Genomic DNA, 288,358 nt, shown 5'->3' on the forward strand with positions numbered 1-288,358 from the left:
TTATGGACATGAGGAAAAATATAGTACCTGTGGTACAGGTACACCCACATATCAAGGATCAAGCCAGTAAAATGAAAGGTACATGCAATGATATTGGTTGTATTTAATTTACATTCCCAGACAAGTCAAGGATCCATATCCCACAGAGGAAATGAGAATAATAATGTGTTTGTCATGTCAAAATGATGCCAGAGTTGTCCAACCTACTGCTCACAAACTATGTGGTATGGGAAACCAGTTAAGCACAGTTTCTAGGCAAATGTAGTGTGTTGTACAGTCCAAATCAGGAGAGGAAAATGGGACTAAGCCAGCCAGGACTGTAGCAGGTGATGTGGGACGCTGCCCAGAACTTGTGAATTTGCAGGGATGCATGCACATGTGGTTTGGAGGGTATTCATAGCTAGCCTATGTAATAGGATGCATCAGACCTACACGGTAGATGGCCAGTGGCTACAAAAAAAAATAGTCCTGCCAAGAAAGGCATAGTGGGGTACTCACCATGCATGCAAAGTAGCTCTAATGTATTAGACAAATGTCCTAAACGGACACACAGAGGATAATACAGCAGGGCTTTGGCCAAGTGAAACACTGCAACAGCTTAGCAAATCTGAAGCTTATGATAACTCAAGCTAAAAGGCATATAATCTAAATGTCAGAACATTAAATGGGCACACAGTTAGTTGTCTTAAGTGCTCATACCTCCCATGCACCTTGGACATGGAGTAATATACTAGTGAGTGTCTAGAACGGGAAAGATAAACTGCTAGACCATCATTTCACAGTGAGACTGTGAGAAAGCAAACCTTTTCAGGTACTTTGGTCCATGCCATAGCAATGATTGACAAATGAGACAACAAGAATAAAGCAATGTTACATTGCCATCGTTCTTTACCTTATTTCCAACCCTTTAGTCCTCAAAAATCTTGTTAACTTGTTGGTTTTCAATACAATAAAAGTCTGGAAAGTACAGCAGTCTTAATTATCTCAGGCACTTCAGCATTCATGCATAGTAACGGGGTTTTTTTCCAAGATTGAATAAACAAAGCTGTAAAGCTGACTTCCAGTGTCATAAAACACAGGCAAGAGAAAGGACAGCCAATGAGAGACAGGTGTGTCTTTACAAGGGGACATCTACATAAGATTGATAATGACCAAGGGTTGCTACCATCAGTGCCAGAGTACCTCAGCAAACCCATGCAGATGCACAAAGCACACACTATAAGGTTTCATCTGGCTGTGCCCTTACTGTCTCTACCATCTTTTTTCTGAACCAAATGAGTTGCAGTCTGTCTGATGAAGAAACAGCACAAGACTTGAACCAACTGTTATGAAGATCCTCCATAAACTCAGGTGTTCTGTGGCAGCTGTGCAAAATAAGGCATTTCATGTTGCCTCAGACCCAGCAGGATGATACTATCAAGCTCGTGGCCTGAGCTCACTCAGTAAGGACACATTTAATGATACATCTGCTCCTGATGGTCCCCTGCCCAGTGATCCCAGTACTAGGAACAGGTAGTACTGTTAGATCCAAGTTGGATTTAGACCTGTGGTGGGGGTAAAATGTATTCTATGCTATGATTTGCAAATAAGAAAGACACACTGAAGGAAGAGTAGGCACACGAACAGTGGGGCATATTGTATTCACAAATACATTTATGATGGAATTAAAGAAATTGCTGTTTGTCAGTGTCAAAGGAGTAACAGCTGCCCAGGCATTCACACACAATTCATGGTATTGTGCATGTGCACACACACGCTTATTCTTGGGTACACTTCCTCCTTTTTCAGGCTTGACCCCAGTTTTCCCACAACAAAGTCTCAGGTGTCAGATTTTATAAAATAATTAATTTAATTGAAAGGTGCAGCAGCCATAACAGCCCATGCTGGGTGCTTCCAAAGAGAGGCAATGAAATCCCTGCATGATTTTACCTTTGGGACCTGTACACTCACAGCTCTCAAGTCCTTCACACACTGTCCATGAATCTTTTAGTCCGATGGTGCTTTTTGGTCTAGGGTCTTTTAACAACTAATTGGATTCTTTATCTGAGCCGAAGAAGGCAGGCTTTTCTCTTGTTGACTTGCAGTTTCTGCAGCTTCCACAGAAAGTGGAGCCTCCATATCTTCTGGTTTACACTCCTTGTGTACCCACCCATGCTGGGAGAATGTGGAGGGCTGGAGAGTCCCAGACTTGGGAAAACACTACTAAGACATTAATGTCATAGCAAAATACGTTCCCATACTAAAATTACCGAGAAAAACACCTCCATCATAGCATAAAGACTCCATCAAGTGTAGCTACTCCTGCTAAGTAAAGCAAAGCAAACAGCACATATCCCACCCTATTATAATCCTAAGTAATTTTTTCTAGTAAATTCTAAGAAAACTTACTTATTTACACTAAAGAACTAATACCCCTCAACAGCACAGTGAAATTTTGGAAAGTCTGTGGAAAAAGCAGAAAGAAAAAATCTTACTGCTTTCAAGCAGGTCTTCCGTTAATTATTAATATGATTACAGGAAAGTAGAACTGATGACACAGAAAACATCACATTACCTCTAGACTTGTCCCAGAATATTTAACGTTCCCAGAACATGAAAATTCAGTGAATGGCAACCTAGAAAGCTTCCCAAACAATTGAGTAATTCACAATCTATTTCATGAGATAGACATTGCAAATGACATCTGCAAAATGCAAACAAATGCACAAACAAGAGTCTTCATGGGTAAATCGGGAAACCTGCCGGGTTTAGCACACATCACAGAATCACAGAATCACAGAATCACAAGGTTGGAAGCAACCTTTGAAGATTATCAAGTACAACCATTCCCATCCTATGCTAAACCATATCCCCAAGTACCTCATCTACCCTGTTTTTGAACATATCCAGGGAAGATGACTCAACACCCTCCTTGGGGAGCCTGTGCCAGGACCTGACAACTCTTTCAGTAAAAATTTTTTTCTAATATCCAATCTAAACCTGCCCTGGTGCAGATTCATGTCATTTCCCCTTGTTCTATCTTCTGTCACCTGGGTGAAGAGACCCAACTCTCTACAACTTCCATTCAGGTAGTTGTAGGTGGTGATAAGGTCTCCCCTCAGCCTCCTCTTCTCCAGGCTAAACATCCACAGCTCACTCAGCCGTTCCTCATATGATTTGCCCTCCAGCCCCTTCACCAGCCTGGTTGTCCTTCTCTCCACTTGCTCAAGGACCTCAAAGTCCTTTTTATGGTGAGGAGCCCAGAACTGGACACAGTACTCAAGGTGTGGCCTCACCAATGCCGAGTACAAGGGCACAATTACCTCCCTAGACCTACTGGCCACATTGTTTTTATACAAGCCAAGATGCCATTGGCCTTCTTGGCTGCCCAGGCACACTGCTGGCTCATATTCAGCTTGCAGTCAACCAACACCCCCAGGTCCTTCTCTGCCTGACAGCTCTCCAGCCAGTCTCCCCCAAGCCTGTAGCGTTGCATGGGGTTGTTATGTCCCATGTGCAGCACTCTACACTTTGCATTGTTAAACTTCATCCTGTTGGTCTCAGCCCAACGGTACAGTCTGTTCAGATCCCTCTGAAGAGCCTCCCTACCCTCAGGCAGATCAACACTTCCTCCCAGCTTAGTGTCATCTGCAAACTTACTGAGGGAACATTCAATCCCTTCATCAAGGTCATTGATAAAGATGTTGAACAAGACTGGACCCAGGACTGAGCCCTGGGGGACGCCACTCGTGACCGGTCTCCAGCTGGATTTGGTTCCATTCATCACCACCCTTTGGGCTCGGCCATCCAGTCAGTTTTTAACCCAGCTGAGGGTCCACCTGTCCAGGCCAGTGGCAGCCAGTTTCTCAGTCAGAATGCTGTTGGAAACCGTGTCAAAGGCTTTACTGAAGTCCAGGCAGACCACATCCACTGCCTTCCCCTTGTCCATTAAGCGGGTCACCTTGTCATAGAAGGTGATCAGGTTAGTTTGACAGGATCTACCTTTTGTAAACCCATGTTGACTGGGCCTGATCCCCTGGCCATCACACATGTGCTGCATGATAGCTCCCAAGATGACCCTCTCCATGATCTTCCCTGGGACTGAGGTCAGGCTGACAGGCCTGTAGTTCCCCGGATCCTCCTTCCAGCCCTTCTTATATATGAGGGTAACATCTGCCAGCCTCCAGTCGAGTGAAACTTCCCCAGTCTGCCAGGATTGCTGATACATGATGGAAAGGGGTTTGGCAAGCACACCTGACAGTTCTCTCAGCACCCTTGGGTGAATCCCATCAGGTCCCATTGACTTGTTGGTATCTAACTGGCCAAGTAAGTCGCTAATCATTTCTTCCTTAACCATGGGAATTTTGCTATTCCTCCCCTCTCTGTCAGCCAGATACTGAGGATGAGTACTCAGGGAATACCCATCTTTACTATTATAGACTGAGGTAAAGAAGGAATTAAGGACCTCAGTATTGTCCTCATCCCTTGTCACTAATGTTCCCTCAGCATCCAATAAGGGCTGGAGATTCTCCTTGATCCTCCTCTTACTGTTAATGTACCTATAGAAGGAGTTTTTATTATCTTTTACAGATCTGGCCAGTCTGAGTTCCAGTTCAGCTTTAGCCCTTCTGACTTTCTCCCTACATGATCGCACCACATTCCTATAGTCATCCCAAGATACCTGCCCCTTCTTCCAAAGCTCCTATTTTTCCCTCTTTTCCCAAAGATCTTCCTGGATCTCCCTGCTGAGCCAAGCTGGCTTCCTTCCTCGCCAACTCCTCTTCCAAGAGACTGGGACAGCCTATTCTTGTGCCACCAAGATTTTCTCCTTGAGGAGCAACCAACCCTCTTGGGCTCCTCTGCCCTCAAGGTCTGCCCCCCATGGAATCTTATTGAGCAGCTTTCTGAACAGACCAAAGTCAGCCCTACGGAAGTCTAAGGTGCTTGTTCTGGTGTCTCCCTTTCTTACTTCTCCCAGTACTAAGAATTCTATCAACTCATGATCACTATCCCCCAGGTGTCCTCCAGCCTTCACATCCCCCACTAGGCCTTCTCTGTTTATAAACAACAAGTCCAGCAGGGCACTTTCCCTGGTGGGTTTATTCACCAGCTGAGTCAGGAAGTTGTCTTCCAAACACTCCAGGAACCTGCTAGACTGCTTCCTCCCTGCTGTATTGTACCTCCAGGAGACATCTGGTAAATTGTAAATTTGTAAATTCTTGCTCCTTTGCACAGCTATGCCTGGCATTCAGCAAGTTGTCTTCCTTCACTTCATTGTACTCCTTGTACATTTAGCCTCTGCATTGTGGTTGGTTGACTGTGGCTAGCAGGTAAGTCCCCACCCAGGTGCTCTCACTCTTTTTCCCTGCAGCTGCATAGAGAAGATAATCAGGGCAAAAGTGAGAAAGGCCCAAGGGTCAGGGTAAAGGCAGTTTGATAAGTGAAGGAAGGAAAAAAGAAAAAAAAACCTCAACCAAAACCAAACCACAAACTAAACCATAAATAAACACCCAAGTGGTGCAAAGGCAATCACTGACTGCCTCCCACCAGGAGAATGACACCCAGACACTCTCTGAGGAACAGGTAATTTGGGAACACCCCACCCCCGTTTAATTGCTGAACATAACATTATATGTTATAGAATATATGGTCACTTTGTGTCAATTGGCCTGGTTTTGTCCTTTCACAGCCTCTTGTCCCCTCTCAACCTACTCTCTGGGTCACACAGAGTGAGAGATAGAGTATGTCTTGATGCTATGCAAGCACTGCTCATCATTATGAAAACGTTGGGGTTATCCACACGTTTTTTGGTCAAAAATCTAGAACACAGCACCACATAGGCTGTGATGATGAAAGTTAACTCCATCCCAGCCAGTATACACAACTATTTACATACTAGTACTGAGAACACATAGCCCAGTAAGTCCTCAGAACAGCACTGGCAAATGGGTGACAATAAAGAAGGTGGTTGGTGCCTTCAAGTTGTTCCAAATCACCTCTTGAATACTAGGCAGTGTTCTAGGATATCAGAGTTTTGTTTGCATGGTGACAGATGTTAGTAGCCCATAGAATTAGTACCGCTTAAAATCCTAGAGTTTATGGAAACATGCATTTTGTGGCCGGATGGTATTCCTCAAGCCATAAATTCATTGGATTACATATGTTTGTGCTGCAGGTTTTTTCCCTGGGTAACTCAGGGCATTCTTGGGCACTCATTATGCATTAATGTATAAGGTTCACAGAAATATTAGTAAAGAACTACCTAGCTACTGGGCCACATTGAAGCAAACTGAACCAAATTTCTTGCAATCTCAAATTATTTATTTCTGGGTGTATTTTGTCAGTGGTTTGGACTTATGAGATGAAAGACACTTCCTCATTAATAAATGGATTTTCCAACAGCATGGACTGTCAGCACTGAATGCTGAAGGAAAGTGGATTTTCTGAAGCATTTATTGTTCACACTCACAAAAGTGGCATTTCAAAGCGTCACGAACCAGAAGAGGTCACCTGGGAACAATGGCATCATCCATTAGTAAAATATTATGTTTTGCTTCCTTTTGTCTTCTTTATGCAATAAAACTCTTATCTCTACTGCCATCTACTAGTTCTGAAGTTTATGTTCTTCATCCTGTAATCTAGAAGGCTGAAACAAAAAGACATCCATTTTGTGTATATTTAGGGAATGTTACTGCATCCCTTATCAGTTTAGTCCTCATTCAACAAGGATGGCAGGAGAAATCTGTTGGGCTGTACTCCAAATTCAAACTATGCAAGTTCCTTATAAAAACAGGCCATAGCTGGTTCAAGGAGTAACACTTTGTTACTCACACACTATACAGTCACTGGAACCTGGTTATAGTCCAATAAATAAGACCTCTTAAACTCTGTTTGAGAGGCTATACTTTTTTAGCTTAACTAAAACATCTAGAAATAATGGAAAATGAAACTAATATGTCAGTACTGACAAGAAATATTATCAGTCCCAGCTAAAATCAATTCCTCCTTCAAGTATTTTATTTTATCTTATTTACAGGCCTTTCTGTTGCTCTCATCTCCAAATTACCTGTGGCCTTCATAGACACCAATGAGGTTAGCATCAGACTGCACCTGGGAGACCAGAAAGATTAGTGTCTTCATTTTTCAGATGAGAAAATGGAGTCACACCTTGCAGAAGTGGCTTTCCAGATCACAGAGGACACAAGAAGCTGAAGAGAAATTGATCACTGTAACGATGAGTTGAATTTCAGAAATTTTACATCTCAATTCAACACCGTAATTTTGACATTATCTTTTTTAGAGATGGTTGACATATACAGCCAATATGAATTGATTTGACACAACCTACCTAACAACTATTAACAGCATTTGAGATCAATGAAGAAAAAAAAGTTATCCGTTGACTGAAAAGGAGGTGAAAAAAGTAAAGGAAAGCATTGTAAGTTTCAATTTAACATTTTTAGGAGTATAATGGAAATATGAATATTTGTAATCTTCTGTTTAGTGTTCCAAGCTAGAAGTTTGTAGTTTCACATTGCTCAAATATGAATTAGGTAGACTTTTAATATCTATATACCTATTTTCAAACATCCATTACATTACATTTATCATGATACTTGCACATTTTCTCTCTTTTTGTGGTAAATTTAAATCTCAATTATCGTCTGCTACTGTGAACTTCTTTCTGTGGACAATGTTTTTCTCACATAATGAAAGGAAAATAGTGACCTAAAATCTGAAGTATGTGTAAGACCGACTCAATAGTTCTAGTCAAACAAATTCCTCTTGCCTTTTAAAATGCTGTGGGCTCAGATGCTGCCTATGGAAAAGAGAGAATTAAAAATGACCCAGGATTATTTAGATGAGGAGAAAGACAATTAAATGATAATTTAGTGTTAACATTTTTGCTCATGGCATAGAAACTTCATTCCATCTCATCCAGCAAATACGGTAATCCAGGCAAATAATTCATTAGAGATGAATCAGTGCCATTGTTGGGAGGCAAGATTTTAATGGCCAGTTGGTTTAAAGAAGGATTCTATGAAAGGAATTGGTCAACTGCCAGAAGCTGTTTGGAACGACAAATTGCTCACAATGAATTGTTTAGAGAGAAAACACTACTTTTTGTTTATGAAACAAATCTGCATGCCAATCAGTTGAGCTTGAGTTTGAAGGATGTTTGATGTAAGGTCATGAATGCAACATTGCTTTGCTTTCCTTAGTACATGCTGTTTATTTCTCTTGAAGACATAGCTGTTAAATAGTGGTAAAAAGTAGTTAGCTACTCCAGAATTTGGTCCATTATTGTCACAGAGAAAGGCTGCCTGGCAGTCTTTTCATATCCATCTTTTTTATATTGCCAATCTACCAGCATTCCAGGGGTAATCTGAAAATATCTGTGTGCAATGACTTGTAGACATTTTAAGGAATTCTAGTGATTGTGCTGGATCATTTAAATTCAGTAACCTATCTTCCACAATGTAAAGCCTCTCTGAGTGTTTCATTCAAACCATATAGCTCCTGTGAAGAAGCAATATGATTCCCAGTGCTCCTTCAGAGTTGCTAAGAAAATAGCCATTAAAATTTGCTTTTAACTATTTCTTACAACACAGTAATTTAGTAAGATACACGTTGCTCCCAGTTGTGGCGAGGTTGTTTGTACAGTAATCAGCAAGTACAATCAGATTAATGGATGTTTTGTAAATGTACTCCGAAGACTGCAAACAATTTTGTCCACAGCACACAACACAGCCTATGTCCAGTTGCACAACACTGTGTGACATTCTTCTCTTGCCTACACAGAATGTTTCCAAGAGGCCGTGCTGCATTTTCAGTGCATTTATCTTCGTCCTAGTCTAATGGCAGTATTAACCTGCCTACTCTTCAAAGGAAGTACTTTCACATATGGAATAGCCTTTATGCAAGAAAGTTGCTACAGAACTCCATGATTACGCTTTTCTGCCTCAAAACCCTTCTAGAGAGCAATGTGTCATTTCAGGTTTTGCATTTCATGCAGGAACTGCCTATATTAACTCTGTGTTAATACATATCTGGCAGACAAGGTGGGTATTTTATAGTAAAATTATCCACTTTTCAGCCAAGGGGGGAAGGTACTTTCCGCAGTCAGTGACTGACCTTTTAACAAACAGGATCCCAAAACAGTGCATTCAAACGCTTTATGCTGTATAAAGAGAAAGACCATCCATTGCAACTGTGCTGGTTGTGGTGTGAAGCCATGAGGATTCTCTGCAAATGACTTTACTGAGCATGAAGTTAGAGTACTATAGCTTTCTAAGTTGTCCCTCTCTCCACGGTCTGGATAGTGATGTTAGCTGAATAATCCTGTATTTACCCAGTGGTAAATCTGTTCAAACATTACAAAAAAGGTGGAAGAAACAGGCCTAAATATAATCAATTCAGCAGAGAAACAGGTCAAATCAGTCAGATATTAATCTGCTGTTGTCAGTAAGACAGCTGCAGAGGTAACTACTGATCAGGCATTAAATACTTCAGTAAAGATTCCACTGACATTCTGGCTGCAAATTATTCAGTCTGTATGTCAAGGCCAAAAAAAATTCATAATTGTTTTAGACATTTGCCCCTCAAATGTTTTCTTGAAGTCTTTTAGCTTGGTATTTACATTTTGAAATACCAGTATACAGAGAATAGAATGTGTGTGGGACACAAATTGGTGAAATTCACAAGCTGTCATGTATTTCCAAGCTTGCCGTTCCTTAAAGCCTGGGTTTCTGCATCAGTGAGAGCATCAGGACAGCGACCAGGTTTATTTTTATATTTTGTAATTTTTTAATGCTTCTAAGCCAGTACATACATCAGTTACCAGTACAGGTGTGATCTGATATTTGCAAACACAGCAGTGACGTAAAGGCAGGAAAGATTTAAGAGGACATCCTATCTCAGTCTTCACCTCTACTCAGCTCCTTGCTCCCACTGGAGATTACCACACAAATGCAACAGCTTAATTCTTTGCTAACCATGGTTTAAAATATACCTACCTAGTAAATATATTTCGGTTAAGTGTGGCCGTTACATAGAACCAGCACAGGGCACAGTCACAACAATACTTTCTTATTACATTTCAGGGAGCACAATCAGGTAGATGTGTAATTATCTGGTCTAAAGATTAATAGACCAAAAAACCCAACCCCCTAAATGTTTGTCCATGTTTTTACCATGAAACTCCTTGCTTATTTGATTTGCACTTCTACGTCAACGGCAGTGATGGAGGGTGCGGAAAATCCACCCCCTCACATCGATGCTGTTTCTGAGTCTCTTACATCATGGAAAACCTTTTGCAATTGAAGAAAACCCTTTAGTTTTGACCACAATGATAATCAGTTTTATAGTCTTTTGAAAACAGAACAGATCTTAAAGCTGATGTAATTTCCTCTGTCACTGGAGAGTAAATATTTTATTTTTTAACTTGTCTGTTATCTTGCTCCTGTTAGAATGTACATCTTGTGCTGAGTTTGGTCTGAAAACTAATTATTTGGTAGTGAGCTTTGACTTTTGTGTAATTTTCATTTAGTTGGAAACATAAACAAAAGATATGGGAAGGCTTCTTTAGTCTCTGAACTTAAATATTTCCTGAGAGCTTTAGGATGTTTGCCTCTAATTATTCTGAACACACATACAGTGAATAATAGAGAAGAAAAACCATGCACTCATTTGTTCACAAGCAAAATAACTCTACTGCAGTCAGCAAGTCTATAAGATCATTGTACATATAACCTTCTTTAGTATTGGGACCCTGTTGCAAACACAACTGGCACTCAAAGTCTAAAACATCATGCAGCTTTGCTGTGTCGTTTTAACAATGTTTATGTGAATAAGAGCAAGTTCATGTAGAACCCAACTGTTGAAAAAAATGCTGCTCTATGAAACGTCACCATTAATTATAATCATGATCATCACATCGGAAGCAGATTGAAGATAGGAATACCCCTCTTTCTGCTTTTTTTCTGTTTCTCTTCCCACTCTCACATGCTTTGGTTTTCAGTTTGATTTAAAAAAAAAAGTTGCTTTGCTAGGGAAAAGGGGCTTTGCAGAGTCCTACAAGAGTGAACCTTGCTCGTAAGTAAGGGCAGGCATTTGGAAAAAACCCTGAATTTTGTGAAACTTATTGTGGAGTTTTTTTAATACTGGTTTTGACATACTCAGATATAAACTGTTTTCTGCAGGCTTTCTAATTTGGACCATCACAACTTCTCAGCAAGTCAAACAGGTCTCTGTGACTAGGGTAGATAAGTACGACAGAGAAAGAGTGTCTATAAACAGAGGCAGAAAAAATTACAAGTTCACATCTGGGTCAGTGAACAATCTCTGGTGTCTGGGAAACAATGTCAGTGAACAGCAGCACTTAACTTTGCTTTAAAAAATAAAGTGCTCCTGGTCTGATCTAACTCTCATTGAAATCAGAGGGAATCTTTATCCTGATTATAATGGGAGCAGGATAGAAATGTAATCTGAATACCAAACTGATTACATCTTTAACACATTCCACAAATCTAGCTATTTATTAGAAACATGGAAAACTATATAAATCATCATCTGGAAATCAGATTGCCTTTGGACTATAACAAAACAAACAAACAATAAGGAATGGAAAATGTGGAAAAACGATTTGTCACTGGCAGAAGAGCTGAGTGAACTTACTGGTACCCTATTTATCAGCACTTTCAGAAATGTTGCAGGGATTTGTCTGTTCCTACTTTGCATTCAAAAATGGTATACAAATTAAAAATAAACACTTAAACGTACACCGTTGTTTTTGAACTCAGCATAAAGGGTGGTTTTTGCATTGGCACATAGCTAAGAGCACTGAACTGGCAAATATTGGTAAACATTTGAAACTTGCTCATACAAGTCCTTGTTTGCACCTGGCGGGTGTGTTTGAGTGCTGAGCTTTGCAGATGTACTGCATCTCCTGTTACAGCAAGCTTTGAATATAAGCTCTTGTTTCCAAATTCTGCCCCACCTTCCAGGGTCAAAGCAGATGGAAATGCTGATTTGACAGGACAAAAAATGTAGTAAGTTGACATCACTATATCCCATACTGGGAGAATTGTTAGATGTGTAAGTCAGCAAGGAGTATTATTCTTAACACAAAAATAACATCCTTGTGTTCCCGGTACGTATTCTTTACTTTTGACACTTAAAACATCTGGTAGAGGTCAGACCTCTCTTGAAGGGCACAGATTCACCATGGCATGAACTGTCCTGTTGAGTCTCCCATGAAGCATTTGGACATTCAGCCACCAACTTCAGTTGACTGTACTGTCCTGATCATGCCAACTTTGTATTTGTTTTCATGATGGATCCAAAAATCACACTGTAAATGAATAAGCTGCACCTACCACAGTGATGAGCCATGTGCTTCTGGCAGATGAAGATTTGCAACACTTACCTCACTGAAGCATTTTATGTTTTTCCCATATTATTCTGTTTTATTCCTGTCACTTCCCTAGTCCATTAATTAGGAAACTAGTCATGGAGTTGCTGATGCTTCTGAAGTTTCATTACTTTGGATCGAAAATAAGCAATTCTTTCCCCAAGGAACAGATTGTGGCTGGAGAAACTGTGATAGAAAGGAACAGATAAGAGAGATGAACAAAGATTAAGAAGGAAAAGACAAGGCCTTCAGGAAAGTAGCAAAGGAAAGCAAAAATATATAATATCTCATACAGAGACTAAGAGGTGGACAAATAAAAATACCTTTATCAAGTGCACAGAGGTTTTATATCTCCAAATCCAGTTTCTGGATACTTACTAGTTCAGTGACTTTGTGCTCGCAGTTGTGTTGTTCAGGACTTTTTCTGAAAATTTAGAAATACGTGTTGCTATAGAGGATGTTAAGATGATAATTTCTAAGGCTACCCGTTAGAACATGAAACTGAAATCAGATTATATTTTAATACTTCACATGTATTTCAGCCATCTGAATTACTCGCTGCCTTCTAGGTTTTCCACTTCTCTCTGTGTTAGGTAATATTGATAGCATAATTAAGATATTTAAACCTTTTCATTAAAGCTTCTTAGTGTGTTTAAAATATAATTAAAACATTGTGAATTTGCAGCCTTCATTACATCTTTTTAAAGAAGCGTAAGAATATTGCCACATAAACAACATATATTCCACAGTAGCTGTTTTGTTCTGCTGCTTAATGAAAAGGAGATAAAGCCTTATGGAGATGTTTTAATACACCACATTGCAGCCTGCTTCAGAAATTTATTTATATTAAAAAAACCCCTAAGATTTTATTCCATACTGCTTATTATATTACAGCTGAAAAATCAGAGTAGTTGTACCAATCATTTTTAAGATGACCTGCAGAGTTAAAACAGAATCATTTAACTTCCCCAAAATCAGTTACCATGTTATCAGATTCCTCTGCAGGTTTGTAAGCTTGCAAAAGTTGTTCTCAATGTAGTTAACTTCTAGCACACCTTTATTACACCAAGTATTATTTCCCCTTTTCTATTAACCAGTTCCATGTGGTTTTCCAAAGTTGTAAATTATCCAGGAATCTGTCATTTATCATTGTTAATAACATGGATGTGAAATCCCGGTGTATTTGACAACAGCAGGACTTGCCTACTATCTTTGGAGTAAAAGTTCATTGCAAATCAGAGACTTACTGCGTTAAACCCATCATGTCCCACAATGAGCTCAGTCAACTGACTGTAATGTCAGGAACGATTTACCTGGTGACAGCTTTCACAAGAGAAAGAGAGAGAGAAAACGAAGAACATTATAGCAACTCAAATTGCATAAATGTAGAGCTACTCAGGACTTTTTTTTTTTTTTTCTTTTAAAAAAAATTAGAGTGATGCATTTACTATGGTCATTTTTTGAGTAATAACTTCCAAGAAGTTAGGGTCTCGTGCTTGTCCCTAAGAACTTGCATTTTGAACTTACCAATAGATGGATCAATCTTTTTCTTTCCAGAAAAGATTTGTAATTTTCTTTGTTCTTTGTTGAAATTTGAATGAGGTGATTATCAAGCAATGAATGCTGATGTACACCTAAGCTTTTATTTTGTCTGGCTAGAAGAGTAGGCGTTTATATTTCCAGTAAACCCAGTAATACCAGATGGGGAGAATGAGCAGCTTTCCAAAGGTCAAAGCAGGGCCATGAGTGGAACTCAGATTCCCCAGTCCTATGCATGTGCTAAGTGTAATGCTATGAATTTATAATAGATCTAAAATTAAGTACTTTAACTCCAGCTTCTAACACATGCAGAGCCATCAGCACCAGTTCCTGTGGCTCTGTTGCAAGTTATTGCATCTGACTCTTCAAGAGTGGAAGCTAAACTATAAAAATAAAATAAGTTGGCAGAAATATACTGATCACCAAATGCTTGGTGCAGTTTTTTTACTTCCTCTCGTTTCATTTGGAAACAGTGCTATTCATCTTGCAAGGTGAGTGAAATAATGCTCTTAGAGACTCTCAGTCTTTCCCTTTCAGATTACTGCTCTGACTTCCAAATTAAAAAGACATTTTTCAACGAGGAAGTAGTACCAGCAGGCCAAGTATTTTGTGTTGGTGTATCTGTTCTTCTAATTCTGTATTTTGCCAGTATCATCTCCTCTGTGGCTGGCTGTTATTATGCAGCAACATTAAAAAAAAAAACAAAACAAAACAACAAAACCCAACCAAACCAAACAAAACCCACGCTCAAGGAAATGTCTCTGTGGTACACAGCCATGTTCAGTTTCTATTACTGTTTGAAACATGCAATTCGAGTTCAAGTAGGGTTTTGCAACCAAGCGGAAATCTTAAAGCTTGAAATGAACTCTCTCTAACCCAGGACCTTTCTGCCTCTCAGTTTCTCACTCTTTCTCTCCACCAAGCCCAAAGCCAGATAACACTTTCCTGTTGTGAATTTTTTGAAGTCACCCAACAGCTCTGGCAAATGAGAGCTGTCATAGTTTTCGGATGAGAAAATCATCTGCAGCTCACACAGATCTATGAGCTGATAGGAGTTAATTGACAGCTTGCAGGATTTGGTCTCCAGGCAGAGTTAGAGGGAATGGGAGCCCTGTGGGTTTCATTTGGGGAGAGATAAAGCAGGTTTTTATTCAGTGCTCATGGAGAGAGCATAATTAACCTTTTAGAAGTTTTAAGAATGATCAAATTGTTATTCATTTTTGCAAATGAGAAAAGAGAGCTACTTTCTCTGCCAGGAAAATGCCAGTGCAGATTTCAAGGTCACTTGATGATTTCCTTTGACTGAAAAGATGGAAGTTGGGGGGAAAAAAGGGGGAAAAAAAAAGGAAGGAAAAAAAAGAGTAAAATACAAAGATTGAGAAATGTCATCATAAAACTGTGCATCATTCAGGATGTGAAATGAACAAATGTCTTTTTCTAGTATAATATACTTTAGCTAACATTTACAGCATGTTCACATAAGCCTGTTGGACTCAACAGGTGATGAAGATTTCCATTGTTATTGTAAATAACAAATGTGGTGCTTGCAGTTGTCTTTCATGTTGCTGCTATAATACTTTATTTTTTAAAAAATCTATTCTTGAAGGAGAAAATGGACCATTATGCAGGGTAAGTGGCTTGGTTTTCAAGATGTTTAATATTACATTTTCAAATGCTGTAAATTTCTGGAAAGATTATATCAGTACAGAATAATAGAATTAAACATCTTTAAATTAAAAATAAATATACCTTAAGTCCCTTCAAATAATGATGTAAAATAACAACTAATAAGCGATGCCCTAAACACTCTTTGGTGGGAAAAAGAAACCCTCTCAGATTTTTTCTGTTGACTAGGGAATAGCTTTTACAAAATATAGACTAATATGCTTCTGTTCCTGTCTGACTGAGTTTCACATTTCTGGAGTAGCAAACACAGGGCCCAATACACCTTGCAAAATCATAACTTCTTTTCTTCTCGTGTTTTTGTTGCTAACTTGTAGGACAATGAGAACAGCGTATCTCCTACATAAGAATAGGAACAGTCTCTTCTGTTGCATAGAAGCGACATGGCAGTCAGCAATAAGAATCCATCAAGAAGAATATCAATAAATCCATTCTTCCAGTTTAAACTGTAGGTTTTTACAACCCTATCCTAATTCCAGTCTCGTTGAACATCCTTTTTCATCCACCATGAATGCTGATACCCTCTACATGTGGGTTGACACCCTTTATCCCTTTCCCCCCCACTCTCTATTCTCAGACTTTTCAGACCTGATATACACACAGTATGATAAAAATCATTGCAATACATTATATCCCCTTTTCTGATCTGGAGGTACTTAACAACTTCCAACAACTCAAGCTATGGGAGTTTTTCTACTACAATAAATGTATAAACTACTACTACTCTCCATCCCTGGTGTTGAGGTTGTTTTGTTTGGTTTATTTTCCCCTGGATGGAGATGTGAGTGCAAAAACTGCGGAAACTTTTGAAACACTCTTTTAATAAAAAACCTTGTAAATAAGTTTACTGCTTAAAGAAATCAGCTTAGGGAATGAGGGATCACAGACTTTGCAATGAGGCTTTAAGGAGTACTTTCCTTTAGCTCGCAAAGATTATCTTATCTTGTTTTGCTTAAAGTAAACCCTTATTATTACAGTACATGAGGCAAAGATTGTTCTGGCTTCCTAAAACCCACATGTGAGGACAAGACGTTCTTGGCATGAATTCTGTTTGCGTTACCTGCTTTTTTTTTCTTTTTCTTTTTTTCCCTAAATGCTATTGTCCTTTTGATTTAGTCAGGCTGGATGGTAAACTGATACCCTTGGTAACTTTGACTTTCAAAAAAGTGCTGAGGCTGCAGCTGTGTTGAGCTCCCTCTTTATTCTTAAAACATATTTAATATGGTAGGATAAGGAAGTCATAATATTTTCTTTTTTTTTCTTTTTGGCATGGTTGTTACTGTGGTATTGGCTTCATTAACAAAGAATGTAGAGGGTTAGGCTATGAAAAACTTTTTTCAAGTTTCAGTAATGCAAGATCCAAATCCATTCTTCATCTAAGTGAATGGAAAAGCTCTGAACCCTTTACCATGAAGCATCTGTGCTTTCCTTTCCACTTTGACGCAACGTATCTCCCAAAAAGTAATGCAAGTCTTCTTCCTGATGTACCAGAGCTCCCTTTTAGCAGGTGAAAATCATAGTGTTCAACCAAGACAAATCTCTTTCAGCTTTTCAATCTGAATGGATCCATAAGAGGAGAATTCTTCTGATGAGACTCTAGAAAGCTTTCCAGGTAAATCCTTTTATTGCCATGAATTATTCATACTCAGATCATGGGTACCAGTAAATAGGAAGTCTTTGCAGTAATAACACTGTCAGACAGTTAAATGTTCAACTATACATTTTAGCCTAAAACTCACACAGTTTTACAAAATGTGTCTGTCATATCAGTTTCAAAAAACTAATAATGAGCTAGCTTATATCTTCAAACTTGCAGCAGGTCTTTAGGTTTTTCATTCTGAAAAACTTATTTAGTTTTTACAATATGAAAATTATAGACATGGTGACATTTAAACCTTTGCTTTTCATAGCATTTCACACTTACACCATTTTAAAAGACAGCTATTAACATTTACAAAAATCTTTCAGAAACCAAATGTTCCAACATGCAGAATTCCAATTATACTGTGTAAGAGGGTTATCGACTATTCTTCTACAAGAATACTTTGAAGTACTTGGTATTAAACCAAGAGCTAAAATGTCAGTTGCATATAGACAATAAATTAAGGTTTATAAAACCATGTAAGATTTATTTAATATTACAATTTTGACCTTTAGACTGCCTTAACCATAGCTTGCTTAAGTTTTCCTCTCTCTTGCCTTCCTACTTTATCTGCTTAATCTTACTTGAATGTTAAACAAAGGTTGTGATGCCAGTTATGTAAAATAATATAAACCGTTCATAGTATTAGTACTTTCCTCCAATTGTTGTTACACATTCCCATAAAACATGTTTCTTTCTTCAGGCTAGAGGTTTTCTGAATTGCTTGGGGAGTTCAATGAGCAGCATTTCTAGGGCTGCTGAGACACAGCTGTTTAATTTCCAGTTCTCATTGCAAACACCCAAAACTTTCAATGAAATGCAAAACTGAAAACACAAATGGAGGTGAGCTCTTGAGTCCTACAACCACACTGAGAGGGACAGGCAAAGTCAATAGAGAGAGGGCAATAATGGGAGGAGAAGAGGAATTTGGTGTTGAAGGGGAAAAAAACCAATGCTCCACTTGCCTCTGAGGAGGCATATACTGAAAGTTATAGCAATGTACCCCATTCAAGACTCGGGAGTGATTGGAGACAACATGGCAATTATAGGCAGCATAATGATTTTTTTTTCTTTTCTTTGCAGAGCAACATGGATGGTGCAAAGAAGAGTTTATACAGAAAGAGTGGCATGTTTTCAGATGTCAAGAAGGAAACAGAGGAAGGAAATGCAGAAAACTGGATTGAAGGTCTGCTCTGGATAATATTCTGCTATGAGCTGATCTGTGAGACCCAGATGACTGAAAGGGCACACAGAGTGCCAGAGCAGAGTCACCACCTGGGAGCTTTCCCTAGACACTTTTCTTCAGATGTCTCAACTACAGAGGTAAGGTTAAAATGTTGAGATTGGCTGGACAAAGATCAGAAATTAAATTCAACTCCATGTTCATTTCATTTTATTCAGACTGTAGTTTAAAGATCCAAGGAGGTCACAGTTATTTTCTGAAATTTGAAGAAAGTCCTCAGAGATCAAAATGTTCACTATGTCACAGCATGCTTCTTTCTCTGAAGTTGAGAGGTGAGCTATAGTAAATGGGAACACTACATTTTCTAACTTCACCTGACAGTGGCTTAACATTTCAGTTCCACCAAAGCCACAACATTGATTCTTCTAACTCACCTTGAAAGCAAGGTTTTCAAAATAACTTGTTTGGGTTATTTTTGGTTTTCACTGCAGCTAGGTATGGGAATAACTATGCAGAACAAGATAGTGCTGTTACAAGGTGAGGTGTTTTCCTATCACTGTGAATGGCAAACTTGGAAAAATGGCTGAGTTTGGGTCTAGTTTGGTTATGTTTTTTTTCTTTTTTCTTTTTCTTTTTTCTTTCTGATAGCAAGCATTGGTGAAGGCATAGAAGACTGATAGCTGCTTTCTTTCCTTAACATCAACACACAATCTAAGTGAAATTGCCAGCTGTAATTTGAGCTTTATGAGATGACTCTGCTCAAATAGAGTGACTTTGTGGCCCTTCAAATCACATACCAAATCCTCCTTCTCTAAAACACTTACCATCTTCTCTTTTTTTTTCAGCTTCTTACTCCACTTTTGTGGTTATCCAAGAGACGGCATTTCTGAGCAGAGCTCAAGCATCATAGGAAAGGGTTGTGTTGCTTCTGCCATAAATCTCTCCTTGGCCCACACAAGTCTGTTTTAATTCTCCCACTGATGTTCATTCTGCCTTTCAGCAGGCTGCAGCCTCCAGAAGGGCCCCTTTCCTTTTCTCTCCTCTGCAATCCACAGCAACTGCATTGTTCTGCTATCAGATGAATAAATAGCCACATTGGCAAAACAAGTCCCAAATCACTGCAGAAGTTTAGGACTTTTTTCCATGCAACTGAAGAATTTTGTATAATGTTGTGATCAGGCAGTTTTCCCTCATTGTTCTTATCCATCTCAGTGCCTCAACACAAAAATATAAAGCCTTGCTATGCAAGTTCGTCATAAATTAAGAGTCAGATCATGAAAATAATTTGAAAGAAAAGGGGTTTTGTAAATTCTATGAGGAGTAATTTCATGCAGCCTGGCACTAAAATTGGTAGTAATTATTTGCAGGATCGAGGTTCTGGAGAACAGTCATCTCAGAACAATACAGTGGGCCACTTTTCCCAGAACAGTGGAGCACCCAGCAGAGAGGCAATATTAGGGAACTGCAGGAGAAGCAAGAAAGTGAAAAGGTTTATATTATTGACTGCAGAAAAGAGAAGCCTTCAGTCACATATCAAATCAATCAAACCACTCTACTTTGGTTTAGTACATTACTCATTTGCCACATTTAGTAGTGTCTTTAATTGTTTGCAGTATGATATTTGCAGACTTCTTAAGAATTTCCACAAGATTAAATCTGGAGACCTAACAGTTAAGTCTTTATTATCTTTCGGGTTTTTTTATGCTTCCTCTGTCTCTAACCCCCAGTGCCCCTTCTGACCAGAACTATATGAAGGGGGTGAGGGCACTCAATCAACTTTATTGAGTCACAGCAGTTTCCATACCTCTCAAGTGTCTGGATTTTATTGGAAAGTCCTCCACTTACAGAAATTTGAATTATGGGCTAAGCAGTGTTTTCATGTTTTGTTCCAATTTTTGCTCTGTGACCACTGAAATTGCAAACAGGTATCTCTAAAGGCCTAAGAAATGCAGTCAAATTCCTGTGCATTAAATTTATTGTGTTGACTCAAATACTATGTCAATTTTTCCTGCCACCTAGAACTAATACTGATTTAAAGAAGAAGAAAAAAATTTTTAAAAAAAGCAAAGAAAACAATGAACTAGTCCATCTAATTTATATGTCCAGCATCATGACTTCAGTGCCCAGATTTTCTTTATTTATGTTGGGCTGGTAAAGACTCTGTAGTGTATTCTGGAATGGTAGACATGTAAGGGCAGATACTTTAGAACTGGGATTTAAATACACCATGCCACAGAATTAGGGAATGATTAATGCTACTGAGACTTATAGGATAAAATAACTTGAGAATCTTAGTGTCATTTGACATGTGTGATTATTACATGCATTTTAAAATTTTCTCTCATTTACTCTGGTACGCTTGGGTGCATACAGAGCAAAATAAATAAGTGAAAGAAACCATTTTCATCTGGGACATAATAACTTTCTATTCACTATGTGATGCATTGTCAAACATTAGAGGACAGCTCTGTTTCCTGGATGCTAATGAGGACATTGTTTGATTTAAATGGCACTACAGCCAGAGATCCTTACAGTTACCATATGCTTAAGACTTTCCTTGTATAATTCCCAAGGCTGACAGCCACCAAAATCAGACAGTAGAACTGTGTATGTCTTTTCAAGCTGTATTCATAACACCTGTATGTTACTGGTTGGAAATGTAGGTTGTAAATGGGGTCATAATCCAGAAACATAAATTTTTGGCAACATTTGATAGGATTTTCTTGCAGTAATATAAATAAGGGGTTAAGTAGCTAGAATGAAGGTAGAATGAAGAACGTTGCTTCAAGTCAAAGGCAATTAGTGTAGAGGGAAGCTTCTCTTCATTAGTGTGATACCTAATGAACAAAACACAGGTAACCAGTGGTTTTTTGGTTGTTAGGAGTCTTATTTTCTTACCCAGCACATGTGAATTGTACCTGCTGTGCAAGTGCAATCAAGGTGGTTGTATATATGAATAAAACAAGCACTCATGCAATTGTGCTCCCATTTTGAGTGCAGACTTTGGCTTTGTGCCTTTGAATCTCTGAACCACCTGCTGTCTGTAAGGACTCCTACTTCCATCACCTACTTTGATCAGATAAAAAGCGAAGCTGTGGCACAACAATATGTAACAATTTGGAGATAATCTTGGGAAAATTAACACATGATCTCTCTTTGTCATATCAGGCTCTAGCCCCAGCACACAATATTAAGAACGTGGCATTTGAATAAAGAGCAGGGTAAATGCACGCCAGAATAAGTATAATTTCCCCCCTCCTTCCACACCTTCCCCCACCCCCCACCAGTCCTTAAGGGCCCCGGTGAGCCACAATCCGAGTGAACTTTGTGTACAGGCTGCCTTGTGTTTCATCATGTCACCCGATCTGGACTGCTTTTAGGAGAGAAGGATACCAGCTACACCATGAGGTAAATAATCCCTCCAGAAGAGTCTGAAGGGAATTTGCTGTGAAAAGGATGCAAAACCAAGTGCACAATTTTGAGACAGGTGTTGGGAAGACATGGATGTGAACGCCAGAATGAATTATGAAGAAGAGGAGCTGCAAGAGGGTGTGGGAAAAGTGGAGAATGAGCAGGAAGGCAGAGAGTGGGAAGGAGTGAAGGACATGGAGGAAGAGAGGCAATGGTGCTACTGAGAAGATGGTCAAGGAATGGCGAGGGTAAAGTGATGACGAAAATACAGAGAGTAGAAACCATGTGGCTGAACAAGAGGCTTTGAGGAAATTAACACAGAGAAGCATGGGAGTAAATGGAGAGGGTGAGAAAACCATAGCAGAAGAAAAAAAGCAAAGGCAAAAGAAATTTTCTTCCAGGACATGAGACTGGAGGAGAATAATGCTGTTTCAAACAATCACTGCATGGAACCACACTCTTGTGAGGCTTTCAAATAATAAAAAGGCTTTCATATACAGCCTGTTATAAATGAGTGAAAAAATCGTCTGAAAATTAAAAAAAAAAAAAAGAACAGTGAAACTTTCACTGAGCAGACACCTGCTATGGCAGCTGAGCTAGGACTAGGCTCTCTTATGGTGGTTACAAGGGTTTTCACTGTGCTTGACTTGGAATTATGCCAGGCACTGACCACACAGCCCCACGTTCATAGAATAACCAAGGGGATTTTAATCATTATGAACTACTAGAAGACCAGGTTTCTATCCAACACAAATGATATTGTAATAGCAGGTATGAGAAGATGATAAAAGCAGGACATTGGATGTTTTTTAAAGAAGCTATGTGGTTTCTTTAGGACTTCTTATCCTCCGCATTTATTTTTTTAAACGGATGTAAAATACTGGATGGAAAGTTAACTGCCAGTAATCGGAAATAAAACTACAATGCAATCTCCTGCTTGTCTGTCTTCATTCTAATGTAATTTATCTAAAAATGCATCACTTTGTACATATGGGAAGCTGGGATGAGTTCATTTGAGTGCTTTTCAAGTGCAATGTAATTGTACGTTTCTCTGCTGTAAAAGGCCAACAGAAAATTGGGCACAGTGCACAAAACAGATTTTTTTAAATAGGGTTTTTTTTTTCCCCCTTCTGCATAACCACCCACTTTCAGGACTGGAAACTGCATAAACAAGGTAGAGTGGAGTGAAAATCACTTAACATGAGATTTGTGCATTCTGCTTTAGAAACAGATTTTTCAGCTTATGTTTGTATTTATAGAACCACCACTGGGCCAGACCCTTTAGTGAGCTGTAACTGAGAGCAGATTCAAGAGGAACATGAAGTACTTTTAAAAAAAATCAACCCAGTAACCAAAATTATTTGATCTTTTATTGGCGGAGCGTGGCTGTTGTAAAAAGAAATGAAATACAGTGACCAGTCAGTGCCAAGAAACTGTACATGAATCCAACCTAAACTGGGTCCAGATAATTCTTGGAATATGCTTTGTATTACAATCATCTTCAGGTCAGAAAACCACATGTGCGTAAGCGTGTGTTCATGAGTTCATGAAATTTTGCAGTTTTTCTTCTTGTTTGTTTTGGTGGGTTTGGGTTTTGGTGGGGGTTTTGGAGGGTTTTTTTTGGGGGTGTTTTTTTTTCTTAAAAGGATCTTTTTCATGTTTAATAGGCACACTGATAATTTTGTTCCAATAGTCTTTTTCTTGCACAGGTTATTTCTGGAGGTTCTTCTATTTTGCATGCAAGCAAATAAATAGTATGTAAATAACACACATGTATGCCTCCTTTCTAACAGGAAGAAGATATTTTTCTGCTAAACCTGATTTAGTTTGATAAATGTGAGAATACACTGCAACAAGATACTTTAGGCTATGCAAAACACTGGACTGCAGCTACATTTAGTCATGGCATGGCAAATCCACTTATGAGTCCCCTGAGACAGCCTGGTGGGCTAGAATAACAGCTCCATTATTCGGAGTTTCATGTCTATCACCCTACTTATTAGCATAGTTTTGAGGTTAAACAATGGTGTTAGTTTTCTGTGTGCATCCTCCTACTTATTCATTATCAAATTACTTTACAATGTTTATTTAGACTGCTATCATCTAGATCAAGTGTACCAGGTCCTAAAAATGTGACTTCCCCAGTAACAAGACAACTTTCAGTGAGCTGGTTTAGCATCTAACTTTAACATGGAACTGCAATTATCTTAGAAACCAGGTTTGAAAGATTTTATTTTATTTTATTTTATTTTATTTTATTTTATTTTATTTTATTTTATTTTATTTTATTTTATTTTATTTTACTTTCTTTTATTTTTAAAGAATGAAATAGTGAGCTCAATGAACTGGGAACAGTGTAAAGTCTTTCAATATTTTCAATGGGTTTTGGATCAAGACTAAGGTCTAATTTTTGGAAAGCATTAAAATACATGCATACATGTTCAACAAAAGCATTTAAGGACATAGGCCAGTGGATTTTGTTTCATGATTAGTGGGCAAACAAACTTATAGTCACTATTAACAAAAATATCCAGCACTGAGTGGAAAAAAAATAAAAAGTGAGACCCATATCTAGGCTTCTGGCTATGCTACAGTAAAACAAAGAAATATTTCGCCTGAGTTTAAAACTTCCTTCCAAACTACTGTCTACTGTCATGACATCTGTTCAGATCTCTAACACTTGATTCCAGTGTGCTGATTGACACCCTTTAGCTCATGAATAACATACGATACTTGTTGCCCACTTCATGGAACTCGGGCTTTTTTTCTGTAGTGCTTTCAAGAGTGGGTTTATCAATTTAGACATGGTCAGGTCTAAAAAAGTTAAAAAACCCTACCCACTCACCCAGCCAAAAATTGTTAAACTTATGGGTGCATCAACCCCAATTTTTATGTAGCAGTAACTTAAATCTTGCTACTTGTATTTTTATCATGCAAGACCTACTGTGAGAGTGCATGCACGCCCAGATGGGTGGTAGCATTATGTAAACACAGACAGAAAGATATAACTGTCATCTCAAATTATGAAATGTAGACAGTGCTCATTTTCTGGATAAATGTCTGTAAAGCACACAGGTGTCTCTAGGATATGAATTATCTTTGCCCCTTTTTCATAAGCACCTTATAGCTCCCAGGACTGACTGGTGTCAGCTTCTCCAAAGCCTGGAAGGGTAGAAGTTGAAGACATGACATTTTCTTGTTCAAGACATCACTGTTCTTTCTTGCCCCTCCATCTCTGTTTTCGCCTACATCCACCAACAAATGGCTTAGCAAAAGACTGAGTTGAGCTAATATAATTCATTCCTGTGTTCAAACTGAACTACAGCCGAGCAGCATTTGATGGTGTTCCCATGGCTTGCGTGCGAAGCTACAAACGAGGGGAAATTGCAGATCAGAATAAGCTCCTGTCAGCTGTCATTTTCCACTGATATATTTTACTGTAATTATTACTTTTTGAAAACTGGCATGCATTGTAAATTACAAGGTTATTTAAGTTCTGAAGATGTACTGCATTCCTGCTCTGAAGTTTTTGAAGAAATTATTTCTTCTTATGTGTTTACACTAAAGCTCAAGTCTGCCAGAGAGAAACTGCACTACATTTTAAAGTGATGTGTATGCAATGCATTTCAATTTCTTTCTTTGGCATCTATGCACATTTTTTTTGGAAGATATATATATATATATATGTATATGTATAAAGAGGAACTCTTCAACACCAATGTAATGTTTTTATAAAACGGATTGCATGACACCCAGAATATATTACAGTGCATCTGTTTAACATGCAGCCTTACCAGAACTACAAATTTGGTATGTTACACTTCTCTAACCTTATGTTTTCAGTACAACACTATGCCTTTTTAGCACTGACTAGGAAATCAGATTGAATATGTCTGGGAATACAGTTTCACATTGTGCATAATCCTGGTTCTGCCACTGAAGAAAATCAATGAGGGTGAAGCATTGATCTCCTTGCAGAGTGCAAATGCAGTTAGCTCTGAAACACACTGCTGGGGATTTTGTTATTCAAGTCATTCGATCGCTCAATGTGTTTGCTAACCAAGTTCTTATCATGCAGCACCTCACTAGCCTAAGCTTAGCTTCAGTTATGTATATAGCAAAAAAAGGTCCCTTTTGGAAGTAGAAAAAGCCTTTACATATGCACAGTTCTTTTACTGCATGTATGTTTGCTCAAGGCTAAACTGAAATGCCTTTTCTTCAATGACATTTCACAATGTCACCAAATATATGAAAGTCTCACAGAAGGATGTGTGAATATGAATCACTCCAGGAAAATATTATCTTCTGTTATGATGGATTTTATTATAGTCTGTACTGGTTAGTCAATTTGTTTTCCTTTTTTCTTGGAGACAGAAATTTGATCAAGTATTTCTTGATGTTGCCAAAATATACATATATTCTTGCACACAGATATCTACATAATTACAGGTATGACAAATGCACGCACACATACACACACACAATCCTTAGACATGTGCTTAATTCTTTATTTATATGTGAAGTATATTTCATTCTTGTCAGCAAAAATATTTTCCTAACTTACAGCCTTCCAACTGCTGACAATAAATCAATTATTTTAAAAGTGATTTCAGGTGATTCATTTATTTCTGTCATAATACAGTGTTTTCTTTAATGAAAATTTATGTCATTTCCTGTGGAATAAAGCTCAGCTAAATAAATTTGTACTGAAAGATCCAATAGACCTGATACGTTTGTGGTAAACACTGGCTGGTGCTTGACAATAGACAGGACCCTGAGCTGCTGAGGTGCTCTGTTGTTTAAAGCATCTACTCTGAGCTAGGATTTTCCATCGTATTGCTGTTACACAACTATACATGGCTGAACCAGGTGGCATTTGTATTAAGACATAACGCTCACAGATCAACATTAAGCTGCAACTATATAAAGCAGATCCTCAGAATATTAACAAGATTAAGATAATGAATTCTGCTTTAAAGCATGCTAAGAGCAGACAGCAGCTCTGGTGGTAAAAAGGGAAAAATATCTCTGGTGTTATTGTTTGAGTACTCGATATTTAGAAAGATTAAATATTAACTGAAATATTACAGGTTGCGTGTGAAATGGTTGCACTGCAAACAAATGTTATCTAGGAGATTAATACATATTATTCTTTATTTATTATGACCACACATTCAGCATAATTGCAGTGAAAAATTAAATGCAATAGAATGTTTTGAGCGAAATATTTCCTCTGACCATTCAGCACTACACCAGGAATGGATGAAGTTTGTAAGACAGCAAGGCCTTCTACATTTAAGCGAAGAGTTGCTTTATATGAGGAATAATTACAATATATCACCAAAAGCATCCTGCAGAACGCAACTGGTGGTGAAATATTCAATACCAATTGAGCAGCAGTATGAAATTAATAGCTGAGCTTTTCATCTGTCTGTTGTATCAGTGGATTAAATCCACTCACTTTAAAATGTGAGTACTTTAAGAAATTTTGATATGGCATAATTATGTACTTTATCGCAATGGTGTGTGAATATAATAAATATAATGTGTCTCATGCATATAGAAATGCCTTCAAAGGACATATTACAAAATGTAAAGAGTCACAATAAAGCACCTTGTCTCAGGGTACAAAAGAAACTCTTAAAAATACTTTAAAACAATCAAATTAAATAAATGCTTTCTTTATGCTTACTGACTTGTGTGCATCCTGTAATTCAAAACTTGCGCTCACAAAATGAACTCTTCTTTAAAAGGGTAATAGATAGCTTAAACCCAAACCCAGTCCAGCCTATGACATCTGCACCCATGCTACTACCTCTTCACACCCTTCAACTAAGAGGAAAGCTATAAAGTAGGATAATCTTCACATGGCAAAGTAAAACATCTCATCACCTGTTCACTATCCCTTGTCTGTTAGTGTTGATGACTCATTTATTCATAACTCTTCCTCTGGCCTTCTGAATTGTGAATTTAATTTCTGCCTTGTTCCCTGTATTTGTGGACACCATTGCAAGAACTTGCTATGCATCCTGTAACAATGTCTCTAAAATCCATTAATTTTATATCTACAAACAACACTTCCATGCCTATTTCTACTGCAGTTCCCCATGAATGCTGCATTTCCAGAGAGGAGAATGAATGCTTCCTCATTATTTGCATTTAACTCAAGATTTAAATAATTAATAAAATAAAATCATAGAATCACAGAATGGTCTGGGTTGGAAGGGACCACAAGGATCATAGAGCTCCAACCCCCCTGCCACAGGCAGGGACACCAACCTTCAGGCCTGGATCTACACAAGGCTGACCAGGGCCCCATCCAATCTGGCCTTGAGCACTTCCAGGGATGGGGCATCCACCACCTCTCTGGGCAGCCTGTTCCAACACCTCACCACTGTCTCTGTAAAAAACTGCCCCCCAATATCTAATTTAAACCCTTAATCCATTCCCCCTTGTCCTGCCATTGTCTACACTTTTAAAAAGTTGATTCCTGTCCTGTTTGTATGTTCCCTTCAGGTGCTAGAAGGCTGCAATGAAGACCCACAGCAGCCTTCTCTTCTCCAGGCTGAACAAGCCCAGCTCCCTCAGCCTCTCTTCGTAGGGCAGGTGCTCCAGCCCTCTAATCATCTTTGTGGCCCTCTTCTGAACCCTCTCCAACAGTTCTACATCTTTCTTGTATTGGGGGCCCCAGACCTGGACACAGTACTCCAGATGGGGCCTCACGAGGGCAGAGTAGAGAGGGACAATCACCTCCCTGTCCCTGCTGGCCACCCCTCTTCTGATGGAGCCCAGGATACCATTGGCCTTGCGAGCTGCATGAGCACACTGCTGGCTCATGTTAAGCTTCTCATCCACCAGAATCCCCAAAGTCCTTCTCAGCAGGGCTACTCTCAAGGAGCTCTTTTCCCAGTCTGTATCTGTGTCTGGGATTCTTCTGGCCCAAGTGCAAGACCTTACACTTGGCAGTGTTGAACCTCACTAGGTTCACCCAGTCCCACCTTTCCAGCCTGTCAAGATCCCTCTGGATGGCTTCCTTTCCTTCTGTTGTGTCAACCACACCACTCAGCTTGGTGTCATCTGCAAACTTGCTGAGGGTGCACTTAATTCCATCATTGATGCCATTGATAAAGATGTTAAAGAGCACCGGTCCCAAGACAGACCCCTGGGGGACACCGCTTGTCACCGGCCTCCACCTGGACATAGACCCATTGACCATCACCCTTTGTCTAGGTTCTGTCAACCAGTTTCTTATCCACTGGATGGTCCACCCATCAAATCCACTTCTCTCCAATTTAGAGATAAGGATGTGGTGGGGCACTGTGTCAAAGGCCTTGCACAAGTCCAGGTAGATGACATCAGTTGCCTTCCCTTTATCTACCGATGCTGTCACTCCATCATAGAAGGTCACCAGATTGGTGAGGCACGACCTTCCCTTGGTGAAGCCGTGCTGGCTGTCCCGGATCACACGCTCATCCCTCATGTGCTCCTGCATGTCATCCAGGAGGATCTGTTCCATGATCTTACCAGGCACAGAGGGTGAGGCTCACCGGCCTGTAATTCCCTGTGTCTTCCTTGCTCCCTTTCTTATAAATGGGAGTGACATGACCTTTTTTCCAGTCCCCAGGGACCTCACCCGACAGCCACAACTTTTCCAATATGATGGAGAGCGGCTCAGCAACCACATCAGCCAGCTCCTTTAGGACCCTGGGATGCATGTCATCCAGCCCTGTAGACTTGTAGACATTCAGTCTCATGAGGCGGTCTTGCACTTGCTCTGCCCTTACAGTGGGGGGGATTTACTCCCCCAGTTCCCATGTAGAGGTCCAGGGATGCAAGGTTCTGGGACTTGAGAATGATGAGAATCCTGTCTGCCAGAGAAGTCCAAGGCAAAGAACTCATTCAGTACCTCAGCCTTCTCCTCATCAGTTGCAGCCAATTCTCCTTTCTCATTTACCAAAGGGGGTACATTCTCTTTGGCCTGTCTCTTCTGGCCAATGTACCTGTAAATTCCCTTCTTGTTGTTTTTAACATCCCTGGCCAAGTTCAGTTCCATCTACACCTTGGCTTTCCTGATCCCATCTCTGCACGTCTGAACAGGATCCCTGTATTCTTTCCAGGCAACACACCCTTGTTTCCAGAGCTTGTGTTTGCCTTTCTTTTCCTTCAGTTTGGCCAGCAGGTCCTTGCCTAGCCATGCTGATCTCCTGCCCCTCCTGCCCACTTTAATATAAAATATTTAGCTTAGTGTTTCAACTACCTGGAACAAAACTCTTGATCATTTTTTTCAAGAACAACTCACCTTTTATTTACATTTCTATTACATTCCTTTTCCAGCTTCTCATGAATCACTTTTCATGTATGTATTTTATTTTTGTTTATATGCCAACAGAAAAAAGAAATACCTCCTGAACTGTGAGAAGTGGGCCACCACCATGCTCTTATTTTCACAGGCTCCTAGATAAACATTTTTCTTCCACAGACATGGGAAACACACTTTTCTTCTTTGAGAAATGTGTGAGACAATAAAGATATATCAAAATGATTTGAAAATAGATCTATCATTTCTCTCACTTTCCTTCAATAAATCCCTAAAAAATTCTCTTAAACCAACAAACATCTTTCATTAAAATTTTGGCAATACCAGAATACCCCTCTTTATGTCACCTTTATCAGCTCTGAAGTTCAAGTCAAAGCAAGTGTGTTCATTAGAATTGCTTTATTCTTCTGGATTTTGTCTGTATCACTATTGGCTCACCTCAAAATTAAACAGGACGATTTTCTTTGGTGTTTTTGTTTGATTGGTTGGTTGGTGGTTGTTTTTCTTTTTTATTATTATTATTCTTTTAAAATAGAAAACAAATCACTGGAGAACATGCCATCTTGATGTTCTCAGCATCCTTACAAGAGCTGATTTAATTATTAATTGTGAATGAAATATCTGATGACTCCAGCTTTTTTCCTGTATGTGAATCATTTGTAAACTAATCCTGATTTCCACAAAATATCTTTTATGCATCTGTGCTGAATAGTTTATGCAAACAAATATTAGCCCATGGCTTGTTTGCAAACTGCTGACTTAAAATGTTTGATATTCATGGCAGATGACTTACGAGAGAGTTAACACTTTATTGATTTAGTGTCCTCATAGTTTTTAAATTTTAAAGGAATCACAATAGGCTCTGAACTGTATGGGGACTAGGTTTAGTGGGTAGGAGGGAGGAAGCACAGATAACCCAGATAAAATGAAGTAAGGCTAAAATTTAATGTATGGCAATAGACTATAAGACCATAGTGGATTTGACTTTGAGAATAAAGGTAAATAAACACAGAAAGAGGTTTTAAATGTAATTTAAAAAAAAAAAAATAACCCCATGACATTGTTAATCCACAACCCAGTCTGCCAGAATATACAGTTGAAGATATTTCCCATACAGATTTTCAAGTGAATTTCTTATATCCTAAATACTAAAATATCTTAAATTCTGATTTAGAATTAGAAGTTGTCATTACAGAATTGGTGATTTTCAAATAATTACAATCAATGACTGACACAAGTAATTTTTACCAGTGAGATGAACATGCACTATATTAATATAAGAACACAACTACTCCATCCCACGCTTTAATAATTTCCAATCCCAGTACTATGAAACCAATTCACTTCCAGTGGTACTTCATGTAATGTTACAGAACTATTCATTTACACAGAAATTTACGCTGTGGACATTTTAATGAAGAAAATGTAAATTTTAACTTGCATAATGTTGTGTTGGGCAACAGTATGAGCATAATAAACTTTCAAAATTATGAAAATACAGGAACAAATCCAAGGTTTTCAAATTATTTTGTAACATAGAACACATTTTCACAAAAAGTGGAGAAATACAAAGCCATTCCTTAACTAGCTCCTGTTCTGTACAGCAATCAAATAGAGGCAGCATGGAAACATTTGCCAATAATGGAACGGTGCCCAAACCCAAAGACCTGACTTTCACTTTCTTCTGCCTTTGGAAGCAGCCTGGCTCTCTAGGCTCAACCTCTTGCCATGCCTCACTAAGAAATCTCAAGGAAAAATAAGTGGAGTCTACTCTTCATCATTTAGATCTTTCCAGCAACTACATGTAAGTTATATCTTCCTCATACATAAGAAAGTGGTGATAATCTTCCATGGCATCTTCAGCTCTTTCCTTTTGTGAAACATAATTGACTAGTACCTCAATCAAATAATGTGTAAAATCATGATTCTGAGCGTTTTTGTAGAGGAACTTTAGCATAACACCAATTCAGAGTGTCTGTGGCTCAGGGGAGCAGGAACTGGGAAAGAATAGGCTTCCCAGCATTGAAGTCATAGACCAACATTGGATGAGTGCAAGCTCCATACCGAGTGTTTGTCTCAAACAATGTCAAAGCATGTAAACTTTTTGTACGATGGCAAATTACTAATTAAACTTGACGTATTTATGTCATTGTTTTGTATACAGCACAGCAAGCGATTCCTAATACTGAATACGTTCCTAATACAGAAAGAAACAAGATGCAGCGCTTTCCTCATTCAGATAAAACCAGAGATTTGTGGTAAAGTACACAGTGCCCTTGCTGGAACTCTGTCAATGCCAAATGCTTAATCTAGACTTCAACTTCATGACAGAGCAAGCACCTGTAGTATATGCTTAGAGACATAGCAGGATTACAGGTCTAAAAATTCTATAATGGTAGTTTTTGAACCTTCTAGGTGTTATGGAAACATAAATATGCATCTCTGGATGAACTTTCTGTTGCAGCAGCCTTCCTCAGCACAGAGAGATTTGATCTGTGTCTGTGGTTCTTGCCGAGATATGCATTGCATCATTGTCTATTTTCAACTTGTTACATTAATCAAAACCTATCGCGTTTATTAAACTGCTTCCTGCAGCTCAGGCATTTGAAATTCAGAGTGCCAGCAAGCAGCTGCCAGGCACCGTGAAGGAAAGAGGTGGGGTAGATTTGAGTAATGTACAAATTGAATTTCAAGTGACTGAGCAGCCTCTTTATCTCTTAGTGACACAACCAGTGATTGTAACAGTATTCTTAAAGGAAATGATACCTAGAGCCATGGTTCAATCATTGAGTAGTTACTATAGCCCTTCCCAGCAGTCCTTCCGGAACTACTGATGAGTGTGACCTTTGCAAAAATGCACAAAGCCTTGATTTCTGCATGGTTAACCTTTACAAGTTGGAACCCTCCTGTGGAACCTAAGCACAACAGAGAGATGCTTCAGAATAAAAACACACATACACACATATATTTTACAAAAGAACAAATAAAAAGAAAAAAAGAAGAAGAAGGGAAAAATAATAAAGATAAAAGATTTTGGATAGAGTCATTTAACAGTTTTCCAAATAGTCGATTACCTACATCTCTGTTTTGATCAGTACTTTTCACGCTTCTCATATTCCACAGGTAGCAGTCAATTCAGAAGTCTGGCACCAAAGCTGTTTTTCTCAGAAATATTCTCTGTGCTGTAGAAGTCACTCAGCCAAGAAGCTGACAAAACAGAAATTCAGTACAATCTTAACATCAGTTGTTCCACCAAAATCGTAGTTGATATAGGTGCCGCACCCAAGCAGTCAGCAGGCTTCCACCTCTCCATCACTTTTTCTCCCTGATGTACCCAACACCTGTGAGACACTCCGGGCATCCAGATTTGAGTTATTTGACAGTAACCATTTCAGGAGAGGATGAATTACCATTCTCCCATCCTTGCACTTGAGGAACTTGATCTTGAGCTCAGTTATGGGCGGTATTTTCTCAAGAACCCCTGTTGCCTTAGCTGGGCGTGTGTGCTTCTAGCATTCCTTCAGGACATCTTGAGAAAGCAAAAGCCCATCATTTTCCTTACCAAAATTTCAACCAATGCAAAACAAATATCTGTGACCATTTCAGCTAGTGCCACAGAAGGTAAAAGAAGACATAAACTGTTGAAATGCTTTGTAAAGAACTCTCTTGGAGGAATCTTGAAGGTAATGACATTTTATTCCTCTTCCAGGCTTTTTTCTTATTATCCTTGATGTTGCTGCTAACTGTTTGGAAAGCTTTAAATAGGTTTTTGAACACTGTGAGAGGCAAAGTAATGTTCTTTTATGTTTGGTTGATTTGGTTTCCTGAATTTATGTTTTTGTAGAAAGGATCTTTGGGGTAAGATCTTGGGAAAAATGAGTTTTTGAAAACCAAATTCTTGCAATACAAAACATCTGTTCAGAAATTTGTCTGTGTAGCTTTCATTTTGGTGTATAGAAGTCTTCTCTCTCACATGTGCTGTCCCAGTGTCTCTCCTTGTTGTGCTTGCTGTTGGTACAAAATTACTCCTGTTGTATTTTCTTGGGTGATTTCAGTTAGCCTAAGATATCAACTAAAGCATTTAATACAGAAAAAAAGATGAAAAAAAATTAAAGGACAAGAAGCATTAAATGCCAGAAGAGTGTCACCAGAAAAGCATAAAGTTCTCAAATAACTAACTTTCAAAACTATTTTACCACTAATAGCAAAGTAGAAACTTCATCTTTGGAGACCGTATATTAATTGTCGGAATTTATGTTTCCCTGGACAGACTGAAAACATATCACAGCCTTTTGTAATGCATTCTGTAAAACTACATCTGTAAGATACATGGGTAAGAACAACTTCATTCAAACCTTCAAAGTGAAGCCACATGCTTGGACCTCAGCAGGAAAATGACTTTAATTCATGCTAGGTGACCTTTTCATTGAAAAGCAAACCCCTGCCCTTAGGCTATTTAGAAAGGTTAGGTATACCTTTTTCCTTTTGCAATTATGAGGCATATATTTATTAGTTCTCTCTTTCAGACCAATTTCAGATAGCTTTTAGAAAAATCAAACAAATCCTACCTTCATCCCTACCCTTTTCACTTCTGTAGATCATTAACAACAGACTCTTGCTTTTGAGATCTGCGTATAAAATAATTTCATTCAGAAAAGAGGAAAAAGAGAAGGATCAGCAAACATTAGGTCATTAAATAACCAGCCTTCCTATTCTTTAAAACTTGTTTTGGTTGCTTTAAATGGTCAATTTAAAGGGGGGGAGGGGGAAATCTCTAGTGAAATGGTATTAAATATGCTGCTTTTCATCTCTGCCAGTAAGGACTTTGGTATGGTTATATGGAGTTAGCACCCAGGGGACAATGTTAATTACCAACAGAGGAAATCATGTTCTGTATGCAGATTGGTGAAAAGTCTTTATTAACTGCTAAGAAATAGTTAATTTGTCATTAGTAAGAACACTGAACCAGAAGCTGCTGCCTATGAACCATTGATTAAAGTTTATGGTAGCAATAACCTCACTGAAAAACATTTGTTACCATACTTAATGACCAGATTTTAAACCATTAATCTTCCTTTGCAGGTTAACCAACCAAATGGGTGTAAGCTGTTTGTAACAACCAATACCACTGATATTAATACTCAGATGTTTTAAACATCAAACAAGATTCTTAATATATAGTCTATAGCGACCTGTGTGCATAAATATGAAAGAAAAAGGCTCTGTTCCAAACAGACACAGCATGATATTGTAAATAAAAAGGTATAATATGGCTTTTAACTAGCATGTTTCCTTAGATAGACTGCATATGCTGCACAGCAGTAGAGAGCCATAGCCCCCTTCCACAGAAGTACCAAGAGAGGGGGAAACATGCAAGAGTGCATGAGACCTCCTTGTGATGGACCAGAGTTACTGTGACCGTAACTACTGGGCCACTGTTGTAAGCACTGCACTGAATATCTTCATAATGATGAGAAAGTGAACTCCCCCTCTGTCTTACCTAGGATACAAAGACAGACCTGCTCTGCCTGAAAGGCTGGTCTCCATTTCGATAGGGAGTAGCATGCAAATGGTGTATCAGTCAGTGCAAACACAGAGGATGCTAAAAGCAAGTAAATGTAAATTGTCCTTTACTCTGGTAGTCATTTCCTAATCAATCCAAAAACATCTCCACCAAGTGCAAACCAATATATGGGTCCTTTAATCTTCTATGGAGGCAGCTGCATTGCTTATTTCCCCCCTCACTGCAAATTTCCTGGGGTCCACTAGTATGACAAGTCTAAGATACAGAGCAATGTGCTTATGTGAGTAGTTTCTTTTTCTGGGATTTGTACTTAGTTCCTTTCAGTCTTGAAAAAAATCAGAGGATGTACTTACTCTGAAACCAGTCCAGCAACATTTCTCTCAGGAGTACTTCTGGAATACGAGTGTGTCCCAGTTTACTGACTATACCCTCTAGAAATGTTTTGATTAGATTAGTGTATAGCATGTGCTTCGTTCTGGGTGTCTGTAGTCATTGGGCCAGTGCCCGAAGCGAGAAGAAATGCTATTATTAGAAATCCTATTTGAAGGTTACAAACCCTTGCAGGATACTATTTGAGGACAAGCTCCACTGTGCTATGACCTATTGCAAAGAAAGATGAAGAACATGTGGTGGACCAGTGACATTTTCTATGAACCCCTTTTAGCCTGGCTGAATGTGTACAGTGGTATGTACCTGAAAATGCATTGTTAGGCTTGAGGTAAAGAGCAGATAGCCTTAGCTGTGCATAAGCACCTGCCAGTTTCCACTGAACTTAACTAATGCAGCTTTACTATGTACAGCACCTCTGGGATCTCAGTAATGAAGTGACCCATCTTTAATAATTCTCCAAATCACAGTAATACAATAACATTTGTGACCCAATCACTTAAGATAGTTACTCTTGAGTAGCAAAATAATAAAGCAGGAACACGTGGGGTGGTTAGATCAATAGAGATGGTAATGACGCAAATGGTATCAAACTGCGGGGCTCTATTATCAGCGCAGCAAGTACTTAAAACCAAAGACAGCAGCTCTGAGGAATTCAATCGCTCTCAGTCATTTCCTTTTCTGATGGCTATTTCATAATTGTGGGAAATTTCATGTACATGTTAATTCTTCAAATATTCTTGGCCAGCTTCCATCCAGTAAACAAGCTCTGCTATTATCTGAGTATTTAACTCAGCCAAGCTCTCAATAATAGTTTAATGACTGGATTTCTTATTGCTTTGGGAATACTTGTTAACTGAATGGCTGCACTGAGAGGTAGCAATAAAATGTTCTTTCAACCATCTTGGATTTTGGGGCCTTTTCTCTTTTTGGAGGCTGTATTGTTTGCGTTCCCCAATCCATTACAACAGTACCAAAAAAAACCCAAACCACATTCCTTATGTGCAATGACAAATTTCTGCAGACAGGTTACTTTTGAGGTAAATCTCATCCAAAAAGGTGCTTTTCCTGAAACCAGATACTTGGGAGAAAATCATGCCTTGGTTTAAAGTGCATATTCCTGAAAACTTGTGAGTTTGTCCTGTGACTCATTAATGAAATGGTACTTAAGAATATTTAACTTTCAGTAAGGAGCTCACACCTGGAAATCATGAAGTGTTTCAGCCCCAGATAACGTATATGATAAGCATGGGACATTCACATTTGGATTTACACACCATAGACTATGCCGTGTATGATCATAGGCTCTGTGTGTGTCATAGCACAACTTCACAACGTGCATGCGCTGTGCTACTGATGGCTCAAACAGCAAAATTTCCTCAGTGTGGGCATCCTCACGGGCGGGAAAGAGAGATTTTGTGCCTATTTCCCTCTTCTAGGAAGGGAATAGACTACACAAGCAAACACACTGTTCACCGAGGTAAGTGGGATCGTGCACAAAGGGAAGTGCAGCCTCCCTGGTAAAATGTGACACCACAGCTGTGCGGTAGCACTGTGCCTCGCTGAGGTCTTACCGTTTAGCTCTTAATGAGCTTTGATGCTCTCCTTCCTGAAAACCCTTTTATGCTTTCTGTTGACTCCATATGGCACTCTGATGAGCTCACACTTCTTCTTAAGTACTTCTGTATCAGAAAACAAGAGCAAAGCTGAAACAAAGTGAGTCATCTGTTTTAGTCTTTGCTTTCACTGCATGAGATAATGTGGAGGTGTTAATTACAAGACTTCAGTGAGTCTTGACTAATAACAGTGTGCAAACAAATGTATGTCAAACTCAGCTACAGAAAGCTTCTACTAATAAGGTAAAACTAGCAATTAGAGCTGACAATTAAGTCATACTTTTCCTTGAATATTCATTTATGAAGTTGTTGTTTGTGGGCTTGCTTCCATTTTCTTCTAGGAAACTAATAGGAACTCCTAGTCATTCATTAAAAATGACTTAAATATCATTTGGTGAGCGAGCACATTGGATTAATTCTCCTTTGTACTAATCCACTGACCCTTTGCATCAAAGGCAGAGAAGTAATGTTCGCTGAGATTCTCCAATCTGTGACCTTGGCATAATAGGAACAAATTGAATTCCCAGAAGAAGAAAAATGACACTGACCATATAAAATCACTAACTGCGTGTCTGAAACGCCATTCATTTCATTTAAATTCTACAGTGGAACTCCTTCAGTTACAAGAAGAACGAATATGATTAGCACACTAAACTTAGTCCTCACTTGGCCCAAGGCTTCCCCCTCTCCCTGCTTCTTTACAAAGCAGTTTTGACATGCTTCTTTAAACACACAAGCTTTGCGTTCCCATGCTGCATGAATGCATACCAGGCAGATGCAGGTTGCACATTCAATTCTATGTGTCTGAATCCCCAGATAAAAACAATTGCAAGTGCAAACTCAGACTTGCTGTCTAGTTCCATATCTACGGATTAATTATTCCCCTTAAAAATATTTAATGGTTATTTAAAAATCTAGTAAATCAAATACAGATAATTCCACTATTAGTTTTCAGGTTTTTTAAAACAGCATTTCTGGTGGAAAGTAGAAGATACCATCCTAGAAAACGGTTCATATGCAACTGACAAATTGAAGACATTAATTCACTTAAAAAATAAGAAAGAAAGTAAAATTATGCTGCATGGAAAAATCTTTTCTTTGATCACCAATCTCCATTTTTTCCTTGTGTTGTAAAGTCAGCCGTTCCGAATGTTAACGTTAGTGGTTATACTCTGCTGCCGAGCGCTGCTTAAGCTGTGCTGAATATAATGCTACTCTGGTGTATTTTTCCTCACGGTGATACCTGTATGAGTAATAGTTTGGCTTCATATCATTTGATCTATTCTCAAATACACTTCTGTTTTTTCTGTTTATCTAGGTATCCATGGAAATGTATAGTGATATCTGTATTGATATCTACATCTAGACACTGACACATACCAATCCAGTCTCCAATCTCCAGACCAAATTTAGGGCTCTTACTGACCTACTGCTCTGGGAGGGAGAAGATGAGAGGACTAAAAGTGGGACTAGCCATGGCATGCTCTTGTTTCTGCTTCTACTGGTATGTTTGCACCAATGACAACAAGAGACGGGACTGGCAAGAGTAAATCTGAAAACCTAGTGAGTTCATTCTATTCTATGAGTGTCTTAAGATTGAGAAAGCTGAAATCTTGGTAGCTGGAGCCCCTATTTTAATTCAAAATGCTTCTACATGGAAGGCGATATTATAACAAGTCTGTTTTTTTTTTTCACAGCCCAAACCACACTGATATAAAAACTCAGACATTGCATTTCTTTATTTGGTAATCTATGCAAATATATTTAAAACCAAACAGGAATAAAGTTAGTTAATTTAAGCTGAAGTTTGCAAATAGAGGTAATAAGATTTATAAGGCAAATATAGTTGGAAAATCAGCAAATTATTAATTTTTAAGTACTATATTTGGCTGTGACATTAACCAAATCTTTGAAAAATTCATCGCACTTTTCAGGAAAACTTCTGCCTTCAGTGAAATAGAATTTTGTAAGAAAGCGTTTCTCTTAATTATTTCTTGCAGCAGGTATTGGCTGTCAAGGTAATGCATTACTACACCATTTGGAAAAAACTACAGTTCTAATTAGATGAGCAAATAAATGTTCATTTCGATTTATTAATATAGCTGCAGGCCTTGTTGCAATTTATCTCTCATTTCTGAGACCAATGCATTGCAGGCTGGAAATCATTGTGGTGAAGTAACTGGCTTTAATAATGGATACAGGCAGTGAATTATTCATGCAGAGGGGAGCAAGCCTTGATGCTTTCCACTCCTTTAATTAACTGTGAGATGCTGACAAGCCCTATAGTGTGTCTAAGCTTTCTAAGTTTATCTCGCCTGAAAATGTGAATTTTCTTGTAGCTGCAAAATTATTCTGTTTATCAACAGCTTAATCCGGAAAATACAATCCTGACAAAGTAACTGCTCTATTGCTGTTATTTTTTTTTTATTGCTTTCATGTCAGCACCATTTCTATAACCCAAGACTTCGCTTTCAGGCCACAAATTAACTCAGCTTTCCCCTGCAAAAGTTATACAGTTTACAAATTCTGGAAAAGGTTGCCTTACGACTTTGATATTCAATGATTTTTCTCTACTGAAAGTGATGGATAGGGAATGCACCAGTGGAAATGTGCAATACCCAATGCATGTCCTCAGATCCCAGAGGAGAACAGCATAACTTTCTGGCGGTTTGTTTTTTGGTTTGGGTTCTTTTTTTGGAGGAGGGGGGAGAAGGGCAAGGTGGGGAAGAAAGTCTTTTTGTTTGGTTTGGGTTAGGTTGGTTTTCGGTTTTTTTTATCCTAAGGGTTGCAACTTCGTGGTGGCCTACTGATGGTAATGATGAGGAGAAAATCTTATCCTCTATGAGGCCTGAGTGATCAGTCAAAGCAAGACCTTTCAAACTCCTGGGCATAAACTGTATAGTTTTGATTGTGCTTCATTCAACAGAACTGTTTCTGTGATCCAAGTGATATATATATCTGTATGACAATTTGTTGGATCTGGCTCCAAACCAGAAAAAAATCTGAGAGTATAATTCAGGAAAACTTCACTCAGACATATGAAGTAATTGAGATTCTCCTCTCAGTATATTGGACTAAAGTTTTGTTTAAAACTGTCAGCTTGTAACTACTTAAAGTTAATGAGCTACAGAAGAAATTTTAAAGCCTGTATTTGGTGTAGCATCAAACAAACATCCCAAACTAATACCAAATGTAAGTGTTGCAATTACTTGTATGGAGCTGTGCAAGCTATTTATGTGGGTTTACCAATGGGCTTTAACGGTTTCCTGTAGGGGATCAATGATTATAGTGTGTTAATGAGAAAAAAAAGAGTAAAAAAAAGCCTTCAGACATTTTTCCCTTTTTTCCTTTTTTTTTTCCTCAAGTTTCTTAATTACATGTACTGAGCAGAGCAGAAGAAACGCGTATCAGATACTTTCTGCTGAGATATGATTCAATGGTTTTGCTGCAGTCACATTAGTGACATGCTTAGATAATTGATCGTCCCTTATCTGACAGATCTACATTGCTATTAGCTGTTACTAAGCAAGTAAAATATGTTGTGCACATGAACGTTTATTGAGCAATTTTTATATTGCAGTGGTAGGCTTTCTTTGACTTTCAGCATTTCTGAGCTAAAGAAAGAATCTGAGGGAGGTCTTATCCTACCACTTCTTTGTAAAAATTGAGTCACTATTTCTATAAATCAAATACCACGTTAAAAGCTCAGTGAAGTAAACAATGATGTATGTGAATTAGCAGCACAACTTTAGTCAATACAAATCAAAGTGGCTTTATGAAGGTATTGATGTTTTCAGCTCTTGCGAAGGTTGAATACATTTAAGCATTTACCCCTGGAGGGACTGTTGATCCAAATGAATCTATTCACTTTGAAACCAGATCATGGTCATGGCAGCAAACAACCTTACATACACCAAATGAAATGTGGCACTTACATTAACCATAGTAACTGTTAAGTTCATAGCATTACAAGTGCTATTCTTAATGCAAAGAAATAGGGTTGAAAACAAGCACTTGATTGCAGTATATGGGCTATATTTTAATCCAATTTTCCATTTTTCTGGTAATTTCAGGTAAAGGGAGTGGCAGAGGTAATGCAATTATAATGACATTTTTACATATTCCACACAAAACGAAGAGAGCTGATTGTGGCAACAGATCTGTCATTTTCTCATTTTCTTCAGTAGATTAAAGTAATGCCTGCTTTAAAAAAGAAATTGCATTTGGTTTTATTCAAATGTTGCACAGGATGTGGCAAATCTACTCCTGATTGCATCTGTGTAAACCTAGAGAAACTCCAGCAATGCCTTCCCTGAGTAACACCATTGATTTCAGCAGAATTATTTGACATTGATGCTGATGTGCCAGGTCTAGCTGGCCTTATGCGTTGAACACTGTTAGCGTGAAAGCAGTGCATGCTGAAAGTGGTATTTATTTCTCCTAGAAATAATGACTGTGTGAAAAATACTGCCTTATTTCTGTTTGAATAACATGATGAAAATGGCCAGGTTTTACAGGATTAGCTGCAGGACAAGGAACCTCGTGATTGCAATCATATGACAAGTGGGAAATACTACAGAACGCCTCAGTTGCTGAAGAAAACTACAGCTTTTGGTTCAAACACAAAAATACATGCTGTAAGCCTTAACCTGACAATTTTAAACCTTTTTCTCTCTCTACACTGCTCTGTAGAAGTTGTCCAGTACCCATGGGCTTGAAAGGTAACGAATTGCCTGTACTTCAATGTACAAAAGGGCAAACCTCCTTTGAATTCCTGTGTCTTTTCCTCCAAGAAAATATAAACGTATAAATATCGCTGCAAACCCATCATGCTTAATAAATGTCATCTTGCCTGAGGGTGCTTGTGAGAGACAAATGCATATTAGAGGAACCTCACAAAACTAAAAAACAAAATCCCTGTGTAGTTGGAAGCAATAGATCTTTTTAAGCACATATGAGAAAAAAAAGAAAAAGAGAATTGTAAATTAAAATGTCCTCCACAATGGTTTTTTTTGTAGGTCTCTCCTTCTCTAAAGAATAGTGCAGCATTCAAGTGTGGGAATGTTTCTCTTAAACATGTGTAAATCACACATTTCGCCTCGCAGACCGAGGCAGGACCATAGCGGTGGGGGTGGGGAGGAAGAAATACTGGTCAAGCAGTGTGTTAATGAAACATTTACACAAGCAGTTTATGTGGTAATAATGAAAAAGGCCTCTTTCATCCCATCCTTTCATTACTTAGCACAATCTTTAAGAGGATTAGTTTAAAAAAAAAAAGTGCGGGGGGAGGGGGAGGAAGGAGGGGGAAGGGGGAGAATGTGCTTATCAGTTGATTCTCAGGATCGGTGGTACTGAGTTCTTAATAGATTGCCCCTGGATTTGGGATTACTGCAGCACAAGCTCTTTCAGGCGTTGCTACAGAACAGAAAGCAGTTTGTTTTTGCAGCATTCTCACCCTCGGATGAAGAGAGCTATTGACTTTGTGATGAAATGACACGGGACTCTAAATTGTTGCGGACTGATCCCTTCTGTTACTCCATCTTTCCCTTAAAGAAGAAACTACATATTCATAATGATTTCTTTACGGAGGATGATGCAGATTGCTTTGAGACACGCACTAATTCCTCAGCTAATATGATTAAAAGCTGCTGACACTGTGAGTTTAGGCACAGCAAGCGGCAGACGCTCAGAAAATCCCTGAGCTGGAATTCACCTCTACAAGTAATTTACCCTGGAGCAAACCGGTTATGGTGCCTTGTGCAAATGTGGACATTTCAGTTCTGTTTGGATCAGGAATCATTTTGTGCTGGAGCAGATTATGCTGGATGATGTGTGTGCGCTTATCTCCCTCTTCCTAAGTCATTCGGTACTCTACTGTGTGCACAGCGCTGCTCTGCCACGTGGCCCTGAGCTCACTACCATCAGCCACCACCGCTTTGACCTCTATCTCATGAGGATTTTCTAGCACCATTTGGTGTCACTCCCAAAAGTCTCACCTGTGCCAAACAGGCTTGCAAATAGTCCCATGAAGACATCTCCAGCTGAAATCAGGAAAAAAAAAACAACCACATGTGCTTGGCCCCTACATCTCTCTTAATAAAGCAAGGCCAGATCTGCAACTGGCACAGTCTGTCAAGTACCCTGGACTGCTGCAGGTCACTGTGACCGCATGCTGGCCACACACCCCGGCCAAAGACCACATAGCAGGGTTCATCAGGAGAGCAGTGCAGCAGCAGGTTCCTGCAGCATAACACACCTTCGATGGACTGGTTTGACAGTTCCCCACCATCAGGCTTGAAAGGTGGGCCTGGATGAACCTAATGACATTCAACAGAGCAAAGCATAAGGTGTTGCACTTGGGCCGGAGGAATCCTAGATATATACACAGACTGGGAGAAGAGCTCCTTGAGAGTAGCCCTGCTGAGAAAGACCTGTGTGTCATGGTGGATGAGAAACTTAACATGAGCCAGCAGTGTGCTCTAGCAGCTCGCAAGGCCAATGGTATCCTGGGCTCCATCAGAAGAGGGGTGGCCAGCAGGGACAGGGAGGGGATTGTCCCTCTCACCTCTGCCCTGGTTAGGCCCCATCTGGAGTACTGTGTCCAGATCTGGGGCCCCCAATATGTAGAACTATTGGAGAGGGTTCAGAGGAGGCCACAAAGATGATTAGAGGGCTGGAGCACCTCCTCTATGAGGAGAGGCTGAGGGAGATGGGCTTGTTCAGCCTGGAGAAGGCTGTGGGGGGACCTCATTGCAGCCTTCTAGCACCTGAAGGGAACATACAAACAGGAGAGGAATCAACTTTTTAAAAGTGCAGACAATGGCAGGACAAGGGGGATGGATTAAAACTAAAGGAATGAAGGTTTAAATTAGATATTAGGGGGAAGTTTTATACAGAGACACTGATGAGGTGCTGGTACAGGCTGACCACAGAGGTGGTGGATGCCCCATCCTTGGACGTGTTTGAGGCCAGGTTGGATGGGGGTCTGGGAAGTCTTGTGTAGATCCAGGCCTGGAGGTTGGTGTCCCTGCCTGTGGCAGTGGGGTTGGAGCTCTGTGATCCTTGGGATCCTTTCCAATCCAGACCATTCTATGATTCTATAACTGTCCTGATGGGTGCTATTCTTCACTTGGTCTGTCCCTGACTAGTTGTGTTTGATAAATGCACACATATCTTGGGTGGTGTTGATTAAATCTTCTTGTCTACTGGCCCAAGTGCTGTCTTCCCTGCATTATCTCTGTTTCAAATCTCTGCTTTCCCACTGGCTCAAGGAAATAAACTAATGAGAGGAAAATGGGAAAAAAAGGGCATACTATTCGTGAAATTATTTCTGTTCTTATTGTAAATTCATTATGTATTTCCATGAAGAGATATTATTTTCCATCAGGTATTGAGTACAATGATGGAAGTAATCAGACATTCATCTTCAAATGTCGAATATCTCTCACTTCATATCTTTATATGTGGGAGAAGAATATTGGATGGCAAAAGAAGTAGTAAATATTTCTATTGATAATTCCACTCTCAATTTGAAATAGACTGAAATCTAAAAAGTATATAGAAATCATTAAAAAGACTTCCTTACTGTCAGGAAATCAAACATTTCATATTCTCTCTGACACTTAACAACACTATGCAAGAATGGTTTTCAACAACAATGAAACAAATTATAATAAAAATCTGGTTAAAAACATGACTAAGTAAGATTTTCACTGGACTCAAAAATTTTGCAATGGAATCCCTGCATCTGGAATCACCAAATGTGATAAAAGTATTTAATGATTCCATAACTATCTGTCTACTGATGATAGTTTTGGAAGTGGCTTGGACAGATCATCTGAAGCAAGCCTGCAGCATTTTACTATCAAAATGTGCACTTTTTCCTTTAAATCTCCTTTTATTTTGGCTTCTACGGTTTTGTTTCTCAAGAGAGAGGAAGCAAAGTTTGGGATTTGGGGGAGGAGATAGAAGTGAGTAAAAACCACAGAAATATTTCCATCTGACATTTTCTCTGTTCTGTTTCTGATTTTGACCCGGAAATCTCTTTATTTGACTTTGCAGTCTGAACTAAAAGCATGCATCTCAACATTGATAACTACTCAAGCTAATTATTTTGCGACATTGAGGATTTTCCTTTTTTTCCCCACAAAATCTATGCTTAGGAGAATGGTTAAACATTGAATAGTCAGAATGCACACTCGCATGAGTGTGTCATAGACATTTTAAATTATACTAGTCCTTAATTACAGAATTACTTTTCGGAATTACTGAACAATTTTTCTACAGCCTGTGTACACCATATGGTAAGATACAGCCCCCACCCCCCATTTTATAGTCAATTTATTTTAATAGGACAACAATTCTGTATGTTTCACAAAGTTAACTTTCAGATTGCAAGTTCTATTAGCCAATTGTGTGGTATTTTAAGAAGTTTATAGGTTTCCATGACACCGCAGTTCTTGCTACAAACACTCCACAGAGATGGATCAGGGTGTAACAGCAACGTCAGCATAGATGGAAAATTCCACAGTACTGTGCATAGATTTATGTTTCTGTAGATGTATGTGTGTATACACACACACATGTACGCGTGTGTATACACATACCCATGGAGTTCTTAAAACACAGCAGAAATAAAATAAAAAAATATTTCACTGGAAATCAAACTGTCAGTGTTGCTTATTCAAAACAAGTATTTGTAGAGGTTTTTTTCCATTCAAACTGGTTTAAATGGTATTTAAATTATATTAAAAAGTATTACTAAACCCATGTTATTTTAAAAAGAAAAAACCCCAAGGACTACAAATACGTAGACTGATGGCAGCTGAGCAATCTCAGGTCATCATGTTCTGGAAATGAGCAGCCTCACTCTCCCCTGACTTTTTTCTTCCTTTTGCTGGCCATGTGCAAGTTCAGCTCACTAAATCTTGAGAAAACTGACCCAGTGGGGGTGGGAGAATATATCATTAGCTAAATTAGCTTATTGGGAGGTCCTGGAGTGGGTATGTGAGAGTGGTTGGGATTACACAGCCAAATGCAGGGAAGTGAAAAATTAAAGAGGAGTGGGAGCATGAGACCTACCCATTGCAACAGTAGTGAGATGTTAGATCCACTCAGCTGTCTCAGACAAAAATATTGAAAAAAATGGATATTGTAAATGTTTGTGTTGACAAAAGGTCTTTCTGTTAAAAATAATAATCAGCTTTTACTCATTGATGCACATACAGAGAGTCTGTGTTTCTTTGAGCATTTCCTACACACAGCTTCCAAGCATGGTGTGGTTTAACAGTATTTATTACTTGCTGTCCCAAAACACCATACACCTCTGTCTGAAACACTAGACTTGTAAAAAAGTTTACACATTTGATTTGCTTTATGTGCTGTCAAGTTTTGAGACTGTGCAGGCTCCATCCTTAGAGGGTTTCAAACCCTGGCTGAGTGAAACCCTGAACACTCTTTTCTGACCTCGGAACTGGCCCAGCCGCAAGCATCACATTGGACCAGAGCCCTCCTGAGGTCTCTTCCGTCCTGAATTATCCTGTAATCCTAAATTGTCTCATGTGACTTAAACCAAAGCAAGCATACAAGTCTCTTTTAGGATTGGGGTATGAAAGTTCAAAGACAGCGGTATAATATCCTTAAAAGGGAATGGTATGTGGCCACATAATCAAGCACCATATGTGCGTATTAAAAGGCAATAATAGCATGGGAAATATTAGTTCTAGAAACAGAAAGAAAGGCATAAATGGTCAAAATGAACACAATCTGAAAGGACAAAATCCGTGCTAGGTCAGAAAGTAATAAACATGTTTTGGTAGGAGCTCCTGACCGGTTGTATGTGATAAACTGGCTCTGTTTCTGCACACAAGAGCAGAAAGGATCATTGTGAATTCTTGACAGACCATAGAAGAAAACAAAATCATTCTACTTTGCTACTTCAAATGCAGTCCAGATGACAAAAAGAAACAGCAAAGAGTTTATTCCATGTGGCTGGACCTATGCCCACAGAAAGATACAGATGTAAATCGACTAAGAAGCTGAAGTTTTCAATTTAAAGTCTAATTGGTCAATTTAGAAAGAAATTGAGGAAATTAAAGACAAAAGATTTGGAAAACATATACCAATCATTCACCCTCAGAAGACAATCTTAAATTGAGAAACTTGAATTTTGAATTAATTTCCAAAACCTCTCAAAATCCATTGCAGAGCAAAGCTCAAACCTTTCCCTACCCCTCTTGTGTGTACGCAGAGATCTCTCTCATGGGTTTGATGATAAAGTCCAGGTTTACCTCACTGAGTGTAAACATAATCCCCTGGTTCCTCCCTCTCTTTCACAAATCCAGAAGTTACAGAACAGTTCGATTTTCCTCAGGAAAAAGGAATGGAAAAATGAATTTCTCAAAAATTTCTCAGAATTTCTCACAGCACAAAGAGCGCATTAACCTTGAAGTGGGTTTGCCTATAGCTAGACTGGATTGAACTGTGGCCTCCTTATAAGAGGGAGTGAAGGGCCTGGTGCTCATCTCCTCTCTTTGATGGTGAGATAGAACCCATGGGAATGGCATGAAGCTGCAGCAGAGGAGGTTTAGGTTGGATGTTAGGAAGAGGTTATTTACTGAGAGCGCTGCCGGGCACTGGAACTGGCTGTCCCAGGGAAGGGGTCACAGAACTGAGGCTGGCTGAGTCCAAGAAGCACCTGGATGATGCACTCAGTCACTTGGCCAGTCCTGTGTGGAACCAGGAGTGGGACTTGATTATCCTTATGGCTTCCTTCCAAATCAGGATATTCTGTGATTCTATGATTCTAACTTGGGTCGTCTGACAAAGAAATACCCATAATCTTGCTATGTGGTCTACATATGCCTTTTAAGGGACCATTTCTTATTTCAAATCCCATCTTATCCATGTCCTCAAACTCAAGTAGCAGGAGGTATAACATGATTAAGACCCTTTACGATGTGATGGAGCTTCACAAGAGCTCTCTACCCACTGTTTGCAACATGCAAAGGTGAAGGAAGTTCACAGCAGTATCTGCCTTAACTTCTTTAAAATTGAAGTTTGCTAGGGACCTCATTCAAACACAGCTTTAGAAAATAAAGGACTATGATGCTCCCTTATCATTGCAATTAGTATTTCAAGGCCAAAAACATTCCCAGCCTTAGATCCAGCTCACCCTGAGCATCATAGGTGCCTCACTTTTGTATTACGAGTTGACATAGAAAAGGAGGTGAATAAAAAACTCCAGTGACGTCTTTTGTTGTCATATTATTCCTCCTGATCATTTTGGCCTCATATGTCAAAGTTAATTCACCATAACATTAAAAAATGTGACTAGGACAAAAGAAAGTAAATATACAGTGAGCTTATTGAACATGAAGACTCCCTCTCCCTCTCCTCCCTCCTCCCCTCCCCTCCCCTCCCCTCCCCTCCCCTCCCCTCCCCTCCCCTCCCCTCCCCTCCCCTCCCCTCCCCTCCCCTCCCCTCCCCTCCCCTCCCCTCCCCTCCCCTCCCCTCCCCTCCCCTCAACATCTCTTCTAACTTTATTTTCTACTCCTAAAAATAATTTACAGTAATACTTTTGTCCTGTGGGCATTCCCATCCTTAAGTAGCTTTCCTCTTCCTTGTTGTTCATACAACACAATTCTTCACCAGCAATGCATTACAATAGCATTGTTATGTGTAGTAATAGCATGGCACAAGCATAGCTGACTTGATTTGTGTGGACATGGAGAAGATTGTTAACCTCTCTGTAGCTTAGTTTCCTTGTTGGTAAAATGTTTCTGCAGGATTACTGTGAGGGTTCATCAGTTAGATTTTGCACAAAACCTTGAGATTTCTGGGCATTCAGTAGTACATATATATCTTAGATAAGCAGCCATATAATATACATATGTTATATATATGTGTATGTGTATATATATCTCTGTATGGATATGTGTACATAAGTATACATAGATATCACAATTATATTGCTAACATCTTCCTTTTTCTTAAAATGTTGCTTTTCCCCTATGTAGTATGAATAAAGATGTATCAGTACAGGCTGGGGGAGGCCCTGTTGGAGAGGAGCTCTGTGGGGAAGGACCTGGGGGTCCTGGTGGATGACAGGTTGGCCATGAGCCAGCAGTGTGCCCTGGTGGCTAAGAGAGCCAATGGGATCCTGGGGTGCATCAGGAGGAGTGTGGCCAGCAGGTCGAAGGAGGTGATCCTCCCCCTCTACTCTGCCCTGGTCATGCCCTCCCTGGAGCGTTGTGTCCAGTTCTGGGCTCCCTGGTATAAAAAGGACAGGGATCTCCTGGAGAGAGTCCAGCGGAGGGCCACAAAGATGATTAAGGGCCTGGAGCATCTCCCCTATGAGGAAAGGCTGAGTGACCTGGGGCTGTTCAGCCTGAAGAAAAGAAGACTGAAAGGGGATCTTATTACTGTTGCTAAGTATCTTAAGTATGGGATGCAGGGGGAAGCAGCCAGCCCCCTTTCAGTGGTCTGTGGGGATAGGACAAGGGGCAATGGCTGCAAGTTGGAGCACAGGAAGTTCCGCAACAACATGCGGAAGAACTTTTTCCCAGTGAGGGTGACAGAGCCCTGGGACAGGCTGCCCAGGGAGGTGGTGGAGTCTCCTTCTCTGGAGATATTCAAGACCTGTCTGGACACCTATCTGTGCAATATGAGCTGGGGAGCTGCTTTGGCAGGGGGGGTTGAACCTGATGAGCTCTTGAGGTCCCTTCCAACCCCTACAATTCTGTGATTCTGTGAACAGCTTGGCAGCCACTGGTGTCTTCCATGTGACACAATTTTCTACCTTTCACAAATGCCATGTTAATAGATCAGCATCTCATGCAATATTTCAACTGATATTTTCTTATAAAAAACCCCACTGAGTAGATAAAATAGTTCAAAAATTCAGATTCCAAAGGTTCAACTGTTAATGCATTTAGACAAAAAATGATGCCAGAAAATATTTTCAGTACAGTAGTAAACAGTGTATCAAAATAAAGATGAGCTGTAGCAGTAAAGAAGTAGGAGAGATCCATCTTCTAGAGGCACTGATGTCTTTTTAGTGATATGAAGCACTGAGTCACCAGACTTATGAGTGCTACAGAAATGTCTTTATGTGTAAGAAGCATGGGGAATAAATTACAGCATTTAATACCTGGTGGTAACACAGAAGTCCTTACCAGTTCCTTATCCTTTTAACAAACAGGAAATTTTTCAAGGTGGAAGATAGGATTCTGTTTGATAAAGTAGGCAGACTAAAAAATCCTGGCACACAAAGGTAGGAGCCAGATCATTACCAAGTATTGCCAATAAGGGAGAGCAAAGCAGCACATCATGGATAAGTGCTGTAATTATCAGCTTTTGAATACTGTGGAATTTATTTCAGAACTAAGTATTTTTTTTTATAAAACTGATTCTATTTTCTTCAAAGCCTCCTAACACCCACACCCATAGAAAAGCATAGGCCTCTCTATTTGTATTAATTTGATTCATTATGACAATACTGTCACATAACAGTCACAAGCTATAAAGAAATCCCCAAGTATGTGCTACGTTTTACAGCTAACACAGCTAACAAACAATAATGGAAAGAAGAAAAGATGCAAATAGAGGAGTGATACCACCCCCACATACTTGCTGATTTTCTAGAAAGTGAAAACATTAAGAAGCATAAAAGAGAAACACACAAATTTGTCTCCCACAGAATGAGTAGTTGTTCAAAGACAAATGACAAGACATAAAATAGCATCCATAAAAGCAATGAATCATCTAACTCTACAGGAATTTACCAGCATCATGCAGCTGATAAGTGAATCCGCTGTTGTTGATCATCTAGGGTAATTTCTAACAAAACATCAAACAAGCCATAGGTGTATGAGGATCTCAATGGGTGTTTTCATCTGCTGACAATACACGGAGAAATTTCTTGAAAGGTGTTGGAGAAGAATGTGCTAATTTACACCTGCCTCTCTTCTTCCCTAGTGCTCTGTTCCGTGGCCTTTGAAGACTAGCATAAAATCCTGAGAAATGAATGGAAAGACTCTCTCATTCCACTGGCATTTGGAACACATCCTGAAGAAAGTTTTGTACCACAGTTAAGGTACTTTTGGTTAGCTGAAGATGGAGAATACCATTCTTTCAGCTCTCAGAGCTGTGAAGTAGCAATATGAAGTTATGTTTCCATCATCACTCATGCATAGAATGCAATGCTAAAAATACACACGTGATTTCTTGCAGTTCTTTACAGCTTGTTAGAATAACAATTAAGGCAACTGTTGAAAAAACAGCACTGCAGTATAAATTTCTCTGTTGCTTTTTGCTAGCGAATGAACCAAAGCAAATTGAAGATACTGTGTTTATTGTCATGATGGGAGGCAACTTGAAGTCCAGGCTGGCTATCCATCCCTTTACTAATTGAATTGTTCAGCAAGATAAGTTTATTGCAAAGGACTGCAAATGGATGAGTGATAGCTGACTGCTGATTGCTTCAGCTATGTCTAAGGGGCAAATGTATTGATATCTTTCTTTATTCGGAAGCAGAACAGATCTCTGGAGGACCTATATGTACATACGGATTGCTGAAATTCTAACAGTCACACTGAAAACCACAACACTGGAATCTTATCTATTTCAGTAACGATGGATACAAGTTTCCATGATGAAGTCTACAATTGTCAGGCAAGATCCTGCTCAAGATACTGCTCTTCTCTGACAAAAGCACATGTTCTTAAAATATTATGTCTTACATCTGATGATGCCATTATTGGTGTTGAAGAAGGCACTGACAGTGTCTTAGTAGCCCAGTATAAATATTTGAACCTACGAGAGAAAAAAAAGGCACTGGCACTGGATATATGAGGAATTCTTAGCAGCCTGACAAACATGCTGATATTCCTCTTTCACATAACAATTTCCAGATTTTTTTTACTCAGGGGAGTTGCTCTCTTTTACACATACTATTTTGCTTCCTAGTACTTACATGATATGATGTAATACTTGCCAAATGTTGTATTTTTCACAGTGATTTTCAGGAAGAGCTAATTCTATTTTAAAGGCAGAACTATATGATACAATGCCCGGTTTGTCTAAGGCCTCAGTTTTTCTGCTGGGGGTCACTAACCCACATGTGAACAGTTCATGTGCACATGAACACTTCTACTATTCCTTCTGTGAAATCAGTTCACTTTGTGTGTTTGCAATGACATTTGAGACAGCCTGCCTAGCAAGATTTCCAAAACTGTTATTGAATGTTCTGAACTTCACAGAAATTTCTGGACTTGTCTCTGAGTAACAGAGCAGAAAATTAAACAGGAGAGACCACCATAGGAGTTTTTATCATTAAACTATGCAAGGGGTATAGAACACATATGGGAGTAAATCAAGTCCACTTTACAGAAAATCTGTGGTATCTTAAATTTCTGCAGCCAATGATTCATAAGATATATGTTGCAACGTTGTCAGACAACAGACTTCTTTCATCATCGTCATTATATTTATGTAGGATCAGACCAGTAATACTGATGTGAAATTCTACAACTCATTTGGAGCTTTGTGTCAACACTTGACAGGATTACATCTCTGAGGATGCTGGCATTACAGGGACCTCATAAAAGCCTATTGAACTCATGACTTCTGTTAAAAAAGTCCCCAAGTTAAAGGAAACTAATTATTCTCCAGGAGTGAATTTCATCCCTCTGTGCAAGAAAGTCACTAAAGGCCTTCAAGTTTCTCAAATCATAAGCAAGGGAATGCAGAAATTGTGCTAAACAATTGTGTCAAAAAGTTGGCACAGAACCACCAGACAGGGGAAGATTTCACTCCCTGTGAACCTTACTGCTGGAGAGTGAGGAAGCTGATCTAACCAAACATGGTTTTGTCACAGGAATCTGTATCCTCAGGTTCACTCAAGTGAACTCACAGGGACATGCATGTGTGTGTGTGTATGTGTACTAACGGTTATGTGTTGCTGTTGCAAGTCTGAATTAAAAACACAAATTGAAAAAATAGGCAGAAAATAATTGCACTGTTTAGAAATGATCCCTACTGTGACATAATAAAATAAAAGTAAAAACCATCAGAGCCTTGCTCTTGACAAATACTAGGCCTTGAAAACTCCAACACAATTTAAAATTACTTATCCATGAGAAGACAGGAATGATACATGAGAACTTCATACTTCAACTACAGTATCTAAAGCCACGTATGAGAGATCATGGTTTTGCTCTAATATAATCAGAAGTATGATCTTTTTTGCTTTTGATGGAAAATCTTGTACAGAAAAAAAAAAGAAGAAAACTTAATGCTGAGAAAGCACCAGCAAAGAACAAGTCACTCTCTATGACATTTCATTTCTTAGCAGCTCAAGAGATTAATAATCTCTTCTGCAGCTCATGCATTACTATTCCTAGCTATCCAGAAATGAAAAATCGTGTACTCAACTCATTCTTTACTGCATAAATGTTATACAAAGAGAATGGAAATTTGCATTTAGGTCTTCTTTTCTGTTAAAATATTACAGACTTGATAACATTAGGGTGAGAAATACTTCAGTGTCTGTGCACTTTCATATTCGGGATCACTGAAACAGCTTAATATATTCTAATTACAAGGTGGGAAATGAGAGACTTAAATTATATTAAATTATGTGGGGGATACACTGATTTGAAAAGTCTTGTCATATCTACATTACATAGAATATCTAACGATACATCCTTCCATACCCAGAATCAATGAGGGCAGAACTGCCCAACTTATCAGCAGCTGACAACTGAGAAAGAACATAATGTTGCCAGTAGCTTCTTATGGGAAAGAGACAAGAGCTATTGTAAGGGTGTTTCAGTGCAAAGAGTTATTTTAACACATGCAGTAAACACTATTGTGCTAGTACACCTAACATCCATACCTTAGTGAGGAATGGCCTGATGGATGGATAACACAATTCAGTTATGTCTCTCCTTGAATTGGACAACTTTGTCCTGTCAGCAAAATGAATGAAATTTGAGCTTGACAAAATAAGTTGTTATAGAGATGAGATTGCTATTGATTAATTTGCTATGAGAATCAACAATGTAAAGCTGAATTTACTTGATCTGAATGTTGGAGTCAGGAAGATAAAGCAGTTCCATATTCAATAGTGCCCAGAAAGACACCTGAGTTCTCACAGATTTTACTGCAGTGTTCTTTTTTCTAGCTGTTATACCCATACAAGAAGTTCCTGGCAGACAATTTTAGGAAAGCCAACACTTTCATTGATATGTTATGTAATTTCAAGACAAAAGAACTCTTCGGTTTTCTGTGCTTTTACTTACCTTTCATACAGTGACCAATTTGGATGTTCTACTGAAGACTGGACAGACCAAACAAAAAACCTATTTTTAACTCATTTCTAAAGATGGTAGTGGAAACCTGATTGAGGACCTCTAAGGAATATCCAATTTAACATTATTTCAGAGGAGAAGCCTCAAAGATATTTCTCTAGGTCTGGAGATTGCCTTGTGAAAGAAATACAGTTTTTCAGATGCAGTTTTTTCCACATCCATTTATATAAGAGACTTTCATTCAGTAGTAATGAAACATTACTTGAGGTAGAAGAGGAAGTCCATGGGACACTTGTCCTACAAATTTCTCCCACAGAAAGATTTTACAAGCATGAAAATGGAGGAAAATAAGATACTAAAGTTGCTTGAAAGACCCAATTTCCCTTCAGACTACCACAGCTATGGTAATAACATGGATAATGAGGGGCCATCTCTGCCTCCCCCCACCTTTCCCCAAGCAACCTTCTCAACTTAGAATGCATCCTATTGCAAAGATGCTCGAAGATATTTGGAATTTGTTGATCTTAATGTAAATTTGTTTTTCTAGCAAGTTTTAAAAATTTGAATCTTTAAAGATAATCTTGAATCAGGCAGGAAAAAAAATATAAATTTGGGGAAGAAAGGGGAAAAATATAACGGGGATAACCAGGAAAAACACCAGATTTCATCCAGCCTAACTTGATTTTGTCACTCTTAGTATATACCATAAAAATAACTTCACTGGTTAAGACCAGAAATGTAAGTTAGCATAAAAATAAGTTAGCTGCTTAACACCACAAATCTTGTTCACTGTTTTCTACCCTTGTTATGATGAAGATGACAGCTGGTGCTTACTAGACTGTAATTCCCACTTTTCTGGCTAGGGCTCATGTCACAAGTTGAACTTGGCCAGTTCAATTAACAAAGTACCAAATTTGGGTATTGACCTCAGACTTTCTGTTTCAGCAGCTGTTTTAAATCTGAGTCTGTAAAATTATAAGTGTGGGCACCTTCTTTCTGAATTATGCACTTTGAAGAGGCAAGTAATTGAATTATATATACATATATATTCCTGGGCTTAGTAAATTAAATATTGCATGTGATATAAGTTATTTTCTGTGATGTCATAAGCTTGGTGATGCCCCATCAGTTGTTAACTGAGATTTCCTCACACACTTTTCATTTCTTGATATGCTGCTTCTTTTGGTTAAAAAAGAATTTTAAGTTCAAATTTTCTAAAAGCTGATATCTAGCCTCACATTTCACAACATTTTTTTCACTCTCACAATTCAAAAGCTTAGTGAGTTATTGTACCATGCAACAGCATAATATTGAAGAAAACATGTCAAAGTTTTCAACTAGTTGTGTTAAACTACTGAAAGAATGTTCCTGAAAGAGAGGTCATTGTACTTCATGAACTTTTATGTAATAAATTAATAATGATTTTCTGATAATGCCATTAATTTTTCATAACTACAAAGATGAACAAAAACATTCCACAAATTAAGAGCACTTCCTATTTTTCCAGCTATATTTCTACTATAACTGGATCAGAAAGAAGTAGAAAGAAAACAAGAAGGGGAAAGGAGATATATAACAGAATAAATAAGAAAAATAAGCTTCTTTTATTTCTCTTACATGTTACTGCTAGGGGACAACTGTGGTTTTTTTAATACGATTTTCCAATTTCCTTTGGGAAAGTGGTGAATCTCCCAAGAACTTCAATGGTGCTTCTTGACAAGATTCCCCATGATTTTACTAAACATCTGTCCTCTGTGGTATGCAATTATACTGCTCTTTTCTCTTCACGCTGACCTCCAAGTTCAACTGCCTCTGACATGAGCAGCAGGAGAGAGCAAGCAGCTCAGTACCGTGTGAAAAGAAAATCACGAAGCTGGAAGTTGAATGTAAAGTCATTATCGGGGCAAATGGAATCACTGGAGAGTGGCTCAGCATACAATTTAGGGATAAAAACGCTGCACAGACACCGGACAGTGCCAACCATGTTGTTTATTCATCAATCTTTTAACATGTTGATGGAGCAAAATTCCCATGTAAAGCCTTAATTTCTATATTCTCTTGTGAAATTATGCTTACACTTAGAAATAGAGTACTGCAAAATAAAGACAGGAGGCAGGGGCTTTGGATTAGGTCAAAGACTATAAGGCTAATTAAAGGCAGGTTGCTCACTGATAGCTTTTACGTCTAAAGAATGATGATGAGGAGGAACAGTTTATTTGTTTCAGCTCAAAAATATATGCCAGAGGCCTCATTCTGTCAGAAACATGCACTTGTTAAGTGTTGTCTGTGATTAGGAGATTAACCTATATAATATAACAGCAGCAAGTATACTTCTATGCAGCAACCACGTCCCCAAGATAAATTACACCCACACCATGTTAATCTTCCTCTGTGTAGGGGGAGCGAAAAACATAGACCATTACTAAGACTCACAGCAGAAGGAATGATGCATTTGATATGCGTAACATCAGGTGCACAGAAAGGGCACATCTTTGTAATACTGCCCCAAGGGTGAAAATTGGACAACCAGTGTCATCATTAATCTTGCAGCACTGTCTAAAATGGTACAGTCATTTAGTCCAACAAAGCCCTTCTTAACAGCCAGGATACATATTTGATTTTGATCCAGTGACAAATGTCTTTTGATGGCTTTCTGGCAGGCCAGTAACTTGCGGGATTAAGTGTCTGCAAGAAAGCTGAGCACAAGAGTCACTGTAAAAGGCTCTGAGTTTCAGATCCTTTCTGATAAGGACAGTAATTTTTTTTACAGGACACATCTGCAGAGAACTCCCTTCGGAGTCTGCTGTGTAGCATGACTATTTATTCGTACCCCTGTAAATCTATTAATAAGTGAAGAATACACAATCATTGTAGTTTCTCGCATGTATGGATACAATCAGTGTTCAAAAATTATTCTTACACTAACTTTTCAATTCAGTGGTCTATTTGTGTAACACTGAGAAACCAGATACCAGGTGGACACTGAAATCTCTCCAGCTTTTGAATAATGAAAACAATATTAAAGAAAGCATAACCTTTTCTCCACTAAATCATCCTTTGAACATTAGGAATCTGTTCACAGGAGTTAATTAGGTTATGCACATGCCAGTGCAAATGTTTCAGCCTTTAATCTTTCAAAAATATTTGGAAAAGGCTTTTTTCTCTCCATGTAGCATTAATTTATGTAATTCATCACCACAGACCCAGCACAGACTTACATTACACCTCTTTGTTTGCTCCTGCTGAAACGTATACTACTTCCAGAAAAAAAGAAAAAAACCAAAAGTGCATCAGTGAAAACAGACACAAAATAGGATTAAAATAGGACTTCGGCAAATATTTCAGATGGTTTCATAAAAGCTCATGTTCCATTAACTAGAGGTCTGCGGAACAGACAGCTCAGACTATGGCAGAAAACTATATGCATTTTATTTGCCTATTTACCCAGTTTGACTAGGAATAAGTACTTACCGTGGTAACCCTTGTGTGACATGGAACTTTTTTTAAGACACAGATGCTACACATAAGTTATGTGGCTTGCGGATTTGCACACTGCCCTATTCATGCACAGTGAGAATGACACCATCTTACCCTCAGCGAGCTATGTCTTGAAAACCATACTTCTGGAAAAGAACATTATTTATGTTACATATGAATAGTTACAGTTTGTGTGTTTAAGATGTGAATGCTTCTTTTTGGTTGTGCACCCAGTGGAACACATAACATATCCTTACCTCCTTCAATGCATTGGGAGTGTAAAGTTGGACTTAATGACCAGCGATGTGGGATAGCCTTGTGAACATCACAAATGGGACTTTTATTCATTTTCTGTAATGAATGGAGACTGTATAAAGCCACTGCACATGCAGTCAGCCTTGTGAATCCAGAAAAGTTCAGAAATTGAGTGGTATAACTGGAAACAGATGATTAGGTGCTTATGGACACTGAAACTTAGCAAACTTCTATTTTTTTAAAGTGGGTCCCTTTTTGAATTAGGAGGGAAAAAAACCCAAACCAAACTTGACTAAATATATGTTCATGTCCTTTTTAGAGTTTTGCAGCCACTAGCTTCGTTGTGCAAGTAAGTATGTAGAACTTAATTTCAATGTTGAATCCATTATTATTGAACTGAGCTTTTGGTTCCTAAGGAAAATATTATGCATAAGAGATATTTTTTAAGTCTGTGTAGGCTCCCTCTTATCAGCTAGTGGTTGATATTTTCTTGTCTCCCTCAAACACCACTTGCTTTTCCCACATAAGTCCACTTAGTCCTTTATAGTATATGTGCCATTTATGGAAAGCAGACAACCATTCCTCAGCTGGTCTCACTTTCTATAGATCCCAATTCATACAAAGAAAGCTTTTCTTTGTTCCTCCCTAGAAAGCTTTTCAAATGCTGTCATGTAGGAACTCCCTCACACGGAGCCTCACAGGAGGCAGGTGCTATTCCATGTTATTTTGTTCAAGAAGAAAGAAGGAAAATGCAGCTATCTACTTCCAATCATGGGGACAGGATGGATAAAGATGGCAGCAGAGGCTTTATTTTAGGAACCAGTTTTCCAGGGACTTGAAACAAATTAATTATGAAAGACTCAACTCTACTTTCCAGGACCTGTCTGACAACAGACAACTCAACGGAGACCACATCATCCTACAGAACTCTAGAAATTAAACAGTTTCCACAAAGTGAACAGACATGACAGGACAAGGGTTTGTTGTGAATATGCAGTGTGATACACATGCAATAATCAGTAGAGAGTTACTTAAAGCGTACATTCTTTGGTTTGTGACCATCTGTTTTGTTCTGCATTGGAAGGTTTTGTGCTGTGAAAAATGAGAGGGTGCTATTCATAGAAGCTTCCTAACACAATACCAAATAACAATGATATAACCCCACAATGTGTCCTGCTACCTAGATTACCATTTCATTTCCACACAAACTATTTCAATTTGTTTAAACCAGGAAATCATGGAGCACAGTGTGGAGATAAGGCACTTTACCCCTTTACTTCTCTTTACTTCAAGAAGTGCCACATAAAACTGCCAACTTATTATGTTGCATTAACAATTTTTTAACCTATTTTGTAGGAAACAAACCGCATTAGAATTTAATACCACGGGAAGTTTCCTGGCAACACATAGGCAAGAAGGATATTCCCTTTAATTATTTCGAGGGCTATCCTAGAAACCTTTCCCTTCTAAACTGGGCAGGACTGAACAGATTCCAGTTGCAAAAGGAGGCAAAGAATACCAGAGACTGAGATGGAGCAAGTGAAGAGAGGTTATGAGAGCAAGCTTGCCTTTCTGATTTTCTGGGTCGTTTGCTCAGCCAAACTGTGGATTATCAGATAAACTATTGTAAATCATTGCCATTTTTCTAATGTAAGTGAAACCACTCAGCACAGGATGGCTACATACTTTCAAAAATATATCATGCTAACTAATTATTCTGCAGATCTATTTGTACAAGAAAGCAAATAGGTCTTCTATTACTGCTCTTCAAGACATAAGCAGAGCGCAACCAAGAGTAGCTGAAGAACATGTTTTCGGGGTATGTGTGTGTGTGTGTGAATGTAAGAGAAAAATGGTTCAGTAATGAATAATAGGAGGAGAAAGAGGTGTGAAAGACTTCTAATGTTACAGTGCTGGCTGTCTTTGATAAATTGCCACGGAGAACAGGCAAGAGTAAATATCAGAATTAAGAGTCTGCTGTTTCTCTAGGGGCTATGCTAATGACCCCACCCCAGCTCCTGCTGGAATCAAACCTCAAAGCTATTAACTCGTCCAGTTGACTGAAAAAACCCTGCCCCAAAGAATATTTTAATTTTTCATAATGTCTACAAGATGCCTAAAAAATCTCAAACAGCCAAGCCTGTATTCTAACATCCACGGAAAGCTTCTATTTAAGTGGCTATGTGACTGATGCAGTGTATTGGAGCCTCAGGGAAAAAATATCAAGACTAAATATGGATTCATCAGTTTCTAAAATACAGCCACATTTCCAGGAAAACGTATACATGACATGCTACTAAAACTTAACCGTTTCCCACGTTTTTCATGAACAAGAAATAGATATAAAGATTAATATTAATCATAAGAACAACTAAACTAAATACTTCTTCTTTTAAAACTACCCTTTAAATCTCATTAGTTCAACTTGACAGTGAAAGAGACCTGATTTAGAAATGATTTACACCGCGCAGATTGTTTGTCCAGATTTAGAGTTCTTTTATGAAATGAAAAACGTGAAGACGAATTTAATATTTCTTAAATGAATAGGGATGGGCTTTGAAATCTTCCTTTGACAGAGGTAACTGCATTTTGTTTCAGTGTTAATAAATTCACTTTTGTAGGATTGTGGTTTGTTGTTTTTTTTTTTTTTTCCTTAGATTCATTCCTAGTTACTGCCCATCAGTCTCTGTGTAAAACTATCTCCTCCATCAGAAAAAAAGCAACACAACCAGCCAAGGAACAAATATATAGGATTAGTACATTATGAAGAATAAAGAGCAGCTTTCAGCTCCCCGTCATGGACGGTATTTATCACATTTCTCTCTACTCAGCTCCTAACGACGCTGAGGAGATAAAGTAGGCTGGATGCATTTTTCCTGTACAGTGTGTTTTACAACAACAATAATAGTAAGAAGACTGGGAGATGATGCATGTATTTTTCTTCTTCCCAGTTTTATTTTTCTTAGAAAGAAATAAATTACTTCTACAAAAAAGTGGTCTTAGACTTTTCTGTCTGTTATGCTAATATATTCATAGAAAAAGCTGGTGCTAAGGGCGGTTCTCCAATTAAGACAAATGAGGCACATTGAATTTCTCCCTCAGGGCACAGCAGGGGTGCTGGCAAAATCTACTTTATTCTTTCTGTCAGGGCTGAACTGGAAACAAAAGCATGAAAATTCAACACATCCACTTACAGAATAATAAAGGCTGTTGTTTAAAGCGTGAAGAGTTTTGGCACCCTTCTGGGGCCTTATGCAAATCATTCTTCCTCTCAACTGCTACCAAACCATCGGTCTTGGAAATTAAAGATGTACTTGGTCGGTTAACAGCTGAAAAGAGAAGAGCAGCCTGAAAGTCAATTAGATTTGTATTAAGCAAATAAATCAGGTCTGACTGATATTGGCTAAACTAAAATGCATTATTATGGTCTGACAGTAATTCTAATTTGATTGACAAATGTATGTAGTGTATTATTAAGCTAAATGAAAGATGAGAATAATCCTATTATTTTTTTTTTAGAACCGCTTTCAAGCAAATAGCCTCCCCCTCCCCCAAAACACAATAAAGACCACCAATGTTGTATTGTTATCTACAGTACACTTGAAAAAAACCCAAAAAAACCACCACCACAACCCGAACGGTAATTTATGATTTTAAAGTAATTAAGACAGAGTATGACCTTTAGAAAACGATATTTTTGTACAGATTTTTTGTATGTCTTTCTACATACAGCAATGTATGAAGCTAAGGTAATTTTGGGGGTTTTTTTGTTTGTTTGTTTTTTTGTTCTTTGTGTCTCCTGCTTACAGAAAGCCTTATCCTGAACGTGATAGTGGCGTTTATCATATGCTAATAAAATTGCTAGTACCTTGTTTGTAGTGGCACTGTTGCCAGCCATAGCACCAGCTGTACGTAACGGCAGCAGCAAATTTAGGGAAAACAAAAAAGGCTTAGCACATGTGATGTAAATAAGAAAAATGTAATTATTACTAATTTTTTTTTTTTTTCTATTCTTGGAGCAAACAAGGCAAGTACCACCGCAACTAACAGAACCTATGCAATCAAATAAAACCATTTAAAAAGCTCAAATTCGGATTTATAGGATGGTGTATGCAACAGCATCTGAACATAATTTAGACAGACAGCCATCCTTTATGCATATGTAGAACAGGATTTGTAATGTAAATGACTCTATAGGTGGCTTACTGCCTATGCTTGTGTGCTAACACCCAGTCTGTATGCTGCTGCCAAGGGTTTCCTTTCAGAGGCAAGGCACGCGCAAACATACTTGTGCAGTTGTAGAAGTCTGACAGTCAGAGCTTTATCATCCTTTCTACTTCCTGAGCATAAATTATTAATGCTGTACATCGTTTGTTTTTCTTGTGAAAGGGAAAGATACCACACTGCACTAATATGGTCAGGAGCCAGGATCTGCCTGTCAAAATACGGCACAAAACCCAGACAGATTAGTGTTAACTTTAAGGCTATATACTTAGAAAGTATCATGGCAACAAATAAAACAGTGGTGGGAGTACTTTATATAACTGGTGCACCAGTAAGTACACAATTTTGGTCACTGCTTTTTAGGCTCAAGTATGTATTTGAAGGATATCACAAGATTTTAGTAAGGAAAACATGTCAAATACCTCTTTGCCTCAAGCTTTCCTGCACTTGTTGTTTTGTGGAATCCTGTTTTTTAGAGATAACATATGGAAAACAGAAAACCAGTGTGAGTAAGTTAATGTGGTGGTACAGAGGGAAGTGCAAAAGAATTTTGTAAATGCTTTCTAAAGTCTGAATTCAAGGCTAGAGCTGGCAGAATACTTCAAGAACTTATTCATAAACATATGCTGGAATAGAAATAATGTATCTACTTTGATGGTGTTCAGAGATGTTTTTATTTGTTTTCCATAAACATTTGTACAAGTGATTCTTTTTTTGTTTCGTTTTCAAGAATGTTAATTGAAAGCAAAGGGCTGGGAAATAGCCATGCAAATCATTGAAGTAAATGTTTTGTTGTGGTTTTTTTTTTTCTGAAGTGAACAGGAAACCTTCCCTAGATTAAAAAAGTTGTGGGGAAAAAAGTGGCTGTTAAAAAAAAATGTTATAAACTTTCTGTGCATCTGATTCAGTTCAAAATCCTTGCACCACACCTTTTTTATCTGATATGCTTTATTATGGGATAAAATGGAGGGCCACAAAGATGATCAGAGCGTGGGAGCACCTCGCCAATGAAGACAGGCTGAGAGAGCTGGGCTTGTTCAGCCTGGAGAAGAGTACCTGAAGGGGCCTACAGGAAAGTGGGGAGGGACTGTTTGTAATGGCATGGAGTAATAGGACAAGGGGCAATGGCTTTAAGCAGAAGGAGGGGAAATTTAGTTCAGATTTTAGGAAGTAAATCTTCCCTGTGGGTACAGCGAGACCCTGGCACAGGTTGCTCAGAGAAGCTGTGGTTGCCCACTCCCTGGCACCATTCAAGGCCAGGCTCAATGCAGCTTTGGGCAGCCTGGGCTAGTGGAGGCTGTCCCTGCCCATGGCAGGAGGTTGGAACTGGATGGGCTTTGAGGTGCCTTTCAACCCAAACCATTTTAGGATTCTGTGATTCTATGGGTATTGTAGAATAAAATGCTTTATGATTTTAAAGTGCTAAACAAATGTGTTTTGGTTTTTTTTTGGTTTTGGTTTTTTTTTTGTTTTGTTTTGTTTTGTTTTGTTTCCTTCTACCTTCAAAAAGGCTTCTTATTTATCAGTCTCAGGATTGTAGAACCACAGAGTCAGGAGTTAATACTGACAGGGAGGGAGCCTGGGAGATGTCTCCTGCAGCTTCACCCTCTCCAGGCTGAGCCAGCCCCATACTTTAGAGGGAAGGTGCTCCAGCCCTGACCATGTCAGTGGTTCTGTGCTTGAAATCCCCCTGCACTACCACATACTCCTGATCATTATTGTCCTTTTAATTATTTTGGGGAGTGATATTTTTCTGGAAAGAAAAATAAAAATCTTTAACTAACAGGATGGTTTCCCTGGATCCACATGGGTATCACGTTACATTAATAAACAATGTCACATCACCGCCTGTGGTTTGGGTACACTTATACAGAAAGCGTGCATGCATATTAGTATTCTAGAAATAGCTGTCTTCAAGTACGATTAACGACTTTTAGAATGGAGAAGACATTGGCAGCACTGAGGGGACAGTGCAGGGAGGCTGATTTCCAAGCAGTGCAGCAAACCTTAAGGGAAAATGGATTCAGTCAGTTGTGACAGTTGTTGATCTTAAGAATTGGGGTTCCTTGGTGTGCATCAATTTACAAGCTGGGAGGGAAGTAAGGGGCTCTTTTGTTCTCCCCTAAGTGCCAGCTCCTGCTCTTGTAGCTGGTTTGCATCCAACCAGGTAACATTTGCAGGCTGCTCACTTAGTGCAGCCAGAGGCGCCGACCATTTCTGCTTTGCATCTCACACCTCAAAAAGATATCATGAACTATTTCTTAACAATGTTAGACACACACAGGGATTAGAAAAATGGAAGAAAAAAATTTGCTCTTTTTTTTCTTTCACTTGTGACTGACGCTCTCCTGGGAAGGAGAGAGGTCAGCTATTTGAACCAAGTCTTTTGTCTGTAATAAATACAGGAACAAAACAAAAATACCCCTGAAATTAAACTGAAGATCTGAACTCTTATGGGAATATTGCTCAAAAAATAAAGCAAGACCAAGATTTGCACACTTTTGGGTTTAATGAAAAGATCAGTACCTTTTACGTTGTTATTATTAGCTAACTTTAAAGAAAAAGTAAGTCTTTCACAGTGTGTTGAGTCACAGTGTAATTCTTGGCGAGTCATAGACCCACAGGAAGATTGAGGTCAGAACGCACCTTTGGATATCACCCAGTTGAAACTACCCGGTCAAAGCAGAATCCACTAGATCAGGTTGCCCAGGGCTTTGGATATGCCCACAGATGGAGGCTTCACAACTGCTTTGGACAACCTGTTGCACTGTTTGATCACTCTTACACATTTGGGTTGGTTGGGGGTTTTTTTTGTTTTGGTTTTTTTTTTGGGTTTTTTTTTGTTCATTTTTGCTTGTTTTTTTAAAAGAATTTTGTTTTGTTTTGTTTTTAAATAAAAACTTCAATGGAATTTCCTGTATTTCACTTTGTGTCCAATGCCTCTTATCCAGTCACTGACTGGGCAGTACTGAGGAGAGTCTGGCTGCATCTTCATTACACCCCTTCGCCTTGCCCTGATATGTACGCACTTGCATGAGTTTCCCCTCAGACTCCTTTTCTAGGCTGAACAATCACAACTTCCAGCTTCTCTTCACATGTCATATACTCAAAGCCCTTAGACAACTACGAAGCCCTTTGTTTGGTTCAGTTCTGTCTGTCCATGTCTGTTGTACTGGGAAGCCCAGAACTGGACTCAGGACTCCAGGTATTTCTCCTTTGACCTGCTGTGAACACTGCTCCCAGTGCAGCCCAGAAGGTATCACTTGTTGCATATTTCTAGTTAAGAAGAGACCTACCTGAGTATCAAACGTTCCACAACAATCTTTGGTATGCAGCTCCCAAATGCAATATACTAACCCCTTGCTTTGCACAAAATCAGAAAAACAAAGTAAATTTTAATGGGAAGGGGAAAGATAACTTCAGCAATCTCAAAGGAATCCACACTGACCACTCACAGTGAATGCCTGCCTTTTCTAACCTAACTACAGACAGTGCAGTTCAACCAGGATTGAAAGGGGATGGAAAGGACTACACAGCACACACTATTACTTGCACTTAATCTTGCTTGCACCAGGCCCTCACAATGAGAGCTGATGAAGTTTACTCAGTAGGCCTCATTTTCTTTTTTTAATTCTACTTTGACCACTGATATGGGAAAGGGTATTGAACTGATTTCCTTCTCACTTTGTGTGTCCATGTAATGTGCAGAGTCTTCCCCAATCTTCAAACGGCTCTACCAGTGAGAGTGGAGACTTCTCAGTCTTCTCATCCTCTACTCTAAAGGGGAAAAAATGTACACCCATCTCCACATCATCTTTAAAAAAACCCCAATTAATAAGTAATAAGGGAATACCCAAAAGACACAAACAGATTAAATGGCAGTGTCGCAGTTTTACGTAGCAATGTGCTGGTAGAGAAGGGGGTGCTGCAGACATGGTGCCTGAAAGAAGCAGCCAGAAGCTCTCTGCAGGCCCTGGAGAGTAAACATTGGCTGACTGAAGGCCAGAGTTGCTGCTGCCCAAGGCCGAGCCAATCGGTGATGGTCACAGTGCCTCTGTGAAATCACATTTTGGAGAAAAAAAAATGCAGGCAGATGCATTTTGCTGCCAGAGAAGGGTGTGAGAAGATGTAAGAAGCTGTGCAGACACCAAGGCCAGGGAAGAAGGAGGGCGGGGGGAAGAATGAGGCACTCGGGGTGACCTGCAGCTCATGGAGAAGACCATGGTGGAGCGGGTGTCCCCCTGCAGCCCATGCATAACAATGAGGAGGAGAGGCCATCTACAGCCTGTGAAGAGATTGACCCATGCCACAGCAGGTTTGCTGGAGGACTTGTGACTCTGTGGGAGACCAGGCTGGAGCAGCCTGTGCCCAAAGGTCAGTACCCCATGGAAGGGAGCCACGCTGAACAAAGTGGTGAGGAGATGAGTCCTTAGTAGGAAGGACTCATGCTGGAGAAGTTCATGGAGGACTGTCTCCCATGGGTGGGACCCCAGGGTGCAGCAGGGGAAGGGTGTATGTGTGTGGAATGCAGCCCTCCAGCTAAGAAGGAAGCCAACTCAGGAGGAAAAGACTGAAAACCCCATTCCCCGTTCCCTGCCCCTCCCTGCACCAGGATGAGGGGGAAGAAGGGAGGGAATTTATGACTAAAGTCTGTGAAGAAGGGAGGGGTGGGGGAAGTAAAAGTGTTAAGATTTGGAGAAGGAAAGTAGCTTGTAAGGAATTGACCGGACCCCCACTCGCCATTCCCTGCCCCTCCCTGTGCCATGTTGAGGGGTGGGAGAAGAAGGGAGTAAAATCGCGAATGAAGTTAAGTTTGCTGAGAAGGGAGGGGTGGGGGAAAGGTGCTTTAAGACCTGGCCACACTTCTCATTATCTGATGCTGGTTTCACTAAGTGTGTAGTTGTAGTGTAATAAATTAGTTTTCTTTATTCTGCGATGAGTCTGTTTTGCCCATGACACTAATTGCAGAGTGATCCCTCTCTGCCCTTATCTGGAATCCTAAACCTTTGAACATACATTTTCTCCCCTTTTCGGCTGAAAAGGGGAGTTATAGAGGAGCTTTGGTGGGTATCTGGCCTCTAGCCAGGGCCAAACCACCTCAGGCAAACAGTTGGTTTTGCTCTTCTTTCCAGAAAGAGCCATTTCTTCCCATACATGGCAAAAACTCTTTTATAGCATCTCCAGACCAAACTGATCATCACTTGCCAGAAGCAATGTTGACAGCTATGCTCTTCTTTAAACAGATCCCATGGAAGTCCTGGTGTATTTAGGTTTCAAATTTCCAGGTTGCAGATTTCCAGGTGAGCAATGTGTACACAGAACACCAAAAAATACTCTCAAGATGTAAAGGTATAAAGCTGTGATCTGAAGCCAGCCTGTGGGACCCCCCCCCCTCTCCAATTTTAGTTAGGGCTCCAAAGACATTGTTTTTCTTTAGCAGACAGTACATCATATATATGCTATCCATTTACAGACCAGTAAGTCTAAGCTATATTTTATATTTAATAACGTCCAGTACTAGCAGCACATTGATGAACATAAAGCAAAAATGAGGAGGAAATTAATCTCATTTGTGACATTTTAGCTCCCACAGTTTTATTAACAACAAGCTGTAATAAGTACAATACAGTGCCAGAAGATACTGGGAAATTTAAACAATTATTCCTTTTTTTTTTCCCCCAGAAGCTCCCTCTCCTCACTTTCAAACTACAGGCTGAGTACTATTTTAATGAGATTTTTGGTTGGGGGCTTTAAAACAAATGAGAACAGTTCATTTAGTAAAACAGCAATTAATGTTGAGGGGATTATATCTGCCTTTTGGGCTTTTAAAGATTTTGAAAGCTAATCTAAAAATTTATTTTCTTAAGATAATATTCTTTAAAACCAGCACCCTGTCCTTTAATGTTTAATAAGCTGAAGGCTTGCAATTTAAGGTAAATAATACAGTAACACTATAAAACTCAAGATACCAAACATGTCTCTCATAACTATATAAATAATACATGATTATATGATCACTTTTTAATGGCAATTCACCATCTTATAGCTGAATATTAAAGCCACAGTAGAATTTTTCTCTCTCACACACATTTGTGTGAATAACATTTAATCTTCATGCTATACTTTTGCATCTGTAGGTATTTCGAAACTAGCAAGTTATTAACTTCAAATAATTTAAAACAAGTAACTTGACGTACCTACTAAAATCTGCTGGCAGTGGTAAAATGTGGTTTTATCCCTTCTTTTAATTTTACATTCTTTGCATTTTGATGGCCTTTATTGAACTGCACTTGATGGACATTTAATGCACTTGCATTATCCTCTCACAGCCAGAATTATCATCTAGCTCTTACAAAGAAGTATGGAAACTTCTTTGCTGAAATGACTAGAGTTGTGGTAATTAACAAATGCAAAAAATTTTTATAAAAGCCTTGGTGTTATTTGCCAGGAAGATAAATACCACTTCAGCGTGGGGCGGTAAGTATCAAGGTTGAGCTGAGGCAGGAATCCCAATGTTTAATTCTTATGTGGTGGATCTTAGGAAATCTTTACCTTTAGAGAGAAAAGGAAAGAAAATATAAACTTGTGATGCAGATATTTTAGTATTATAAGAATACAACAGGCCATAACTGAATTCTTAATATGATTTCATGGGCAGTGTTGCTCACTGCCTGAAAAGTGTTTTTAAATAATTTGTAGAATTTAAAACAGTGGACTGGAACAATAAACATTCAGGTTTTCACAGCCCTTTTTATTTTAGCTTTTCACAGAACTTTATGAACACTAATGAACCAGGTTTCAGAACACACCCCTGAGGTACATAATACCAAGAAAAATAGTTTTTGGACTGAGTGTACTGGAAAATAATCCAGTTGTGAAAAAGAACAAATTGCTAGCAGTGCAGCAGAAGAGATGTCCATGCTAACCCTGTCTGTCCCAGAGAGCCTCTGCAGCTCCGGATATTCTTTTGTTTACTATTAACTAACCAGAGCTTTTGGCGATGCTAAATGTCAGCTGCCCCAAAGTGAGAAGACACCACAAATCTAGACCAATTATAGTTTCAGATCAAAGGAAAGATCTATTTTCTGTTGATGCCTCAACATGTCAGCGTGATTTATAAGGCCTGGCTGGAGCAGAATGGAGAAAATGAGTAGGGCTGTTTGCCTTCTACAAAAACACAGCCTAGAAATCTGGTGGGGGAAAGGGGAGAAAAAAAAAAGGTGTTTGTATAAGGCTGTAAACCTCACCTACTGACTGGCTGGCTGTTTCCTGACCTCGTCTCTCTCTCTTTTTTTTTTTTTTTTTAGCAATTTGAATGTTTATCACACTGCTATAACATAACCTGGGAAAAAATTAAGTCAGTGAAATTCAGAACGGTATCCATTCCTACACAAATTCTTGAAATCTATGAACAATTTATTTGTAGTTTCTATTTTCTAAAGAATATAGACACGCTTTTTTGTTAACATGTACATGCAAGGGGTAGGTCCAATTCAAAAAATACATTAAAAAACCCCCACATAAATGCTTTTTATGTTGGTGGCTTTCTATGCCATATAATATGACCTGCAAAGTACAACCTGAATTTCATCTAAGTCATGCTGAGCAACTTCCCTGAAATCATCCAGGACACCTGGTACTGTGAAATATACAGTCTGTCCTCCTGTACCACACCTTTCCAGGACACTGCTGCTCCTTTTATTCAAGTCTGGAAGAAAAGCTGCCTCATACTACATTGATGAAGTCTCAGAAGTGAGCAAGGGAAAATTCTTTCCTCATAGCTTGCTAATTTAATCAGATGGAACTTTTATCACAAGTTTGCACCAGCTCCAGGGCATCCTGGAGGTTGTGGGTGAAGAAAAGGCTTTGAAGGTAATGCCATTCTGTATTCTTGTAACCTTTCAACTGCACAGATGAGAAGCTAAGTGGCCTGGTCTGTATTTCATGGAGAAATGGTCGCTCTGTTTCTCCACAGAAGTCACAGAGGCTGCTGCCATTGCATCCTTGAATCACTCTTGCACCCAGAAGAGGTGAAGATACCAAACATGGACTGTACATGTGTGCAAACTTCAATGGACAGAAGTGGAAAACTTTTTTCTTTGTCATTTATGCGTTGTAAATAACATTGAATTTGATTAGACTGCACATCCCATGTACATTTCATTGTCTATCCACACAATGGCCAAAAAGAACCATCTGAAATTAGATGTTTTCCATGCACTTTATATTCTGTAATTTTTCTCTTTAAAACAAAGTATCTAGGAAGGACTTTTCAAATCATGTAAACTACTTCAAATGAAAAAAAAAAAAAATAGAGCTTCAGGCAGCTGATTAACAGTTGTTTCAAACCAAATCTACCAAAAAGGGGGGGTAGGGTGGGGTGTAGCAGGAGGCCAGAATAAAACTGCAGGATGATTCACTGAAACTATTTGAAACGTTTAGGTTTGTGGTGCCAAAACTAAAATAACAGTGGTCAAAGTTTCTCAGACAGAATGTTTATTCGGAATGACTGGTGTCTGGTAGATTCAAACTTAAATTACTTTTGGGGCATTGCAAAATCGAAGCATGTATTTTAAAATTGTAGCTATCTCCCTGCACCCCCAGCCCTCCCAAAAGTGGGAAACTGGGCTTTTCTGGAAAGCAGAAAAAGATTGGTCAGCTCTTACTATATTTTTTCAGCTGGACATTGTGCATGCTTGTGGAATGCATCTGCACAAATACCATACTCCTTTTACATTCGGGAAGTGATATTTCAGAACAAGCTATTGTAAAACAATACTCCATTTTCTGTGGTTTGGGGAGAAGCCAACACAAAATTTAGATTTCTTCCTTTTTCATATACGAACTCTATAATAAACAAAACTAACTCCATAAAGCAGATTTACAATGCTGCCATTGTGTGGGGTTCAGCACAACTACGAAATATTATGTTGCGCAAAATTAATGCTGCTGAAAATATATGTTGCCAGCAGCTTGGATAATTACAAGAAAAGGCAGTTAGTAATGAATTCCTTTTACTCAGAATTCAAATCTCAGGACTGAATGTTGCCCATTATTGCAGTTCAAAGGCAACTATCTCTAGAATTGTTCTTTTAATGTTTGCTCGATGGTTTTAGTTGTTCTTTTCTTGTAGGCACACAATTGTTGTCTTGATCTTTGTGATAAAAAGAGCTACACTGGAGCTTTGTAGTGAATCCAGTTGGCTTGGTAATGTGCCCGTAGTCAGAATTCCAAAGTGGGAAGACAAAAGCTTAGAAAATATAAGGCTGAGAGCTGTTTGTTCAGGGCTGTGGGAATCTAACACAGACCTCCAAAACCAATGAGCTCTCCCTGTTACATCCACATTCATAAAGTAACTATCCAATTCTACGCTCTTTTGTCTTTTCCTAAACCAGAGTTTTAACCACACTTTAACAAATGTGGCAACCTCTTTGTAGCTCTCCTCCTACCAAAATTCCCAGTATGCTATAATTCTTTCCCTTCACGTTAAAGTTCCATTAGATTAGCCCGTTCAAAGTTGCATTTATTTCCCTAAATAACTATGCGTCAACAGAAAGGGTTTCACTTAAACAGACAAAAGCAAAAGCTGCTTTTAAGACCAAGTGTCAGTTTTCACAGGGTCACAAATTACATTCCAAAGACGTTTTATAAGGTTTTTCAAAAAGTAAAATTAGAATGCATGTCTGTTATGTATATCTTAATTGAAAACATGGGATTTTAGGTTGTAACTGAGTAATCTGTTGCATCTGTACATCTCAAAGGACTTTGCAAAATGTTCTGTAAAGGCTGAGGTGCTGAGGCATGGAGTTTGTGTTCGAAGTCAGAGACAGAATGAGGAACAAAACAGGAAGCTGGCAACAGCAGCTCCACCATATGTCTTGTTATACTGCTACACTGAAATGCAAAACAGGGGCAAGGAAGCTAGCAGAAGGATGGAGAGGGAGGAAGAGTGATAGAGGCTTGGCTACCTTCTCAGCAGCTGGAGTAGCAGCTCCATTGCTGGTGGCCTTCAAGTGCAACAACAGCTGATGTGAATGACAGAATGACAGCTAGAGCAAATGTGTGGCTGTCATTCCAGATGAATGATACTTGGCTGGGGCATTGCGGCAAGATTTACACCTAAGAGAACCTTTGGAAAATATGCAAGAACCCAATACTATATAAGTCCACTGAGCTGAGATAAACTCAGAGGTGGTCAGCAAAACCAAGCAAGCATTACTCATATTGTTTCAGAAAAGCTAGCTGCCCTTCTCAAGATGATCAGAAGATTGACAGGCAAACATGCTTCAGCACAGGCAATAGCTTACCAGTCCCTCAAGCCACAAGAAAAATGTACTGTTGTAACATCTTGGGAGCTGTCAGGCAGCACTTGCATGATGGCCAGTGGATCAGGCCTAGTCAACATGGGTTTACAAAAGGTAGATCCTGTCAAAATAACCTGATCACCTTCTATGACAAGGTCACCCGCTTAATGGACAAGGGGAAGGCTGTGGATGTGGCCTACCTGGACTTCAGTAAAGCCTTTGACACGGTTTCTCACAGCAATCTGACTGAGAAACTGGCTGCCACTGGCCTGGACAGGTGGACCCTCAGCTGGGTTAAAACCTGGCTGGATGGCCGGGCCCAAAGGGTGGTGGTGAATGGAACCAAATCCAGCTGGAGGCCGGTCACGAGTGGCGTCCCCCAGGGCGCAGTCCTGGGTCCAGTCTTGTTCAACATCTTTATCAATGACCTCAATGAAGGGATTAAATGCTCCCTCAGCAAGTTTGCAGATGACACTAAACTGTGAGGAAGTGTTGATCTGCCTGAGGGTAGGGAAGCACTTCAGAGGGATCTGAACAGACTGGACCGATGGGCTGAGACCAATGGGATGAAGTTTAACAATGCAAAGTGTAGAGTGCTGCACATGGGACATGACAACCCCATGCAGCGCTACAGGCTTGGGGGAGACTGGCTGGAGAGCTGTCAGGCAGAGAAGGACCTGGGGGTGTTGGTTCACTGCAGGATCAATATGAGCCAGCAGTGTGCCCAGGCGGCCAGGAAGGCCAAAGGCATCTTGGCTTCGATCAAAACCAGTGTGGCCAGTAGGTCTAGGGAGGTGATTGTGCCCCTGTACTTGGCATTGGTGAGGCCACACCTTGAGTACCGTGTGCAGGTATGGGCTCCTCACCATAAAAAGGACATTGAGGTCCTTGAGCAAGTGCAGAGAAGGGCAACCAGGCTGGTGAATGGGTTGGAGGGCAAATCCTATGAAGAGCAGCTGTTTAGTTTGGAGAAGAGGAGGCTGAGGGGAGACCTTATCACCACCTACAACTACCTGAAGGGAGGTTGTAGAGAGGTGGGTGATGGTCTCTTCAGCCAGGTGACAGGAGATAGGACAAGGAGAAATGGCAAGAAGCTGTGCCAGGGCAGGTTTAGATTGGATATTAGAAAAAAAAATTACTGAAAGAGTTGTCAGGGCCTGGCACAGGCTCCCAGGGAAGTGGTTGAGTCACCTTCCCTGGATGTGTTCAAAAATAGGCTAGATGAGGTACTTAGAGATGGGAATGGTTGGACTTGATGATCTTCAAAGGTCTTTTCCAACCTTGTGATTCTGTGATTCTGTGGACAAACCTTACCAGAAACAGGTGTTGCCTGTGTCACGGGCATGAAGTGTAAAGGTATTTTAAGTTGTCCTTGCCTTCACTTCTTCCCTGAGTCATAGGACAGGGTGTAGACCTTGAAGATTACCTCTAAGTTATATGGCAAGGTCAGCATCTACTGGCACCTTTGTTCTTTTTCTTTACTTTTTTTGAAACCAAATAAGTCAACACATCAATCACAAAGTGATACAGTCGATTAAAAAGACACAGGTGAGATAGGAGAGAGGTACAATGGTGACACCTCAGTCCTCTGATAGATGACAGGATATTTTGCTTCATAACACAGAGCTATCAATAATTACTGTCTGTGGCTAACAACAGCTTTCTGCTTGCGGAGGCACTTCTCTGTTTTAGACCAACTGTTGCCACAGTGACCTGTGCAGCCACACAGCTACTGTGTCACTTGAAACCTGTTTACATTGCTCTTTCGATTATACATGGTCAGTGAACAGGTAGGCATGCACAACATCACAGGCACAAACAGGAACAAGATGGCTGTCCTCAAAAAGGCTGTATGGTCAGTGCCCTTGCATTTGCATGCTTTAGACTACGATCAGGTTATACATTAAGCCCAGGGCTTCATTATCCTCAGTTGACTGCTGACCTCATGGGTTGAATGACAGTGAGTTGCAGGTTGCCATCAAGATCATGTCATTAGCTGACAAAGGGAACTTGGGACTGGCCTTACTCAAATAACAGAAATGATCAAGCAGAGTCCATAATCAATATATCTCCCACTTAATCCTTTGGGTTACTACAAAATAGATGGGTGCCCTGTCTTCTTTCTGTATAACCAGATCTCAGGCCATGAGAACAGCTGCCAGCCTTTTAAGAGCATTTCTTTTGTTTTAATTCTCTAGGAGGTAATTCTGAAAAAAACCTAATGCTCAAGAAGCTTTTTATATTGAGAGAAGTCCTGATTGCTATGAAGATAACAGCTACCACAGCTTTCAAGGAAAGCCATTTCACTAGCCGTGTGAGGACTCTTCTGTTGCAAATTAAATGGCTGTGTAATCCCACTAAAGAATATGAGGAACAATATTGTCACAGTGACTGATGTTGGGAGAAGATCTTTGAATCTGATGGGACTTTTCTAATGCTGCTGTTCTCAATTTATAGTTTCTGTACAGAGTAAGAGCTTCACATTGTATACGTGAACTGAAATAGCAACGAAAATGGCTGAATGGAGGCATCTATTAATTTTACTTCGAACAACCCACCTGGTATCTCATAGGGAGTTCATTGTGATTGAAAACGTTATTTCATGACTACTCAATGAGCTATATAAAAATCTCTTTAAGGAATATACTAATAAAAAACCCTTTTCCTCTTCAGTTCAAACAACTTGAACCTGATTTATGGATCGTCTAAAATTTTAGTTACAGTCTATATACTATTTATTGCAAATAGTTTCAGTAGCTTCACTTGTACCATCCAAAGGTGCCCAAACTGAACCATCCTTGTGTCCTGTTTTACATTTCTGAAAACCCAGCTCAATGTATATGTGATTAAAAAACCCGAACCAAACCAAACCAAACCAAACCAAAAAAACAACCCCAAAATAACCCAAACCACCAAACTTCATTGGTACTCTCTGGCACTTCAGTTGGTTAAATAGCTTTAAAAATGTGATGACAAAGCTGCTGATTCCTGCTCATCCAAGAGTTCTATTTTCAGCATTAAAATTAAAATGTAATGTCATGTGTAATGGTTTATTTGCTAGCTATTTATCTAACCTTACTTTTCTAAGTTTTTCAAAATACAGACCATTTTATTTCTCCTTTGAGTTAGTTTAACTCTAGCAATCATATTACACTCATCTTCTTGCTACCCCTTGCCTTCACTACAAATAGGCACTCCCTGAAAACATGTCAGCTGTTAGGGGCTTCTCATCAGACATGTATTTCACTTTTAACATACACTTGTGCAATTTAGTGATCATTTTCTGCAATACATCTTCCTAAAATTTATGGTCTGTTTCCACCTCAACTGATTTCTGCCTGTAAACACATTTATCAAGTTGCTCACAATCATAAACAATTGCCATCCCTCTCCCTCTCAACAAGAGTATAGTCCTATTGCATTGTAGTCAGGGTTCAAGAAGCATTTGGAGTTAATTTGTCAAAAGAACAGGTTCCTGCACATGTTATGTAAAGTGACTCAGACATGACATGCCTTGTTGCTCTGCAGCTATCTTAATGCAGGTTCTTTGTACTGCTCTTGTTTAATTCCCCGTAGTTTCTTCGCAGCACTTACTTATTGCTGTCCTCCCCTGATCACAGACACTACTCTGAATAAGGGCTATGAAAAATTCAGGGTGCACGTGTACCCATGAAACTCTCTAAGAGTTTGTTTGAATCATTTAATTTAGAATTTCTTGTGAGAATTCTGCTTCTACTTAGAAACATATGTGATGGGGTTATGTCCCCCTAGGTCATCAGGTCCAGCCTGCTATCATTATAAGTACTCCTCTTCTTTGGCTCCTTCCACAAATTTAGCAACCTCTTTAAAGTTCTTGCTCCTACTACTCATATTGGAAGGCTATATCAGTTTAGCAAACTAATAGTTATGATAGGTAAGATTATCCATCTTTTGATAATAGATTTTTTCTAAACAGAAAAAGATATCTGTTAATTCATCAGGAACTAACTTTAAAATCCCATGTTGAATTTATCTCTTCTTTACTTACCTCTGTGCTTTTCAACTATTCCTTCCTCCAGAACTCATCGTAAAGCTTTGCCATTTCTCAATGTTAATTCTTTTCTTGATCACTCTCCTTATTAACAAATATTTAATTTGCATTTTCTGTGCCAATCATCCCTCAAGTTGGTTAATTAATTTTAAAATAAACATTTAGAAATGGCCCTGCAGCTTCACAGGCAAGATCTCTCAAGATTCTTCCTATTTAGCCTACTTATCTTGAGAACTTCATGAGTCAGGATGTAGCGTAGCTTCCTATCTGTGAGGTTTACTTCCATGTGGTGAAGCAAAACATTGTGTTCAACTCCAACAGATTTATTAAAAAAACTTATTTCAATTTTAATTAACACCAGGTATGCATGTTTTGATTTTTTGTGATCAAACAGAGGAATCAATTATTCACTGAGATTTCATTTGAATCAGATAAAATGGAAAATCTGGTTCTCATCAGTGCAAGATAAATAAAATTATCTTTATAATTCACTGTCCAATTGTGGTACATTGTTATGAGCATACATAACTACAAAATATAAAATGATTTTTAGAAGTATGACAAAGTGGTCTTTGAAAGAGAAAGCTTACACTTTTCTATTGCTCCTTACCTTAATCGACCCTAGAAAATCTTAAACTGCCAAAGACCTCTCTGTTTCTATAAAGGTAAATGACTAAAAAAGAAAATCTAGTTCTTACCATCCCTTGTTTCCCTACAGGATTTTGTTACTAAAAAGAGGACTGATACCTGAGATGACATTTTGTCTGTCCCCAGCTGAGATTACTGAGAATGGTGACGCTTGGACTGCTGCAGACTGAGCTCATCAATCCTCTGGGATTCATCTCCTGTTACCCCACTGGTGTCAAATATTGTTTAGAAATCAGTTCAGATGACTTATTATATAGGAACACTTCTAATGTTTTTCTGCGTGAAGATCTATAACAGTTCTCTTTCCCACTACTGTGCCTCTGTCTTTTGTGTTTTTACAATTACATCCCCGTGTAAACCATTGGATCCAAAGCATCTAATGTCTAAACAGTGATCAGGGAATACAGAAATAGTATGCCATGATTATTTCACAAGAAGAGAAAGAAAAGTCTAGCATAAAGACTCTACTTCCTCATCAAGTTTGTAGGTCCTATAGTATATAATTTCTGCAGAGTATCCTGGTCAAAGGGTTCTGCTTGGAAGTATGTTTACCCTCAGTGAATGTTTTGAATGAGGATGTTGAGCATCACTTCAAATGATGTAACAAAATATAGCATGTATTTAAAACCAGCAACAACCACAAACCTAACAAAGGCAGTAACACAAATCCAAATACAATACATTGGGCTTTTTCATGTTTGTGTTCTTAAAAGCTTTTAAGACACCATGTTTAATTAACAAGCCATTTCAGATGCTAACAACTGACTTACTCGAAGGTGTTTATAGTAAATAAGCATATAAAGATTAAGAGCCCTATGCTTCATTTTCTGAGTAGCAAAATGTGCAGTAATTCAAGCAGAAAAATTCTGGGGTAGGAGAATCAGTTGCATCGCAGCTGAAATAGTGCTCTGCCTTTAGAGAGAAAAATATAATCCACTCTCTTCATACTGAGTCATTATGTAGTACGCTTCCAGAAAATACACGTATGCATACTTATTAACATTTTCTAATTCAAATTTTTAATTGAATAGAAACTGTTCTTCTGACTGCATCTGTTTCTGTCAAATATACAGATACTTCTCTTTATAATACCCTTCCTCCACCAGGGATCCCTGAGCTAATTCATGACACTTGACATTAATCACATGCTCAGATCAACAAAGACTTTGCTTTCATATAAAAACTAATTTAGAACATATTTCTAAATTACTGCTTGTTATTGCAGTCAATTTAATTAGCTAGTTAATGACAATATCTGTTCATAATCCAAGTAGTCAAAAATACCAAGTTCAGTAATTAGACCATATAATTCCTTAACAACTCAATTTTATAATGGAAAAGTGCTGTGCTTTAAGTCAATTTGCTTCTAATACTCTCCTATATTCAAAATTAGAAATTCCTTAGTGTATTCTTTTGACATTCAAAGCTTGAGAAAGAATATTTGGGTTAGAAAGCTCAGCTCCCCTCTGTATTCTGCAATAAATTGCATGTAAGTTATATGGCATTTTCTATCTTTGCGCAGACCTTACGGAGTGTATCCTATTTATCTAAATACTGGGCTGAAGAATCTACTTTAAAACAATTGCAAAAAATTAATCTTTGTTAGACAACTATAATGATAAAATAATTACAGACTACTGTATCAAGTAATATTTGACCTTATTATCAACACAGACATTGAACATTATTTCAATTGGTGTGACAAAGGAAAGCATAGTTTAGCATTTAAGACTGTTTTAAAAAAATCCCCCACAAACCTAACAAAGACAGTACCACAAATCCAAACTGACACTTATAGTAACCCATGGCAATGAAAAAAATCCTGTCAAAAAAGCATTAGAATAAGGTAATTTCATTTCTCCCAGCTGCCTGCCTTTCAATTCTTTATCCTGCTATCAGGTTTGAATAAATTTCATCTCTCACACTACAAGTAATGAGCAGGCAATGACTTATGAAGCAAAGAGACCAAGTTGAGACAGAATTAGAATACAATTTTAATGAGACAGGGCTAAGAAAGTGGAAGTGTTACTCTTTTGACAGACTTAGCAAAATACCCAACATTATTTCAAATGCTCTTTCCTCTCAATAGAGAAACTGACATTTTTTTTAAATGGGAATACTCAGGAGAATACTTTTAGGGGTATATTGTTAATGTGATTTAAGTGAAGAACTAGTTATTAAAGAATTTGATTTACAGAAGACTAAATAGAACTTAAAATACACTAGAAGTCACACTGGATGACAGACAAACAGAAGAACCTGATGCTGTGCTGGTACCCTTCTAAAGAATCAACATCTTCAAAGCCTTTTTCTGGCCAACTGAATAAAAGCACACCATTTTTCAGGTGTCCAAAGAAACAGTAGTCATAATTATTCTCAGATCGTTTAGAACGTAGTTTAGTTCTGACGACTCTGTGTCTCCAGAAGCACTCCCACACCAACAATTTCAAAAGAGGCAGCCTCAAGAAATGGAGTATTTCTGCAGAAAAATAAAACCAAACCAAACCAAATCAAGAAAGGTGTCTAAACTCACAAAGAGTTACTTTTTGGTTATCAGAAATTCATCCCAAGGTCTAGTCACAAGAATAGATTCATTTAATATAAGAATGGGTTCTGGAACCCAGAAAAAGTGACAGGAGACAATGAAACAGAGAGTGGATTTGAACTGAGCAAACAAGGCATAACAAAAACACCCCACATATAAGAAAAGAAAATTAACGACTTGAACAACAGGTTTTTTTACTAACTTTGCATGAGCCTTATGAACATACCCTTTGTGTTCTCACTTCAAGTGATAAGCACAGTAACTAGAATATACAAGTACTACGTTATTTCCCAAATATGCCTACCTAAAATCTGAAGTTCTCAGATTTACTTGCTTCATACTTCTCACACTAAGCTACAAAACAAGTTTAGAGTGCAGGTTAAGCCTCCATGTTTCAGGGATCTGAGACTCTATACTGCCTTTTCCTGACAAACCTGAGATCATCCTGGTTACACTCCAAGTTAGCTGGAGGCAAGCCAGCTCTGATCCAAAAGTTGTGTAACTGCTTTAGTGCCTCTTAGTAGGGCTTATTAGCTTGGGCTCAGTGCCATGCTAATGTGGTTACACAGCTTCTAGTCTGGACCAAGTTCAAGTCTAGTTGGCTTGGAGTGAGTTCTCATTTGCCTGCCTTCAGCTGTGTAGACACAGCCCAACAAAACCATCCTTTGTCACTTTTCAGCACACAAAACCAGATCATTCTCACTTAAAAGTTGATAAGAATGAAAATATTCAAAATCATTGATTAAAATTAATGTGTAAAGTTAGTGAAACAATTCAGCGAGCTAAGTAAAATGATGCATAGAAAGGTGTTACAATAAAAAAAAAATCTAATCCCAAATAATACATATACTATCATCAATCAAAGGAGGGTGCATAGCTTTCCTACAGTAAAATTAGGAATTAGACAGCCTCAGGCAAAATAAGATTTAGTATTTCTGATAAACAGTTCATGCACTGCCTACACAAGATTTACAGTGTGAGGAGAGAAGACTAAGTTCTACATGCTACTGCATGAAGCAAAAGTTTGAAAGAACTGTACAAATGTAAGGCATCTTCATTTTTGGACTCTTCTTTCAAAATTATATTATTCCATCGCATTTATATTTATTTACCTGAAACAAGTCTGACTGTTCAAATGGTTAAGTATTGACAGATACATTGTTGAGGTTGAAGAAGGTTTATTTCATGATTATGTATTGTTAAATGCCTGATTTATACAAGTTAATAAGAAGGGTACAGCAGTCACTTTTTTTATTTAGCCTTACAGGAAGGCTTTTGACAGGGTTGAGTGTGCATTCCTGAAAAGGTAGCATGTTGTATGGGGACAGTCAGTAATTTTCTTTTATAAGGGTACTCTATTGAAGCCAAGCTAAAGATGTAAATTTTTTTTCAGTTTTTCCATGAAACCTCTTTCCCAGATGGAATTGCTGACTACATTATTTCAGCTACTTCAAGCAAAGTTGCCTTCTGATTTTACCCTTGTGTTTTCAGTACTTGCTCTAAATACGGAGATCTGTGTACTAATTCTTCAGATCTCAGAATCTTAAAGATGCATTTATTTTTACTGAAGAAAACCAAGGAGAATACTGAAACCAGATAGTGTGAAAGAGAAATACACTGTGTAATAGAACAGTGCCGATTTACTTCACAGAGATATTTATCTTTGTTTCAGTAATGTTCATGTTTAGCAAGCTATACCCACAGATACTGTATGTGCAACTGCCATGGTAGTGAATGGACTAATGCGTGGTGTAACTGGAAGGTCACTGTTAACTGGTCCCAGAGAAAAGAGGCTACATCTCACCTGGCAGATTAGGGGAGAGATTTGAGCGGTCATTATGCAGATGCACCCTTGCAAACTGCTCCCTCCAGAGAAGAGAAACATGCATTACCTCAGCTCTCACTCACCCTAACAGCCATCAGGTCAACTAGAGCAATCTTGAGAAGATAATTATTGCTCTACATAGCACCCAGCTCTCTTCTGTAGGAGATATGTTCTGTCTTAAATGAAATTCAACACCACAGACAATCTAATTTGGATTAAGAAAAATCTGAGGGAGACAGTAGTTTACATAGTTGCAACACCTTAGATATTAGGTTTTCCGGTGAGCAGTGATCCAATAGGTTTTACCACACCCAGGAAATTGCATTAGAAGTTAAAAGCAGCAGCATTTTTTTCTACATATTCCTTTTTTATCCTACCATGATGTTCTTACCTTGCAAGAGGCATTCAGACCTGCCAAACAGATATCTGAAGTGACAGAGGAACAGTAAAACACATATTGCTCCATGGCCTTCTTAAGGCAAAACACAATCTCAGCTGTAGGGATATGGAACAGTGTTGTGGTTTTGCGTGGTTGGGTTCTGGTGGAGAAGGGGGTGGCTGCAGGGGTGGTTTCTGCAAGAAGCAGGAGAAGGTCTCTGCAGGCCCAACAGTGCAAACACAAGCTGGCTCAAGGCCGGAGTCGTTGCTGACCAGGGCCAACCCTATCAGCGATGGTCACAGCGCCTCTGGGAATCACATTTAGGAGAAAAAACCCAAAAGCAGCTACTTTTTGCCGCTAGAGAAGAGAGTGAGAAAATGGAAAGATTCCCCTGCAGCCCATGGAGAGGACCATGGTGCAGCAGGCTGTCCCCCCTACACCCTATGGAAGATGACACGGAGCAGGAACCCCACCTGCAGCCCATGGAGAGACCCCATGCTAGAGAGGGTGGAGACTTTTGTGGGCATCTGCTCTCCAGTCAGGGTCAACCACCACAGTCAGAAATATATAACTAAATAATAAAAGGTAAATAGGGTAGGGGACAAAACTGAAGTGAATGAATCTTCTAGGAGCAGCTCTGTCTTTAGAACCTAGAGATGAGGTGCTTCTGACTCATTTTCTTTGTTAACCATGAGATAACCTGATCATATATCCATGGCCGTAAACTGTTCTGAAGTTTGTATTAACTCCTCATTGTACTTCCAAGCACACCCCAGTACACACAACATACACCCCAATATCACAAGGGATACTAAAGGCTACTGAAAGAGTCATCCCTTTGGGTGTCTTAGGCAACTGCCAGCAATGATCCTCCAAACCTATATATCAGGTCATCACTGAGAGTTGATCATTGTCACAGCCTTATACTCATAGCTTTCTGGGATACCTCCTGAAGATACTGCCAGGGAGCCTAGACACAGTGTGCGCAGATTATGCCAACAGCTTGACCAAGACACAGGATACCCATGTCAGGAGAAGCCCCTCCCAAAAGATTCAGAGAAAGTATACTTCAATTATTTTGACAAAAATGATGCAATATTTAGTGTATAAATTAAAAAGAACCAACAACCACAACTAAGCAAACACAAACCTCCAACGAACAAACAAATCCCACCAAAAAAGCCATTAAGTTTAGCTGTTATTTCTGTAGAATTTGGTTTTCTATTCATAATTCAATCTCTGGCACTCCTTAACAAAGTTAATATAGCTAATAATCGCTGGAAATACTGATAGGAAGCTCTGACCTACAGTATCAGAGTGTATGTCCATATGGCTGCAGCTTTCAGTACATCATAAAAAGCAACATCTCATCTTTTTTTTTTTTAGTTCAAGCTTTATTTCTCCCTCCTAAGGGTCTTGGGGATGTGATTCATACCCATCCTATATCTAAAGCTGAATTATATTGAATTTGCATAGAAGAACTATAAGAGTCTGGGAGGGCACAAGAGAAGATTTTACACAAAACAAAATCAATATAGTGCCTGAAAGAGCAGCTCACACAGTATTTTATCCTCTTGCTCAGCAGAGCTGTTGGTTGCCTTTCAAACAGATCTCTATAGCCTGCTGTTTTTCTTCACGCTACACGAATATAATTCAATCAGATATAACTGTACGAAGAGAGGTTTAAGAACACCAAGAAAATTATAAATATGAAGAGTTTCGTTGTACTACTGTATTTTTAAAAAATAATCTATTAAAAAGAAAATCAAAGAAGTATTGCCTGCTTCCCACATCTCCATAAGAAAACCAATTATCGATTGGTTCAGTGTTCACGAAGAGAGATTATAACAACAGCAAAGTAATCCTGCATGTGCTAAGCAAGGTTTTAACTAAAAACCAACAGCCGTAGAGCACCAGATCGACAGCTAGGCAAGAAAATGACAAGAAAATGTAACGCAAAGTTTCTTTTCTCTCTTCTTTTGCCCTCCCCCACTGCTTCTGCTTTTCCTTTAGTGATTGCTTCCTGTCCATTTTTCCTGTGTGTAAAACATCTGTGATTTGCTGCAAGCAGTCTCTATTTATACTGAGTACCACACAGCAGGTGCCACTTAAAAGAAAAAAAAAAAAAAAAAGAAAGAAAAAAAGTGGGGGGAGGGGAAGCAAGCAGCAACCCATGAGCGTTATCCCATGACCCTGGAGGGTCATTTCACTTGTTATTGTACAATGCATGTGGAAGGAGGCTTCCTATGAAAAGACTGTGTATAGCCCGCATGCAAGACACAATGACTTCCTTTTGTCACGGGAAAATACAGGTTTATAAAATACTTAGCTCTCTGAAACTAAAATCTTTGCAATTAATTGATTATGTTAAATGTAGAAGGCTATGTTCAACGACTGCAATATATAGTGTGTATTTTAAATCAGGGATTATGAAATATGAAATCTTTTCCATAGTTACCATGTGAGCACAAACTTATTCTCGTGAGTTTAATGCTTAATATCAGTACGGCTGTCAAAGCATGGTATTTCCCAAGCAAAATAAAATGAAACAATTTCATTCTGAGCAAATGGATCTGATTACCACAAGAATTCTTAATGCAGTTTATATTTAACATTCCTCAAAAAAAAAAAAAAGGAAACAAAAGAAAAAAGAATAAAAGGATGTACTTCAACATCATATAAATAGCCTGTTCTTTAAATATCATTTTAGGACTTCGGTTAAAAGAATTTGTTGGATCTAATTGTAGTTCACCAATCCACAGCAGCCTTATTTCTTCTTCTGAGTTATATTTATCAGGTTCATTGAATAAAAAGCCTGAAGGAATTTCCTTAAACTGGATGTTTATTTAGCTCTTTCAGGTCTGCCCTTTTCCCTTCCCCCCCTCTACTGTTTCCACTGCTGCTCATTGTGAAAACTAGAGCTGTGAAGCATGAAAGATTATGTCCTGATACAAGACAGTACTGGAGTTTTAACCTTCAGTGCTAATAAGATGGCTCCTAATTGTTCTCCCAAGTGTCTGCAACAAAGCTAATTTCAGAGTGCCAAAGATAACCCCTGTAGATGGCCTAATTAAATTCTCAGGAAAACGATTATTTTTAGGATAAGGTATTTCAGCTGTTTGCTATTTAAAAACTGAAATTCAGAATGCCTGGAAAAGAGGCATCTGCAATTCCTACTCAGTCAGAATTTTCCATTCCTGTCAGCTGTGGGTATGGAATTAGAAAAAGTGGACGTTTTGTCTTAATATAGTATGATTCACCATAAATACGTATTACAACCAAAATATTTGTTCCATGAAAACTTAGCAAGTTGTTTAAATATCTTTTTTTTTTTTTTTTTGTATGAGTTAAATACATAACTGACTACACAGGGTGAATTGTTAAGTTTAAAATAAAAATTGAGAAATTAAAGATGGGAACTGTCTCCCCTCAGGTCAAATAATTGTAAAATTACGCATATCAATCCATTAGCTACATTGAAAGCATTCCCAGACTGACCAAATCTCACTATGGTGATAGTGCATCTCACCCTTCCAAGTGTTGCTTAGAGCGCTGCATTGCAGCCTTTGTAAAACATGTGGGGAGTGCTTCATCTAACGTTGAACTAATACTTGCAACTACTATTTGGAAAATTTGCAAACTGGATTGTGTAAGAGAAAGCAATTTATTTACAAATACCACCTGGGTGTTAAGATAAGGAGAGGAGCCATTCCCCAAACAAGGGGAGGCAAAGAAGGAAGAGGAAAGCCCAAGGACAGCTCTGAACTGCTTTCAGTGGTCAGGCCAATGCGCCTGAGGTAGAGCAGGAGCTGACAGTGGCGTGTCTCATTTGCAGTGAAGGAAACCCACACTGACATCTTAACTTGCGAAACTAGCCATGGTTGTCATTTCATGCAAGGGACAGAGGGAGTGGAGAAATGGAGAGAATAAAAAAATTAAAGAGAAGAAAGGTAATGTCCTATTAGCACAGCAAACCAGTTAAGCAGCCAGTTTTCTGTAAATGCCATACATTCCGCTCACTTTGGGTGTTGCTGGAAATGGGCTCCATCTGCCAGGTTTTCTGTTTGAAGAAAAACGCAGGGTTCCCCAAACTCATTGCTAAATGGCCTTCGGATTTTTCACACTTAGATGCATGTTTTCTTTTCAATATATTCTTTACAATTCTGTGAGCCCCCGGTGTCTTCTTTGTTTTCCTTGATCCTAAAATAAGGAACTGTAGAATGAATACTTATATTCTATATAAACCAAGGGTGAACGTTTCTCTTATGAGCTTTTCTTATGTATTTCAGCTGAATTTAAAAACGAGCACATTTAAAAAGAAAATATGCTAATAAGCACATTACTTCAGATTGCTCATGTAAATCGAGAAAGTACTTCACAAAACTCCTTTAACTCACTGCATAAGAGGAAAGCAGAACTGAATGAACTCTTGCCTGAGCACTAAGATCCTATTTCAACAAGGCTAATAGGAACTAAAGACTCTCAATCGTCTTAGAGAATCACATGCTTCGCAGGACCAAACTAACACAACAAGTAGTACTGCAGAGATCCTCTCTATCTTAGAAAAGATAAACTTGTCATGTTTCCTGTGACCATGCTGGCCCTTGCAATCCCTTTTTCCACAAGCAAAGTGAAGGCGTTGCAAAAGGCACTGTTTTGGAAGAGCCATACTTAGACATCATGCCCTGCTGGGTGTGAGTCCTGCACCTAATACTTTGCTGACAGACATTTTTTCCTCTCTAAAGGAAGGACTGGTGCAAACATTCTTGCAACATTCGCAGGTTTGCATTCACACTGCCATCCTTACTTAAGATAGTGGGAATTTTGTGTGACAATTTTTAACAGCATCAACTAAGACACTAAGTAATAAGCACATAACAAAAGAAAAAAAAAAGGAGTTCTCAGCTGCATCTTTGTTAACTGAAATGTATTTAATGAAAACAAAGGTATTCAGACCTTTCAGCATTCCTTCTGCAGCACAGTTCAATTATTCTGTTCTGTGATGTTCGGGTACCCACAGACTCTCATCACAGCATTCAATTCCCACAACTTCATCCAAGAAGTGATTAAAAAACATTCTCAAATGTGAAGCTAACAAAACCATAAACCAAGGCACAAAAAGGCTTCCTTTACTGAATTTGTTAAAGTCACATCAACCTGACAAGCAGGGGTCACTGAAGTTCAAACCCCAAATGTTCACATCCCTGAGGAGAATGGGACATTATTAATATTTTTGTATAGAAGAACTCCTGAGTGAAGCAGTCTCTCTCAATGATGAAATGAAAAGGGTATTCCACTGTGTACTGTGAAATATATTATATATCTTCCACATAGTTGGTTGGGGATCAACTGCCAGCTTCTTCACGGTGTGAGCTCTTGATTGAAGCGCCAGCTGTGTTCAAGGGATTGAAAGAGACCTTGAAAATGGCAAAGCAAGACCCAGCATTCAGAGCTGACAAAACAAAACTGACAAGAGAGGCAATAGCTATTCTTTCTGAGTGCTCATCATAGGAAATGTCATTGAAAAGAAAGAAGAAAGAGAAAGAGAAAAGGGGGTGGGACAAATCAAACAGAGGTTTTGGTATGACTTGAATATGCTCTTCTGTTTTCTCACACTTTTTTCTTTTATTAAGAAAAAAAAGAAATGTTACTTAAAGCTTGAAGAAAAATTAAAATGCAGGAGTCAGATGAGAAAAAGCTACTCTCTGTGAAAAACAGTCAGGAAGATTCTTGTGTACTGCTTGTGTGAATTAGAATTAACCAAGGCCATGGAGCTGTGTTCCTGTAAGTCAGGTACAAAGCAGAAGAAAATTTTAGGCCTGTTGCATTATAAAAGTCACATAAAAATTACATTTGTAAGGGAGCTTGTAATTCCTACCAGAACAAAACAATCATAGGCTCACTTTAAATATAACTCTTCACTTCTTAAAGTACATTTGGGTTACTTAGAACTCCTGGGAACTTAAAGTGGTATTTTTGGAGGGCAGGAAGTATCTGAGGTCGATTTCCATCTGTTATGTAAAGACACGCATAAAGTAAAATAGATGCTCGCTTTCCATTTAGAAATGCAGGCTAAGTTTTTCCCTTTCATCTTTCAAGACTTTTAACATTTTTTCTCCTGCAACTTTTTTTTTAAATTTTTTTTTTTTGCAAGCCTGTTCTTTGGCAGCCAAAGTGTTGAAATGTCAATTGGTATCCCCTGGAGACTTCATTTCCACTGTCTGACACTGCCAACATCATCATGTGGTTCAGGGTTTATCTTTCCTGCTGTGACTGAGCTGGAAAATCTAAATCAGCCCTGCACAAAAGGTTGAGCAGAGGCCAGCCGTAATCAGATAGAAACTATATATTTTTGACCAAAAGATAGGAGGTAGGGGGAGGGGAATCACTTAAAAAAGAAAAGCTGTATAGACAGCTAATCTCTTAGACTGGCTGTGTACAGTGTTCTGTTTAATAAGCAGCTTAGCAGGAAAATGCGAGAGAGGAAAAAGTGCTATAAAAGGCTGTGGCAAAGTCTTATCCAGACAGAAGCAGATAGATTTCCAGGGGAAAAAAGGATGTACAAGAGAAAGATTCATAGGAATTAGAAAGGATATTTCAAATTATTTTTGCGTGTGACTCAGTGTCATCACTTATCAGCCCATGTGGCCAATTGAATAGGTCACTAGTCTGGGAGCTAGGAAAATTTATGCTTTATCACTAGTTCTGCCATTGACCTAATCACTGATCAACACTGGGACAAGATTCTTCACTCCCGCCCCACCGGACCAATTCATATCTGTTTAGTTGTCAAGCTCTTTGAAAAAGAAGCATTTTGCTTAGTGTTTTGCTGACCTCTTTAAGAACAGAGTTTCTAGGAAGGCTCTCTCCTAATAGAAACAATTTAATAATTATAATACATTTCAAACGCAGATTAATAGTTCCACTCTGATGTCGGTGTGACATTTTTTCTGTGTTTTGTTTACAGGCCAACACCTTTAACAGTGTATTTGTTCAGCAAAAGATACAGTGCTAATCTACAGGGACTAGAAATGGCTTTGTCATTTTCTAGATGACAGCTCTTATTTTCCATTGCTTTCTGGCAGAGGAATTACCACGAGCCTTCCATCTTTCTCAGCAAGACACTTGCTTATCTAGCTGCTGGAAATGCTTTTGTTTAAAATTCCTCTCGTATAACTCGGCCACGTTAGAAGAAAGGTTGCTTGGTTTACAAAACAACCTCACGCTGCACTGTCTCTCTGATGCATCTGTTGCTAAAAACAGTCAAAACAACTGAGGTGCAAAATCCAGTTTATTAAGCATAAGGCTTTTTGGTTTTTTTAAGTAAAGAAAAGCAATTACTTTTGCTAAGGGTTGGGGAACTCTTTTACTTCAGTATTTGAAAGGGAGCGTAAACACGTCAATAATCAAAAAGAACACGAAAATCTGAAGCTTAGGTAAATTCTGGAGTTGGTGTGGATATTTGGACTCAAGCAGAAGCAAGACCTAATCCACATTTGGTGGTTCAATTATCAAGCGAAGCCAGCCTAATAAAATCGTGCAAGCACATGCAGACTCCAATGGAATGCAGGTTAGAAGGAACAATTATAAAGATCATCTTTGAGTTTGTTTAGTCCTGTGCAGTAAAAAATTAATTTACAGTGGAAGCGAGTGATTTTGGGATGTCACTAAACTTTCCTGTTTCATTCTTTTGAGCCTAGATGATAGCTGATAGGGATCCTGAAAAAACCTTTACAATCTTCCTGGTCAGTTCAGTCTCTTAGTGATGTATGCTGGCTTTGGAAAGTAAGGTCTTGAATAATCCATTGTGACAACTCCTACTCAGTCACTCAGTACATGTGCTTCAGATAATGCTACCCTAGGATGACATTTACTGTAAACTGTGGTTTGTCAATAAATCAACAGTATCACTGATTTGAGAGCAAGCATTGTGGACAATGAGAAAGGAAGAATTGACTCAAAGAGCAGTGTGTGAAAAACAAGAAATTCCTAACCTTATTTTCTTCTGTAATGAAAGATGACAGTAAAATGGGTGGAAATAGATAGTGCTGTATTTGTACCTAATGAACAACATTAATTTATGATAGGCAGAGGCATTCCTGAGGCAAAATTAGGACTAGGTAAAATGTTCATAACTCATTATTTCATTCCCAAAATAAATCAAAGGTAAAAAGGATGAAGTCAGTCCATAGCATTTACATTTTTTAGATTTTTTTTTTTTAAATAAGCTTTCCTACTGTACAGCAAGAACTTCAAACTCCCTTTATCACTGCAGAAATGTAATTTTCAGCACATAAATATAACTCATCTTTAAATGAATAGGCCTCGTGTTATTTATGTAGGAACCATAAAGAGATTGATTTCAAGAAGTGTGAGCTTGTTTTCAGTCTCATGGAAAGGGCAACCCACTGGATTATGGATATTTTCACACACACACACACACACACACACACACACACACACACACACACACAGTCACACCTACATTAGTTCTTGTGAAAACAGTGAGGGTCTTTCCTTCTTCCCACACAACTTGCTTGGGAAATAGCATTGCTTCTTCCAAGGATAACTCCTTGGTGGAGGCCATGGCTTGACCCAGAGGAAATCTTTTGGTTAAACGTTTTTTCAGAAAATATCAAGTATCAAAAACTGGTTCCAGAAACTCATTGGTTCAGAAAAACTATCTCTGTGTGGTGTCCTCAGCTGTATGAAAGATTTCATGGTTACAGGAGATTTTGTAAAACAAGGTCGGGTTAACAGTTTGACTCGGTGTATATTTTGTGTCTGCCCCATTAAGCCTCTGCCTAATTTTGAGAAGGGACACGATTAGACACCTTGCACATAATCAACTGGATGTGCATTACAAGCTTGCACATTTATACATTCCCTGGTACTTAAAAAAAAAAGTTTTGTAACCATAACAAAACCCAATTCTGACTAATTTGTAAACCAGAGTTTTTGTTTTACTCCCAGTGTTACTGGAAGGCTTTAGCAGCTCCAGGTCTGCAGGCTGTCCCAAGCTACAGCATTTACTCTTGCTAATCTTTCCATTTTTCAAAAAGTACCATTTTTCAGAGCCTCCCTTGAAATCTACTATTCATATTCTCTTTGGTGTATTTCTTTCTTCAACATATGGTATTTTACTTTAACAGTTGTGATTAATCAGCATTTTCAAAGCAAAGTGTTGTTTAGTTTTAGGGTAAAGAACAATCCAAGAACAAAAGATAAATTAACACAATCCACAAGCCTTTTGTAGACCTCTTCAACCACTAACCTCTCAGTAGTCTGAACAGGAACAAAGGAAAATTTAGCTATTCAGTCAGATTTCCAAGCAGGGTAAATTTGCAAGGACTCTCCGTGTATCTCAATAGCTCTCCACTTATCTGATAGGCTGTTCAGTCTCTGGATGGCTTTTTTCTCCCCCACACTCTCTTCTACTCTTTTCAGTTTGCTCTGGGCTGTCCTTCACCTCACCAATCAGCAGATCTATTCCCCGTGTACCTGCAGACAATCTGCCTAGCTATTTCAGTCACAGCAGAGCACTCACAGTCCAACCAGTATTTCCACTACCAGAAGCCTGCAATTGCTCTAGAGATAGTAACCCAGTGCCTGTACTGGTTGAAGAACACCATTCTCTGTGAATTTGCAGGTTGTTTCTCCCCTCTTTCCCGTTTAAAAAGCAACACCTTTACAGCACTGGTCTTTGCTTTTTTAATTGCTAACAAGGCTAGCTCAAAATACATCCACCAGTTCTTACTTAGCTGTTACTCAGCAGCAACTCCTTTTAGGACCAGGAGGGCCTTCCTTACTTGGACAATCTAACCGCAGATGTGTCAGGACAAGCTTTTCATGCATATCTTCTCTCTTATGAAGAGGTTCTGGAGACACCTCAGGTCATCCCCTGCAGAGCAAAGAGGTCTCACCACACCCTTCTCCTAGTTTTGCCAGAACTGCTGATTGACATTAATTGCTTCACCTGTAACCCCTCTGAACACATCCCCTCTCCATTTCAAGAGGTAGAATTTGTCACTGAAATTCCCACTCTTAACTTTATAGAGTTTTAACATGTGTTCCTCCAGTTTATTATGAGTGGTAGAACTCTTCCAAAGAGAGTGGCTCTAGGAGTCAAGAATATAATTGAAGAAACAGGCTTTTCTGTCTCATCTGAAAATCTCAGTTTAACTGCGAGTCAGAAGTGCTTTACTGATTAGTCATAGGGTTAGGATTAAGGTCTGCCAGTTATCATGTTTAGTCTTCTGTGGGTTTCTGTCCTAAAATTGATGGTAGCATTGTATTGCACAAACACAGATCAGATCTGTGAGAAAAAGTCTTTCTTTTTAGAAAACACCTACTCAGCCACAAAAGCAGATGTTCATTTGATACTATGCAGAATAGTAGAACACACCTGGATGCTGGGATGTGTAGACCTTAGAGGGCCTTACGTTTGTTTGTCAATGCATGTTGACCCAAATATCTCCTTTGAAGCATGTTCTTCAAAGCTGAAAATCTTAAGAAAGGCTATATTTTTGATCTAGCTAGGATCAGCTTGAATTTATTCACATTATAGGGACATGCCTTTACAGTTATCATGTATATTCATACAAATTTTCTTCTAGTAAGCCACTTTGGCATAAGCCAACTTTATGCAGAAAAAGAAAGGGATAGGACACGTAGAACAGTTTTTCTCTGTAACCCTTCCCCCCCTTTCTTTTCTTTTTTGTCTTTTTTTTTTTTTTTTTTCTCCCAGGCCCAGTTTTCAGTATCATTGAAATGGAAAATGGAAAAGAGAGGGGGTGGAGAGGTTTCATACAAGTTTATGTAGACAGACCCTGTAGGCAATCCTGACAATTCCTCCTTCATCCTTATTGAAGGTGAATTCTCCTTCAGAATTGCTCTCCTAATAAGTCCCAGCTGGTTTTAATGACAGGATTTATAGGGTGTTTCTAGACTGTTGTGAATTGCATCCAACAGACCCTTACAGAAATTGTATCCTGCATCATAAGATCATTTTTACCAGGGGCATGAGTGCTGGGGTATCACATAACAGGGGCTATCTTTTTCAAACTTCAAAGGAATTCTTATAAACTATGAGGGTCTTCTCCTCCCACTCTCACTTTTTTTCTTGTTAGACAATTTCATAAATATTTATGGCTAAAGGGCACGGAAGTTACCTTCCATTGCCTATCTGAATTAGAGAATGTTCCCCTCCCTTCCCAATTACCAGGAATTTGGCAGCCTTCCAAGTTTCCTCAGTAATTGTTCTAATAGAAGGATATTTGAATTTATACTTAACATGTACAAAGGATGTATAGTTATTGCCTGAAATGGCGACAAAATCTGGTGGGTTTTTTTGTTAGGAGCGTGAGACTGCAAAGGGAGATAGAGCCAATTCTGCCCTTATCGAGCACAATATCAACACATCAGTTTAGAGTGGGGAAGACAAGTGGTGATTAAAAACATACCTGTTATCCTTGTATCAGGTCAACAGTCAAGGTTCAATGCCTTCAACACAGACTTTACTGTCATTGTAAAGAATCCATCTGGTATAAGGTGAAAAATGCAGCTAATCTTTCTTTTAAGTGGTCATCTTTGGCTCTGCATATGAAATAAATGATGAAAGGCAGCAGATCATATCTGATCAGCATATGAACTGGTGCTGCAGTTCCTGCATTATGCTATGTATCACAGGCATCTATACTTTATGCAGGAATGGATGTTTCATGTTATGGAAAACATGTTAAAAGAAATACTTTCAATAAGATAGGATTGGTTTTTAAACTCATTGTATGTCTCTGTTGGATAGCCACCACTCAGCAATGGAAGAGCAACATGAATACCTGAAACAATTTAATTCCATATTATCCTATTATATATGTAGGGGGGTTTTTGGTGTTTTTTTTTTTTTTCAGATTAAGGGTGGTAACTTTACTTATATTTCACATCAAACTGTGCTTTTGGCTCATCTTGTTAAATGTTATTGCCAACATATGTTGAAAGACTAATCAAAACCCAAAACCAACACAGTCCAAAATAACTAATGCAAGCACATATGTATGTGATGTGCCTGTAATGCTTGAGAGAGTAGCTCTCTAATGTAAGATTTTTGAACAAAAATAGGAAATGGCAGATGAAAAAAGTTGAAAACCTACTAGCCTTGGGATCTTTAACAATTTCTTAGTGAAAGTATATCTGATAAGGGCTTTTGAAAGAAAAGAAGCATCAGTAAAATAGGAAAACATTAGGGCACGCATGGCACGGTAACAATCTCCAATAACTTTCTTTTTCACAAACATTTTTGTCTGCATGGCTTTTGAAACTCATGTAACAGTCATTCTGTAAGCACTTTTATGTGTATGAACTAATTCAGATCTAGTTCTGCAAATAGTAAACAATGGGAATAGACAATTAAATTCAACAGCTACAGAAATAAATTGACACGGCAGAATAAAAATGAGCCTAAAGGAGAATATTGCTCTGTTTTAACATCTCATGGATGAAAGTCTGGATACCATTTTGGTGAGCTTTTTGCCTCAAAAGATACTTAGGGAGGCATTTTGATACTTAATACATGCATGCCCATAACTAGGGAAATTTAACTCTGAATTTAATACTACTTTCCCTGCGGGTTGTGTGAGTTCATCAGATGCTGTAGTATCAGTGGAAATTTGCAAAATAACAAAGTCACAAATGTCTCCTGATTTAAACAAGCTTGGATTCTACTTCCTCATTTTCTCAAATGAAATAGGAATTTTTAGGGATTCTTTGCTTCAATTGCAGTGAATTTGGTAGTTTCTCAGATGTGTTCCTTAGAATGGAGCAGATAAATAAATAAATGAATAACACAGGATGGATTTTAAGAGGCAATATTTTCCCTATGCTGTGGCAAGGGCTTGTGCGTGATAAGAAGACTCTCATCACAAGCCCTACCTTATGCTTTAACACACCCCCAACCTTTTTGTCCTTTTGATATTGCAGAAGCTACCTGCTGAGAAATCAGATTTCAGGTTTCAAGAGTCATCTTAAAAGCAGACTGAAATTCCAGTTTTCATTTATATCTGGGCAACAACACTGGGCTTCCAGCTACATTTCCCCAGGGAATCCATAGCAATCCAGACACCATCTCAGCTGGAAGCCCCCACTGGAAAGCTTCTTCCCATCAGCCAGATCTTCAGCACCTGAAGAATAGGAAATCTATTTATGCACAAAAAGTGTTTCCAGGCTGAGGATGAGATGGGGAAAACAAATGGATCTTCTTCATGGTTAATTCTTTGCTCCATCAGAGAAAGGAGATGTGCATCTGTAGTGCCTATGCCCTAATATTCGACTCTGACAGTGGTGCTCCATGCTGTTCACTCACTCTGAATCAGTGGGGGGCACCTTTTAATGCTATTTGCTCCTGTGAAACTTCCCTCATGTCACTGCAGACAATTATTCAAGTAATTCAAAGGCAACTACCATCTTTCCTCAAGCACTGTGGAATGTAAATAGATGCAGTCTCTCTGTGAAAAAGTATCTTTCCAGTGATTAATTATTTAAGTACATTATCAATTATTCAAAATATCTTACATATTAAGCTTGAATTTAGAATTTCAAAATAGCTCAGTATAAATAGCAAGCCATAAATGGATAAAATCTTTCTGGAACTGTTTGATTGCATGATTGCTCCTTGCTAGAAATACACATATGGAGCACAAGTACCATACCTGCTTGCAAAATTGCAGCTGCATGACACTTGCAAATATGATATTAAGGGCCTCAATTTCTATTAAATTAGTTTTCTATTTTGCAAATGAGACATCTTCTGAAGAAAAGATAATAATTACTGCTGCTGTACTTTCAGAATCACAGAATGGTTGATGTTAGGATGGACTTCTGAAGGTCATTTGGTCCAATACCCCTGCTCAAACAGGGCTGCTTAGAACTAGTTGCTCAGGATTATGTCCAGATGATTTCTGAATTCCTGAATACCTACAATTTCTCTGGGTAACTTGCTGTAGTACTTGGTTATCCTCAGATTGCAGAAGTGTTTCCTGATGTTCAGAGAAAACCTTTTGTTTCATTACCTCTTGTCGCTGGGTACTATTGAAAAGGGCCCTGCTCCTTTGTCCTTTCATAGAATCGTAAACTGGTTTGGGTTGGAAGGAACCTGCAAAGATCACCTAGTCCAAACCCCCTGCAGTGAGCAGGGACATCATCAATGATCAGATTGCTGAGAGCCCCAACCAAACTGACCTTGAATGTTTTCAGGGATGGGCCACCTACTACCTTCCTGGAAAACCTGTTCCAATGTTTTACTACCCACATCATAAAAAATATATTCCTATATCTAGTCTTAATCTACCCTCTTTTACTTTAAAACCAATATTCCTTGTTCTATCCCGACAGTCCTACTAAAAAGTCTGTCCCCAAGTTTCTTATTTGCCTCCTGTAAATATTGAAAGTCTGCAATAAGATCTTCCTGAAGCCTTCTCTTCTCCAGGCTGAACAATCCCAACTCTCTAGCCTTTCTTCATAAGAGAGATCTTTCATCCCTCTGATCACCTTTGTGGCCCCGCTCTGGACCTGCTCCAACAGGTCCCCAGAGCTGCATGCAGTACTCCAGGTGGACACACTTCCTGCCTGTCACACTTCTTTTGATGCAGTCCAGGGTACCATTGGCTTTTTGGGCTGCAAGCACACATTGCCGACTCATACTGAGCTTCTTGTCTACCAGCACCCTCATATCCTTGTCCACAGGGCTGCTCTTGATTCCTTCACCTCCCAGCCTGTACTGATACTCATGGTTGCCCTGACCCATGTGCAGGTCATTGCACTTGGCCTTGTTGAACTTCATGAGGTTCACATGGGCTTACTTTGGGAGCCTGTCCTGGTCTCTCTGGATGGTATCTCATCCCTCAGGAGTGTCAACTGTAACACTCAGCTCAGTGTCTCCTGCAAATTTACTTAGAGTGCACTCAATAACTCTGTCTGTATCAGTGATATAAACAGTAATGGTCCCAATACAGATCCCTGAGGGATATCACTTGTCACTGATCTTCATCTGGACATTGAACCATCAACTACTACTCTGGATGTGACTATCCAGACAATTTCTTATCCACTAAATAGTCCATCCATCAAATCCATCTTTCGCCAATGTGCAGAGTAGGCCATTGTGGGGGACCATGTCAAAAACTCCATATAGATGACATCTGTAGCACTTACCTTGTCCACTGATGTAGTCACTCCATCCTAGAAGGAGGCTGATCCGGCAAGATTTGCCCTTAGTGAAGTGATGCTGGATGTTTCAAATTGCCACCTTGTCCTCCATCTGCCTTATCAGCTTCTAGGAGGACTGGTTCCATGATCTTCCTAAACACAGTGGTGAGGCTGACCGATCAGTAGTTCCCAGGGTCCTCCTTCCTACCCTTTTAAAAAATGAGTGCAAAGTTTCTCTTTTTCCAGTCACTGTGGACTTCACCTGACTGCCATGACTTTTTAAACATCATGGAGAGTGACTTGATGACTGTATCAGCCACTTCACTCAGGACTTTAAGATGCAGCTTGTCAGGTTCCCACAGGCTTGTATATGTTCATATTTCTCAGGTAATTTAAACTTAACCTTCTCTTACAGTGAGAGGTGTCTTGCTCCCTCAGTCCCTGCTTTGAGGTCCATTCATTCAAGAGGTGTGGGAGGAGGGGTTGCCAGTGAAGGCTGACATAAAAAGTTGTGGAGTACTTCAGCCTCCTCCTTGTCTTATGATTACGCCATCCCTTCAGATATTTATATATGTTGATGAGAACCTCTTGAGCCCCCTCCTTTTCTGTCCCCTCCCTACTGAGGCAATCTGAAACTTCCTGGATTGCTTATGCCCTTTTGTGCTCCTCTAGCAGACACCAGTGTGAAGTCTTCTATGCATATAGGGCCTGCAAACGTGAGACTACTCCTATCTGTCCCTCTTGGTCCATCTCCCCATCAGAAGCTTCAGCAGTCTTTCTAGTAACTCCAATTGTTATTATACATAAAGCTTGCTTAGGCTTAATTACTAAAAAATTGCTCAATTCTCCCTCAGGATAAGTTCTTATTCTTCGTACTGTAGGAAGGAAGGGAAAATATAATTCCAGTAAAGAATAGTTATTGTCATTATGAACTGAGAAACTGAGGAGTGAAGGAATCTTCCCTGCCGCTCTAATGCCAAACTGATAGGCAACTGAATGAGAAGAAATATGGAGTGGAAGATGAAAAGAAATACGGAGTGGAAGATGAAATAGAGACAAATGTCTTTGCTGACTAGTGCATCTGTCAGGATGTCCACCATGCACACATGGACATGCAGCAGACACCATGACAAGCCTAAACTACATTAGGAAGCACTGCTAACACAAGACAATTACACAATGTGGCAGTGTGAAGATCAACCTGAGCTGTGTGGCCCCTTTCTGGAAGGAGTTGACATTGAACTCTTGCCAAGAGACCTTTCTACTTTGTCTAATATGGTGATTTCTCAGATGGTAATGAAGATTTAGTGACTTGCTGAGTAGCACATACTATGTAGGCCAAAGAGAAGGACTCAAAATAGGTCCCTCTGAGGCCCTCTATTAGTGAGCTAACAACAACTGGTCTTCACATGTACTCTCAAACTTATTTAAGAAGGATTTCTTAGAGCTGTTAAGGACAATTAGTTTCTTCGTGTGCATTGTCCAAAGCTAGATCAATTATCAGGAATTAACTAAAAGCATTTCAGGAAAATAGTATCTTACAATACTATCTCAACTACTTATCTTAGAATATTCTAGAATTATCTTGCTCCATGATACTTTGCAGCCTCCACATTATAGCAACATCTACCCTAACTAAAGCAATGTCTGCAATATTGTAGCAAACAATGATGTGGAATGCACATTGAAAGTTTTCTCTAATGCAGAATTCATCAGGACTAATGCAGTGTTTCAAAGAGTGAGGAAAAGCAGAAAACTAAAGAAGCCCTTAAGTGCATCCAACTTCTGACACTAAGCAAATATTTATTTCTTTAATCATCTGATTTCTCCCTGTTCTTTAACATTTTTCTCCTATGAGAGTCTGACTTAGAACACAACTGCCTTCCCACCACAGAAGTCCATCAGAATATCAAGCCCACTGTGAACCCAAATGCTAGGTTCTGTGCCTGTTTACTTTTGTGATCTATTTGCTTCAGCTCTGATACACCCTCTTGAAGCTGTCAGGAGTAGAGTCTTTGTGGCATTAGCCGCAGCTGTTGGCAGCAGAGAATTAATCATTTCAGGAGGTTTGAAGAGTAGCAAGCAGAGAAGCAGGCAATTGAAAATGAACAGCTAAACAATAGGAAGAAGGTGTTCTATCTGATTTCTTTAAACTTAACCAGTGGGAAAGGAAAAGCAAAGTCTGAGGGAGTAAAACACTTCTACTTTTCCCTTGTAAGTGACATGCCTGCCTATGAAACGTCACATAATATATGTACAGATTGATAAACATTTGTACACCACATATTTCATAAGGCTAAATGATAGCAAGCTGCAGCACTGTGGGTGTGTGACAATGTCAGGAATCATGGTCTTTCCTGAATATCTGAGTATGTAGAGAGGAGCGTAAAAGCTACATTAGTGCAACTTTGCTCTGTTGCCCTTTCATTCTGTGTGTGGCAAGCTGTGGCCTCACAGACTTTTGAATAGCAGCTGCAATCTGTTCTTGAGGTTTCTTTGTATTCCATGTTCTTTGCAAAACAAAAACTCCAAAACCTGTTTTCAAAATGAATTTCACCCTACCTTTTCTTTCTTTTTAGTTTTTAATCTAAACCAGAAACTGGATAAAAGTGGAATGCTCAAAGTATGAGAGTTCACATAAAGCAGAACCCAGATTTTAACCAATATATGATGCAGAACAACGTTCATCTCTGCTGTGTAGTTCATGTGTTTTATTGTTTTAGAAGTGAACAAAATTATTTTCCTTTGGCTTCTCTGATCCTTTTAATTTACATTAAGCCCACTGTAATATTCAAGATATCAACTCAGGGTTCTCATTACATTTGATATCTTGTCACTTCAGCAACTAGCTCAAAAGGTTGTTCTCTTGAAGACAAGGGAGATTTGAGAGAGAAAAAGGAGTTGGAAGGGAACTGTATACCTCTGCCTCCTCTGAACAATTCCTGGTGCTCTGCATTCACAAGGCTTTAGCTTAGTAGCAAACCTCCTTTCTCTTTCACAAGACAACCTGAACAGTTGCTTGTGAGGGATGATGGAAGGCAACAAGCTCTTTGCTCTCCAAATTAGTTGTCAGACTCTGCATGGTGTTCTGGCAAAGATATCCACACTTATCTTCATGCCTTTCACCCAACTGCTATGTACACAATGGCATACACAATTTTAAATTAATCTATAAGAACTAGACACACATACGATTAGGAAAAAGTCCATATTTTAGGTATTATATAACACTAACAAAATAACATTAGTAATATTACATAAATAATTTCTAATATATTGGGTCAATTAATATTAATTTAATCAGAGCTTTCAAGGACAGTATTTGCCATAAGTTTAACTGATGGCAACTCAGTTATTTGGGTGAATAATTCTTAAGTTAAAGGTTTTGAATACATATACACGTACACTCTTGTACCCTCCTAGTTGTAATTTCAGCAACCTTACATTCCCAACATCAAACAAGGGTTAAGTGCCATGTTATTTAAACAAGATGGAAGCATTTGATAATGACTGAGTATGGAAAGTGGAGGAGGAGGAATGCTGGAAGGGAATGCAACTGCTATCGTCAGGGCATGGGAGAGAACAGCAACAGCACATAAATCTACTTCAATAAAAATATTGCTATCATAATGTAATTAATGTATCTGAAGTTTTCTGGTTTTCAGCTTAGAAAACAAGTACATTCAGGGATGTTATTTCACCCTTTTATTACACATTGAGAAAGTAGCCAAGACTAGTTAGACTTAATTACAGCCATTAAGGCACTTTAGATGTCAAGCTTGACTAACTAATTCACAAGTGGGTTGAAAGCAAATTTCTTGTTACTAGGCTTCAGCTTTTGTTTTTTTTTAAAATTTGTTCAAGGTCATGGAATGGTCAGGATCAAAAAGTACGTGGAACGATGTTGAGATCCCCCATTTTTTCTCATGCATGACTAGTTCCTTGCATTTGATGATTTTGTTTTAGTTAAGCAAATACATATTTCTGCAAGCAATTATGCCACATTATTTTTAATACGTCATTTTTTCACCAAGGATGTAAACACTTACCCTTCAACAAATGATTAAAGTAAGAACTCCAACCAGTTCCTTCTTGACTATGAGTAGCAAATCCAGGAGAGCTCTAGCCTTGGTTGACACAACTAGGATTCAAATAAAAAAGTTTCTTCCATTGCCCTCCACAAACATGGACACCTTTAAAGTAAGCAAATTCTAACAAAATAATAAGTTAATTCTACTGAATATCAAACATAATGAACAGCTTAAAAAACAAAACAAAACAAAACAAAGGTGAAATTTCCGGCGGTCATTCTGAGCTTTAACAGCATAAATCTCCAACACACAGAACTTGCACTGACCTTAATAATGGTTGAAGCATCTGTACCGATGTGTAGTTGGAATTAGGCCCAAGGACATAATTTCACTTAATTTGATTACATCAAATAATCTTGGAAAAAATAAACACATTTTTGTCTTCCTGAGGGAGCTGTTGCTTGTGTTTGTGCTTAGTACAACAAAAAACCCAAGCTGTCTATTCAGTAATGAACTTCTTTTTGTAGGTGTTAGTTGATAACTTGGCAATGATGTGAGCAAACATGGCAAAGGGGAAAAGGGACACAAATTTATCAAGTTACTGCTGTTGATCCGATTGGTGAACCTGAGGTTACAGCATGATATGAAAGCCAGTTTTCTACATGAGTGGGATACTGAAGAGAAATCATAGCAAGTAACAAACACTATTTTTGTGAAAAACACATGTTCTTATCTCAAAAATATCTGTTGGCTGCGACATGCAAGATATTGGGAGCTCAAAAATTCTGCTATTATGCCCATTTCATTCTCTCATAACTGTCAAAGACATCAAGGTTAAATTAATTGTGAAACAGAAGGAGCAAGCCAATTTTTCTCCCTACCAGGTAGGGAGACATCAAGTAGGGCTCCTCCTTTTGGGCAATCACCATGATATAATGTACACTCCATGGCAGAAATTGGCATGTCTGCAATCCCTAACTAGTGTTCTAAGATTGATAAAACATTATATGAATTGATTAAAAATGTAAATGCACGAGAGAGAGCAATCACAAGGTAACAGGGGGAGGGGTGGGAGGCCTAAGACAGGCCATATGTTCCTCTCCTCTTCCTGCATTTTCTGCTCTCATATGGAGAATTCCCTGCCTGACAGATGGAGGGAAGCGTGCTTTATGCAAGGTGCAGGCGGGTTTCTCTATCAAAGCTTAAGAGCTAGAGAACAAAGCAGAGCAATTACGAGTTCTCTGTATAAAAATCTATGACCCTTATCAGATATATTGCAGATGACTTCCAGACAACTACAAAATACAACAAAATAATAATTAAAAAAAAATCACTGAGCATTACTAGCGAAGTCACTTGATCATTGGCAATTTGTTATTTTATTTTTGATAAGAAATTGGTGCAAGGAAGGGAACACTTATTAGCTCAAGAGGCTGGAAGGAAATAACTTCATGTATGTTTTTTAAGAACAATGTTTTGGCAATTCAAAAGCTTTCTGTTCTTTTTTTTTTTTTCTTTTTTTAATCTCCAGATAGATAGCTACAGACCTATCATTTAACATTATTTGCATGAATGTGTGGAGTTGATAGATTTAGATAGTATGGATGGATGGCAGGTTTTTCTTTACTATAATTCCTGTCCCACACCAGGCAGCAGAAGAGAAGCATTTTGATAGATAACATAAACTGAAGCTTTTTGATAGATAACAAACTCATTAATCACTGTCCTCTAAGTGCCATAAGAAGAATTTAAAACATGCCCCATTTGTCACTTGTAAAAGTTTCTTGCTTTCAAATCAAAGCAGTTATTACCCTGTGGGGTTTTTTTACTTTACTGAGAAGCTTTTTCAGTATGAAGAAATGACCAGTGGGGGTTAACTTTAGTGCAAGACCAAGGACGAGCTTCACAGTGCTATCATTAATGCTCTCTTCCTCTTCCCAGAGAACGCTGGCAGACTTCCAGTTTATTAAAACAACAATCAAAGGCAGATCTTCTCTCTGTATTCACAATGAGTCAAGGATGGATCATTTACTCAAACAGAGCTGTTTGCTGAGGTATAAAAGCAAAAATGCATTTCAGGGGAAATAGTTAGCTCATGAATATTATGCAAAAAATGCTCCACAGTTGTGTCTCATACAAAAGCATTCCCATCATTATTAAATAAAAAACAGAATACCATATTTTTTTCTGAAAGCTCTAAACACAAGATCAGGAATTAAAGTATCCTTAAAACATTAATTGATAATTATTTGCACAAAGGAGCTCTAGCATTTGTAAGCCTATTAATTTAACTAAATGTGAAAGAAAATCCTTTGCCTGATTAGCATATATTCAGATTTAAAGAAAAAGCTAATAATACACATCTATATCTATTTACATGAAAAAAAAATAGGGAGACCATGTGTACAATGACAGAAACATGGCAGGGGTGTTGGATCTAAAAGATGTTTAAGGTTCCTTCCAATCAAAACCATTCTCTGATTCTATGATTCTGTGATAGGCATATGTTTTTATTACAAAAAGGGATTGGAATTTTGAGTTCCTAGCTTGTGAAATAATTTCTTTGAAATGACAGGTTGTAAGTTCATCTGAGAAGTTCTTTGGTTCACACAGTGCTTCAGTAAAGATGGGCGAATGGGAAGAAAGAATGAAAGAACCAGACACAGGGCACAGGAAAAAAAACCAAACCCGCAAAGAAAAATAGAGTTCAGAGTAAACCGAGTGGAAAACTAAATACACAGAAGGTGAAATCCTGACCTTATTGAAGTCATTGGGCACAGTGCCACTGGCTTCAAGGAAGCCAAGATTCCTTCCAGAGACTGCTAAAACAACAATAAAAATTAAAAAAAAAAAAGAAGAGCAGAGAACAGCATTTAAAGTTACATATGCTGTCTATAATATGTAGGTCACCTGTTGGTGGATAATCTCATTTAGGAAGGAGAGCTGCTTTCTGTTTTTTATGTAGCTTCTTCAGTTAGAAGGCAAAATATCCATGTGTTTTTATTTGCACTTAAATACTTCTGAATACTGAATAAATAGAGAAGCACTGAAGAAAACTGAAGCATCATTTCAAGATACAGGGTATTTGGAGGAATCTATTATAGCTACCTCTAAATAGGTAGGATCTCAAAAGCTCAGCCTGTAGGAAATTCATGCATCCCTAAGAAAAGCCCTTCCTACTCTTGTAACACCTATTATTATATCTCAAACAATAATTTTAGAGGTTAAACAGGATTGCTGTGCATCCAAATGGCAACTAAGGATGTAAGGCACACAGGCTTCACACTAGAAGACTCCTCTCAGATAGCAGAGCCTCAGGGAGAAGCGTCTGTAAAATCTGCTTTGTTTGCAGGCTGCGTTTGGTAAATCCAAATCTTTGATAATGACACAATCGTATTGAATGGTGGCTGTGAGTGAATGCTTGTTGAACTTTGAAGATATGATTCAGCACAGCACTATGAGAACAGAGCACAATAACATTAAACAGCAGATGGTATTTCAAAGCCCATCAGATACACAGATTCCTTTTTCTTCCGTACAAAAGATCGGCAAGGCCTCATGTCTGAAAAAAAAAAGCCCATTAAGATAAATGGAGTTGATTTGGTTTTGTCTTGCTAGGGCTATTATAAGAAAGTCATCTGAATGGGTCAAATTACAAACTGCTCTGGATCAAAGGAGAACAACTGCAGTAGTGGGTCAAATTGATCCAAGCTATGTCAACTGGATCAGCATGAAACCCTAAACTGCAATGCAAAAACCCCTTAGCATGGGGCTTGACAATAATTAACGGAAGTAGTACCTCTTTTGCACTGGAAGTTAGGAAGGCATTAGCTGCAGAGATTCATCAGAAATCTCTTTTGCAGTTGCCTGAGAGGGAGAGATTTACGAAAGCTGTGTCAGGACCCCAGGTTCAAAGGGGACAAGCATCTCTGCAGCCCAAAGCACCCACTGTCAGGGCAAGCGGGGTGAGAGGTAGCACAGCACAACCAATCTCCGAGTTGTGTATGCTTAGGCAGATGAGAGCCTGGCTGCTGCTTTTGTGCCAGGCTAGAGAGGACATTTAGATTTTTGACTCACGTTCAGCCTGGGAGGAGTTCCCCTGAGGTGCGAGGAATTACCTCCGTGATTTATTTGGTCTATTGACAACATAGCATTTTTGACTTGTCTCAGAGATCCACTGGTGCAGTGCGGTTTCTACGAGTAATTGATGTTGGACAGTGTCGATATTGCAGGCTGGGGGCTGTGCGTGGGTGTATGTATGTGAACATCGTTGTACCATAGGTAACAATGTTATATACAATGTAAAGACAGGCTTTCAGAGTGAGAGCTGTAGTAAAAAATTTAGAAATGTTTGTGAAGGAGACTAGAGGAATGGAGTGGCTGAAGAAGAAGGGAATGTTCCTTTGAATCGGCAAAATATTTGACTGAAAATAGAAATGGTAACTTGCCCAGCCCCTCCCCTCCCTGTTCCTGATGGCAAAGCAACAAACAGTAAAAGCCTCTACCATTTAACAAAGACTGCTACTTGTGAGGCAGGATACGTACAAAAACTTGGCACAGTGTGTCCAAAAGGAGCAGCCCTCTGAGCTTCACCACAGATGCCCAAATATTCCCTGCTGCCTGTCTTACTTGTCAGCAACAAACGGTGCTAGCACGTCAGGCAAATCACTGACACATAAACATTTCCTTGAGAGTCCAGTTTGGTATCTTGCTTGCAACTGCATTACTAGTTGTTGAATCTAGAGAGGCCATTCACTGGAGTAGTTACTAGGGACTGTGTAAATACCCTACAAATTGCTGTTTGCCTTTTTTGTCTCTTTAGTAGTCCTATAAAACAGTAGCATGCATCCTTCTGGCAACAGCTGAGCCACTGAATTAATTGTCTTCTCCTCTAATCATTGCACTGCTTAATTTTGTCACATTGGAGCACTTTAAGGAGGATGCTGCTTTTTTATGATTCCTTCTAGCAGAGGTTTCAGGCACCAGAAGTTTGCTGGGAGTGCCAGTGGCCCAATTTGATGCGAATAAGCAGCTTTTAGTAATTGATGCATATTTCTTCTCAGCTGCAAACATTTGGGCTTTCTCAGGGGCTGGGTGCAGGGAAATGCAGTGGCCATTCAAACAGATGAGGGTGTCAAAACCCCTGATGATTCCTAACACTTGAACACATCACACAGGAGCAATTAAACTGACAAGGGGAAAAAAGCTCTCCCCAGTCCAGATTTACACTGTGTTCCCATTCACGGACAAATCAGCAAACATTTCAAATGCCTTGACTGAGTAATGAATGGGTTCTGGGTTAGTTACTGTGCTGACAGCAGGTTTTAAATTCTATTGAGTCAGGCAAGGGGGAAGGTGAATAGGGTAGAATTACAGGAAAGGATTAATGAGGGGTTTCTTGCTGAACATACTGTTGCAGTGTTCTCTCAGTCGCTATACCAAGCAGTCACTGATTTTTGCCTTAAGGACTGTACTTTTATAACCTAAAATATGCCTCCTTAAACAAATCCACATCAGGCAATGTGTCAACACTTCATTGGTTTCAATAGAATTAGTTTCCTAAAAGCTCTTTTCTGAGGCAATTTTTGTACTTGAAAATGTATTACAAGGAACATTTACTACAACTACAGTACAATGATGTATAATACGACAAACACAGTTTTAATCAGTGCAAGCTGTAACAACAAATATACTACACATATGGTCTCTCTTTCTTTCATTCCCTTTTGCTCCTCTGAAGTCATAGTAAAAATATGTACATTTCTCGTTTTGCAACCATTAGTTGCTACTATTAGATTTAAATATTATCTTGAAGAAAACAAAAAATAATACCGCAGAAGATGCAATAACAACTTTTGGATGATGACAGATGCCTGTTTATTAATGTTGTGTTCCTGTTGCTCATCATATGTACTAAAGTCATAAAATCATTTTCCTAGAAAAGAGAATACGCACAACAGCCTCCACTATATGTTGCGTGTGAAATTAAATGTCAGCGCTGTTTGCCAGGCTTAGCTGGGTCACATTCACTGAAGAGTCTTAGAGAGTGCCAAGGGCTGTCAAGATGCCACATCACTGGCTCTGGAGCATCCCACAGCTCAGTCAGCTGCTAAAATTATGTTTGTATGGAGACAGTGATCTGAAGGACCAGGGGAAAAATCCTTTTTTCCCTGACTGTACATAACTGTTGGCCTTGTTTCAACATGTAATTTTGGAAGGATTTTTTTCCCCCCAGAACCAGCATTCAGCAGATTAGGATACCGATAACAAATTACTTAACTTTCAGTCCCTGGTTTCTTTCATGTTTTTTGCTTTGCTTGTGTTAAAAGGGTAGACAATGGCAGGACAAGGGGGAATGGATTAAAACTAAAGGAAAGAAGGTTTAGATTAGATGTTAGGGGGAAGTTGTTTACAGAGAGAGTGGTGAGGTGCTGGAACAGGCTGCCCAAAGAGGTGGTGGATGCCCCGTCCCTGGAAGTGTTCAAGGCCAGGTTGGATGGAGCCCTGGGCAACCTTGTGTAGATCCAGGCCTGAGGTTGGTGACCCTGCCTGTGGCAGGGGGGTTGGAGCTCTATGATCCTTGGGGTCCTTTCCAACCTATGCCATTCTGTGATTCTATACTCTTATTTCTGACAAGAGCCCCACCACCCCCTATTCCCCCCCCCCAGTCTGGCATTTTAAACGGTGCTGACTAGGAGTCTGAACCACACTTCACCAAAGACTGCCAGTTCCTGAGATATCCTTAGTTGAAGTAATAGAAGCAGTGAGAAAAAAAATGTCATTTCTTCTATTCTCACCCGTGGGCTACAAGTAAATCCCTGCCTCATACCCAAAAAAAAGCAACTTTTTCACACACCAGGAAGGGTTTTATTCCATCACTACAGGTGCAGGTGCCGTGGTGGTGCCCTAAGTGAAATGTACAGTGATGGTATTTAGTTTGGTTATGGCAAGTGTGTCTTTCATCTAAGGATATAAAATAAAATGCAAAAAAAAACCCTCTCTGTAAAGTGAATTATGTCAAAACCATTCAATTGCTGTGATAAAAACTCACAAGAATAAACTGAATACTAGAAAAGACATATTATTTTACTTTTTTGTTACTTTCACAAGCAATGGAGAAGCTTAAACACATGTTTTTCATTCTTTCTTCTAGATTGTCTTGGTAGCAGCATTTAAAAAGATCTTGAAATATGATACTTGCCTGTTGGCTGTTTTGTTTTGTTTTGTTTTTTTCATCTCTTCTACAGAGAAAGAGCAGAAGAAGGGAGAAGAAAAACAAGCAAAAAGCCACACACCTGCATTTGAAAGGCAACTATTCTCCACCACTCCAGAAAGTCTCCAGCTCTGTAGACATGGAAAGCTATTGACTGATTAGGTACTACAAGAGTTTTAGAGGTACATGTTATTCATAGAATCACAGAATACATTATGTTGAAAGGACCTTTAAAGGTCATCTAGTCCAACCCCCTGCAGTAAGCAGGACATCTACACTCGATCAGGTTGCTCAGAGCTCCATCAAGCCTGACTTTGAATATCTCCAGGGATGGAGCCTCCACTACCTCTCTGGGCAACCTGTTCCACTGTCTCACCACCCTCATAATGAAGAACTTGTTCCTAATGTCCAATCTAAACCTATGCTGCACTAGTTTTAAAACATTGCCCTTCATGCTATTGCTACATGCCCTTACAAACAGTCCTTCCCCAGCTTTCCTGTAGACCCCTTCAGGTATTGGAATGCTGTTGTGAGGTCTCCCCCAAACCTTTTCTTCTCCAGGCTGAACAACCCCAACTCTCTCATCCTGTCTTCATAGAAGATGTGCTATAACCCTCTGATTAGCCTCATGGCCATTCTCTGGACCCACTCCAAGAGGCCCATGGCCTTCTTGTGCTGAGGGCTCCAGAGCTGGACAAAGTAGTCCAGGTGGGGTCTCACCAGAGCAGAATAGAGGGGGAAGAATCATCTCTCTCCATCTGCTGGCCATGCTGGATTTGATGCAACCCAGGATGTGTTTGGCCTTCTGGTCTCTGAGTCCCCATTGTTGGCTCATGTGCAGCTTTTTGTCCATCAGTACCCCCAAGTCCTTTTCCATAGGGCTGCTCTCTATCACATCACTCCCAGCCTGTATTGATATTGAAAATTGTCCTGATGCAGGTGCAGGACTTTGCACTTGTCCCTATTGAACATCATGAGGTTTGCACAGGCCCACCTCTCTAGCTTGTCCAGGTCCTGCTGGACAACTCCCTCTAGAGTGTTGACTGTACCACACAGCTTGGTGTCATCTGCAAACTTGCTGAGGGTTCACTCCATCCCACTGCCTCTGTTGTTGATGAAGATACTAAACACACTGGTCCCAGTATGGATCATGCTGGCCTTGTTCTGCTGCCAAAGACAACAATGATGATTCCCACTTGTGTTTCTAATCAAAGTACAGTTTGGCCTCTCTTGGTTTCCAATTCTTGCCCACCCTGCTGAAACCCAGCGCAATAAACTCCTCATGTGTACACAAGAAAGACTGCAGCATCCTACATCTCTACATGCTCCTCTCAGGGTGGGAATATGTGCTAATACAGAATATTTATGCTGCAACTATCAGGAATTAGGTTTCCCCTCCCAAGTGTGATGTAAAGAGTTGCTGTTCTGAATATGAGACCTCCAAAACTGAAAACTGAGCACATCATAAAGAAAGTAGGCAAAGAAATGCTTAACAGCCAAAGAGCAGATGCACAGTGTCAGATCTGGGTCCAGCCCACGGCCCTGTGTCTGACAGCCTCTGAAGCTGGAGAAACTAGAAAAATGAATGAGAGCAATATTTCTGGCATTTTGCACTCATTATCAGCAGCTGGGGTGCTCAAGGACTTCTTCAGAGCTGTTTTATGCAGCCTAGTATTTACGAGCCCTGGAAGGACCTTCCTTTCGTGAATTCATCTGATCATTTTGGAAGCTTTTTAAGTGGAAGTAGGAAGATGGTAGGTTTGTAAACAGTGAAGTCCGAGAGGAACAAGTAAAGCCTGAGTGTAAACAGGCTACAATAAACCATATGTTTCTTAAAAAAAAAGGAAAGGACAGTTTTCAGTCTGCTGCTAAGGATGGCAGAAATAAACCCACCACTTTAGGATGGTGAGTTATAACTTTAATAAAAGGGCATGTATAACAAAATCAAATTACATGAAATGCTTTTTTTTAATCCTGCAGGGACAGGTTTAAGGAATTTCTATTAAAAATCCCTTACCTTTATTAATTTCAAATGGAGGTCATTCAGGCCCTGAAGTTCCTCCTCTTTCAGTTTTTCTAGGTATGCTATAGGGGAATGTATACTTGCCACTGTTATTGGAAAAGCTAGTTGAGTAATACAGGAACGTAAATTTCAATGTCTCGCAGGGTCTTAACTGAGTTTGCACCCATTTATCTGAGAAAAAAAATAGACTCAGTAGAAATAATATCTCCAAAGCCTTCTAATACAGATAACTAACATAATCAATAAAATATAAGGTTCATTAGCTTCAGTGATGACTTAAATGTCAGATATAACCAGCCCAGCAGGGGTGATGAAATTTCATACTAGAGGAAAAGGATCTGCATGAGTAATCTAGAAAATTTTCCGCATGTTGTCAATATTAGTATTATATATGTCAAATCAAGACTGTTGGTAGAGGGCACAATTAAAGAAGGGAAAAAAAAGTACTAAAGCCCCAATAAGTTTGGTGGGTGTAAATTCATTTTAAAACCACAACTTTCTTATTTTTCCAGAAAAGTGTTAGAACCCAAGGTTTATGACAACTGTACATTGTTTAAAAACTACCTTTATGCCAGCTGCCAGAATAGAAAAGTCACACATTTGTATTCAATCCTCTACCAACTAGAGCTCAGACTGGCCAGTTCTGTAAAAGAGAATAAAAACTCCTTCTATAGGTATATTAACAGTAAGTGCAGGGGCACAGAGAATCTCCAGCCCTTATTGGATGCTGAAGGAACATTAGTGACAAAGGATGAGGACAAGGCTGAGGTCCTTAATTCTTTCTTTACCTCAGTTTTTAATAGGGAAGATGGATATTCCCTGAGTACTCATCCTCAGGAGCTGGCTGACAGGGAGGGGAAGAATAACAAAGCTCCCATGGTTAAGGAGGAAATGATTAGCGACATACTTGGCCAGTTAGATACCCACAAGTCTTTGGGGCCTGATGGGATTCACTCGAGAGTGCTGAAAGAACTGTCAGATGTGCTTGCCAAACCCCTTTCCATCATGTATCAGCAATCCTGGCAGACTGGGGAAGTTCCACTCAACTGGAGGCTGGCAGATGTTACCCCCATATATAAGAAGAGCTGGAAGGAGGATCCAGGAACTAGAGGCCTGTCAGTCTGACCTCAGTCCGGGGAAGATCATGGAGAGGGTCATCTTGGGAGCTGTCATGCAGCACATGCGTGATGGCCAGGGGATCAGGCCTAGTCAACATGGGTTTACAAAAGGTAGATCGTGTCAAAATAACCTGAACACCTGCTATGACAAGGTCACCCACTTAATGGACAAGGCTGTGGATGTGGTCTGCCTGGACTTCAGTAAAGCCTTTGACGCGGTTTCCAACAGCATTCTGACTGAGAAACTGGCTGCCACTGGCCTGGACAGGTGGACTCTCAGCTGGGTTAAAAACTGGCTGGATGGCCAGGCCCAAAGGGTGGTGGTGAATGGAACTAAATCCAGCTGGAGGCCGGTCACGAGTGGCGTCCCCCAGGGCTCAGTTCTGGGTCCAGTCTTGTTCAACATCTTTATCAATGACCTCGATGAAGGGATTGGATGCTCCCTCAGTAAGTTTACAGATGACACTAAACTGGGAGGATGTGTGCTGTACATGGGACATAACAACCCCATGCAGCGCTACAGGCTTGGGGGAGACTGGCTGGAGAGCTGTCAGGCAGAGAAGGACCTGGGGGTGTTGGTTGACTGCAGGCTGAATATGAGCCAGCAGTGTGCCCAGGCGGCCAGGAAGGCCAAAGGCATCTTGGCTTGTGTTAAAAACTAGTGTGGCCACTAGGTCTAGGAAAGTAATTGTGCCCCTGTACTCGGCATTGGTGAGGCCACACCTTGAGTACTGTGTCCAGTTCTGGGCTCTTCACCATAAGAAGGACATTGAGGTCCTCAAGTGAGTGCAGAGAAGGACAACCAGGCTGGTGAAGGGGCAGGAGAGCAAATCCTATGAGAAGCAGCTGGAGGAGCTGGGGCTGTTTAGCTTGGAGAAGAGGAGGCTGAGGGGAGACCTTATCACTGCCTACAACTACCTGAAAGGAGGTTGTAGAGAGGTGGGCGATGGTCTCTTCATCCTGGTGACAGGAGATAGGACAAGGGGAAATTGCAAGAAGTTGCATCAGGGCAGGTTTAGATTTGATATTAGAAAAAAAAAATTACTGAAAGAGTTGTCAGGGCCTGGAACAGGCTCCCAGGGAAGTGGTTGTGTCACCTTCCCTGGATATGTTCAATAAAAGGCTAGATGAGGTACTTAGAGATACGGTTTAACTTAGGATGGGAATGGTTGGACTTGATGATCTTCAAAGGTCTTTTCCAACCTTGTGATTATGTGATTCTGTGATAATAGACATCTAAATGATCTAATATAGTTTAGTTTTCCCAATCCTCAAGGTCTGTATCGCTTCACAGCACACCATACCATGTATCTTGTTACATTACTCAGTATCCACATGTTTATTGTTATATTTTCCTTATGTTCACACAATCTAACAGTTAGTGCTGTGTAATCACATTTTTTTGGGGGTTGGACCAAAGGAAAAAATGTAAAAGTAAAACACTACAAGAAACTAACTTGAAATTTCACCTGAACTAGCAGTGAACCCGAAAGAAAAGATTTTATTGCATAAGATAACAGAAAGAAGATTGTTTCTTTTATCTCCTTGTTCAAACTTTAACCTAAATTTAAAAATAAGATTTAAACTTTACGATTAAATAACAGTTTTACAGAAGAACTGAGCTACTTGTTTTCAAATCAATTTCATACAGTACTTGTAGGAGGGAAAAATTATATACTTTACATGAGAAAAATTGGTTCATTTAACATATTTTAAAATAAAACGTTGAAGTTGCACAAATTTCAATACTGTAGTATAAACATCATATCAATTTAATGAATAGTTATTTTAAATTTATTCCTGTTGCATCCAGAAGGTGACAATAACCAAGTGAGATCAAACACTCATGTGATTTTGGTGGTAATTGGGAGCAAAAATAAAGTTGAATTTGCTATGTATGTATTGAAAACCCTAGTGTTTCAAGTTAGTTTTCAATAATAGTTTTATAGAGAAGTTATTATTTCAATACTATACATTCTTTCTCTGTCAGAAAAAAACCATTAGGATAGAATATCTTTAAACATTCACACATTATTTCCATATGTGTTGCTGGGGACATGCAATATTTAAATGAGTTGCATGAGGAATAAGAAGACTTACTTAAGTCACAGGGCACAGATACGGATGGCTGAGATTATCAATGGCTACAAAACAACAGATCACAGTGGCTAACACCACCTGAGGGTGCTGGGTTTTGGTACTATTGCTTACTGGATACAGAAGTTGAAATAAAATTTTTATATCTATTGATCCAGTCTGATTGGCTTGATATAAAAGATAAGAATTATCTTGTGTATGATGATAATAGTATAATTATAGCATTTTTGTTCTTCAAAAGAAGTCTGCAAGCTCCATGAGTAGCCACTAAAAATCACATTTCCATGCTCTTTAAAATAGCCATGTTGTTGAATTAATATCAGAAAAACACAAACAGGTAGATTCCTTATTGCTGTTGATACTGTAAACACACAAAATTTTTCTTTGAGCAACAGAACGAAGAGACATACCTTGCATTTTCTTTTGGAATTAATATTCAAGCTGAGAAACCTCCCTCCCCTGGTAGAAACCAGGCATTATGGAAAATCCACACACATAGGTAAGAATGCTCAGTTTTTCAATCTCAGCAGCTCACTTACACATCTATTCTCTAGAATTGTTTCTGTGTTCTTGTGACTACTAAAAAGGAGTGTTGTTTGCTCTATTGTAGACAATAAAAAAGAAAATGAATCTTTGGCATAATGACCAACGTGTTCTCAGCTTTGTTGAGCTCTTGATAAGAGCACGCTGGTGTGTGGTAGTTTTTAAATCTAGATTACGTTAAATCTAAATTATTCCTTTCTGTCTGCATATTACATGCATCTCAAGAGAAATACTATGAATCTGTTATAATTTAAATAGCATTTAAAGCCTTTGAAGAGTGCCAAATTGATAGTGCTTTGGACTGGAACCCAATGTTTACAGAATAGGTTACAGTAATCTCAGTATAGAGATTACTGCCCCTTTCAGTTGATGTCCAGAGCTGTGATTCTGGCAGAGAGGATAGGAAACCAAAGTTCTTTACCTGAATTTTGACTGCCTATATGAGAATGTATATTTATTATGAATTTTATCTTTATCCTATTTGCAAGGTAAAGGAGGAACTGGAATCCATTTGCAGTGATGTTTCTTTTGCAGAAAGCGGACGTTAATAAAATAAATTAATTATAAATATAATATTATTTCAAAAGGAATGCTGATCTGATCCTGATGCAGACCAGCTCAAGTCTTTATTTTCCTCTTACTGCATTTCTACTGAGGTTGCATGATGTGTGCAGAGAGCACCTTATATTCACCCACTTCATATTCAGAAAGTTCAGAGCCTGGAGAAATGTAAACATAGACCTTATTTGAAAGTAGCAAATAGCTCATGTTGGAAAAGTAGGTAAAACAGTCTATGGTCCATAGGAAAGGGCATCACTCCTATCCTGTTTAAAACAAGCACTAGTGATTAAAAAGAGAGAGGCATTTAGGGAGCTCTGTGTAACGCACTCTTTGCAGCAGAGCCTGCTCCTTAGGGAAGCTACACAGATGGCCTCTGCAATAGGACTAGGAGGTCCCCAAGGTCCAAACTGTTACATGGATATCATATTACACAGAAAACAGATTTAGGTTTTGAGCGGGGACTTGAATTTCAGTAATCTCAATCCAAGTGTTCATTGTTCTATTTGAGCTGGCAGAATTTCAAGATAAGCACACAAATTACTCTCCTACATGCAGGTTATAATACCTGATATGTCCATTTTCTTGAACTTTGTTATTAAAATCATCCAGATGTTCTTGAACACAGCTGGCTTTTCCCTAGCTCATCACTCTGCTAGGATGTGTCAGTAATATAATCTGATGTAACACAAAAGCCTGACTATTTTTAGTGACATTATGCCTAACTCCAAAGATCCAGAGGCTAGCATTAACAGATCAGAGTTCAAACAACGGTTCTTTATCCCTGCAATACACAGAAGGATGAAAAGTCTACTAGACTCAAGCATTGTCAGCATATATCCTAGATCTCTACAGTGTGTGGCACGGTTTCTGAGTACATTCTTTTTCATTTCAGTACTCTGTCCTTATGAAATGTAACACAGTTTGGACTAAATCTCATATCTTCTCTGTTTTGCAGCAAAAAAGGCAAAAGAAAAAAAGTTTCTTTTCTGCAACAGTACAAACAAGAACCTGAAAATGTAGTGTATGCCATGTGTGCTGACAACATCCATATAATCTTCAGTAAGAGGTCATGTTCTGTACAACTCTGTTGACTTCAAAATGTTTCATGAAGCAAAACCTGATGCATTATATGGCTCACTGATTGAAAATTTTGGGACACTGGATGTGCAACAGCTATAGTTTTCTTTGCAACAAAAATTATCTGGAGGGAATCACTGAGGTTATTGAAGGTCACATGCTATTAACAATAGCTTAGCAACGCTTACATTTTCAGTTTAAATAATTTTCTAGCACCTTGTTACTCAAACTTACACAGTCTCATTACAGATAACACTATTCTAAGACACTTCAAAAATTTATTCCATATGTCCTTCCATACTGTGCCTCCTCTATATTCATTTATGTAAACTTTTATATTAAAAAGAGTATCTACAATTATGGAGGCATTCTTTCTGATAACTACAAGAAGAACGTTGATTATAGGTTGATTTGCTAGTAGTTAAAAATGTTTTCATCTTTTTTTGGCATTAAATTTATAGGTAGATGGGAAATGGCCTTCCCTTCCCACACAGTCATTGGAATTTAAGTTTTCCCTTCTGTGCTGGGATAAATTCCAGGCATTTCAAAACAGTGTGTGTGTGCCTGCATCCAGGAAAGAGAGAGGAAACCTGTGTATAACCCACCTATCCCCAAAAAGCAAACAGATTAAGAGTTTATATACTTACTGAGGTATAAAACATAAATCCTTTGTCTGACTCCAGCACTAAGTAACAGTTGTTTTCAGGAGAGCATCTCTTTATGTTGCCTGCTGGACCTGTTCCTCTTTGTACAAGGAAGTACATATCCACTTGGCTGAAGAGACATCAGCTGTTCAGCACAGGGGTTAGGAATCTTTCATGGGACATAGCAGCTCTTGATCTAAAGACTATCTGCTTATCCAGGCAGATAGTTTTGAAGAAGGAATGCAAGAGGAGCAAGAGTTGATTTAGACACATGGTAGTAGCTGTTTCCTCAGCTTTTGATATTTTGCTTTTTAACTAGCTTTTTGAACCTTTACATCACCATCCTGGACCTGTTCTTGGTGTTCATCCTAGCACTGCTCTCTTTGTCTTCAAACTGCAGGGTACTCAGGACCATGCAGTAGTCATCTAGACAGCAGCTCTCAAACAGTACCATGAGTACTAAACCAGCCACTTTCCGGGTAGAGTTTGCAAGGGCATTAGTAAGTGACATTTTCTCCAGTGCAGTTCTTTGAGAACTGATGTGAGACCCTTGTAATCAGAAGGGAGTTTTCCTTAGAGTTCATTTGCATTAATGGGATCAAAAACTATTCTCTCTGAAGAGGAAGTACTGACCAAAAGTCAGATCCTGCCTCTCTTAAACACTTCATTTCAGACACTCAAGAACTCCCCTGTTTTGAAACTGAAAATAGTTGTGAGTAAAAGTGTACTTAATATTTTAATCAACTTTTATCTTGACAGCTAAGTTAACGTAGTGGAGAAGGAGCCTAAGGTAGGCTGCCAGTCAGTTCTCTCATTCCCCAGAAATATTGTCTGTCAGCTGAACATTCTCCACTATTTTAATGAAAAAGACTGAATTCGGAATTTCATCTCTACCCAACGAACACTGTCAACCCCACAAGGAAATCTGATTTTTTTAAAAAAGATTTTTTAGAGTAAGAGTCCCTGCAAGACCCTCAAATCTACCTACTACTTCTATACATTGAAAATACTCAATGTACAAATACTCAGTAATGCACTGCAATATAAAACCCTAACAAAGACCTTAATACTGACAGCAATTCTGACTTATGTACAGTATAGGAAGAATTGTAGTTCCTAGCAGATAGATTTATTATTATCATTAATAGAAAAGCAGTTATTAAATGTAAGACATTTATTATTTTCAGTAGGGTTATTTTTTTTTCCCAAAGAGAACTTCAGGGATTTCATAAGAATATGATCCTCATCTTCAATTCCTTGTCGAAGGCTTGGCATTTTTATTTTATCTGATCAAGAATTTGAATTACACAGAAATTTCACAGTGGAACCCTGATTCACACTCTTTGTTTTCTCATTAAGCTAAAGTAAACCATTCTTTTTCATCTCTAAACAGCTATCACAAAATAATAAATTATAATTTTGCAGCTATTCAACCTAGCCAATTTTTATGCAAGTACAATAATGGATCACAAGGTTAGCTGTGAATTGTGATCCCTTGTGCAGTTTCTTAAATGAGGGGCAATGCCAACTCAGCTTTGCTTACCTCATTTACTCTGCATCTCAACTTGTAAATTAATCATTGCTGGCAACATCAATTTGGTTGTAATTAATCATACAGGGAGGAGCAAAGAAATTGCACTGAAGTGAGTCATATTAACAATGTTATCTGATTGCTCTCAGTGTAATTTACTAAGATTCTGATGTGTGCATACAAGGCTTCTGGCTGGTACTTTGGCACAGAAAAAAATTTGTAAATCGCTGTGTACAATGGCTAGAATAATGGGTCGCCCAAATACCCATATATGTAGATTTATAATGAGCTCTGCTTTGGTGCACTACTTTTGTGCCCATAATTGTGCAGGCTCTCAGCCCTTTACCTCTGAAATTGCCAGTGAAGGAAAGGGACCTTTAGTGCTGCTCTCTCACGTAATAAATATCAATGGAGTCCATTTCCAGGCAAGCCAGGGAGAATTTCACCCTTGTGCAATGCTGCTACAGTCAAACATAAAATCCGGAGGAGAAGTCTGTATTGAATTTAAAGCCAAAGTTAACTGGAGGAAATAAAAATGGAAAGCAAGTAGTGAAACGGGTTTTTGGTATTGATAAGCACTTTTCTTTTTCCCAAAAAAGCAAACTAAAATATTACATGTTGATGGTCTTAAGAGGCAATAAAATGTTTGCTTCTACTATTTCAAAAGGATTCCTCTGTTAACGAGATGCTTGAGATCGTGAAACACTTTAAATTTCTTTACACATCTAGTTAATCTCAAAACAGGTTAATTTTATTTTTGAAGCAATTAAACCATGCCTAATTTCCACCTAAGATGTATATCTCTACCCAGGTAGGACAGGAAAATAATGTGGCAGACTGTCTTAAACAGCAAAACAAAAAGCTGAAAGCTGAGGTATGGGATAAAACCAACATATTTTGCACATCTGCACACATCTAATGCAGCTGTATGTACATACAAGCTTGATAGCTATTTACATGCATATACAGTCTAAACTTGAAACCTGGGGCCATACTTTACCGGAGGGTATGAAAGTTTCATAGACACATATGTGACTGTACATATATCAATTACTGCCTAGAATGAGTGTGCTAAGGAAGCATGTTATTTCATACAGTGTTGTACATGAAAGCTCTGAATATAATAACCTTAGTTCTCCTTTAATGATCCCATTGTTCAAAAGACACAGTTTCCTTTAAACCAGCTTTCTTGTGGCAGAGCTTTGGTGTTAGCAAATGAGAAAGGTCAGAAAAAAGGTAGGTTGGTTTCATGTCTGAGCATCCCCAACTTTTCCAGGAAACCAAATGACCTACATAAACCTCATATTTAATAGTAAAGGTATTTCAATTAGGGCAATAATTATAGGAGGCCAATTAGCCAGTTACAGGAGGCTGTGAAGCAGGCCACTAGAAGAAACCATTTCTTTTGTTTTAACTGGAGCAGCAGTAGGAAAACAGGTTTCTCCTCTCGTGAAAGCACTGAGCTCTCCCAAGGGTGTTGGAGCAGAGTGATCTCCTGCCAGCCTGGGAGCCTGTCCCCTGTCCTGTTTGCCTGGGCAGTGCAACAGTAAGAGGCATTCCAAGCTAGCAGTTATACTGTTGTGTTTAAATTAGAGGCATTTCACTTACAGGTGTTCCTGCAGAAGAAGCACTGAAGCCTATTTTACATGGCATTTTTTTTTCTAAATCTCAGAAAAATAATTACCCATAATTGGTGCTTAATGCAAACTGAGTTCATTGCAAGCTGTCTAATGAAGTTCAAGGCTAGCAAAATTTTCCCGTGCTCTTTGAGAGGATTATTACCTTCATATTATGCAAAGCTGCTCTGGTTTGAACCCATAAGATGAGTAGAAGGCATGCTTAATCTCCCTGGTTTGTCTGTCAAAATGTAAAACAGAGGCAATGCTGCTTGCAACTTACTCGCGTGTCTGAAATTGCAACAGTTTTTACCCAACTTGTTAGGCCTGGAGCAATAGATCAGCAGTCTTGTTATGTATGACAGTCGAAAATATAAAACAGTAGGAAGAAAGAACTTCTACAGGGCACTTCAGTTGCCACAAGAATATCAGGTTGTTTTTCTTCAGAAAGGGGAAAGTTGTTGGTAAATCACTGGTCACCTGTCTCAGGTTATGTCACACACTGGACCAGCAACCAAATGATGTTTAAAAGTTAGAAGGGCCTTGAAAATAAGTATAATTAAAGTCTGATATCTGGAAAACTGGTCTTATCTTGAAAGACTTAACTAGCTTAGCAGATTCATCCAGAAGAAGCAGTAATAGTGAGTTTATTGCTGTGTCTGTGTGTGTAAAGGGCAGAAGTTGCAAGGTTTAAGGAGCAGGGGGTCACAGCTGTGACCTGTGTGGGAGGACAGATAAAAACTGTTGCAGCTGGCACTGAAGCCTATTGAAACAACAGTGAAAAAAGCTTCCCACAACTTTAAAACTACATGCCAAAATATATCCAATCAGAGCGGCATGTGGTGCCTAGCTCAGACCTTGCAGAGAAGTGCTGGCAGCTGGTGGCAGCTGGAATGTGTTCTTGGAGTGGCTCTCATGCTGGAAGGTGTAGGTACATCCCTGAAGGGCCTGCAGCTTGTGGATGACCTGCACTGGACCAGGGACTACAGCGTACAGTTCTTCAATCACAGTTAGATGTGGAGTGGCAGAAAACTGTGAAACATCAGCCAGCGGACAGAAATTATAAGGCTCAGAGCAACAGAAAACCGTTGGGCAGAGCCTTTCAGTATCCTACATCACCCCCACCTCATTGGGTTGTGGTGGGTTGACCCTGGCTGGAGGTCAGATGCCCACCAAAGCCACTTTATCACTCCCTCTACTTTGCTGGAGGAGACGGAGAAGATATAACGAGATGCTCATGGGTTGAGGTAAGAACAGGGAGAGATAATTCAGCAATTATTGTCACCAGCAAAACAGACTCAATAAGAAATAAATCTAATTCATTACCCGATCAAAACAGAGTAGGATAAAGATTAATAAAGCCAAATGTTAAAACACCTCACCCCACCCCTCCCTTCTTCCCAGACTCAACTGTATTCCTGATTTTTGTCCCTCCTCCCTCCAGCAGCACAAGGAGACAGGGAATAGAGTTTGGGGTCAGTTCATCACATGCTGTTTCTGCCACTCCTTCGTTCTCAGGTGGAGAACTTCTCACACTTGCTCCTGCTTCAACATGGGGTCCCACCCACAGAAGACAGTTGTCCATCAACTTCTCCAGTGTAAGTACTTCTCAGAGGGGCTTTAGTTCTTTACAAAATGCCCCAGTGTGGCTTCCATGGGGTGCAGACTTTCAGGAACAGACTGCTCCAGTGCAGTCCCACATGGGGTCACAAGTCCTGCCAGTAAACCTGATCTGGTGAGAGCTTCTTTCTCCATGGAACTACAGGTGCTGACAGGAGCTTTTTCCAACACAGGCTTCCCACCAGGTCACAGCCTCCTTCAGGTGTCTCCACCTGCTCCAGCATGTGGTCCTCCACAAGCTGCAGGTGAGACCTCTGCTCCCCATCATCCTCCATGGGCTTCGGAGGGACAGCCTGCTCTACCATGGTCTTCTCCATGAGCTGCAGGGGAATCTCTCCTTCAGGACCTGGAGTGCCTCCTCCCCCTATTTCTACGCTGACCTTGCTGTCTGCAAAGGTTCTTACATTTTCTCACTCCTTTCTCTGGCAGCAAAATCTGCCACTAATATTTTTTATCTTAACTGTTATGCCAGAGGTGCTATCACTGTCTCTGATTGGCTCAGCCTTGGTCAGTGGCGTGTCCCTCTTGGAGCTGGCTGGTATTGGCTCTGTTGGACCTATGAGAAGTTTCAACTGCTTCTCACAGAAAGCACCTGCTACCAGAACCTTGCCATTCAAACCCAAAGCATGAGTGAACTCTGATGGACTGAGCAGAGCTCATAAAAAACATGAAAAGTTGAGGTTGTGGAGAGGGAAGGATAAATGTTTATCTAAATGCTTATATAATTGCTTGTGAGGTGTGTGTCCCCCTCCCATCCCCAACATTCAAATTAATGATTACAAGTTTATGTTTCCTGGTAATGAGTCCAATACATTTCCCCAAATCAAGACTGCTTTGCTTGTGTCAGTGTATCAAAGAGAAAAAGAGGTATCTGTTTATAAATGGCTCTGTAACAGAAGAAGGCGTAATGAAATCCAATGGCTGGAAGATGTATGCTAGTTAAATTCTGTTTGGAAAAGGTAGAGCAGCAGAAGACCATAATTAATCAGGACAGTAAGCAGAAACATGCTGGTCTGCTGCTATGCAAAATCTTGAAACCAACATCAGATAGAAGGAAATCACAGGTTCAATTCAAAGGGCTCTGTGTCTTGCTATTATAATAAAGGACACATCTGCCTAGATCATGATAGCAATACCTTGCAGCTGTTTAAATTCTATCCTAAATCAGTCACTATAGCTGATAGGAGAAATGGTGTATGATAACAATAAGCAACAGGTAAGTAGTATATAAAACCTCAAATGCTTATCTAATAGCTGTTTCCCATTCTCTCACTCTTCATACCTGTGCCCGTGTTGTAACTCTTTGACTAGAAAATATTTGGCTGGTACAGCCATTTGTGGAGCCAAACCACAAACTAGAGAATTTAAGCACTCCATGTAAAAAATAAAACTCTGAGAAAACAAATATCAAAAGCAGCGTATACATAAGGATTCCTCAAATAGTTCATCTGAATTTTCATACATCGCCCTTACTCAGAACAAAGACTTGCCAAAGAGAACATCACATTCTCTGACCGAATTTTATGACTGTGTCATAAGAAGTCCTGCTTGGTTTAGCTTTTGAAAAAAGTATAACAAGTGTCAAATCACCTTTGGAACCTGTTGCAGTTTTGTGAGGCTGTGCTGCTGAGATGGTTTTGTAAGCAGCAGTTACAGTTTTCTGCCAGCTTCAAAAGGAGAAAGAGAACTGCATGTGTTGAGTCTGTTTTGCCCATGTCGTCGATGACAGAATTATCTCTTCCTGTCCTTATTTTGACTCCTGAGCATCTTAATATATATTTTCTCCCCTGTCCAAATAAGAAAAGGAGTAATAAACTGACTTTGGTGGGCGTCTGGCCTCCAGCCAGGTCTAAACCACCACAGAACCAAAACACAATTTTCAAAAGAGAGTTTCAGCAAGGTGCAGCACCTTCTGCAGCACCGAGATGAGCAGATGTAAGACATTTAAGTACTTTCAAGCCTTTTCATAGAAAGTGCCTTTCAAAAGCCAGAAGGAGGCTTTGAACCCTTATGCTTGTTAAAAATTAGTGCCTATAATTTTTTTGAGCAAATTATTATGAAGTTTTGCAACCACACCAGATGAAGGTTTGCTTGTTCCCTGTGGTCATCCTGGCTTGAAAGCTCACTTAATTTTCAATTTGTGTTCATATTTTTTTGGAAACTTAGAAGAACATGAAGATTTTAATAAACTGGTTTTGGTTGGTGAGTGGTTTCCCTTGAGAAACATGAGTATCATTTAAGTCAACTAAACACAGATGCTAGAGTTTGATGAAATCACAGCAAAACTATGTTAACAATTGCATTAAAATTACAGGCCAACAAGTACAAAAAAATCCTTGACTTAGTGGGTTGTCTATGTATGGGACCATGCCTCAAAACTATCCTAACTATCTATGATTATTGCTGAGCAGATCCACACAGAAGATGTTTGTACACAACTCAGTATGCTGGAAATTATACTGGTAACATTTGGCAATTACCTACATTCTAAGTAAACAACTAGCATGGGTTTATTTGGACTGCATTATTTCTTAAGATTTTAGATTGCGATACTCTGCCTATCTATAGAGTTTTTATTCCTGAAAAAACCCAAAAAATGCAAAGCTATTGATTCTCAGCTTTTAGCAAGCACCTCAAGATTGAGCACCACTAATTTTGAGCAGCACTGGACACTTCAAGCCACCAACTTTCCCACAAAGGCTGGATGTAATGGCATTGTTATAGGCATCGTATGTTCTCCATCATTTATGTGTAACTACATAAACTGGTAAGGAGTGTTGCTGTGCTTTAAATCCTTTTCCAGATCATCTCAAAATTGGCAAATGTCCAAAAAATATTTCCTAAGGACAAAAACCCCAAACCTCAAATCAGTGCCAGTTTGATAGGACCTACCATTCCTTAAAAGTGCATGAGAATAAGAAAAAAAAAAGTTCTTTTAATTGAACATTAAGGTGAAAGTGCAATAACAATATAAAAGAGGTACTAATAGGACCCATGTGTAAGAAGACAGCAGAATTTGCCTGAACCTGAGTTAAATTCTGTTTTGTGAAACCAGCAAGAAAATTTAGAATATATGCAATGAAAAATACGTCAACTAAACAATGTATTCTGTGCTACAAATAAGGGAATAGCTAGGTTTATAGGAAGAATTATTTCATAGGAAAAAAGTTCTTGAATCTACAACATTAAATTGTAAGGTAAATTCTTAGGCTTGCATGTGTTGGGAACTGTCAGAGAATGCAACATGAGGCAGGAACTTGCTGTCTGATATACTGCTACACTGATATTATTTGATATATTCATATAATTTTGGTGCTTCTACTGGCTGTCAACGGGGCTGGGAAAACCTCTATGCTTTTGATGTATTCACAGGGAAAGAAATATGATGGGTGAGTTTGTTTTCTCTGATGCTTTCGAGATTTTCTACAGCAAAAGATAGTGTGTGATGGAGCCTCAGCTAACACTGGAATTTCTCACTTGCCAGCTTGACATGTTTTTCCCTGTGTTCAAGGCTGAAATAATTGCCACGTTTGGAATCAGAATTTTTCTTTCCAGTCTAAATTTTGTTTGGGTGGTAGTTATATGGTTTGTGACTACAGGTGTGTCACAAACACCCAAGGTTTCTGTGGATACTTTGGTGTTTATTGCCAGACATATTTTACAGGTGTCTGTGACCACAAGATACCAAATACAATGGCCAAGATGGTATCTGTAGCATCTGTCTTGTGCTCTGATAGATCCTCATGAAATAGCATGATTCCACAAGCTGTTGCCATTTACTGTTTGATGTTTTGGAAACTGAAGGCACAAACTGAAAGCCACAGCTGTCTGTGGCTGCATATGTATGTACATCCATCATACAGAACACACACAACTCTATTTCTGAAGGATAAGGGAAAATATACTGGTTTACTTCCAATATCTGAAGAAATAAAAGAATGAAGGGATCCCATTATTCTAAATACTGATGTAACTGTCAAGCATACAAGGCTAGAACAATGAAGCAAGCTGCATGCAGGACATTGAAGTGTTAACATTGCAACCCTTTTTCATTATTTTCTTTTAAACTATTTTTAAGGAAAGAGTTTGCCTTTGATTCTAGCTTGATAATCAATATTATAAATATTCCCAAAGAGCAGTGATCCTGGGTGTGACTGAAGTGTACTTCACTGTAAAGGGTTAGGATTTGTTAGAGCGCTGTTAAGAACATAGGGACATTAGTTCATGGATACATGCTACACATGTGTTGGAGGACTGCAGCATGCCAGAGCAATTCTAGTGTTCCATCACTGAGGGAGCTGGGGATGAAATGGTTAAAATGGCCCTCTTGGCAATTTTCGTTTTTCAAAACAAATATTAAAATTGAAGTAGTACAACTATAAATTATAAATTCCGATCTCTAGTGAGCAAACTGGGAGAGTATCATGTTCTGGAGGGTAAAGGAAGTCCTACGCTCATAAATCATCTGCTGAATGTTTTGCTTTTAAGCTAGTGAAATAGCCAAAATGTGACACTACACACATGTCCATTACATCACAGGAAGGTAATTGTTCTATAAATATGCCTTTTTTATAAACCCTTCCAAATGGCGGTGATGCAGTATCGCATTTGCAGTTTTAAAACAAAGGAAGTCATGGGCATGCAAGTCAACTGGTTATCCTGAGGTGGAGAAAGGAGGATTACAGCAGCTGAAGTTACATGAGAAGCAGCTCCCATAGCTGATATCTGAGCAGGGACTGTAAGGATGAAGGCTTCTTTAAAGAGGCATGAAATGGATTTTTCCTTTATAAGCCTAATTTGCCCTGTTCTTCTATTATGGATTGAAAGACATTTTTATTTTGAGTTTCAACCACTTGTGAAGAAAAATTAGTCAGGCTTTCTATAAGTCAGTGTTTCTAAAGACCAGATGGTATTGATCTGAACATAAGGTAGATGGCAGAATTAAGGCAGAAAGAATATCATGGGGGGGTGGGGGTGGGGGTGTTGGAACTCAAGAAATAATCTTTTATGAATTGCATAGCCTTTTATTATTTCTGATATTTTTTACACTTGCAAATCTGTATTTTTCAGCTGAGCTGCAAACACTGCATAACACAAAACCTTCTTGTGTCATGTGTTTTTCTCTTGCATGCAGCAAACTAGTGATACTTGGTTTTCACAATGATTTACTGTTATCTTAAGAAGAAGCTATTACTTGTACTGCTAAGCCTTGCCACATATCTCTGAAATTCTCTTTCTAAATTTAACATGAACATAAGAAGTGTAGCAGGTAGGAGAGTCAAAGAGCTATTCAGGTTATTTGTCATTGCTGAAAACATTTTAAGGCTGGCAGACATTCTTGTATGGGTAATTAGACATATGAGAATGCTGACACTTTTTAAAAGGAATTGTATGAACTAAGATAAGCATCTTATATCATTTAAAGACCCTAAATAATATATCAGGTCCTATTAACATACCCTACTCCTCATTTAAATTAGTGTCTCGATTTGAAAGTAAATTTTGATATGAGCAATGTTGTTCCCTGAGTAAGACCTCTCTCAACAGAAAGAATTTGTTCACTGCAAATGGATTTCTAATATTTAATCTGAAAATTCCTAGTATTTTATGAACTGCTTATCACTCCAGAAAAGGTTAAAATTCTTCACGTAAAATATAAAATAATATCCATAATAGGTACATGCAGGTCTAGGTGAGCTTACCCAGTCTAATTTTCTCAATAACATAGATTTTTCTTTGCTTTAACTGATAGATGAATCTATAGTGAGTCAAGTAATGATAGATCAAATCATTTACATTTTCCTGGGTCTACATTGGTGTTGACCACACAAAAAAAAAAAAAAAAAAAAAAGGAAAAAAGAAGAAAAAGGAAAACCAGTGCCATGGAGTCTCTTAAATGAAGATGTTGCATAGATTCCACCTATGCAGACTGCTCCAACACAAATATGACCTACAAACCCCTGTCAATTAATGTGCTGGAAGCATTCATTCCTACTCAAAAAGTATTGTCACTTTAATGCTGAATTGAATACATGAGCAAGTCAAAACAACTATTTTCTGCTTTCTCCATTGGGCCTACTTCCTCTAGCAACTTTTCTTCAGGAGGAAGGAAAAAGACAGACTTGTAGTCAATTACACAGTGCAGGGGGGAGGAGGGGAAGAAAAAAGAAGAAAGAAGAAAAAAGAAAGGAAAAAACTAAAATATTATTCCTGACAATTTGGACAGTTGTCTTAAAAAAATTACGTTTTACTTTGTGCAGGGCGCAAAGTTCCATGAAGACCCATGAAGGAATATTTTCAGGCAAAAGTCCAGACTTTTAAAGATATTAAAATTGTAAGAAGCCACTAATGCTTCCTAGCTTAGATATTTACACATAATTTATAGAATTTCTTCTGGAAACAGATTTAAATTCACTTTTCAGATGGAATTCAGACCACCAGGTTCTGGATTATAACTTTTCCCCTGATATTTCCTCAGTGTTAAACCCCAGCATTTTATAATTGCCCACTACAAACCACTGGAACATGTTATACTTTTTCCTCTAAGATTAAGAAATTTGCCCCTTGAGGCATCTGGCATAGGGTAGTTGCCTGGACCGAAGTCACCTTTGTCCCCAAAGACATATTTATGTGAAGCTAGTTATTAGATACTAGGTCACCTTCACACCATTTTACTGCCTTTGTATTCCAAAAGTTGGTCTTAGCCTTCTCAATGTCAGCACTGCATGTTATCTCCAGCTGTCCTAAAGTTCTTCCAGTCACTGCTTTCCAGTAGGTTTCCTACCCCATTGTCAGTACTACACTGGAGTTATTACCCTCACATGCATCAGTTGAATTGTAACAGTTTAAATACATGATTGAGATCAGTTTTCTGAAACATGGGAAGTTCCATCTGAATATGAGGGAAAACTTCTTTATTTTGAAGCTGACAGATCACTGCCACAGGCTTCCCAGAGTGGCTGTGGAGTCTCCTGCTCTGGAGATACTCAAAACCTGCCTGGCCAGGGTCCTGTGCAACCTGCTTTAGGTTATCCTGCTCTAGTAGGGGGTTGGACTAGGTGATCTCCAGAGGTCCCTTTAACCCTCATCATTCTGTGACACTGTGATTCAGAAAAAGAATATAATCTTCCCGTTTTATTATTTATTGCTAGACCAGTCCTTGTCCCATCTGAAAATGTTTGCAGGAAAGACATGGTAAGAACTTTCTGATTGGTTCATAAAAATACTGTTGGATCAAAAATTAGTCTCCTGGCAGAAACAGTTCTGTTGATTGATACCTCTCTGTTAACAACTATATTTTCAGAGCTGGCAGCAACAGATTAAAATTCCATTTAAAATTTACTTGCCTTGTCAGTTGCTTTGAGCTTTGGAAAACTGGCCATACTGAAGATCCAAAAATACACAGTAGTGGTTGGTGATGTGTTTTCTTGTCATAAACTAAATACTCTAGTGTCATGATCAAGATATCTAAGCAGTTGCTAGTTTTAAGTTCACAAATTCACAAGCAGTATGAGAGCCAAACTGAGTTACCTTCTGTTAGTCGCAAGACTTTCTGGATAAATAAGTTAATTTATATTTCTTTGAGAAAACAAAATGAAATTTTGTTACTGGATACTTGGAGAATTTGACAAAATGACACATAGACAAAAATCACCTGACAGTGGTTTTTTTTTTTCAGGCTAATTTCAGACTGATGCTTTAGAACATCCCCTCCCACCACCCCCCAACCCCCTCTCATTTTTTTTTTTGCTGTTTGAGATGGGGATGTTGTGGCAAACAGTTCTCACTACCCTACTGCAGTCTGCACTGTGATTCTGAATTGCTAATGATTAACAAGTGCCTGATGCCTAGTATCCCCATCCTATCACACAAATTATATTAAGTGTTTTTAATGTTTTACTTGCATACCACATTTTAGCAACTTTCAGTAATTACAGCTGTCTCACCTTTCCTTTCACACGAGTATCTCAAAGGCCTCCTTTACTGCTTTAGAGAGACAGCATGAAATATTGACAATGTTCTTAAAGAACACAAATGTAACCCTGGTTACAAGTGAAAATAACAATGCAACACAACATAAATATGATTGGGCAAAAACATTTAAATAAGCAAATTGATGCTCTTATGCTGAGACAATATGTCTGTTTGCTGTTCAGTGAAAATGATTGTGAGATTCTGCTCTCTGCTTGCATATAATGTCTGAATTCATCTTCATGTGGAAAATGTTTGTCCATTAAAGGAACTGCAGGAAATGACATTTAATTTAGAAAATCTGGCCTCATTGTGTTTATTTACTTATTGTTCCTGTTTATATACAAGAATATACAAATCTAGCTGCATGCATGCAGACATACATTTATTAAACCAAGCCAGATCTTTTGTGGCAAAAAACAAATATGCATTTTGCTCAGAGCTGAAAATCTTATAGAGGTACATTAGTGTAGACGTTTATCTTCAGAAAATTCATAACATTTTCATGTGCCTTGTATACACTGGTGGCTGTGATGAGAACCTGGAAATTGTGATACTTGGGTAAATGCTCCTTGGGGCTAGTGTCCTTGTCTAACAGTAATAGATGATGACCCTTCTCCAATAGGAGACCTAAGCTTTAGTAAGAAGGGGCATTGAATGATCTGTTTCTGCTGATGTGGGGTTTTTTTTATTGTTGTTGTTGTTTGTTTGTTTGTGTTTTAATCAGCACAGTAGAGTGAAAAAAAGAACAATTGAAATTTTCAAAGTCTCTCCTGGGTAGTCACGTCTCACCTCTCTCCTTCTTGGTGCAGGCATGGTGCTACATGCCATGGCTCCCACACTCACCCTGCCTGGTCCTGATACCGAGTGATCCTTCACTTAACTGCACTGCTGGATCTGCCTTCAGTCTCAGATGTAGAGGTTGGATGTCGGTATGTCTTTATGAATTTTTCTCACCTACGTTTACTTTGGATTCAAGAAAATAAACCTTTCCCTCTTCCAGCAATGCCTCTAGCCATCCAGGGGGGGCAATGGAGGACAGAAGTGAAATAGTCCTCGGTTTGTAATGGTGGCACCTTCTGATATGATAGATGAAGAAAATGTATAGACAGACCTTGTGACAGAACTAAAGCATATCACATGGTAGACTATAACTTAAAGTATTCTGCTTAGTAATAAGGATAAATACAGTGTCTCAAGAGTTGTTTCTTATTAAAGAATTAGGCTATGGCAGTGCATTTCAGGGTTTGTTTTTTTTCAGCTGAATTTAACATGTGTAGTTTGCTGCGTGATGTCAATGAGGAGCTTTCTGTAGCCACACTTCACCAATTCAGAAGCAATCTGCCAGATGCAGGCTGAAAGGCAGAGTTAGAAAATTTTCACAGCCCTTGCATAACAGACTGTTTGCCTACCTCTTTGTGTGCCCAACAGCTCAAACACCTCTAAAGAAGTCCACATGTCAAAGGTTGAGGGTGAGCTCACTTTTCTTTTGATAACTCTCAAACATCTACTGAACTGACTCTCATTTCCAGCAGAGTGTTTCCTCCCTCCCCTCTTCCCGTGCCTCACAAATCCTTTACAACACACAATTTCCAAGAAAATTTGTAATACAACATTATGTGACATCTTACACATAGTTGCCAGTGTTATCAGAAGCAATACATAAAACGATGGATGCCACCAAGGAAAAGATAGCATTTGAATACTGAACCATCAGTTCCTACTCAAGGTGGGAGCCATATCAAGAATATGACAGTAGTGTACTAAGATCACCAAAAGAATGGCACCCTTTTGCAAAGATACTTGAAAACCTTTGCCATGTAAAAGTGCTCTGTAACAACAAATCTGTGAAACAGAATCTCAGAAAGACACTCACATGAACAAAACTCCCTAGACAAAACAAGTTGCACATTCCTTGTCATGGAATAATTTTTACCTCACCTATAAGGCAAAATTCCAAACCATGAGACTCTCAGAATCAAAATGTGGACTTAAAAATATATATTTTTACTTTAACAGGATTTTTTCCCAAGTATTTTCAAACCATGCTACCTAGACCATATTAAAGACTAATTTTATTAATTGGTTTTGAGATTGAAAAATCTACTTGATTTGCATTTTAAGAATAGAGTAGCAGAACCTAAATACAGGAAAATTCAATATTTTTGCTATTACAGAAAACTTACTGCTGTCCAAATATTGTGAGTGCTCAAAAGTACACTAACCACATTTAAGAGTAATTATGGAAGCCCTTCTTTGGCTAAGAAATTGCTGTTAATTTAGCTTAAGACTAATGGGAACATCTGAATTATGAACCTCAAATAGAGGGTTCATAATGGAAATGGCTGTATTGGCAGACAGAGTTCCAAAAATGAAGCAAATACAGGGGCAGAGGAGGTATGTTTTGGACAAAAGACTCATCAGAAGACAGCAAATACAAGGGGAAGCAGAACGATACACCAAACTGGATTTGTGCTTGTCAGTCAATCTGTAAATATGCTATATACAGTTAGAGATAGTTAAAGAAAAGAATCATCAAGATAGTTTTATTGTTCTGCTTGAAATGACAAAGCAAGAGGAAAAAATATGTCAATGCTTTTATAGAATGGATTTACAGCCTGTTCTAGATAACTGGAATTACCGAACTATTAAATTGAATACCCTCTCAATAGGTATGTAAACAAGGCTTATCTTACTTTTAAAATATTTATTTTCTTCTTTCCAACGTAGCTTCCTGCGCTGCTGCAGTCATGCAATCGCACATCACCCGAGACCACAATCAGCTGCTAGCCCGGAGACAAATTTCAGGAATACAGCCACATTGATTAGGGAAGCAATGTTATGAAGAGATCATAATCTTTCACTGATTCAGTTGCTGAGCTGTGGCCAAGCACATCCCACTAACTGTTGACCATCTACAGCAAAGGGGAGAGACAAAATCTTATAACATTTGATCAGCCCGGAATGAGAAAACTAGTCACCAAACAGCAATGCTAAACTCAGCTCTGGGCTTCATCTTGCTCTCATTTGGGTTGACCACAAGACTCCATGCTTACATCAAGATCATGCTTTTAATGCTGAGATTGGTTGGCATGAGAATTTTATAATCTCCATGTCCTAACAGCTGTAAGCTAATTACAATTATGCAGGTGAAGTTCATAAACCTTTATGTACTTTTCGGAGTAAAAGGCTCAGAAACTTAAAGGAAAGCGATTGAAGGTAATTGCTATGGATTTACAATGGGAAGATCAAGTCTGACCAACCTGATAGCCTTCTACAATGAAATGCTTAGGGGGTGAGGGTAGCGGTGGATATTGTTTATGTCAATTTCAGCATGTCTTTTGACACCATCTCCTATCACTTTCTTACTGACAAAATGATGAAAAGAACACCATGAGATGGATAGCAAACTGGTTGAACTGCTGGGCTCAAAGGTTTGGGATCAGTGGCATAAAGTCCAGCTGTAGACTAGTCCCTAATGGTGTACCCTCAGACCTGATACAAGGTCAATACTGTTTAACTTTATTGTTAATAACCTGGCTGATGGGGTGGAGTGCACCCTCAGCAGGTTTGCAGGAGATATAACTCTAGGGGACTGACTGATTCAGAGTGACATCAACAGGCTGGAGGAAAGGACCCACAGACATTTAATGAATTTCAACAAAAGGAATTGCAAAGTCATGCACCTTTGAGGGAATAAAACCAGGCACCAGGACAAATTGTTGGCTAACTATTTTAAAAGCAGCTCGGCAGAAGAAGACCTGAGAGTCCTGGTGGATACCAAATAGAACTTGACCTATTAGTGTACATTGCTATAAAGAAGGGCAAAAAATTCTTGGATTGCATTACGAAGAGTGTTTCCAGGAGGTCGAGGGATGTGACCCTTTTCCTCCATGCAGCAATAGACTAAAAACACATGTAGGTGCCTGGTCCAGTTCTGAGACACATGGACATATTGGACCATATGTCCAATGTGACAAAGGGCCACAGAGATCATTATAGACTTCGATTAGCTATTTTATGAAGAGGTACAACTCTGACCAAATTCTGCAGCTGAACCTACTGTCAACAGGGTGATTGACTAGATGATCTCTGGAGGTCCCTTCCAATCTATACTCTGTGATTCTCTGTGATTCAGGAGAGGCATTCTGAATCCATTTCCTGGGATGTTTAGGTGAGCATCTCAGGAAAACAGAAATCCCAGTTGGTTGCAGACATGTCAGATTCTGTGCTATGTTAAGTCCAAAAAAAAAAAAACAAAACCCATAGCGACTGTGGTCCCTCAAGTGATTTGGTGCAGTATTAATGAATAATGGCAAAAATACATGCTGTGGTTTCTTAATGTATACCTTTTCTAGCAATACATTGTTTTTCAGTGTGTATAATTCAGGACCTGCTTTATCTCAAAATATAATGAACAGCTACAGAAAGCAAAAATATTTTATGTCATCATTTTAAAATTGTCCTGGGAACCACTTACTCCACCCATAATAGTATCTTGATACTATTATGGAAGGTATAAGTTTTTTGGCAACAGGGAGCAGTATCCTTTTGAGACTCTTCAAGAAATGTATATGATCACTACAAAACCACTTTTCCAAAATACCCTGAATCACCACCCCATATATTCCTTTATCTAATTCCATTTTATACTGACATTTGAGAAGCCTATCAACAGTTAAAAAACAAGTCCTTAAGCAATACAAAATTCTGCCTAAAGACAAACCTTCATAGGTGCCCCCCACAATAACTGAAGGCTTTTTTCTTCACTAATTTTCAGTTACAAGCTTTCTTGCTGTAGCACCATAGCTGTAACTATTAAAACACCCTGCAATATGCATTACAGCCAGGCACAGCCAGTGTGTTTAAATATCATCTTCCAGAATACAAGTATATAAAAAATTCTCAAGTACTCTTCATAGACTTTGAAAATATATCATTGATTACTATACTGCCTAATTCACTTCAGTGGCTTTTTCACAGTTTCAGTATTGAAACATGCTTCCTGACCTGATTTGGAGTTCCCAGCATATGCTACCAGCATCCATCCTTGTTATTGTGATCCTTTCTTTGTTAGGCTGTTTGGCAGTTATTTATGCACTTGGATTTGGATTTATAGATGCTATTGCATTGAAACACTCTGGCTGAGAATAGTCTAGTCACACATATTTTCCTGTCATGCAGTCCTCTTGCTTTTACACTAGCATTTTCACATTCTTTATTACATTTTAAATTTCTTCTTGGGCTGGAGTTATATTTCAGATTTAATTTCATACTCATTTTATGATCAGTGAAAGAGGAGTTGGCTGTTTGTCTCAGAAATCTTTCAGAGAGATTGTATTTTCTTTTTATTTACCTTAGCAAGCAAGTATAAAGTTACTGGCTAGAAGTACCAGAAAATCTGGGGTTTTGTTTGCACAGTCTTTACTTTCTCGATGATCTCAAAGGTCTTTTCCAACCTAGCGATTCTATGATTCTTTCATTTTACTTACGTTCTGTAAAGCAGTGTGTGTTCCATGCAAAATTACAGATGCAAATTTTCACCATGTCAAGAAGCATACTGAGTTTGCTGTGAGTTCCAGATTACTGGAATATCTTTATATACTCTCAGTCTCTTTCAATGACAAGACTGTAATTAAGTCTTAAGTGTATTTAAATTCTTTATTCATTAAGTTATAGTTATGAAATATAACAGTAGCATTTATTTTGATGAGTACTAAATGCAAATTTTTTCATGCTTATTTCTCTTTTAAAATAGTAATAGATTACTGTAATAGGACTATTCATGCATATAAAGCCAAGCGTGTGTTTAAGCGTTTGTATGACTGGATCCTTTGTATACAAAGAGACGGTGAGATTACTCCAGTGTAGCTGGCCTTCCCAATTTTCAGGACTGGAAGAAATGCAACAAATGGAAATCATTTCTTCTCCAGAGTCTAATAAAAGTTAGCACCTGTCCTTAACAGGCTAAGCTGAGCAAACCCGAGAAGGAGTCCTTGAACAATGGGGGTCTTTTCTGCATTCCTTCTCGAGGAGTGTTAAATCGATCATACAATATTTTGAATAACAGACAAATCAGAGCAATACAGACAGTAGGAAAGGGTAAAAAGAAAAAAAAAAGAAAGAAAATAGGCTGTGCAAGCAATCCTAGTGGTTTGGGTCTGGATATTGTGGGTAATTATTATTAGGTGTTATTCACACTGATTCTGAAAAGCAAAGTCAGCTCTCAATCATAAAAGCTGCATGCACTGCTTTTGAAGGCAAGACTACAGAGTCTGACAGAAGACTCTCTACTTCTCAGATGTTTCCATTGTACATTCTAGTTAAAAATAATGAGGCTGTTGCTGAATATTTTATGACTATTTACATGCAAAAAAAAAAAGTAAAAAGAAATGAGAATAGAAAGAATAGAGTGCAGCACTTTATGTAGTTTATAAATTAGTTACACACATTTTGTTGTAGTTTTGTTAGTATTACATGATGCACTTTTGGTTTTGTTCCCTAATTCCATTTATTTCAGCAAACAGTCAAAAGTCAGCCTTTTGCTGCAGGGATTACTTTTGCTGGAATACTCCAAGGGCCAGTTCTAGCTTTTCAAGAGTGTGACAGCAAGAAATGAAATGCCCTGAGCCTTCACCCAGCCCCCAGTGATTCACAGAATTGGTGCTTGAGTATCATACAGTTTGGCAAAGAGGTTCTGAATCCTGGGGAGATCCTGCCAAGATGCAGCTGTGCTGCAGACACAGACAATGCAATTCACACAACTACTTCCCATAAAACGTTCCTGAACTGAATGAGCCCCCTTATTGTCTATTTGGTATAGCACTACATAAAGACTATTTGGGTGGATCCTGTGTCTTTCCAGAGACCTCAGGACTTTTCAGGACCACAGCTGTTTCACAATGGGTAAGTTTTTCTCAGAGTTGAGCTGTCTACTTTACACGTCACCGACTAGGAACTCCTGACCTCTTTAATTCCTTGAGCTTTTATTTTTTTTCAAGCTAACCTGCCCACTAACCCTCAAACTAGGTGGAGGTAGCAAATAGATCTGTGATTCTCTCTCAATAGATGCCATGGATTTTGACCCAAATTATGTTATTAGAAGTAGAATAAATTATGATTACAGTCATTCACAATGAAAATTTGGAGTCAGTGGCTAAAAGACAATGCTCAGTGGTGGAAAATATAAATTAATAGAAGTTATGGATAGGGTCACATATTAAAGAATGGAAATACATTTCCTACCCATATAGGATTATTTTTTTCTCTTCTACATGTCTGGTTGGTGAATAGGTTTTAAGCATTTGGTAACACAGACATGCAAAATCTGGAACACATGTTTTGCAACAACAGCAAGTCAGGAGTGTACTCAAAGTACAGCTCATGCCAAAAATAACTTAAAATTGGCTACAACTGACTGCATGCCCTCTTTCACTTTGAAATCATCAATTCTACTTTAACTCGCGTGCTCAAATACATAGCTTTTGCAGCTTGATAAACACTTCAAGAACACACTCACGTACCATAATCCCTTTAAACTTCTCGAGTTCCTTCCTAGCCCTTTAAAGATCTCATGGAAAGAGTCATTTAGCAAAGCCAAACCTAGGATGTGGTCTTTGCTGTTTACGGATTCCTAGAACTGATATCTGGCAACAGCTATGGAAATATGTGCAGGCTTGAAACACAGCCTCACTTTGAAGCTTACGTCATTTTCCTGCTCATGGAAACAGTGGTTTTGTGTCTGCTGTCTGTACTTTCCTTCTTACCATTGCTCATCCCCTTCCAGTTTTAAGATGTTTCCTTAAGAGGGGGATCAGGCTTTACAGAAGATGCGTACAGTGTGCCTCCTCTTCTAATGGGAAGTTGTCAATCTCACTGCTGATACAAAGTACAGTGGGAGCCTATAAAAACACCCTGTGTCTGCAGTTGCTCTACATGCTTCACAGTACGCTTTTGGTAGCAGAAATAGCATCAAGAGGGACATTTACACAGACTGATTTTAGGATGCTAATCTCCACAGACTCCTTACATAGCCAGCAGCTGGAGAGAGGGATTACTCCACAGACCAGCTCAGAGCACCTGATGTAAACTCCCGGTTTGAGCCATCCTCTGACTTCTATCTCTTCATTAGTAGTACAGAAAGCCAATGCAAATCAACCTGTTCTGACGCAGGACCTGGAGTTCAGACCTCAGGGATGTGAAAGCAGTCTGTAGTGATGTACAACTCTGTCTGTATACAGAATTGAGCACTGCAATATAGCCAGTACTGGATTGGGAGTTATTTTTACAGCAATTTTAACACAATATTAAGTAAAAACTGTTTATCTGTAAAAAGATACTGGATAAGCCAGCAAACTACACAGTATTTTTCATATGCATAACGCTCTTATTAGAAAGAACCTTAAAAGATTTTCTTGAGTTGTAGTTAGTACAGTCACCTCCAAGTTTTCAAAAGTATGTCAGTGTAAAGACCAAATGCAGATAGTGCAAAGGACCTGTGTTATCTAGAGTAGCTTTAGCTGTACTGGAGGTAAAGAGATAGTCCACATTGCACATAGTAAAATACAGAGATAATGTGAAGTGCAGAAATACATCTACATCTGGAGAAGATTTAGTGACTTATGCTTATATCCCAGAAAGGGAGGGAAGACAAATGTTTGGAAAATGTTAAGGAAGAGAGAAGAGTGGATAAAACTCCTTTGGCATCTTTAAGCCAATTCACTACAAAAAAGATATAGGCACAATCTTTATACTCTCCATTTCCTACTGGCTCCCTGGCAGCTGCTCCAAATTCAGCTGTGTCACTGCAAGCAGCAAAAGAATAAATTCCATGTCCCAGTTCTGTAATGGCTTAATACCAAGAAGCACAGGGAAAGGAAATAAAGGTTTCTATGCATACGCCCAAAAGGTGATGGGAGGATGATTTAGAACCTGGGTCTCCTAATCACAATGGTGTCTATGTTCAGCTTGTAAGAGTCTAATTGCACATTTAACAGGAGAGCAGGACCTTAAAGATACACCCATGTCACCTGTAGGGCAGTCAGATGCTGAATATTTAATTAATCTTGTTTTCTTTTCCCCTATGCAGCTCTGCTTACACTTCATTGCATTCTCATCTTCTGACAACTAATCCAGCATTTTCTAGAAATCTCTCTATATAAATCTATATTTCCGTACCTGTATTAATTTCATTTATTTGGATTTATCCTGTCTCCTTATTCCCGGGAGACGTTGAAGAAAGCATCACAGTAAAATTTGGGTGGTTTGTTTTTCATCAACTTTACATCTCCATTTTGTCTGCAAATATGTGTACACACACACACACACACACACACAAACTCTAATACAAATAATTATATATATAAAGACACACACACACATTTGGTAATGACTCACATGGTCCCCTGACTAGAAGTTTTAAAAAATGGACATAGTTATCCCAGACGAAGAACACATATGTGTAAATCAGAATTTGTAACTCAGATGCTACCTGCCAATCAAGACATTTAAAGAAGTGTTCTGGTAATTACCAATTTTTATGTACCTCTGGGAAAAATTAACAAATACCAGAACACAGAACACAGGGGAGGTAACATTCGAAAAGAAAAAAGTGCAAGGAATTCTCTGCATGTGCTTAGTTGGTGTAGTTTTCTAGTTTAGTCAACTTCTTGAAGCCATGGAGATCTGGGTAAGTAGCCAAATTTCTTGATGCTTATTCTAACTAAAAAAAGGTCCAAACCTTTTGAGATATAACTAATACTAATTTTTTCATGTCTTGTTTTGTAAGCTTTTAGTCTCTTATGTAAACACTGCATTTACCATCACCCAGCCTTCCTTAAACTGCCTCAGCTTTACTCTGTACTTTTCTTTTATGAAGTCTTATTTGGTCTGTTGACTGACTTTTGATTACTTCCATATTGTTCTGAATTGGCTTAATGTCCCTAAAGACTTTTCCCACTTTGTGCATCACTTTATCTTTGTTTCTTTTGTCTCTTGCTACTTGCATATAAAAACTGACGACATTTTCAATTGTATTTAAATCCTGCAGATACAATGGAGTCCTCAAAACTGATTGTTTCCATTTTCCAATACTTAGCTTAGCATTATAATTGCATATCCTCTTCAGGGAATCTGTTTTGAATCAACTCCTTACGATGAAAGTTAGGTGAAGTTTTCTGCATAGAGTAGCAAAACCACAACATTAAGAGAACAATCTGTGGGGAAAAAAAGCATTTTCTTCTCTCCTGACCTGGACAGAAACAGAACTGCTGTTTCCTTAGGCAACACACCTCACAACAGGAAAGGAAAAATATGGGAAAAAAGGAGGGGAAAAGGCAAAAACCCCAAAAGGCTCAGAAACCTGCTGTTTTATTGGAGGTTTTGTTTTCTTTTTCCAGTGGGCCTGACTTCTTCCTGTGTGATGGGTGCTAGTGGATGGGCTTTTTAATAGGAAGAGTTTTGGAAGATTTACTTTTTTTTTTTTTCCTTTATGCACACTGGTCCACCTTTGCATCATTCCTGCTTTCAGAGGCAGAAATACTACTCTCTTTCTTTACTGTTCCAAGGTTATCCATTTGCACTCTGTGTATATTTTCTTTGCACTTAGTAAGTTCTGGTGTTGCTCGTTTTCCAAGAGACCATTCAGTTCTAAGGTAACATTAATGTTACAGAATCACAGAATCACAGAACGTTAGGAGTTGGAAGGGATCTTGAAGGATCATCTAGTCCAACCCTCGTGCCAGAGCAGGATCACCTAGACTAAATCACAGGAACATGTCCAGGTGCATTTTGAATGTCTCCAAAGAAGGAGACTCCACAACCTCTCTTGGCAGTCTGTTCCAGTGCTCCATCACCCTCACAGTGAAAAAGTTTCTCCTTATATTCACATGGAACTTCCTATGCTCCAACTTGCACCCATTGCCCTTTGTCCTATTGCTGCCCATCACTGAGAAGAGCCTGGCTCCATCCTCCTGACTCTCACCATTTACATATTTATAAACATTCATAGGGTCACCCCTCAGTGTCTTCCAAGCTAAAGAGACCCAGATCCCTCAGCCTTTCCTTCTCAGGAAGCTGTGTCACTCCCTTAATCATCTTGGTGGCCCTGCACTGGACTCTTTTGCTTTATGCTCTTCTGATGTACAGGGAGACAGGATTGCTGAATATTCAGGAATACATGATGATAATTCTGAACAATTAGAGAAGAAAATTGCATGTGAAAATAACAATAAATGAGTTATTATGATGTATGCTCATGTCACATGGAAATTTCAGGGTTTTATTGTGTTCTAATATTCATCCTTGCCAATGGGATCCTGGGGTGCATCAGGAGGAGTGTGGCCAGCAGGTCTAAGGAGGTGATCCTCCCCTTCTACTCTGCCCTGGTCAGGCCCCACCTGGAGTATTGTGTCCAGTTCTGGGCTTTCTGGTATAAAAAGGACAGGGATCTGCTGGAGAGAGTCCAAAGAAGGGCTACAAAGATGATTAAGGGCCTGGAGCATCTCCCCTATGAGGAAAGGCTGAGTGAGCTGGGGCTGTTCAGTCTTGAGAAGAGAAGACTAAGGGGGGGATCTAATTAATGTCTATAAGTATCTTAAGCATGGAATGCAGGGGGAATTAGCCAGCCCCTTTTCAGTGGTCTGTGGAGACAGGACAAGGGGCAATGGCTGCAAGTTGGAGCACAGGGAGTTCCGCACCAACATGTGGAAGAACTTTCTCCCAGTGAGGGTGACAGAGCACTGGGACAGGCTGCCCAGGGAGGTGGTGGAGTCTCCTTCTCTGGAGATATTCAAGACCTGTCTGGACGCCTATCTGTGCAATATGAGCTGGGGAGCTGCTTTGGCAGGAGGGTTGGACCTGATGATCTCTTGAGGTCCCTTCCAACCCCTACAATTCTATGATTCTGTGATCCTCTCAGTGAGAGCAAGCACATAAGGAGAGACTATACTGTATATAACAGAAATACTAGTATTTCTGTATATAACAGAAATACTAGAAATAAGAAGCAAAAATTCAATGTCCTTGCCCCATTCCCAAAATAAAGAAATTGAGGATTGGGTTAACTTTTAAGAAATGATAGTTCCCATGTTTTGTATTTAGTCCTCTGAGTGGGTAATTAATTAAATATTTATTATAAAAAAACCCCCAAACAACAAACCAATTCATTTCACTGAAGCATCATCTATTAAATTTCAAGCACATCATTTAAGAGGTTGATTTGAGTGACATATACATCTATCCTTGATAACTAAGTCTCCTAGCTTTCACATTATTGTGTTTCTACTATTTTAGTAAAGCCCTGTTTCAGCAGCACCCAGATATATGTCCCCTACCTTGAGTACTAGACTCAAGTTCTGGAAAGAATGGGATTTTCTTTTCTTTATATATGATTGTCTTCAGCTCCCTGGCCTTCTGCAGGATTCAGTCCTTATCCTTTAAGTGTATCAGTCAATCAATATCTATTTGGGAGAGTACAGCATTTGCCTCTGTCTTTGAACTGTAATCCTCTGAGCACATTGAAAAAACTCTTGCGTTCTCCAGGGTATTCAACTGCAGGATTTCTGGCAGCCTCCTCTCTAGCAGCAATAAAGGTTTTTCTTCTTCTTACTTTCTAAGTAATGTGAGTCTCAGGTTCGGGCCCAACTCCACTTGCAAGAGGATTATGAGGTGGTGTGCATAGCTAAGCAATGGAGTTGCTCAGTTTTTTCCCCTACATTGAGAGGCTGGCAACAGTTTGTTCCCACACCATACAGCAAATGAGCCCATGACTGCACTGCCATATGGCTGAGCAGAGGTTCTTGAATTTCAGATTTTTTGGTGAGGTGGTTAGCTATCTTCTGTCAAAAACATTCAGGTAAGTGTTACCTGGCTTAAATATTGTTTTCCTTTTAGAGAAGATACTGGTATGAGCTATTGGTTTTATGCCAAGTTGATCAGTGGCAAAGCTGAACTTGCAGACTCTGTTTACGTAAAGTTAAAATACTTCTGTTGCAATATAAGTAGTTTAAGAAAGTGTATTAAGATGAGATATCTGTAATTCCCATGCAACCTTTATTTTTAGTCATATTTGGTCTGTAAATTGCTCATTAATAAGATGAGAACAGTCTCTACTAGAAGCAGCTCAGATTTATAGTTGGTATGCATTCTCCATGCAACAGTTTTTACAAGGGACTAAAAATAGATACTAAACAAAGACTTAAATAAATCTGTGAAATACATGTGATGCCCATAAAAATGAAATGCTAGTACTATTTCGTTAAATGTTTTTGTAGTCTTTTGCAATATGGAGCCTGTAAGAAAGCCCTTATCATTTGATTGCCATATTGGAGGATCCTTTCCAAACCAGGAAAACCAGCCCTAGTTCTCAGGGGACTGATGGAAATGTTTATATCTTTTACCAGGCTCCTTTCTCTGTGCAGTAGCAGTGAAACTCGAAAGCCATCTATCAGATTCTTAGATACAATCACCAGCTCCTGGATACCCTAAGCACTTCATTGTGCAGTGCTTGTGAAGAAAATGCCTCAAACTTGCCCACTTTTGTACACTTCTTACTAAAATTGGCAAATTCAACACAAACTGTGGGAAAATCTGAAATCAGGTGAGTTTCACTGCATTTGGAATTTTGTTATTGAAGGTGTAGACAACTCTAGTACAAAGGCTATTATCTTCGTTTCATATTATGGTACCATGCCAAATAGAAAAAAGAAACCTCTATCTTTTAAAGAAAGAGGCTATTTTTGCACTCTGAGGTAAGGGAATGCTGGAAAACCTAGCATTTTCTTTCAGTTATCAAATATTTACCTAGTACTGCAACATAAGTTGTGAGATAAAGAATATTTTTCCAGACTTGTTTCCATGACATCTTTGATCATTATTTTCTTGAGATTTATTAACGTCTCCTGTACAGATATAGAGAAAAAGTATGCTAATTTACATCTGTAAGAGAATTAACATGATTTTAAAGGGATGAATTAGTTAATCATTGAAACACTGAACTGAAAAGACTCAAATATGAAAGAACCTCATAGGTTTTTCATGGCGTCAAAAAGTCATGTATTCCAGCACAAAATTACTATAGCTTATTTAGAGACACTGTGCCTTTATATTTTCAACATATTGCCCTATTAATGTAACCTTAGCACTTGAACTATGTGAACTCTTCACTGAAATGCAAAACCAAGCAAGGCACAGCAGGGTTTAGGATTTCAGTGCAAACCGAAACATTAAGGCATTCAGGAATCTTTAAGACTGGGCCAATGCTACCTTCCCCTCCCCCCAAACAGAGTTTTAAAGTTAACTTTTACCTGCTTAAGTCATAATCCCCTAAGTAGAAGCAACGTGGAGCCTACACTGCTGCTGTTCAACCCTGCTCTGAGCTGCCTGGTTGAGCCGGACACCAAAAGGCCAGCAAGAGACTGACCTGTGCTGTCACTCTGACTGCCAAGACTGATGGCTGAACAGTGGGCCACTGTGAGAGGTATCCTGGAAAAACACTGCCCAAAACAACATGAGGGCTCCAATTGTCTGGTGAGAGCAATTTTTCATCAAAACACGGGAGAGGCTCTTTCATTTTATTTGGAAGAAAACTCCCATCTCGCACTGCATTTGCTCAAAGGACACATGCTTCTAATCTCCATTTTCACATCAGTTTGATACTTGGTGAACAGAAAAGGTGGGGAAGAATTTGCCACCTACACTAATATCATAGCACAGAATCTTTTCACGAGTCTGCCATGTGCCCCACTGCTCCTCTTCCCTCCTGTAGAACTGAGTACTTGGCATACAGCATTGTGCTAAACTCAACACAGTTTTGGAAGAAAACATAACAAGGATATGCGTTTCATTAAAAAAAAATAAATCACAAAAACCCCCAAACAAACAAAACTGCCACCTGCATATTTTTCAGAAGCACAAGGTAGCTGGGTGGGCCCAGTATTTTATGAAAGGATGCTAGGTGGGGAACAGAAGATTAAAGCTGCTATGAATTTTATCATCGCTTTCACACAGCAACATTTTTTCCGTTCAAGTACCAATTTGGAAATTATAGTGCCATAACATCTTTTTCAGACCTATTACCATTTCCCAGTTAAACGTTAATGAGATTAAATCATGAAATGAGAATCATTGGGAAAAATTCAGAAAGTGACCTGTTTTCCCTCTAAAATGTAGAGCATTCTGAAAGTTAGACCCCTTCCCTCCTCCCTTTCCCAATCCTTCTGCAGGAAAAAACCCCTCATATTAAACTTGGCTGACAAAGATCCTTTCAAATACACTCCGATGAAGCTACATGAATGCACAAAGATGGTGTGTATCTAAAAGCAGAACTGACTCCTGTAATAAGTCTGCCTGCTTAAAATTTGTGAACTATTTTCATGGAGACAAAATTACCACAAGCACACAGTAGCTAATTTCCTAAATGCAATAATGTGGTTATTTGCCATAATGGCCACAGGCACTGCATCAATCCACATTAAAGACTAAGAGGTTAATCATTTTGAGTTTAAAAGAAGAAAAAAGCTTGACTGGTTTGCTTTTGAGTTACAGGACTGTAAAATGCATTTGAAATTACCAATTTCATTTTTTTGGTGGGTTTATAACTTTTAAACAGACACATTTCTATTTATGTATTTATTTATTAAATCTTTTCCTGCCTGAGACCACATATGCTCAGTATGTGTAATTTTATAGGTCAGTTATGAACTTCTATAAAGAGGTGTGAAATGAAAATATTGACAGCTGAGTTTGCTGGCACAATTTTGACATTCTTCAAAATAAAGGTCAAAACACTGAAAATCATGGATATTCCACAGCTCCAAAAATAAACAACAACATCCAAACAAATGTTAGAATTTTCCTGGAGCTTTTAGTATTTTTTTAGCTTGACCCCTTTTAAATCATGCCATTTCCCTTGCCAGACAGGAAAGTGGTCCTGTTTTCTTGTCTTCCTTTCCACTGCTTCTAAGAAGTATACAGAAAGCACAAAAATCGGGAAAGAAATAATAATAATAATAATAATAAAATCTCTGTTGAAAGTCAAGCTGGAACACACAGATGTGTGATTTTAGGAAAGCAAAGGGCAGAGCCCATCTGACAAGTTTTCTCCAGGACTGGAAGGGAAATGAGCACAACTGGGAGGTATGAGCTAGCCAAGAAAGAAATCAGAAGACTACAGGGCAAGGAAAATAAGCTACCCTTACCAGTGTAAGGTCAATGGCAAAAAGTTGTTATAATGTAAGCCAGGTTAGTGCCTCACCCACTAATAACTCTTGGCTTTGCCTTTTAGCCTGAGGAAAAACCTGATCAACTACACAGTCTGGCTGAACACAAGGTCTTAGCAAGGAAAGGAACAAGAGGTCTTCACCTGCCACCACCTACATGGGAAATGGAAATGTCAACCACAAAACCTGCCCAGTTGTGGGGTAGAACATGTTGTAGCAAGTTACAGAGACAATCTCCTCCTTCCCTATCAAATGGAGGGCAGAACTCTGAGAAGTGTCTTTAAGTAGCAGGACAGGACTAGAGATTCGTTGGGGTGCATGGTGGGGAAGGCATCAGTTTGAAGGGTTAGTCAGAACTTTCTGTGAACATTTATGGCTCTGTTGTACTATTACTTCAAATGAAGTCCATGGGATGTTTGGCTTTTAAGAGTAGGAGGTCAACAGACCAAATAAACTTTAACATGGACCGTGATCAGTTCAAGAATGTTTTCTTGGAAAAAACATGGGATGGGATTCATCAACACAGCAAATTCCTCCCAGTTGCATGCTCTGTGTGGCCAGAATTTTATCCCTGGCTCCTGGCCATCTCCATGTCAACGTTTGTATATTTTTTAATTAAAGTTGTTCAGGGCACAGTCAGATGTGCTGTGGCTACAGCTTAACTTGATTAAGAGGTCACTGTCCTCATCTGCTCACCCCCTCCTCTGTCTTGCTCCTGATCCTTCAGTGAAGCCAGCACGACTATATAAGCAGTGACACCTTTGCCAGTTTCTGTAAAAAAAGTGTTATGATAAACCAAAAAAACCTAAAATGTATGCAAGTTAGCACAGGTTATTCTCAGCAGTTACAAATGCAGTAAAGCCAGCAAATCTGAACCAGCTGAGAATGTGCAAATGAAGTCACTCATGTCTTAACCCAACCAGCTGCAGCACAACCAGTATGTCTGGCTATGCCTTTTCATCAAGGGTTTAACCCGATTTTACTAGGACCGGTATTTTCAAGTGATACAAGTAAATTCAGAGATACTGTATGGTAGTTCTGGTTTTGTTTTAGCATAAGTCATTTGAGAACTGGGATTTAAAGTGGACTCAAATAAGCCTGAAAAACAGCTTGTGTGGTTTTGAACAGTGAAACAGAGTGCCTAGTGTATGCTGCTCTTCCTCCCCACCAATGCTGTGATGCATGAGTGCATAACCCACACAAGAGAGCGAGGGGCACCCCATGGATAATTTAAGCATGAGAGAAAGCAGTGATTCAGGTGGTCGCTTTTATTTCTGTCACCCAGTACATTAATATGTAAAACAAATCTCATGCAATACCAAGATCCAAGTCTGAAATGTATTCCAGGACTTGATGATAGAGGATATCACAGAACATTAGCAGGGCCTTGAAATCCATCTTTTGTTGCATGAGTAACAAGCCCTAAACATGGATTGGATTGGTGTCACTCTGCTTTTTTGCACTCTAACAGCAGAATTTCACACAGAGCTTGAAGTGTAGTAAAACATTTTACTAGGCAAATCAACAAGCAGAGCCATTACTCTAAGCTGGAGGAAGTAAACGCAGAGAAGCTTTTTTGAATCAAACAGGCAAGGCTGATGTAAGGACCACCCCCTCTCCAGCCCCTCCTCCCTTCCCCCCCCAGTAAAGGCCTAAGTGTTGTGATTAATATTTTTTTAGCATGGTCTAGAATCTAAAGATCACCCAAGTGGAAAAAAAATATATTATTCAGTCTAAAGATCAGAAATGATCTAATAGTCTTCTTGTATTAGAATAGCCTGCAGCTGCTTGCAAAATTGTTGAAGACAGCAATTATCGGGAAATTATCAGTACCTGGGAAACTAGAATTACCATGGACCGCAATATCTCTGAAGCTATTCATCATTTAGATACCACCCGTGCCAATGGTCCAGACACTGCTGTAACATCTAGCAAGCTTCTTATTTTGTCAAAATAAATGAGTAACTCTTGTTAAGCTGTCAAAAGGATCTCAAGGTCCTGCATAAAGTTACATAAGCTGCTAAAAAGTGATGGAAAAGAAGGAAAAGATCATCGTAAAAGCCCTTCTAGCATAGTTTAAAAATTAATTTTTCAGTACTTGGGGAAAAATGCTTGGCTGACAGAGCTGAAAATCAAAATCCTCTGTTTAGCTATACAGCAGATAAAACATTACCAATCGTTACATGAGATACACTTTGCCAATTCAGCATTGTTCTGACCTAATGAACTATACAAAATGATTGAAAATCCTAGAGACTGCTGCAGGAAGAGACCTGACTTCCAGACTGACTCTTAGACTTGGTGTCAGGTTGGGTCTTGGGCTCTTTATGAGCACTGACAAGAACACCAAATGGCTGTGTGTCCTGGTTTTGGAAGGGGTCTAACCAACCAGTTACACACAAGCCACACAGGGACAGCTGTTGTATGGAAATTACTTTTAGTTAACAGGCATAGTTGACAGACTGCAACAACTGGTAAATTATTTCATAGGTCTCACTGAGAAGAGAATCTGAGGACAGTTGATGAATGACACAAAGGAACAGCAGGTGGGTTTTCATTCAGATTAATCCTTTCATGAGACAGATCCTTAACTGTCCCTCACTAACTTGTTAAGGAATACACCACAAGCTGAGCCCATTTGACTTCAATGTCAAATTAAAAAAAAAAAAACTGAACGTAGAGATACATTGAAAGGGCACTGTAAAATACCTTAAGTGCACAAGAAGGATAGTATCTCTGAACGATGATGTTTGTACCCCCAAATGCTTACAAATACAGCTATCTAGGGTAGCAGTAGCAAACTTTAAAAAATGAAGGAAGCTTTTAAAAGTTGTTCTTCTTACTATGGGAATGTATGAGAAAAATACATGCCTTCTCCTTTCTATATTCCATGTTTCGTCCTTGTTTCTTTTCCCTGTATGCAGAAGGGTGTAACTCACTAGGTTTTAGGACTCTCCCTTTAAGTCTTTGGAATCTAGAAGGTAAAGAGAGTAAAAAATTCCGGTCACTCTGAGATTGACAATCAATGAGAAAAGTTGGAAAAGCAAAGTGCATCATCTTTGAAGTTCACACTCTACTGTACGAGTACAGGTCTTAGAGTGCGGGGTCACCTTTGGTAGCTGAGAATGTGCTGGGACTGAAAATATACCGGGAGTGAACTCTTACAGAACATATGTTAATTCCTGAAATAACAGGTATGTGGTTTGCTGATGTGCTCAAGGGTTTGACACTGAGAAATAAAGGCAAATGGAAGACTTTAGGAAAAATATGCTTGAATGAAAGGGAAAGAAAACAGTCCTAACCTTGTGGATGCCATTGCATTACACTCCATGCAAATGAATTAGTCAATGCAAACCCCAGCAAAAGAAAAAATCCCTACCTCCTCCTCATTAAACAAACCCTTGCAACACAATCCAGCACAGAAATCTCAGGCAGATTCATCAGCTTCAGTAAATACCACCAAATCCTACTTGATGATGTCTGGAGAGAGAAAGAGGAAACAGACAAGCTAAATATCTGCAGGAAACAGGGCAAATGAAAGGAAGTTGAAAAAAAATCATTTACCTGCACTGCCAAATAGGAACAGATGGTGAGATCCAAGGGGAGATAAACATTAAAGACTGGGAACCAAGCAATTCATCCTGCCAGCTTTCAAAGATTCAGTACCACTAAAAAAAAAAATCTAAGAACCATATAACAGCAATGTTAAACAACAATAAACAAGACTATAGGGCAGGTAAAATGGAGTGAACATGCTGAGCAGAGGGAGTTGAATGCTTTCAATGACATGCCCATGAAGGGTTCTTGAAGTCAGACTGCAAAGAGTCGCCAAGCAGAAAAAAATTAAGGGAAAGGATAAAGAGAAAAAGCAAATTGTATGGTAAAGTGTATGAAGAAAAAGCAATCTTGTGTTGAGATATTGAGCAATCTCAGCAAGCATTTAAAAAAGCTCAATGGACAAATAGGGTCATTTTGAATTTTAAGGCAGTGGATAACTTTAGAAGAGCTCTTTTTTTTTTTTTTTAAATAAGCTCTCTAATATAGATCAACAGACAATAACACATAAAGAAAAGCTGTTTGACAGTGCAATACTTGGCTCCACATAGCATTTTTCAAGCCCCTTAGGCATAAATATTGGCTTCCTACTACTAAATTCTTCCATCCCATGAAGTACAGATGTCATAAAGGAAAGGTCCAAATTTTTCAAGGTTCTTACACAGCTGCCATTTTGCTCAAAGAGCAGGATTTCTGTATCAGAGATCTTCCTCTAAAAGCTCATCAGATAACCTGAAAAGCTGTCCTGGAAAACTCCAAGGGTATTAAGAGGAAGTTGTATATATGGTTGGAAATTTGGCTTGGCACTGAACAGCTGTAGCTACTGCTTTTTTTTTTTCTTCTTTTTCAATTGCGTTGCAATCCAAGACAGTTACGACTCCAACCCTGGGGCACAGTCCAGTTGTATTAAACAGGAGGGAAGTCTCAGATCCACCCTGAAAGGCCTGGGTCAGTTGCAGCAGTGAACAGTGCCACTCAAGCCAGGAGTGCACACCAGCAGCCCCTCTGTGAAGGATAGCACTTGAGCATCATCTGTGCACCTGACATGCACAGTACAAACAATAGGAAAGGAAAACAGCAATGTTTTCACAAAGTTGCCACATTAACTTTAACCTCAACACATAAATCTCATATTTGAACTACACCTGCTTGGTCTTTGTTAGATTACTAGCATGCTTTTGCCACCACTGGGACTATACGTACATTTTACCTGAGCATGAAAGATCCTTCTAACTTATCAAATTGAACTGGAGTAGCTGAGACATTTAGAAGTTAAGAAAATAGACAGAAGGGAGACATAGAATAGTTCCATAAGTCCTTCCATTTCCTTGGCAAATCAAGTTAAACATTTACCGTTAGAAACATGCAGAGGGCTCCTAGTCTCAACGCTGAAGTGAATAACATCTATAACTTGGAAATCTTAAATACCTGCAATTGGAAAACAAATCCATGAGAAACAATAAAAATAAAATTTAAAATGTCCCAGATTCTTTCTTTCTCATATGACATTTCCTTCTCTACCTTAATTAAGCAGATGGTCAAACTCCAGCCAAATGGCATCTCCTGATTCTAGCACATGTCTCTTTTTCCAGGTTCCTGACCCTCCTTTTCAAACATCCAGCTGTGCTCAGACATCAGGAGGTGTTCAGGGGCAATCTCAGTGTCCTCTTGACACAGATACATTTTCTTTATGACCCGCAAGATCCGCATTATAGATGGCAAAGATGAGAATAGGCTGCCCAGGGAGGTGGTGGAGTCTTCTGTGGAGATATTCAAGACTCGTCTGGATGCCTGTCTGTGCAATATGAGCTGGGGACCTGCTTTGGCAGGGGGGTTGGACCTGATGATCTCTCGAGGTCCCTTCCAACCCCTATGATTCTATGATTCTGTGATTTCAGGTGTTTTTTGTACCATTGGTAAATTGATAGGTGGTTCTCAATTGTTGTGTCCGGGAAGCTTTTTCTCCTTTGCACCTAGAAACCCCTCTGGTTGTGATGCCCATTTGTTTCATGATGTCTGCCCTTGCTTATGGTTATAGGGCTTTGACATTGTTGTCTGAGCAAAGAGATTTTCGCAGGAGATAATATGCCTTGTGCAGAGAGCAGATAAATTCCTCATCCCCATCCCTGCACTGCAATAGAAGGGCTGGGAATTTAACACCTCTGTGAACAACCACACTCCAGAGTCCATAGTAATATTAAACATTTATTTAACAATACTCCCTTAAGTTTCTAATGAAAATAAATTTACTGAGCAATCAAAAAATCAACAGCAATCCTTGCCAAAATATAAGGAAAGAAAAATTTGGCTGGAGTTCCTGGGATAATGTTACAGATGTTTTTTTTCTAAACTTCCCTCTCTCCTCCTTAATCAGCTTTTTTGGCAATTTTCAGGAGATTATACACTCCATGTAGTTACAGATACTCTAGAATGAGACTTAAGAGCCCACAGGTGAAATGATGGAGGACAACTTGATTTCCTGCCTTTTGCTTTCTTCCAAGCAAAGTATGATTTTTCCAGTGTGCTGATGGCAATCTGACCTAAAAGGCGGTTCGTTGGCAGAACAAGGGAAGGAGTAACCATGAGGCAGGGACCTGAAGTTACAGTTGCTGTCAGGGAGTTTAACTTCCCGTTTGCAATCAGAGATGAGAAGAGCCATAACATGAACAACCGCTCCTCCTCGTCCCCCCCGGTCCACCCCCCCCCCCCGGAAAACTTGTAATTTTCTGGTTAAAACTGATTGGTAGCAGTTGGCTGAGAAATCTGTTAAAGACAGAAAGTCTTCCAAAAGCTTTTTGCTCTATCATTTATGACATATCTGCTGTATTAAAGGTTCATCACAGTCACATACACAGACTTCTTTGTTATCACTGGAGGGTTCTATTCCTTCACCCTGCAAAGTGGAAGAGAACATTATCACCTTTTGGGTACCCCCACTTGGAAGGTTTTCTGAGAAGATTACAACAAGCCAAAATAGCTACCCACATTTTATAACAAAATTTTCTTCTGGGTTTCTTTAGTTTCTGTTTCATTTCTGCCTTTCTTTTTTTTGTGGACTGACCAGCCCAAGGTGAGAAAACTTCTCTACTAAGGAAGCATGAAAGCAAGCTACACAGAAATGTAAAGAGGTGACTTATTTACTCTGGATAGCCCCAAAAGTTAGAAGAAAGTGAAGAGGGGGAATTCTATCATGGCATGCCAGATTATTAATGCTATTTGGACGACAGAGTTGCAGGGGCTTTTAATATTAACAAAACATCAGTGTTCAGATCACTAGCTATGTATTTTCTAACTCTCCCTGAAATCTGCCTATCTGCTGCTTTTCATGCCTAAATAACCTTAGAAACCCAGCTCTAACTGCCTTGTGTAGACAGGATGAAGAGCAGCATCAGTGTTGGTGGAGGTTGTTTGTTTGTTTTAATTTATCCATGTAAGGAAACTATCTATCATCACCAGAGCAATCATGTGCAAACAAAGAAGTCTGTCATACGTAGGCCTCCTTGAAATACAGCCCAGTGTGTGTACGTACACCGTTTACACCTATACCCACCCCCCCAGCTTTCTTTACATAAGCCTGTTTGCATGAAAGAAAACAATAAAGAAGCAGTAAGCATTGGGTAAAACAAGTTTTTTTGGCACACAAAGAAAAACCTTTGCTGAGGTAACACTCCAGCATTGCTGCTGCCCTCCCCTCTCTCCCTCCCTCCCTCCCTTTCCTCGTGTGTCAGTTCCTCAGCCTCTGCTTTAGATTACAATAAAACTCCAGATATGTAAGTGGCCTGGGGGAGGAACATGCTCGCGCTTCCTTCTTCTTGAGATTCAGAATTACAAATTAATCTACAGGAAACAATTGCTTGAGCAATTTAGGAATGGTATGGGCAAGAGTCTGCACATTTCCCCTACTATAGTAATGGAAAAAAGGGAGGGAGAGAAAGCAAGAGAATAGCGGGCTGCTGTGTGTATTGATAGCATTCATTTTAGCTTCTTAGCAAGATTAACCATGATAATTGAAAATGTTCATAGCATTACAGTACTAAGGCAGCTGCATTGTAGTTCTACATTTGGTTCCAGCACGATGAAATTATCAGCTTTTTAACAGGCTTTTTATGCTGTTCTGACTGCAGTACTTTAATCCATACCATAATGCAAATGCAATGCCTGTCACACTTTTTTCTCTGTTGAGTGATTAATAGAATTTTAAACTGACTTCTACAAAACACTTTCTCATGGGGTAAATACCTTTTTCTCCCATTATAGAATTATGAAAGTATCTAAAAAAAATGAAAAAGAATTTTTGAATCTGGCACCTGTTGAAAATAGTTGGCTCATAAACTTGTAACAAAAGACTTGTCAAATGAAAGATAGAGTTACACTGGAAAGAAAACATTTTCTGTCAGCACAGACTAGGCAAAAATACGCTTGATGTTTCCCACACCACAGCTTTGTGCAGGTTTATTTATTTTGCATTGTGTACTGTGTGGGCAGCATTATTTGATGTAGTGAGAAAAATGATAATTTTATGCTAAAGCACATTTCCGAGAAAAACCCAGCCAGTTTAGGAAGCTAACCCATTGCAACATGAACCGCCAAAAGGAAATGTAGCAGCAGACAGAACGCGTAACATTTGCTACTTCACCTGATCCAAAATATAAATGAAGAAATTGATGAAGATATTTAGAAAAATAAATAATTAATTACACACCCCTTTGGCCTTTTTAGCAACTGGAGGCAGATAGTTGAATGGAATTAAGGGGCTATTAGATGCCTGTTTTCTACAGTTTTTTCAAGGGTCCTAGGTAAGTAGGTTGTCTTTCAAAGCTCTGGTACCTACAAATGCTTGTTGAAGTTTCAAAGGGCTTACCTTCAGCACTTTTCAAAGCTTGTATTTCACTCCTGAAACTTATACAGAAAAAAATGGGCTTTTGTTCTTTTTAAAAAGAACCCATCCACATCATCATCACCAAACTCATCCATTGTCTCTGAGACTCTGTCAGGCTAGAAAGTGAAATTAATCTTATATTCTTCTAAATCATTAGATAACTCTTTAATACTTGCAGGAAAAACTCAGGAGGTAAGAATTTCATGGCACCAAAGGCCATATACAAATTTATGTATAAGAAAAAGTGATTGAAAAAGGAAAAAGCAGAAGGAGAAGGTCCTAAACACCTACCAAAACAACAATTAAGTTTTCTGGAGCAAATCTTCGGCTGCATCTACAATACTATTTCTGTTCAAGCAACAGTGAGGTTTCAAAGCGAATCCCTTGAGCTTCCCCACTTATCATTCTTTGTTTTGGTCCTCACTGTGGTTTTGGTCTACTTGAACTACATTCCTCTTCAAGGAAGCTGAGCCAGAAGTTCCATTCCACGTGCAAATCTAATGATGTTCAGCTTGTCATGGGAACACAAACATCTGAGTCAAAAATTGGTGCCTTTAGACAGCTTTGAACTATGTGTGATGAGAATATAAGGTCTGAGGAAACAGACTAAATTTAGTCTGTCTAAAAGCCACAAGCCACATAGGGAAGAAATATTAGGAGCTCAGCATCAGCTACATGAATCTATTGCTCCACTCCAGTTGCATCAGATTACTAGTCACAAAGGCATAGCTTCTATCCTTCAAAATATATATCTCTCCATTCAGGCTTGTCACCTCTAGCCAGAGTTAACCAAGAGGATTCTAAGTGGACAGACTTCTTCCTAGCCTTATACTGCAGTTTTCATTTGTGAAGTTGACCTTTTGCTTGGATGGACAGTTTTCCTTTTTATATCTGATGTGTACACCAGGGAATGCAATCAGGAGTTTTCTATTGATTGCTCTCAAGCAATTTAGTTCTGGTCATGGTTGTACTGGATTTGCAATTATACTGAGGAGAGGTATTATTGACTCTGCCTAGTAATTACCAGGCTGACATCAGATTCTGCTACAGCTGAAACTAACTTACATCTCTCTGACCAAGTTACCATGATGAGATGCTGTTATTTTTTTTCCCTAAGCAAAAGCAAGCTTATCATTTTGTCTTCTAAGCAACATACAGAGGGAAATTTAACACCATATTCCTGTAAAGAGAGTTATGTGTACTTGCAGGAGAGAATACATTTAACCTTAATTAAGGTTTGGGGATATGGGATATTCTCTACATTCTAGTATATTTGTAAAAAATGTGTATGCCAGCTAAGGGAAGTTACATCAGCTGTTATTTGAAGAAATTTAATAACATTAGCTAGACTTCTCTGGAGGCTTGTCCTACATGCTTGGAGCCATTGTTATCAGTTAAAATGCTTTAAGAATCGTACTGGCATCCTTGCCTCCTGGGCCCAGTGATAAAAATGAGAAAGTCATGTATGCAGTCCCCTTTCTCACACTAGCTGCAGGAAAAACACAGTAGCCTGGAACAACATTTTTATGGCCATACCAGGACTTCTTAAGTTTGTGCTGGCGTATGTAATGCACATACATACTTTATCAAAAGTAAACCAAAGCAAATTAAGCTTTCAGCTACAATATTTGCATCATTCACCATACTCCTCCATAAAAGCTACAAAAAACCAGAAGCTGCTGCTGCACGTGACTTTTCCAGTTTGCTTATAACTGTTTGCTTCGCAGTTACTTACACGCTGCCTCTGAGGGACAGTAGCTGGTACTGTGAGAAGTAATGTCCATTTCTAAGCCATCGCCCTCTTTGCATCCTGTCAAGTAAAACATCTTAGACTTACCTGCTTTCTTAGGTAATCAACTTCTGACTAGGCTAGAGCACAGTCACACACAGGAGGAGAGCTGGGAAGAGGACACGGACTTAGAGGAAAGGTGCCACATGATTGAAAACATCATGGAACTGATCCCTAGAAAAATCCAAGCCAGCAAGCGCCACCGCAGAGATGAAAAGGCTTGGCAACTGCAAGCACACAAATGCATGTATCAACTACTTGAGAAAGCTCTAGCTGCTTCAATCCCTCGCAGCCCCATTCTGTCAGCCAGGGCATATTAGGGTACAAACACCTACTAGCACCTTGTAAACAAGGCAGCAGCACCTATACCTTGCATGTGGGAGCCAAGCTATTTTGTTACCTCACTCTTGTGGTCAAGCTTTAGGGATTTCTCAAATGATGCAGAGATATTTGGTCTGTCAACAAGCAGAGCGGGTTGTGAGTGAGTGTGTCTCTGGAGCACAGGAAACTAGTGACAGGGACAAAGGAGGTCCTGCAGAGAGCAACTAAAGAAGCAGCCAAGCTCCACAGCAAACTTTGGCAGGCAGGTTTGTTCTTATTTAAGTTAACTACAAAAGAAACCCCAGTGAAGGGGAAAATCTGGAGCAGATCCAGTGTGTGCAAGTGTTCTGCTAGGAGCAGGGTAAGAATGCTGTTTCCCAAAGGCGTAATGTATAGGCATGTGTACACAAGAGTGCGTGTGCACACATGTGCATGCACATGCACACCCACCCCTCCCCCCCCCAACTACTTGCTGCCATTTCCTATGGCCAGAAAGCAGCTAATGTCTTGGCCCCATATTTGGTGATGCACTGTTGATGAGAACATCAGTGGCATGCATTGTGTTTTGTAGTGGGCAGTGTGATTTTGTAGGTAGTTTGGCTTTTAGTGCTCAGGTACTCTTCCAGTGATAAGGTTTGTGTATTTTTCCTGCTGTCTCTGCACCGCAACGGGAATGACCAGACTTGGAGCTTCTCAGATTGCCCTGTTTTGAGTGTACACTCCCACAGACACCCATTGCCTGTACAGAAAGCACACTGATGTTTTGCAGCTACTCTCTGGAAATGCCAAAAAAGTTAAGGCTGTGAGCATAATGCTCAAATCACGCTTTTTCTTTCTTCCTCTATGGTCATCTTTGTGAGTACGCACAGAGAAGTTGATAAGTCTGTCATCTCCTTGGGGTAACATTTTCCAAAGACTTTAAATAGCTTTTAGAAATAGTTCAAACAAGGAAGAATCTAGCTCTCATCACGAGTCAATGGCTGTGTTCATACTAGCAATTTTCTTGCAGTAGCTGAACCAAAACACTGAGGCAAAGCAATTGCCTCTGAGTTCTTTGCTTGTCCTTTATGATGAGGTGCAGTGGGGGCTGGGAGGAAGGTAATTCAGATTTAAATATTTGTGCAAAATACTTGAGCCAGTTCTACTTTAAGATGCTAATGTAGATATATGCTTCAAGATCTTTGTAATCTACACACTTCACTTGTGTTACAATCCAAGGTCAATTTATAAACGCCTGTTTGCATTGTGGAAAAATAGATGAAATGGCTGCTTCTTGTAATACGCAACTGGCTGCTGCAGTAATTCTGGCAGACATTAAGCAGAATGGGACATAAAAATTCTCAATATTTTGAGTGAGCAGCAGGATGTTTGTACCTACTGTTCCAGGAAAGCAGTAAACCAGTAAAAGGTTATATCATTTAGACACTTGTGGGACTAAAGATGATCACCAGCCTAGTTTTTCTCATAATTGTAATGTAATGAATAAAATTAACATCTTAAAATGTCTCTACACTATTGTTTCTCATGTAACACAATGTAATCTCATTTATTTTGGATTTTTTTTAAAACTCAAAATAGGCAGGTACTACACATTATGATACTATGTCTTTTCCGTGCTCTGCCTGAGCAAAGTTCTTGAAATTCATTTATGATACTTCCAGAATTTAACGTGATTGAAACTAATTTTACTATCATTGTTAAACATACTGAGCTCACATGAGGAGCAATTTTCCAAGGCTCATAACCTAACCAAATCAAATCCATTTTTTTCTCTGGAACACACAAAGTGCATGCCTGCCCATTATGATCTCTTTGACTGCCAGGTTTTAACTTTCAGCCTCCAGATGTTTTGGCTGGGGTGCTGCTTGACATAAAACAAATAAACAAATAAATGCAAGATTAAGAGAACCAGTGAAGTGTACTCTTTCTGTTCTCCTCTGGTTTCTAAACAGCTTTTCCACAAACTTACTCCTCAGGAAATACTGCTTTTAATGATGAAAGTAACCCTCTGCAGTGCATAGCATTGATTGTGTTTAGCCTAGTTTTATCATAGTCTACATTAACAGCAAGACAATGTGTTTATGCACAATATGAATTACAGCAGAGATGCTGTTGGCATGATTTTACTCATTTTTGGTCAAAAATGTAAATAAATTATTCCTGTCTTTTTTGCTCTAGCATCCCAGGAAACCACCAATGGAACAGTTTAACACAAGTGCAAAGCAATTTCACAAAGGCAGCTAGGAGATGTACAGAGAACTGGCTTACTGACAATCTGTTTCTCTTCCTTCCAAATGCAATGGCAAATTTTTGGTGAACAAAACTGGGAAAGTGGAAAATCTTAACACTGTAGAAGCTCAGAGGCTGTCACTGACAAAACTCAAGGAAGGGATGAGCTTGTGGTTGCAAAGGAAATCGGTCTTAAACTGCTTTCAAAAGTTGTGTCTGGACAAATTGTGAAGTATAGCTGGGAAGAACTGTTCAGATTCAATTAACTAATTATATGTGTCCTGACTGTCACAAATAGTTTTTCAGATGACCCTTGTGGGCTGTTCCAGGTGGGATTTTCAATAAGAACTAACAAAATAAATAAGTTTCAGGACTTGATGATAGACATTCACACTCAAATTCCTTCCATTTCTCATCAGATTAACTGCACAAGAAGCAGTACCTCAAACACTGAATCCAGTAATCACATTTTTCAATAAATACAGTGATGTATGTATTTAATAGCAAAACAGGTCCCCATTATTTAGCCAGGATTTTCTTCTAGAAACTTCAGTAACATTTACCACTTGATCAGTAAATCAAATTGTGTTCTGAGCTATGCCAGTGTATCTCTGTTTTAACCTTGCCACATGCCTGGCAAGCTGTATACACTGGCTTACAGGGAGTTGAGATTGGAATTTGGATGCAGGGAAGAAAAAAAAAAGAGAGAGAAAGAAAATTAAATCTGTAATTTAACTTGGTTATGCAGACAGATATATACTTTAATCTCCCCACAAAATTGTTACATGTATACATTTAATTGGCTGTCTGGTAGACACCTATCAGTCATATTAATCAGATTTTCAAGTTTATTGAATGCTTAACTCTTTGAAAGACTTTCTTGGTTTGTGACCTAAATATATCTGTATCATTAAGACAAAATGCCTAAAATAGCTTGACACGAGTTTCAACTAGTGGTTTTCTGTCCTGCTAAATTAGGTTCCTGGTAGACTTTTAGTTACAGTATTTGCAAAAGAAAAAAAATACCATCCCAACTCCTCTGATTATCTCCTAGGAAACAGTTTGGGGGGGGGGGGGGGGGGGGAGAGGGGGAGAGGGGAGAAGGAGGGGACAAGTGGGAACCAGACAAAAAGAAATCTGAAAAACGTCCAATTTGTGTTCAGATATACGTGTGCATTCTTGTCGGGTTATATAGATGTGAAGAGACAGATCTATGTACAAACGCACATACTTCAGAAAGAGACAGAAGCGATTTGTGGATTTAGTTACCATAAATGTTTCTAAAATCAACCGCTGAGTTAAGCTGCATTTAGCTCTCACGTGGGGAACTGAGAGGCCAGAAGTAGGCTGAACCCGAAATGTTGCTCTTGTCATAAAAGCTCAACTAGGCAGAAAGCTGGGAACATAGCGGTTGACAAAGATAGAGCAGAGAGCTCCATGGCTTATCCTTAATTAGGTGTTGGCACTGGCTCTTGTCAAACAAGGGGTAAGAGTGTATGCTGAAGCACACTGACACACACAGACAGCACCAGTCACAGTTGGAGAGAATACAAAGTGCATTCAAGCTGGCATTGAAAGGGATTTAGATAAGTACTTGAGGTAACAAAAATCGAAAAAAGAGGATGATAGCAATGGAAGCTTTAGATGAATTGCAACGGAGTGCACCTTTATTACAGCTTATCAGTCTCCAGACAGCAACAAACCAGCCGTCCTAGTGCATTTCTCTTCTTGGTCTCCTGGATTAAAGGTCAAAGTAACTCAAATTTATATGTTCTGTCTCTCTCGCTGCTCGCACACATTCAGCACACATCTTTGTGAATTGGTATACCAAGGATGAAAGCTTCAGCTCCTTGAATATAACAAAGGCCTTTTCCTTTGTCAAAGAGGCTCCGTTTTCCCCCTCAAACAATTATCGTCTGGAAGAGGTTGCAAACAATATGATATTAAAAGGTCACAATAGTACTGCTGGAATAAATACACATCTGGCAATGTTCCAGTCCTAATCCTTCTTGTCTAGAATCACTGTTCTATTTTACAGTCATTTGACATATTCAAATAGCTAATATGTGGGTTTATTAATAATACATATAGGCAGTATCCTAACATACACAAAAGCTGTGTGTTTTCACAATGTGTATAAGCACTTCAAGCAATAAGCTGTGCACATTTAGCTACCAGATGGTAGTTCTTATCACAGATAAAAGCACATATATGTTACTATAACTACACCCTCAAAAAGAAAATGATAAGAAAAAATACTCTCCACATCACAGCTTATATTATCCATCTACTTAGGCATAAAACAGCATATGTTTTACTGCTAGGGAAAAGCAGTACTTGAGAGAAAAATATGATTGTAGAGGGGGGGAAAAGGTAGAATTCTGGGGTGATGGATTTACTATGGATGTTCAATGAAAGGTTTGTTTTGTGTAATAATAAAGTGCGCATGTGTTGCAATTGATGCATTTAATCTCTGAACCTCACACAATGTGAAGCAGAAGTGTCTGTTATAATCCTCCACCCATTTCTAATTTTTTGCAGCACACAGGCCTCTTAAGAGGTCTAAAAGTAAATAATTTAGCTTCATACTTTTCACTGGGATATTGGAACATTTTGGTAGACTAAAGAAACAAAACAAAGGAAAATAAGTATATTTGGACCATTACATTAGGTTGTCCTTATGACCCAATCTACATCTGTTCAGAGGTTATTATGAGCTCACAACTTTGTTTTCTTTGTTTTGTCCTTCTTTTGTCTCTCATTTTCCTTTAAAACCCCGCAAAACCCCCACAACCCCCTGAATCTAAACAAATCATTGAGTTAAAGAGGTTTCCATTTTTCACAGGAAGATTCATCTTCTAGAAAACCGCATCAACATCTGTGGATGAGGAACCTTAAATGTATTTTGACCCCAAGCAAATTTAAGCAATGGTGTTCCTCTGTCACCCCTCCCTGTCCCCCCAACACGTCCCCCCTCCAGTTTGCAAGGGCAGAGGGCGGCTTCAGCTCTGCTGCCGGTGGCGGAGCTCCGTCAGCCGCTGCCAGCCCTGCACTCTTGGCAGGCAGCCAAGCAATCTCCCTTCCCAATGAAGCCCTGATTCCATCTGCTCCAGCAGCGCAATATATTCCACTTCAGGTCAAAAGCAGGGAGCCAGTAGTATTAACATTACACTAATCTGTAAAGACATTTTCACTAGGCTAGATAGGCTAATGTTACACAGAGCTTTTAAAGGCTGCGGGGATAAGGAACAGCAGTAATTGTCAGGGGAAGAGACGCTGTGCAGAATATAGTCCAAGATGACAATAGATAGAGCATTGTCAGAGCTGAATAAAACAATTACTTGCTGGGGAGATTAGAATTTGAATATGGGTACAAGCTCATAAGCAATTTCATCTTTCAGGCACATAAAAATAATTGCAAAAATATTTCCCCTTAATTGAAAGGAGAATCCTTCAACATTGCATTTGGAAAAAAATAAAAAATAAAAGAAAAAGAAAGGAATAGGGAAATAGGTCAATCTCAGAGCTACCTTCTGTAAGAGAGAAACCTCCAGTGTTTCAAAGCAACTAAGGTTGTTCTTTGAAAAGGAAGCAGATGTGTCTTTTGTTTCTGGAAATCAATATACACTACACATTTTTGCAGATATGGTGGAATTGTGATCAAGCACTTCTACAATATATTGTTATATTTTCATTATTACAAGTGCTCAAGAAAACACTACAGCAATACCATAAAAGTAGATTAATGCACACAATTGAAATTCACTATTTACAACCAAGAAAAAAAAAAGCCAACAATAAAACCCCCAACCCCAAAAACTCAATCCACAACACTTTTTTCAGTTTCTCCCTAACACATTTCTAAGAAAGTAGTTCAAGATTCATGCCTTTAGGCACATCAGAAACTATTAAGAAGTACATTTCTGGAAATCATAATGTATAAAAATTCAATTTAGGCTGCTAGAGATTTTCTTTCGAGCTCTAAGGAAAAAATATTTGGCTGGAAATGAACCATCTGCAAATCCACACAATTAAGTATATGACTATGTTTTAATACACTTCAAACCATGTGGCACTGACATGAAAGATAACTTAAATAATAGAACAATAGAGATTTAGTAGATGGAAATACATTGTTCTTTAATTAAAAAAAATAATTGCTAAAGATCCATCACAGTAGTGTAACATTTCTCATATGAAAGTACAGACTTCATTTATATTTTCCTAGTTATTAATTTCCACCCATCTTGCTCCTTCATCTGCATCTTAATGAGCAGATGTTAAACGGTTACTTCTTTAGCAGACCTGATTATCATCTCAGAAGTTCACCGACAGTTACCACGTCGCAAGCAGGGTTTCGTCCTCATTTGTGAAATAGAGCTCTACACTTCCTGTGATCTTATTTTTAGTTACATACAGCGTATATGACATCGATGCCTGGGCATACCCACACATCCTTACAGAAATTTCCATTCCAGCCAAAGGAATGGTGGTTTAGAAGACATATATATATATATATACACATATATATATGAATATATATATATGGTTGTTTTTTTTTAATCTGGCAGGAGAGTTCTGCGGCAAGTTCAGATGAAGTGCGCTCGCTGACTCCCATCCCCTCACCTCAGCCTTTGCAAGCACTTTGCATGCTAATCATGCACCCAGCATCTGCCCCTGACAGGCAGCCTGCTCACTCCTGCGGATAACAAATGCGGTCTGATGGCGGCTGGGCCCGGCCGTGCCACATGCTCCAGCAGCTACCGTGCTCTGTTCCTCTGATTAAACAGGCAGCCGGAAAGAGCTTACAGAGCTATAATTGCCTCCGTTATGAAACATCTTCACCTGTTATCCAAAGCTAAGCTGAATCACAGCAGAAATTATTAACAGTGGCTGTTTTCATGCCAGCTTAATTTGAGCTGATGCTGCTGTTCACTTAGCACAGATGAATAGGTGTGTAGGACGAGACTTTAAACAGAGATGACACCCCAATGAATATTTGCTAGCAACTGTACTTCAGGGAGCTGGGTTGAAGAACAACAGACAATTGTTAAAAGCAAACGGATGGGGGTGAGAGGAGGAGAAAGGAGCCACTGCCATCGGTGTCTGTGCTGACAATAATTTTCCAGCCCAATGTCAGCTTTTAACAGCTAAATCATTTTTTTCAATTAGTTTCCACAAATGTTGGCAAACACAAGCTGACTTTTTGTGCATACACAATGGTGTGAGAAAACGACTCTGCATCAAACGTGGCCAGAAATGTGCTATTCCGCCAAACAGGCATTAAATTTTCATAGTCTGCTTTCATTTTCACTGCAGTGTGCTTCAAGATGATTATAAATTACAGCATTCTGCTTACTTTTGACTAAATAAGCCATGTTTTAGCATTTGATTTAGAAGTAATGTGTGCTTGACATATGAAACAAATCTTGCAGATGTAATTTATCACATGGTGCTCTATGTTTCAACAGAAATTGCTGCACTACCTAGTCACCACTTTGATGAGTGGTTATGACTTAGATGTGGCATTTAGATAAATGCGTTATTGGAGTCAGAATAAGGCCAGGATTTACCTGCAACCTTCAAAACCAAGAGGGCACTCCTCATGTTTGACTTCCAGAACCATTAATCAAATACCTCATCAAGGCTTAGAGGGATAGGGGCCCTGAGTACAGAGCCTTTGTAAATTAACTTTACTGAGGAACCCCCGCAGGTTGCAGGTGAACAGTCCTTGACCTTCCTGCTTTGCGCTCCCACCTCTGCACATGTGCTTCACATACCCACAATTAGCCCAAGTGCAGCAGGAAAGAGCCATGGAGGCTGCTGAACATGCTGGCTGCAAACCTGAAGCAGATCCAAGCACAAAAAGGGATCTCCTGCCAGCATGGGCATATGCAAGGGGCCTGAGCACACTTACAGATTTTGGTGCTACAAATGGATTCTGTTTTGTGAAACCGGTACCTGAATTATTTGCAAGTAAATATGTCATTTTGGCTCCTAACCATTGCTGGTGACCCATTGTCTCCTGCCTGCAGGAAGAGGAAATTACAGTGTAATAGCAGAAACGTTACTGAATGGTTCAGATTTGTCTTTCTTATCAGTGAGACATTAGAGATAGCAAGTCCAAGCAAGTAGTCAATGCCAAAGTGTTTGGGTGATTTTCTGCTATCTCTAAGGTCCACCTGCCTAATGAAACAGGTCAAGATGTCTCTTATGGTCAGTCCTTACACAAGCAGGAACAGAAGGAACAGAAGAGGATGTTTACGGATGTGGAGATGAACGGCACATCCAGAGAGGTGAAAAGTCCATTCAAAGGCTGAAATTTTGGCAGCCATACCTTCAGTATTCCTGTAAAGACTCATCCCTCATTCTGACCACTTTTCCTCTTGAATATATGCCTTTTCAGACCACTTAACTCTACTGATGTTGTGGACTTTCCTGATAACTTAAAATGTGATGCTGTGATTACAGCTAAATTGATGAATAGTTGCACTGACACAATCTAACTTATTACATAGAGCTGGGAGGCTTAATTAGTTTGTAAAGCTTTTGAAAGCTTTGGATGAAAATACTTTTGAAATGCTAAGTGAGTCATATTCAGATTGTACCAGCCACAAAAGCAATCTTAGAGGTTCCTAACATATATTCTTTCAAGCAACACCAGCTACAAACAGGTTACCTTTTTAATGGTCTTAATAAAAGAGATGTGCTGTTTTAGAAAACTGGATACATCCATCTGTTGTACACAAGGAAATCTGAGCAAAACTGTGACCTGCTTTTCCAAATTGTTTCAGAAAAGAAGGGATCACAACTCTTCAGCTCAGATCATGCTGTATTGATTGGGGTGGGGGGAAAGCATTAAAAAATAAAATATATCTTTTACAAAAGACAGTGTTCAGGTCAAAAGCTGTCCTTCTAAGTTAAAAGCAAATGGATCATCTTCAGTGGGAAACTGAAGTGGGATCACCTTTATGTGGAACCACATGAGAGTTCTTTTTTTTTTCTCCCTTAAATTCACTAACTTTCAGGAGCATCGCAATGCAATGTATTGTCTGCTTTGTTGACAAGAAGGATTAGAAAAGGGAAGCTACAAACATTTCATGCTCTGCCCTTTCTGAAAGCTTCTGTAAGTTCTCACTTATTATGTACTGTTCAAGGCCCTTTGTTTGGGCACTGGAGCGGCAGAGGGAAGTGGAAATGGAGAACTTCCTTCCCTTAGAGGGCAGGCAGAAGTGTTATCTGTACATTTCCTCCTCTGTGTATCTGCACATTTCCTCCTGCGTCCTCATCTCAGCAGTTTTCCCTGTTTACTCTGCTCTCTAAATAGACCTTGCAGCAACCTGTCCTTTTAGAAATTCTCACCTGGGAAGCTCTGTACTTTTCAGCATGTGGACCAGAAGCCAAAAAATGAATCATGGCCTTGAAAGTAGCCAGCATGACAGAAGAATGAGGGAGCTGCTTCTTTCTTTGGTACCTTTGCAGTGGGATTGAGGGGTAAGAAGCTTGTCTGAAATTCTAGACCCAAGTTTTAAAAGGATTTACAAATAAGCACTTCAAAAAAGCCTGTACTTGCATACTATGTGTTAATTCAGATCACAAAAATCAACAGGAAGCAATTAAAAGTGACTGAAATTATAGAACAGATAGGCGAGCAAAATATGTTGCAGGAAATCACCTTCTAGAAAGCAAAATCCCTCTCGTCTAACAGATTTTTTTGAGAACAGCAATAATGTAGTTGATATAGATATGATTTTCTTGGACTTTTTAAAAAGCTTTTGACATAATACCTTATGAAGGAATTGAGAAATTCAAATGTTAAATACTGAAGGGTTAAATACTGACAGAAATCAGTTAACAGAACAAAGAAAAAGAAAATGAGAGACTAATGGTCAGTTTTCGTCATGACAGGTTTGCAATGGGATTCTTTATGTTTCTGTACTGGGATCAGATTCTGTTCTCTTTATTAATGTTCTGGGAAAAAGGGTGGGAAAAATTTGCTGACAGCACAATTATTTAGATTAGTCATCACTGGAGAAGGTTAAGAAGGTCCAAAGGGACTTTACAAAACTAAACGAAGGAAGCATGGCTACTTATATATGAAGTTGACAAATGTTAGATAATGCAGATAGGAAGGAGTAATTACAAGTAATAAGACTAAATTAATTCTAAACATCTGGGCACCTCAGCAAACAGCACAATGTAGAAGTCTACACTACCGAGCCATTGAAAAAGCCAGTAACATTTTAGCACCTCGAAGGACTTTTCCTAGAAGGGATGGATGCATAGGGTCACATTAACAAACTGCCAGCTCATACCTGTCCACAAAGCCCTGTCAGATTTCATTTTTTAATGGGAGAAGGCTGTCTTTCTCCTCCACTTCTCTCCAACTACCTCCCAAGTCTTCACTCATGAGGGAAAGCTATTTCCAGAATCCAGACAAATATCATTTGTAATTTAACACTTAAAGAAAGGTCTTAAGAGCCATGCAGGATTCCAACAAGTGTAATTAATGTCAAGTTGAGTACAAAGTGGTGTTGCCCTCTCACTGCCCTCTCCACCTGCCGCCCGTCTGGTGTTGTCCCCCTGCTGCTCCATCCACCTGCTGACTGTCTGGGATTGCTCTCCAGCTGCTGCACCCACCTGCTCACTCCCATCCTTGGGGGCATCCCGGGAGTGTCCTTGGCCTGCTGCTCTACCTCTGTGCCCTGAATGGCATCGGGTGGAACCAGCATTGCAGCACGACCGTGCAGAGGAGCATGGGGGAGCTGCCAGGAGCTGAAGAGGGGGCAAGAGTGGTTGCAGGTGGTGGAGAGAGACTACATCCATCCAGCAGCACCAGCAAGGTTGCTCAGGAGATGGGAGGCCTGAGGCAGCTGAGAAGCTGCTGTTCCATCATCCTCAGAGCTAAAGGCTGATTCAGCCCTACTTTTCAATCAGATTTGCTGTTCCCAGTCCTTGCACTTCACTGAAAGGGAAAGGAAAGGCCCCTGTCATAGGCAGATGTACTGATGAGGATTTCAGATGTCTAGGCATCGACATTGTCTCTGATTTCCTGTAAAGAAGTCAGAAAACCCAAAGTACACTCAAAAACCAGTGTTAGCACTTCAGTGGATTACTTTATAATGGTCTGCTTCCACTATGGATCAAAGCGATCTGCTACACTACATGGTTCATTTCTCTGCTGTCAAGAGAAGAGAAGGATGATATCTCTTTTTCTTTCACATTTCAAGTTCTGCATTGTATTGCTGAAGGAGAGCACAGTAACAAGTCACGGAATGATCTGGCCACACACAAAGAAGTCACATTGGTAATAACGGTTAAGGGATTTCTACTAGGGTCTATCTCTGTATTTATATACCCATACACAAGCACTATTTAACTGTAATGAGACTTACAATTTTTATTTAAAAACAGTTTTTCTCTCAAATTTACAGCAAAATGCTGATAAGAGTTTGATTTAGCTTTCAGCATACTGGAGTCCCATGGAATAGCTATGAATAATCAGTCTGTGTAAAAATAAAATAGAAATCTTTTGTTCTTAATGAACATCTATGTTTGGGGGTGGTGGTAGGGTGGTAGAGGGGTGCAGGGAAGGTCTCTTGATTATTATAATTCTTACTGGAAACAAGTATAAACATACCAACCCTTTCTATATGCTATGTAGCTTTCACATATGTTTTTTGTCACCCCATAACCTGAATATGCAATATTTTCAGCATGCCAATAACATTCCCATTTATTTGACCTGAGGCTCAGTTGGGAATAGACTCCTCGGTTTAAAAAAATCCAGGATGGAAATGAAAAATATTTCCTGGATAGAACACCTTCTATCAGTCTGTATGAACAACAGGATTGAGAAGAGTGTTTTGCTCCATCCCTAGATATTTTAAAACATTGGAATCATGACAGCTAAGTGCAGACAGTAAAAAAAATCTCAGGTGATGATCTTCCAGATACGGAGACCCTTGTTATCTCCAGCACACCATGTTTATCCTGGGCCTAATGGTACTCTAAACCTGGAACATACCATGTAATGCCACTTTACTTAGCTGTGCTTCTCTGTACATCATAATGTGTGCTAATTTCTGGTTTATTTCCAGATGACACATACACAAAGTCTGATTACATCTGATTTAGGAACAGAAAACAGGGACAAATGAACTTGATAGTTTGCCATCCAGGTTGGTTCTTTTTAACCACACCTGCCTGTTGCATTATTTTTGTCTTTGCCTTCCATCTGTTCTAGTTGGAAACGGTATGTGGGAAAAGCACTTGGGACACTTGTTTGAAAATAACACCTGAAACACAAAAGATTTTAAAAACCGGAACAGAAATAGAAGGTGTTTTAGGGTCAAAGACGGATGAATATCCATTCTGTTCACTGTAGGGAAACTGGAAGCTCTGTCACATATGGACTGTTAACTGTCAACAGCATTTTTAATCCTGTGCCCAACAAGTCTTCTTAAAAATGGTTCAGATAATGTTCCCAAAGAGTTAATCAGTACTTTTTTGGTTTGTTGTTGTTGTTGTTTGTTTTGTTTGTTTGTTTTCTTAAGGTGGACAGATGCTAAAAAGCTGCCACAAGCCTCTTGCCCCGACATTTAGCATTATGTGGGCTAGTCAAACTAGTAACCCTCACAATTACATATAGGACGGTTACAGGAGCTCCTAATCCACCATGCAGAAAGCCCAGATTCATTTACCCTGAGTGCACACTGCAACATTTAAGTGCTAGTGCAAGCTTGTGCTGACAGAAGAAACAGTTTTCCTTTGCGCAGGAAGAGCAGGAAACATTAAATTGACCTGGCTCTGAAAGCACTAATTAGTTTACTTTTAAAAAAAAAATAAATCTTTTTACATCAGAGAATACAAGTAATTTATAAATAAAAAATAACTTACTTTTGAGACACTCTGGTAAGACAGAACTTTTCCTGGAGTGTTGTGGAACATTTTGTTCCCAGGTATTAATATTAAACATGTCCACATGCCAACAAAGAGGAAAATCTTTGGGGAACTTTCCCTGGTTTTTTCTTTCCCGAATTCATAGTACAGATAGAAACACTTCCAGCTGAAATTTGTTTGGAAAACAAGACTGGTAGATATTTAAAAGAAAGTATTACACCCAAAGTGTTACCCTTTGAGAAACTTTCTGCAATGCTAAGGAATTCAACTACATTACCTTTGAAAGAAAGGTATTATTACTTAACTTTTAAAGAAAGGTTAGAAAGAGGCATATTCATTTTAAGAAAAGTACGTATCCTTCTATCTACCAGTCCTTTTCCTCCTTTGGGGCTGGTGAGGGAGGAACATCCTGGAGCTGGATACAACTGTCCAGCCTTCCCCCTAGTGCCCAGCACCAGTGGGGAAAAAAGCAAAGTCCCTGGGCAGGAAAACATCTTCCTGTGCACTCTTTTAGCACTCCTTCATCTTCCCAGTTGCCACAACTTACTGCTTAGTTGTTGCCCTCCAAATGTGATGTGTTCCCATTCAGTGTCAAGGACACGCAAGGTACACCCAGTCACGCCAGAGAATGTATTTGCCATCCAGATCACACATGCCACTCCACAGCAGCTCTGTGAACCATGCTGGCACTCCTGTTCATCTACACAGCATATTTTCTGGTGAGCACTAAGGCAGGGGAAGGTCATGCACCCTGGTGCTGTCAGGTTAGCTTTTCCAAAACAGAAATGCTTTTCAAAAATATGTTGAACTATAGCCTTTTCTTTCCAGACTGGGAAGGTGCAGAACTGATGTTTTGACATAAATGCTTGGAATCCAAAGCCTGCAGCAAAACTGAGAGTTTCAACAGCTTTCTACTGTCCTACTTTGCTAAATAACATACTGAACTAAAGGGAGCTTTTCCCTACTTCACCAATAGCAGGTGGCTCCCTTTCCCCGCCTCCAATTGTTAAGTCATTTTACTGACTTGAAGTTATGGGAGGAAAATAAAATGTCAATAAATGAAGGTCTTGGCATTCATTCGGTGTGTTATTTGTTAGCAGCACTAGAAGGGGAAAAAATGGAACTAGGCTAGGCAGTCTAAAGGGAAACTGTGGAAATGACTTGTAACTAAGAGGATGTGACCCTCTGCATAATTCATAACCATTAGTCTAAGTGACACTTCTGCAGTATGTGCAGTAGTGCTCTCCAATACGACAGGTCTGAGCCCAAATGGCCAACTCAGCAGCAGTCCATTTGTGATCAGATTTCCCTGAGAGACAACTCTCAAAGCTACATTTGCTCTGTGTACGTGTATCTGCATGCTTTTTTTTTTTTAAAAAAAAGATGCTGGCTCAGCTTCATCATGTGTGCAATTTAAGGGTTGCTCAAGTGATTCTTTAAAACTGCATAAAGGCAATTCTGCTGTGCCTTGGAGACAGCATTGCTGTAATGTTCTGTGCATACATCTGCATGATTTCTCAAAGCTAATTCAAATTTAATGCATTGGTAATTCCTTTTCTGCAGAAGTCACCCAGCAGTAATCTGAAGGTTACAGAATGATCTTCCAGATCAAATAACACTTCTAAAATAGGATAAACCAGGAGGCAAGATTATAATGGATAGAATTAGATTTTGAATGAGTCACTCCACCCTCTTTATGATCCTAAACATAGCAACCTGGTGTCAATATTATTTTTAGGAAGTGCAACTAAAAGAAAGGTGTAGTGTTAAAATCAGCTGCAGGACAGTTTACAGCGCTGTATTGTCATAGGGACATTACAATAGAAACTTGAGTCTGTGGGAACTTTAAGAAGTGGGTATATTTATGTGTTTGGATATGCACAGAACTAAGGTATTTAGTTGCTTATGTAATTTAGACAAAATATGAAGATTATCAAATCTGTTTATGGAAAATGTAAATTATTCGCAGTTAAATTTTTATGTAAATTGAGCCTAACCAAACGAACAAAAAAAATTACACTACTCTTGGGATTTACACATCACAATACTAATGGGCTATTAGTTTCCATTTCATCCAGGCTGATATTTACTGAAAAATGTTACCATGTTGGACTACACTGAAGCAGCAAGTTAAATGGGTTTATTTGACAATAACCAGTTCTAAAGAGAACAAATCTTGTTCTGTTTTGGACAGCCACATTGCAATTTAGTCCTATTTAGTCTCATATTTGACCACAAGAAACAGCAAGTACAAGGATATAATTAGATTCCCTGAACCCTGTGACTTTTTCCTACGCTGTAGCTGGATCAGTACAAACACGTTGCACCCAGCCCCTGTGGCTTACTTATAAGATACAGCTGGCAAGCTGGAAATAAAACCAAATTCCAAGTAGTTATGAGAAGTACATAATAGAAGACACAATAACTAGTTGTTCTTAATTTGGGCTGTGCTCCCTACTCTGATTTATTTTAAGCAATCTTTATTTGCATTTAGGTCTAGACGATATTCCACAATGCCCTCCTCAACCCTTTCTACATATCTTGAAGATCAGTGTCGCCCAGTTTCCTCACTGTCCCCAACGTATTTCCACAAGAGAGAGAAATTCCATATTTCCACTGCCTCTGCTGGTTTTTTATGGCACACAAGCTGGTCTGTACGTAGACAAAAGTCTTTGGTCATCTTAGACTACTGTGAAGAATATTTGAGACATCAGTAACTCTCACTAAAAAAAATATTCTGTAGTCTTCACCAAAAGGATTTGTCATTTCAAAGGAGGCTAATTCCAGCTAGCTGCTTCTAGATTAACACTGTTTGTGTAAACAAAAAGAACTTTTTCATCTAAAAGTATTATGAAAAAGATGATTCAAGCCAAGATCCAGTACTATCATGGTTTGTCCTATAAGTTTATGAAAAGTATGTTTCACTGAAGGCTCTACCTCCACACCTCAGAATAAACATACTTAGAAATGTGTTAAAATACACTGACACTAATTGAGAGTAGGATGACTAAAACCTCCTCCTATTCAGTCCCTGAAAGAACTAGTGTTTCCAGAAAGTGGCCCCTTTTTGGCAGAATCAGCAATAATTGCCAGGAAAAACACCACATATACTTCGACTTTAAAATATTAAAAACAACAAAGATGATGGTGATGACGATGTTTCCATTAATTTGCTCTTAATCCTACTTAGAAAAGAAAAAATACCTTCTCCCTGATTTTTAAACAACCTATAAAAACAAAGAAGAATATGCAGGTAAGAAACTGACATTCCTTCCTCCCCTTCGTAAGTCACTTTTAAAAATGGACATAATTTACATGACAAATGTTAGATATTAATTATTTGCCAAGCTCCATATGTGTGTGTGTTTTTTAAAAAAGGGGTATTTTATTGTATGATTTGTGAATGTCAACAATGACTTATTACCTTGAACAAGTTTAAAAGGAAGGCTAATATGATTTCTTATAGCAAAACCCCTATGACAGCTGCTCCATAGACTCAATTACACACTGCTGTGTGCTCTCAAGCAGACTTATTTTTCATAGTCAGAGTGAATGAGGAACAAGGTGAACAAACATCTCTGTAGTGATTGAGGACTGACTTTGGTTTGCAGCACTTGGAATAAAGGAATCTTGCTTAATGAACTGTAACAATTTATCACTGAGCAATGCAGGGCAAGCAGTACTGCCCTGTCACCCCTAGAAGGGTGAACACAAAAAACCTGACCTGCACTGTCTACCACGAGGTTTCAGACTCTGCTAAAACAACAAAACAATGACTTAAACATAATTCTTCAAGGAAAAAAAAAATCCAATTTGAAATAGAAACAGTTTTACTTTATGCTGGATCCAGGTTTGTGTACCCTCTTGGCACAGCCCTGTACAAAAGAAATGTTAAAAATTAAAATCCCTCCACTTTGCCTTCTAAGCAGAAATCACTAATGTCTACCGTCCATAGATGCAAACCAAGAAGTGCGAAATCTTTCCATAATGAAAAAAAGAAAACAAACACAAGCACACCCTCACCAAGATACCTAAAAAATAACTGATCACTGCCAAATGATAAACAAGTTAAGTTTTGACTGAACAGTCTTAAATACAGTTCATGTATTGGTGGCTATTTATCAAATTGAACGATCATGGTATTGTAGATCGGGTAAAATTAAGTGTTTGTAACTATATTTTCATATGCTCTGTGGGGGCAGCAAAGCTGTGTATAAAAAGGACCCATAGATATTTAAGCAGCAGTCACTTGCCTGATGTTTGGTTTTGCTCTTTGCAAATTTTTATATTAAATGTGATGGCTTGCATTAGTAACACTAACTGCTTAGGTCTACAGGATTTCCATTGCCAGGCTATTCTAGACTGATCCATGCTGAGCTGGTCAGATATATGATTAGTGTCCTGGTGATTCACTTAATTAATTAAGAATACTAATGTTTTCAAGATCAAATCCAGGCCACTAAGAGCTATTTGTGTTCTTAGAATTCTACAATGTGTTAATCAGACTATATTTTCACTCATCTGTTCTTTGGATGATCAATGCCTTTTTAGATTTGCTCTTAAAAAAGAACAGATTTTAGTTGTTTAATCTAGGCAGAAACAGAAGGAAGAGATGAAACAACTTTTTTTTCTGATACACATGGAAAATTATTCCGAAGTGAGACCTTAGGTGCATATAAGTTTAAATGCATACTTAATTTACTCTGTTTAGAGAGGACAGAGGTGATAGCATGGTGCAAGGTTTTATAGTTTTGGGAGAGTTAAACAAGAAGATAAACCAGGCATATTTTGTACTAATAATGACAAGTGAAATACCAGCTATATATTTTCTGTCACTCTATGCTACTGCATGCACTCAATGCAGTGAGAGAAGGAGAGTTTGGGAAATATATCACATTAATAAAATCATCTCTGGTACAATTTTTTTAGTTTCAGCTTTACAACCAGAGTCCTGTAGCATCATGATGTCTCCCTGTGAAACAAATACAGAAGGGACATAACTGTAAGCAATGCATTTCCAAATTCACTAATATAAAATGAACAACATTTTTAAACTGTGTATTAAATAGTGGTCTCTAACCATGAAATAAATAGAAAGATGGCAACCCAGCTTGTCAACAGCAAGGATCTCACTGGTCCTGGACTGAATCTTATACCACCTGTGTATACCAGATCTCTGTAGTTTCTTTGGGAAATTCTATATTTGCATTCAGCGAAGGGGAGACATGCTTTTTTAATGAAAGGTAATTAATTGTGTGTGTTAGATGATGCAACCAGGGGTTCAGGACAGAGATGGTGTGAGTTCCTTCTCAGATGACACATGGAGAGCACTAATGAATCCTCCACAACCAAGTAAAGGCAAATTTCGCTTTCTTTCCCTCGGCTGACTTCAGTATTTACTGCTGCTGCAGCATCGTTACAGTGGCTTGCTGAAATGTGGCCTCTCTGGGGTACTGAACGTGATTTTCCTTTGTCTGGCACTGAATGCCCAATTTAAATCTGGTGGAAAATTGTTTTCTTTTAGGTCATTACCCCATAAGTATTAGAAAGTAAGGAGTTTTGTATTGGTTTTGAGTACATTATTCATTTTAATCATACTCTTGCTAGTGGTTTTGTCTCCAAATGCACCACCCTACTCACCCCTATCCCTACCTCTATCCTCCCCCACCCCCCCTTCCTGAGAAGGCTGCAATGTCATCATGGACGCACTGCTTCTATTTCTGCATTACTCAAGCCAAGTTACTACAAAAAAAATCATTGCTCTGAAAATCCCCACTGTTGCCCAAATGTATTATGATCGTTTGGAGTACATGAGCCTTACATCACAGATCTGTAAAATTAATTTAGTAAGAATGACTTCTAATGTTAAATAATTGGGCACTGTAAGCTTACTGAGTTCATCAAATGAAAAGAGATGAATAGATGTATGTATTTACAAACACCTGTCTCACTGATAGAAAAAGTAAGCACTGTAAGTGAAAATGTGGATTAGGTTAACATTTTAGTTTAAGACCCTGTATAAACATATGTCAAGAAAAACTTAATAAAATATTTTGGTAATATCTTCCAATGCCTTTACACATGGATGGAAAATGTGATATTGCAGAGATCGCATACAGCACTGTAAATAAATAGATGACTTTACCTGTCTAATCATTAAGTACACTCTACAAAGATTTAAACTAAAATAACATGATAAACACAATAGAAGTTCATCTGATTAAGCAGCATAGCAATATTTATATCTTTTTGTACCAAGAGGAAAGCTTAATTTCCCTTCACATGCCCCTGGTTACAATCAGTTTAGTGGCCTCTGCTTGATGGTACACATTAGTGGCTACTCTGGATTTTGTGAACACCTAAAAGCAACTAAGAAAATATCATCATCAGTGTGTGCATGTGCATAGGCACACACATGCAGCTTGACAGTCTTCACACTAGCCAGCAATGGCTCAGGAATTGAGTACACAAACCGTATAATATTACTGAAAGAGAGTAGCAAGAGCAGAGCTGAGGGAGAAGTAATCTGGCATATTGCATGAGAAAATTACATTATTTTCCAAAAGGAGATTGGTTTACTTGCCCAGTACTCACAGACCCTATCCCTTGATAATCATCTTCACACTCAGCTGCACTTCATAGCTTGTTTACCATGTTGCACTGATATTTAGTCCCTAAGTTTATTTGATGTTGGCCATTTGAAAATGTTACAATTTAAATTAGTTCCTGTAAATAATGAGCATATGTTTCATGTGTGTTCTAGAGGACAAAGAAATAAAAATGTTTTAGGCTAACATCCTCTTTTTTGATCAAGTTTAAGTATCTTGGAAATAGAGAACAGACTACAAAGATTTATACTGACATAATAAAGAAAAAATTCAAAGAAATGAATGTATTACATTATAGGAATTTTAAAGCCTGTTCAGACATCATAAGCTCATGACTTTTCCAGGAGAGCTAAACCTGACAGATATTAGGGCTCTAAGAAAAACTAATTGCTTAATATGCAACTAGGCAGAAGAAATTCTGAGTGGCAGCTCACTTACCATCTCGTAGCCCATGCTATCATGTCTGGTCTATAAATGCTGAAACATCAAAAAAAAAAAAAAAAAAAGCCCCAAAAAAGAGCTGTACAATATAACAAGGAAAGGGGGAAACAAATAACTATGACAATACATTTGAGGGGCAGTTGATAGTGACTTTCTAAATCTTTACTTATTCTATCTCTGAAGGTCAAGGGATGGTGTTTTAGTTTTTCAAACATATGACAGTCCAGTCTGCAGTTTTAGTAATATTAAGCTCAGTATAGAGAGGAAGATTGGATATAAAAAGTTCTGAAGCAGGAAAAAAGAATATTAAAACTCTGCACCAAGTGGCAAAGAAGATGTCATATTGTGAACAAAAGAACTGTAAGTGGGGGAAGAAAATGGTAGAGACTTAAATATGCTATTTGATCCTTTCTACCTTTCTAGCCAGTTCTGTAGATTTATAACACGAGAGTAATTCAGAAATACCTGCATTCCCTGCAAATTTTAGGGTTTGATACATTTACCTATTGAAAAAGTAGAAATTTAAAAAAAACGGCATTTTCCAATTTGTGATGCACTGATATTTTAGATATCAGACTTTGTCTCAAGAAATATGTTTTTTTGACAGTGTGGGCATAGACACAGCAGACTGGGGAATTGTCTACATAGGTTCCATTTGGAACAGGCTGGGAAAAAGCCCTCAGGCTCCACAGCTGCCGTGTGGCCTCAGCTTGTCTAAAGATGAGGACTTCACATCATATAGTTCATATAGAGTTGTAACTAGAAATACGAGCATTTGCCAGCTTCCCAAACATTATAAAAGTTAATTGAGATGTTTTCAGGTTGGTGACTGTTGTGGTTTTGTGTGGTGGGATTCTAGTGAGGAAGGGAGGCTGCATGGGTGGCTTCTGCAAGAAGCAGCCAGAAGCTCTCTGCAGGCCTGACAGAGCAAACACCAGCTGGCTCGAGGCCAATGTCGTTGCTGACCAAGGCCGAGCCCATCAGCGATGGTCACAGTGCAACTGGGAGTCACATTTAGGAGGGAAAAATCTACAAGCAGCTGCTTTTTGCCACCTGAGAAAGGACTGAGAAGATGTAACAAACTGTGCAGACACCAAGACCAGGGAAGAAGAGGTAGAGGAGGCACCCCAGTTGCCCTAAAGAAAGATGTCCCTGCAGCCCAGGGAAGATGATGGGGAGCAGAGGCCTCATCTGCAGTTTGTGGTGAGGCTCCACACTGGAGTGGGTGGAGACATATGAAAGACACTGTGACCTGTGTTGGAGCAAGCTCCTGGCAGGACCTGCAGCCTGTGGAGGGAGAGGAGCCCAAACTGGAGGTTTGCTGGGAGGTTTGTGACTCTGTGGAGGACCAGGCTGGAGCAACCTGGGCCTGATAGACACATTCTATGATTTATGACTGCACCCCATATCAGTGATCCACTCTTGGGGCAGCTGGTGAAAAGCTGAAGCTCCATGGGAAAGGACTCACATTGGAGAAGTTTGTGGAGGACTGTCTTCCATAGATGGGACCCCATGCTGGAGCAGGGGAATGCTGTCCTGCCCCCAACGAGGAAAACAGTTCATAAGGGAGTGACTTGAAACCTCCATTCCCCACCCTCCCTGCCCCCCACAATGTGCTACCCTTGAGGGGAGAAGGGAGCAAAATCATGACTAAACTGAAGTCTGCAAAGAAGGGAGGGGTGGGGGGAGGTGTTTTAAGATCAGGTTTTACTTCTCATTATCCTACTCAGGTTTCACTTGTGTGTGTAATAAATTAGATTTTTTTTTTTTTTAATTCTGTGTTGAATCTGTTTTGGCCATGACCTCTCCTTGGCCTTCTCTTGTCCTCTAAGTCTCTCAAGATATGTTTTCTTCCCTGTCCAGCTGAAAAGGGGAGTGATAGAGTGATTGTTGTGGGTATCTGGCCTCCAGCCAGGGTCAAACCACCACAGTGCAGTGACTGACATCAAAACTCTGGCATGAGATTTTTCCATGTACATCCTTGCATTACTGAGCTATACATGCAGACTTGAGAATATACTGTTAGGGTCTGTAAATCAACTCTTGTTTAAAGATCTTTGTGATCTTGTTAGTTATCAGTTTTTTTCCATTGCTTAGTGGCAAAATCTCATGGCCATTCTCCCTAGTGTTATATATAGACAATAAACTTGAAAACTCTCGTTTTAATCAAGCAAATATTCAAAATGTGAAAAGTAAAATTCTTCTAATTCTCTGCTTGACTGAGAAACTCACAATAGCTCTTAGTCACACAAAAGACACTGATTACCAGAGCCTGTCATCTGCTTTTTTCTTTAATTCTGGTTAGCTGCTTTTTTTGTTTGTTTTTAAATAGATATATATCCAAGTTAGAGATCTTATAATATTGGCTACTTGTATTTGTTCATACTTTTGAAGTATATTTATGATACATGTTCGTTCTACAGTGTTTGACAAAATAGTTTCTATCTTACTGGATAAAAACTTTGAGTGGTTCCTAACACAGTTTCTATTGTCAGAAGTAAATCCTTGGCCTTTATACTCCATATGGGCAGCTGCAAACTTCAGTAATTGAGCAAATAAATTTGGTCTCATAATTGGTTCCATGATTTGGGACCAGTACCAAACTAATAGCCAACATGGAACAATTTTCTTCTCTGAAGTTTGGCTGCAGTCATATGTCTGTAGATAACTAACGTAGGCAAGTAGGCATTGTCTAGGCACGTGGAAAATAATTTTGTCTAAGGATAGAGAAATTTAATGGGAGGAGAAAGAAAAGTAAAGTTTTCTGTGAGAGCAAGCATTAACCTTATTGTGAGTTACTGGAGGAGAAAGGCAACATAGCAGTACATAGTTATGATGGGATGGTTATCTATATTTTGGGTGTTCCTCTGCTGTGGCACGGCTATGGTTCTCATTGAAATTTCACTTTCCAGAGTTCCTCAAGCTTCCAAAAATATCCTGCCTTCCTCTTTCTGTGGAGTAATTTTTGTTACTGTTAAAAAAAAAAAAAAAAGAAATCAGACCTAAAAAAAGCAAAATAATTTATCTTGTGGGCTAATTTCATGGGTATTATTGTTTATTCATGAGACTCATGAGGAACATTATGGCTGATGCTTCAGTCTGAAATAATTATTTGCCTCTTTGCTGAGATGGAGTGTGTGGCTTCCTATAAAACTGTGGCAGCATCTGAAAAAAGACAACTTTCCACAAGAAGAACCAGAAATTCATTAAAACAAAGCAAGAATAGTCTCAAATAGCCCCAAGGAAGACCTGTACCTCATATCTGATGATGAATCTCCTTTTCTATGCAGCACCTCAGTTCTCTCATACCAGCTCCATAGAGGGATTTAGCAGTAATGAAAAAGTCCCCCTTTCACAGTCAGTTTTGGGCTCCACAGAGTGTTAGACAGCAGGAGCAGGACATAGCATCTTCACACAGGTACTGCCAACAACTCCTTTTGGGCATGCTGGTGGCTCCCAGCATGCTCACCCACCCTGCCCTGTGGACAGCCGAGAATCCCTGCTTGATTTCCAACACTGATGCCCTGCCATGCTGTTACACGCCACGTGGTTGCCAGGTGGAAAGATTAGTACAGGACAATGAATCCCTGTGAGCAAATGAAATCCAGAGACCGCCATTCTCTGACAAGTGTTAGTGCAAGTGAAAAGAGGCACACACAAAACACAGCAGTACTACCCTTCACAAATAAAACTTGTAATACAAAACATTTAATTTGGCTGAGTATATCTTAATCCATTTCTAATACCACAAACAACATTCTCATAGTTGATTATGGGGACAAACAGTTCTTTAATCAATTTAATAAACATAATCTTATTAAAGCAACTCTTGAGTCAACCATAGACCATGTCCTCAATTAACCTGAGTTATAAAATACTTGGCTAAATGAACAGACATCAAAGAGCCTGCTGAATTCAAAGATAAGCTCCACTGTTTGGAAGGGGAGAGAAAGGAGAGAAAACACATTTTCTGGCAGATGCAGTTTCGCTGGTTTAGGTTTGCTTTGAATACAAATAAGCAACAATATTAGCCACACCTACCTGCAGGAATAAAAGGCATTCTGGAAAAAAAAAAAAAACAACCAACAAAACACCCCACCAGAACACATGAATTTGAATTACTGCAGAGCTACTCATGCCTCTATATTCTCTTTCCTCTGGCTGCAGCAAGTAGTTTAGTTTCTGATACCCAAAGATGTCTGAAGGCATAGATGTTGTCCAGGACTCTCAGGGATCTTTTGCGGGGAACTCTAGACTTTTGAACTGCAGACCTACATGGCCCTGGCCATGGGGACAGATTTGCAGACAGAAGGACAGAGGATAGAAAAGAATGTCTTGCTATGTCAATTAATTACTCAATCCACACTGACTTGTTTTGAAGCTTTCCAAAGAAATTAAATGTTAACCTGGTGGCTTTGCAACATCAGATGTTTCTGCTGGGCTGTGGACAGGGAACAATGTAAAACTTGGGAATATCTGCACATGTCCTCCTTACTTCCTCACCTGGCTGATAGACTCCACTTGGATTTTTATGGAGCATCCCACAGCATTGCAAATCCTTCTTTTCTTCCTGAGATTGCTTAAAATGAAAGGAGATAAGAACTTCAGTGAGGAAAAAGAATACAGATTGTGTAGTGGCTCTAGCTGTCCCATGGCATCTGAGGTGGGAACTCCTGTAACTGAGAACAGATCTGGGAAAGCACAAATACCCAGAGACCTGAGTTATGTATGTTCAAGAACCACTCAGCATTCTGTCAAAAGAAGCAATTAAAAACTTCTTAACAACCTATTTCTGTCCTTCCCTACTCCCAAGCCTGAATCTGAATCTTAAATTTGTGTATTTTTACAATAGCTGTTATTAGTATTTATCAACTTACCTTCTTTATGTACCTTAAATGCTTTTATTTGTAAACAAAGAAATGCTCAGGCTATAGTGACAAAACCAGCCTAATGGGCTGTTCACATGCATGTGCGTTTGCAGCTCTTTGCAGAACAGTTGCGGGTCTGGAGTGGTAAGGAGGGACTATGCAGGCGGTTGCAGCTTCCTGGTCAACCCATGCCTTATTAGACACTTACAAATGAGTAAACATTTCGTCATAGCAGCAGCCTCTATACAGTGCTGCTCATTTGTACATCTCAAAAAGCACAATAAAAGAGACCTGTAACGTTTTATCAATTTCTATATGGAGAAACAGAACTGGAAATTGATTTCCTTATGTTTTTGCTTCAGGCCAGTGGTAAAACAGAATTTAAAAGAGGTCCCTGCAATATTAGGCCATCATCTACTTAAGAGTAGAGCACTGACTTAAGAATTGAGAGATAAGTGAATTCACAACTGGGACATGAGTATAATTAATATCATGTATTACTTTCACATGATTTCTAAGTAATCAATTTTTTCTATTCCTCATTAATTTTTTAATTGTTTTTCACAACAATTTATTTCTAATTTTACCTAAGGTTGTTTCAAAAGAAAAAAGGCCTAAAAAGTTTCTTCTTTGTGCTAGCAATGTATATATTTTTTAAATTACTCATGCAGAAACTATTAGAATTTTCTCCATTATAGGACAAGACCATTATTTTGCTCTTATTTGATCCACAAAGAGAGTTTTGTTTGAAGACAGGAAATCAAACATAAACCTAAGATTTCTTTATTTCTGCAAGCCAGTTTTACTAAATGTTTTCGGTAGGTTATTTTCTTTTATGGGGGGGCTGTGTTTTGTTTTTTAAAAGGAGAGAGAACATTATAATTACAGTATCATGAAGAGGAACAATAAACATATTAAACTATAAAGGCATGATCGTTACCGAGGCTTAAAGAGGAGATCAGGGTCTAAGTCAGGCATTTCTAACAAGAACATCAGCAAGGTTCATTAACTACCCTTACAGCTTGCTGAATATGGTAATTTACATAAAAATGGATTTAGTGACACCAATTGCTCATTACTGTCGGTTTTTGTTTAGGTTCATAAAGTATCATTGTAAATAAATACACTATCAATATATCTTCAGAGGAATATTCTAAAGGATGAGAAGGATGAAGATTCACACTGTTAAGTATTATACTTTTGTATCTGTGCATAGACCCTGCTAAAACAGTGCCCCAAGACAGGTACTTCACATTAATTTATCTTCATGTGGGTTGTGCTCCCTTTTAGAAACCCCCATCTTATTTTATGCCAGAATTTTCAGCCTCTGTTATTCTTTCCTGCACAGTTATTAAATTTTGTGATTTACCTTCTCCTTATTACTTCTTTCTAGGAGTTGCTGTCTACAAAGTGTGTACTGGTTTAACTTAATAATATTTAACTCAATTTAACATTTTAACTTAATAACATTTTAACTTAATAACATTAATAGCATTTTAAACCAATGTCAAGTAAACCATAAAAAATATGTAGGGATTCTAATTCAACTTTTGAAGTACGCCTAGGCCTGTTGAACATAAGCACATTCAAACAAGTCACTAGCAGAAAGATAGACGTATTCCGAAAGAATACATAAAGTGGCTTAGATGGGAAAAGCAAGTCTCTTGGCCTACTCCGCTTGTTCAGAAGATGTAATTAGGCAAAAGGGACCAGAATTCTGGGGCTTCTAATCCCAAATTGGGTCAAGTAAATGCATGCTGGTTAAAGGTTTAGTAGGCAAAATAATGTTTTAATAAATCAACTGATGGGAGGGAGAAAGGCTTTAGGTGTTTAGGTCTGAAATGGAAGCAATCTGTCCTTCAGTGTAAGAAGAGGCCAGAAACAGTGATTATTAACTTAAATGCAGAAAAATTAGTATGTTTGAAAGAGTAAGTGTGCTGCTGAGGGGGTTGCTAGTAATGGGAAGCTTATTAGTCCCTTTGGAGATACACTTTGTTATCAACCCAAAGAGGTGGAAAGTTACCCTCAGGTTGCTGTATAGCAAGCTAATGTGCAATCAAACAAATATTTCTATTTATACCATGATTAATATTTTAAAAATAGACCTTAGAGGTAAAATTAACAATTTTACTAGTTATTTCCAAAGTCCTTCTTGCATGGCCGGTCTAGAGAAGGCCAAAGATAAGCATTTTTCTGTGGAAAACATGCTCACTTTTCAGGGGCAAAAAATGTAACTTTCAGTTCTCTACATTAGTTTTCAGCAGTACATAATAGTTAGCTGGTTTCACACGTGTAGTTTCTATAAGGATATTTGGTTTTGCTGAATAAAGTACCAATACAGTCTAGACATACATAAAGGAAGTGTGATTTTTTTTCTGTTTCTTCCATAGGTGTTATATAAATTTGGTTGTTTGATGCTGTATTTTTTGTTTTGGCATTGTAGTATCTGAATGCCCACAAAGAATAACACCATTAACACAAAATATGTTTCTACATAAGCTAACTTCTCTTGCTTTTTTCTTCCTCAAAAGAAAAAAATAAATAATCAACACACTTTACCTTCTCATTCCCTCTTCTGCCTTCTATGCTCTGTTTTCATTTTGAACTGTATTCTCTTCCTCAAATTGTGTATTTAAAAGAAATTCCTTTATGCAATCTCTACCATCTTTTATTCAAATATTATTTTCTCTTTCTTTTCAGCTCTTAGTTTCCGACACAGATTCTGTTCAGTATAATCATTTAAATATGATTCTAATTTAGTTCTGTAAATAATAATGCCAACACATGCTAAGGATAATTGTAGCACTCCAGACATGTTAAACAGTGCCATGTCTCCTGAGTGTAAGATGAGATTTGGATCCCCAGACCATAAGGCTCAAGAAGAAACCTGGTTAGATAGAAGTAATTTTCAAAATAATAATATCCTTGTCTCACAGAACCGTGCGACTCCAGGGTGGTATGGGTTATACCAGACGTGGTAACTACAGGGGATGAAGCTGGACACTTCCCAAAAATAGTTAATTACAAAATAATTCCAGAAGTAGACACCTCTCTTTTTCCTATGCCTGAAATATTTTATTTACAAGGTACCAGTACTATTTATTTCATACGTTCTTCATGAACTCATGATCTACAAGTGCTTGCTGAATGGAAAAGCTGTAAGGAAGGCAATTGAGGCACTAATTTTGCCATTTACACAAAAACTACTTAACCACAGATAGAGTTGCCACAGGGCTGAAATATTGCCTTTTTTGAAAATCATACTCACTCTATTAGCAACATAATGCCATTTGGTACTTGGAAGGTGTCCAAACCCAGCGTATTACAGAAAACAGAAAATTCTCTCACTGCCTGAAAAAAATCTTAGAAAAACAGAAGTTGAATTTAAAAAAAAAAGTTATGTGTACTATTTTATGAATTGCCTGTTTGCACAATCTGTTTTTAACTACACAAGGTCAAAAGTGACATTTAGTGTAGTAGGGTTACATGTAGCCATTTCCAGTGACACCCAATTGAGCTAGTGATACTCAAACAGACAAAAAGACTATCCTTTCTTCTAAGGGGTGACATTTAACCTTGTTTAAACAGAGGTATGCTGCTGTAAAACAGAGATACTGGACCATCTGATCTTGCAAAGATAAAGCAAGAAGCCAAACTATGTAACAATCAGTAGCAATAGTTGTCATTATACTAAAATACCCTTTTCTTCCCTATGGAGTTCCAGCAATTCAAGATTTATGGTTAAAAACAAAAAACCAAACCCCAAAACATTCTCCATCCTCAAAGTCTGAAGAAAAAAATAACTCAAAGATCCTACTCCAAACAAGATACTTAACACATGGTTTTGTGTTGATGATTCCAATACACACACTTAGAGGGAAAGGTGAGGAAGATTTTCCAAACACGAGCTTCAGGAGATGGTTTAGAGGTTATGGTGGTGTAGGGCTGATGGCTGGACCTGATGATCTTGAAGGTCTTTTCCAACTTCAAAGATTCTATCATTTCAATGATTCTGTGTGTTAGGTGAAAAGATCAATACTTGTATGAAATAAAGATGGTTAGGAAGGTAAAGATAGCACTTTATGGCATCTTCATCCATTTGGCATTTCTGAAAATACACCACAGACATAATTCCATGCAAAAAGTCTTACTTGGATGTTTGTTTTCATTTTTCTCTTATATTGTTAAAATAATTTCTGTCAGCATGTAGCAGAATGTAATAACAAGCTTGCCTTCTTCAATCCCTACTTTCTCCCTATTGCCTTGCAAAATTTTAAGAGACATGTTATGTGAAAGCCCATGTTCTATTTTATTCTAGACTAAGCTAAATCCTGATAGCAATGTCAAAAGGTGAGGCTAAGCCACATTTTTTAGGGCTTGAATATTGATAATAAAGTTTGAATTCCTATAACCCCATATTACAAAGCTATTCTTGGTAATTGCTGTGGGAACAGAATTTGACCAGTACTTCTGGGAAAACTCTCTCTTTGGAGATATTTCCTATACAGCTTATTTTAAATGTATTAGAGATTAATCAATATGATCAATATGCATTGAATATGTTAAATATGGTAATATGTTTATTTATGCAAGTATAATGTACCCATAATTTGACACACAGTGAAATCTACCATCCTGCAGATGGTGGGGAAAAAATGCAGAAAGGCAAAGCACTTTCTACGGGGACATGCAAGTACTATTGGAATCCAATTTTGGAAGCTGTAGCTGTAAATACATTATCCACCACTAAGCAGAAAACTTACAGTGAGCCAGAATGAAAATGTCCGTCTCACATTGCAGACAAACACCCTATTATCAACCTCTGTCGAAATCTAGCTACCCAAAACTTGGGTTGTGAAACCATACATTAGTTTAGTCATTTGTTACCAGCAGGAAAATTACATTAAGATTATATGATTCTATGTACACAGTATTGTTTAAAAAAAATAATAAATTGCACATGCCATTTAGCAGCCAGGACACAAATAATTGCAATAATTTTTCCCCCATTCCACATGGTTAAGCAGTACTAGTAAAAAGTATTTCATTTGCAAATATTACTGTAAACACACATGGTCAATTTCATATTCCTTCCAAACTGTTTACTTAAAATATGTTAATGGCAGTGCAACACAAATCCTTTAGTAGATGCTTTATGGTTAAATAATGAGACAGTATTTATTATATTGTTTGCTTATGAAAGCATTGCATGCTTTCATGCCAAAGCTTTCACAATCAGTTGGGTCCAGCTAGATATTCCCCATTTCTAAAAAGAGGTTCCCCAACCTTGGATCCTAGTAGGAGGCACTCTAAAATGACACTTAAATCCAGAATAAACTCCTACTATACGTAGCATGCCAATACCTAATTCTTTTTGCTACATCTTTCAAAAAGCTGCTGATCTATTTTTGGCCAAATGTGTTGAGAAAGGAGCATTTATGAAAGTTTTCAGCTCTCTGGTTGAATTTAGGCTACTGCTCTCAGCTTACATCATCCAATAAGCCCTTTGTACATCAGAAACCCTTTGTAGATCAGAACCTAAATTTACCATAAGGACTCTCTTAACAAGAAATCCTTTGACTACATGCCTACGATAGCATGACAAAAGTGGATTACAAACCTACATATTCTTTTCTCCTCTAAAGAAGACTGGTATTCAATCACTGACTTTACCAGTTCAAACATGGGCCCCCAGACATAAAAGTCACTCAGTCATGAGATGCTCTGCCTTTCAAACATGAGAGAAATGAAAGTATGAGTTAAACAACTCAGGTCATGCATGAATTAGGCAGCAAAATTCACGTTGAAAAATGGGTCCCCAGATTAAGGATCTCAATGTCTAATCTTCTAAAGATGAATTTGGAAGAAGAGTAAAAATTTAGCAGCTTAGATGAGAATTGCTGTGAGTGTCTGAGAAGCTATTGATATATGACAGGCTTGGTTGTTATTTAGTAGTTTTTAGTGGTGCTTCTAAAGTTTTGTTAGTTCTCTACCTACATGTGAAAGTTATCTTTTTGACACTTTTTAGCACTATAAACTTTCAACATATCTCCCAAGATGATTTTTTTTTCTTCCGTCTTGTATTTTGTACCAAGACTAAACCATTTTTGGCTGTTTTTGACAAGCACAGGTATTAGACTACTAATCTTCTCCTAAGAAGAATTACCAGGAAGGGAGATGTCTCCAGTCATTGGTCTGAGTAGGTCAGAAAGTGAGGGGAAACAGTCATCATCTGCATCAATTCTGTGGATGGTCTCTAATTTAGTGGCACTGAATAGGCAGTTTCATTGGAGATACCAGACTTCTGTCCTTCAAACAAGCTTCTAGGGTAAGACTTGCCTAGGTAGAAGCCAGATCCTAGATGCTCAGCTATTTTAGGGGTGGCAAATTTTTCCTTTGCTTGAAAGTACACCAAGAAATGGTCTTGCTGCAAGTGACTGAAAGTTACTAAACTTAGGAGCAAAACCTGTATCTCACAGATCTGTCCAACTTCCACTTAACAGTTTAATCATATTTACTTTGTGCAAGCTCACTGGCATGGAAATAACAGCATACCTGTACTGTAGATAAAAACAGGCATCACCTTCAATGGGGGATGCAGCTAAAGAGTTAATTGTATGTGGATGTCAATCATCATCAGTCAGTCAATCATGCAACTAATTCCTTCAGGGGTCACAGCTGCAATAAGGATAGCAGTTGACAGGAGAGCTGACAGTCTGAGAATCCTACCACCTAGGTAACAGTTTATGCATACCAAGTCACTCCTTACACAAACAGATGGCATAGTCCATTCAGCACAGGGTAAGCCCTTGGGCATTTCTGACATTTTAACCAAAACAATCCTTTGAAGAACAGCAAGAAAAATAATGTATGTAATGGCAGTACAAAAACGGAGAGAATTTGCCACAGCAAACTGATTTTGTCTTCCTCACTCTCTTCCCTCCCTCCACAGCAATCTTTTGCTAACAGTAAAACAGGAGAGAAATAAATGCAACTGATTTTTAAAAATGTTATTCTTTTAATTGACATACTAATTTATGCAAGCATACATGCACGTGCTCTGCATCCTGTCACTTCTTTAGAAGAGGTAATTATCTCTGCCCAGCTATAATGTATTTTCTATTGCTTTGAAGACAGTTTTTATGCAGCCAGACTCCCACCTGCTTCTATAAGAGAATGAAAATTTCTACTTAAGAATCTGTCTTATCATAAAATAAGCCTAAAACATGATAGCATGGTATCTTAATAGACCCAGACATCTCCAAAATAGTTTTCTTCACTTCTTAAGAAAAAAAATCCCAGTGACCTGCTGCAAAGTCAGTGAGATTTGTAAAGGGATACCAATTACAGAATCTTTGAAAAATAAATACCAACAAACCCTTTCAAGACCCTAGTGCAAAAGCAAGAAATGAACATAATGGAAGGAAAGAAATGATCTTGTACATATTTAGGAACTCATCAACAGAAGACTCATAGCCATTACCTGGATCATTGAATTAAATTCTTTCCTTCCCTGCTAACACTAAGACACTTATATGCAGGCTAGGTGGAATAAGCATTTAGACTATGCATACCAGCAAAACACTTTCCAACAGTTTAGTCACTCTCTTCAACAACTGGTGTAATGCCAAACCCGCAAACTAAAGCAGAACAGGAAAGGAGGAGAGCTTAAAGGGTATCCTAAACACAGTAGTAGCCAGGCTGTCATCCTGGGAGTGGGAGAATACCCATCTCAAACCAGCCAGAGGTAGTTCACAGATTTCCAGCACTCCCTAGAAATTTCAGGCACAGGAAAATCCTTTCCATGTTTTCATCTATCACTTTTTCCAATTCTGAGTATAGAAGGAAGATAGTTTTTTGGTTTTGCCTTTTTTTTGGGGGGAGGTGGGAGTGGGGAGGCTGGGCAGGGAGGGATGTGGGGTGTCAAATGGAAGATGCTGGCCAACACGAACAGTGACCTATCTCAGATACTTCAGAGAACAGTATAAAAATCTGAAGAAGCCAATATATGCCTTAAGGGAAGGAGAATTCCTACTCTGCTTCTGCAGTTGACAATTAGAAGCTCCAGAACAAGAGAATAACATAAAGATGGTGCCAAAAATGCAATCAATGAGCAAAGGTTAAGTTCTTTTTTTCCTGTTTTTTAAGCCATTAGCTTGATTTCAAGATTGTTTGAAAGTGCTTTTGTTGGCTACAGAGACAGTGATTTCAGAAATAGCTGAAATCATTCATTAGCTTCATATTGTGCCACTATTGAAGAAAAATGCTTTAAATTGACTTGGATTATGCCTCATATTTTCAGCCCAGCCATCAGATTAATTATAGCTATGATATTTTTTTCCTATCTTTATTTATTTTTCCTGGCTTGTTACCAGCTAGTGATACCAACCCATGCCATTCTATGATTCTATGATGATTCTATGATTCTGATAAAAGGTCTTATTGCATTCATGTATTTGCTGCCTTCAGAGAGCTATAGACAAATTTTGCACTGGTTCCAGACAACAGGACTGCAGTGCAATGTGAGTTAAATACAATTATATGATACAGTTATTGGTTTATTTCTCTCATATTGTAACTGTGTCACCTTAAAATGAGTTTTTTCTAGTGGTCTTCAAATCAAGTTGTGGCCTTCACATTGTTAATCTTTCCGTTAAGGTTATTTATATGAGTCAGACAAAGAGTCAGCAAATGCTGAAGGAAGTGCATAAGCAGGTGGTAGATATAACATGAAAGAAGTACAAAATGTAGGTAAAAGTTATCTGTTGCACATGCAGACTAATAGTCTGCATGAGGTGAGCAATGATTCATACTTGAAATTGCGGCATCAATGGTAACGTTCAGAAAGATTTAAAGGCTTTACTTCTAGTCATACAAACTGAGAGGAGAAAACAAACCCTAAAGACAACAGAAGAAAACCACTAAAATTCAAAACTGAAATAACACATCATTGAATAAATCCAAATTATGAGCCATAGTTGCTACAAAAAATTAAACAGTTAACACATTGAACTAAAGTATCACTTTTCATCAGGCAGCTCTTACACATGGCAAATAATATGCAGAGCATGGGAATTTTCTCCTGGAAATCCAGCAAAGAGGATCCCTCACAAAAAGAAGATTTTTAATTGATGGAAATTTTTCCCCTTTATTGTATAATTTGGATACAAACCAACATTTTTAAAAATTTCCCACGAACCGGAAACTCTCTGAACTCTGCAGCTGTTAAGTCAAATTGATGATCTCATCAGTTTTATTGCTTGATCCTGGAGCATATTGTCAAAAAGGTCGAATTTACTGAGCAACTGCAGCAGGTTTCCATGGACAGTTTCAACAGCAGATTGCCTCAGATCAGGAACACAATATTTCTCAGTTTTGTTGCCATGGGGTGAACCCTCCAGGTCACTACCCCAGAGCCAATGGAATGACAATTAGCAGAAAAATGAACAGCAGAGTCCCTTCAGCTGCTTGCAAATAAATAAATAAATAAATAATCATTCCAAGCTTTCAGCACTCAAAGTAGAGAAATAGAATTGAGAAAATTGCTATCTATTTCAAGAGAAAGATCAAATCTCCAAATAAATATGCTCTTCATTAGTTCCAGTCCTGCCTACTTGGAGGATAATTGGCCAATCTCATCTTCAAAATAGCACCAAAATCTGCTGATGGATGTATATGAAATATTGTTCTGCCTTTCCAAAAATATTTCAAAGAGAATCCCCTCCCTAAAGAAATGTTCTGAGAAATAATTTAAGCATGTCCCTTGATTAAGGCATATCCTTATTGATTTTTCCAAGAATAGTCTGTGTATCTTGCCCAGATCACATCTGCTTTGGTATTGCATCCAGGTGACACCCACCTTCAAGAAGGAGAAAAAATGTTTCTTCCAGAGACATATTTTAATGATATACCATATCTCACATAAATCATAAAAAAATATTTTTTTTTCTATATAGAAATTACATTCTGGTTTTAATATATTTTCTCTTCTTTTTTAATCTCTTCCCCTTCTAATGCAGCTTTTTCTTGCCTGGATACCTGGGGTACACTGTTCTGCAGGGAAGTTTGGGAATGTGTGTGTGTGTGGAGAATGTGTGCAAACACACATGTATTTTTGTATATTCTACACTTACCTTTACCAAGGTGCATAACTCTGAGGGCTGATGTAGTTTTAGCTGCTCCTTGATATGCTTGCTGTGTATCTTGTGCTACAGGATTATAAAAGAGGAATGCTCAAACATCCATCAAGTACTTTAACAGGTGCCATGCAGTTAAAGTAAGGGTCTTGATAGAAAAAAATAAAGTAGTAGTAAACCAAAAGAGCTGTGCAATCACTGATTTTTTTGTTTTGATTTGTTTTAAGAAAGAACCAGTTCCTCAACTCTCTAACTCAAACTTATGGATTGACCCTTAATGGGCCCTGGCAGAACACCAGCACAATACTCGAGAGATATACCAGTTTCCACTGTGGAGGAAAATATTTCATATCCATGGGCTGTTTGCCAGTTACTAATCCACCATCTACATTTCCAAACAAAACAAAAACGTTGCGGTGCAGGAGAGAAAAATGAATAACAATGCAATAATCTTACCAATGTCTGGCTACATTTACCAAATGCAGCATATGCTTAACAGTCAGTAGTGTTGAACTTCTCTGAGAGAAAAAAATTGAGAAAAGACCTCTCCCCGTACTTAGCTTGCAGTGAGCCTTGCATGGTCATTGGAAGTTTACTTATTCAATACAAGAGGCTAAACTGAAATGTATTCTAAGGTGCTGCCCCTAAGGAATTGTTTTTTTTCAGAACTGCCAATATACAGAAGTGTCCACCTTGGAAATTAACTTAACACAAAACCAAAAGAAAAAAAATAAAATAAAAAAGGGTTTACTTTAAACCTTTCAAGGCATGCCATTTCTTCACATGAAATCTTTAACTAAATAGCAGCTTGCTTTGGAATCTTTGAAATTTGCAAAATGACTTCACATTTACAAATTTAGGGCGGGAGAAGTGAGCAGAGAAAGGAGAGAAAAAGCTATACAGTGATATCTGCAGTAAATTCACACCTAATACTAAACATAAAAAGGCAGTTGAACTACTACAAAAAAGAAGTGCACTTGAAACCTAGAAGAAGCTTTCATAACTAAGTACAAGAATTATATTTGCTTTCCAGAATGAGATGAGAAATAGGGGGGGTGGAGGGGTAGAGGGTGGGGGGGGGAGGCGGGGCAGGGGAGGGCAGGAGAGGGGAAGGAAGGAAAAACAACTTCTGGATTCATTTTGATATACTGACCTTGCCAATAAAAATGTTTAAACCTCAGTTACAACTCCCTAGGGAATGGCAGCTATTATCCCCTATTGAGTTGGTGCTTACCATACAGAGCCTGAACAATTCATACAGAAAAATAAACCATAACATTCCTGTTTATTATTACTTTAGCTGAGAGGTGCTGACATTAAACAGTTCTGCACTGCTGCTATAAATCAGCATGCTGTGGATGTTCTCAGCATGGGACTAGGGCTCCCTGGTAACAGCTCTCATCAAGGCAACCAGCTGTCAGAATTCTTCAAATTAAACTGTTATTACTGTAGTATTCATTAGTCAGTTACTGACTATTAAGATATTTTTATATCGAAGCCATTGACATTGGATATTGCTTTTTAATATGCAAGTTATACATAAACATGATTAAGTGGTTCATGTGGGGTTGACGGCTTCTATTATAGCTTGATCTCCCCTTTGTAGGGACTACAGTGTTGGAGATAACATCCTGGTCTGTACTAAAATTAATTTTCCATTTAAAACTCTTGTATTTTGGCTGTGATTGATAGGCTGTTTCCTTTCTTCAGCATTCATGTTGCAAAGGTATAACACAATACACAGGGGATGTGTAATAGAATGTTTTGACCGTGATATAGAGTGACAAAAAATGGTAATTTTAATTTCTGTCCATGTTAGACTTCTGGTCATTTTGTTTAGCTAAGAATCATATAACTGTGGTTGTAAGAAATATGAGATTTAAAAGCTTTTAATAGACACTTTAGTTGTTTACTTAGTATAGAAATACAATTCATGTAAATAGGAACATTCTTAACATTTCAGTAACTTTTTTTTTTTGGTAACGTATTGATTACAAATTACTGAAATATCCACACACTAAAGTCTGTATTTCTCTTGCTTCCAAATAAAGATGTACAAGTTTCCCCACTCTTTCTCCTCATTCACATGTTTGGGGAGTGCTTTCTATGGTGGTAAACCTGCTTGCATCTCAGACATCCCTTTTGATTTCTTCATTCATTGTAGAAGCGTCCTTTAACTAAAATATTGGTTTGATCCTTGTTTCAAACTATCTTCTCTATTTCATGCTATGTGGATATATGTGAGACATTGTAGAATTTATACCATCACTACTGTAGGGTTTAGTTGAGTTGACAGAGTTTCTTTAAGCTAGGAAAAGTCAATTGTCTTAGCATGAGTCTACATTGGCAAACACAGAAAAGCTTTGTATGAGACTATTGTTAAAAATCTGTATGTGTCTAAACAGAGAGCTTTCCCCATTAATTAATCTACAGAAACTCTATGTGCAGCAGTAACCAAGGCAGCATAGCAAGTGTATTTCCCTGTATGATGTGAAACACCTTGAAACTATTCCTAACCAGAAGAGTATCGTAAACTCAGATACCAGCACTCTGATAAAGACTCCCAGAATTTCCCACTGATACCACTAGAGATCACAGAAATAGTGTCCTACTGTGGGTTGCACAACAGTGAAAGTAACAGCAGAATCTCAGCCAGTGTCTTATCTGCTAGGTGTACATAACCCTTAGCTCCATCAACTGCTCCACATGGAAATAAGTGTGCTCAGTGGTTGGTTCAGGGCATCCAGAAGAGTCACTCTCCTCTCCCCCATTACTTACAAATGCACATTAAAGCTTCAGAAGAAGTAAAAAAAAAACCTAGGAGATATTGTGATCACAGTTTCTCTAGAGGAAATGTAGGATAGTTTTACTCCAGATTTAAGATTCATTATTAAAATCAGAAAAAAAAAACAGTGGTCCTGAAAATTCTTGCAATGAAAACAACTCCAGGAAAATATCTGTTCAAAATGTGATAAAGGAGGAAGGTAGCATGTCATTCTCAGGTTTCTTGAAAGAACTGCATTTACCTCTGTGATGGTGAAAGCCTTTCAGTATGTAAGACAATAAAGACTTTTGTGCCTAATCATGCTTTTATAGGAGGTTAACCTTAGAGCTATGAATGAGAACAGATTATTATCTTCTTCCGCCTGCTCCCTTTTGATGGTTAAACACTAAATATAGTTAGAAAAGTGAAGACTGGGAAAATCATCCCAGAGCAAGAAAAAGTGAGGATACTTTAAATATATCAAAACCACAACATGAGTAAAGTTATGACACTTAACAGCTGTTTAAAGGAGTTCCCGATTTCATATGGAGTTTGGATTTCTTAAAATGGGTTAAGTGAAGCATTGCTTAATCACTATTGGGGCAGAGTCATGGAGGTTTTCCTGCAGCTATGCTGGTTTATGCCAGTTCAGACTGGCATGCTGCCATCCCTTGTTACCTTCCTCAGGCATGTTTATAGGTATTCACTCAGTTACCTAATTCAGATTTCCATTTGTACTAGCTTCACATAAAAGCAGGGATGTCTAATGCTATCTAACTCCATTCTGCACAGGCATAGATGATATTTAATAAAAAATACCACTCCTTTAAATTTCACACAGATCTTACAAACTGTTCAATTTTGAGTTGTTTCTAAACACTGTCAAAATGTCCTTGAATTTCTTTCTAAGGCTGTGGGTAGTGAAAACTTGTATTACTACGCTTAAGTTTCAGCAACGCATCAAGTAGGTTATAAAAATGCTTTTTAGATCATTTACAAGAGAGGGAGATCTGAAGTCTCAGACTGGAAGGGAAAAAAAAATCTAACATGCAGGGTAAAAAGATGTATCTGGCTAGTTTGGACTCAGAATAGAAGTTTACCCCACTGGGAGCCAGTGTACTGCCAGCAAGCCACACATGCATGATGAATGAGACAGTAAAGATGTGCTTATGGAAGTGTGATGACAGTTCTGTGTCCATAAGACATCCATCCCCAAGGTACACTTGTGCATCTGTTATATATTTTGGTATTGTTTCTTCAGCTCCGAGTTATTTAAGAAGGTGAGAATCTATGCCCAAAAGGCCATAAAGAGAGAAAATTTAGCAGAGGCCATAAGGCGAAAACATGAGTGGCTAGAAAGATTTATCATGAGGAAAAGCAGAGAATATTGTAAATACTGTAGAAGACTCTGCAGTGGATGGAGGCAGCTCTGCTGTTCACTCTCCCATTATGTCAAGGATGAATTATGTTTTCCTCTTTATTGTGCATCCCCTCCAACTCAGTGCCCAGTCTGCTCTTCTCACAGAGCAGAGCCTGGTGATATTCTGCGGTGCAACATCCTCCCCTCCAATACTCTTTTTCTTTCTCACTATTTCCAAGACTGGCAAAAAGTAAACAGATAGTAAGTTTTCTGCACAAACTATGAAAGCTGTATTTCTTTCTCCAGAATGGGCAGGTGCAAATGGGAGATGAAAGGCAAGAAAAAACGCAGCCACCTCACCCTCACCGCACCCCATGCTCTCTCTCCCCTCCCCCCAACAACCAAACTACAAAGGAAAATGTTTCAATATCCTACACGTTACTATGCAGCACTTCATGCTGGTTATACAAATGCCTAAATTTTACTGACAAAGCTTGAGCTGAAAGGGTTACAGCATTCAGTGCTCTGCTGCTCTTAGGACGACATGACCTGTTCTTTGCATACAAATGAATGAGTCTCTAGCCCAGTGCCTGGGTTAACTTTTTCTCTTTTCTGCTTTGAAGATAGCGAATACACAAAGCACAACATCCAGGACCATGCTGTAAACTTTATCTGAAGCAACCAGAAAGAAACCCTGGTCTCCAGAGCTTAAACAAGAAGTGCTACAAGAAATGAAAATTTAGATCAAATGATACAGATGAAAGGAGTTCAAAAAGACAGAGAACATGACAACACCACAAACGTCCCAGCAAAATGACACTCTGGATACATGGAATGTTTTGCAATGTAAAGAATGGAAGGTTCAGTATACATTGTTAACTGAGAGACATGCTTTGAAGCTGTGCACTATGGTATAAACAATGCTCAAGAGCCATATCCTGCCATGAAGCCAATTTGCATGTAGGGCAGTTCAGAAGCACATATTTACAGGAACTCAAAGGGCTAGGCATATCGTTACCTCAAAACAGATATTAGCTGAAGGTAAATGTAAACTCCTACCCAATAGGCAGCTGCTCAAAGACAAAGGATTGTTGTAAGCACAGATGTCCCAGAAAGCTTTATTCCACCTTGTTTTCCCTTGCCTCAGCAACAAGTTTAGACAAGTTTGGTTTTGGCTCCATCAGATCATGCTTATACTGAAAAAGTTTCACCAGCCTCATCTGGACTAGGCTAAATGATAGCTATACAAGATAATTGTACTGTGCTGTAGAGTCAGATCCATCAAGTCACTGTGTAAATGAGTCATCTGTTGTTCAGACTTCACACTAAATAAAAGCAGCAGTGGCAAAATAATCTCCCTATCAACCGCCTAGAAGGAGAAATTACTTAGGACCAATATTAAAACATTTAATTTTATGGGAGATGAAAGCAGGAAAAAAAAACCCAAACCAAAACAAACCCAGAAAAAGAAAGTGTATGCATTTTTGCAGCTTTTGTGCTAGAACTGAGTTCCAAGGTGTCTGAAAAAAAAAGCTGATACTCCTTTAGGATAGCTTACACACTGTAGCTGCCAAAAGGAAAATTAAAAACTTTTCCGCACATTTATTTGCAGATATGGGAAATTAAAATCAAATATAGGTTAAGAACATCCACTATTCTCACCACAGCCGCTTCAATGTCTTAATGAATACCACATTTCCAGTTAATACAAGAAGAAATTGGCAATTCTTTTATGCTACATTCACTCTCTCCTTCTTATGTTTGGCAGGCCTTCTCCTCTCCTGGAAAGCAGATCATAACACTCCATTGTGCAGAAGCTGAAAATGTAAACATCAGCCTTTTCATCAGTTAAGACGAGGAAGCAGAAAACACTCAATACTCCTAACTGGGAAATGTAGAGCAAATAATGGTTCAACCTGCAAAATGATTGGACTGATTCAACTTTTACAGAGCAACCAAAGGAATAACTCACAGAACACACTGAGAAAGGTAATTTTGGCACGTGCCTTCTAATTATTTGCTTACTGACCCAAAATACTCTTCAGAATCAGGCAGATTGTGTCATGTTACAGAAACAGGTAATTTCAGGGAAACTATATAGTCAGTCAACATAAGCGTGAAACTATTTCATACATTTAAACCAACTTCAACATTATTCTTGATGTGTCTGATATTCACTGTTGTGACAGGAAGATGTGCTTTTAGGGCAGCAGGATTTTATTTGCAGGTGCTATATATTCATTTCACAGCAAATAAAAATTTACGAAAGCTATCTGTGTCAAAAATACTAGCAGACAGTACAGTGACTGAATTCAGTGCATACTCACAATTTACAACTAAAATACTCCAAGTACAGATACTAATTTTGGAAAAATATGGCCTATTATACCAAGGCCCACAAGAAGATCATCCTTCCCTTTCTGTAAGCTATGAAACACCCAGGTGGCAATAACCTTCAGGAAACTAAATAGGGGGTATTGCAGTAATGAAGTGTTAGAGCAGGTCATGTTGAGAAAAAATATGCTCTAGGTAAGTCAGCACCAGTTCTCCTGGTCAGTGCTGGAACCTGGCAGCCAGATGTCTGAAGTTACAAAGCCTCAGAGTACTACCTGGCTTGGGAAGAAAGAATTAAACTACTGCCAGAAATATCTTTACACCCCCCAGAAAAATACCTAACCAAACCAAACCCATAAAACCACCCCCAAAAATCCCCCAGTGTCAAAGGCTTTGTCTGATACATAGAGAAAAAGGAAAATTCTTGACTACTCTTAAGCCTAAAAGAGGTATAATGGAGATACAAGGGCAAGATAAGATGATTGTGGTTGATTGCCTGGATGGAAGGGTATATTGTGAAGTGTGGTCCTTTTTTTTCCTTCCCATCACAATCTTCCAACCAGGATCTTTTGGAGAAGGCAGTCAACTTACTGTAACCATTGTGCTAAGCCAGCTACAGAACATGACTGTAAGTAACATCTGAACACAGCATTATTCATGTGTTCTTACTGCAAAGCCAGAAAAACACAAATAAGATTCTTCCCAAAGAAATATGGAAATATTCTCGGTCTTGGATATTAGTAATATTGAGCACAATGTTTTTATGATGTAGCTTGGGTTTCAGTACTTAAAGAGTTGCAGTATAGCATACATTTACTTCATCCTATGTATGCATCCAAGAAAATTTAAAGATGTTTTGACAAGCTAAACAAGATAGAGTTTTGCTGTTTTGTTATGTCAGCAAATTCTTTCTCTAAAAAAGATTTTATCTTCAGTCTTAGACTGGACTAGGAGGTAAAGTTTTCCTCTACTTTCCTCCTAGAGCCATTGAACAAGTTAGCCCAACAGTCATGCTAGCAACAAAAAATACATACAGAGCACTTTCTTACTGACAGCTGCCCATTAAACAGTCATCATAAGAAAAGTGATTGTCAAGTAAACTGTTTTGCTATCTTTTTAACTTATGCATAAAGGGAGATTTGGTGGATTTCAGTGACACATTCACCATTATGTTGAATCAAAAGTGACTCTTTGTGATAGACTAGTTTAATGGGAAAAGATGGCTTGTGCTGGATTTCAAACTCAGGGTTTTCAAAACATCTGAAATGATGAAGTTGCTGCTCTATCTGTAACTCATTCCTGGTGCCACTAATTTTCATGGTACACTCGGTAAAACAGCATGGATTTTCTAAATTTAATCTTTCTTACAGTGGCCAATGTTCTGAATCATATTTCCAAAGATCAAAAGCATTAAAGTTTCATATGAAAAAGAAAGTGAGGTATTTGACAAGAAGGTGCAATGCAAAATCAGTATTTTGTTTCAAAGAATTGCGTTTTTCATCACTTTACTGCTAAGGTTTCCTTAATTTTAGGCACCTTTATTTCTGACATTGTTAAAGTCCAGAATACAAAGCTGCAGCATATTTTTTAACATGAGACTATTTATTTCTTAGAAAATTCCATTTTTATTTGAAAAATTAATTTAGAAAGAAATTTATGATGGTGGTTGGTTTAAGTAGTAACTGTACAGAACAGATAATACTTTCAAACCATGTTGATTTTTTGGAGCTATTTTAAACAGCAGTGGCAACACGCTGATCTCACTGAAATCAAACCACTTTCCCTAGAGAATGTCCCCAAGTTAGGATTTCATCTAGACTTCTAACACTTCACAAGGTTAAGGACCTGCTCTTTACTGTTCATGACTTGGGATGCGTGACTACTCATTTTCAAAGCAGCAGTTTGTCAGCTTAAGGACATCTATACAATGCTTGTTGTCTGTTTGCTTGTTTAAATGTGGGCGTTCTCGGATGACTGCTTAGGACTATCTACTGACCTCTCAGTAAGTGAAATCTAGTTGAAGCCAAACGATTCCCAATTGAATCAGTTTAACCCAAAGCCATTTGTTCAGTTCTGGCTGACACAGGGTAACAGTCTTTCTTCCTCGTGTAATGTTTGAGCAAAAGGGGTGGGGGTGAGAGGAAGAGAAGAAGAAAGTCACAACCTTGCAAGCATTCTCAGAGTGTGAATGTACAATACTATTTTCATCAAACAGCTTATATTTAAAATATAAGGCAGTAACCACAGGGAAAGAAAAAGCCCTGTATAATCTCTGTGCTGTTTCCATGAAGATTGACTGTGACTTAAAATAGCTGGAGGTTATTAACGCTGTAAATCTTTCTGAAAGGTATTTCAGTTGCATTCAGAAAAATCAGCATATCGTGGATCTGACATAAATTACAGACTTTCAGGCTATGTTAGAATAATTAAATCATTTATTACACCCAAAGTTATAAGACTGACCTTAGAAGCTACCCCGCCCACACATGCCTGCCTGCCCCTTCCCCCCCCCAAGTCTCTAACCAGTCGATCAAGTCCCTCTAGCTCTCCAGTCTGGCAAACCGATTTTTCTCCTGGAATATTTTTGAATTAGTGGAACATTTTTAATCAATGCAAGAGAGTGGATCATTTCTTTGTGGACAGTTTCATGGATGAAACAAAATTAATCTACACCTTTTAAAATAATTGGAAAAACGTAGTGGCTTTTCACTATAGAAGCATTTCTTGTTTTTGTTAAGGCACTTGGCCTGACCATGCTTAAGTGTGAAATTTGCACCTGTGCATCCATTGTCTACATTGTTAGTCATGTATGACAAATAAACTACTCAGATGAGTAATGGATGAATCAGACCCAAATATTTTTAATGAATGCCACACTTCAACATATTGAACATACCTGTAGTGTACAGCTGAAGGAAGGCTAGAAGGTCTGCATATGAATTATTTTTCTTCTGTTAAATTCACAGTAAGCACTGTTACATTTACGTAAAAATAACTAGATGGTATGCTGGGGCCCATGAGATTAGAAGAGTGCAAAAATTCCTTCAGACATGAGATCCTAAGACTCTCTCAATTATGTTTTACATTTACTCTGTATGATGTATGGGATATTCATCCATGGCATTTTTGTGGTCTGCCCCTGGAAAGAAATGGGGCTGGGCAGGAAGAGTCATCTGAAGACACTATGAAGTACATAGCAGATATGAATAATAAACTAAAGGTCTTATTCCCTGCAGGCTTTTTACCTCCACAACTGCTTCAGACTAAACTAGACTAATTCACACAGTCTCTAAATTAAAAAGAAAACAACAAACAAAACCAGACAAAACTGCCACAACTCATTTCCACATCCTTTAATGTATCATAAAAGTAATACAATTCATATGAAAAAAGGTTTTGAGGTTTATAACTGAAAGTCTTACAAAATAGGTAAAATACCATTGTAGCAGTACTAAAACATCAAGTGAACTAATAAAATCAATAGGCTTGCACATTCAATTTTATTTACTAGTAAATAATAATAAATGGAATATATATGTGGGGATGCGCTTATGGCAGTTTCTAAAGGAGAAGAAACTTTCACAGTAAAGCCGAGTTAGTAGAAACTTGAAATGCAATTTAATGATTGATTGAAATGGTACAGAAATTACCACGAGTATTTTATATTAATAAGTTAAAGCGCACTTTAAAAATATTGGTTGAAATCATACTGGGTTGATATTTTAGTATGCTCTTCAGAATTTACATAAATATCTAATTTTTTGATGGCAGCCACCATCCTTATTCCCAATTTTGAAGTTTTCACAAAGCCAAAGAGAAATTTGGCATGAAATCAATATAGGGAAATGCATGTAAGGAGAGTTCACGCTAGGTGAACTTGTATACAGAAAAATGTTAACTTAAAGAGAGATGTGTAAAATTCAAAGTAGAAACAGCAAATAGCAAAATATGTCCTTTTAATCGCACGTATATGTTCTCTACACTGTTGTGGAGGGAGAAAGAATACAATAATGTTACAGATAACAGTGAATTTTACACACCTCCACACAATATAATTATGGTATTTTGAGAGGTGTGACCTGACTTTACAAGCAGAGTACTGAGGAATCATCAGCTGTGTAAACATTCATCTTAACCTTTTGCTTGGACTCCCACAACTGTTGTTTTTTGTCTTTTAATTGCCTGGTGATTTCTGTTCATTGAATTTCTAAATACAAAGCAGATATAAGGTCTAAACTGCAGGTCTGGTATTAAATAATTACTACTAATACGTTTAACATATGCAAAACTTCTCAGTTTTCTTAAGTGTCTATGGATTTAGTTTATTTTCCACCATGTTAGTTAACCGTGAAATCCATCATACAGCAAAAGTCTGGAAAATGCAGATGAAAAACAATGGGGGATTTGATGTGTAACAGAAGTAATCACAGTGAATTATCAGAGTCGATAACGCTTCAAAAATCAATAAGAGAAAAATGTTACTCTCTTTAAGTGTCATATTACAACAATGTTTTGCTGAAAATTGTTGTCTGCATCCAATTTAGGAAGGCATCTGCTTGTGTTTGCTTAAAACAAAAGGGTGGTTGACTTAATGAATTATTTACAGGCGTGCAATATGGCAACAGTATCATTATGAACTATCTTCTAAGATCTCCTCTGGCTACTCCTGGCAGGGTGTCAATTTACTTGTTTTTATGGTAGGTGCGTGAAATTATGGAGCTATTCTCTGAAATGAGATTCTGCTATTCTACTCGCTAAATGTTAGCAATGTCAATGAACAGACTGCACCATTGCTACATCTTGGGGGAAAAAAGCTTATTTCTCAATAAGAGAGTAGCATTCACAAACACAGTTTTAAACCAAAATTTATAAATTAGATATGCAGGGATTTACAATAAATAGGTAATATCTTAAAACTACTATTTTCATAAGCATTCTTGACATTAACAAGAGTTTATCATCACTGTAAGAGGGGCCTTTTAAACAAGGATATTTTTTCATGTTCTTTCATAGAATCATGGAATGGCTTTCCTTAATATGCATCAGCATTTTAAGGGACTAACTGGCAATCTCACCAGCATTACAGAATTAGTGAAGCCAGAGGAACAAAACCATCTGTCAGCAAGGATCCAGAGGTACAGGGACTTTTTTCTGAGCAGCAATGGATACAACTTTCAGATCACTGGGGCTACTGAAGCCTCAAGACCTCTGTTTTGCAAAGTTTAGAGAGGCCACCCCACCACTTCCAACAAATAAGGTAGGGAAAAGAATGGCTTAATAAAACTATCCCACACTTGCATGAACCTACCAAGCAGTTACTAATAGTTTACTGTAAGAACAGAAAAGGAGAAATCAAGTGGGGATTCCCTAAAGCTCTGTTCCCAATCTCATGCTATTTCAGTCACTAATGACCTAGATAATGGAGTAGGGCATAATTAGTACATCTGAAGATGACACCAGGCTAAAAGAAACTGCAGGTGCTGCAGGGCAACTTTAGAATTCAAAATGATCTTGACAAACTGGATAAATAGCCTGGAGGGGGGGAAAAAAAGAAAAAAGAAAAAGGAGAAGGATTACAGAACATTATTTTGTCCTTTGGTAGGAACAGTCACAGAAATGTGGGACAAGGAACAACTGCTCAGTGGGAATACTGCACAAATGAATCTGCAGGTTATGCGTAATCGTAAGTAGAATGTGAATCCACAGTCACTGCATGGAAGACACTTAAGTTATCAGGATGCACAAACTATAGCATTATTGTAGACAAGTGAAGCAACACCCCTGCTCAGTGTGCCTACCAGTTTAAGTCTGTTTACCTCTGCTCAGAAAATACATTTTTCTTACAGGTCTCCAGCTGGCCTGTCAAAGAAGCCTTAAAACACATCTCACAAAGACTGTACTAGCTTCATCCTGAGGAATAGACAAAAAAGGAGAGCCCAGACTTTCAGAAGTCTGCATACTGAAGGTGTTTTTATGCACATGTTGATTAAAATCAATATTCTACCTGTTAATTTTGAAAAATTCTGTAGTTATCAAATTAGAAGTAAGCACACACTAAACCATATGTAGAACTGCACTTCTTAGATCTGAGGAGTCAACTGACTGACAAAGCCTAGTCTTTACGTTGTACTTATTACATTGTACATTGAAATTAAACACTATCAAAAAGTTACTTTGCTCTTACAATGGCAAAACTGTTTGCTCAGAACTTCTAATAAAATTATATGGCACTGCATCACCTCTGCTTAGCAGCTGCTTTGCTGCAAGATATGTCATGGGGGTGGGAGGGGGGTGGGGAGGAGGAGAAGAAGGAAAAAAAAGTGAAGACGTCTCATCTCTTTCGTAAGACTAGAGAGTAGAGAACATGGAAGCCATAATGTTTGCAAGTGCACCTGTTTGTAATTGGTTTAATAAACACTGTGGTTTTACAAATTACCTTTGTGTGTTCAGCTGGGGTGATAAATTGATGTTCTATATTAACACAGACCTCATTCATCTCATTTGTGCTCAATGTCACTTGTTTTCTGACCCAAGCAGTATGCTCACTTCTCTTTGGTCTAAGTCTTCTGGGAACTACAGCATTTCCAAAACTAAAGCCACATGGAAAAGCTTTCAGGGATGCTATCAACTCCGTGTGTAATTGGTTAATCTGGGCAGGTTCTGGGTGACATTGTGTTCTCTGTGCTGAGGTCTTTTGTCTGCAGGGAGACAAGGACAGGAAAGCTAGTACTTGTGTGTGTCTGGCATCCAAAATGAACCGCAACCTCTGCATTTATTACACCCCAGTTATGTCCTGTGAGAGAAACTGCAACTGTGTTTTTCCTCTGGGGGACAAAAACCTGGTAAGTTGAAAAGTCTATGGCCAGTTTGAATAACATACAAGTATTTTTCAGAGCTTTGAGAGGGTTTTAAACTCTTCTAAGGGAGACAGAGCTCAGAAACTCTAGTGGAATATCCCAAAACATAGGATGAGGCATTGGTCAGCTGTTATTATGGACTCCAAGGAATAAGCTTTAATGTGTTTGTGCAGTGCTAACTCCAGGAAGCTCCTTATTCTGTTATTTTGAACAAAATTTCCTATGCAATCCTCTTAAGGAATCTTCCTTTATCTGATTCAAAAGGGAGGCATTTCACCCCTAATGTCTGCAACTTAAGAATTAACCAAATATAGGTTTTAACTGTGTAATGTAGTATGTTTACCACTGCAGTATATCCATTATGTTCAAAAAAACCTATTTGAAATAACAGGCCAGAGACATTTTAGCTTCACAGAGTAGGGATGAAGCTAACTCTATGTAGGTATATTTCAACACAGAGCAGGAAGGATTTCATAACAGCTGTAAACATAGCTTGTAATTTTAGTTAATTTGCCCAGCTCATAAAGATGTCTTCCTATTTAGCATGGCTGATGCTGTCAGTTTGTGACTGTAGGTTGGACTCAATTTATTAAGTGGGAGTGCAGCCTTCAACAGCTTCAGAATTTCTGCTTAGCTACAGACAGTGTAAACAGTCTTTTCCTTGAAGCAGCACTAAACTTGTTGTTTGAAACGTATTGTATTTATGAAGAGAGAGGAAGATGGAATAGAGAGAATTGTTTAAGAATAGCAATTTACCCTTATTTGAGTACAGCCTTTACAACTCTAATCTTAAAGACATTCAAGGAGTTGTACTCTTTTGAATGTGCTTGTCTACACTCCTGGGGTCCAAAACATAGGCAACACGAACATGTGGGGGTTTCTGACAGGGTAAGCAGAGAGGTATGTGACAGAATATTAACAATTTAATAGGTTGATGTAATTGTTTTCCCAGAGTTTAGCAAGACTTTTCAGCCCCGGAGATGCCACAGCATGCCTATAATGACTGTTGTACACCTTTTGTGCTCTTGGCAGCTGTACTTCAGCAGTATTCAGAGCCATCACTTCCACTGCCATTATTTATTTATTCACATATATAGCCATATATCAGAGAAAAAGCCTTGATCTTTTTGGTCAAGCTTATGCTGTTTGTTGATGAATATGCTTTCATAACTTGGTCTTCTGAAACAAGTAAAATTAATACATCCAGCTTTCATATGAGACTGGATATAATGCATCCTTTGGCTACGAACCATATCCTGTATATTTTCATTTTACAGCACGTCTGTCTTTAAGCTATGTTTTCTCACCCTCTCCCTCCGCTGCTGTTTTGAAATTTCAACTGGAAAAAAGACATTTGATATTTTGAAGAAGCTGACTCGCCTGAAGGCTATGTCAGAAGGAAATATTAAAATAGCAAGCCTATTGTTTTCTTACGTAAACTTAAATCTTGAACGCTGCAGTCTCAGGCACTTACTTGTGTGACACATAGGCTGTGGCACCACTGCAGTGGCTCCACAAGGCACAGGAGTTTGGGGAGTGGAGGTTGAGGTAGTGCCTCCATGTGAGCCTGGCTTTGCTGGCACAATGCATGTTGTTTGTGGGAATCACCTGCTCCTTGCAGATGCCTCCAACACCACTGCCACTGCACTCAGCCCATATGCAGGCAGTTGAATTGGGGAATTTCACTTAATCGACTGCCAAACAGACTTCTGGCCATCAATTCAGGTGTTGAGAGAAAACCAGACACAAGCACACTGAGGTGAACAGCTGTCCACCCCTATTGCCACTCTTAGGTCACCTTGTTTTCACAGATTGTAGGGTTTTTCATGGCCACAGTGCCTTGGGAGTGTCACTGGACCAGTACAGGTTCCCCACAGCAGCATTCCCCCATGTGCATCCATGTCAAAGTATATGTTTCCATGGCTGCAGTCCATCAGGGACTTTAATACCCCTTTGGCACATTAGGCCCTTCCCAGAGTGTATCTTCAGCCCCAGCAGCTGGACACTTTCTTAGACCAGGGTGTGCCTGTGCTTCTGTGACTGAGGCAATCATGGCTCAGGATGGGCTTTCTTTCCAGTGCTCTTTCCATTGGCGGCATTGGTGGCTGAGCCAGCTACCCCAGGCCCACATAGGTGCATAATCTCATTGCCCACTATTCACTGCTGCAGTCCCCACCATTTAAACTTTGTTGCTTCTATAACTACCAGCCTTGAGGGAGCCCATCCTGACTCATATCAAGATGTGGTGGTTCAGCCCCAACCAGTGGCTGAGCACCACACTCCGCTCACTCACTCCTGGAGGAAAAACAGACAGAGCATCTGTGGGTTGGGATAAGGACAGTTTACTGACAAAAGCACTGTGAACTTAAAACAATGACAGCCAATTTCACTCCTATCCAGTGATAACACAGAGTTCCTTAGCAACTCAATGCCATCAGAGTGCTTCAAGGCCTGACCAATACCCCAGCCACACTCAAACTGCACTAGAGACAGCAGGAGTACCCCTCAATCCCTTTTATGGGGGAGTGATGTCAGGTGGTGTGGAAACCAGCCCAGGCTAACTCAGCTCACCTGTGTTGGCTGCCTGGGGAGGTTACTTCTGGCCTGGACAGAACCAGGACACAGAAGGAAAAAAAAAAAGAATAAATTAGGTTGATTTAATCCCTCAGAAGTCCTGTTCTCTATTTTCCACCTGCTTTGTGTTTCCTGAGTGACCTTGTCATGACACCTGAAGGAAAGGAATCAGAGAGGAAATGGTGGAAATTAAAGAGTGCAGGTAGAAGTTATAACAATTAGTGTGGAAGAACATCTGGCACCACTTAGAAAATTTCTGTAAAGAAAACATTACATGCCAAATGTTACATGCTAAATGCTACAAAAAATTTAAACAGTCATCTACCTCCTGAATTAATTACAAATCACTTATTATGAGTGTTTGATCTCAGTTTCTAAATGTGTGAGAATGATTTCATTAAGAAATAGTAGGATATTTCTATTCTTTGGTTGGATATTTGTGAGAAAATGTTTTCTGAAGTAAAGTAATATTTTTCACAAAGCTTTCCAGACTGAAATCAGCTTTCTACAAATATTTTACCAGAAATATTTACTACATGAGTATATGCACGGTCTTCTTGGAAAGGAGGTCAGGTCTCTGTCATGCCTTTCTGAAATACAGATACAAGAATACTCAAATAATAAAGTAGATCTTGTAACATTGGAAATCTGAAATAATAAATAATTTCAGTATAAAAGGCCCATAGATGTTACCAGGATGCCTTATTTCCCATTGTTTTAATGTGAATTATTATTTCCTATATTTCCTATGAATCCAGACCATGATAAAAGCAAAAAGGAAATGAAAGATGAGACGGATAGATGAGGCCTCGGATTGTCAAAGTTGGTTTTTTTTAAGAAACAAGGAAGCTCAATTTATGGATAAAATTGTGTGATACCAGAGATGTTTTGGGACAACAATTATTTTGTACTCACTACTGCATTTCCAATGTGTCTTGTAATCCCTTTTGCTATTGTGGTTTTACACCAGCTGACAGCTCAGCCCCACACACACTCACTCACATTATCCCCCAGCTGATGGGGGAGAGTGTTGGAAGGCTTAAAGTAAGAAAATTCGTGGGTTGAGGTAAAACCGGTTTAATAGAAAAAAAAACAACAACAACAACAAAAATAAAACAACCAATGAACAGCACAATTTCTCACCACCCAAACTCAATGCCATGCCAGGCCCATAGCTATAAACAGAACATGACATCGTATGATATGGAATATCCCTGTGGCCAGTTTGGGTCAGCTACCCTGTTTGTTTTCTCTCCCAGCATCTTAGGTGCCCCCCGCCTTGTCATTAGCAGGGCAGCATGAGAAGCTGAAAAGTCCTTGGCTGCTTGGCAGCAACTAAAACTTCGGTGTGTTACCAGCATTGCCCTCATCCTAAATACCAAACACAGCACCACACCAGCTGCTAGAAAGACCTCTGTTCCTGCTGAAACCAGGAGAGTTATCTTAGTTCATTACATGATATAACATGCAATCCATGAAATAAACTTTGGAATAAATACAAATTCAATACAAATAATCCTATTTTGGTGTTTGAAGAGAAATAAAGGAGGAGAAGGGGCTCAAGAAAAGGATTACTCGTAATGACAAAATCTTGCATATTATTATTCCCAGTGATGACTGAATTTAAATGCATGTAAGTACATGTAAATGTAAGTGGTGGAGCTTTTAAATAATAAGACATCAGTGCAGTGGATATCGTATAGGTTGTTATGATTTTAGTGTTTTCCTAATTAACATTATAGTAATAATAATTTTGTCAGATTCCAAGACCGTGTTTCACATATATATACTCCAAGAGCACCTTTTAATAAGGTTACTCAGAGAATAAGATAGTATTCACATCAGATTCAGCTTCCTGTACTAAAGTAAATATGCCACATGAATACTAAATATTAGTACATGGCACTTATAAAAGTTTGTTGCAGAACAATGTATAATTATGCATTCTGCTCCTACTGTGGTGAAGAGAGAGAAATAACTGTTCAGACCTTCTCAGAAGTTGCCAAATTAAGAAAAAAAATCCTCCAAAATGTTAAATTAAATTTAATCTAATCTCTAACAGTATTCAAAACACAAATACTTCTGCCACTGAGGAAATACAATGTATATACTACACTGGTATCAAAAAAAGGAGCTACACTGCCTGGAGTCCTGCTAAGAATGTGTTATAGAAATCAGCCCTGTAGCTAAAATACATGCAGTGATGTTCCAAGTTAGTCTTGGGATAAATAGAAATGTGGTCTATGTAAATGGCACTGCTTAAAGAAGTGCTTTTGCCATCTTGAATATATTGCTTTTCAGGGAAATAAAGTGGTCAGATGTGACATCAGGGTTACTAGCCCCTCTCAGGAACAGCTAAGTTAACAGTGAGAAAAATTCTTTGCAATGATATAGTACAAACATTATTCCTCAGGGTTTGCAGCCAGGCTGCTCATGTGAAATCTATGTTGAATATAGAAAAGGGTATAAGGCTTATTCCTAAGAATGCTAAAATGTTGATATTAGTGGAATATTTCATTTAAATGTAAAACATAATTAATGTAATGTTGAAATTGTTTATTGAGGTAAGTAAGTGTTAGCAATTGATTTGGGTACCTGGTTTCTGTCCTGTTACCAAATGCTGATACTCTCAAAGGAGTCCTTGTAGCAAATGGTGTAAGAAAAATCAGTATGTCCAAATCAGAGGCAAGGCTGCTACCCAGAGACTGATGAAATATCTTTATATCAATAACTTCTCACAATAGTTTCCAATAAATACAGGATTATTCTGATGGATTCATCATGTAGTATCAAGGCTTTATCTAGGCTTCAATGGTCAAGAACAGCATAGCCAATAGTATATCATCACAAAAATTACAGTTTGTAATGTGCTAAGAAATTATTTGCACCAGACCACAGGTATGAGTAGAACTAAATAGAAGAGCATAACCTTGAAGTTGGGGCTGTTGAGGAAGGGAGACAGTGATGTGCCTGATTCACCAGAAAGTAGGAATAAGGTCTTGCTCTCAAAGTGTAAAGATATGAATTTTTGACATCCTGCTCCATCCTTGTTGATAATATGGAACAGCAAAACACCTTTCCATTTCTTCCAGGAAGAGAAGAGAGTGTTCTTTCTAAATTTCAGGTCACTGGTTCATAAAAATTCACAATGGACCAGACATTCTGACAGAGAAACTTGTCATGTCAGTCTTTGGTCAGGTTTCATTAGAACATGCTCCACTACACCTCTCCATCCTGGAGGATTAAAAGATAGGAATAGTCAAGTTTGGAGGATTCTGCTCAGTGGAAGGACTCCACTGCACTGTTTCATATGGTCCTGCTTATACAGCTTACATCTGAGGTCAGTTACTTCATGGACATTTCCACGTTTTGAAGATCAGAAAAGTCAATTGGGTAACTTGCTCTGAATCTGCCAGTAAAAGCTACTAGGAACTTTTTGACTGGTCCACAAGCCGATGAAGTATTTTAATCCTGACAATTTGGTGGTGAATTAACAGTAACATATAGATATATTAAAAAAACATATTTATAAAATCTTTCACTATGTTAGAACTGCCAGAGACCTTTGCTCCTTCAAGATTTCCAGGATACTTTTGCAGACTAAAGAGATTAAAATACTTCAAGAAAAATATGATTGCATTTATTTTAACTTCAACCAATCTCACCTCCAATCAAGTGAGCTGTGCTTCTATCTCAGAAGAATCAAAATAGATGTTGTAATATTTTCTGAATGGCAGAACTATAAATCTTCTTTCAGCAGAGCAGTTATGTTTTCTTATTTTTCAATATTTCTTCTCCCCTTCAAAAAATAGCTTGTTTCTTGTATCTTCCTACAACTTTTTGGAGATATTTAAAAGCTGCCTGGGCATGATCCTAGGCAACCTTCTCTAGCTAACTCCACTTAAGCAAGGGTGCTGGACCAAATGACTACCAAATGTCCCTTCCAACTTCCACTATTGTATGATTCTGTAACTCATAGCAGGGGTTGTGTGATGTATTACCTATGTAATCATATGCGGTTGTTGCATATAAAAGACCCAATGTGAATGAGAAGAAGACATGTCAGCTAAATGCTATCAAGATCCATCAGGGCAGATGGATCAGCAAGTTGTGACCAGCAAGCTGTGTGATAATACAACAAAGTGTGGGTGGGACAGGACTTCTTAGACAAGTTGTGTAATGTCTATCAAACTGTGTTGGGTAATTTGGGTTTTGGATTTTTTTTAATGGTGTTTTGTGTATTTTACCTCTTCCATTCTGTGCTACGAAGGCTACTACATTACAACAAACAGATATTAAGGATGATAGGAGAAATGCACAGCCTACAAAACATGAGGGCAAGATTTTTCAGTGATGATGAATTTAACAATGTTGCAACTTTTATCTACTCTCTTCAGCTTCTTCATTTCTCCTCAAAAGGTTACATACATTAACCTCCCTTTTATTATTTTGTTTACCTATTTGCTTGTGCGTAATTTCACAAAGCACTCTGATGCTCATGACTATCAAATAAATCAATAAAAATCTATTGGTCTCTATAGAGCAGCATTTAAAAAAATAATTACACTCTTTTTTAGTTCACAGTGTCATAATACATATCATACCTTGATACAGCAATACGTAATCATAAAGAAAAGTCTTGATCATTTTGTACTCCTGATTTCACTGCAGTTTCTCATGTCACAGGCATGCCCCACTTACAACAGGAATTTGACATGGAAGATATATGTTCGTTCCTTCTTCCTCTAGCAAGCAAAGACAGAAAATGCTGCAGTATTAATAAATGTATTTGTGCTTCAAATTCTTCTCTTCATGGAACTAAGGATTTTGAACATCAAAAAGATAATTGCGTTCTTCCCTCAGATTAGGTCTGTGTCTTTGAAATACACTGTGTTAGAATGTTAATTGAGTTTGACATAAGCATGGATATAAAATGCATCATGCCACTCAACTTACCAGCAGTGAAACTGATTACCAATTATAATCATTCTCTGCATGGTGACAGCATACCAAGATGGAGATGTTGAATATTTCAGTTTGCAATATTATCTGGGTTGTTTAAAGTACTGACTACGTGTCCTGAAACCAATAGAGGTAATTGGTATGCATGTAAGAGCTGGCAGGCTGAGCACATCACTTATTTATAGAGTCTTTTGATGTAACTCTGTGGAAAAAAAATGTTAATAAAACATGGTTCAAAGGAAAATTTACACTCACCATTATAATATGACATAAAGTACAAATTATTGTACCTAAATAACTGTTTTCTGGCGAATAGTGTTCCTTTTTAGTTTTATTGAAGTAGTCCACTGAAACCTAACAGAGGGGGGAGGGGAACACAAAGAACAAGAAGGCTATTAACTCTTTTCATTTTGTGAGGCAGCTATCTGGAAATTAAGATACATACATGAGACGGAGAGTGGAAAATCACTGGGTATGTCATTGCTTTCATAACCTTCTTATTTGCTCCACAAATTGGTTTATGGTCCTCTTAGGGCACGTTCATCAACAAACTCCATGTCAACAATTGATGTGAAGCTTGAAATGGACCAGAAAACAGGATACAGGAAGTATCACGGTGACCTTAGTTGAAAGGCAGTAAGCCAGTTAAATTAGCCTTCACATAAGTCCTTCTACTGCAAGGACACCTTAAATCCAACTTCTCTGCATGCAGGAAGAAAAATGCAAAATTTTAAGGTAATATTTACAGGATTTTTTTGGGGTTTTTTTGGGGGGTTTTGGGGGGTTTTTTTTGGACATAACTGGTTGTAAAACTGATGGGATCTATGCAGAATCAAAATTTGTACCAGAGGTAAGAAAAACATAGACCTTCTAGTTTCCAGATAAGAAGTGAAGAGACAAAATATTAGTGAATACTGCCAAACGGAGTTTCATTAGACTGAGAATTTATTTTCTATGGAGTGATAGAAATCTTTAAAACTGGAGATAAAGGGAAAAAAAGGGAGGTTAGGGAGTCCAGGCTATGTCATGGGGGTTAAATATTAGGATATTCTAGAATATTTACTGAGGAACCCCATTTAATCTTCTGCTGTGGTTTAACCCAGACAACAGCTAAAACCACACAGCTTTTTGCTTTCCTCACCCTCCTCACAGTGGGTTGGAGGAGAGAATCGAAAATGGCAAAAAAAAAAAAAAGAAAAAAAGAAAAACTTGTGGGCTGTGTTAAAGAATTTAATAGGACAGAAAAGGAAGATGATAACAATAATAATTATAATGGTAATAAGGATGGTGGTGGTGATGATAATAACAAAATCCAAGTGATGAACAGCACAATTTCTCACTACCAGAAGTTGATGCTCAGCAAGACCCTGAGGATCTCTGTCTCCAGACCCACCCCCCAGCTATACATGGAGCAGGACATCATATGGTATGAATACCCCTTTGACCAGTTTGGGTCAGCTGTCCTGGCTTTGTCGTTTCACAGCTTCTTCGGCCCCATGTCATTAAAGATTGAATATTTTTCATGCTCTAGTGGTAGCAAATTAAAGTTGACCAAGCATTGACCATTGTCATTTCCATAAAGCTGACCATCTGTATTTCCCACTGTTAAATGTTTCACTGTGCAAGCTCAGTGCTCTGGGCATGTATTTTTAAGGAAATCTTAGCATTTTGTGTAAGCTCAATAGCAAGTTAGTGATGCCTTTTGGTCTTTAATTTTTGCCTTGTGATGTCTGTCCAGCATGGCCATCAAAACTCTGCGCAAGTCCAAAGATCAGTCAGTTACATCTCCCAAAAGCTTCTTAGTTCCTCACTGATCTTGCCTTACAGAGAGGCAGATGCCAGTAAAAATAATTAAAACCTAAACAACGAATGAATTCCTAATAGCAAATTCCACACCCAGATAGTCTCATTAATGTAATTTAAAGCATTCAGATTTCTGTAGCATGGAAGGCTACATCTGTCCATCAAATACACTTGCTCATCTTGTGGCTTGTCTGCAGAGCTGCAGTCACGAAGATCTTCTCGATTTCAGTTTAGTTCTGTAGAATACCTGGGATCACTTTTCAACTCCACTTTAAGAATTAAAGTGGTTGGAATGAAATGCTTATTTACAAGCACATTCTCTTGAGACCATAATTTTGCTGAAGCGATATTTAATTAGTTATAACGTATTTGCATGATTAGAATATGAAGAGAAATATGGCAGTGAAATGTGGGAAAGGCCAAATTCTCTGCAAGTTGACTGCTGTCAAGATTGTAAATCCTGAAGAAAATGCCATGGATTTGAAGTGGACGGGAAAAAATAAATGCTTCTGAACAGTCTATGTTGCTGCTGAGCTAACCAAATTCATGTTTTATTCATAAAACACATAATATAATGCTTGAATGTAGAGCATTATTTCCCTAGTGCCAAAGTCCTCAGTAGCTGCCAAGACATGGGAGGAAGGAAGAACACAGGATGGAACATATATCTTCCCACCGCTTTGGAATTGTATTGTGAGACCAAGTGAATAAAACCCAATATAATAAATTCACCAACATGGGGAGTTAGGGACTTTTAACAGCGTAAGCATACAGAATCCTGCACAAAAGTGAGTAATCAGCCTGTTTGCACCTAAACCACACTGCACAGCCTGCCATGGCAGGGAATGCTTCAGTCAGCTGGCTTACAGGTCACCTTTTTCCAAAGGGTCTGGCCAAAGTTGACTGTACAGGAGATGTGCATTGATGACTCAACAGGACCCAGATGTGTGTATCAGTAGCTACTGCAGGAGTTAGCTGCAGACAAGAGGCTTGGTTCAGTGGTGGAGCATGGAAGTTAAGCCACTGCTTACTTCCACGTCTGTAATTGGGGCACTTTATGAATTATAACATTTTTCATTAATAACTGAAGTGAAATAATCTTTACATTCAGAAGAAAAACTCCCATTGATCTCTATGAGAAGGGAAATCAGATATACTTCTAGTATATGTAATGATGCTGATTTAGTCCAGATACTAAAACTCATTAGTACTCATTAGTAACGGGTATAGCTAGTACCTTTTAAAAAAAAAAAAGCCCACAGAGATTTAATGTACTGTGATGTAAAATTTACTGCTGTAGTTTTAAGCTATTTTCTAGTACCCTTCAATCAACATGAAGACTTACTTTTCACAGTACTGATGGGAGAGAGATCATGTCCCATTTACTCTCATCAAGTTCATGCAGCCAACTTAACCCTCCCCTAAGTCTGTCACTCCGACCCTAACTCAAATCCACTGCACTGGTTTCACCACTACCCACCTAAAGCATACTCTTATATCAACAAAGTTTGCTGCCAACAACCAAGCCAGCTATGGGAATGTAATGTAAGGTCTGATGTCAAAGCAGAGTAATTTTATGAGGAGGTGTCAGGCTCTCAACAGCCTGATGTTAGGTCTGGCACAGCACCTGCAGGCTTCATGTGGTTTGGAGCTGCAGCCCATCGCAGCTGGCTCTGGGCACAGAGGCAGAGCAATTGACCTCTGTCTGAGATCCAGAACCAGTTGAGTCCAGTGCAGCATTTTTGCAGGAGCCAAGTTTTGAGGCTGGAACTATTCCTTGAGTATCATCAAGGATGCAGCTGTCAGGAGGGAAAAATTAGGTTGATTTACCCTCAGAGAATGTTACACTAATTCAGGAAATGCATACAAAGGCCATGAGAAACAAACATCAATTAGAAGAAGAAACATGAAAAATATATTTCAGCATCTGCCCTGCCCTTTATTAATATTCCAAGTGCATTCAACCAATCATCCTCTTAGCCTGCTTCATTATTAGCAAATTGTAAAATAAATACTGAGTATTTTTATCTTCCTATTAGCAATGCTGAATCTCATTTCCTTGCCAGGAAGATTTCCATGACTGGCACAAAGAGAAAAATATCCTGTGGTGGTCACCTCATTCACAAAAGTATCTTTGGAAGAATGTAAAGCATAATTTGTTCTTTTTAAATTTGTAGAATAAGAAGGATGTAATGAAATAAAAGTAACAACTTTACAAGGGCATAAAGTTTTCAGCTGAATAGTATATTGAAACACCCCCCGCCCCAAACTATTTATTGAAAAGCCATGTGAGTAAAGAAAACAGGAAAAAATACAGGCAGAAATAGCTTCCGTTGTTTGAGGTTAAACGTGTGATGACTACAGTTACTAACGTATTAATATTGAATAGCATTATGGTAACTGCAGCTGCATTTTATGTGGGAAAGGAACAGGTTTCTGAGCACCTGTTTTGGCCCCATTTCTGGGTGATACAGAATACATAAGGCATTGAGAAATTAGAGGCTGTGTCTACAAAGCTCCTAAAGAGAGGAGTGGCGATGAGCACGACGTGCTCTTCGTCTTCCTGTGAGCTCTGCACGTAGCTGTTGGGCAGCCTGCGTGAGACGGGCCTGTGCTGAAGGGCTGTCAGCAGGGCGTCACTTGCTGCCTCTGTGGGCAGGAAATTTATTTTCTTTCCTTTCATGCGAACTTCTAATGCCCTGGAAAACACAATCCTAACAAAGTGGGGAAGCTGGAGAAATTTATCTCTCTATAAATGTATCTAATTAGTGGACACTGGCCATTCTCCACCTCATATCCAGCTGGGTCCTTCATCTACTTCAAGTGCTTTTTCTGTATCGGTGATTGAGAAAGGGGGGGTCCATGTGTCAGAAAAAGGGAAAGCAATCACAAAAGGGAACTAATGCACAATTTTCAGGACTTTATTCACTTTCTGAGTGATCATGCTCAGATTAGCAACTTGTTCCTGTTGGATGTCAGCTCTCTGTAAGAGTCTCTACCTCTGATGGCCTAACTGACAAAAAACTGCATAAGAAAACCCCTCTGGTAGCCTTACTCTTCTGGCAGTTCAGCTCATTTTTCTATTGTACTATGGATGATATTTACCTTCAAAACCAGCAGAAATAGGTTTCTGAGCATGCTTTTAGGTTTAGGTGTTGCAGTTGTAATATCTTTGCTGCTGGCTGTACAGATCTGTGTTTGCTTGCACAAGGGTCATTTCGCCACTGAGATGTCATAACAAAACAGGCAAAAGGAAACTGGCTATCTGCACCCCTGAGTAAGCAATTTAAACACAGATAAGGCGTAATGGCTTTAAACTGAAAGAGGTATATTTACATTAGACCTTAGGAAGGAATTCTTCCCTGTGAGGGTGGTGAGTCCCTGGCACGGGCTGCCCAGAGAAGCTGTGGCTGCCCCCTCCCTGTCAGTGTTCAAGGCCAGGCTGGATGGGGCTTTGGGCAGCTTGGGCTAGTGGAGGGCATCCCTGCCTGTGACAGGGGTTGGAACTAGATGATCTTTGAAGTCCCATCCCACCTAAGCCGTTCTGTGATTCTATGATAAGAAAATGATAAATTCTATTTCATTCCTGGAAATAAAAAATGATAATAATGAAGTAGTCTGTAATAAAAAAATAAACAAATTTCAAATATTGCACTATTGATTTTGAAGGACTGTAATTTTAGAAAGGTACTTTCAATTCTGTCAGCATTATAGCTCCTGAAAATGAATGGAGTCTGTTTCAGGAACATGGCCTTCCAAAAAAACACTTATTGTTTGCAGCGTTTTGAATAAGAACTAAGGTAGCACAAATGTTTAAACAGATGGCTCAATGATATGCCTTTTTTCTTTACTAATCACAGTTATTAAAGCAACCACTTTATTTTATATTGTGTTTTAAATGGGCATAGAAAATTTGAGTCTGATAATGACCTTTGTACAACATGCTGCAAATTGATTTTGATGACCTTTCACTCTTAGATAACTAGACTTCATGCACATTCATCTTGTTCTCATTGCACAAAGGCTGCCTACTGCACTGTGCTCTGAACCCCCCACCCCCACCCCTTTCCAGCATGTTCCCTCTTAACTCTCTATCACTGATTTGGTGCTGTTGGACAAGTATATTTCTGTCTGTGTAAAAACAATAATTGCAATTTAGCTTCCCCTTAAATTTTAACACTTGTGCAATGCCAGATTTGGGGTAAAAATGGTGGCAAAAACATTTTCTTCTCTTTTTATTGTGGAAGGTTCATCAGTTGTCAAATAATTTTCCCCTCAAAACTAAATCTAATTTGGATGGTTTGGTGATTCATCTTAAAGTCTCATTCAGTCCTCCACAAACTCTGTGTACACAACATCATAATTACTGTAGAAAATACTGTGATATTCTAGGAGAGGCTGATTTCCAGCAAGGAAAAAACCCAAATGAAATGACTGAACAACAAAAACGCACCATGCAGACAGAATGCATGAGCGTAGCTATACATGTCAGCTGTTCTGAAAGTGAATGTCTTACTGTGAAGTGCACCTGTTAAACCAAGACATAAGCTATGAGTGTATCTTCAACATATTTTGTGAGTGATCAGAAACTGTCTGAATGTGGACTGGTAAAAATCACATGCTTAAAAGCAGGCATCCTAAAGTATATTAAGTCTTTAAGTAGCAAATGATAAAGGAATTAAAAGCCTTATATCAGGCAATAGGCAATTACAGAATTGCTAAAGAATCCATTATTCTAAGCAGGATTCTTTCCACCATTTGACAATAGAAGTTTGGTCCTGTGTTTCATGTCCAACAAGCTAATTCAGGTAACATGTAATAAGATGAGAGTTGCTTCTAGATTAATAAAAATCAGCTGTAATTCAATCTTGCATCAATAAGAGACTGTATGCACAAATCACTGCAAGAATTTATATTGCTTCTTTGTATGTTTGTGTTACAGACATGAATAGACAAGAGTCTGCAGTGCTAGAGTTCTGGAACCAAAAATAAAGGTAAAGCCTTTTAATCCAACCTGTCACAAGCAATTTGTTATGCATGTGCAAATGAAGACAAAAAAGGGGAAGAAAAGTAAGCAAACAATTAAGGAATAATGTTTTTCAAAAAGGTAATGAGATTCAGCTCCCTGTAAAGAAAGACAGAATTGTTTCTGTTGACACCCTCTGATGTCATCCCAGACAAGTTCAATTAACTTCAGCCCAAGAAGATAGAAGGTCTGTGTATTTCTGTGAAGAAAAGGAAACTGGAACAGTATATGAAGGTCTCAGAGGGTAAAAAGAACCTTAAAAACAGTCAAGCTTAACAGAACACTCTTGCTGAGATATTTTTATTATTAATGGTATAGTTATATTTGTGTAGCAAAGGCAAACTCCAAGAGAATAAAGTTTGGAACATAGCCAGAGTGTGTTTACTATCTTATAAGCAGGATGGAAAAGAGCTTTCTGTGTTTCTTGCTGCGTAAGATCCACAAGGGCAAGGACTTTGTGTTCTCCTTTATTCTGTACAGCTCTCAACACAACGTCAGTTCTTAATAAATAATAAATAAAATAATGACTTGGAGAACATATAAAAAGATGAGTGGGGAGGACATACTAAATTATTCATAAATGTTCCCAACAATGTCACTTTCCAATTAAAGTGTCATCCTATCGTCTGTGTGGGTGAGACAACAACCTTCATCTCACACAAATGTGACAGCACTAAGAGCAAAAGGATTTTGTCATATATTAGTACCTAGGATGTGATAAAACATTTAGAACAAGTTTTCCAGAGTGGAGTTTTTCTATAATTTTCTTGCCTACACCACTGAAATTCCAGCTTTTCGTTGATGTTGTTTTATAAAATATATAGACTACAATTTGTCAAAAAAGTATTTAATAGTTCGAATAAAAGTTTGTTAGCTATTACTTCTCTCATTGATCAGGTCTTGATAATCAGAAATAATATCAAAATTAACAGCTGTGTTCAGTTCTGGGTTCCCAAGTTCATGAAAAACAGGGAACTACAGGACAGAGTGCAGTGGAGGGCTGTGGGGATGATTACAGGACTGGAGAATCTCTCATTTGAGGAAGAGCTGCGAGGGCTGGGACTGTTTAGCCTGGGAAAGAGAAGATGGAGAGGGTATCTCATCAGTGTTTGTAAGTATCTAGAGAGTGGTTGTCAAGAGACCAGACTCTTTTTGGTGGAGCCCAGTGACAGTGGGCAACAGGCACAGACTGGAATACAGGAAGTTCCATCTCAACATGAGGAAATATTTATTTGCTATGAAGGTGACAAAGCACTGGTATAGGCTGCCCATAGAGGTCGTGGAGTTGCCTGCACCGGAGAAATCGAAAACTCTCCTGGATGTGATCCTGTGCAATGTGTTCTAAGTGATCCTGCTTTAGCAGAGGGAATGATGCTCTCCAGAGGTCCCTTCCAACTCCTACCCTTCTGTGGTTCCATATAATAACAACTGCTCAAGCAGTTCCCTTCTAGGGAAAATCTCCTGACCTAAGTGATAGGGTAACCGCTTCTGTCTTGCCTTGCTCAATCAGAAACGGAGCGTATCCTCATGTTAAATTATGCAGTCTGGTTTATGTCCTTGCTCTTCAAGTCTGACTATATACGTGGCACATGTTATCTTATTTCTCCAACCTTTGTACTATACAGTGCAGACTTTACCTCCCTAAAGCTACTGTCATGACTCTCCTACCTCAGATGTGACCACCATACCAACATGATCTATACAGCAAGGGGCTGTACTCTGCATCTCTCTCTCCATTCAGTGTTTTCCTCGGTTGTTACAGACAGAGCAAGTAATAGGGTGAGAAGGGAGGAAAAGCAGGTGAAACATGTATCTGTTCTTCCAACCCTGAGGAAACTGATCAGAGATGTATGTTATTGCTCTTCTCCAGTGTTTCTGTGCTGAGTCATGCAGCATTTAGTGTGGTTCTCATAATTAAAGCACTGGGAGCCATGAAGCAGTATTGCAACAAACTGTGAGATTCATTGCAATAAATAATAAGTTTCTAGCTATCCAAGCCACAAAATTTGAAACACTAAACTCTGGGACACTCAAATAGAGAAGAAAACAGAGCAGCTGGAAATGTGTATTTTTAAATCTCATCACTGCTACCTGCACCTGATCTTACCTACACAAAGACAAGATGTATATCTCGAGCTGATGTTGTTTAGGGAAGGTTTCCAAGGCTGGGTGACTGCGGGAAAGCTTTTTTTTTTTTTCCTCTTGGTTAGGAACTGGGCACTGAGTTACGACATTTTCTAACAGTAGTGCTCTCTTCCTCTCAATGTATTCCATCCTGTTATGAACATATCTTGTCTGTATGGAATTGATCAGTTCATTATGCAGACAACTAAACAGAGGTCTTTATAGCTGGGTGAAGAAATATCACTAATACCAGTTAATTGATAATAAGCATAAACCACATTGTTGACAAATTTCAAGGATCTGATTTTTTAGTAGGTTACAGCTGAAAAAACCTAATTATTGGATTTGAGCATGTGTCAGATTAATATAAAATGTGGGAAGCACAACTATGCAGAGTATTTCCTGGATCCTCTTTTGTTTATAGCTGAGCTGATGCACAAACCCTTTGAGCTGGATTCTTAGAGCATACTGCACAGTCATTTCATTCACTTTCATGTCAAAAAGCTTTGGCTTGATAAATTAAAACAGAAAAATGTTGGGTAAAGCACTATAGACCTGCACGATTCATTTTGCAGCAATTTTCTCAAGGCTGCCTCAAGAATGACCTGCTATCCTCCTCATCTTCTTATCATTTTCCCATCTGGAAAAGTCTGAGCCATGTGGTACACTGGGGAGTAAGTGGTCTGAGACTGCTGCATTCAAAGGCCATTAACAGTCATAACTCTTAAAATCACCACCCTCCCGCAGACAAGGTTAATAGTAGTCTATAGAATAGGTAGGAAGGTCAGTAGTTAACTTTTACTAGAATAAATACCAAGTGAATTGTTTGATTTTCTTTGTTACCCCAGACATAAAACAAGAATTGCAGGTTTTAGAGGCTGCTACTGAAGATTACTGTTGAAAACATGGAACTTTAAACCTTTTAGACCTTAATAGCCAGTGAAAGATATCTTTTGTGTATATATCTTTTGGATTACTTTAATAATTTTATTCCCCTAAAAATGAAATACAGCTGTATTTTTGCAGAGCCTGGTAAGTTTGATTAATTTAGCAATTATCTTGGTAGTCTAGCCTAAGGTTTTGAAATCCAAAAAAGCTGGAGAATAAATTTTCAGTTGAGAGGGACATATATGAGAAAGACACTAATTGCTAATAGCGTTAACTCTAAGTCAGTCAGTGCAGTGCCATAAAAAACCCCAAACAATGCAGAAATGAAAAGTAATATCCAATTTCAAAGTCTAAATTCCCTAATTAGTCTTTGCTCCCTAAATGAAATTCAGAAAAGTTCTGTGAGGAGAATAGAAAATGATGGGATTAGATATAGTGGGGTAAAAATCAAAACAGTGCTGTCACTGAAGACAAATGCCTACACTGGTGGATCGTCTAGAAAAATAAGAAACAAACAAATTAACTAACTTCTATAAAAGAGAGACACTAATCAGTATCTAAGATGGAAAGGATAATAGTTATAGTGAATCAATAGAAGAAGGAAAAAGTACTTAATTGAAAAAACGTGCTCTACATATTATAAAGTGATAACAAAGTTTATTATTTGCAAAGTTAGTAAAACAGCTGATTGTATTTCCTTGGTACAGTAGATACATCTATATGTATGTGTGCATGCATGTGCGTGTGCACACACATTCTCCTTCAGAAGAATGGCAAATGTCTGTGCTGAAATGAAAAAAGTCTACCTAACAGCCCACACTTCATGGTGAACCAAATATGCAGGTATATTTGAAAATTGCTTTTTCTGTTCACATGAAAGGTTTAGGATCTCAGTATTTCAAATGCTTGAAATGGGTGACACTTTGCTTCAAAAATTCTTTGCCTCATGAAATGAAGGGGAATTTTTAAAAGTGTATTTTGCTTCAATGCATGCCTGTCTGTAATGTTCACATTTGGCATTGCATTCTACTCTTCTGTACCTACAGATCTCACTTACTGCCACTGTATGAAAGGATAAAGCTTAGCATACTATGGGTAAATTCTATGTAGATTTTAGGCCCCTTTTGAGACTACTTTTCCCACTCCCCTTCTCCCTGAAGTCCTGAATGGCTCAGTGAACTGCTACGGGTTTATGGAGCCTTTTACTCTGGGTCACTGGTTTGTTTCAAGTCTAAGTCAGAAGTGAACCAAGAGTCATTACCATATGAGGATGGGTTTGTGCTTCTCTTAAAAAGAATTGGTGGCTTGAGCCAGTTTTCTTTCTGGCAAAAGTGATAAAGACCTTCACAACCAACAATCTTTTGGTGAGGTCTTAGCTGGGAAGACTGAATTTCTGACCAATGGTCCAATCACTCCAAGTCAGGGAGGAGGGATGCTCAAGCTCCATTAAAAATATCCATCAACTAGTTTTCATGTGTAGAAAAGCAGAAGAATTTAATTGCCAGAGATATTAATCTCTGCTGTGTTCATAAAGAACATGCAGAAAAAAGAATAAACCCAAAACTGCTCAAAAAACCCCCAAAGAATTTATATGACTGTATAGTTCAGTTGTCCTTAAGGAAATTTTGTAAGATGGGATGAATGTTACCTTGCCTTCTTGCTCTGGTTGCCCTCTGTGAATTAATATATCCTGATTAGGAAAAAACAGAAAAATATTATCAAATCACAAAAACATGATGGGATAAAGAATTACAGAATATGTTAGGTTGGAAGAGACATTTAGTGCAACTTCTCTGCAGTAAACAGGGACATCTTTAAGTAGGTCAGAGTACTCAGAGCTTTACCAAGCCTGAAACTACAGGTCAGTGAAGGAGACATTGGCTTTGCATCACATGTAGGTTACTTCTGCTTTGATGAGGTAGTCTCTATTTTTTAATGGAATGATTCTTTCTGATATTTTTCCTCAATTACACCTGTAATTGTCCACTTCCTGCATTCTTTACAGGCAGCTTAAATAAGTCAGTTCTCATATTGACAGTGTCCTCTGTGAAATGATGGGCAATTTCTGATTTGGGTTTTTTGTTTTTTTCTTTTCCAGCTGATAATGGAAATCTACCTGTATACAAAAAGACATTTATTAAGTGATGGTGTTGCCTTTCTATTGGTGGGCAATCTTAAAAGATGCTTTTCTCTACATTTAGATAATTCCCGTCTACAATGATGTCAGAAGGTCTGGCTGATTTCTAGTCTTGGTCCCCTTTTCTTCTGTCAACACTCTTTGCCCTTATTCATAATAGCAATATATAAAAAAATATATATATTGCGCTGGAGCACTGACTGACCAGTGCTCCAGTGCTCTATCTCAATGACTGAAATAGCAGAAGTATTGACTTCTGTAGTTCAGAATCAATCTGAAACTTCTTATTCTGCAACACATGTATACACGTAAGTAGTTTTACACATGTGCGTAACTATTGTGTTCAGAGTAACTTCCCATCACTAAGTCTGAGTTTGATACTGAAATCAGTGTTTAACTCTGAAGTGTTTGCTCTGGTCACTTACCTGGGAATTTAAATAGAATATTGGTTATGATGGGAAAAACATGCTGTCCATGCTACTGCTGACATTTGCATACAAATTCCTGCTTCTAAAACTGGAGCCTATAAAGAACAGAGCATTTAAAATACCTATAGTTCATGCTAAAGTATGTTTTTACTTAAAAAAAAAGAGCTAATTCTTTGTGTTTGCATATGGTATACTCAATTTGGATGACTGAGAGAAGATGCTGCAATAATGTGTTATTTTACCAAATGTATTTTAAAATGATTCTCGCAGTTAATCCATCTGAGGATGCAGCTAAAAGAGGGAGTGGGAGGAAGAAGGGGGCTCATGTGTAGAATTAATTTTGCCCTCTGGAGAAATCCCCATGACTGCACACAGCTCAAAAACCATTATGATTGTCCCACAACCAAACATTTGATGCAGTCATCAGTGTTGACTGGAGATAGGGAAGAGCTACAAAACGAGACTGAAAAGCATTGATGGTGCCAGGTGCTTTTTAACCTTGACTCAGCGGTGTGATAGTAAAAAAAAAAAAAAAAAAAGCCAAAAACAACCAAGTAAGCAAACAAAAATGACAGTAGGAAAATAAGACAGGTCTGAAAATATTTCTCTCTCCAGATAATAACTTTCTTCTTTCAGCTGCTGAAGTCTTATTTATTCTCTATTCATAAAGCAAAATATCAGAGCAGTCCTGTAGACACCAGCTATGAGTTACTCAAGGGAAAGTTAAAACCTTTTAAACTCCTTGAAGCAATAAAATTATTGTTTTCTAATTCTTAAAATTTTAATGATTTTTTGTGTTTTTATAAGAAAAACATTAAAAAGATATGAAAAAATCTCTCTTCTGACAAGCTTTTTGGAGGGGTAGAGTTTTTCATTCATAGCAGACTTCAGAGAAACAGAAAGAATAATGAAGACTTTCTATAAAAGAACAGTATCAGCATATATTGTTCATGAATCAGAGAGATATATTGTTCTTAACACAAACACTTAGGAAGCAGACACAGAATCCTGGAAAATATTATGCAATGACTAATATTAATATAAAAAAAGAAATTTCCCACTAAAACATGCTGTGGCTAATGATTGAAAATATTACTTACAATTTAAGTCATGCTGTCCATTGAACACATACATTTTAAAACCAAAGACATTTACTGGTGGATAGTTCTCCTTTTGGAAGCTCTCATCAAATACTCAAGGTGTCAAAGGTTAAGAAAACAGCCCATGAACTGAGTAAACTATGCATTCAAGTAGTCCTTTTCAAATTACTAATTTATGTTCACACTGATACAGCTAAACCTTTCTAGATCTTTGATTTACACTTTGGTAAAAACAGACTAACAAAGTTAGGCAGAGTCAAATGAAGTTTAATGGAGAATAAAAAAATTCTGAATGCCCACACGATAAGAGAGGTAAATAATGCAACTATTACTATTTCAAAAGAGAAAACAATCTCCCAGATGAATCACAACCACCTGAGATTTACACTGTTGACTGCTCATTATTTATTCTCACTTGCTTTTTATATACTGTGGTGTCTGCACATAACTAAGTTAGAGAAAAGAAATGAAATTATGCATTCATAGAATCATAGAATGTTCTGGGTTGGAAGGAATCTTAAAGATGGACTGGGAAAAAGAGGTGTGTGATAAAATGAAAACTAACTGTAATCTTTGTTGCAATACACAACTGAACCAAAGTGCAATATTTCTGTATTGCTCGCAATAGTTAAATTTGCTCTTTATGTTGTTTCATCTTTATTTGCTTCTGCATTGGGGGATTTGGATGGAATGGAAATGCCAAAGAATTGAGCTGTTCTCACCTTCTTTCATGTGATTCTTTTGTCATGGAAATTTAAGTAAGCTTTAAACTTTCTGAAAATCTGGAGATTTATTCTAAAAAAAAAAATCTCTTTGCAATTTAACTGCTTCTAGTAATGACAGAAAAGTACTTCACCAGCTGATTTGTCTTCTCATCATCAAGTTTACACAAGGTGGATGGCAATGCACAGAAGAAAGTTATCAAACTTACAGTAAAATTTACATGAGGAAATAGGTTCCTTTAACCACTGTCAAGCTCAGCACTGACTGGTGATGTTTCTGGAGCTCTGTACACCTGTCTTCACCTGGCAGAGGAGCTGCTCCTCTTGCACAATACCTTTGTGGGATGATGGGAGGAATTCAAGGGGTTGGCCAAAGTGTAACTTTTTCAAACTATCCCTACTTGGCAAACTATTTCTTGAGCAAGTCTGAAATTAAAACAACCCTCAAAAGAGATGGGACGACCTAATCACAAATTCACTTTCCTGAAATTTGACAGCACTTTTGATGTCATTCCTAGCATTTAAGTAGGTCATTTTTCCGGAACAAGAGATTGAGGGCAGCTGGGTCCAGCCTTATGGTTTGCATTCAGGGGATTGCTTTTAACTAAGTTGTAGCCTCTCATCTTGAACTGACATTACATATCACTCATCGCTATCTGTCAGAAGTTATATCAGTATCTGTAGCAGCTGTTGCATCTTCTGGATGAAAAGTCTCAATGTTTACCTTTAAAATGTCAATCCTTCTGCACTCTCAGCATTCACAGGCCTGTTCATCAGTTTGTTCTCTGCTGCCCTCGAGATGTGTTCAGAATAAATAAAGCAAGTAGGGTAATTTGAATACAAGGCAGAAGCTGTAGTCAGTCATCTGCAGGTTTCACTTCACAGGCCAGTTCTCAAAGGAATCCTTGCTGCAGTGATAGCACTTGACTGTGATTTGCCTTTTTCAGGGAGGGACTGGCATACATTTGATAATAGAATTTCTCTGCTGAAAATTAAAGATGGCAGAATTTCTCCTCTTAGATGACTACAAAGAGGCAGGAGACCAGAACAGTGGCAGGGCTGTTGCAGTTGATACTCTGTCCGTTATCATCAGCATGTATTTAAACAGCACTACTCACAGTCCATGGTGCAAATTAGGAAATCGTTCTAATCATCAGTGAAGCCCACCAACACACCTGACTGCCATCTCTAGACAGCAAAGATGCAAGGAAAGAATTAGGTTGTGGTATTCCATGACCTGCAGAAAATTCCTGGAAGAGCCTGAGGCAATCAACTTCTCTACTGTCTCAAATACCAGCCCAACAGTTTCCTTCAAATAAAGCCAGCATGCTTTTACGATGTTTTGGCCTCAGACTGTATTTTATGCTTTTGAATTGGAAAACCTAGCAGTTTGGATGCACTACTGAGTAAATTACAGGCTGACTTGCTCTGCCTCTGGCCATTGCCACAATGTTAGCGACCTCATCACAAAAGGGTGCAGCAACTTAGTCTCAGTTAATTAACTACCTACTAATGATTTAGAAGTCATCATCGTTCTTATATGGTTTTCCTAGAAAATGCATAAAATCTTTACTTACTTTGGTGACATAGCCAGAAGAGCAAATATTGTCTTTTATTATCCAAAATATGTTGCTAGGCCTCCTTATTTGTTGGAAGTAATAAACACATCATGACAACACAAAAGGCCTTTTAACGGTGACTTTCACAGTATATCCAAGTAAAGATCTATTGTATCCTTTAAACCCATGTGGATATTTGAAGGAAATCTGTGGGTGGAAGACCTGCCATCTCTGCTCTACACCTTCCCTGCTATGGTAGCATGTTTCAGGTCTCCTAGAAGGACTGGAATATATAGATGAGAGATAATGAGACGTGAAAAGTTTTAGTTATGAATCACATCTGCTATTAACTGCATGTTATCCCTGTCTGGTGTGGTGGCTTCTATGAGGATACCTGTGGGTAGTAATATAAACACACTACTTCATGTACAGAGGTAAGAGAAAGATCTTAGAATCTGTATTCTACCATAGCAATTAGTACCCTACACCACAGCTGGATAAGGCAAATAAATACTGAGTCATGGAGGCTGCCTGCCATATCAAATGTAAATGCAAACCTTCCCATCTGGGGCAGAAACCTTTGGTAAAGGAAGCTTCTGTTTCCACCGTGTCCTCTGTCTCTCTTGCTGAGCAGGAACACAGCCTCTGAAACTGCCAATCCAGCACTTTTTGAAAGCACAGAATTCACTAAAAAATGGGAAAGAAAAAAATGTTTTCCTTTTATCTACAATCCATGCTCTGCCCTTCCTCTGCACTGTTCATACATATGCACCACATAAAAAACCACATCTAGAACAAGTTCCTTTCTGTTGTTCATATGTGTGAGCATGGGCTTGATCATCCAAAAGAACGAGCAGGTGGGACACAGTTGGGATCTCATTCATTAAAATCACACAATTTTTATTCGCTGCCTCCACTGACCCTTCGCTCGGAACATTTTTGTAAAGTCCTTGTTCCTTTGTGGTTACATTACTGTGATATTTTAAGGCTGCTTAGAAGTGGGATACCCACACAGGTGAAAAGCAGACTCTTTTCTGTCCATCTCTTGAGCATAGCCAGACCAGGAAACCATGATAAACTTCCACACTTGCACGTGCTCGTCCATCAGAGCTGGAATTATCTGGGAACAAGTTGCATATTGTAAATGTTTTCCATCCGTGGGCATCTATGACTATAATCTGTCATCCTAAACCACGGATTTATGATAAGGTATTGTAATGCAAACTGTGACTGAAATTTGATTTTGCTGTTGCAGAAAGAGAGGGAAAAATGGATTTTCTAAGGCAGACTGATAATTAAACTCAGGAGCACTGGCAGAACAGCTGAATGTAATGGATAAGTAGTTGCTATCCTGCAATTATATATTAGAGTATTAGAGATCTCAGAAATGGTTTGCTGTTCCATCAATGAATCCATCTGGATCATTGAATTAAAAAAAAAATCTAATTTCATTATGAGTCTTGGGGGCTATTGTATGATGTCTGCTTTTGGCTCTGTGTGAACAGCCTATCTAATTTTCCTCACTCTCTAAAATGAGATGTGGTTTCAAAGGAGCAGCTTTTCGACATTTACATAAGCACACATAACATGCTTCAAAGCACGTGACGTAACATTACTCCAAAGAGGAGCTCAGTAATGCACAATGCACAATATGTCACTATATAAGTACATTTGAAAAAATAATGTACTTGCAAAAAAAGAATAGTTGTGCTGCTCCGGGGTCATTGTTAAGCCATGTTTATGGGCATTTCACTGACACAATTGTATTTTTGTTCCACTAAAAGAAGAAGATGTCAATTAAATGTGGAATCCTCCTGGGATAGCATAAAATCCAGTAAAATTTTTTGAAAGAAAATTTTCGCATTTAATAATCCAAAGTACACATCCTGAGGTAAGACCTACACAAATTATAAAGGTATCTAGATGGTGAATATGTAAATATATTTGGTATGTATGATACCAATGTCCTTTTCATGCACAGATGTGCATATAAAAAATGATGACCCAGAAACTGAAGAAAAGAACCATTTACCAGTATTAAAAAAAAAAAAAAAAAATTCTTGTTTTAAACAATTGAGAGAGAGAGGAAAAAACACAGAAAAAAACAGCCTTAATTTTATAAACCCTGACATTTTAGCAAGCCAGGACTGAGGGTCTTTTGTAGTAGATTCCTAATTTGTTCGTTTTACACTGCCTGAGTAACTAGATCAAAAAGTGGTGTCAAATGCCCAAAGCAGTGTTTGTCAGCAGTTCGGTTTTATTTCAAAGCATCTGAATAGAGGAAGTCTGCTAGTACTGTATTTCCAAACAGACATAGGAAGGCTCTTGTTGGCAGCCCCTTGCTGCAGAATGAATACATGCCATGAGTACAGACCATTTGTCTGCTGATTACAGTAGACCCCGGGGGAGCTGATGTTAGCTCTCATTTTCACCTCTTTCTCTCACAGTATCTCCTTGCTGTGGCAGTCCTGCCTCCTCTCCTCCCCCTTGCCTTCATTCCTCGCAGCTTTGAGTCGATCTGACTTGGCAGTGGTATATTTAAGACTGTTTTCCAAATTAAAATCAGACTAGGATGTTTGAAATGTGTTGACTTGCCTTGAAGGTTAACACAGAGAAGGAAAAAAAAAAAAAAGAAAAAAAAAGAGAGAAGCTATTCTCATTTGGAATTCAGCACTGATCATAATGAATGTACTTGGTATTCATGTGAATCTCACACGTATTTCCATAAGAGTGCTACTGTAATTTAACACTGGTACTAAAAACACTGAGGGGAGAGGGGCACTTAAAATAAAATGTCATGGAACAGAAAAAGGATATACATTGTGTCTCTGCAGCAACTCCACACTTTGCCTGTTGTTTTAATACTTGATTTATAAGTATTTTCTCCCATCCCCCACTTATTTCCATAGAATTTTCCAAAGGAAAAAAAAAAAAAAGATGAGATATATTCTTTTACTGTGCTAAATATGTAGCATTTTGATTCAGTACTCCCTGGGGCAGTGGTGATGTATGTGCTATCAAATTACATGGATTTTACACACCTATTTTCTTTGATATCCAATAAGAAATGTGTACTTACCGCAGTAACCTTGCATTACTCATGCCACACTTTGGAGAGACGGAGCACACTGCACCAAGCATGTTCAGTAACCTGCTGTCACATTTTTTTTTCCTCCCTTGCAGTATTTTAAAGGGGATATGCTCCAGCTGATAATTTTCTGAGATTCCAAATTAATTTTAGAAACAGGGTAAGTGGCCTCACTATCTCAGTGACAATGGACTTCAGAGAAACACACAACTACACCAGTTGAGAATAATTTCTTCTGATGTAAATTGGACCATTCTCACAGCTTTCTCTCTTTGTACACACCCTGATTATACTTGGCAGTTTTCTCTTTTTTCATTAGATTGTTGTTGCTGGAGCAACACAAAGAATAACAGCTTTTAAGGTTTAATTGTGGAAAAATCTGTGTATATTCCCATGCTGTTTTTACAATCGTTCTAGAGTCAAAGGGTGATTCCCTCTACTCTTTAGTGATTTATACATTTACAACTTCACTCACCTAAATCTTTATCGGAGAACACTATTTGTATGCCTTAAAATCAGGACGGACTTCCAACTTCTCAGGGGAATGAGTCACAGAGAGTGACCAAAGGTGTCATGGAGGCATGGCCATGAGGCAATAAAGACGAGTGGGATGTAAACAAGTTCCTCAGTTAAGCAGGATCTCAGCTTTCAGCTCCTTCAAGCTTTCCTGTTTCCAGAGTAAGAGACTGAAAATTAAAATCTGTCTGCCTACTCCAATTACACTAGAAAAACATGCAAAGGGGCTACTATCATGTAAGGCATGTGGAATCCATTCACCTGCACTTAAAGGAAGTGCTTAATTCCCTCACTACTCAGAGAATCACAGAATCACAGAATTGCGAGAGTTGGAAGGGACCTCGAGAGATCATCGAGTCCAACCCCCCTGCCAAAGCAGGTTCCCTAGGACAGATTGCACAGGTAGGTGTCCAGACAGGTCTTGAATATCTCCAGAGAAAAAGATTCCACAACCCTCCTGGGCAGCCTGTCTCAGTGCTCTGTCACCCTTACTGTGAACAAGTTCTCTCACATACTGTTGCAGAATTTCCTATGCTCCAACTTGAAGCCATTGCCCCTTGTCCTGTCTCCACAAAAACTGAGAAGGGGCTGGCCATTTCCCTCTGTGTCCCACACTTGAGATATTTGCAAACATTAATAAGACCCCCTCTCACTCTTCTTTTCTGTAGGCTGAACAGCCCCAGTTCACGCAGTCTGTCCTCATAGGGGAGATGTTCCACTCCTTCAATTGTCTTCGTAGCCCTTCACTTGACTCTCTCCAGGAGATCCCTGTCTTTTTTATACCAGGGAGCCCAGAACTGGACACAATACTCCAGGTGGGGCCTGACCAGTGCAGAGTAGAGGGGGAGGATCACCTCCTTTGACCTGCTGTCCACACTCCTCCTGATGCACCCAGGATCCCATTGGCTCTCTGAGCCACCAGGGCACACTGCTGGCTCATGGCCAACCTGTCATCAACCAGGACCCCCCAGGTCCTTCTCCGCAGAGCTCCTTTCCAACAGGCCATCCCCCAGCCTGTACTGATTCCAGCGGTTATTCCTTCCCAGGTGCAAGACTCTACACTTGTTTTTGTTGAACCTCATCTGGTTTCTCCCTGCCCAGCTCTCCAGCCTGTCCAGGTCTCTCTGGATGGCAGCGTGATGTTCCTGTGTGTCAGCCACTCCTCCCAGCTTTGTACCATTGCTGAGGGTGGACACTATCACCTCATCGAGGTTGACAATAAAGATGTTAAACAAGACCAGGTGACACTGCTAGTCACAGGTCTCCAGCCAAACTCTTCCACTGATCACCACCCTCTGAGCTTGGCCAGACAGCCAGTTCTCAACCCACCTCACTGTCCACTCATCTATCCCATAACTTCTCAGCTTTTCTATCGGGGTGTCAGGGGAGACAGTATCGAAAGCCTTGCTGAAGTCAAGGTAGATGACATCCACTGCTCTCCCTCCATCTATGCAGTCAGTGATGTGATCACAGAAGGCTACAACATTGGTTGAGGACAATCTCCCCTTGGTGAATACATGCTGACTACTCCTCTTTTTTTCTATTTGCTTGGAGATAACATTCAGAACAAGCTGTTCCATCACCTTTCCAAGGGACAGAGGTGAGACTAATCGGCCTATAGTTGCTGGGGTCCTCCTTCTTGCCCTTTTAAAAGCCTGGAGTGATATTAGCTATCCTCCAGTCTTCAGGCACTTCTCCTGTTTTACAAGACCTGTCAAAGATGATAGAGAGTGGCTCAGCAATCACTTCCACCAGCTCCCTCAGCACACATGGATACATCCCATCAGGCCCATGGATTTATGTGCATTGATCCCTTTGAGATGCTCCTGGACGGCCCCCACCTCAACCAGTGGGAAGCACTTCATTTTCCCAAACTCTCTTACTTTCTTCCAGTGTCTGTGGGTCCCGAGGGGCTTTGGAAGTGAAGACCGAAGCAAAGAAGGTATTCAGTATCTCCACCTTCTCAGCATCCCCAGTTACCAGGACACCCGCCTCATTCAGCAAGGGACCCACATTATCCCTGGTCATCCTCTTACTATTCACATATCTTAAAAATCCCCTTCTTATTATCCTTTATGTCCCTTGCCAGTTTCAATTCCAAGTGGGCTTTGGCCTTCCTAGTTGCATCCCTACAGGCCCTGAAATCATTCCTGTATTCTTCCCAAGTGCTCAGACCCTTTTTTCACAATTCATAGAACTTCTGCTTCCCTTTGAGTTTACCCATGAGCTCCCCACTCATCCACACAAGTCTTCTGCCACCCTTTCCTGATTTCTTACTCAAAGGGATGCACCAGTCCTGGGCTTGGAAGAAGAGCTGTTTAAATGCTACCCAGCTGTCACAGGCTCCCTTGCCTTCTAACAGCGTAGCCCATGGGATAGCTCCTATTAAGTCATGGAAGAGATCAAAGTTTGCTCTTCTAAAGTTTAGGTTCCCGACCCCGCTCTTTGCCAGGCTCATGTTCCTCAAGATCGGAAACTCAACTAGGGCATGGTCGCTCCAGCCCAGGTTGTCTCCAATCTTTACACCTTTAATGATCTCTCCCACATTGGTGAGCACCAGGTCCAGCAATGCATCAGCTCCGGTTGGTCTGTCCAAAACCTGAACCAGAAAGTTGTCATCTATAGACTTGAAGACTCTTGTGGATCTCTTTCAGCTTGCTGTGTGGTTTTCCCAACAGATATCTGAGTGGTTAAAATCTCCCATCAAGATGAGTGCCTACAAACTTCATGCCTCCTGCAGCTGAAGGAGGAAGGCCTCATCAGCAGTCTCTCCTTGATCAGGCAGCCTGCAGTAGACCCCTATCACCAGCTGTCCGTTATTAGTCCTATCTCTAATTCTCACTCACAGGCTCTCAGCCAACCACTTCTCAGAGGACCTCCTCACAGTCTATCCACTTTGTAATACAGAGGGCAACTTCCCCACCCTTCTTAACTAGCCTATCCCTGCTAAAATGGCGATACCCTTCTACAGGGGTATTCTAGCTGTGGGAATCATCCCACCATGTTTCTGTGATTGCAACTTGATCATAGTTTTCCAATGACATCACATTTTCCAGCTCCTCCTGCTTATTACCCATGCTGTCGGCATTGGTGTAAAGACACTTCAGCTGGGCTTAAAGAAGAAGGGGAAGTGCTGGACATCCCTAATGGAGAATCTACACTCTTCATTTAAGGAGTTTGGGAGCTCAAACTGGTCACTTTCTCTTGCACCCTTCAGAAATATATTTCTCCATTGAATTTTACAGAATTCCTGTTGGGAAGACTGCCTCATTAGGAAGCTACATAGTACTTGGATGCATGATATAGGAAGACCAAATAGTCTTGCATGCATTGTATTGCATGGAGGAACAGCCAGGAGAACTATCTTTGTTATGAGACTTAAACCACTATATACCTGTATGTATTTTACATTCACAAGTAAATGTTCTAGATCATTTCCTTTTTTTTTTTTTTCTTTTTTCTTTTCTCATTCTATGGAAATCTTTTACAAAATACAATGTAATCACAGCCATCCTGCTTGCGGTGACTTGGGGAATGAGTCTTGATTCAAAACAAATTCTTTTTTCAGAATGATTTTACAAGTCCCAACTGTTTTTAAGCAGCAACCAAAGTTAAAGGCAGGTTGATATATGTTTCTTAGTAGACACCTAACAAAAGGGAGTTTAAGAAAGGTAGTTGAAAATTAAATAGACCCCCACATCATAAAAGAGGGATATAGCAATATGTTAGTCTCTCAGTAGTTCCCTTTGACTGAGAGCAATCTGAAATGATGGGACTAAAGTGGTGAAAGTATTGCATAAAGCCTAGCTTCCCATGTTTCTTGTTCAGATTGGAAGGTTCAGGAACTGCTATTGTAGTAACACAGGAGTTTTCATTAGACATTAAAAAATACAGGACTCTTGACAAAGGGCTGCTTACCCAATACTGAAGTCTTACAAATATCTGTCATGTGAATATGTATTTTTATCATAGCTGCCATTAATTTGTCTATGAAAAATTTGGAATTAAATTACTTTTCTGCTGTGACTACTGCATTATGAAATCGAGTATTTCTTTGCAGACTATATTATAAATGTTATTCTTTAATATATACATAGAGATATGCCATGAAGAGTATGTCAGGTGAAGTTTTAATAATACAATAGACATAATGAAAACTAATTGCTCACTTATAGGCTGCTTTTTTTCATTGTAACCCACACTGAAGCTGTAATCTTATTGATATTTCACCTAAGCTTTTCCACTGAAGGTAGTACCTGCCTCTCCATGTCCTCCATATTCTCTTGTCACATCATTTTCAACACAATACTTTATTCACTCTAACTCCACTTGGACATCAAGCCTTTGACTGCAACTCTTTGAGTGCAACAGTCCAGCCAGTTTCTTATCCACTGAGCGGTCAGTCTGTCAAATCCATGTGTCTCCAATATAGAGACAAGGGTGTTATGTGGGACAGTGACAAATGCTTTGTACACACCCAGGTAGGTGACACCAGTTCCCTTTTACCCCAACCCACTAACCCTGTTGTAGATAACCACCAAATTTTTAAGGCACAATTTGCCCTAAGTGAAGTCAATGCTGGCTATCACCAATCACCTCCTTAATTTCAATGTGCCTGAGCATAGCTTCCAAGATCTGCTCCATGATTTTGCCAGGCACAGAGGTGAAATTGACTGGCCTGTAGTTCCCCTGTCTTCCTTTATTCCCCTTTCAAAAATGAGGGTTATGTTTCCCCTTTTCCAGTCACAAGGAAGTTTAGGTGATCCTGCTCTGACAGGGGTGATGGACTAGAAAATTTTGCTGCCCCCCTGGGGCCCACCTTATGGACTTTATTAGGAAATTCCCCAACCTGATATGATGGCTACTACCCACTGCTGCTCCTCCACATGGCTGGGGATAAAGTCACCAGCACAGTGCAAAAATGGTCAAAAGAGACTTCAGGACTTGGGACTGAGAGAATCTCAGCACAGGTATTTTCCCTTCCTCCTTCCAGCTGTAGGCATCGTCGTTGAGAGGAACAGACAGGCTCTGTGGCTGGTGTCACCATTACAGTTTTGGGCTTTTTGTCAATAGCGAGGCCTGCAAAGGACCAGGCCTGATGAAGTCAGATGGGATTCACCTTTCCCAAAGTGGAAAAAGGTTCCTTACAACCCCTACAATTCTCTGGATCTGTGAATCTTTGCCCAGAAGCTACTAGGGTTTATTAAGAAAGCTTTACACTAGGAATGAAGGGGAGAAGGCTAATATCAGACTTGCCTATGACAGTTGTGGGATGACATGTCAAGGTTGGTGGGATGGGGTATCAGTGAACGGCATCAGCCAGTTGATCAAGAGACATGCTGGACATACCACAGCACACTTGAAGTCTAGTAGAGATGACCCAGGGGCTACTGAGGTAAAAAGAACCAACTGGAAAACACTGATAAAGTGCCTCAAGGGAATTCCAACTACTCCAGCCAGTCAGTCAACTTCATTGGTGGCCCAACTTAAATGTCTTTATGCAAATGCACATAGCCTGGGGACTGAACAAGAGGAACTCCCTGATCCAAACCTCTGGTAAGCAGCACACCTACATAGAGAGTTCATCAGGTTGGCAGATGTATCTCTGAGGAGAAAGTTGCCTACTACTGTGACCTGTCACATTTTCTTCGTTGTGCTGGCTGTTACATGGGGAGCAGACCAGGATGCCTTACTCAGCACCAGCATCTCTCCTGATGTGGCAAGTCTTTCCTCTTCAGTCTGCAAAGTGGTGAAGCAGTTCTGGAAGGGCACCTCAGGCTTTGGGGGAAGTCCCTGCCTCCTGCTGGTCCTTGCTATTGCAAGCTTCCATTCTATTACATTATTGGCCTCCCTCCCTTTTGTGTTTGGGGGCTTTTTTTTGCTGTTTACCCATGGGATGTGGGTTCCCTGCAGACTGTGTTGGGAATCAGATACCCAAGTCCTCCTCAGCCTCCCTGATGTTATGAAACCTACTCACCACCTCCTGCTGCTCAGCCATGTGTTACAGGAGGTCCCACACCTGGGCAAACCTTCTGCAAGCAGGCCTGCCACCTGTCCCTGCCCTGAGAGAAAGGTTTGGGCATGTCAATGCAGCCTGAGATCTGCAGTGCAACTTCTCCTTTGGCAGCTGTGTCTAGGTGGAGGCACAGGCCACAGATGGGGCAGATAGTACAATGCTTAGGCCATGTCAGCATCTCTCGTGATTGCTGCCAGCTCCTAGCCAGCCTCTCCACTCCCCTGACTTTTCCCAGTCTCAGGGAACACCCCTGTGCACCAAGATCCGCCCATTCTGCTGCAGGCAAGGCCAGCTCTACAGCATCAACCCTTGGTAACTAAGCACCAGTTTCCTGTTGCACTGTGTTTAAATGTTGATAAGATATATTTTTGATTGAGAGGAGAAAAGGGAAAGCAATTTTAAAAGTAAATCAATAACAGAATAATTTACTAATTAGAGTGATTGAATAAGGGTTACTTGACCCTACAGACATATATTAATATGCTTAACTTTGTATTTGTTGTCAGGGATCTGAGTAGGAATATGCTTAGATTTGTACTGGGAGATGAATTATGTAGAAGCATAACAGAGTTATGAGAAGAGAATGATACATTTCATGATACTACTGAAAGGCTTTAGTTCTTTTATTCACTTCCCTTATATTTCCATATAAACCTGCTCTTCAGTGATGTATCTGTGCCTTGAGGTCTCAATCTAGCAAAACCTAAGTATCTTCTCAACTTTGGTCTTTCCAACCATCCTTCGGACATCATCAAGTCTCTCTAGTTTCAAAACTTACATTTGTGGATCATAGCCATAGTAAGAAACAGCAGTTTTTCTGCCAGTGTGCCCTTGTTAAATTTTAAAGATTAAATAATAGTTTTTGCAATCAGGTATCCATTCTGTTCACTGGAACAGAGTTGTTGCAATTTAACTTAACACCTGGACCTCTGGCATCTTTGAATTTATTTGTCATCTTACAAAGCTATGGCCCCCTGTAAGTAAGCCACACTGTGTTAAAATATAACCTTTTGGGACTGCCAGATCAGTGACAAATTCCTTGGTTTAGAAAGTTTTAAAACACCTCATTGATGGGAAAAATGTAATGTGTATTTTTTATTGATTTATATATTGGTTTATAGAGAGTAATTCTAAGTCTCAGGACCTTAGCCAACCTTTTCTTGAATATCCTAACTGCTAGACAGGTTAATCCATCTGAAAACTCCCAATAAGACATGTCTTAGTTTGGTATGTTATTCCTGCATTTTGGCCAAAGGTCAAACTACCTTATCCCAAGAGGAGTATATATTTAATATATATGTGTGCGTGCATGTATGTGTCTATATACTAATTTAAGAGAAAATTCCAACTCCATCAACATTCAGAATTCCAACAACTCTAGATGTCTTAGGAACTACAGTTTTAACCATTAGGCCTTAAGCTATTACCAAGATACACACAAATAACAGTATAAATGTAAATCATACTTTTATGTTAAAGCATTACTACTTCTACTGTTCCATTGAAAATTATTTCAGTCTCTACACAAGAATGAAGATAATTAGAATGGATAAAAGTAACAGTTTTTGAGAAAGAAAAACATTTTAGGTGAATTCTTTTTCTAGTCTGGAATATTTGACCTACAGAAGAGACTTAGCCTTGAGCAAAGACTTTGACATGGCTCTTGAATTTCCAGGAAAGAGGTCTGCAAGATCAGGTCCTGAAACCCTGTAATATTTACTATCTAGTTTAATGATCCAAAAGCCTGTGCTGAATCAGAGGTAGAAATGTTAAAGTAATTACCCTGGAAAGTCAATTTAATGAATGCCCAATATGTGAAAGCATTATTTCTGTAATCTTTTCTATTGCCCAATTTATCATTTTTATTGTTCATTTACCTATGTTATATAGTTCTGGTATGAATTATACTCTCTAATATTCGTTTTTTTTTCAGTATGACTTGTTAGATAGCTAGTGAAAAGATCCTCTTTAAAAAGAGACCTTTGTACTTGAGAAAAGTTTGAAATATAATTATAGATTACCATCTCAGGCATTTTTTTAAATATTCCCATAATCCTTGCTATAATTATCAGAAATGTTTGTTTGAACAAGGAAGGACTTTAATTTCTACTATTTCTTTTCAACTTTCCATTTGATTTGAAAACAAGGCAACATTACAGAATTTGTGGGTTCCGGTATCCCGTGTCAGGCCTTGACTCTGCAAAAAGTTATCTGCATCCATAAATGTATTAATACCAGTAATTCCTCAACTACTTAGCTGAAACACAATGTGAAATTTATGGTAATGCACACAAAAGGGATTGCTGACTATGTAGTCCTAATACAACAAGTTCAGATGATATAAATGCAGTATTCTTTCCTAAATTCAGGGGTAAAACAGATTAGCTGGTGGAGAAAATGAGCCTCATTAGGACTATAGGAAATGGCACAGAAAGCCCATCTCTCATCTCAGATGCTATGACTCAGAAATTGCATTTGGAAGAAGATTGTTAAAAGAGCCTGTAGGAAACTTAAATGTTTGGGAGTGACTGTGTAATTCCAGCCTTTACATCTTTCTGATGTTCTCTCTGGTATTTATATAAATAAAAGCCCTCCCCTTAGAAACCTCTGACTGGAATAATAAATTATGGTAGGTACCATAGTTAAGAAGAACATACTTCTGCACACTTCCATTTTAAGAATTTAACCAGCCACTCAGTTTAAATGGATTGATGAGTAGTTAACAAGAGGTAAGTAGGCAAGGTGCAACTTTTAAGAAGTGTTGTAAAATAATATTAAGTAAAATGGACTATCAATGGAATGATATACTGGAGAAACAGGGAAGAAAAAAGATGAAGTTGACAAGTGTGTTGACAGCCACAGGGTTCTTCTGCTCCAATGGAGTGGCTGAAGCATAGACACTTGCTTTATGGTCAGTATAAAGGCCTTATGGTAATTGGCATGACCTCTAGCTCCCAGAAGGAAATCAGGACATACTTATAACTGTTCTGTATTGCAGCGGTGTAACCTGTCCCCAGGTGTATCCTCCACATCCACAGGACAAGAAGGGGGATCAACTGACATTAAGTTTTATTCATATAAACTAATACTGTCAGTTTTAAGCTCATGTTGAGGGCAGCAATAGTGACTGCAGGTTTTCAGGCTATGCCAGCAAGAAGGATTTAACATAATAAAGAGCACGCAAGGCATTCCACAAGATGGAGAGGAATGATTTTGTGTGGATATGCACAATTACATTTCTTTGGCATTTCTTTGCAGGATGAACTCAAATCCAGCCCAATATTGGCTTTACAAAAACACATCTAGGTGAGTGAAGTGATGTTGGGTGTAAAAAACAACAAAGACCAATTTGTCCCTGATGTTGCAGCTATGGTATGCTTCAGGCCTTGGTTATCTGCTCCATCTGCATGGCATCTTATGCAACTCACATGCAAATGAAAGCCAAATTTAAAACTTCAAAACATTGATCTTGCCATTAAATATTCTACTGGAGAAAAAAATCGCAATCCAGAAATGTGAAGGATTCATTCAGGCACATGGGACAAATAAGGGCTTAGCAGGAATTGGTTTACAATCCTTGTGGACTCCTATAGAGCTAATAAGTCAAGAAATACCACTTGAATAGAATCATATGATAATCACATGATTATATTTTTGATACATTGCATAGTGCTTAAGTATAAAAATAAAAATGCATTTAGAGCTTAGGCTGCCCTTTATTGTATCAAATTAAATCGGATTTAATGCCTAGTTGTGTGTCATGCAGATCAGATCCATTTGTACAAGACCGTACAGTGTGGAGCTGGTTCAAATGAATGAATAGCTTTCTCATTACTTCACCCTATTCTGCTGTCTCTTTTCCTGTCCTTTGTAATGTAATGGAGGACAGCTGTGGCAGTGAAGTGAATATTAACTAACCTCAGCGCCTCAGCAGATTGCGACTTTAATCCCTGCAAATACCACTAAAATAAAAATTTAATTACAGTCAGCATAGCTCTGTTAATGCCTGAAAAATATTTAACAATTAGTGGTTGGCTTAATTAAGCAAACTGCCTTTCACAAAGCAACCTGAAAAGTTTTTCCCCATGTTTTATCCCTCAGACTAATTAGTCTGATGTAAGATTACAGCACTTCATTTACTGTTACTGAGTCTGCTGTGTTACTGATCCAGTTTTTGGGGCTTCACATTCTTTAATGGAAGAGAAATTGGTAAAAGAAGGAAAAAAGATTCATTGAGTACTGCTATCCCTTAAAAATAGAAGTATATGGCTTTCTAGTAAGCCAGGAATTTTCATTAGCTATTTTCTTATGTGCAGTTACATGGCTAAAGATCTAACACTGATGAAATTATTTATATGGATTCAGAATGTGTTGAATAACATGTAAACTGAGGTTTAACTATGCCTATCACAGGACAGTGCCTCGCACATCCAGACCATAAAAATGATTATTCTATCTAAAACTTAGTGAAAATACTCAGTCCTGCATGGCCTGATTCAGGTATTTGTTTTGAAAATCTCTGATAAAAAGTGAGAACTACACTGTAAAAGTTGGCTCATAGGTGACTTCGACCATTAAGTCTTTCTTGTTATTTCAATTACCATGGCGTTGCTTTGATCTTGCTTTGTGCTGTTATCACACAAGATACATTGCTCTTGTTTCTGTGGTTTCTTATAAAGTTGCATTCCTGAATACCTATGATTTTAGGTGGGCTTTGTTTCTTTCTGAAAATACAATAAATTCTTTTAATCTGTGGTTTGAGTTACAACACTGAAACCAAGTATCCTAAAAAAAAAGAAAGAAGAAGTAATTGTTCAACAGTTGAAAAAGTGAGATACGTTACTTCAGCATTTGAAGTATTGATTTGATGGTACATTTCTCCATCTTGTGATGGCTAGTATAGATTCATTCCAGAGTGGCAGCAGATATTTGCCAGGGGATAATTAACTACATACATTCTCAACTTTTCAAGATAAAGTCTTGCAGGTCTTCACTTCTACAGCTAATGAGTACAAAACTAATCCGTACACTTATGAAGTAAACAAACACGTTTTTGGGAATGAGTATTATCATCTTAGCAAGAAAGAGTGAATTGTCTCAATAAGGACCACTATCTACACAGAAAAAATAATAAATTAAGTCTTTCATTCTTAAAAATTTACAATTTGTACAACCCTGGCAAGGCCTGGAAATTAATAGCATTCAGTTGAAATCTTGTGCCAAACTTTTGAAAAATTTTTTCTCATGCATGTAAGTATATCACACTCATATTTTTTAGAAAATCAAAGAATTCAGGTTTATGTCTGACCTAGCTAGCTACTAAGTAAAGCACATTCAAGAAATGAGATTGCCTTAATCCAAGTATATAAAACTGAAATACAAAACTGATCAAGACTATTTTAGTCAGGATGTTTTATCCCTTTCACATGCCTGTCTCTCACTGGGATTTACAGTTTGCATTTACTGTTTACCTTTACCAAGCATGGACATTATGCAGTATAGTTATTATTTGTTTTGTTTCAATCAAATACCTGTATTTTGTACCACGCACACAGGATTTTTTACCAGTTTGAAGCAGTTGATTAAGTAAAAGCTCTCTTTTGTGCTAAAGACAAAAGAAATAAGAATTAAATCAATGAGAAATGGAATGTCTGAAAGAAAATTATGCATAGTTTGGTACAATTCAACATAATTGGCAACCTTTGCTTCTGGGCTCATGGTTGATTGAAGATGGAGATTAAATTACCATTCATAATACTGGAGAGGTGGTCCATTCAAGTCAGATCTTTAATACTGAATGTTGACTGAAAAATATAGAGAAGCAGCTGGCAACTGTATAAATCCTTTTATTGGTGGAGTAATTTAACTTATTATGAAGGAGAAAAAAAAATCTACATTGCAAAACTGCAAGTGATGTAAAATTTTTTTCAACTATCATTAAAAATGTGGTTTGAAATGCTTTGTGTGACATTTAGATGGACTTAAAATGCTCCGTCTACATCATCTTAAAGAAACTATCTCTCTGTGAATGCACACTTGCATTACTGTTAAGCAAATGTTTGTTCACCATCAAATTCTATTCTTCCAGTATGTTTGCTCACTGAAGAATGCATAACAATTCTCCTTAAAGATACAAATAATCCACTTATAATGGTCTATTATACATCTTGTTTCCAAAAGCAACAGTGTTGTTTAGGTTTTGGGGATTTTGGTTCTGGTTTTTTGTTGTAGGTTGTGGGGTGGGGTTTTTTTTGTTTGGTTTTTTTGTTGATGGTTTTCTTTTGTCAAATGTGGAAGAATTTCATAATGGTGTAATATATATAAATTGTCTTTGAATTTTACTGCACAGGAGCAACACATTAAAAACAATGAAAACTTGATCAGATTTTGTTCACCTCAGATCCACAGTCACAAATTTTGCAATGAGCTCCCTTCCACTCTTTTCACAAAAACATCATAGTACAAGCCCCAGGCTTTACCTTCTACCAGGAAACACACTTGTAAACCTCAGAATTACAGCTTAGAAGGAATTTATGAACTAGGATATTTTCCCCTTGCTTTTCCTTCTCTTGAGTTGTAATTATTACAAAGCTGCAGAAATTCTGAACCTGAGAACAAAAAAATCTTGGTTGTATCTGTGAGTACATGTACTTACATGTGTAACTGCTTAAAGGTGAAATCCACTCTTCTGTAACATTCATGATATACCCTTGCCGAATTTAAAGGGAAACATATGTGTATGTCCGAAAGAAAATGATCACCTCTTCCTTATGGTCTCTGACATATTTGTATAAAGTCTATGGCTAGTACAACTTGCATAAGCTAACATAACTAATAACTCATTATGCTAAAAAAAGGCAGGGAATCTTTGCAACATTCATCCAGAGTGCTGCCATACAGATGACCATAAATTGTTCTTTCCTGATGTCTGTGGAAAAAGGGAGCATCAAGCAATTGTTGAAAAGTTGGAGGGCTTCATTAGGATTATACAGGAATACCATGGTATCCATTCGGGTGGAACTATAAAAGGCTCATGAAGATCCAGTTGCTTTGATATCCAGGATGTGGTTTTGATCCCTAGGACAATTTTCAGACCTGAGTGCTCCATCTTCTGCTGCAATTGATATGTATACATTCACACATTGTACAACTGCTACTCTATTTTAATCCTCAACCCTGTTTGCAATACCATTTCCTAAGTGAGGAGAGCCATATAACTCTTTAGATCTGAGTTTAAATGAAACCAAGCCAGCCAAACTCTCTCTGTAATATCCCTCTTCTCTTATCATGCACTTCTTCCCAAGATGAATTAATTCCCTAGCTGTGGATAAACTTCTTGGTTGCAGTCTAGTAAAATGTGCCAGAATATAACAGGAGTTTTGTGCTTATTTATCATTTCAATTAATAGTCAGGTCTAAATCTCACACTCATTTTCTAACAGGTATGATTTCTTCCCCAACTTTACTGTAAACAAAAAACCACCCTAGATCTTAAACAGGCCTGAAATAGTATACCACATGCTGACAAAAATTAGCTAATCTGTATCTGAGGTGAAATTTATCACAAGTAACACATAAATCACTCAATTTTGTTCTCCTTTTACATGTTTATTTTATTCTTATTTGTCTGGCATTTGCCAGTTGGCCAGGCGAGTCTTTGGCTCATACTATGCATGCTAATGCAAGTGTTTTAAAAAAAATCCTGGATCTTTGCAAGCTGATAAATATATCTGAATATTATTAAGGAATTATATTCAAAAATATCAAAAAATTCATCTGCAAAGATCAATGATAGATGTAATTTTACGTGCATGCTTAACAGAAAGAAAGAGACCAAAGGAAACCAAAAAATATCACAAAACTAAAAAAAAAAAATGTTGGCAGCATTCAACTGACTTACAGAAAGGTAGGCCAAAATAACAAGTACTTACACATTCACTTTTTATCTTAGAGTTGAATCTGTCCAATCATGCACTATACGGATGTAAGAGGAGGTTTTGATGACTTTTGCAAAACATTAAGTAGTAATTAAGAAAGTTTCCAAACCTACTCAGCACATTAATAGGTCTAGGAAACTTACATTTGATTTGGAATATATTTACTTGCTGTGATCACTCCTTGTGAACACACTAGGTTTTGAAAAAGGTAGAAATCTGTTTAGTATATAGCAGAATTAATTTAATGCCGCAACAGTAGTGTTATAAATCAGAAGCATTAGAGTGGGCCACACTGAAAGATGCAGATTTTTCCATCATACTTTGTATTTGCAAAGCAGAGTCAAAATCACATTTTTTCTCCAGTTGGTCATGTTTGAAAAAGTAATTGTTCATGAATGTTTTCCTTGTTTCCTAGTGACATTGTTTTATAATTTGGGCTTGCATAGCAATCTTTTGTTAGTGGGTCGGGGTTATGGGGATATCTTCTGTGAGAAGCTGCAGGAAGCTTCCCCTCTCTCTAAGAGAGCTGATGCCAACTGGCTCCAAAACAGATCCATTGCTGGCCAAGGCTGAGCTGATGGTGGCAGCATCTCTGGTATAACAGAGCTAAGAAGGAAACTGCAGCCAGAGAGAGGAGAGAGAATATATGAGAGGAAGAGCCCTGCAGATACCAAGGTCAGTGCAGAAGGTGGCGGAGGAGAAGCACCAGGTGTCAGAACAGGGATTCCCCTGCAGCCCCTGGAGAAGACCAGAGTGAGGCACGCTGTCCCCCTGCAGCACATGAATGATGATGCTGAAGAAGATATCCACTTGCAACCCCTGGAGCAAGTGGATGTCCAAAGGAAGCTGTGACCATATAGGAAGAACATGTTGCAACAGGTTCCTAGTAGGACTTGAGGCCCCATGGAAGGGACCTATGCTGGAACTGTTGGTTAAGAACTGCAGCCTGGGGGAGGGACTCATGTCAAAGACGTTGGTGGAGAAGTTGTCTCCTGTGGGAGGGACTCCATACTGGAGGTGAGAAAGTGTGGGGAAGAGTATGAGGAGTTTTTCCCCATGAGGAGGAAGGAGTGGCAAAGACAATGTGTGATGAATGGGTACCAACCCCTATTCTTCATCCCCCTGTGCCACTCGGTGGGGAGGAGGTAAGGAAATCAGGAGTGAAGTTGAACCTGGGAAAAAGGGAGGGGGTATAGGGAAGGAGACTTCAATTACCCAGATATTTGCTGGGCAAACAACACAGCCAGTCATATGCAGTCTAGACAATTTCTGCGAGGTGTAGAAGACAATTTCCTGCTACAGATGGTGCAGGAACCTACAAGGTACTGGACCTTGTTTTTACCAACAAGGAGGGACTCATTGAGGAAGTGAAGGTTGGGGGCAGCTTGGGACAAAGTGACCATGAAATGGTAGAGTTCAAGATCCTGAGTGGAAGAAGCAAGCCAAAAAGTAGGACAGCTACCCTGAATTTTAGAAGAGCAAACTTTGATCTCTTCCACAACCTAATAGGAGCTATCCCGTGGGCTATGCTGTTAGAAGGTAAGGGAGCCTGTGACAGCTGGGTAGCATTTAAACAGCGCTTCTTCCAAGTCCAGGACTGGTGCATCCCTTTGAGCAAGAAGTTGGGAAAGAGAGGCAGAAGACCTGTGTGGTTGAGCATGGAGCTAATGAGTGAACTCAAAGGGAAGCAGCAGGTCTATGAATTGTGGAAAAAGGGTCTGAGCACTTGGGAAGAATATAGGAATGTTGTCAGGGCCTGTAGGGATGCAACTAGGAAGGCTAAAGCCCACTTGGAATTGAAACTGGCAAGGGATATAAAGGATAATAAGAAGGGGATTTTTAAGATATGTGAATAGAAAGAGGATGACCAGGGATAATGTGGGACCCTTGCTGAATGAGGCGGGTGTCCTGGTAACTGGGGATGCTGAGAAGGTGGAGATACTGAATACCTTCTTTGCTTCGGTCTTCACTTCCAAAGCCCCTTGGGACCCCCAGACACTGGAAGAAAGTAAGAGAGTTTGGGAAATGAAGAGCTTCCCTCTGGTTGAGGTGGGTGTTGTCCAGGAGTGTTTCAAAGGGACTAACACACATAAATCCATGGCCCAGATGGGATGTATCCACGTGTGCTGTGGGAGCTGGTGGAAGTGATTGCTGAGCCACTGTCTATCATCTTTGACAGGTCTTGTAGAACAGGAGAAGTGCCTGAAGACTGGAGGATAGCTAATATCACTCCAGGCTTTTAAAAGGGCAAGAAGGAGGATCCCAGCAACTATAGGCCAGTCAGTCTCACTTCTGTCCCTGGAAAGGTGATGGAGCAGCTTGTTCTGGATGCCATTTCCAAGCAGTTGGAAGACAAGAAGGTTATGAGGAGTAGTCAGCATGGATTCACCAAGGGGAATCTTCACTGATGACCTTGATGAGGGAATTACATCCCCCCTCAGGAAGTAAACTGATGATACAAAGCTGGGAGGACACACAGGAACACTGCGCTGACATTCAGTGAGACCTGGACAGGCTGGAAAGCTGGGCAGGGAGAAACCAGATGAGGTTCAACAAAAGCAAGTGTAGAGTCTTGCACCTGGGAAGGAATAACCGCTTGTATCAGTACAGGCTGGGGGATGACCTGATGGAGAAGAGCTCTGTGGAGAAGGACCTGGGAGTCCTGGTTGATGACAGGTTGGCCATGAGCCAGCAGTGTGCCCTGGTGGCTGAGAGCCAATGGGATCCTGGGGTGCATCGGGAGGAGCGTGGCCAGCAGGTCTAAGGAGGTGATCCTCCCCCTCTACTCCCACCTGGAGTACTGAGGCCACTTCTGGGCTCCCTGGTATAAAAAAGACAGGGAGACAGTCCAGACAAGGGCTACAAAGATGATTAAGGGCCTGGGGCATCTCCCCTATGAGGACAGGCTGAGTGAGCTGGGACTGTTCGGCCTTGAGAAGACTAAGGGGGGACCTTATTAATGTTTGCAAATATCTCAAGTGTGGGACACAGAGGGAAATGGCCAGCCCCTTTTCAATGGTCTGTGGAGACAAGACAAGGGGCAATGGCTGCAAGTTGGAGCACAGGAAGTTCCGCACCAACATGAGGAAGAACTTTTTCCCAGTGAGGGTGACAGAGCCCTGGGACAGGCTGCCCAGGGAGGGGGTGGAGTCTCCTTCTCTGGAGATATTCAAGACCCGTCTGGACGCCTATCTGTGCAATATGAGCTGGGGAGCTGCTTTGGCAGGGGTGCTGGACCTAACTATCTCTCGAGGTCCCTTCCAACCCCCGCAATTCTATGATTCTATGATTTGGTTTTAGTTATCATTACTTGACTCTGATTTGACTGGGAATATATTAAATTAATTTTCCCAAATTAAGTCTGTTTTGCCCATGAAAGTAATTGGTGAATGCTCCCCTCCCTGTCCTTGTGTTGATCCAGAAGGGGTTTTTCCATCTAATTTTTCTCTTCCCTGTCCAGCTGAGGAGAGCTGTTAGAGAGCAGCTTGGTGGACATCTGCCATCCAGCCAAGGTCCACCTACCACAGTAGTGAAAACTAAAGTACTTCTGATGTCCTGAATAACTGATTAATTATGCATTTCCTTCTGTCATTCAGGAGAGCTTGGTATAATAAATGGGATACCAATAAAATGTTTACATTAGCTGACATCATACTACTGGACTTTTAGATTAAAATTCACTTTATACATTTTTAAGTTGGCTATTAAGAAAAATAAGGAGTAGACATTTTATTATACATAAATTTTATTTATTTGTGCAACAGAGTGACCTTAAAAATAAAATCTATGTATTGGGCTGTGGAATAAATAATACCACGATTCTTGTGGAAAAAATCATTTGAAGTTAATTACCTGATAGCATCTGAAAACATAGGGAAACTCTAAGTGGTAAAACATGTTATTACACTGGTGTTTAGAATGTGTCATGTCCCATTATCATCAAAACTTTCAGGGGTCATAATGTGGTGTCTGTGACATGGTCTTGGGATCAAAATGTAAATTTTTAACACAACACTTCAGTCTCAGCTGAAATTAACTTGAATCACTTTAGGAGGGTGAAACCTCCTAGGAGGTTTTCTGCAAGATGGAAGTTAAGGAAGGAAAATGAAAAGAAGTTATAACAGATTTAAAGCTTATTGTAGTTAATTCCACTTCACCTGATATAAGAAAATGCTCAAAAACTTATATCACATAAATGATGCTATGAAAAAGGATGGAACGAAGAACCCTGACTAACAAGGCCTACTAAATTTCTGCTTAAAGAACTTCACATTTCTTTAAAATGATAATTTGGTATATTCTATTAATTTCTGAGCCTTTTCAATTGTTCTCCAAGCAGAGGTTGAGAAAGGTGAATAAGGTTTTTCCACTATCATTCTCTTACTGTGGGCAATCTGGAATCATATGCAGTCTATCTTCACAAATCAACAAAATTCCCAGAATAATTTCCAATGTAATTTTATGTTAATTCCAATGTCATTTACAGTAATTCTACTCTACCCTGGTCAGGCCCCATCTGGACTATTGTATCCAGTTCTGGTATAAAACCAACAGGGATCTCCTGGAGAGAGTCAAGGGAAGGGCTACAAAGACGATTAAAGGAGTGGAACATCTCCGCTATGAGGACAGGCTGAGTGAACTGGGGCTGTTCAGCCTACAGGAAAGAAGAATGAGAGAGGGTCTTATTTATGTTTACAAATATGTCAAGTGTGGGACACAGAGGGAAATGGCCAGCCTCTTTTCAGTTGTCTGTGGAGACAGAACAAGGGGCAATGGCTTCAAGTTGAAGCATAGGAAATTCTGCACCAGTATGTTAATGAACTTGTTCACACTAAGGGTGACAGAGCACTGAGACAGGCTGCCCAGGAGGGTTGTGGAGTCTTCTTCTCTGGAGATATTCAAGACCCATCTGGACACCTACCTGTGCAATCTGTCCTAGGGAACCTGCTTTGGCAGGGAGGTTGGACCCCATGATCTCTCGAGGTCCCTTCCAACCCCTACAATTCTGTGATTCTGTGTAATTTCCAGACAACTATTGTGTAAATAAAATATCTGAACTTATAAAGCTCCTGTCTTTGATATTTTGGCAAATATAGGAGTATTGAAAAGCATTCATTCAAGAGTTAAGGAAATAACATCCAGTATCATTGTAAGTTTCCTGCTGCCAGCTGGCCATATGTAAGAACAGCTTATTGTATTTGGTAATGCTATTTTTCACAGTTGCAAATCATACTGCGTTAGTTCTTTCAACACTAGACTGAGAGCATAAACTCCACAAGCAAACCCAAACTGTATCAGTTTTAGACTCAGCTTGGAGCCAGTCATATTGATATATACCGTTTTTTATTAGTATGGAAGTGAATCCAAAATATAACATGCTGGAACATAAACACAGAGTTTACATAACCTCTGTGCACTCATGATGAAATGTGTAACTACACTTTGCATTAAAGATGTTGTAATTTTTAGTTTTGATTCAGAAATTGAATTTACATTTTTAAAATGAAGCATTATATCAACGAGACATATGTTGCTGTGGATGAGACTACTGCATCTTGGATATGATCAGCCTATTCGCATAACTCCCACTAAATGTGCTTCTGTCATGGAACAGTTGTTTGGGAAATCGCTGCATTGAGCATGGGAGACAATTCCTTCTTCTCCCAATCTATAAGGACTAAGGAAGGAACAGAGGGGCAGGAAAGAACAGGATGCAAAAACGCGTCCTTTGCATTTGCACTTCACAACTCTTGAATGTGGAAAACTGAGCATAAATAATGTTAAGGAGCAGAAGACATCATAACAAATTTAGGTCTCAGATGCTTCAGTCTTCGGATGGCACAGTCTTGTATCTTTTCCTCTGCAGATTTCCCAGACTTAAACCTTTCTGGGCTCAGATTTTGGTTGCATTATGTGAATGACATCTTTTTGACAAATTTCTCTAGCATATTGACATCAGACAAGATCAAATGAATGAAACATTACACAAAACCAAGACACTGACCCTGACAGAGGATAGCAAAATCTGTGTGATCCTGACAGAGATACAGACATCTGCCAACAAGGTCAAAGAAGAAAAAGGAATACCTTTATGTAAATACTGAGGGTAACTTCCAGGAAGATGGACATCATCTGGACTCTGCAAATGTCATGTTGTATGCATCGCTAGGATACATACATGACTGTGAAGTGATTTGAATGCTGTGTAGTTGTTTTCCACATTAAAAAAATCCTCAACAGCAGAGGTAACAAATATACCAGTTACCATGAACACTATGGTAGTTAAAGTCGTGGCGAATTTGGATTTAGATCACAAAGAATGCATATCTTAATTAAACTCAGTACACATTTCATGTGGGAAAAATTGTATTTCCTTGTATGCTATTCTAACTGCCTTTTGTCAAGCTGTTTTGTCAGGTTTTGCATTGACTGCACAACAATAAGGTGCAACTAACTGCTGGGTATGAAATACAGTGCTAGAAGTTTGGTTCATGAAACAGCTGGAATCACAGAGTAGTACAGCCTACACAGATATTGAGTCCACTGGTCTGAAGGCACCTTCCTGAAATGCCCTACAAATGTGCATCTTGGTTACTCCCCACATGCAGAGGGTTTTCTTAGATCATCGTCAACAACAAAAAAGTACAAGGAATCAACACCAAGAAGGGCCAGAGTGCACCTAGAGAAGGAAAAGTGAAAAAATAATGTAATTTTCCAATGTCCACAGAATACCAAGAGACCCTTAGATAAATTGCCTGTGTGAGGCACAAGAGAGGTGAAGCATTCAGCTTCAAAGAAAGCCAAAGAAATCCCAAAGAACCCAACCAATTCTATTTGAGAAAAGATCCCTTCTTGTCTTGTGGTACTGTTCAAACCCTGAGAGACTTTTAACTCTCTCAGGAATGCCAATACAATGTCTCTGTCCATGATCAATTTCTGATGTAAAAGTGAAAAATCATATTCACCTGGAAACAAAACTCAGTATCAGGAAATGTGGGGAAAGTAGGAAGGGAAAAGAGAAAGAAAAGAAAAAGAGGAGAGAATTTTTTTTTTTTGCTGTTGTGGGGAACCAGAATAATCTATAGAGTAAATATGTCTCAAAGACAATCATCAGTGATCAAGTTTCTTTTGAAAATGATTTAAGAATACCAGCGAATCTGTATGTCCAGTGGACATAATCTGCTAAAATTACCTAATGTCCTCAGAGTATATTTTGCTGTCCTATAGTACCCTGGGTCTCCAGTTGCCTTCTCACTCCATGCCCTTACAAACAGTCCTTCCCTGGCTTTCCTGTAGGCCCTTCGGGTACTGGAAGGCTGCAAAAAGGTCTCCACCAGAGTATTCTCTTCTGCAGGGTGAACAACACCAATTCTCTTAGCCTGTCTTCATAGGAGAGGTGCTCCAGCCCTCTGATCATCTTTGTGGTCCCCCTCTGGACTCACTTCAACAGCTCAAAGTGTCTGTTGTACTGGGGACCCCAAAGTGGGACAGAGTACTCCAGCTGGGTTTCACTAGGGCAGAGCAGAGGGTCAGAATCCTCTCCCCAACCTGCTGGTCACACTGTTTTTTGGTGCAGCCCAGGATACAGTTGTCATTCTGGGCTGCAAGCGTGCTTTGCCAGGTTACACTGAGCTTCATATCAATCAACATTTCCTAGTCCTTCTCCTCAGCGTTACTCTCTTGAAACTATTATGGTTCCAGTTTCCTGTGTGAAAGGAAAATAACCATCTGATGGTTAAATTTTTTTTTTCTAGTTTAAAGATTGTTATGGCAAATTCATAACTGTATACCTTGTACTTCTGATATCTTTCATTTAAACAGTTGAACCTCCAAAAAATGTACAGAATTAACTTAATGCTGTTTCCCATCTCCAGCTTTTGGCTTTGTAGGTTAGACAACCTGCTTTTAATCATCATCATACAAGAGACCAGAACTGTACACTACAGTACTATGAGATTTTACTTTGTGGACTGCTACTAGCATGTAGCTGTGCCTGCTGAAAACATTTTACCTGCTTCATTCATTTTTCTTCAGTTTCACCAACATAGCAACTCTCAGCCTTCCCATGACCAATAAGGTTATCCTTCATCATCACTGAAACTGATGAACCCCTCAATAAATTTGAAAAGTTCTGTTATTAGTGCCTGACTTTCATTTCCATTTCTATTCTTTGTCTACAAGGTTATCCTGTACTTCCTGTATGATATTTTCCTTAGTATATAGTACCACTAGGTCACCATGTGACTACATGGCACATGCCACGTGCCTAACCTAGGAAATCACCCTGTGATTTCCAGCTAGGTTTTTTCTTATCAAGTTGAATATTTGTTGAGAATATCTGTCTGAGACACAGAGCAGAGAACCTCGTTCACATATTGCTCCCTGGCTGCCAGAGCTAGGGGGATGAAACCCAGTGCCAGCTATGTCCTGCCACTGGGTCTGGAAGTGCAGTCATCCCCATTTCTGCTGTAAATCTGGGGGGTAAGAAGCAGGTGCAAAATACAACTTTCATGTCCAAAGAAGGAGCAAAGGCTGAATGGGTCTAAATTTGTTGTGAGTGCAGTTTATGCTAGTGTGGCTAGGCAAATATTCCTTTGACTCAACTCCTGTTTCTGGGCTTAGGAAAGATGCACAAATGGGCTGGGAGATGCTGCAGCACTTGAGGGGGTTCTTCGTGAGCAATGGAATGTGAATGGCAACTGGGCAGAGCTGAGGGTCATTAAACATCCGTTGGGTAGGATGGTGCTGTCTGAAGAGGAAGACCATCACACAAAGGCTTCTCATTCCCTGCTCCCGCTTTTGTTGATTCCTTTATTTTGCTGCTAGGAATATAGTAGTCAGCATACTTAAGCCATATATCTCACCTACATGTGTCTGAAATCACTGTACAAAACAGAATATTCCGAATATTCTAAGGAAAACCCCTAGCCACCAGGCTGATAGTTCTCTAAGTGTATTCTGTTGAAGTTTCCCTTTTAATTTCCTCCTCTCTCATCATTAATGGCCATCATCTCCATCTTTCATGATGATTTACTGTAGGGTACTGTAGGAAACACTTTTCTTAAATTAAGATAGATTAGGTCCCCTGCAGTAACCTTGTCAAAGAAATCAGTTATTTTCCATTATTTTCTATATATATAAAATATATATATATATTGCCTGATATATACATATATAAAAACTAGTCTCACCCAATCTACCTTTCATAAAACTACATTGTATTTTATTATTTTTATTTGCCTCCATGTCCTTAATCATGCTTTTCTATCAAAACCCTTTTACGACTATGCAGCACTGAGTATGAACTTCTGCATTAGAAAGATTGCTCACTGTTCCTTTCTGTATAACACCTTCTTCTTGCTAAATTATAGGTTACTGCTTCTAGCTTTCACAAATAAATTAAATTTCTTGGTATGGCAAAAGTGCATTTTTTCAATTCTTACTAATACTTTCAATTTTTACTAATACTTCCAATATTTTACAGCAATTCCCCCTGTCCTTCTCCAATGCTTTTTCATGAAGTAGTGTAAGTTAGGGAATGACATTAGTTATTCAAAACTCATATTCTTATTTTGTTTGTCCTGATTTCCATTAGGAAATCCATCATTCACCATCTGGAAGTGCCCATTGTTTAGTAAGAATTATCTAGTACTATAGGAGATTATTTTATCCAGAGTGAACACCAGAAATAGGACAGGATGTAGCAAAATTTATTTGCCATATCTTCACAATAATAAAACCCCAGTTTTTCTAAGATTGAGATTTAAGTGAGGCTCACATGCCTAAAAGGAGCAATAGTTAACAGTACTGATTATCCATTTAGCAGGTACAAAATTTCTGTCTAGAACAACCTTTTTCAGACATCTGTGACATGCTGCTTTCTGACCTGCTGCTACTTATCTCATAAATATAATGCAAAAACATGGGCCAATTTTACTAAAAGTTTATGAGACTCAGTTCAGAGTTGCAACATAACATAATTATTAGAAGTTTTATGTGCCAGACTGATTCCCAGTGGTGAATCAGTAAAGTCAGGAGTTAATATGAAAAGAGCACTTATATGTATTCCTGACTAGTACCTTATAATGCCTTATCTATAATAAAGTTAAAAATCTCTCGACTTTTATTCTAGCAGGAAGCATAGATACAGATAAAATATGAGTCTATAGATCTTTCAAATGAAGTATCTACTGTGAATAAAAATGTTTTAAATGTGTGCTTACATATCTTTATTCTCTACATTATTTCTGATCTACATCTGTAACAAGAAATTATTGCACTTAAAAAAAGGTATAAGCCATGTGTAAGATGCAATATGCAGGAAATAAGGATAACATATTTGGCTGTTCTTTCCAACCAGTCAAAAATACAGTGGTTTAGAAACATAAATATCTGGAAAACTATTTCAAACCAACTTTTATGAAGGATTGCCCCTCCAAAACTTGTAGCAAACATATAGATGAATTACATAAATCTCTTTTCATCCATTAATCTGAAAATTAGATGATGGTATTTAGAAGATCCTAAAGAATCACATATATGGTGTTGGTCAATCTTAAAACAGTGAGACATATTCCTAAAACTTCCCTGTCCACAGCATTAGTTCCACTTGCCTACAAACTCTGCAAGAACAAATATATTCCAGGCAAAAATTTCAGCCCTTTCTTCCTACATTGCACTAAGCTTTCTTGTATGACCAAAGGCTTCCTCATTGATGAAATGTTCTAAGGAAAAGTGAACATGTGTAACCTTTCCCTCACAGCTGGAATGAGAGTGCAGACCCCTACTGTGACTGGTCTTCAACACAGAGAGTCAAAAACGTTAGGTCCCAAATTTCTCTGAGAGTGTCAAAATGAAGTTGGTTTTGTTTACTCTAGTTGTGAACCAGGAATTCTTCCAAAACCTGAATAAGTTGTCATGGTTTTGCCCCTGCTGGCAACTAAGCATCATGCAGCCAATCTCTCATTCCTCTCACCTCAAGGGGTTTGGGAGGAGAATGGACAAAACTCATGGGTTAAGATAAAGACTGTTTAATAAGAGGACAGCAAAGGAAGAGAATAAAAATTTAAAAAAAAATTAAATAAAAATTAAAAAAAAATAAAAAAAGCAATGATAACAACAACGTTAATAACAATAAATAATCAAATATCATTGGTCTCCACATGTAAAAGGAAAATAAACCAACCCAATGCCCAGTCTACTTCCGAGCAGCGATCCTGCCTTCCAGATAGCTTCCTCAGTTATATCCAGAGCTTGACATTATGTGGTTGGGAACATCCCTTTGGCCAACCTCATCCAGCTGTCCTGGCAGTGCTCTTACAGCTTCTTCTGCATTTGGCAGGGTGTAGACACTACAGCTACTTAGCAACAACCATCAGCATGTTATCACACTATTTTCATACTAAATCCAAAACATGACACTCTAGCAGCTACAAGAAAGAAAATTAACTCTATATGTGCAGAAGCCAGGACATACACCCTAATTGGCTTGCTCATATAAAAGAAAGAATTATTACAGCTCCCTGTCACTCATGAAGTACAAAGTGGAGGATCCAGATAGGAGAATATTGCAAAGGGTGAATGACAGATTCACCTTCATTTTTTAAAGAAGAAATTACATTAGAAAACCTACAAGGAAAGAAGAAGAATACATCCAGGCAGCAGTTGCCTGATCTGACATCAGAGAAAAAGTTAAAACACATAAAACACATTTCAGATTGAAAGACTGTGGGCTGAATAATTCAGTCATGCTAAATCTCTGCTGTGCAAAATGTGGAAAAAAACAGAGTAAAAAAAGATTTTAGAAGTGGTATACACCTTTAAAAAATGGAACAGGGCAGGATTGCAGGGACATGTAAATGGAGTCTCCCATCTAAAATACACACACAGCGACCACGGCTGAGAGCGAGGTGTGACCTGGATAGATAGCTGATTCCAGTGGGCACAGTGGTTCTTGCTCCCCAGAAATTGTATTTAGAACTGATTAGAAATATCAAGAAAATACTATTAGCTGCAGTCAAAGCTCAGGCAGGTTTCTGATTGTTCCCTGTAGGGCTGCTGAGAAGATGGAGTTCCCGATACCCAAGACTCTGGGGCGGACCCAATATTACTAGGTTTTATGTGGGAGTAGAGAGGCAAATGTCCTACTTCAGAGGAGAAACCACCAAGTTGTGGGCTTACTTGAACCAAGATTTTGGGCACATGTCTACTGTGGGTATGTGAGGCCATGCATAACAAAGCTGCAAGGCTTTCTGGGACTGCACTGTCTAATCCTGCTTACACCCAGGTGGGTCTAAGCTGGACAGATACAGTTTTATCAGCAGTCAATGTAGTCTTCCAAAGCTTTGGACTCTTCGAACACTTGAAGTGTTGAAAACATGTCTGCTATGAACTTGCCAGTTTTGCTTTTAAATTGTCTTGCCTTCCATCAGCTGGTCCACAGCCAAGAAAATAGCAAACTATTACCACAGCCTATAGAAGTCTGTGGCTAACATCAATTATTGCAGACCAATGCTCTGCCTGTTGCTTACTTTTTTATACTCCCAGGCAAAAGGTGAATTGAGGTGCATTGCTGTGGGAGTGTCATGGTACTACTGAAGTAGTTTATGACTAACTTAGTGTTGTGCAGGGCTTTAAGAAAGAAGAGCCATTTCTACAATGCTCCACTAACTTTAGTGGGTTGGGGCTCACATCAGTGCACTCTAAGAAGCATAAAAGCATAACTTAGCAGAAAGCATCCAGGACTAAGAACTATTTCCTCAGTCCATTCTAAGTAAGTCCAGGTTTTGATTTATTATGTATTTCTTTATACATTTAGTGAATGGAGAAATCTGTTGCAATGAAGGCTCCTAATGCAAATATATCACTTTTTTGTAGACATAACATCTAAAATCTTTCCCAGGAGATAACTATAGAATTTACTGATCAAAGAAGAAGAAGAAAAAAAAAAGGTAAAAAAAGAAAAAAAAAAGCAGCTTTTCCACAAGGTCTGACTACAGAAGAGCACAGCAACAGCTGTAAAAACTCTTTATCATGGCTTTCCCTTCAACAATGTCACACTTCAGGAAAGCAGAGAGGAACAAAAACAAACCTTACAAAGGCTAAGAAGTGTTAATCTCACATAGCATTAAAAGTGTCATGAACAGCATGGAGCAAGCAGTGTTTGCTCAGAGCAATTAGTAAGATCAGGGCTGGTAAAATCTCAGAAACACATTAGCTTGTAAAGTTTAAAGGACTAGAAATAATGGCTAGCACTGATGTTGTAGGTCTTGCTGCTGTGGAGTAAGTGGAAAAAGGAAGGTAAAACTGAGTTGTCAAGAAATTCAGAATATTTAACTAGTTATCAAAAGTACACAGCACTTGGAAATCTTGGTTATTGGGGATTTACCCACTAATACCTTCACTGACTATGGAGGCTAAGGGAACACAATTGGTAAATTTTCTAAATTAATGAAAACTTGATAAATAGACACAGTTTTACCGTCTAATGAAACACAGAAAATGTACTATGACCAAAGCAGACAACATAGAAACCATGGGTTAATTATTTATATCTTCACTTTGGATGCTTGACCTCCTCTTCCTGGTTGTCTACTCTTCTCTAAATATATTTTCTGCATCAGTAAGGATTTTAGGCATGCACAAAGTATGTATTTAGTTTCCCTAGATGGGCATGGCTTCTAGACCTGGCTATGAAAATTTTGTTCAGTTCCTCATTTCAAAGGAAATAAGTAAACACTGACTGGTGGTTCAAGGAATTTAAAGATTTAAATACTTGAGAAGTGTTTTCCCTGAAAAGAAAAGGGGGCATTTTTCTGTTTTTTTGGGGAAGATCTATTTGTTAAAGATCCTTACATTTAACAATAGAGAAAGAAGACTTACATATTCAGGAAGCACTGTCCACTGTAGATACAGAAAAACTATTAGTGATGGACAGTTCTAGTCGTGTCTGTTAACCATTAGAATATAGATCAGATAAAAAAAGGCAAATGTTTTGATCAGCAATTATAATCTTACTGTCAAAAGACTGCTAGAATATTTGTATTTTCTTTAGAAAACTTTAATGAAACCTACTAACACTCTGATTATGCAGTTCTGCCAGTGCTAACCTATCTGTAGCGTAAGTCTGAAAAAGAAATTATATTGTCTGTATCTAACTGGACCCTGAAGTCCCTCTCCTTTGTTTATCACCCAACTTCTGAGAGGAACATTTAAGGTCTTCTTTCCAATATTTCCCAAACACAAGTCTATCAATGTAATTTTCTTTATTCCTAACCAAAACTGTCCTCAGTTAAGTCAAAGATGACTGACAGAAATAAAACAAATGAATAAAGGTAGAAAACAAGCACTGTGAGAAGTTAGAATTCCCTTTCCTTGCCCTACCTCCCCAAAAAATCTTGCTAACTCAAGGTTAGTTATGGAATGGGATTGGAGTTAAACAAAGTTATCCCCTCTCCCATGCCCTCTGTAAAATGTTCATAGCTATTGGCCTGCCAGACTTTCTTTTCCTCACAGGCACTAGGATTTATGTTTACCAAGGTAAGCCATTTTAATTTAGCAGAAAAACTTGATTTTTCTCAATTTTCCCAAGGGGAAACAAACCCAAAGCTCTGCAGCAGTTGTAAACTTATTATTACATTATTCCTGTCAATGGCTTTAAAATAGTGAGATTAATATTGTTAAAATTATTCCAAGCATTCATAGACAATTTGTAATGAAAATTTCCCTTGATTGCTTGTAACTGATTTGTTTTGTGCTTTCTGCAGACATTTTAGACATTTTAGTACAACAGAACAAATGTCCTGCAGTTGCGCGTGCTGAAACAGAGTAGCTTAAGCAGCTATTGTTGAATATTTATGAAGGGAATTTTCAGATGAGTAGTGGTAAGTTTTACACAAAACATACTTCTAAGAATTTAATGTAGTCAAGGAACGTAACAGTTTTAAGTTCTGAAACAATCAATGCAAACTTGAATACTCTCATGTTAAGAGTTAGTGAGCAACAATGAAGTCCAAAGAAATGTAACATGGTACCACATGGAAAACTCTCTCTCTGGGAAGAGATGTTTTATAAAGGGAAATATCCAAAGAGTGTTTGAAAACAACTGTTGGGCTAGAAGAAGATAAACTGGACTGGTTTTATTTCATTTTTCTGTTAATAACAATGTTATAATATTTCAAGCAATATCTACCAACCTGATGCACATGCTTCAAAGATAGGCAGATTAGGAAGCATTTATCATTGCATAGTAGGTTCATTAACAAACTGGCTTACTCTGACTCCTGATTGTCTGAAGAAAAAAGATAGAAAAGTCAATATCATGTACTTGGAGAATTTCTGTGACAAGCCGTGGGCTTGTCAGTTTTAAACATATGAAGAAACAAAGAAATGCAACTATTTAAACAGAGAATGATGAAAAATTACTCAAAAATTGTCTGCAAAACAAGGTAAATTAGAATCTATCGTATTTCAAAAACATATTCCTGCAAAGGAAATGCTATTAAACTGCAAAGCAATGGTGAGACCTTATCTCGAAAAAAACATCTAAACCTATTTTTCCAGAAGATAAGTTTAGTCAAAATTAATTCAGTCTTATAAGATGGCTCTGAAAATAATGTTTTCTTCGTGGAAAATACAAATAGACAGTTTATCTAACATGGGAAAATTAAAAAGTGATTGGCTTCTGCAGCCTAAGAAATGAGGGCTGTATTCTGTAAATATGCCAAATACAATACACATTAAACCCCACTTTCCATTAAGAAGAGTGGGGCCAGCAGGTGGAGGGACATTCTTCTGCACCTCTACTCCGTCCGGGTGATACCACATCTGCAGTTCTGTGTCCAGTTCTGGGTTCCCCAATTCATGAAAAACAGGGAACTACTGGAGAGAGTGTGGTGGCGGGCGGTGAGGCTTATTAGGGGACATCTTTCATATGAAGAAGGGCTGAGACAGCTGGGACTGTTTAACCTGGGAAAGAGAAGATGGAGAGGGGATCTCATCAATGTTTGTAAGTATCTAGAGAGAGGTTGTCAAGAGGATGAGGCCAGACTCTTTTCAGTGGTGCCGAGGAAGTTCTTTCTTAGCATGAGAAAATGCTTCTTGTCTGTGAGGGTGACAGAGCATTGGAACAGAGGTTGTGGAGTCCCCTTCTCTAGAGACATTCAAAACTCTCCTGGATGTGATCCTGTGCAATAATCTCTAGGTGATCCTGCTTTAGCAGGTCCCATTCTGTGATTCTGTGACAGACAACAGCCAGGAACTCACAGAGTACTGACATAAATTCCCTAGTTTTCATCTTTCATGTGCTTTAGTGTTAAACATAAGTCCACATATATATTTTTCCAATTCACCTTGCAAGGTGGATGTTTGCAAAGCAGATATTTCCAGCAGGATAATGAGATCTGCACACATGTTCATTTTATGAGCTTAATGTTTAATTTTCAGTTGCCATATTCATTTTATATCAAAGTAAATATGGGCACCACTGCCTTTCAGAACTACAACAGTCTCGGGTTTTATTATTTCTAATTAGGGAGTTTCTTTACTTTCATGCCTGCCTATAACTTGTATTGCTGTTAATGGGAATTCTGTTTGTGCACTGATCTGAGAACAGACACATCAGATATCATGTAAATAGCTTTACAGTTGACTGGCCATCGCTGACCAACTGAGCAAACTGATATCCTCATGCAGTACTTATCAGAAGTTCTAGCTAGACTAGAAAAAATGTGTCATGAGTTCTGAAGGTCAGGCTAAGGGGAAATTAATAGCTTAAATTTGGATAAAGACACCACAAAGGCATTAGTTCAAATCATCCTAAACTAATGATCACACTTCATCCTCCCGAAACTATGTCATGTGACATTTCACACACACAAAGTTAACACAGAAAGTGCTATTCCCTCCCAAGCAAAATTTAGCTGTCTTCCATAGGCAAGTTAACCTGGATTTATCCATAGCCTAGGAGGAAAAGCACAGGGAATAAAATTCCTCATTTGTCTCTTTTTCAGCAATTGAATGGCCAGTACATCTTACTTTTAAAGACTAAAATCATGGCCTGAATCACACTCAGAGTGTGAGACAATTCAGGGGAATCCCTGAGTTGCAAACTAACGCTCTCCTTTGTAGAACATGTCTGAAAAAATTTCAAGAAACCTCATTGTCCCTTTTTCTAATATAAATTATTAAAAAAATGCAAATAAAAATGCATTTCTCATTAAATAGCTAATTTTTGAAATAACAAATGGAGGAGTTCAGTATCTAAACCAGAAAGAACCCTTTTAAGAAACTGTTGTTATTCTAAAGGCAGGTGGTTTACAAGTATTAGCATAATTATTTATAGCTATTGTACTAGAAATCAGTAATTATGACAGAAATAATCTAGATTTCTCTGCAGTAGTCTCACATGATTTCTCAGCAATAAACTACTGTGTTTCTTTTTCCAGGAAGAGTGGAAGCAGTCCCACAGCAGTAAATAATGCTTTTTTTCTATTAATGTTACTACTCTGCAGACAGGACACAGCAGCAAACTGAGCAGCAGTTGTGTGAATGCTGTTTAGAAAAACCAAACAACAAATCTCTGGGCTTGTGATCTGACTGCCCTGTAAGCCTGCAAGCCCGACTGCACATGTAAGGCTTATAGTGAAATGTGAGCCTGTAAAATACGTGGAGGAAAACAAACTTTACTGACCTAGAATCTGGAAAATACAATCTGTCCCACGCACAGCTGTGGAAATTACAAAGAGATCTAATGCTAAACCTCTGATGCGGCCAGGATACTATAGCTGAATTTTCAATCTATCCTTTGTCTCTGTTAAAAGTAGTAAGTAAGCAATTATAAAAGGAACAATAGATTAACAGAGAGGGGACAAAGGTTGCACAGTAATTCTTTTTCCTTCCTGAAAAGCATAACTACTTGCATGTATGATATACAAATTAATTCCTTTTTCATTCTAATGTGATGGGACCTATTGTTTTGTGATTCATTTGCTTCTCACACCTTTCCTTTTTGACTATGAGAAAACTAAAGCCATACAGCTTCATTAAATAAGACCATTGTAACAAAAGCTCGAGTGCTCTAAGTCACGTTAAGAATCTCAAAATAAACAGAATGATAAGAAAACCCTCCCAATAGAAGCTACACTGACATCAGAGCTTTAAATAAAATAGGGATAAAAGCATACATGCAATACAAATGTATTTAACTTGGAAAAAAAAGGCTGTGGAGTTGCATTTTGCAGCACAGTGACCAATAATTACAAGTACTTTTTTCCCCTCACTGAATTTGAATGCCTTAATGTTCACAGTGAGAAAGGAATCTGGTGCATATGTCTACTTGCATATATATACAAGATATACATATTGTTATGATTTTATCTCTTGAGTGCAATTCAATGGGATTTACTTCCATGTGTATGTGTATTTCTCTCTTTCTTGTTCTCTTTCAATCACACAAAGAAATGAAGCCCCAGTGAACTTAGTCACCAGGTGGCTTTTGCTTTACTTAGTAGCAACAGCTACAGAGCTGTTATTTGGCTTGGGTTTCCTCAAACGCTGGACTTGTTAACACTCATCAAATGCAGGAAAAACAAAACAGCATATTTAATTTCTCTCTCAGTATGAAAGGGATGTGCAAAGAACCAGCATGTTTCTAACTAGACAGTAACAGGTACAGTGCAAAACATATTTACAACACTTGAAAAATCCAAAAAAGACAGCACTCCAGCTGAAATACAATCTTTTTGCTTGGTGTTTTGGTGCATAATTGTCAATATGCTAGTGGGAAGAAGCAGTATTACTCAACCGGGGTCCATTTACAAAGAGTCAAACAAATACTGTGTGTTTACAAAAGACGTGGAACTTGTTTTTTGATAAAAGAATATCCTTCCACTGCCACCAAAGCAAAGTGGTGCGTACAATTAGCAAATCTTTTCTTAGGTGCAAAATTAGTGTCAGTTTGCTAAGGCCATAAACTACGTCAGCATAAGTCACTCTCATTAATTTGATGGGTGAAGGTAGGATTTTCAAACAAGAAAATTCTAGTTTTTATTTTAATCAGCTAAATAATGAGATGGGGGTAGAGTTGCTTAACCAGGCCAGGGGAAGAAGAAAGCAGAATCATCTTAAAACACCAATCCTGGATTTAATAGCCTACAACAAAACACTAAGCAGGTCAGCTTCATGGTTCAGCAATTCCTAAAAGCCCTGTCTACTCCTCAGCAGCTTATCGGTGGCCAGTGTGTAAGATCTCCCAATGAGATCTGATTTACAGCACTAAAGGGTTTTTCTGCAAAAATGAAGGGCAAGAATGGTGCACTGTTTTCTGTATATTCTGTATGTGCATACATGTATTAAAAAAACCAACCCAAATCCTCAGAAACTAATTTGGCCCTTACGATAAGGATCTCTTGCATTTTTCATTGACATAAACAGGTCACAACACCTGGAAAACCTTTCGTGGAGCTCAGCAGCAATCTGGTTTGTTTTTTCTGGGTCAAAGTCAGAGTTTATCTTGTTAAGCTATCTAATTGAACACAGCCCATGTGATAGAACAGGACTAAGTGCATTAAATGAGGAGGCAGCAGGAAGGGGGTGTGCATTTACTTCTGTTTGGTGCTGAGAGGGTGCAGCTTCCTGGAAATACCTAAATTACCTTTGAAATAGCTAATTTTATGGCTGGTGAAAAAAGATGTCCAATTTCTATAATACACACACATACACAGAGTGATAGTTTAGTATGTTGTGATTGCAAGGTGGTATTTCACCTTTAGTATAATGAACATGTCCTGGTATCCATTTGCCTGGGGTAAATGAGAAATAATTTTGTTGTTGTCAGATGAACAGATTTACATTGAGGTAACCAAGACCAAAATCAGACCCCAAATGTCAAACGAGTTAAAACCACAAACAGCATGATTTAAACCACAGTTGCACAAACCAAGCCCCATGCAGATCTCAGTAAAGTGAATTATATATAATAACACTTACAGTTTCCTAGTACTATTAGATTTGCCTTTTTACATAAATGCTTAAGTTATGATAAAAAACAGAGCTGTGTCAGTTCTTTTCAGTCTCAGCACATTTGCTATTAGCATAAGAAATGCTGCTTATGGCAGAGGCAGCCGTGCTTGAAATTTCTGAATTAATGGATTTGATTTCCTCTTGAGACAAACCATCAGCCTTGCAGTAATGGAAATAGATATAGTTGGTAAAACAAATAAAAAGCTGGCATGCAGATAAAATGGGTTTCAGTTTAAAATAGTAATGTTGTAATTGAAGTGAACAATTACAGGGTTGCTCCTAGGCACAAAAGAAATACCACGAAAATGAAGTAATGTTTTTGTTAAGTATAGTCATTCCATGAAAATGTAGAGCTGCAGATGTCATCGTCTGGAAAAAGGAAAACTATAGTTATTCTCCTTTGCTGAGATCCTCTGATAACATTTTGCTAATTTTAATAATAATTACTAATATTAGACGTAAATTTCACAGGGAGGGAGGGGAAAGAGGCAGGGAGAGCAAGAGCTTTTCAACTGGTATTAAGCTGGAAAGGCACAAGCCTTTCAAGGGATTTTGGTTATTGAGGGTCAGAAGCCTGCAGTAAGAATTTTTTGGAGGGGGTGTGTGTGGGAAACAATTTTATGTTGGTAGAAGAAAGCTCTCTTGTCTACATTGCTCGTCAGGGCTCTCACACTGGAAAGCCTGGGCGGGAAGGGAGGAATATTGGCCGTGCTGGGTAATCACCAGTGGGAAACTACGAGGTGGGGAAACAGGGGACGAACATGCTCAGCATCAAATCTCTTTACCAAAGACATTCTTTCTAACTGGGTTGCGCTTCTGACTGGCTTCCAGCTATATACACCACTGGGGAGAAGCAGGGTCTTTGAGCATATGAGCACCTTTCATGTTAACGCGCAGGAGTAAAAGTAATGAAGCACACCGAACGCCACCAATGTAAGTGTCACCTCAAATCTGGGAGTGCATTCATTAACTCTGCCGCAACAAAATGCTCTGCTGTGTCCTATATTTCCTCTTGCTTTATATGCATGACAGAAAATGTTCTCATCACAATTCTTTGTAGAGATCTATTAATTAACAGATCACAACTAGTAACTTGACAGGAAAGCACACAGCTACTCTTGTAACAGGTAAGCTGCAGGATGCTACCTTGCACAGCAAAGGCTGTCCACTTGTAACATTTCTATCACCAGGAGCTTGCATTTATACCACTGCGCTGCAGGATGCACGGCATGGCTGATGCCTCCACAGCTATGCAGCCAACGCATGGTTATCATGTTTCAGAGCTGTAATGGCTTTGTGGTTCCAGGAGCAAGTTTTTAGGTGCTTTCGGTCTCCTGCCATAATAGTGGCGACAACTGTGGTGAAGTTGAAGCATACAGCCACTGTGCCATCTCTTCTGGGCAGGCACCGACCAGGGACTGGCTGGCAGACTTCCGCAGGTCTGGGTCACTCACCAAGGGCTGCAGCTGCGTCTTCTCATGGAGCTTTTCATAAGGAGACCATGCCTTGTTCGTTGTTTAATTATATCAGCTCCCAGTGTCCTGTGTGGTATTTCACACACCCCAGCAAAGCTCCTACATATAAATGAATTTTCCACTGTAACTACGGTATCAGGCATGTCTGCGCTGCAAGATATAATAGCAGCCTCTTTACATATGTCACTCCAAAGTGCTCACGCTGGAATTTTACTGCTTTCTTCACACTCTCGCACTTACATAAATACACCCACGCAGTACAGGTGGATTTCTGAATCGTCAAGTGTTTCTCTTCCATTAGGAGACATTTTTTGAAACAAATTAATGCCAAATGCATCATGGTTTAAATGCATTTATTACTTTATTTGGTGTTTTAAAAGCTCTTCTGAAATTTTTCAAACAAGATGATGTGCACCCATGGAATTCAATGTATACTTAATCTGTGGAGGAAATAAATGTCTGACATAAAGATTTAAATCTTTATTTTCCTCCCTTGACATGGTGGCTGGTGACACATAAATGTACTTTTTTTTCCTTTTGACAGAGTAATAAAAATCTCATTATCTCTGAATAGGCAGCAATTTCGTTATCTAATCTTTTTACCAAAAGGTTAGTTAATTAATCAGAAACAAATCCTGATTATTATTTCAATAGAATTAGAAAGACAAATCACCAGAGTACGGCTAAATAGGGCAGGCCTGTGGTTTAACCTGCCTCATTTACATCCAAGTACAATGATTATCAGGAGCTCGCAGTGAGCAAACAGCCCCGAGAACATAAGCCAGCAGATGGTTTTCTCTCGTAGCTAGCCTTTCCTCTCCTCTAATGCCTCTGATCCCATTACCTCACTGAATCCGTTACCAGGGTAACTGTTAAATTGCTGTGAAAGGCATGGTAATAAAGTAACCTGTCACACTGGCAATAAAAGCAGCAGAATTTTCCTGTTCACTGAACTTTTCAGCTCATCAATACTCACTTTATGGAGAAATTCACCACTACACACAGGTCAGCTGAATGAATTGTTCCATGAGGCTTTTGAAAAGCAAACCAAAGTTAATGTAAACATGGGAAAGGTATAATTAAAGACCGGATTCAGAAATGCACACAGAGCTAATGCTTTACTATTTACTGTAGAAGGTTAGTAGGAGATTAGAGATTATTTAGGTTGCTGCTTTTTTTTGTTTTTTTTTTTTTTTTAGGCACACTCCATAAATAAGCTTTATGGTAGGCAGCAAGGTGACTAATCCAAATTCATTTTGATAGTGTTTAAAACGATAACCTCCGTTGCATCAGGGTGCTTACCTTTAGCAGCTGTATTCTGACCTATTTGCTAAAGTGGATTTTGTTATCATGGACTAATCTGATTCCAGAAGGATTGATTTAGAGGTGTTTTTCAGCATTTGTCTATGTTCCATTGTTTTACAGGGTTTTTAAGTGAGTTTGATAACTCTAACATTTTTTTTTAATATGTGGCTGTTTCCATTAATAAAACCTTACTGAATGCAATTTTAAAGAAAAAAAAAGCATACAGCCACTGTGCCAGTCCTTGCACCTGAAACCGTTTTCCCCATTTTTCTAATGTAACATATCCTGCTGCAATTTTGGTCCAAAAAAAAAAGAAAGGCAAGGCTTTTTTCTTTTTTTTTCCTCTTTTTCTTTTCCTAGAAATACATAAGAGGATTTTCCATAGGGCACATGCACTGTTTGCCACTAATCAGAGCTGAGTTTGAAAATGTCATTTGGAAAAAGCCTCCTGACTTCAATTAGGCTCACAAGAAAATGTAAGAACATGAATGAAAAAGAGAGTGCATATCTAATCCTTGTTATTAGCCATTTGCAGACTCTACACTTTCAGCTCCATTTGGTAATGCCATTAATTATACAGCAGTAACCTTGGAATATATTGGAGTTTGCTTGTTGAGATAACTTCTCTCTGTCTCCTTTTTTAAAACTTGCAGACATTTACAGCTTGTTATGAAAAATTGAAAGCGTTTCTTTGACCGACAGCAAGCATGAACTTACAGTGCCTATTCCAGCTGCAGGTCATAAAAGAGAAGTCTTTAAGTAGGAGCCATGTTATATAGTCCTGCGAGTATGGATTTAAAGTAAAGCTTGCTGCAGCTAAACCTTTACACACACTGCCTTCAATTTTTAGATAACCATGCTTTCCAGACTGCTGTGGTAGGGGTGGGTGGATGAAGCCAAATTTGCTGCTTTCCTAAAACTTGTCAGAACTCTAGGAGCTGTTTGGTGGAAAAAGGAGTGAAAGATTATGTCCTCTTAGATATTTCCATTGCATTCACTGATTTTTTTTTTTTACAATGTCAGATTTCAGTTCCTTGCACAGGCTGGAAAACTTCAGAGTAAGTTTCTAAGAACAAATCAACTACACACAAAGCTGTAAACTCACATTCTTCAGCAGAGATGCAGTTATTAACCTTCATAAAATAAAACAATTTATGCTGATCTCTAGCCTAGAATTAAACTGGATCATTTCTGAGATTCAGAAAACTAAATCTATTTTATAGCTGGTGCATCTAGCACGTCCAGATAAAAGTGGAAATATGTCTTTAAGTATGCCAGAATTCTTGCTTTTTCCAGGTAACTAGTAGAGGAAGCAATGTTCCCGTGAGATCTGAAGAGCACTTTGCACGTGTAAGAAGTCCCAGTAAGATACTGTGGGCAGAGTCTTCACTCCATACTCTTTTGTGTTTAAATAAAGTGAATGTCAGGAAGGATGATATGCACTTGCTTTCAAAGAAAGAATCCAGTTTTTTATAGCTGCCATTGTTTTAATCTAAAATTTACTTTAAACTGTGTGCATACTGCATTGTTCACGATTACACTTTGGCAGAATGCAAACATAAATGAGATGTCGACATGGATAAATTCCTTCCTTTGAAAACGTGCATGAATATTCATGAGCAACATTTGTTAGCTCATTTTCCCAGCTCTGGTTTGAATGCACAGAGCAGGGTTTCTGTTTTCCGCATGAGCCTGTATGGGAAAGCCTTTCTGTTGTACAGATTCTGGTGGTGCAAAGAGGCACAGTCTTTGGCGTCTCTCTTCTCCAATTTGATTTCACCATCCCTGTAGCTGCAATTGCATATGCAAAAACCATCAAGAGTTCATGCTGGGCTGAAATACAGCTGGCTTCATTTATATTGGCACACCTTGGGTTTGCCTCACTGAAAACTGTAAGGTTGTGGCATCAGAAAGAAAAAAATGGTGTCAGAGGAGAAGAATTAGAGCCACTGTCTTTGAAAGAGAAAGAAAGGAGGGTAATTGTGTCCCTCTTTACAGCAGATGCTGTGTCCTTATTATTGTCCTCTTCAATAGTACATTGTGACTAGACTGGCTATGCAGCGTGTAGCCCTTTTCTCCTTGGATTAAATTCATCCCTGTGCAGTGGAGCATCACGCAGCCTCAGAATCTTGTAAACCCCACATGCAGCTCTGCTTTCAGTCCTTGCGTGCTGCACAGGCCTCTCACGGATGTTGCACAGGTGTGGGTTGCACCTTTCAGCTTTAATTCAAAACGACAAGTGGCTGTGAAAATACCACGGATTTAGATCTACCAGGCACTACCAGGAATTTTCCAGCCTCACTGACTAACGTTAGTTTCTGCATGCCATAGTTAACCATCAAATCAGAACAGTTTGCTCTGCAAACCCAGCCAAATTTTCAGCTTCTGGCAAAGTCTGGACACTTCATGTTCTGTGTTTCATCCTACTCCAAGCTCGGTGACAAATTAGGGCTTCAGATCCATCAGAACCAAAATTCCCACTCCTTCTCCTCCAATTTTGATGTCTATTTTGGCTCTTACTCCTGTTGGAACAGGAATATTTTCCTTAGTCATTTTCTATCTCTGAACGTTTCTCACTGTCTGTCATAGCTGCCAGTAATGAAGTTCAGGAGAGAATAAGGAGCATAGAAGCAAATTTAAAACACATTGAATTACTCTTTCACTGCATACTGCACAGTGGGCCAAACTGTGTTAAGAACCGGATCCAGGGAGGAAAAAAAATCCCAACACTGCCACTGATTTCAACAGAGTTCTATTGATTTGTATCAGTCAAGTAAGCAAACTGCAGCTATTTATCTTGATGGAGTGAAAGAATTGTGAAGGACATCTGTCTCTCAGGGTTACTGTATGGCTTATTTGATCTTACCTGTATGTATGATTGATCCTGCTAGCTCATATTTTATGCATCTCTTATCCTGACAGTGGATTAGTGAGTCTAAAAGTGCATCTTCTTTTGTTTTCTTTCTTAACATTTTACACCATGCTCCATGTATTGTCCTTTTTTCACCAACAAATTAAAAATTTTACAGCACTCATATCCAGCACAGGCAATTATGTATGAACTTCAATCCAATCACTTACCCTGAAATAAAGGTTTATGTTGCAAGCAGTATTTTGCAGTCCTTCACATTGCCAGAGACTAAGGTGAGGAAGGGAGGGGGGTACAACAAAACCCCACTCCAACCCTGAATTTTTGATGTTGCTGCTGTTTTGGGCTGTGACTTTGTGCTCCCTGAAGAAACAAATTGCATCAAGCAGTGCCTAAAACACATCCTCTTCAAACATTGGGAATGATTATTTCAGCAAGTTTTAACTTTCAGCAGCAACATATGTAGCGGCAGCTGTGCAGTAGCGCTTTGAGACCATGGGTACTTTGGAACCCAGTAAGAAAACTGTGACTCGCATGTAAAGAGCAGGAAAAAAGAATTTTTCCTCATTCAGAATTATGCTGAGACTTCAGAAGCTTAAAGGACTAACAAAGCAGTTTACATCACCCACTTAGATCGGATGATCTGTCCTCCAAAAATTTCAATACTTTTTTTTTTAAATATACGTGAAAAAATATGACCAGTAAAAATCTTCCACAATTTTAGCTGACTGGTTTACATCAAAGTTTCACACCAAAAGACCATAAGTGCCTTTGATCCCAGGCTAACCTCTTTTAGTCTCCATCTCTTCCATTCATAATTATCTATATTATTTTGCTTTCTGTATGTTATCAATAGAAAATTCATGGTCACAGCCTGAAGATCAAAGATGAAGTTTAATCTTCAGATTGTGCTGCTTATGCTCATAAATCACTCAAGCGCCACTCCTGCTCTTCGTGACAGCAGCAAAATCCTTGATTCAATTATAGGTTACAGTCAATGGGGATCACACTTTAATCTGTGTACAAACAAAAGGATGAAACAGAAACATATACCCATTCGAAGGATGATACTTTATTACAGTGCGACATCAGGCAGCACTGCAATAATAGAGGCAGGTTTCAGAAAATGGATGAGATTAAATTGTCTGCTAGGTTATGCCTGCCTGTTATGTACAGACTGGCACACACACGGCTCTGCTTCTCTTGTCATTTATCTGACTCACAAAGACCCTGATCCACTGCACATTGCGTGATTGCACAAATTTCAGAGAGCTTGAAGGATTCACAGAATTATGCAGGATTAGACCATTATTCTAAACATGATAGGATTTTTTCAAATACTACTCGGATATGTGATACTATTCAAGGGAGTAATTCCATTGAAATCAACATTTTTGTTCAAGTGCTAGCACATTCACATATTTGGATATCTGGAATGAGTTCCCAGGTTTGCCAGTACTTTTTAAATACTCACTAAGTGCTTTCTCCAAGGTCAGTTTAAAGGAAAGGTAACCTAGTGGAGAACTGCCCAGCCCATGGCAATGACAGCCTTCCACCACATTTGAGCAGGACTCCTTTAGGAATCATGTTGGCATTCCCCAAGCTCCACTATTATTATTATCCCAGTTTCAGAAAACACTTAAACACTTGCTTAATTTCAAGACACATGTTTCAAACATCATGGGATTTCGGCATTTGCTTAAGTACTTTCACAGATTGATTACATGAACAGTGAGGGAAGGACAGCAGCACAGAGAAAGACTGTTTCTGGGAGCAAGAACAGTTCTTCCCTGGGTAAATTCTGCATCTTTAGCCAACTATCTCTCTCCCTTCTCCTTCCTGCTTTCCACCCATCCATGTGTGGTGATCCAAGTGTAGTGACATTTGGATGATGGCAGGCACAGGGGCAGAAGGAGCAGGCAGGGGTCTCTTTGTGCCTCCTCCCCTTCCCACTTGCTTTAGCCAGCTTCTGCTCCTGACCCTTCCACTACTGAGTACAGCATCTTGGCCTGTTGCACACAGATATTCCTGACAAAAGACCTTGTTTCATTTCAGTGCACTAGAGAAAAGTATATTTGCATTCTGTAACCTTTTTTTTTTCCTTTTCTTTTTTTAATATGTAGGTTCATTATACCAAGTGAGGCAAAATAACTTGACATAACTGCATGACATAATGAAAATTATAACCAGCTCTTTTGGGAAGGAGGGCAAAGTGTCTTGGCACCGTATGAGAGCAAATAGCAGCTCATTCAATGCTCATATCATCTATAAACCAGCAGTAACCCATTTGTCAACTACCGGAATCACTTTAACACACCTCAATAAAAAATCGTATTACTTTGATATCTAATGTGATTAGGGTTCTAAGCTTGTACTTTATTAAATCTCTGTAGCTCCTTCTTGTCATTTCCTTTGAATAGCAGTTATGAAAAAAAAAAGGAAATTTAAACAGATTAATTTTAAATATGCTGGAATGAGTTATCAGAGAAGAAATAGGGTATATGCCCGGCATAATGGTGTTTTACCCTTCACAGGCTGCACTTCCAAAGAAGTTCCTACAGTTCTCTCAAGTTACAGACATTTCACACACTGTAGGAAGGCTGATCAGAAAGGTATGTGAAAAAAGGAATGGTTTGCTCCCCACTGGTATAGCTAGAGCCGGTTTTGAGGGCTTCCTTACAGTGGCCACCATTTAAAAAGCCAGCATTTGTCAACAGGTACAACACAGCTATCACAGTTGTTTCATTTGCAAAGCTCTGCTGCTTCAGACACAGCTTTGTGACAGCTCTTGGCAAATGCTGACTTTTAAGTGGCCACCAGTATAATTGCAGCATTCATGAAAGCGAGAGATGAACAGTGCTGACTGAAAAGGAGCCAGGTATCATATCGTGTGGGCTAGTGCCATGCCTGCTTTCCCACACCGTGCTGCCAACACTGCTCGGTCCTGAGCAGTGGGGCGCCTGCCATCCCAGCCCTGTGCTGCTCCCAAGCTGGAGCTGTCAGCTTCTTTTTTATTTTTTTTTTTTAAACTTTACAGTGGGTTTTATAATGAGACGTTTTTTGAAAGGACAAGGATGAGAGGTCACCAAGCATGTTTCCATGCTTAACATAAAAGCGAAACTCATCTAATCTGTTCTCGTTGTTCTGTACACGTTTTTCTCTGGTCTGATGGAGATCAAGAAATTAGGAGGTTCACAAAGATGGCATGAGTCTGGGTGGATATAGGTCAGGCTATGCATGTCATAAAGCAACTCGCTTTACAATAGCATCCATTTGTCAGAGGTATTCTGTTCTTAAGAGTAGGATTTAATTCACTTTATGAGCTAAAATTCACATATGAGCTAAAATTCATGTGTAGGAGGTCTTTTGTCATATGAACTAAAATTTTACACTCACATTTGCAAAAATTAGTTGCACTGAAAAGAACCCTATTTAATTTGCAAAGACAAAGTCTGGCTGCCAGATTTAATGTTATTCATGCATTAATGTTATCCTTGTGCGTTCATCATCTGTTGTGAATGTTTCTACGATCCATAGGAAAAAAAAGACACCATTTTTTTAATGAAGAGTACCCTCTGTGCTAAGGGACTTAATTAAAGCTACATAGACCAGCTGAATATGAGCACTTCATTCTTTCACCATGCTGTGAATGTACCATGATACAGTCTGTCGTCATACTAATGTTCAATATGTGAATAGTTGTTCATCTGAATAGTTTCATTGAAATCAATGGGTCCAACTCACATGAGTAAGGCCTTACAAGGCAGGAATATATTTATATTCCGAGTGAAACCATGACTTCCCTGTTCACTGCTGCTTAGTTTGCCATATTAATCTGCTGGCATCGTCCCTCAGTTTCACTGAAGCATACCGAAAACAGGGAAATGAAGTGCTTTCTGTGATTTTTGGGGAATCCAAATAGGCACTTAAATACAAATAGTCAAAGTCTGCTGAACCAAACACAATTATCTGAGAGTCCAACTCATCACTTCATATATAAGTTTTTATTTCTGAGGCCAGACAGAAAATGAAAACTAAAATATTTATGGAACCTAATGCCATACATTTCAGTGTACTCCTGCCTGCCTTACTGTATGTTATATGTTCCCACATTTAGCAAGGCAAACCTCCATGAGAAAAGCAGTGCGTATTCAGGATGGCCTGCATATGAGCTTTTGGATAACTAGCACAGGTTTCCTTCCTGCACAGGGTGTATTGTACTTTCACATTTATTTGGCTGCCTTTGGCAGACACCTGTCATGGGGAAGGGTTGGGACTGTATTCTAAATGCTCACTTTTACCTGGGATTTATCCAAGTTTCTGCCTGAAGTACAATTTTACTTCATGGATTGATATTCGACATTTATGTGTGGAACATGCAATGCAAGCTAAGCTGTTTTATCTATGTACTGCCTGTGCATGAGGGCTCATGCTATCATGAAAGTTGGAGCCATAATCCTCAGATGTATGCTGTTATTGGACCCTTATGTTCATTTATATGAACAAAATGCAGCCGAACATGGCCAACTGGGAATTCCTCCAGCATGAGACCAGTCCCTGTGTAATCAAAAGGCACCATGATGGCCAGTGTGCCAGCACGTTTGAGACCATCCACAGTAAAGGAGAAAATATGGCTACCACACAGCCCAATTAACCCAAGCATCACCTTTGGCTGTGGCACTCTTATTTTCATCACAGGAAAAAATTGTCACAATCATCTTTTTCTGCACTATTTCAGTACTGAAGATTACTTTGAGATATCTGCACAGAGTAGCAGCAAAATTATGGGTGACAATTTTGCCTTGGGTTTGTGTGGTCTTCTACTGGTTAATTATGTCTCTGTTTCCCTTTCTTTCAAAAAATAGGAGAAAAATAAAGGAAAAAATAAATAAAAATAGGAGAGAACTAAATGAAACATAATAGCACAAGAGACACAGAAGTAGTGATACTCAGGTTCCTTGTCAGAGTAGGCTGTAAGAAATGAGGCTGATTAGGCAAACGTAGTTTGGTTGGGGTTTTTTTTTGGTCATGTTATATTTTCAGTGCTATAATATTTTAACTTTATGATTATATTTTTTGGACATTATTATTCAAATTTGGAAATCTGGAAAAAATCATCCCACAGCTCTCCACCAAATACAAACAAAATTTCCATGCCAACAGTAACTGCCACCAATTATGTCAAATTCTTAGGATACAAAACTAAATTTAGGCAAAAATGGAGGGCGGATTAAAAATATTCAGTCTAAAAATCACTGGAGGAAAAGCTCCAGAGTACAGACAAGCAGGAGAGAGAATTTTATAGATGCTTTTAAGCTTGACTTAAAATGCTTACTCTGACAGCATGCTTGAAAAAAAAAATACCACGTCTCTGCTATTTTGTTGACAAAGAACTAAAAGTTAATCCCACAGTACCTGAATTTGATCTCTGTGGAAAGTTCCAAGAACAAAGATTCTGTTCAGCAGGCCTGTGTCTCCCTCCATGTTTTGCTGCCCTGGGAAAATAATAATTAAAAAAAAGCTTCTTCTAGCGGCAGTACAGCAATCATGCTGGGTCATGAAACTAATTATGTTTTGTGATGGTGGAAATTCTCCATTTCTGTGTGAAGGGGCACTACTGCATGATAGATGAATGTTGGAAAGGCAGTACATTGTGTTCTTTCATCTCTGTCACTGCATATTTATTCTGACTGCTCCTAAATTATTCATTTTCTTTAAGCAATCAATATTAATAATCTGATTTGCTCCTTGGCATTTTTAGTCACACTTCTGTTTAACTGACTGTAAATAAAGGTCACTTGGAGGCTTCCTGCTGCTGTTCTGAAGGTCCTTGCCTAATTAATTCCCAACACTTTTTTTCCCTGTGACTCTGATTAGCAGTTGCAATCAAGTTCAGCAATTAGCTGCCTCCTTGCACAGTGATTTGCTCACTCCACCGCCCTGTATAAAGATACATTTGGTCTCTACTCTACAAAGGCATAAGGAGGAATTTAAAGCCATTTGTTTTGCCTTCCCTGACCATGCAAAACAGATCAGATTTGTCACTGCTTGCAGGTAACCTTTGACCATCTACATCATACCTACTAATCATTCCTGATCCCCCCCCAATAGATATCATAACCGTAATGAACGGCCTCACCAACAGCCCGCTTGTGATATGCCTAATTTCAGCCTCTTGTATTAGCAAACAACTACAGGTCATCAAATCATTCTTAGTTATTCAAGATCTCCCATGGTTTAGCTTACATCTGATTGCTCTTAAAGAAGGGGTCTGCCTCACATTTAATGGATGTATCTTATTCTGCTTGGGGTCTAGGGACATGCCCTAGGTTTCATTACTTTTGAATAATCTCAGTGAACCCTTTTTGTCTTTAATTCCTAGAACCATTGAAAAGATGTTGGAAATTTCAGCACAGTGATGACTATTAAGAGATACTCAAATTAGAAGGGATGTTTAAGTTGTAGTTGAAAGTTCAAAGAGGAGACAGTCTCTTCCAGATACTCTTCAGCAAGTATGTATTAGAAAAGCAAGGATTGTATCCTCAATGTTTTCTGTTAGTTTTATTCTTATTCTGTGTATCCCAGTCCCAAGGAAGCAAAGAGTAGGACTGATAAACACCATCAGATTGGAATGAGTATTTCTGAATACGTCTCTAGTACATAGCCAGACTTTGGAGGAATTATAGATCTAAATTGCCACATATTGGGCATAAGGATTTGAACTGTCACCTACCTTTCACAAGTGACTACAAAAATGCCTTCATATTCCATTTTGGCCTTGGAGTTCTTGGAGCTTAGGGGAGTTTTGTACTGGTGGCTTTTACTGCCCTGAAAAAGAGACTGGTCAGAACTTAACCTGGTTACTCTGTACTTACAAATTACTAAGCATGTAAAAGCAGTTCCTTAAACCGCAGCCCATCTCTACTGCTAGCACCTACAAAGCCCTTCTCCTGACAGCAGCAAGCCAAAGCATGCATGCCCTGAACAAGCAAATTTTCTTTTTCCTTTCTGTTCTGGCAAGTGTGTTCATTTAATCTCACAGGGGAGCTGACAGCTTCCCCCAGCTCCTAAAGCAATTCTTTAGCACTCATTGAAAATTGCTGTAAGCAAAAGGCAGCAAAACTGACTGGTGTTTGCATGCAGGGACGGGCAACCGGGGCACTAAGCACAATCAGTTTGCTTCCTCAGTGTGCAACGCACAAAATCAAGGCTAGAAGCAGCAGTTAAATCATTCTTGAACTTATCACTTAATGAATATAAATACACAAAACAGGCCATTTGTGGCATGATGATATCGTTCTGAATCATTATATAGAACATCCGGTGCTTTGAAATATAGGAATGTACATACAGCAAAGCACTTCAGGCTGCAATAGTTAGGGTTGTAAAACTTGCACACTCAAAACAGATCACTCATTTCTAAGGTGGCGTCTTTCCATGTTTGGTTTCACCCCGAAAGTGAGCATCTTGGAACAGTTTAAAAAAATTCCTTTCAGCTATTTGAGAATGATGACAACAAAATATATTAAATGTTAAGAAAAAACCACACCAACCAAACCCAAAACAAACTTTTCCCGAGGCAATAAATTATGAAATATATTAATGATGAGTATGTGCCTAGGGAAATATGAAAGGAACCCAAAACTATTGTTACAAATTCCCAAATCCTGGAGGATCTACTGTGGTGAATTACTCTTCAGTCAAAAATAAATTTGATGCACACAGCTTTCCTTCACCAACTCTTTCCTGTAGTTGTTCTGAAGTTGTATGTGCAGACCAAATGATAACTAGTTCTTCTTTGTTTAGCGTCTGTTGCATGAGATCACATATCATTACTGTTTTCTCTATAGGACATAAAATATCCATCAGATATGGAGCAAAGCGCTCACAGTAGAGAAACATGCTGTCTGTGTAACCTTGGAAAAAAGATTTAGTTCCTCACATTTGTGTAATAGCATTTATAATTGCTCATTGGGGAGGTATTATTTATGAAAGCCTTCCTGAATGTAATGCCTTACAAACATGTAAAGGATTAAATAGATATTTGTTGCCTTGTGCCTGGAGGAACAAAGCAAGCTGTACTGCGAGAACTTTTTTACTCCTGGCTCAGGGTTTGCTTCCTTCCTCTGAGTCCAGTGTGCACAGCAGTGGCTAGAGCTGAGAAAGCAGAGGAAAAGCAGAAGTGATGGGTGGTCTGGAAGACACTGTCTGCACCATATCCTTTCTTCATAAACATAGCAGTTATTCAGGAGGATGGCTCGCTGGAATGACACTTGAAATCTTTACTCTCTGTCGGGAGTTCACATCCCATTGAGACATGAATTGACCCTTACTTTCATTCTCCATGTGCCTTGAGGACAGTTTTATACTGTTCAATGTGAATTTTCCACATGTATTCCACAACAGAAATTTATACCTGTCCTCTAACAGTTTATGGAACAGATGGTGCAAGAGCAGGAACATACTTGCATTTGCTAAACATTCATCCTGTCTGTTAAATCCTTGAGACAGTTGACTTGTCCTCTACAAGAGAAATGGCAGTTCTGTGGCACATTGTGTATTAGTCATGTTTGGAATGAAAGGTTTTAAGTATTGCATTTGAATTTGTTATATTGGAGATGTTCTCTCCCAGGATACTGATTTAACTTAATGATAGTGAATAATAATGACCGTTGCTTAACTGAAACAGCATTACCATTAATTTATCTAGCAACGAATAGATTGATGGTGATTAAGCTGGTACTTTTTACATGGAAGGTATTTTAATAAAAAAAATTACAAAGTGAAGATGAAAGAGAATGTTTTTTCTTGTTAAAAAGGATCTAGATTGTTTTGTTGTGACAATGTTGATCAAGAGCAATTGAGTTCATGCAATGTCCTGATACCTACCTTGAAAATGAAGTTAAGAAGCTGTAATTGCATTATTTGCAAACTGGAAATCTTCAAAGTCTGTGCATACTGTGTAACTTATTCTGATTTTCTCCATCTCTTGTTCCAAATTTTTCTTAAAATATGCTTTAAGTATTAAGCTTGAAAAGAAAATGTGTTCATGCAACATTAAGTTTACATTGTAACCTACTTAAATGTCAAGAAATGCCAAAATTAAGGATGAATGCACAATTATAATACTGTCCTTTAGTGTGTGTGCATCACATGGAACAATGTAAGTTATATGCCAGGCAAACACACTATGAAAGTCAACTGAATGGATGTTCCTTCTGAGCTGGGGTATATGTAATATTTGATTAAAGAGACAAAGAAAAAGGAACTACTTGGGCCCTAACAAAAAACCCCAAAAAAACCAACCAAATAACCAAACCAAACCAACCAACCAAACAAACAAAAAAGAAAGAAAACAGGGAAAAATAATATAGATGAAGCTTGACTGCTAGGGCATTCCTATGAGAGAATACAGATGATTGTGACCTAATATCTTTGCTTTTATCTGTTGTTACTGATGAAGTATTGGTAGTTGTGGGCTAAGTAGCATTTGCAATTTCTTGCATCTTTGTAGTAGTTTTGCACTAATTGGCAGCTCAGCCCCAAGCAGCCACTCACTCACTCATCCCCAGTGGGATGGAGGAGAGAATCAAGAGTGAAAGTGAGAAAACCCATAGATTGAGATTAACGTAGTTCAGTAAGTGAAGCAAAAATCACACACACAAACAAAGCAAAACACTTCCCATGGGCAGGCAGGTGTTCAGCCATCCCCAGAACAGCAGCGCTTCACCACGCCTGACAGTGACTTGGGAAAACAAATGCCATCATTCCAAATGTGTGTGTGTGTGTTTTCCCCCTTCCTTCCTCTTCCACTGGGCCTACATATGCTGAGCATGATGTAATATGGTCAGTTGGGATCAGCTGTCCCAGCTGTGTCCCCTCCCAACTCCTTGTGCACCCCCAGTGTCCTTGCTGATGGGGTGGAGTAAGAAGTAGAAAAGCCTTGGCTCTGTGTAAGCACTGCTCAGCAGTAACAAAAACATCTTTATATAACAAAAACATCTCTGTATTATCAAAACTGTTTTCAGCACAGATCCAAAATCCAGCATCATATGAGCTGCTATGAAGAAAATTAACTCAATCCCAGCCCAAACCAGCACAATCCTTCTCCTTTCTGTACAAGAAATTCTCAGGGCATGCACCGATTCATTATCTGTGATCCCTTCCCCTCCATCCTGTCATAGAGAAGTAGTCTGAACTGCACTGGAAATCTGATTAATTGTGAATTTGTGTATAACAAAGCAATGCCCCTTTCTGAGGAGGAGCCTAATAAGGGTACCTAATGGGTTCTTTTCCTTTCTTACAAAATCCTAAAGGTTTTGTTATATCTTAAAGAGGAGCAAGAATGGATTCTTCTTATAATTTTACAGATGACATTGTAATTTATAGTCACTGTACAGTGTGGGTAAGAGATGCAAAGGACCTGTCTCCTAACAGTGGATGACCCAGGAGATCTCTCTTTGGGTCTATTAGCTGGCAAGAAAAAGACTTCCTAAGTATTCACAGTTTGAAATATTTGAACAAGTCCACATAAAATCATATTTCCCAACCCCTCTGACATTTGAATCAGGATAGAGCAATGATTTGTCTTCCACTAATATTGCATATTTTGCATATACTGCAGATATTAAAAATAATGATAGCAAGAAGATTGACACCACATAATAGTTCTGGTAATGTAAGCACAGCAAAAATATATCTGACCTTGTGTATCTAATCTATTTGAAGTTTAAAAAGAATAAAGAGGGTTTGAGAAAGAATTTGGGATGGCAAGAATATTGACTCTCGGTAAAGATAGCAGGGATATAAACTTGTCATGAAAACTCTATCCCTTTTTTACTCTTGTGTATATATGCATTAAGAAAAACACATTATAATATTCTGTTGAAGAATCTTGTGGAAAAGCTGTATTGTAACTGTGATAAAACACATTGTTTTGAGTACAGTTAAAACCTTCATAGATGGTCTTACACCACCAGTGCAGTCTAAGAAGTTGTGTGAAGCATTAGAACAAAAGTTAAAGGAATATGGTTTCTCTTGGAGAACATAGGAAGCTAATTCTGTTCATAACAAATTCAATGAGTATCATTCAATCTTTCTGTTTCATTATTTTCGGAATAAATACAGATTAAGAAGCACACATTCACAGAATTACAGAACACTCTAGTCTGGAAGGGACCTCTGGAGGTCATCTGGTCCAAACCCCATGCTCAAGTGGATCACCTAGAACCAGTTGCAGCAGGTCATGTACAGATGACTAATGAATATCTCCAGGATGGAGATTCCACCACCTTCCTGGGCAATTTGAGACAATTGCTTGGTCACCCTCACAGTGAAAGAAGTGTTCCCTGTTCAGAGGGAACCTCCCATGTTTCAGTGTGCGCCAATTGCCTCTGGTTCTGTCACTGGGCACCATTGAAAAGAGCCTGGCTGCATCCTCTTGGCACCCTCCCTTCAAGTATGTATTTACACTGATGACATCTCCCGACCATTTTTAACTCAGACTGAACTGTCACAGGTTTCTCAGCCTTTCCTAATAAAAGAGATGTTCCAGTCCCTTTATTAGGATCATGCCCCTTTCCTGGACTCTTTCCATTATGTCTATGTCCGGACCCAAGACTCCAGTTGTGGCCCCACCAGTGCTGAGTAAAGATTCATTTTCCTCAACCTGCTGGCATCACTCCTCCCAGTGCAGCCAAGGACACTGCTAGTCTTTGCAGCAAGGGCACATTGCTGGCTCATGCTCAACTTGCAAATGATCAGGACCCCCAGGTCTGTTCTGTCAAGCTGCTTTCCTTCTGGGTGGCCCCTTGCATGTGCTGGGGCCTGGGCTCATCCCTCCCCAGGTACAGTGCCTGGTGCTTCCCCTTGCTGAACTTTGTGATTTTGCTGTCAGCCTCTTTAGCCAGCCTGTTGAGGCTGTCTGGATGGCACATAATGCTGTGGTGTATCAGCCTCTCCTCCCAGCTTGGTGTAATTCACTTTTATACTTGCTTAGTTGGAAAACATTTGTCCCTCAGTTGATGGAAATGCAACATGTTCTCTGCATGCAAACTCGTTAGGAGCCATGCAACACTTTCCTCTCACACGGTTTGTACACAGCCTTGTTTCAACCTGGCCAAGAACAACTTCAGGTAGCATTAGGTCCTAAAGCACTTTAGTTACTCAAAAGTGCACCACAGTTTTCAGAAGTGATATAGTAACACTCAGATTACACTATCAGTGACACAGGGTCAGGTGTAGACAGTTGTACGAAATAGCTGTAAGTGCAAGCAGCTCCCTACTTTAATATTAAAGGTACAGATGAGAGATGGAAAAGCTCAGCTGAGGATTTGTTTTGCTCTTCCCACCCCAGTGCTGTCAACTCTTACTTCTGCTTGGTATGTTAAATGTGCTGGCAGCTGGGATTACCCTGCTGACCCAGCTCTCCCTTCCTAGTGTTTTCATGAGACACATGTTTATCAGATACTGGCAAGCTTCTGTGACTCCACAATGAAAGGACAAGGAATCTCTGAAGCCAGTGGCAGAGCAAGGCAAACACAACAAACAGCTGACAAGAGAGGGGACTCTCTTGATTTCTAAACAAAATTATTAAAAAGAAATGTATGCTTTAGAAGTGAGGCAACAAGAAGCAATCATGATTCAGCCAGGAAGAAAAGGTACTTGAGTGGAATGTCTTACACAACAAGTCATACATGACAAAAAACATTACAAGGCAAAAGCCAGAAAAGCTCTATAGCCAGGACTAGGTAACTTAACCAGCTGTCACTCGGGAAGCAAGGCTTCCCTTAGAAGCATAACAAGATCAATAGACCAGATGAAGTGTATCTACACCAATGCACGCAGCATGGGCAAAAACAAGTAATTAGAAGTCCTTGTAACTAAAGGAGACTATGATGTGATTGCCATCACTGAAACGTGGTGGGATAATTCACATGACTGGAGTGCTGCAATTGCTGGTTACAAACTATACAGGCGTGACAGGCTGGGTAGGAGAGGAGGTGGGGTAGCCCTGTATGGCAGAGAATGCTTTGACAGCCTGGAGCTGGAGTATGGTGAAGACAGGGCTGAGTGTCTCTGGGTAAAAACCAGAGGAGAACAAAATCAGGGAGATATAGTGATGAGAGTCTGCTATAGACCACCTGACCAGGAGGGGGTAGCTGATGAGTTGTTTTTTAAACAACTGGGAGAATTCTTGCTATCACTATCCCTTGTCCTTATTGGGGACTTCAACTTACCAGATGTCTCCACGAGATTCAACACAGCAGGGAGGAAGCAGTCTAGCAGGTTCCTGGAGTGTTTGGAAGACAACTTCCTGACCCAGCTGGTGAATAAACCCACCAGGGAAGGTGCCCTGATGGACTTGTTGTTTGTAAACAGAGAAGGCCGAGTGGGGAATGTGAAGGTTGGAGGACACCTGGGGCATAGTGATCATGAGTTGATAGTACTGGGAGAAGTAAGAAAGGGAGACACCAGAACAAGCACCTTAGACTTCTGCAGGGATGACTTTAGACTGTTCAGAAAGCTGCTCAATAAGATTCCATGGGAGGCAGCCCTTGAGGGCAGAGGAGCCCAAGAGGGTTGGTTGCTCCTCAAGAAGGAAATCTTGGTGTCACGAGAACAGGCTGTCCCAGTCTGTCAGAAGAGGAGTTGGTGAGGAAGGAAGCCAGCTTGGCTGATTAGGGAGATCCAGGAAGATCTTTGGGAAAAGAAGGAAAAACAGGAGCTTTGGAAGAAGGGGCAGGTATCTTGGGATGACAATAGGAATGTGGTGCGATCATGTAGGGAGAAAGTCAGAAAGGCTAAAGCTGAACTGGAACTCAAACTGGCCATTTCTGTAAAAGATAATAAAAACTCCTTCTATAGGTACATTAACAGTAAGAGGAGAATCAAGGAGAATCTCCAGCCCTTATTGGATGCTGAGGGAACATTAGTGACAAGGGATGAGGACAATACTGAGGTCCTTAATTCCTTCTTTACCTCAGTCTATAATAGTAAAGATGGATATTCCCTGAGTACTCATCCTCAGTATCTGGCTGACAGAGAGGGGAAGAATAGCAAAATTCCCATGGTTAAGGAGGAAATGATTAGCGACATACTTGGCCAGTTACATACCCAAAAGTCAATGGGACCTGATGGGATTCACCCAAGGGTGCTGAGAGAACTTACAGATGTGCTTGCCAAACCCCTTTCCATCATGTATCAGCAATCCTGGCAGACTGGGGAAGTTCCACTCAACTGGAGGTTGGCAGATGTTACCCCATATATAAGAAGAGCTGGAAGGAGGATCCGGGGAACTACAGGCCTGTCAGTCTGACCTCAGTCCCGGGGAAGATCATGGAGAGGGTCATCTTGGGAGCTATCATGCAGCACATGCGTGATGGCCAGGGGATCAGGCCTAGTCAACATGGGTTTACAAAAGGTAGATCCTGTCAAACTAACCTGATCACCTTCTTTGACAAGGTGACCCACTTAATGGACAAGGGGAAGGCTGTGGATGTGGTCTTCCTGGACTTCAGTAAAGCCTTTGACACAGTTCCTCACAGCATTCTGACTGAAAAAGTGGCTGCCACTGATGGGCCCAAAAGGTGGTGGTAAATGGAACCAAATCCAGCTGGAAGCCGGTCACGAGTGGCGTCCCCAGGGCTCAGTCCTGGGTCCAGTCTTGTTCAACGTATTTATCAAGGACCTTGATGAAGGGGTTGAATGCTCCCTCAGTAAGTTTGCAGATGACACTAAACTGTGAGAAAGTGTTGATCTGCCTGAGGGTAGGGAGGCTTTTCAGAGGGATCTGAACAGACTGGACTGATGGGCTGAGACCAGTGGGATGAGGTTTAACAAAGCCAAGTGTAGAGTGCTGCACATGGGACATAACAACCCCATGCAGCGCTACAGGCTTGGGGGAGACTAGCTGCAGAGCTGTCAGGCAGAGAAGGACCTGGGGGTGTTGGTTCACTGCAGGCTGAATATGAGTCAGCAGTGTGCCCAGGTGGCCAGGAAGGCCAATGGCATCTTGGCTTGTATCAAAACCAGTGTGGCCAGTAGGTCTAGGGAGGTGACTGTACCCCTGGTCTCGGTATTGGTGAGGCCACACCTTGAGTACTGTGTCCAGTTCTGGGCTCCTCACCTTAAGAAGTTCATTGAGGTCCTTGAGCGAGTCCAGAAAAGTGGCAGCTGGTGAAGGGGCTGGAGGGCAAATCTTACGAGGAGTGGCTGAGGGAGCTGTGGATGTTTAGCCTGGAGAAGAGGAGGCTGAGGGGAGACCTTATCACCACCTACAACTACCGGAAGGGAGGTTGTAGAGAGGTGGGCGATGGTCTCTTCAACCAGGTGACAGGAGATAGGACAAGGGGAAATGGCAAGAAGCTGCTCCAAGGCAGGTTCAGATTAGGTATTAGAAAAAAAATAATTGCTGAAAGAGTTGTTGGGGCCTGGAACAAGCTGTCCAGGGAATTGGTTGAGTCACCTTCCCTGGATGTGTTTAAAAAAAGGGTAGGTGAGGTACTTAGGGATATGGTTTAGCATAGGATGGGAATGGTTGGACTTGGTGATCTTCAAAGGTCTTTTCCAACCTTGTGATTCTGTGATTCTTTGACATATTAAAAAAAAAATAATTCCATATTCTACATTAATATTCCTAGATTGTTGTGATTTCTGATAACTTTACAGCTTCAGGAAATGCATATGCCACATATATTGCTTCTCCTGCTCAATCTCAATTACTTCCCTCTGTTTGTCAATATCCAAATAAATCCAATTTCAGTGACAGTCTAAGAATGAAACATGAAGAGTATGAAGAAAAAATGCATAGCTACAGAAGTAGATAATCTGTGAATGACAAATTAACCCCAAAGGACTTCCCACTTTGTCCTCACTAGCGAGAATGAAATTGTTCCGTAACTGCAGTATTTAATCTGTTCTTTGTGTGTTAATTTTACAAGACACCATAAAAATTACGTGACAAAGCTCTTCACTTCAAAGTTTTTACAACTGTATCCCACCTTATAAGCATATGTGGCTATCTCTACATTTTCAATGCTCCATTTGCAGAGAGAAATTCATAACAATTATTTTGAAAATATTAATTCAAAGATTTATACAAAGCTTTTATTTAAATAATTTTTAGTTATCTGTCAAATATTTTCCTTCTTCTTCAATGCATGGTATTAGGATGACTAGCATGACAATTGTCCATTTTAATTCAACCTGACAGCTGTCTAATAAGCAGCTATGGAGGACATTTCTCCAATGACTGGCCACATAGACTGCTTTTGGAACCAGAACTTCCTTCAAGATCATCTCTTGTGGTGACAGCCTGTCTGGTCCTCAACAGGAAGAATCATGGCCCTTCTCATTTTCCTGACTATTTTAAAAATGATGAGCAAGAATGTTCCCTTAATGCTTGACCAAGCATTCAATGTTCTTATCTCTGTAAAAGTACTTTAACAAATTTACTATTTGTTTCATGAAGGTTTGCATCAAGTTTTTGACATCTGACATTCCTGCAGATGTAGGTATCAAGAACTGCCAAGCATTTAGAAGGCTGGTGATTTGAAGTCACTAAATCTCGCTTTGTAGCTAATGTACTTTATAATGAATTAAAATAAGTACTTTCT

This window comes from Gallinula chloropus, assembly GCF_964237585.1.
Source record: "Gallinula chloropus genome assembly, chromosome: Z".
Classification (NCBI taxonomy): domain Eukaryota; kingdom Metazoa; phylum Chordata; class Aves; order Gruiformes; family Rallidae; genus Gallinula; species Gallinula chloropus.